Source organism: Cyrtonyx montezumae, unplaced genomic scaffold (genome assembly GCF_038088225.1).
Source record: "Cyrtonyx montezumae isolate F1298 unplaced genomic scaffold, pur_monq_1.0 scaffold_27, whole genome shotgun sequence".
Classification (NCBI taxonomy): Eukaryota; Metazoa; Chordata; class Aves; order Galliformes; family Odontophoridae; genus Cyrtonyx; species Cyrtonyx montezumae.
The window spans coordinates 2911561-3199918 of NW_027072014.1; the positions used below are offsets into that span (position 1 = coordinate 2911561).

General features: G+C 45.2%; 3 protein-coding genes across 3 annotated transcripts; 1 reads left to right on the forward strand and 2 right to left on the reverse strand.

Moving 5' to 3' along the window:
• Positions 1-16566: 16566 nt before the first annotated feature.
• On the reverse strand, positions 16567-183914 carry LOC136051199 (mothers against decapentaplegic homolog 2-like). The gene is made up of 10 exons (XM_065740534.1): positions 183642-183914; positions 85679-85768; positions 84381-84574; positions 82977-83111; positions 76758-76832; positions 76235-76288; positions 75471-75683; positions 45659-45796; positions 44625-44769; positions 16567-16750 (listed from the first exon to the last, which is right to left on the reverse strand). Exons 1-10 carry the CDS (start codon positions 183875-183877, stop codon positions 16627-16629), a joined length of 1404 nt encoding a protein of 467 aa, XP_065596606.1. The 5' UTR covers positions 183878-183914; the 3' UTR covers positions 16567-16626.
• A 40343-nt stretch (positions 183915-224257) lies between these two features.
• On the reverse strand, positions 224258-226098 carry LOC136051187 (uncharacterized). Its single transcript, XM_065740516.1, is given in 2 exon segments — positions 224258-224343; positions 224539-226098. Coding segments are annotated over 2 exon segments (1635 nt in total). The 5' UTR covers positions 226088-226098.
• Positions 226099-265213: 39115 nt separating this feature from the next.
• LOC136051188 (uncharacterized) lies at positions 265214-266746 on the forward strand. The gene is given in 1 exon segment (XM_065740517.1): positions 265214-266746. A coding segment is annotated over 1 exon segment (1533 nt).
• Positions 266747-288358: the final 21612 nt, after the last annotated feature.

The window sequence follows — 288358 nt, forward strand, 5'->3', positions numbered from 1 at the left end:
GCTTCCTCGGGAAGACCTCTCTGCATTTGGTGTTTGATAACTAAAGCTTTTTCGTGTGCGCCTCTTGAGTAGTGAGGAACTGTGTACATCTCCAAGAAGTCTATTTACCTTAGAAAGTGTTGTTTTTAGCTTTTGTCTTTTTGTGTGCTCTTCTCAGCAAAAGAGAGGAGTGATTGGAACCGTATTTACCTTGCTTGGTAGGTGTGTTGTGCCTCCCTGGGTGGGGGTGTGGTGTCAGTTGTGCTTTTGACTACCTCCTCTCTCCCTTGGTGTAGACCTTTTGTGGGTATTGAGAAAATGTGTGACAGTGCCACAATGAGTTGTGAAGATGTATTATTAGAACTTTTGGAAAAGCATGGTGCTAAACCCTCATTAACAGGAGTAGACTGGGCACATGTCATGGTTTTATGATTTTTGGTACTGGTATTCCACATCATAACATCATGTAGTGCATTTAGAGTTAAAGAGTTAATGCTCCAGCTCCATGGATCATCGATAGTTCCAGGTATACCTGTCTCAGAAGAGAAGAAGAACTCCATTCCCCAGAGGACTTTGCGATGCTTTGCGTTCTTACGTGTTTACGCTCAGAGGGAAAGATAAAAACTGTCTGCGGTCACAGGACACTCTCTTTCCTTTGGGATCGACTCAGCAGTGGGTGCTCGCTGCCGTCCGCCTTCAGCGTTAGCGTAAGGCCTTCGGTTTATCGGACACTCTCTCTTGCTCATTTTATTTGATTTATTAGCTTTAATTCCAATTATATTGTATTATATTGTGTTATTTTGCTTTCCAATATCTATTTAGTAAATTAGCTTTCCTCCTCAGATCGTTGCCACTGTTTTGTTTCTAGGCCGATCTCCCTTTTCCCTTTTCCCTTTCCCCCTTCCCCTTTCCTGGGGCATGGCTCCATGGGTCCCCCGCACCAATTGTCACGGAACCGGGCCGAACCTGCCCGTAAACCGTTGACATTTTTGGCGTCCAACGTGGGGCAAAACCAGCTGCCTTTGCCGGGCAGAGACATACTTTTAGAGTGAATCTCTGTCTCTCGTTAGCAGGCTTATCTGTACTGTAGGTGCTGTACGGCAAAACACGACCTTGAAGTCTGGGTGTACTGCCAGTTGTCCTGGGATATTTGTAAACTTTTTGGGTACTGACAGCTAGTTTTAGAAAAGAAAAAAAAAATGCTTTCTCTTTTTAAACTGGTCTTAAAGGGACTGCATTTCATCGGATTTTCCCTTGTAATGCTCAGAACGTACTGGGACTTAATTAAGTTTGCCAGTCTGATCCACGGAGCTTGGTCTCTATATGATAAACTAAAAACACTGATGGACATACCTACCTGGCTTTTGTATACGATGTGGCATTCAGTTCCGAAGGGAGTAACTCCAGATGAAGTTGTTAACTCTATGGAACTTGTGATTTTTAAACAGACTCCTGGCCTCTCCTTTGAATTCATTATGCGTTTTCTGAATGCCCATCCAATGCTTGTTATGACTGTGGTATCAGTCTCCCTGAATGTACTTTTACTCAGTATTTGTATTTATAATATTTTGAGAAAACCCTCCCCAGAGCCAGAGAATACTGACTGGCAGGGAGTTTGGAGGGACTTAGGAGAGACTTTAGAGAAATGGGCATCACCAGTGTCATGGAACTTTTCTACTGAACACCTGCAAGATCCTGAGAACTTAAGCAGATATTTGAGACAGGGATGTTGCGGCTCAAACAGATCTGAGGAGGCCCAAATTATTTGGGGTCTGGCTTATGCTTACCGGGCCTTATTCAATACTATCCCAGAGAGGCATAGAGTTTTTGAAATAGAGCAAGAGAGTCTCCGAGCCGAAAGGGACAGTCTCCTGATCCAGAAAGAGAGTCTTTTAACTGACAATCAGACTCTCCAGTCCAATCTAGACGCCCTCCAATCTGAGCGAGACGCCCTCCAGACCGAGAAAAACACCCTCCAAACCGAGAAAGATGCCTTCCAGATTGAGAGAGACACTCTCCAGACTGAGAAAGACGCCCTCCAGTCTCAACAAGAAGCTCTCCAATCCAACATGGACGCCCTCCAATCCGAGAGAGACGCCCTCCAGTCTCAACAAGAAGCCCTCCAATCCGAGAGAGATGCCCTCCAGACTGAGAGAGACACCCTCCAATCTGAGAGAGATGCCCTCCAATCTGAGAGAGATGCACTCCAGACTGAGAAAGATGCCCTCCAGACTGAGAGAGACAACCTCCGGTTTCAACGAGATGCTTTCCGATCCAATATGGATGCTTTTTGGTCCCAGCGAGATGCCCTCCAATCTGAATTAGACACCCTCCGATCTGACCAAAAACACCTCAAAGCTGAGTATCTTTCCTGCCAAGGTACATTATTCCATTACGAAAATGAACTGACCCATGTTCGAGCTCAACAAGACAAGCTCCAAGGTGAACTAAATTCCCTCGTAGCTCAGCGAGATGAACTTCGAGCCGAGCTAGAGAGAATGATCATTAATACTAACAAATATGATCAACCACAGGTAACACCAGAATCGATGTCAGTTGCCCCTGTAAGAGGATGGAAAATGAAAAAAGTCTCAACTCCCTTAGAAGAGAAGAAAGAGGAGGAGCTGAGAGTGGAAGAAGCAGACTCTGAAAGAGAAGAAGAGAAAGTAGAGGAACCAGACACTGCAAGAGAAGAGGAGAAAGGAGGTCCAGAGGAGTGGTTCAGAACTCTAGATTTTCCAGTAGGAGGGCAGAGTCACCCAACAAGATCACGGTCACCAACGCCTAGAAGGGCAATGAGTCCTGATAGAGTAGGAGATGAAAGAGAAATTGTTACCGATGTTACTCGACCTCTGAAAATGAATGAAATTCGAAGTTTGAGAAGACTTTACACGCCACGCAAGTGAACCTATTGTCACCTGGTTACTAGGCTGTTGGGACAGAAGCTCGCCAATTGGGTAGCATTGCCAGGGACTCTGCCATTGATAGAGGCATTAGTACATGCCACAATAGACCCTTCACTCTCTGGAAGCAGATGCTGATAGCCGTGAAAGAAAAATATCCCTTCAGAGATGATCTGTTGTCAACGGTTTACGGGCAGGTTCGTCCCGGTTCCGTGACGATTGGTGCGGGAGACCCACGGACCCACGCCCCAGGAAAGGGGAAGGGGGAAAGGGAAAAGGGAAAAGGGAGATCGGCCTAGAAACAAAAACAGCGGCAACGATCTGAGGAGGAAAGCTAATTTACTAAATAAGGTATCGGAAAGCAAAATAACACAATATAATACAATATAATTGGAATTAAAGCTAATAAATCAAATAAAATGAGCAAGAGAGAGTGTCCGATAAACCGAAGGCCTTACGCTAACGCTGAAGGCGGACGGCAGCGAGCACCCACTGCTGAGTCGATCCCAAAGGAAAGAGAGTGTCCCGTGACCGCAGACAGTTTTTATCTTTCCCTCTGAGCGTAAACATGTAAGAACGCAAAGCATCGCAAAGTCCTCTGGGGAATGGAGTTCTTCTTCTCTTCTGAGACAGGTATACCTGGAACTATCGATGATCCATGGAGCTGGAGCATTAACTCTTTAACTCTAAATGCACTACATGATGTTATGATGTGGAATACCAGTACCAAAAATCATAAAACCATGACATCTGTTGCCTGAGAAAAAGAAATGGTCTGATATGGAAAAGTTCATACATTATTTGAGAGAATATGCTGTGGTGGAAATGTTACATGACCCTGCATTCATTCATGATGAAACAAACCAAGACCATGACCCTGAGAGAATCAGATGTACACCAATTATGTGGCGTATATTCACGAGGACTGCACCAGACAGGTATGCCAGTACATTAGCAGCAATGTATGGCAGAAGACAAAGAAGACCCCTTATAAATGACCTGATTAACAAACTTCAAGACATTGAGTTACATTTAACCCCTCTACGAGCTTATGTTTCAGCCTTGGTAAAGGTAACTGAAAGACTGGACAGACTAGAGAGCAATCAAGAAGATATAATGGACGAACTGACTACTGTGCTTGATTCTGATGAAACTGATAGATTTTATGGGAACCAGGATTCCCAAAACAGTAACGTCTCAGCTATCAAAAGAGGACGTTCTCCTGCTCGAGGAAGTGACAAGAGTAAGACTATGTCACGTATTGCCTTCTCGTATAGGCCCATCTCCATTTTTCCCTTTTCCCTTTCCCCCTTCCCCTTTCCTGGGGCGTGGGTCCGTGTGTCCCCCGCACCAATAGTCACGGAACTGGGCTGAACCTGCCCGTAAACCATTGACAGCACGGCAGAACTGGTATAACGTGCAGAGCGTCTCTGACCATATTAGTGTTCTGCAAAAGAATGCTCATACCCGAGTTGGAAAAGGGAAGGCATTTATTTGTGCGGTGTTGGGCTCTGCTCTGGTTGCAGCTGTAGAATTCCGCGACCAGCAGCTTAAAACAGAGAGCCAAGCTTTACAAGCATTGCATGAATCAGTTAAAGTAAGTCAGGAATTGATAAAAGCCTTGCAAAATCAAATTGTAAACCTAGAAGAGCAAGTAGAAAGAGAAAAACATAATTCTGATCTGTTGCAAATAGCTTTAAGGGAAGTGTTAACGGGTAAGGATGCCAGTGGTACTAGTGCACCTCAAGAGAAAACTTATCCAAGGGAGCAATTGCAAGGTATAAAGGCAATTGTAGACAAATTAGAAGCTCCCCCAGCTCAGTTGTGTCCTTTAATAAAAACTGAGTATTCATACGATAATAGCAAGGATTTAGATCCTCAAATGAACGTTAAAGAAATCCCTTTCTCTACTACTGAGCTAGCAAAACTGAAAAGAGATTTTGGCCGCTCTCCTAAAGAATCAGAAACAGAGTACATATGGAGGGTCAGCCTCACAGGTGGAGATCAGATACTTTTAACTGAAAAAGAGGCTGAAGGCTATTGGGGACCAGGAGTATTTTTAACTACTGGTAACAGTCGTGCTCCTTGGTCCCTTACACAGAGAGTTGCCTATTGGGCAGGTGGTCTTAATCCCCTAGAAAGGGGAGACCCCCTTGCCATTACTGGAACCGTTGATTAACTAGTAGAGAATGTTCAGAAGGCTGCCTGTCTCCAAATGATGTATGACAGGAAGCTGCAGTTACACCATGAATCACTCATGATGTTGCCCGTTGATCCTGTGAGAATAACACCTCTAATCAGGGGGCTTCCAGAATCGCTGAAACCCATAGGCATACAATTGCAAGGAAAGATACAGGCTATGCCTCAGGGAGAAAGAACCCGGGCAATGTTAGAAGGAACTGCAACCTCTAATAATTTGCAGTCAGGATGCAAAGTATGTACATGGGGGGAGGTTGCCCAAGAGTTAACTATGGAAGAAAATATGGGCCGGTGGTTTCTTCCTCCAGTAAATTTGAGCCAGGAGAAGTAAGGCTTGCAGCAGCCAGACTTGTCCTCAGACCACCTAGCCCAAAGCTTAATGGAACTGAAAAGCTTTCATGCCCACTAAGAACGGGTAGGTGAAGCATTGATCATAAACTTAATGGTCTTTGGATTCTGGGCTGGAAAAAGGACATTCCACAAAACTTGATGGATGGATTGACAACAGATAGGCTCGAAATGCTGGTGACTGGATGGCTGACTAGATCTGAGGAAAGCAAAACCCTAGGTCCTAGTTGCCTCTCCAGCACCAGAAGAACTACCAGAGTCATCAGGAAACCTTCACCTCTCAAGTGAGCAGGGGGTGAAGGGTGAATGTTAGGAAGCTCACGACTAGCACTGAAGGGACATTATTTGATTTGTTTTCATTATGCATATAAACGACTACCTGTAAACTGGACTGGGGTATGTTATGTTGGAGTAATCCGCCCAATGTTATGCCCTTGATCTCCTTGCAGATCAAGCCTCACAGACGCGGGCAGAAGTACTCCAGCATTGCATTGTTCTGGACTACCTGCTAGCTGAAGAAGGGGGTGTCTGTGGCAAATTAAATGATTCTACTTTTTGTCTAAAGATTGATGATAATGGGATTGATGCAAACGAATTGCTCAAGGTATATGAAAGATAGCACATGTTCCTGTCCAAACTTGGAAAAGCCCAGACCTTGACCTCTTTTCCTGACTCCCAGGTGGCCCATGGCTAAACAGATTTTTATTGTGTGTTATTGCAACTCTTTTGTTTGTTTCTTGTATGATACCCTGTTTTATTCAGTTGTAAACTTGGACAACGTGTGGTATCTTCTATGTACTTTACAACCTCCTCTGCTGATGAAGTGAAACATATCAGGGCAACAATTGTAACGAAGACTAAAGAATCTTTTGTAACATGAAACTTTTGATTCCCTGCCCCCTCCCTCCTTTACCCTTCTGCTTCCTATCTTTTTCTCTTTATCTTTTTCTCACCATCATGGATCACCACTGTCCAATTTTTAAGCAACCTTTGAGTCACGGGGTGATGTAAGAGACTAATATTTTATATCATTGCCTCAAAGTTTGCTGATGAACATGTCCAAACATGTCCAAGCAACTCCTGGGCAAGGGTTGTGAAATCCTTTCTAAGGGACAAGCAGATGGGCATGTCCTGGGGCAACGAAAGAGAGATAAGCTGCAGCTCAATGGCCGCTGAACACTCTTTTGTGTAGTACTCATCTTTGTGGGGAGATAGCCATCTCAGGAGAAGCTTGCCTGGCAGGCAAGCACGGGATTTGCCACGTAGGCAAGAGAAATGAAGGATAAAAGAGGGATCGACCACCATGAGATGGTTGTGGTTTTGTTGGTGTTGCTGTGGTGGTGTTCTTCCATCAGAAACCTCATGAGCTGATCCCTGCTGCTGAACTCCCTCCTGGGCCTGCTGCCTGAGACATGCTGCTTTCTCCTGGACCTCGCCGCTCCTTCGAGGTGTTCTACCATCTGAACCCTCACGAGCTGATCACTGTTCACTGCTTCTCCGGTGCTGACTGATGCTGTTCCTGGACTTTTTCCTCGCTGCTTCTCCTGTGCTGACCCGGTGCCGCTTCTCCAGGACAGCTGCTTGCTGCTCAAGGCTGCCTGTCGCTGCTGCTGTTCTCCCCGCTTCTGCCGCCCCTGCTCTTCTGCCTCGGACCGTCGGAGCCGCTTGCAACCGGACCGCCCCTAGGATCCTGGCTGGTGACTTTCCCCGCGTAGTACAAATCCTTGCTTCTTTCCTATCTTTCCTATGGCTCGCCTTCCCTTCCCCATCACCCTAACAGTGTCTGCCTTCCCCATCTCCCTGGTAAATGTTGGTAATAAACTGGTCGGACCAACATTTGAACTGTTGTTTCTTAATCTCACGCTGGGTATATACATAATCAAAGAACCTTTGTATCCCTCCTTTATATTGGAGCGTGACAATACCTATCAGCCATATAGCTTTTTATGTCAGTGGGATACCTCAAGAAAAGATTCTCTCATTATCCTGGAATGGATATTCTTACCACATACCTTTTCAAAAACCATTACATCACGACTGGAGATGTTTGCAATGCTAATACAGTGAGGTTGTCATCATTTACAAATTTTAAAAGCTCTTGACCCTGATTGCATCTACATACCTGCTACTAAAAAAGATTTAGATTGGTTGCTTGCACAGTCACTCACTTTACAAACTGCTATGGCAGGCTATACAGGACAGATCTCCACCCATCCCCCCAAACATCAGTTACTGCATAATTTGAGTGATCTGTCCCTTTCTCCTAATATTTTACTTTCACATGTTCCAATACCTAATGCTGTTACTGTATTTACAGATGGCTCCAGCAAGACACATCGAACAGTGGTTCTCTGGCGCGCAACTGCTTCACAATGGCAGTCAGATGTACATGTTGTGGATGGATCACCTCAAGTTGTAGAACTCGTTGCCGTAGCCCGAGCTTTTCAAATGTTTTCAAATCAAAAGCTTAATATAATAACTGATTCTTTGTACGTTACAGGTATCATTCAGAGGATTGAAGGATCTTTTCTTAAGGAAGTTAACAACCCTGCTTTGTTTGCGCAGCTCAAGCGAGTTTTACATTGTGTCTCTCACCGTAATCTCCCTTATTTTATTATGCATATTCGATCACACACTACATTGCCTGGTCCTTTAGCTGAGGGCAACCGTAAGACTGATCAAGCCACTGTCGCCTTTGCTACACCTCAATTGTTCCAGCAAGCGCGACTCTCTCATCAATTTTTTCATCAGAATAGGAGAGCTTTACAAAAACAATTTCAACTGACAGCGGATCAGGCCCATAACATTATTCTAACATGCCCAGACTGCCAGGCAATTGCCCCTTTGCCTCAAATTGGGACAAATCCCCGTGGCACAGCGCCTCTTCAACTGTGGCAGACAGATGTCACTCATGTTCCCGAATTTGGCCATCTAAAATTTGTCCATGTAACAATAGATACTCATTCTTCATACATATTCGCCACAGCACGTACAGGTGAACGCAGTCGCGATGCCCGTAAACACTGGTTATCTGCCTATGCTGCTATGGGAATCCCACATACTATAAAAACAGATAATGGGCCTGCGTACACTTCTAAGGCCACTCGAACTTTCCTCCAAGAATGGAGCGTTAAACACATTACAGGCATTCCTCATTCTCCCACCGGACAAGCTATCATTGAGCGTGCTCATCAAACACTGAAATCCATTCTTAATAAACAAAAAAGGGGGAATACGGGAGATACACCACAAGAAAGATTATGTAAGGCTTTGCTTGTGCTGAATTTTTTGAATCGTGATCACACAGATAGAACTTGTGTGGACCATCATTTTGGGGCCTCCCCAATGCTCAAGGAACGGCCAATGGTTAACGTTCGGAATATGGCCACAGGGCATTGGGAAGGTCCCTTACCACTGATAACTTGGGGTCGTGGATATGCTTGTGTTTCCACAGGGACTGGTCGTACATGGGTTCCAGCACGATATGTTCGGCCTCATCTCAAGGCAGAAAATAGCATCCAGCCTTTATGATTACTGGGATTGTGTGTTTCTTCTATTTTAGTGGTAGATCAAGTGTGAAGAATTATTAGGCATTATCTAGGTTGTTGTGTGCTTCTTCTGTTTCAATAGTAGATCAAGTGTGAATTAGATGTTGCCAACGCTGGAGTTTATGGAAATAGCACTTTTAATGTATTAGGAATGCGCAGTTATGATGTTATTAGCCCATCAATTAGCCTTTTTTCTAATTTGCAAAGACAAAAACCTGGAAAAGAATCCTAGGCAAAGGGATGATTTTGTGTTTTAGAATGATCAACTCTCTTTCAATTCACTAATCAAAATAGTTTTTTATAACCATGCATCATTTGAGACAAAGGCATATGCTAAGAGAGCTAACCTTGATAGTTTATTCTGTTTTCCAAGCAGGTGTTCCACTTGGGCTCTGCATCACGCACTGGCCACGCGGATTCGGTGTACAAATGGAAAAAACTCTGCAGACCCTGAGAAGAGTAGGAGCAGGGGGGAGTCTGTGGTGGATGGGAGAGAAAAAGTGCACCTTGAAGCAGGGGACGCCCTGCTGGCACTGCCTATCGCGTCTACCGCTGGCATGTTCCTTTTCTCTCTTCTTTCTGGTGGTTTGCCATTTCTCAAGGGTCAATAGCTAATAATGTGTTTGCTTAGGGAGTTTCTGCTTCTCGCTTACACTTATCTAAAATGGATGTCTGCATGTGTGTGAGTGTGTGTATGTTGGCTAAAACCCTAACCCTCTGTGTTGCTCTGAATGCACAATTTGCTTGCTTCTGCTCTTGAGATGTCTTGTCTCTCAGATCCAGGATACCCTGAAACAGCACCACTCAAGCTTAAGCCACAATCACCAAGTTAGGATGTTAGCTGGCAAAGGAAAGCAATACCCCTAGTGATACTCTAGCAGGCCTACCCACTGATGTTGATCCCATTTGACATGCAACTTTATATCTTCCAATCAATTACTGGTACACAAAGAATGGGACCCTCAGGGATTCTTTTCCAGGTTGCAGGAACCTAAAGCCATGGGTGAAAGGTGTGTTTGTTCACTTCTTATTAAGTTTAAGAATATTTCTTGTCCTTACGATATGATAACCTTGTCTCTTTCCTTACATTCAGCGTGTTATCAATTGAAGCCTTGATTAAATTGTGATAGCCTAAATGCATTCAGAAATATTGTTACAGAGTGTTATTAATTTATAGTATGTTAATAGTTTGCTAATAAATAAAAAAGGGGGAATTGTGGGAATACAAAAAGTATATTTAGAGCTGCAGCTGTGGAACAGGATAAACAGCATGAGAAAGGAAGGCTGAGAACCAAGGACACTTCCAGAAGAAGAGGAAAACAAGTTCAAGTAAGCTGCTTGATGGCAGGCCCTAATTGGAGGAAGAGTGCATGGCTTGGGAAGATTCACAGCCCTGATTGGATAATCGCCTGTATGCACGGTGAAGGACTGTTTTGGGAAGTTATATTGTTGATATGTAAAGGTGGGTGAGAAAGTTACAAGAGAGAAATTGTGAAAGTATAGAAGGGATGTTAAAACCTGTAATAAATGATTTGTATTGTTCACATCTGTGTCCGTGCCCGAGACACTGCAATCCCTTGCGCTGTTCAAGATGTGTTTAGATGAGGTGCTAAGGGATTTGATTTAGTAGCCTTGTGGGTAGGGATGGTGATAGGAGGATGGTTGGACTAGATGATCTTGTAGGTCCTTTCCAACCTAATGTACCTATGAACCTATGAAAGGGTCTCATTTTCAGTGAAACCAAGTGGGCAATATATAGATCATAAATGTAATAGTTCTTGGACACTGGGCCAGCAGAAGGTCTTTCCACGAGAACTAATGGCTGGATTGTCTACAGGCAGATTAGAGAAGTTAGTTAATGGCTGGCCAAAACAAAATTCTGAAAGAAGTGACACTCCACTTCTGAGAACCCCCAACTTTGGAATCAGCATGGGCACTAGGACTGCAGGAAAGCTAATGCTTTCACCCCTCTCAAGTGAGTGGGGGGGAGAAGGGTGGATGTACATTAGAAAACTTACAACAAAAAAACATGTCCTGTTAAATACGCTTAGAAGGCTAAGGATGCCTGGGAAAAGGAATATAGAAGTACCACTCACTTGATTATTCCCTCATTTTAACCATATTAACAAGCCCCAAATTGGCAAGCCTATGTCCTGTTTTCTTTTACAGAAGACCCCTGTTGGACCTTGACTGAACACAGAAAGGCAGACAGCTGACTTTAATCATTTGTGTTCTGAGACAAATAATGAAGTTTTGATCATACTAGAACACTGAATATACCTCTTGATTGAACTGTGTATTTTGGTTGCATAGTACCATGTTTCAGGTTGTTGTGTGGGTGTTTTTAGGTCTGTTAAACTTCACACTTGGGTTTGAGTTTTCACAGGTTATGCTGGCTTACTGGCTACTCCCTGCACAGTACTGCCATTCCTTTTGATCCCTTCTTCTACCCCTTTTTATCAAACTGATTATGATTTGCATGTAACTCTGCTATGGTGTTTCCAACTTCCTGATAAATCAGAAATGAACCAAGGGACCCATCTAATGTCTGTCAGATGTGGTCACAAAAAGAAACGTTATCGTATCCCTTATCGTTGCCCGGTCAACGGTGCACCACTTCTCAAAATCCAGCGATCTGAACATGCTGTTTTGTTCGCACTGCTACAAAGATAAGCACACATAACCTCCTTCCCTAAGCCAATTCTCCACAATTCCCCCTTTTTCTTTTTGTGCTAACAAAACAGCAAAAGATAGTTTGGACAGGAAGCATTTTACAATGCCAAGTATAAATTTACTGCAAAATCATAACATAAATTGTATTAGTAACATAACTACACCTTGTACACAGCATCCCAACCACCTGATTTACAGCTTCCTTCATTTTGTGTAAAACTTTGTAACAGCATTGAAAGGTTCATTTAGGTTATCACAACTTAGTCAAGGTTTCAATAGTTAAGACGCTGAATGTAAGAAAAGATACAAGGCAATCATATCATAATGACAAGAAATACTATTAAACTTATTAACAAAAGAACAAACACATATTCTACCTATGGCTTAAGTTCCTGCAACCTGAAAAAGAGTCCCTGAGGGTATCATTCTATTTGACTCAGTAACTGATTAGGAAGAATCTTTTTATATACTTTGATATAGTGGTTTTCTAATGTTCCCGAAGATTCATATAACACGTGCCCTTAAAATCTTCACCATCATACCTTTGGTTAATAATGGAAGATCAGTGGTTGCACAACTTTGTTAAGTTGCCTGTCAGATAGAATCAATATCAGTGGGGAAACCTGCTAGAGCATCACTGGTGGTATAATTTTCCTTTGCTAGATAACATCCTAACTTTGTGACTAAAACTTGAGTGGTGCTGTTTCAGGGTATGCTGGATCTGAGAAACAGGACATCTCAAGAACAGGAGCAAGTAAACTGCACATTCAGAGTAGCACAAAGGGTTAAAGTTTAAGTCAACATACACTCAGACACACACAGACATCCATTTTCAGATAGGAGTAAGCACAATGCAGAAACTCCCTAAACAAGTGCATTATTAGCTATTAATCCTTGAGAAATGGCAAATCACCAGAAAGAATAGAGAGAAGGAGCATGCCAGTGGTGGATGCGAAAGGCAGTGCTAGCAAGGCATCCCCTGCTTCAAGGTGCACTTTTCCTCTCTCACCCATCACAGATTTCCTCCAACTTTAATTCTTCTCAGAGTTTGCAAAGTTTTTTCCATTTGTACACTGCATATGCGTGGCATCCAAAACATGGCTGTAGGAAAGTGTCTATGTTTTGTTAAGTAATGTGTGTTTCTCTGTATGTTTCTGCGTATGTTTCTCTATTAGGGGATGTTGTGGTGACCCCAGGAGGATGAACCACAGCCGCGTCGAAACGATCTTCTTAAGATGCCGATGCAAGGACTCAGAGAGACATCAATATGATTATGCAGCTGAGCCAACTTTATTGTGCAGGTTACATACTTTTATACCCCTTGAACACATGCTATTTTTAGAATAATTGTTAAGCAGTGGTTCTTGCTCTGTCCTTGCGAGATAAACAGTGTCCAATTAGTTCTTCTTTCCCCACACATACCAGGGCCATCTGGTTCCACCTCAAACTTACTCCCTTACCACCACTTTTGAGAAGTGCACCACTTCTCAAAATCCAGCGATCTGAACATGCTGTTTTGTTCGCACTGCTACAAAGATAAGCACACACAACCTCCTTCCCTAAGCCAGTTCTCCACAATGGGATATCCTAAACACACTCTCCTGTGCAAGTTCCATAGGTTATAACAATACTTGAACTTGATAAACTAGTGTATATCTCTCCCAGCATTTCAATTGCTCTTGAGATGCTCAAATGGGCAATTGTATTCATATTTAACCTTGAAACAACATGCAGTGTTGCAGCGTGGTGAAGTTATACCTTCACTCAGCCTATTGGACGGCATGTTTGTTCCGTCTGCAGTCCTGGCAAAATGGCAGGTCATCTTTGGGAGCATTTTCTGGTGATGTTGAATTGGTCTGGATATGCTTTCTGAGAATTGAAGTTGCAAGTGCTGCTGGTGGTGGCATTGTGGAGCCAGTTGGTGCTTGGTGTGTTGTTTAGAAGTGGGTTGTTTGTGTCAAGTTGAATGGCTCTGGTTGTTGTCTGAAGATTGATGGTAATGGTGAGGTTGTTGGGTGGGTTGGCCAGGTTGTGCAGAGAGTTGCCCGTATTCTCATCTGGGCTTGGAAGGGACTAGAATTTTATCTTTTTTCCTGTCTTCTGGGTGGCCCATGGGTGAAATGCATTTTATCTATTGTGTTGTTGCAACCCTTCTGTTTATTCCTTACATGATTCCCTGTTTTATTCAACTTACTCAACATGTTGTATCTTTGATGCACCTTGTAACTGCTCCAACTGATGATGGACAAATCCAACAGATCAGAGCAACATTTGTAACTAAGCCCAAGAAATCTGTTATAGCAATTGTGTAACTTTTATCTCCCCCTTACCTCCCTCCCTCTTTTCCCTTATGCTTGTTTTCTTTTTTTCCTCCCCTTCACCAGTGTGGATGGTTGTTTGTGCATCGGTTTCAAGCAGACTTTGAGCCACTGGGTGGTGTGAAGGACAGAAACTGTTTTTACTTTTGTTGTCTCAAAGCTTGCTTCACGAGGCCTTTCTGGTTATAAGACTCTAATTGACAAATGCAAATCATCTATCTTCTTGCTTTTTCATCTCTTTTCTGTCGCCCACCTTCCTTCCCCATATCCCTAAGCAACTAGTAATTGTAATAAACTGGTTGGGCTGACATTTGACCCATTGTGTCTTAATCTCGCCATGGGGTATACACATACGTGTAAAGAACCTTGTCTCCCTCCTTTATATTGGAGTGTGACAGCAGTAGCCCATGCTACCTCCTGAAACACCATCTTAGGGCTCGAAAAACAATTCCTATGTCCACATGGCACTCCAGAAAGAATTGAGTCAGATAATGGGACTCATTTTAAAAATTCTCTTGTAAATACTTGGGCCAAAGATCATGGCATTGAATGGATTTATCATATCCCCTATCATGTACCAGCTTCTGGTAAAATTGAAAGATACAATGGTTTGTTAAAAACAATGGTGAAAGCTAACTCTATTGGAGGCTGAAGTGAGTCTAACTGAAAATGAGTGGCAAAAGCATCCCCTTGTGACTGGCCCAGGGGCTCAATGCATCCTTGGTGAAATCCTGTGCCCCTATTGCAATTGCTTTATCAATGCCTCTTTCCCTAGAAAGAGATCCCAACTGCTTGGCTTCACTGCCCATTAAGTGCAGGCTACTGGCCCCACCCTCCCAGCACCAAAGCAGCCAGGTGGCAAGGTGCTTGCCTAGTGAAGAGTCGACAAGCAGGGAACTCATGGCATTTATTTGTGTTGATGAGAATAACTCAAGTAACTCCTATCCTTCAACAGAAAATATATACAGTGATTAATATTAAAGCAACCAATGTGAGAATTAAAACTTTTATTAGTGTATTCACATATTAGGCAAATGCAACACACATCCAGTTTATTTCTTACATTCACAAGTTCTACCAATACATTGAACTACTGGTAAAACTAGCACAATCTGTTAACCACTTTGCCGATTTTTAAAAGGTGGCTGGCCCACTTTTTCAAGGCTTGATTTTTTTGGTATTGCTTCTATGCCCTAGTCATTACAGAATAAAAATATTCATGACTATTTTCGATTCAGTCAACTGATTAAAAGCTATAACACTGGCCACGTTTTGTTCTCCAAGCTACGTAATCACTAGCTGTACTTACAAAGTACAATGCTAGTGTAATGGGTGTAACAGTGACAAAGTACAAAGGCAATCCTGCTAATGCCACAATAACAGAAGAATGACAGACAGCTAGATCACAAGATTGTTAGTAAGATGTATATTTTTCAAGTCAGAATAACCCTTTCATATAGTTTCTCAACCCTTCCCCAACTCAGACTTATCTGTAGAATATATTTCAGAATATTTTTAATATGGTGCAACTGTAGTCTCCAAGAGTTCACAATAGTATGCACTATGGTGAAGAACCTCCAAGTCCTTTTTTTGCTGGTTGTACCTCAGACACCACTATCCTAGTGGTTTTGCAGAAGCAACTATGTTTAATAACAAGGCCTATTATGACATAATGCATATGATCTGATATGTCAGTAAACTGTACAAACCCACTCAGATCAGAGATTTAAGTTCTGTTACTGAAATATGTTAAGAACTTGCATCTATTTAAAACCAGTGTGAAAGATTTTAGTTTACCCTGGGAAAGGATTTTTCAGTGTGTTTGGCTCTAAAAGCTAAAAGCAAGATTTTTAGTGGCATCTGTTTAATGAAAGCATACAGATGTAAGGGGTAAGCCAGTAACATTCTGTATTTAATCCAGTATCCAATGCTATGGTCAATTATCATTCCATGAGAAAAACACTGATTTCAGTGATTCAAGGTACAAAGAAGTCCCAAATAGATGACTGACAGCGATATTGCTGGCAACAGATGCATCAGCTCAGATGGTTAGGGAAAAGTAGGCTCCTAGTGTGATGGATACTCAGAATTTACAGTATATGGATTTCTTTTAGGCCCCATTAAGCATATATAAATTGTCTTGAGATTTCAGATATATCTCAGACATTTATTTCCCTTCAAACAGAGGGATTTTCTTTTTCTTTAAGGCAGCAGCAAAAAGTTAAGATTTTCTACAAGGAAAGTCTTCTTTTTATATTTAGGACAACTTGAAAACCTGCTTATATAAAAATATAAAAGAATAAAGGAGTAGAGTCTTAGAATTTTATGAGAGATTTGCCTCAATCAAAACCAAACCAAACATCTATTTATGGGAACTAAAATGTAGAAGAGCACAATACTGTAATCTGAGATCACGATACATTACCTGTACATATACTTAGCTATCCACAAGGTGCTTTAATTGATGAGACCTCAAGTGCTGTTTTGTTGTTGCTGTTGCTTTTATTTTTTGGCTTTTTTTTTGTAAAAAAAGAACACCTTTTTTGTATAGTAAACAGTTCATGGGCACCACACACAAGTACTATGACAGATGAGCTGTTCTATGAAGCCTGTTGATGGGCCTTGGTATTTAGCCCACTGGTAGCAGAGGAAGGAGTTTCACGACATGCTGGAGCAGCGTACTGAAGGGGAGCCCATCTGAGTCAATACTTTGTCCAACCATTGTAGAGGTCCATTCAGATGAAGTTCAATCCAGCAAGGAGTGCTTGTTACTGTTTGTCGCCTGAAAAATTAGTTGGAACAGGAAAGTCAGAAAGCAGCTCTCCATCACACAATCCCTCATATGATGGTTCATCTATTCCTACTGCAGAAAGATAAAAGTTTGCAACCATTACTATAAATGTATTAATCATAGAATCATCAAGCTTGGATAAGACCTACAAGATCATCCAGTCCAACCATCCACCTATCACCAATAGTTCTCTCTAAACCATGTCCCTCAACATCATATCTAAATGTTCTTTGAACACTTCCAAGGTCAGTGACTCCACCACCCCTCTGGGCAGCCCATTCCAGCACCTGACCACTTTTGGAAAAGTAGTATTTCCTAACATACTGTCTGAATCACCCCTGATGCAACTTGAAGCCATTCCCTCTAGTCCTATCACCAGTTATTCAAGAGAAGAGGCCAACTCCCAGCTCATGACAACCTCCCTTCAGGTAGTTATAGAGAGCAATAAGGTCTCCCCTGAGCCTCCTCCAGACTGAATAATCCCAGATCCCTAAGCCGCTTCTCATAAGGTTTGTGCTCCAGGCCCTCGATGTCTTTATTGCAGTGAGGGGCCCAAAACTGAACACGATAATTGAGGTGTGGCCTCACCATTGCTGAGTACAGGGGGACAATAACTTCCCTGCTCCTGCTAGCAACAATATTTCTAATGCAAGCCAGGATGCCATTGGCCTTTTTGGCCACCTAGTGTCATGGTTTTATGATTTTTGGTACTGGTATTCCACATCATAACATCATGTAGTGCATTTAGAGTTAAAGAGTTAATGTTCCAGCTCCGTGGATCATCGATAGTTCCAGGTATGCCTGTCTCAGAAGAGAAGAAGAACTACATTCCCCAGAGGACTTTGCGATGCTTTGCGTTCTTACGTGTTTACGCTCAGAGGGAAAGATAAAAACTGTCTGCAGTCACGGGACTCTCTCTTCCCTTCGGGACCGAGCTCGGCAGTGGGTGTTTGTTGCAGCCGTCCGCCTTCAGCGTTAGCGTAAGGCCTTCGGTTTATCGGACACTCTCTCTCTTGCTCATTTTATTTGATTCATTTGCCTCAATTCCAATTATATTATATTATTTTCCTTTCTGATATCTTATTTAGTAAATTAGCTTTCCTCCTCAGATCGTTGCCGCTGTTTTGTTCCTAGGCCCATCTCCCTTCTCCTTTTTCCCTTTTTTTTTCCCCCCTCCCCCTTCCCCGGGGTGTGGGCCCGTGGGTCCCCTGCCTCAATTGTCACGGTACCGGGTCAAACTGTCCCGCAAACCGCTGACATTTTTGGCGCCCAACGTGGGGCAAAACTAGCTGCCTTAGCCGGACAGAGACATAGTTTTAGAGTGAATCTCTGTCTTTTGTTAGGAAGCTTATCTGTACTGCAGGTACTGTACGGCAAAACACGACCTTGAAGTCCAGGCGTACTGCCAGTTCTTCTGGGATATTTGTAAACTTTTCGGGTGCTGCCGGCTTGTTTGAGTAAAAGAAAAAAAAATGTTTTTACTGTTTCTGTTAAAACTGCCCTTACAGGGATTGTATTTCATTGCTTTTTCCCTTTTAATGCTCAAAACGTACTGGAACTTGGTTAAGCTTGCCAGTCTGATCTATGGAGCCTGGTCCCTATATGACAAACTAAAAGCAGTGATGGTGGCATCTACCAGATACCTGGGCACCCCGGATAATGTAACAAATGATACCATGTTAACAAACCAAACAATATTTGAATGGGTGTCCAGGTTCTCCTCTCAGTTCTTTATGAATTTTCAAGATTACAGCTTAGGGACTATGTTAACGATTGGGATATTAGTCCTCCTGAACGTACTCTCTGTTATAGGATTTTACATCGCATGGAGGAAGCTTTTCCCAGAAACAGAGAATGTTGAATGGCAGGGAAAGTGGAGAGTTTTAGGAAAGAAATTAGAAGCATGGGGACCCCCGGTGCCATGGGATTTTACTCCTGAGCACTTGCAGGATCCTGAGGAGCTAGGCCTGTATCTGAGTAATGGGTGTTGTGGCTCAGAAAGATCTGAGGTGGAACAGCTTATCTGGGGCTTGGCTTATGCTTACCGAGGTATATATACTGTTCTGGAGAGAGAGAGTGTCCAAACTGAGGCTCAGACCAAAGATGAAAACCTCCCAGGCACATCTAACCAGCAAGAGAAAGCACCGGTATCAAAGTCGGTTGCCCCAGTGGAAGGCCAGAAAATGGAAACGTGTGTCCTCACGCCTAGAATGCAAAGAAGAGGTGGCGAAAGAAGAGGAAGATCCAGGCGAGGGGGGGTCCTCAACACCACCACCACCAAGAAAGGCAACAAAGAAAAGTGAGAGGCATGGACATAGTGATGATGAGGATGATGAGAGAGTCAAAGTTACCACGTTTCGTCGACCCATGAAAATGTCTGAGATCCAAGGCTCAAGAAAGGAGTTTATTCGACGTCCGGATGAGAGTATTGTCACTTGGTTGCTTCGGTGTTGGGACAACGGGGCCAACAGCGTGTCCCTCGACAGTAACGAAGCTCGCCAACTAGGAAACATTGCCCGTGACCCAGCTGTCGACAGAGGGATCAGCCGGTATATGGATGGAATCGCCAGCCTCTGGCAACGAATGTTAGTAGCTGTGAGGGAAAGATATCCCTACAAGAGTGACCTGGCACCTAAAGTGAAAAGATGGAAAACTTATTGAGGAAGGCATCCAGTATTTGAGAGAAACAGCTGTGGCGGAAATGCTGTATGATCCCACGTTTGATCCTGAAGATCGGGACCATGATCCAGAGAAAGTAAGGAGTACACCCGAAATATGTCAGAAGCTTTCAAAAACAGCACCAGAAAGGTATGCTGGTACACTAGTGACAACATTCAACAGATATGAGGACCAAGACAGAAAACCCCCAGTTTTTGAACTGATTCTTACACTTCAAAACTTTGAACAAAAATTTCCGCCATCACACGCTTCCATTTCAGCCATATCAAGGTTAGAAGTACAGATGGAAGACGTGTTAGAGAAAGTATCCCGACTGATTGATAGGGTTGAAAAGATTGCCGCTTTCAGAAGCAAACGCCGTCCTGCTCGAGCAAATGACAGCACTAGCTTCATGTCACGCGCGGCTCTGTGGAGTTACTTAGGTGAAAATGGAGAAGATATGAAGGAATGGCATCAAAAACCCACCCCTGCACTGCGAGCACGGGTGAGAGAATTACAACACAGACCAACGACCAGTGAAGTTGTTCCTGTCACTACAGATAACCAAAAGAGGGGCCCTGCCCTCAGCCAGAGGAGGGAGAGGGATAATAGAGTGTATTGGACTGTGTGGATTCGGTGGCCTGGCACATCAGAACCACAAAAATATGAGGCACTGGTGGATACTGGTGCACAGTGTACTCTAATGCCTTCGAGTTATAAAGGGACAGAACTGATCCATATCTCTGGAGTGACTGGGGGCTCTCAGGAATTGTCTGTGTTGGAGGCAGTAATAAGCCTCACTGGTAAAGACTGGCAGAAGCATCCTATAGTGACCGGACAGGGGGCTCCATGCATACTCGGTATAGACTATCTCAGAAGGGGGCACTTTAAGGATCCCAAGGGGTACCGATGGGCTTTTGGAATAGCTGCTGTGGACACAGACAACATTCAGCAGCTGTCTGTTTTACCTGGCCTGTCAGAAGATCCGTCTGTTGTGGGGTTGCTCCAAGTGGAGGAGCAACAGGTGCCAATTGCTACAAAAACAGTGCAGAGACGGCAGTACCGCACCAACAGGGATTCCTTACTCCCCATTCATAACCTGATTCGTCAGCTAGAGAGACAGGGAGTGATCAGCAAAACTCACTCACCTTTTAACAGCCCCATATGGCCGGTGCGTAAAGCCAGTGGAGAATGGAGGCTGACGGTAGATTACCGTGGCCTGAATGAAGTCACACCCCCACTGAGTGCTGCTGTACCGGACATGTTACAACTCCAGTACGAACTGGAGTCAAAAGCAGCCAAGTGGTATGCCACCATTGACATTGCTAATGCCTTCTTTTCAATTCCTTTGGCCATAGAATGCAAGCCACAGTTTGCCTTCACCTGGAGGGGCGTTCAGTACACCTGGAACCGTTTGCCCCAGGGGTGGAAGCACAGTCCAACCATTTGCCATGGGTTGATCCAAACTGCATTGGAGCAGGGTGGTGCTCCTGAGCATCTGCAATACATTGATGACATTGTTGTATGGGGCAATACAGCAGAGGAAGTTTTTGAGAAAGGTGAGCAGATTATCCAAATTCTCCTACGAGCTGGCTTTGCTATCAAGCGAAGCAAAGTGAAAGGGCCTGCACAGGAAATTCAGTTCCTAGGTATAAAGTGGCAAGATGGACGTCGTCACATCCCAACAGATGTGATTGACAAAATTACTGCCATGTCTCCACCCACCAGTAAGACAGAAACCCAAGCTTTTCTGGGTGTAGTGGGCTTTTGGAGAATGCATGTTCCAAACTACAGTCTCATTGTGAGCCCTCTCTATCGGGTGACGCGGAAGAAGAATGATTTTGTGTGGGGTCCTGAGCAGCAGCAGGCTTTTGAACAAATTAAGCAGGAGATAGCCCGTGCCGTGGCCCTGGAGCCAGTGCGGACGGGACAGGATGTAAAGAAAATCCTCTACACTGCTGCTGGAAAGGAAGGTCCCACTTGGAGTCTGTGGCAAAGAGCTCCTGGAGAGACCCGAGGCCGACCCCTTGGATTCTGGAGTCGGGCGTACAGGGGTTCTGAGGAGCGCTACACTCCAACTGAGAAGGAGATCTTAGCCGCGTACGAGGGGGTTCGAGCTGCTTCCGAAGTAATTGGTACTGAAACGCAGCTCCTCCTGGCACCTCGACTGCCAGTGCTGAGCTGGATGTTTAAAGGAACAGCTCCCTCTACCCATCATGCTACTGATGCCACTTGGAGTAAGTGGACTGCACTGATTACACAGCGAGCTCGGATGGGGAACCTCAACCGTCCAGGAATCCTGGAGGTGATCATGGACTGGCCTGAAGGTAAAACGTTTGGAACAACGCCAGCTGAGGAGGTGTCACGTGCTAAAGAAGCCCCACCATATAATGAACTACCAGACAATGAAAAGAGATACGCCCTGTTCACAGATGGATCGTGTCGCATTGTGGGTAAGCACCGCAGATGGAAATCTGCTGTGTGGAGCCCCACACGACGAGTTGCAGAGGCCACTGAAGGAGAAGGAGAATCAAGTCAATTTGCAGAGGTAAAGGCTGTCCAGCTGGCCTTAGATATTGCTGAACGAGAGAGGTGGCCTGTGCTTTATCTTTACACTGACTCATGGATGGTGGCAAATGCTTTATGGGGGTGGTTACAGCAGTGGGAACAAAATGGTTGGCAACGGAGAGGTAAACCTATTTGGGCTGCTGAACTGTGGAAAAACATTGCTGCCCAAATAAAGAATATGGTTGTAAAGGTGCGCCATGTAGATGCTCATGTTCCTAAGAGCCGGGCAACTGAAGAGCAGCAAAATAACCATCAGGTAGATCGAGCTGCTAAAGTTAAGGTGGCTCAAGTAGACTTGGACTGGCAACACAAAAGTGAATTATTTCTAGCTCGGTGGGCCCATGAGACCTCGGGCCATCAAGGAAGAGATGCAACATATAAGTGGGCTAGAGACCGAGGGGTGGACTTAACTATGGATGTTATTACACAGGTTATCCATGACTGTGACACATGCGCCACAATTAAACAGGCCAAGAGGATGAAACCTCTTTGGGAGGAAGGGCGATGGCAAAAGTATAAATATGGGGAGGCGTGGCAGGTTGATTATATCACCTTACCACGATCTCGCAGTGGTAAGCGTTATGTGCTCACCATGGTAGAGGCAACTACTGGGTGGCTTGAAACATATGCAGTACCCCATGCTACCGCCCGGAACACCATCTTAGGGCTCGAGAAACAAGTCCTATGGCGACATGGCACTCCAGAGAGAATTGAGTCTGATAATGGAACTCATTTCAAAAATTCTCTTGTAAATACTTGGGCCAAAGATCATGGCATCGAGTGGATTTATCATATCCCCTATCATGCACCAGCTTCTGGTAAAATTGAAAGGTACAATGGGTTGTTAAAAACAATGTTGAAAGCAATGGGTGGTGGAACATTTAAGCACTGGGAGAAGAATTTGTCAGAAGCCACCTGGTTGGTCAACACCAGAGGATCTATCAATCGCGATGGTCCTGCCCAATCCAGCTCTCTACCTACTGTAGAAGGAGATAAGGTTCCTGTAGTACATCTGAAGAACATGTTGGGAAAAGCGGTTTGGGTTCTTACAGCTTCTGGAGAGGGCAAACCTCTCCGTGGAACTGTTTTTGCTCAGGGACCTGGGTCTACCTGGTGGGTGATGCAGAAGAATGGGGATGTTCAGTGTGTACCACAAGGGAATTTGATGTGGGGAGAGCGCCCTCAGTAATTCTATTACTATGTATATATGTATATATGTATATATGTATGTTGTATGTGTTTGTATTTAATGCTTGTTAATCATTGTTTCTTTATGTATATATATATTAAGCATGACGTAATGATGTTGAATAAGGGGTGGAATGTCATGGTTTTATGATTTTTGGTACTGGTATTCCACATCATAACATCATGTAGTGCATTTAGAGTTAAAGAGTTAATGTTCCAGCTCCGTGGATCATCGATAGTTCCAGGTATGCCTGTCTCAGAAGAGAAGAACTACATTCCCCAGAGGACTTTGCGATGCTTTGCGTTCTTACGTGTTTACGCTCAGAGGGAAAGATAAAAACTGTCTGCAGTCACGGGACTCTCTCTTCCCTTCGGGACCGAGCTCGGCAGTGGGTGTTTGTTGCAGCCGTCCACCTTCAGCGTTAGCGTAAGGCCTTCGGTTTATCGGACACTCTCTCTCTTGCTCATTTTATTTGATTCATTTGCCTCAATTCCAATTATATTATATTATTTTCCTTTCTGATATCTTATTTAGTAAATTAGCTTTCCTCCTCAGATCGTTGCCACTGTTTTGTTCCTAGGCCCATCTCCCTTCTCCTTTTTCCCTTTTTTTTCCCCCCTCCCCCTTCCCCGGGGTGTGGGCCCGTGGGTCCCCTGCCTCAATTGTCACGGTACCGGGTCAAACTGTCCCGCAAACCGCTGACACCTAGGCATACTGCTGGATCATGTTCAGATGAGCACTGACAAATAATCCCAGGTCCATTTCCTCTACAGAGTCTTCCAGCCACTGCCACAAGCCTGTAACGTTGCCTGGGGTTGATGCAGCCAAAGTGCAGGACCTGGCATTTGGTCTTGTTGAACTTCATCCCATTGGCTTCAGTCCAGTGATCCAGCCTGTCCAGATCCCTCTGTAGGGCCTCATTAACCCCAAACAGATTGACATTTCCAGCCAACTTGGTGTCATCTGCAAACTCACTGAGGGTGCACTCAATGCACTCAATAATGATACTAAAGTGGACAGACCCCAGTACCAACCCCTGGGGAACACCACTCATGACCAGTCTGTATGGGAACTGTTGAATCACGGCCTGAACCACTGATTGGTCACCTGAGGCGAGCACCAAATCAGACACAGGCGCACAGGTGAAGGTGATATACCTGTGTGATTGGAAGGGGTAGAGCCTGGCTCCACCTCTCCCAAACCCCATTTAAGGGCTGACCACCACCAGGGAAGGGTCTCTTCTTGGAGATCCCTCCTGTGTGGAGTCAATGACAAGCCTCTATCATCACAAAGGTGAGACACCCTCTTTGCTAGTTATCTGTGTACTATCTATATAGGCCTACAAAAATATACCATCTTCCGTACAATTTTCATAAGTTCATAAGGTTGGAAAGGACCTATAAGATCATCTAGTCCAACCATCCTCCTATCACTATCCCTACCCAACTACTAAATCAAATCCCTTAGCACCTCATCTAAACGCTTCTTGAACAGCGCTAGGGATGGTGCCTCAACCACCTCCCTAGGCAGGCCATTCCAGTGCCTGATCACTCTTTCAGAAAAAAAATGTTTCCTCAGGTCTAATCTAAATCTTCCCTGGCGCAACTTGTGGCCATTCCCTCTCGTCCTGTCATTATTTATCAGGGAGAAGAGGCCCACCCCCTCCTTACCACAACCTCCCTTCAGGAAGTGGTAGAGTGCAATAAGGTCTCCTCTGAGCCTCCTCTTCTCCAGACTAAACAATCCTAGCTCCCTCAGCTGCTCCTCATAAGACTTGTGCTCCAAGTTTCATTTAGTACTATTCTTGGGGGTTGTTTACCCTACATTTGGCAAGCCAGGCAGGCTTAAAAATAATATATATTTATGTCAAACATGTCTTTCATTTGGAAAATGTTCAAATGGGGCAGGGGGGAGAACGTTACTCCCCTAGACCAAACAATCCCTGGTCAATTTCCAGGGCTTATGGGGTCACCCTATTATAGTTTGACCTCCATTGTTGAAAAATGGAGACCCCTGTGGGTTATGGGGAATGTCTCTCCTTCTCCGGCCCGTTTAACAGACTATTTTTCTGGCTTAGATAAGGATATACTCATTACGATGGAGCATCAGCTAGCTGCTTCTGCGGTAGCTTGGCCTCTAGTAATGGTATTACATAAATGGCAAACGACAAATACCAACATAGAGACTGAAAACCAATTATTAAGGGATTGCATTGAAAAACTAGAACAGCAATTGAATACATTAATGACCAAAAAAACCTGGCTTAAATGTCCCAACAAGGCAAATACGTAGCATATCAGTAGAGGACATCCAGGACCCAGAAGTAGCAGACCTGGATATTTCTGAAAATAAGATTTTGAAGGCGGATCTCAAAACTCCATCTATGATGAATCCATTTGAGATCTGACCAATCATAACTCAAAAAATGAAGAAGACACAAGATAGGCTGGCGGGGATGCCTCCTGACCAATGGCCCCCTGCAGAAACTTGCTTACGTGTGACAGCTCGTCCATATACAGCTAATGAGTTGATGGACCTAGTAAAGCGGTTCCATCAAAAACCAAGAGAAAGCATACCATCATGGCTCCTAAGGTTATGGGATGCAGGAGCTGAAAGTGTATTAGTCAATGGGACAGAGATGTTGAAATTAGCGTCCGTAACCATACACCTGGCCCTGAGGCAAAGGTTATATGCAGCCATCCAATATATTAATGAAAGCCATTCTGTAATAGATTGGTTTATGGCAGCATGCCGCCTAACGTGGCCTAATAAGATGGACATACCACTTAATACTGGATTATGGTTCTCTATGGAGGACCTCCAGACATACATCTGGGAATTGGGTATGAGGGAGGCTATGTATTCAGATGTGGGAATACAAAAAGTATGTTTAGAGCTGCAGCTGTGGAACAGGATAAACAGCATGAGAAAGGAAGGCTGAGAACCAAGGACACTTCCAGAAGAAGAGGAAAACAAGTTCAAGTAAGCTGCGTGATGGCAGGCCCTAACTGGAGGAAGAGTGCATGGCTTGGGAAGATTCACAGCCCTGATTGGATCATCGCCTGTATGCACGGTGAAGGACTGTTTTGGGAAGTTACATTGTTGATATGTAAAGGCGGGTGGGAAAGTTACAAGAGAGAACTTGTGAAAGTATATAAGGGATGTTAAAATCTGTAATAAACGATTTGGATCGTTCGCATCTGAGTCCGTGCCCGAGACACGGCAAATGGCGCCCACTGCGTGGTGCAAATCAAGCCGCGGCTGAGCGAGCCCGGTCCGGCAGCGTCGCCCGACTGAACTTCAGAGAGATTGTTTCGCGTGCGCCTGCACCGTTCTGCAGGACAGAAGGTGAGCAGTCGGGAACTATGGGGAGTTCACTAACGAAGAAGCAACAAGTAAATCTTGAAGTACTACGGTTAGTTTTAAACTTCCAAGATCAGCCTGTATCTAATTCGGAACTAGCTACTTTTCTTAAATGGATAAGCAAAAATGTCCCCGAATTTCCGAAAACTGGGTTCTCTCTTGATGCAGAACTCTGGGACAAAATTGGCACAAAACTCTGGGAGGCTTCTGTTACTAAAGACAGAACGGCTGCCAAACTTCTACCTGCTTGGCACCAAATAATGGAAGGGCTTAAACAGATTCGACAAGGAAGAAGTTCTTCTGGCTATTCTCTGTCGCCCTCCTTCCCACCCCCGCCTCTGCCTTCCGATTCGGGAAGCAGCCCCTGCCCGGACCCGATCCGCGGCTCCGAGCCCCCCCGCGACCGGGGAGAAGAGAAATCGCAATCTCCCCCCGCGCTCCCGCCCTCCCCCACGCGTCCGTCGTTCATCTCCGCTCCGCCTCCGACGCTCCCCGCGCTCCCGCCCTATGTTCCGCCCTCGTCGCTCGTCGCGCCGCTCCCGCCCTCCGCTCCGCCCCCGATGGTCGCCGCTCCCCTGCCGCCTTCCGCTCCGGTTACGTCGCTTACTGCTGCTGCTCCGCAGCCTGCTTGTAACTTGGTAAAAAATGAGAACGAACCAGAACCAGAGGATCTTTCAGATCCTGGTTCAGTAGATACGGACGACAAATCGAACATTTCCCCCCCTGATGTTAATTTGAAGGGAGTGGGAAAGAAAAATTTTTCTACAGCATACTATGGTGCTTTAGAGCAGTGCAGAAAAGAAGCAATATTACGGGGTGATGCTGATACGTTGCAAGCCTTTCCTGTGTTGTATCATGCAAATCAGCCCCCCCAGTGGGACTCCCTGCCTTACGAGGCAGTGAAGGAACTAAGGAAGTCAGTGAGAGATTATGGAATTCAGTCTCCTTTTACATATCATCTTTTGACTGCAATTGGTGACAGTTACGTTATGACCCCTCACGACTGGAAAATTTTGTTACGAACAATTCTGTCTCCCATGCAATACACCGTGTTTATGACAGAGTATCGGGAACTGGCTACCATCCAGACTATGAATAATCTGAATAACCTTAATCACATTGGCATAGAGGAACTCATGGGGGAGGGGGTCCGGGCAATACCTCAGGCTCAGGCACAGATGGACAGGCAATGCTTTGAACAAGTTAAGACTTTGGTGTTGCGTGCTATCCGTCAGATACCCGACACTAATTCATCTAACACATCATTTACATCAATTAGGCAGGAGGCTGCCGAGCCCTACATAAAATTTCTTGACCGTTTACAAAATACGCTAGAGAGACAAGTAGAAAATCAAGCTGCTCGGGAGGCTTTGCTTAAGCAATTAGCAATAGAAAATGCAAATGCAGACTGTAGAAAGGTCCTACAATCCTTAAAGAATGCAGATCCATCCATTACTGACATGATTAAGGCCTGTCAAGATGTAGGGACAGAAAGCTATAAAATGGCATCGCTAGCAGACACCCTGGCAGCCCGACTTGGTGCAGGGACAGCTCAAAAAATAAAGTGCTACAACTGTGGGGAACCTGGTCATGTACAAAGGGACTGTCAAAAGCCTAAAAAAGCAGATAAAAATGCTTCTGCTCTTCCTACTCGACCCTGTCCCCGGTGCGGGAAGGGGCTACACTGGGCGAGAGACTGCCGATCTAAGCTCCCTGTTGCTGCACGGCCCTGCTATCTCCCGGGAAACGGGAAGAAGAGCGCGAGACCGCGCGCTATGACAGTAAATACGGTCCCGAATCAGCTGGCCGCTGCCTGGCCAGCGCACTCAGACCAGCCACTGCCGGCAGCGCAGGAGTGGATTTGGCCACCGCCCAGTCAGTGACGCTGACTGATACCGACGTAACTCTTATTCCAACAGGAGTAATGGGCCCCCTTGGGGACGGGCGCAGTGCCCTCCTGATAGGACGTTCTTCTGTTACACGGATGGGACTTTTTGTTTTACCAGGAGTTATAGATGCTGACCACACTGGGGAAATTAAGATAATGGCATGGACACCCTCCCCCCCCCTGCTTTATCCCCAAAGGCCAAAAAATAGCACAATTAATCCCTTTTCATTCTATGACTAAACCTGGTATTGGGGATCGAATTGGGGGATTTGGAAGCACGGACAAGCCTGCCGTGCTATGGACTACACAAGTATCAGAAGACAAACCATTATTATCATGTCTAGTAAATGGCAGGCAGTTATTAGGCCTAGTGGATACTGGAGCTGATGTTACCATCATTAAGTCAAGCGACTGGCCCTCTGAATGGCCGCTAAAATACCCTAGTTCTGCTATTGTAGGAGTTGGGGGCTTACAGCAGCCCAAACAAAGTGCCCGAATTTTATCTTTTGAAGGGCCTGATGGTCGCATTGCTCACACTGCTCCTTACATCTTGCCAGTTCCCTATACTCTGTGGGGTCGTGATCTTTTAAGTCAATGGGGCATGATTTTGCAAACAAATTTTCAATAAGGGCCATTGATTGGCAGCAACCTATACCCCTAGTTTGGAAAACAGAACAACCAATCTGGGTAGATCAATGGCCCTTAACAAAGGAAAAGTTGCTGCATTTACATGAGCTAGTTCAAGAACAACTGGCTGCTGGTCACATAGTGCCTACCACCAGCCCTTGGAATACTCCAGTGTTTGTTATCCTCAAGAAGAGTGGAAAATGGAGGCTTCTACAGGACCTGCGTGCTGTCAATGGGGTAATTGAGCCCATGGGGGCATTGCAGCCTGGTCTCCCTTCACCTTCAATGTTACCATCGAATTGGCTTATAGCAGTCATTGACTTAAAAGACTGTTTTTTTACCATTTCGCTTCATCCAAAAGACGCACCACGATTTGCTTTCTCAGTGCCCTCCATCAACCAACAAAGCCCTGCTCAGCGCTATCACTGGACTGTGTTACCACAAGGAATGCTTAATAGTCCAACGATATGTCAACTGACTGTAGCAAATGCATTACAACCAGTACGAAAAGCTAGACCCCACGTCCTTATTTATCATTACATGGACGATATATTAATAGCAGCAGAACGAGAAGAGAGTCTAAAGGACACTTTAATGCTTGTAAGGCAGGCAGTTCAATCTGTTGGCTTACAAATAGCAGAAGAAAAGGTACAACTTAGTTCTCCATGGAAATACTTAGGATGGAAAATTACATCTCACACCATTCAGCCACAAATCCTCAAAATAATACCTCACGTACAGACATTGAATGATCTGCAAAAGTTGTTAGGAACCATCAACTGGTTACGACCGCTTTTGGGTATTACTACTCAAGAGTTGCACCCTCTGTTCCAGCTACTCAGAGGAGACCCGGATTTAACCTCTAAAAGACAGCTAACACCACAAGCGTTACAGTGCTTAGACTCTGTAATAACATCACTGCAACATCGATATTGCCATCGTGTTTGTTTATCACTACCAGTATCTCTTGTAATAATATCAAATACGTATCAGCCATATAGCCTGTTATGTCAGTGGGATACCTCAAGAAAAGATCCTCTCATTATCCTGGAATGGATATTCTTACCACATACCTTTTCAAAAACCATTACATCACGGGTAGAGATGTTTGCAATGCTAATACAGCGAGGTCGTCATCGTTTACAAATTTTACGAGCTCTTGACCCTGATTGCATCTACATACCTGCTACTAAAAAAGATTTAGATTGGTTGCTTGCACAGTCACTCACTTTACAAACTGCTATGGCAGGATATAGAGGACAGATCTCCACCCATCCCCCCAAACATCAGTTACTGCATAATTTGAGTGATCTGTCCCTTTCTCAGGACCTCGCTGCTCCTTCGAGGTGTTCTACCATCTGAACCCTCACGAGCTGATCACTGTTCACTGCTTCTCCGGTGCTGACTGATGCTGTTCCTGGACTTTTTCCTCGCTGCTTCTCCTGTGCTGACCCGGTGCCGCTTCTCCAGGACAGCTGCTTGCTGCTCAAGGCTGCCTGTCGCTGCTGCTGTTCTCCCCGCTTCTGCCGCCCCTGCTCTTCTGCCTCAGACCGTCGGAGCCGCTTGCAACCGGACCACCCCTAGGATCCTGGCTGGTGACTTTCCCCGCGTAGTACAAATCCTTGCTTCTTTCCTATCTTTCCTATGGCTCGCCTTCCCTTCCCCATCACCCTAACAGTGTCTGCCTTCCCCATCTCCCTGGTAAATATTGCTAATAAACTGGTCGGACCAACATTTGAACCGTTGTTTCTTAATCTCACGCTGGGTATATACATAATCAAAGAACCTTTGTATCCCTCCTTTATATTGGAGCGTGACAATACCTATCAGCCATATAGCTTTTTATGTCAGTGGGATACCTCAAGAAAAGATTCTCTCATTATCCTGGAATGGATATTCTTACCACATACCTTTTCAAAAACCATTACATCACGACTGGAGATGTTTGCAATGCTAATACAGTGAGGTTGTCATCATTTACAAATTTTAAAAGCTCTTGACCCTGATTGCATCTACATACCTGCTACTAAAAAAGATTTAGATTGGTTGCTTGCACAGTCACTCACTTTACAAACTGCTATGGCAGGCTATACAGGACAGATCTCCACCCATCCCCCCAAACATCAGTTACTGCATAATTTGAGTGATCTGTCCCTTTCTCCTAATATTTTACTTTCACATGTTCCAATACCTAATGCTGTTACTGTATTTACAGATGGCTCCAGCAAGACACATCGAACAGTGGTTCTCTGGCGCGCAACTGCTTCACAATGGCAGTCAGATGTACATGTTGTGGATGGATCACCTCAAGTTGTAGAACTCGTTGCCGTAGCCCGAGCTTTTCAAATGTTTTCAAATCAAAAGCTTAATATAATAACTGATTCTTTGTACGTTACAGGTATCATTCAGAGGATTGAAGGATCTTTTCTTAAGGAAGTTAACAACCCTGCTTTGTTTGCGCAGCTCAAGCGAGTTTTACATTGTGTCTCTCACCGTAATCTCCCTTATTTTATTATGCATATTCGATCACACACTACATTGCCTGGTCCTTTAGCTGAGGGCAACCGTAAGACTGATCAAGCCACTGTCGCCTTTGCTACACCTCAATTGTTCCAGCAAGCGCGACTCTCTCATCAATTTTTTCATCAGAATAGGAGAGCTTTACAAAAACAATTTCAACTGACAGCGGATCAGGCCCATAACATTATTCTAACATGCCCAGACTGCCAGGCAATTGCCCCTTTGCCTCAAATTGGGACAAATCCCCGTGGCACAGCGCCTCTTCAACTGTGGCAGACAGATGTCACTCATGTTCCCGAATTTGGCCATCTAAAATTTGTCCATGTAACAATAGATACTCATTCTTCATACATATTTGCCACAGCACGTACAGGTGAACGCAGTCGCGATGCCCGTAAACACTGGTTATCTGCCTATGCTGCTATGGGAATCCCACATACTATAAAAACAGATAATGGGCCTGCGTACACTTCTAAGGCCACTCGAACTTTCCTCCAAGAATGGAGCGTTAAACACATTACAGGCATTCCTCATTCTCCCACCGGACAAGCTATCATTGAGCATGCTCATCAAACACTGAAATCCATTCTTAATAAACAAAAGAGGGGGAATACGGGGGATACACCACAAGAATGATTATGTAAAGCTTTGCTTGTGCTGAATTTTTTGAATCGTGATCACACAGATAGAACTTGTGTGGACCATCATTTTGGGGCCTCCCCAATACTCAAGGAACGGCCAATGGTTAACGTTCGGAATATGGCCACAGGGCATTGGGAAGGTCCCTTACCACTGATAACTTGGGGTCGTGGATATGCTTGTGTTTCCACAGGGACTGGTCGTACATGGGTTCCAGCACAATATGTTCGGCCTCATCTCAAGGCAGAAAATAGCATCCAGCCTTTATGATTACTGGGATTGTGTGTTTCTTCTATTTTAGTGGTAGATCGTGTGTGAAGAATTATTGGGCATTATCTAGGTTGTTGTGTGCTTTTTCTGTTTCAGTAGTAGATCAAGTGTGAATTAGACAGGATTTGATGTTGCCAACGCTGGAGTTTATGGAAATAGCACTTTTAATGTGCAGTTATGATGTTATTAGCCCATCAATTAGCCTTTTTTCTAATTTGCAAAGACAAAAACCTGGAAAAGAATCCTAGGCAAAGGGATAATTTTGTGTTTTAGAATGATCAACTCTCTTTCAATTCGCTAATCAAAATAGTTTTTTATAACCATGCATCATTTGAGACAAAGGCATATGCTAAGAGAGCTAACCTTGATAGTTTATTCTGTTTTCCAAGCAGGTGTTCCACTTGGGCTCTGCATCATGCACTGGCCACGCTGATTCGGTGTACAAATGGAAAAAACTCTGCAGACCCTGAGGAGAGTAGGAGCAGGGGAGAGCCTGTGGTGGATGGGAGAGGAAAAGTGCACCTTGAAGCAGGGGATGCCCTGCTGGCACTACCTATCACGTCCACCGCTGGCATGTTCCTTTTCTCTCTTCTTTCTGGTGGTTTGCCATTTCTCAAGGGTCAATAGCTAATAATGTGTTTGCTTAGGGAGTTTCTGCTTCTTGCTTATCTAAAATGGATGTCTGCATGTGTGTAAGTGTGTGTATGTTGACTAAAACCCTAACCATCTGTGTTGCTCTGAATACACAATTTGCTTGTTTCTGCTCTTGAGATGTCTTGTCTCTCAGATCCAGGATACCCTGAAACAGCACCACTCAAGCTTAAGCCACAATCACCAAGTTAGGATGTTAGCTGGCAAAGGAAAGCAATACCCCTAGTGATACTCTAGCAGGCCTACCCACTGATGTTGATCCCATTTGACATGCAACTTTATATCTTCCAATCAATTACTGGTACACAAAGAATGGGACCCTCAGGGATTCTTTTCCAGGTTGCAGGAACCTAAAGCCATGGGTGAAAGGTGTGTTTGTTCACTTCTTATTAAGTTTAAGAATATTTCTTGTCCTTATGATATGATAACCTTGTCTCTTTCCTTACATTCAGCGTTTAATTAATTGAAGCCTTGATTAAATTGTGATAGCCTAAATGCATTCAGAAATACTGTTACAGAGTGTTATTCATTTGTAGTATGTTAATAGTTTGCTAATAAATAAAAAAAGGGGGAATTGTGGGAATACAAAAAGTATATTTAGAGCTGCAGCTGTGGAACAGGATAAACAGCATGAGAAAGGAAGGCTGAGAACCAAGGACACTTCCAGAAGAAGAGGAAAACAAGTTCAAGTAAGCTGCGTGATGGCAGGCCCTAATTGGAGGAAGAGTGCATGGCTTGGGAAGATTCACAGCCCTGATTGGATCATCGCCTGTATGCACGGTGAAGGACTGTTTTGGGAAGTTACATTGTTGATATGTAAAGGCGGGTGGGAAAGTTACAAGAGAGAACTTGTGAAAGTATATAAGGGATGTTAAAATCTGTAATAAACGATTTGGATCGTTCGCATCTGAGTCCGTGCCCGAGACACTGCATTCAGATATGTTTGAAAGCCCTGATACGGAAAGATTTTACAGCAGGTATGTGAGACCTAATATTGCAGCAGGCCCCCTCCCACCTATATGGGACGTTGGTTTCCATACTAAATCTGTTGGTGGCTTCAGAGGCCATCATGCAACAGGCAGCCCAATTGGTGGCAGACTTATGGGAAATGGAGCGCATAAGAACCAGGTGCAATGTCTGCATAGTGGAAGAAGCTGAGGCCTTCCCAGTTAAAACTAAAAAGCCTGCTCCTCGGATACCCTGATCAGGCCCCATATGGGTATCCCAAAAGACCATGTTCAACAACCTCATATGGGCCAGGGTTGCGTTTGTCAAAATCAATGGGCAACCCAACCATGTTTTGTTACAGCTGTGGAAACAGCTTAGGAATGATCAAAAATTTCAGAGTGCTCCCAGAAAATCGGGAGTACGAATAATACACGAAGCACCTATAACAGCCTGGAATCTGGCTGTTTTCATAATATCAAACAGAAGAAAAAAACATCCACAGGTGTCGCATGAGCCCATTTGTTTTGCCGCAAACATGCTGGATTACTAATGTAAGACAGTATAGTCTCCCGGGGAGCAGGAAGAAATATCAAAGACAGTGCAGGAACTAGAAAAAGTAGGCATTATAAGACCTGCACACAGCCCATATAATTCCCCCATATGGCCAGTACAGAAGTCGGATGGAGCATGGAGAATGATGGTGGATTATAGGGATCTGAGTAAGGTCATGCCGCCCATCCATGCGGCTGTACCCAACATTGCTTCCTTAATGGACACTCTCAGTAGGGAAAGCAAAACCTTCCGTTTTGTCCTGGATTTAGCAAATGCGTTTTTTAGTATACCTATTGCTAAAGAATCACAAGATCAATTTGCATTTTGTGGGGAGGCAGGCAGTGGACCTTTCAGGTCCTGCCACAAGGGTATGTGCACTCACCAACATATTGTCATAATTTGGTGGCACATGACCTGGCTAATTGGAGAAAACAGAATAATGTAAACCTATACCACTATATTGATGATCTCCTGTTAACATCCGACTCACTGGAAGCAGTAGGGGAGGAGGTAGATTCATTAATAATTTTCCCTTGTCCTTTTGCTACCTGTCCTTATAAAATGTTCCTCCCCAGTTTTCCTGTAGGCTCCCTTCAAATACTGGAAGGCCACTATAAGGTCTCCTCAGAGTCTTCTCTTCTCCAGGCTGAATTGCCCCAGCTCTCTCAGTCTGTCCTCGTAGGGGAGGTGCTCTAGCCTTCTGATCATCTTTGTTGCCCTCCTCTGGACCTGCTCCAACAACTCCATGTCCTTCTTGTGTTTGGGGGCTCCAGAACTGGACACAGTACTCCAGGTGGGGTCTCACAAGAGCTAATAATAATACAAATAAGATCTTTTTCACAATATATCTAGAATTATTGGAACAGGCTGTCCAGGGAAGTGGTGGAGTTACTGTTCCTGGAGATGGTTCAAGAGCAGTGTAGATGTGGCACTTGGGGGACATGGTTAGTGTGCATGGTTGGGGTTGGTGATCTTATAAGTCTTCTTCAACGTTAATGATTCTTTAACAATTTGCTCTGGAGAACAAGAACAGAAGCAAATGTTGCAAGTGCCATACTAAATGCCTTATTCCTAAAAAGGAACTGAAAACTGAAAATTGTGCACCCATTTAGGTGTTTATATCACAGACAGCTGTACACAGCTAATATCTTCACCTTCTAAGAGTTTGCATGCATAACCATGTTTGCATTTAATTAGCTACTAAAAGAAATATGAAACAGAAATACTTGGCTCTGCACAGGTGGTGTGGTTCAACAGTACAATGCTATGGTAATCATAAGATATAGATTTTTAGAGCAATTGTCAAGAGAAATGTACAAGGAAATCATACTAGATGTCAGAAAAGCTGCACCATAAGACAGTGTGTGGTTATACTGTGCTAACTGATGTTATCCCAAAAGGAACATAACTTCATCTTTGATTTTCTGTCATCTTATTCCTACTGATACACATCCTCACACAAACATCTCAGTAAAATAAATTGTTTTTCTCTCATCTCCTACATCAACTTGCCTTATTTTCCCACAACAGAAGCTCTTAATTAAACACCATTTAAAACACCTCAGTGAAGCTGAAAGCTTCATGGACATAAAAGTCCCATTCACGTTTCCATCCACCCTTTTTTTCAGAGACCTTTATTGAAACATCTTCCTTCTCGTTTCCGAGTAAAGAAATCAGTATTTCATACTCTGCCTGAGAACTCCTGCTATTTCCCTGTACCCCCTCGAGGCATGGGAGTTTTCTCAAAGAAGAATAGCAAGACTGCTGTTGCTAAGCCAGTTTTTTCCCAGTAATTCTAATTATTCCGAAATCAAAGTGAGGAGGCATTAAGATTCAAAGACAGCAGATTAGTCAGATACAATTCTAGCCCCTTCATTTTTACAGTCAGCAGTGGAACCCTGTGCTTGAAGGAAATATGTTTGTATAAACAGAGGAACTAAAAAGGCAGAAAAAATAAGCTGGTGAGAGGATTTCAAAAGCTGTCTGTCACCGGTTTGCGGGACAGTTTGACCCGGTACCGTGACAATTGAGGCAGGGGACCCACGGGCCCACACCCCAGGGAAGGGGAAAAAGGAAAAGGGAGATGGGCCTAGGAACAAAACAGCGGCAACAATCTGAGGAGGAAAAGCTAATTTACTAAATAAGATATCAGAAAGGAAAATAACACAATATAATATAATTGGAATTCAGGCAAATGGATCAAATAAAATGAGCAAGAGAGAGTGTCCGATAAACCGAAGGCCTTATGCTAACTCTGAAGGTGGATGGCTGCAACAAACACCCACTGCCGAGCTCGGTCCCGAAGGGAAGAGAGAGTCCCGTGACCGCAGACAGTTTTTATCTTTCCCTCTGAGCGTAAACACGTAAGAACGCAAAGCATCGCAAAGTCCTCTGGGGAATGTAGTTCTTCTTCTCTTCTGAGACAGGCATACCTGGAACTATCGATGATCCACGGAGCTGGAACATTAACTCTTTAACTCTAAATGCACTACATGATGTTATGATGTGGAATATCAATAATACAACAAAAATCATAGAACCATAACATTCCAACCCTTATTCAACATAATTACATCATGCTTAATATATATACATAAAAACACAATGATTAACAAGCATTAAATACAAAAACATACAATATAGATATATACATATATACATAGTAATAGAATTACCGAGGGTGCTCTCCCCACATCAAATTCCCTTGTGGTACACATTGAACATCCCCATTCTTCTGCATCACCCACCAGGTAGACCCAGGTCCCTGAGCAAAAACAGTTCCACGGAGAGGTTTGCCCTCTCCAGAAGCTGTAAGAACCCAAACCGCTTTTCCCAACATGTTCTTCACATGTACTACAGGGATCTTATCTCCCTCTACAGTAGGTGGAGAGCTGGATTGGGCAGGACCCTCGCGATTGATGGATCCTCTGGTGTTGACCAACCAGGTGGCTTCTGACAAATTCTTCTCCCAGTGCTTAAATGTTCCGCCACCCATTGCTTTCAATATTGTTTTTAACAACCCATTGTACCTTTCAATTTTACCAGAAGCTGGTGCGTGATAGGGGATATGATAAATCCACTCGATGCCATGATCTTTGGCCCAAGTATTTACAAGAGAATTTTTGAAATGAGTTCCATTATCTGACTCAATTCTTTCTGGAGTGACATGTCGCCATAGGACTTGTTTCTCGAGCCCTAAGATGGTGTTTCGGGCGGTAGCATGGGGTACTGCATATGTTTCAAGCCACCCAGTAGTTGCCTCTACCATGGTGAGCACATAACACTTACCACTGCGAGATCGTGGCAAGGTGATATAATCAACCTGCCACGCCCCCCCATACTTATACTTTTGCCATCGCCCTTCCTCCCAAAGAGGTTTCATCCTCTTGGCTTGTTTAATTGTGGCGCATGTGTCACAGTCATGGATAACCTGTGCAATAACATCCATAGTTAAGTCCACCCCTCGTTCTCTAGCCCACTTATATGTTGCATCTCTTCCTTGATGGCCCGAGGTCTCATGGGCCCACCGAGCTAGAAAGAATTCACTTTTGTGTTGCCAGTCCAAGTCTGCTTGAGCCACCTTAACTTTGGCAGCTCGATCTACCTGATGGTTATTTTGCTGCTCTTCAGTTGCCCGGCTCTTAGGAACATGAGCATCTACATGGCGCACCTTTACAACCATATTCTTTATTCGGGCAGCAATGTTTTTCCACAGTTCAGCAGCCCAAATAGGTTTACCTCTCCGTTGCCAACCATGTTGTTCCCACTGCTGTAACCACCCCCATAAAGCATTTGCCACCATCCATGAGTCAGTGTAAAGATAAAGCACAGGCCACCTCTCTCGTTCAGCAATATCTAAGGCCAGCTGGACAGCCTTTACCCCTGCAAATTGACTTGATTCTCCTTCTCCTTCAGTGGCCTCTGCAACTCGTCGTGTGGGGCTCCACACAGCAGATTTCCATTTGCGGTGCTTACCCACAGTGCAACATGATCCATCTGTGAACAGGGCGTATCTCTTTTCATTGTCTGGTAGTTCATTATATGGTGGGGCTTCATTAGCACGTGATACCTCCTCTGCTGGTGTTGTTCCAAACTTTTTATCTTCAGGCCAGTCCATGATCACCTCCAGGATTCCTGGACGGTTGAGGTTCCCCATCCGAGCTCGCTGTGTAATCAGTGCAGTCCACTTAATCCAAGTGGCATCAGTAGCATGATGGGTAGAGGGAGCTGTCCCTTTTAACATCCAGCTCAGCACTGGCAATCGAGGTGCCAGAAGGAGCTGCGTTTCAGTACCGATTACTTCGGAAGCAGCTCGAACCCCCTCGTACGCAGCTAAGATCTCCTTCTCAGTTGGAGTGTAGCGCTCCTCAGACCCCCTGTACACCCAACTCCAGAATCCAAGGGGTCGGCCTCGGGTCTCTCCAGGAGCTCTTTGCCACAAACTACAACTGGGACCTTCCTTTCCAGCAGCAATGTAGAGGATGTTCTTTACATCCTGTCCCGTCCGCACTGGCCCCAGGGCCACGGCACGGGCTATCTCCTGCTTAATTTGCTCAAAAGCCTGTTGCTGCTCAGGGACCCACCCTGTTCTAATGCAGTTTGGATCAACCCATGACAAATGGTTGGGCTGTGCTTCCACCCCTGGGGCAAACGGTTCCAGGTGTACTGAACGCCCCTCCAGGTGAAGGCAAACTGTGGCCTGCATTCTGTGGCCAGAGGAATTGAAAAGAAGGCATTGGCAATGTCAATGGTGGCATACTTCTTGGCTGCTTTTGACTCCAGTTCGTACTGGAGTTGTAGCATGTCCGACACAGCAGCACTCAGTGGGGGTGTGACTTCATTCAGGCCACGGTAATCTACCATCAGCCTCCATTCTCCACTGGCTTTACGCACCGGCCATATGGGGCTGTTAAAAGGTGAGTGAGTTTTACTGATCACTCCCTGGCTCTCTAGCTGACGGATCAAGTTATGAACGGGGAGCAGGGAATCCCTGTTGGTGCGGTACTGCCGTCTCTGCACTGTTTTTGTAGCAATTTGTACCTGTTGCTCCTCCACTTGTAGGAACCCCACAACAGATGGATCTTCTGACAGGCCAGGTAAAACAGATAGCTGCTTAATGTTGTCTGTGTTGTAATTCTCTCACCCGTGCTCGCAGTGTAGGAGTGGGTTTTTTATGCCATTCCTTCATATCTTTTCCATTTTCACGTAAGTAACTCCACAGAGCCGCGCGTGACATGAAGTTAGTGCTGTCATTTGCTCGAGCAGGACAGTGTTTGCTTCTGAAAGCTGCAATCTTTTCAACCCTATCAATCAGTCGGGATACTTTCTCTAACACGTCTTCCATCTGTACTTCTAACCTTGATATGGCTGAAATGGAAGCGTGTGATGGCGGAAATTTTTGTTCAAAGTTTTGAAGTGTAAGAATCAGTTAAAAAACTGGGGGTTTTCTGTCTTGGTCCTCATATCTGTTGAACGTTGTCACTAGTGTACCGGCTTACCTTTCTGGTGCTGTTTTTGAAAGCTTCTGACATATTTCGGGTGTACTCCTTACTTTCTCTGGATCATGGTCCTGATCTTCAGGATCAAACGTGGGATCATATAGCATTTCCACCACAGCTGTTTCTCTCAAATACTGGATGCCTTCCTCAATAGTTTTCCATCTTTTCACTTTAGGTGCCAGGTCACTCTTGTAGGGATATCTTTCCCTCACAGCTACTAACATTCGTTGCCAGAGGCTGGCGATTCCATCCATATACCTGCTGATCCCTCTGTCGACAGCTGGGTCACGGGCAATGTTTCCTAGTTGGCGAGCTTCATTACTGTCGAGGGACACGCTGTTGGCCCCGTTGTCCCAACACCGAAGCAACCAAGTGACAATACTCTCATCCGGACGTTGAATAAACTCCTATCATGAGCCTTGGATCTCAGACATTTTCATGGGTCGACAAAACGTGGTAACTTTGATTCTCTCATCATCCTCATCATCACTATGTCCATGCCTCTCACTTTTCTTTGTTGCCTTTCTTGGTGGTGGTGGTGTTGAGGACCCCCCCTCGCCTGGATCTTCCTCTTCTTTCGCCACCTCTTCTTTGCATTCTAGACGTGAGGACACACGTTTCCATTTCTGGCCTTCCACCGGGGCAACCAACTTTGATACCGGTGCTTCCTTTGGCTGGTCAGATGTGCCTGGGAGGTTTTCCTCTTTGGTCTGAGCCTCAGTTTGGACACTCTCTCTCTCCAGAACAGTATATATGCCTCGGTAAGCATAAGCCAAGCCCCAGATAAGCTGTTCCACCTCAGATCTTAATGAGCCGCAACACCCATTACTCAGATACAGGCCTAGCTCCTCAGGATCCTGCAAATGTTCAGGAGTAAAATCCCATGGCACCAGGGAACCCCATGCTTCTAATTTCTTTCCTAAAACTCTCCACTTTCCCTGACATTCAACATTCTCTGTTTCTGGGAAAAGCTTCCTCCACACGATGTAAAATCCTATTTCAAAGAGTATATTCAGGAGGACTGATATCCCAATCGTTAACATAGACCCTAAGCTGTAATCTTGAAAATTCATAAGGAACGTAGAGGAGAACCTGGACACCCATTCAAATATTGTTTGGTTTGTTAACATGGTATCGTTTGTTACATTAGCCGGGGTGCCCAGGTATCTGGTAGGTGCTTCCATCACTGCTTTTAGTTTGTCATATAGGGACCAGGCTCCATAGATCAGACTGGCAAGCTTAACCAAGTTCCAGTACGTTTTGAGCATTAAAAGGGAAAAAGCAATGAAATACAATCCCTGTAAGGGCAGTTTTAACAGAAACAGTAAAAACATTTTTTTCTTTTACTCAAACAAGCTGGCAGCACCTGAAAAGTTTACAAATATCCCAGAAGAACTGGCAGTACGCCTGGACTTCAAGGTCGTGTTTTGCCGTACAGGACCTGCAGTACAGATAAGCTTCCTAACAAAATACAGAGATTCACTCTAAAAGTATGTCTCTGCCCAGCTAAGGCAGCTAGTTTTGCCCCACGTTGGGCTCCAAAAATGTCACCGGTTTGCGGGACAGTTTGACCCGGTACCGTGACAATTGAGGCAGGGGACCTACGGGCCCACACCCCAGGGAAGGGGAAGGGGAAAAGGGAAAAAGGAAAAGGGAGATGGGCCTAGGAACAAAACAGCGGCAACAATCTGAGGAGGAAAAGCTAATTTACTAAATAAGATATCAGAAAGGAAAATAACACAATATAATATAATATAATTGGAATTGAGTCAAATGGATCAAATAAAATGAGCAAGAGAGAGAGTGTCCGATAAACCAAAGGCCTTACGCTAACGCTGAAGGCGGACGGCTGCAACAAACACCCACTGCCACTGCCGAGCTCGGTCCCGAAGGGAAGAGAGTGTCCCGTGACCACAGACAGTTTTTATCTTTCCCTCTGGGCGGAAATATGTAAAAATGCAAAGTATCGCAAAGTCCTCTGGGGAATGCAGTTGTTCTTCTCTTCTGAAACAGGTACACCCAGAACTATCAACGATCCACGGAGCTGGAGCATTAACTCTTTAACTCCCAATACACCACATGATGTTATGATGTGGAATATCAATAATACAACAAAAATCATAGAACCATAACACTGTCTGTGATTTTACATTTTCTAGAAGAAAGTAGTGGGGGTATGTGCTCTCTCCAAAAAACATTGTTATCTCAGCCCTGAACCCCTATGCCAAAACAAAGTGATCCAATAAAAGAACAATCTAAATGACAGGAAATGTAATTCTATTTCATCTCAAATCTTCTCTGAAAGAAGGAAGTTCATTACTCCACTGCTGTCAACTCCCCTACAATGTGTTCTACAACACACTTCCTTAGTATGTACAATGGGATTGCCTGGTCACAGCCTGAACCAGTAAATGAGCACCTGAAAAATGACCAGAGCAGAGGAGCCCAGATCCACTCGTCCTCTCTCTCTCTCCCTCTTGGTGGTGCTTCTGGCTGTGCTTCTGGGAGCACATATACGCTCACAGCCTGTGCGGGTTGGCCCCCCCTGCCCTTGCACTCTTCATTCTGGCACACCAGTGTTCCAACCAGAGGCGGTTGCATTCCTTAACCCAAATTGTTGCCAGGAGGAGTGAGTTAATTCCCCTTCTCTCTAGTATCTTGTTCTATAGTGCTTGTACCTCAAATAAAGGCTCTGTCACCGCCTTTGTTTACTTTACAGTATGTTATAACCGGGCCTGTTCAACAGCCCTGGCAAAAGATCAAATAGTGACAGTCACTTTGCAGACATCTCAAAGCTGAAACTCAGCTTCTCCTACCCATGTATTTCCCATCGGTGTATCACTAAATCTGTAATCTGCTGTAATTACCTCTACTTAACTTTCTTTAGAAGAACAGCATCATCTTTAATAGCGATGCACAGAAACTCATTCAGCATTCCATCAGCAATCAGTTTCTGTGCTGTTCTGGAAGTTTCCTCTGGAGCTTTTTCAACCCTATGACCTCAGAAAGGTTTATGAACTACAAACAACCAACATTTTCCCTCCTTAGCAGAAACTTCACCAAACGCCTCCTCACTGCTTTAACCCAAAATCCAACACTTAATTTCATTCACTTCAAGTTGCCTTCATGCAATCTGACTGATTGTGCCTTTCTTCTATTCTGATTTGAATGTTGTATTTATGTGTGAACGTATACATTCTCTTTTGGAGCTAAATCCAACTGTTCTTTAAACTGAAACCAGATTTTTCTTTGCATACCCCTTGCTAACAAAGAGGTACCAATTTATTCCATCACTTAAATTTTTCATTCCATCGAACTAGACTTTTATGAAATTGGCTTTGTTTAGCCACGAATCCTCCCCCATGTAACAATGGCTCACATTTACATGGATATATTGGAAAAGCAGATAAAAGAACCAAAGCCCCAGGATCTACAATGCAACCTGGCACTGCTTAACTTCAGAAATTATGAGGATTTCTTTAAAAAATGTTCTGTGTTGCAATAGGGTATTTATATATCAGGCTTCTGTTCTTTCAGTAAACAATTTCTAAGGACATTTAAGGGATTTTGTTGTTGTTTAAAACCACATCCATAGTTCTCAAAAAGAATGAAATCTTTTGAATTGCTCAGTTAAAAATTATTTTCTATTCTTTCCAAATTCCCATCCTACATTAAAAGGAGGCACCATCCTAAATGAAAGGTTTTAGTTTGTCCTAATAGAGAATTTAACTATTCAAAAACAGATAAAATACTTTTTTTCTTTCAATTCAAACAACTGTTTGTAGCAGTTTTACTACAGAAATGTACATCTTACTCCTGCCAAGTATTTTTCACAAGTTCCAATGCATTTACCATCCCCTAAAAGTATGTTCTCCAGCTACTGTAGTCTGCATAATGCACTCAGAGTCACTCCAACACTTTCCCTTGGATCTCATCAACTGCATCCCACACCACAACCTAAAAATCTAATTTTACTCCACACTGAATACAGAGACCTAAATGATGGTAGGTCTAACAGTAGCTGTATAACAAGTTCTGAAACTTCAAGATGTTGTAAGTGGTTTTGCCACAATAAGCAAGCAGGATGAAGTAAGTAAGGGAACTTTGATGAAATTCATTGCTCAATGAACTTTGGTGCAATACTAAAATTAGTTTACTGGTCTTTATGACTTAGGAGTCTTACAGCTGAAGGGGAGAAAAGGAAAATATGAGTTCAACTTACACCACAGCTGCAGTAGTGTATGTATATATTTTGCCCAGAGATGTGGTGGATGCCCCATCTCTGAAGTCATTCAAGGCAAGGCTGGATCAGATTCTGGGCAACCTGATCTAGCTGCAGATGTCCCTGTTCATTGCAGAGGAGTTGGACTAGATGACTTTTAAAGGAGCCTTCCAAATCTAAGGGTTCTATGACTCTATGTATAGAATTCAATCCAGGCAGAAAATGTATTAGAGAAAGAAAAAATTAAGTCTAAATCAAAGTGTTTTTCTTACCTGTACTCAGCTCCCCATCCTTTAACAAAACTCATCCTTATGGTACACATTCTGGTAAGCTGATAAACTGCTTCAAAACCCTGATTCACAGACTGAGCCAGAAGAGCAGCAAATTCTTGGTTATTAAAGATTTTTAGGTTGCATCCTACAAATAGAAGGTCAAAAAGGTGTACTTAACTACTTGTGCTTGCTACACAGAAGACCAAAACCACAGATAAAACCTTCCTAGGTATCAAAAGGAAAGCAAATGACGTCCTGTGAGTACGTTTGTGAAAGACAGAAACTGTTTTCCTTTTATTTTTGTCTCAAAGCTTGCTTCGTGAGGCCTTTCTGGTGATAAGACTCTGACAAATGCAAATTATTTAGGGGGTGTCATGGTGCCTCAGTGTCTCTGCTTACAGTTGCAAAGATAAGCAGAAATAGGGACAAGCCTGTTTTTTTGGGGGTTCGGTTTGGAGAAGCTGATCACTGCAAAAGATGATAATGCTTGGGCATTGCAAAGAAGGTACCACTCCCTGCTGGCTTATCTGTTGGGCCAGGTATGTCACACTAACAGAGAGAAAAGAAAAAACCTGAGAAATGGGGGATAAAAGGCCTTCACGAAACTAACAACTTTGGAGAAGAATTCCCAAAGAAAACATCTTTGACGGAGAGTTCCCTGAGGGGAGAAGCTCTTTGGACGACCCCCTTGGCCTGCTTGCTGTGAGGCTTCCCGGCTTTCTCCCATCCCCCACGTTGACCAGACAAGTTCCTGAGATCTATGGATGTAGTACGAACCTCGCTGGATCCACGGTGGTGATTATATCTCTCTTGCTTTCTACCAAGACTCCTTGCTTTTTATCCCTTTTCTATCGCTCACCTTCCCTTCCCCATATCCATAAGCAACTAGTATTTGTAATAAACTGGTTGGGCTAACATTTGACCCATTGTGTCTTAATCTCGACGTTGGGTATACACATAATCAAAGAACCACGTCTCTCTCCTTTATACTGGAGCATGACAACTTTCACTAGATTTTTTTGTAGATGACTGACCTGGTGGGATTTTGCAGACAGTTGCAGGATGCCAGCCATATCTTTGATTACAGTTGGGGCTCTGAACAAAAATTGCGCTATCACTGAGGCATTCGGCAAAAACTTCTCCACCAATGTAATAGAGACGCACTCCCCTTCCTGGAACAGAATTCAAAGGAACTATTGTTATGATACGACCCAGGCACATGAATAAACAAAGGAATATTTTGCTTCAGAAAAGTACAATTTTTTTCTTTACAACAAAAACAGAAATCAATTATCTGGATGAGCATACTTCTGGGCTGACAGCTGTAGCAGAACACCATTAACTTGCTTTTTTATCACACAATACTTCAGGTAAAAGCAGAATAATTTTTAGTCTAGAGTGAGCTAGAATTTTTTAGCCAGGTAATACACTGTAATCAAATACAAGTTAAACAGCAAATAACTTTCTCACTTGCAGAAATATCCATCATATTTGAAAGGTCATGGCAGTCTGGTGAAGTTCCCCCTTATTTGAAAAGGGGAAACATAACTACCCTTTTCAAGAAGGAAAAAAAATTAGATCCAGGGAACGACAGGCCAGTCAGTCTCACCTTTGTGCCTGGAAAGATCATGGAACAGATTTTCCTGAAGGCCCTACTAAGGCACATGGAAAGTAAAGATGAGGTGATTGGTGGTAATCAACATGACTTCACCAAGGATGAAACTTGGTGGCCTTTCATGATGGAGTTACAGCATCAGTGGATAAAGGAAGAGCAACTGATATCATCTACCTGGACTTGTACAAAGCATTTGACAATGTCCTGCATGGCATCCTGGTTGCTAAATTGAAGAAAAATTGATTTGATAGATGCACCACTCGTTGGATAAAGAATTGGCTGGATGGTCACACTCAGAGAGTTGCAGTCAGTGACTCAGCATCCACGTGAAGACCAGTGATGAGTGGCATTCCTCAGGGATCGGTGCTAGGACTGGTTCTATCTTTGCAGGCAACATGGACAGTGGGATCAAGTGCACCCCTAGCACGTTTGCAGACAACACCAAACTGAGTGGAGCAGTTGACATGCTAGAGGGAAAGGATGCTATCCAGAGAGACCTGGACAGGCTTGAGACATGGGCCCACGCCAATCTTATTGTTATGATTTTATGATTGTTGTTATTGGTATTCCACATCATAATAGCACGCATTGCACTGGGAGTTAAAGAGTTAATACTCCAGTTCCATGGATCATTGATAGTTCTAGGTATATGTGTCTCAGAAGAGAACTACATATCCCAGAGGACTTTTCACTGTTCTGTTTGTTTCCCATTCAGAGGGAAAGATAAAATTGTTTGCAGGTCACGAGATACCTCCTTTTCACTTTCTCTTCCTTACTGCTCGTCTGGGAAGTACATGCTCCCTAGTCATCTGACCTTCAGAATTAGAATAAGGCCTTCAGTTTTTGGACGCTCTCTCTCACTTTATTTATTAGCTTCAAATCCAATTATATTGTATTATATTGTGTTATTTTGCATTCCAAAATATTGTTTAGTAAATTTGCTTTCTTCCTCAGAATGTTGATGCTGCTTTCTTTTTAGGCCCATCTATCAACTCTTTTCCCTTCCCCTTTTTCCTAAGCATGGGTCTGTAGTTCCCCCCACACCATCAGTCATAGAACCAGGCCAAACCAGCCTGTTACCTCTATCATTCTTCTTCTCTGAGCCACGATCAGAGTCTTTATGGCTTTTGCAATATCCTGCAGCAACTGAAACTGGATGGGAACGGTTGAATCATAGCCTGAACCACTGATTGATCACCTGAGGCAAGCACTGAGTCAGCCAGAGGAGCACAGGTGAAGGCAATTCACCTGTGTGACTGGAAGGGGTGGAATCTGGCTCCACCTCTTCCAGACCCCATTTAAGGGCTGACCACAAGTGGCAAAGAATCTTTTGTTGGAGATCTTTCTTCTGTGGAGTCCTGGGCAAGCCTTGATAATCTGTGACTGGTGAGTCTTTCCTAATTTACTGTTTGTTAGTATGTCACCCTGATAAGCCTTACAAAACATACTATCCACTTTCATTGTTTTCTGTGGTTACTGTTCTTTCAGGTTGTTCACCCTACAATTGTCAAGCCAGGCAGACTTGGAGAAAAAAATAAAGTCTTCAATAGATATGTCTCCCATTTGGATTACCTTCAAATGGGGAAGGGGGGGGGCAACATTACCCCCCCCCCAGAACAAATGTTTCCAGGTCAAGTCCCAGGACTTATGGGGTCACCCTACTACAACTTAGCCACCATTGTTGAAAAATGGGGGTAAGCCTGTGGATTACGGGGACTGTTTCTCCTTTTCTGACCTATTTAATGGATTAATTCTAGGGTTTTGATAAAGATGCACTCATTAAATGGAGTACTGGCTAGCTGCATCTGCTGTGGCTTGGCCTCTGGTAATGGCATTACACAAACTGGAAGTAACAAATAACAACATAGACTGTGAGAACCAACTGTTAAGAGACTGTATTGAGAAACTAGAACAGCAATTGGGCATGTGGCATTTCGTCCTGTGTTTTTTGGTTGTTAACAACAAAGCCCCACCAAACTAAAAGCCCCAAACAGATATATAGCATTTCAATCGAGGATGCCCAGGTCCCTGAGATAACGGTCCTGGATACCTCAGAGGGCAAGGTCTCTAAATTGGGTTTCAAAGCTCCATCTATGATGGATCTGTTTGAGGTCTGCACTATTATAACTCAGAAAACAAAAAAAAAATGCAAGATAGACTGGCAGGGGTGCCTCCTGGCCAATGTCCACCTGCTGAAACATACTTGCATGAAACAGCTCACCCATATATGGCAAATGAGTTGATGGACCTAGTACAACAGTTCTATCAAAAGCCTAGGGAAAGCATGTTGTCATGGCTCCTAAGACTATGGGACACAGGAGTTGAAAGTGTATTAGTTAATGGGACAGCAGTGTCCAAGCTAGCATGTGTAACCATACACCCAGCATTGAGGCAAAGATTATATGTGGCCATCCAGTATAATAATGAAAACCACTCTATTACAGACTGGTTGATGGTGGCATGCTAACATGGCCCAATAAAACAGACACACCACTTCATACTGGTTTATGGTCCTCTATGGAGGACTTTCAAATGTACATCCGAGAACTGGGTATGAGGGAGGCCATGTATTCTGACATGTTTGAAAGTCCAGACATGGGAATATTTATGACAGGTATGAGAGACCTGATATTGCAGCAAGCCCCTTCTCATCTTTATGTGACATTGGTCTCCATACTGAATCCTTTAGTAGCTTCAGAGGCCGTTGTCCAACAAACAGCCCAACTGGTAGCAGACTTGGGGGAAACAGAGTGCATAGGAACTAGGTGCAATGTCTGCATGGTGGAGGAAGCCAAGGACTTCCCAATTAGAACCCCAAAGACTGCCCCGTGGACACCCCAATCAGGCCCCATATGGGTGTCTTGGAAAACCATGTTCAATGGTCTTATATGTGCTGGGGTTGCATTTGCTAAAATTGATGTGTAGCTCAACCATGTTTTATTACAGTTATGGAAACAGCTAAGAAACAATCATAAACTATTGAATCAGAGCCTGAACCACTGATTGATCACCTGAGGCAAGCACTGAGGAGTCAGCCAGAGGAGCACAGGTGAAGACAATTCACCTGTGTGACTGGAAGGGGTGGAATCTGGCTCCACCTCTCCCAGACCCCGTTTAAGGGCTGACCAGCACTGGGGAATGATCTCTTGTTGGAGATTTCTCCCCTGTGGAGTTCTGGGTGAGCCTTTCTTTATTTACTGGTATTTACTGGTTGTCTGTATGCCACCCTGATAAGCCTTACAAAATATCCACCTCCATTATTTCCCGTGGATGTTATTTTTTCAGGTTATTCACTTTACAGAAGCAATCACCTTTTTGGAGGAGTTTGGCTTGGTGGTCGATCTGTCTTGCAATTCTTTTACCTGTACTCATAGCCTGGGAGAGGGCTTTTTATGCCACTTGTTCCTATTTTTTCTATGTTCACGTGGGTACTATCACAAGGTAATACGTGACACAGTCTTACTGTTGTCACTTGCTCAAGCAGGAGGATGTTTTCTTTTAATAGCTGAGATATTGGGTAATGCGTGTTTGGAGGAAGCCAATTTGATCAGCTCCTCCTGTAGGCTGTCTTGATAATACTGATTGTAATCAGGTTTATCATGATGAAGCATGGTAGACAGTTCAACTTCTTGAATATTCTCTATTTTATCCAGTCTTTCCATTAATTTTTGAAAATGCTCAAACACGAGCTTGTAGAGTGGTTAAATGTAGCTTAAAGTCATGAGCTCTGTTTAAAAAGGGTCGTCTTTGATCTCTGCTGTACACTGCTGCTAATGTACCAGCATTCTCGTACAGTCCTTGTCAATTTATGCCACATATTTGGTGTACACCTGACTCTCAGGATCATGCTCTTTGTTTGGATCGTCAGGAATGAACGTGGGTTATGTAACACTTCCACTATGGTGCATTCTCTGAAATAATGGATTTATCTCAAGCATCACATAGCCTTTGAAGAGGTATTTTTCCTTTACAGTTAATAGCATCAGCTTTGAAAGAGTTGAGGTCTTGTCTCGACAGCTACTAATACCTCTGTCAACGGCTGAGCCTTCAGTAATGCTTCCCAGTTGACAAGCTTTTCTACTATCTAGTAACAAACTGTTAGCCCTATTGTCCAAACAGCAAAGTAACCAGGTGACTATGGGTTCATTTGGGTGCTGTGAAAGTCTTTTCTCAAACCTCGAATTGCAGTCTTTTTCAGAGGTTGAGCAGTATATGGAAACTGCTGAGTTACAGCCTGAACTGCTGATTGAGCACCTGGAGAAAAGATCTGGTGAGCCCTGCAAGCACAGGTGAAGGCAATTCACCTGTGCAACGAGAAGGGGTGGAGCCAGGCTCCACCACTGTTAGACTTCATTTAAAGGTTGACTGCCACTGAAGAAGGCATTTATTTGTTAAGAGATCTTGCCTGTTGGAGTTTTTTTTTCTGTAAAACTGGGTCCTCTTGTATGTGTATTTCTTTCCTTCATTTTGTAACACTGTTATGGTTTTATGATTTCTGTTGTATTATTGATATTCCACATCATAACATCATGTGGTGTATTGGGAGTTAAAGGGTTAATGCTGTGGTGTTGTGGTTAGGAGCCGGTGCTTGCACTGGCCACGGCCCTGGTTCAATTCCCGGTCAGGTATACCCAGAACAGACCTGGAGCATTAACTCTTTAACTCCCAATACACCACATGATGTTATGATGTGGAATATCAATAATACAACAGAAATCATAAAACCATAACAAGCACCTTCTCATTTGCATTGGTTTCTCTGCCGTTATGTTTGGCAAGCCAGCCTGGAGAAAATATCAAGAATGGCTGGAGAGTTGAGCAGAAAGGAACTGGATGAGGTTTAACAAGAGCAAGCCTAGAGTATTGTGTCTAGGGAAGAATAACCACATTCACGAGTACAGATTGGAGGATGACCTGCTTGAGAGAATGTCTGAGAAGAGGGACCTGGGTGTCCTGGTGGATGACAGGTTGGCCATGAGCCAGTAGTGTGCTCTGGTGGCCAAGAAGGCCAATGGGATTCTGGGGTGCAAGAAGAGCATGACCAGCTGTCACGGTGTAATCCGTGACAGTAACCCGAGGGAAAACCGAGAAGGGAGAGAGAAAGGGAAAGAAAAAAAAACTGCACTGGCCACGCGGCCGCCCGAACAGAGCCGCGTGCTCTGGGGGGAGGGGAAACTGCGGGAATAGATGGGTCTACAAAAAAAAACAAACAACGGCACGATCTGAGGAGTGGTAACTTTACTAAATCTAATAAAATTGAACAATTGAGAGAGAAATGAAGTTTCCAAACCAAAAGCTGTGAGCTTACGTTAAAGAGGAATTGCAGGGGAAGCACATGTGCTGAAGCTCCACGCAGCCGAGAGGAACGCGCCCAGGCAGAGCGCAGCCTAGCATCTGGTGCGGAGCTCCGCCCCTCTGCTGCTCCCAACAGCATGAGCTCCTTAATTGCCTGCATGATGCTCTGATGTGGAATACCGGCATCAAAACCACAAAACCACAACACCAGCAGGTCGAGGAAGGTGATTCTCCCACTCTACTCTGCCCTGGTGAGGCCTCATCTGGAGTATTGTGTTCTGTTCTGGATGCCCTGATACAAAAAAGACAAGTATCTCCTTCAAAGAGTCCATTGGAGGGACACAAAGATGATAAAGGGCGTGGAACACCTCCCTTATGAAGAAAGGCTGAGAGACCTGGGTCTGTTCAGCCTTGAAAAAAGACTCAGAGGAGATCTGATCCACATCTATAAATATTTAAGGAGTAGGAGTTGAAGGGTTGAGGCTAGACTCTTCTCAGCAGTGTGTGGTGATAGGACAAGGGGAAATGGCCACAAACTGAAGCATAGGAAGTTCTGCACACATGTGCGTGAGAACTTCTTTACAGTAAGGGTGATGGAGCACTTGAACAGGATACTTAGAGAGGTTCTGGAGTCTCTTTCTCTAGAGGCATTCAACACCCTCCTCGCCACCTACCTGTTCAACCTGGTCTAGGGGGCCTGCTTTGGCAGGGAAGTTGGACTAGATGATCTCTAGAAGTCTCTTCCAACCCCTATAATTCTGTGATTTTATTTGGAATATCATTAAGTGGCCTATGGAGGGGAACATTGAATTTACCAGAGCATATCCCATGATTTCTGTGGTCCCCCTATTTTGGACTAGTAGCTATAATTGAAAAATGGGTTATCTTGCATAACAGCAGGTATATCCTTCAATTCCCCCATCCTGGATGGTGGAATATTTCTGTGGATTAGAAAATATGTTCTAGTCACAAAGGAGTAACAACTGGCTGCATCCACTGTGGCGTGGACGCTATTAAATTGTGCAGAACTCTCAAATACCACCCTAGAGAACAAGAACCAATTATTACATGATTGCGTTGAGAAACTAGACCAACTGCCTAGTATATTAACAGGAAAAAATTAAGCTTGACTATCTCTGTAAAACATATCTAGAATATTGCTTGGAGAAAACCTAGATCCCTGAATCAGTGGATTTGGGTACTTCAAAGGGTAAAATGTGGAGATCTGATCTCCACAAGCCCCACTTGAGGCACATCCTTTTGAGATCTGACCTATAGTCATGCAAAAAACAAAGATGGTTCAGGATAGGCCAGTACAGGTGCCCCCAATCAGTGGCCCCCTGCACAAATTCATCTTGTGAAAGACAAACTGTTTTCCTTTGTCTCAAAGTTTGCTTCGTAAGGCCTTTTCTGGTGACAAGACTCTGACTGATAACTGCCGGTTATCTGGATGGGTGTTATGGTGCCATTGTCTCTGCTTACGGTTGTAAAGATAAGCAGGAATAGGTGCAAATAGTCTTTTCTGTGGGAGTACAGCTTGGAGAAGCTTACCACCACAAAGACAATGCTCCTGCATGGCAATGAAGGCAACATCCGCTGCTGGCTTATCTGTTGGGCCAGACATGTCACACACAAATAAACTCCTGAGAAATGGGGGATAAAAGGCCTTCACTGAACTAAGGATTTTGGAGAAGAACTCCCAAAGAAGAAATCTTTGAGGAGAGCTCCCGAAGAGACTTAGGACGGACCCTGAGGCCTGCTTGCTGCCATCTCCCATCCCCCGCGGTGACCAGACAGGTTTTTGAGATCAACGGACCTACTACGAACCTCGCTGGATCCATGGTGGTGATTATATCTCTCTTGCTTTCTGCCAAGTCTCCTTGCTTTTCATCTCTTTTCTATCGCACACCTTCCCTTCCCCATATCCCTAAGCAACTAGTATTTGTAATAAACTGGTTGGGCTAACATTTGACCCGTTGTGTCTTAATCTTGCCCTCGGGTATACATATACATATAAAGAACCTCGTCTCCCTCCTTTATATTGGAGCGTGACATTTTTAATGGCGTAGTCAGCAGGATACCCGACAGTGAGTGTTGCCCTTCCAGGTATAGTTGATGTGTGTACCTTCTGGAGTTGCCCGGAGTGATATTTTTGATAATCTAGATGTGAGTGTCTCTCCAGAAAGAATCACTCCGCATATTGAGTTTTAAGTGTGAAATTTGAACGTTTTTCTTGTGTGTGCCTCCTGGAGTTGTAAGGAGTGATAATTGTGATAATTTAGATGTGAGCACCTCTCCAGGAAGAATTACTCCGCATATTGAAACTTAACTGTGTCTTTGGAACTGTTTCTGTGTATGCCTCTCGGGAACCTATTAAGTAATTTTGAGTCCCGTGAAGATTACTGTGCATTCTCGAAATGTAAGGTTTCCTCCTAACTTAGGTGTGGGGTTTGAAGTTTTTTTTTTCTCTGGCTTCACAGGGAAGTGAGAAGCGAATTTACATATTTGCATTTTCTTTGATCTTCTTTTGCATGCTCTTCTCAGTAAACAGAGGGGTGATTTGAGCAATTGCATTTGTTTGACTCGAAGTTTTGGATACTGTTCCCTCTCTCTTTCTCCGTGTAGATCTTTCTGCACATTGAAAAATGAGTGACAGTGTAGTCACAATGAAAGGTGAAGATGTATTATTTGACCTTTTAGAAAAGCACGGTGCCAGACCCTCGTTAACAGGGGCAGAGTGGGCACGGCAGAACTGGTATAACGTGCAGAGCGTCTCTGACCGTATTAGTGTTTTGCAAAAGAATGCTCGTACTCGAGCTGGAAAAGGAAAGGCATTTATTTGTGCGGTATTGGGTTCAGCTCTGGTTGCAGCCATAGAATTCTGCGACCAGCAGCTTAAAGCAGAGAGCCAAGCTTTACAAGCACTGCAGGAATCAGTTAAAGTAAGTCAGGAGCTGATAAAATCTCTGCAAAATCAAATTGCAAACCTAGAGAAGCAGTTAGAAAGGGAAAAACATAATTCTGATCTGTTGCATATAGCTTTAAGGGAAGTGTTAACGGGTAAGGATGCTAGTGATACTAGTGCACCTCAAGAGAAAACTTATCCAAGGGAAGAATTGCAAGGTTTAAAGGCAAGTGTAGACAAATTAGAAGCCTCCCCACCTCAGTTGTGTCCTTTAATAAAAACTGAGTATTCATACAATAAAAGCGAGGATTTAGATCCTCAAATGAACATTAAAGAAACCCCTTTTTCTGCTACTGAGCTAGCAAAATTGAAAAGAAATTTTGGCTGCTCTCCTAAAGAATCAGAAACAGTACGTATGGAGGGTCAGCCTCACGGGTGGAGACCAGATACTTCTAACTGAAAAAGAGGCTGAAGGTTATTGGGGACCAGGAGTATTTTTAACTACTGGTAACGATCGTGCTCCCTGATCCCTCACACAGAGAGCTGCCTATTGGGCAGGTGGTCTTAACCCTCTTGAAAGGGGAGACCCCCTTGCCATTACTGGGACAGTTGATCAGTTAGTAGAAAGTGTTCAAAAGGCTGCTTGTCTGCAAATGATGTATGATAGAAAGCTGCAGCCACACCATGAATCCCCTATGATGATGCCTGTTGATCCTGAGAGAATGACCCCTCTTTTCAGGGGGCTTCCTGAATCATTAAAACCTATAGGTATACAACTACAAAGAAAAAAACAGGCTATGCCTCAGGGAGAAAGAATTCAGGCAGCGTCAGAAGGTGCTGCAACCCCTAATCGTCTGCAGTCAGGATGCAAAGTGTGGACGTGGGGGGAGGTTGCTGTATGGGAACTGCTGAATCACGGCCTGAACCACTGATTGGTCACCTGAGGTGAGCACCAAGTCAGCCATGGGGGCACAGGTGAAGGTGATATACCTGTGTGGGTGGAAGGGGTGGAGCCTAGTTCCTCCTCTCTCAAACCCCATTTAAGGGCTGACCACCACCAGGGAAGGATCTCTTCTTGGAGATCCCTTCCATGTGGAGTCCTCTGCGAGCCTTGTCATCTTAAAGGTGAGCCATCTTCTCTTTTGTATTACCTGTATAACTGTTTGTATAGAACTACTTGAAATATACCATCTTCTATACTATTCCCTGGTGGAGTATCGTCATTAGGAGTTATTTACTCTACATTTGGCGAGCCAGGCAGCTCTAACTAAATCCATAATGTCGTTTATTTGGAGTATATTTAAATGGGCCAAGGGGGAGAACGTTACCCCCCTAGAACAGATAATCCCTGGTCTAATTCCAGGATTCATGGGGTCACCCTACTATGGATTGGCATCCGTTATTGAGAAATGGGGACCCATGCGGGTTCCAGGGACTGCCGCTCCTTCTCCATCTTATTTGACTGACTACTTTGTAGGATTAGATAAAGACATACTTATTACCAAGGAGCGGCGGTTAGCTGCCTCTGCAGTAGCCTGGCCATTAGTAATGGCCATACTCAAGTTAGATGTCGCAAATGTTAATATGGAAACTGAAAATCAGCTATTACGAGACCGTATTGAGAAACTGGAACAACAGCTGGGTACGTTAACAACCAAAAAGCCTGGCCTAAATGTCCCCACAAGACAAATAAGGAATATATTGGTAGAAGACACCCCAAAATCAGAGGAAGAAGACTCTGATATGACAGGGGAAAAGATCTCTAAGGCAGATCTCGAAACTCCATCTATGATGGACCCATTCGAGATTCGGCCTATTATAACTCAAAAAACAAAGAAGGTACAGGATAGACCAGCAGGGGTGCCTCCTGACCAATGGCCCCCTGCAGAAACCTGCCTCCATGTGACCGCTCGTCCATACACAGCTAATGAGTTGATGGACCTAGTACAACGGTTCCATCAGAAACCAAGAGAAAGCATACCATCATGGCTCCTAAGGTTATGGGATGCAGGAGCTGAAAGTGTTTTAGTAAATGGAACAGAAATGTCAAAATTAGCATCTATAACGATAAACCCGGCATTAAGACAAAGATTATATGCAGCTGTCCATTATAATGAGGAAAACCATTCTATTATAGATTGGTTGATGGCTGCGTGCCGCTTAACATGGCCCAATAAAACTGATATCCCTCTTAATACTGGTTTGTGGTCCTCTATGGAGGACCTCCAGACCTATATCAGAGAACTGGGTATGAGGGAGGCTCTGTATGCGGACACTTTTGAAAGCCCCGATACGGAAAAATTTACAGCGGGCATGAGAGATCTAATACTACAGCAGGCCCCCTCCCACCTATATGGGATGTTGGTTTCCATATTAAATCCGTTGGTGGCATCAGAAGCCATCGTACAGCAGGCAGCCCAGTTAGTAGCAGACTTAGGGGAGACGGAGCGCGTAAGAACCAGGCGTAATGTTCGTATAGTGGAAGATGCTGAGGCCTTCCCTATTAGAACTAAAAAGCCTGCTCCACGGATGCCCCGATCAGGCCCCGTACGGGTATCCCGGAGGACTATGTTTAATGATCTCATACGGGCTGGGGTTGCATTTACCAAAATTGATGGGCAACCCAACCATGTTTTGTTACAGCTGTGGAAACAGCTTAGAAATGATCAGAAATTTCAGAGTGCTCCCAGAAAATCGGGAGTACGAATTATAGAAAAAACACCAACAACAACCTGGAATTTGGCTGACTTTATAATACCGAACAGAAGGAAAAAATATCCGCAGGTGTCACAGGCTACAGTGCCTGAGCCACCTGTGGCAAAAGATTTAGATCTGGCAAAATTCATGGATTAACGGAAAATTCTGGTCCCCATAGGGCCTCTAGCTGTGACCGGAGGCCCTATGTAGAACTAACAATATTCTGGTCCAGGACAAATGTGCAGAAGGTGATGGCTCTAGTGGATACTGGCGCAGAAACATCGATTATATATGGAGACCCAACGAAATTTAAGGGTAATAGAGTGATGATTGGTGGGTTTGGGGGACAGACTATTCCAGTCACCCAGACGTGGTTGAAACTGGGGGTTGGGCGTCTCCCGCCCCGGGAGTATAAGGTGTCGATTGCCCCAATTCCAGAATATATCTTGGGCATAGACATTCTATGGGGTCTGGCTCTCCAGACAACTGTGGGAGAGTTCAGACTACGGCAGAGGTACATTAGTATCCGGGCAATACGGACAATATTGAGGGGCCATGCGAAACATGAGCCCATTTGTTTGCCAAAACCACGCCGGATTACTAATGTAAGACAGTACAGACTCCCGGGTGGACAAGAAGAAATATCAAAAACAGTGCAGGAATTAGAGAAAGTAGGTATTATAAGGCCTGCACACAGCCCATATAATTCCCCCATATGGCCAGTACGGAAGTCGGATGGAACATGGAGAATGACGGTGGATTATAGGGAACTGAATAAGGTCACGCCGCCCATCCATGCGGCCGTACCCAATATTGCCTCCTTAATGGACACTCTTAGTAGGGAAATTAAAACCTACCATTGTGTCCTGGATTTAGCGAATGCGTTTTTTAGCATACCTATTGCTAAAGAATCACAAGATCAATTTGCATTTACGTGGGGAGGCAGGCAGTGGACCTTTCAGGTCTTGCCACAGGGGTACGTGCACTCACCAACATACTGTCATAATTTGGTGGCACGTGACCTGGCTGATTGGAGGAAACCAAACAGTGTGAACCTATACCACTATATTGATGACCTCCTGTTAACATCCGACTCACTGGAAGCAGTAGGGGAGGCAGCAGATTCATTAACTGCCTACCTAAGTGAAAGAGGATGGGCTATCAATCCTCAAAAAGTGCAAGGTCCAGGACTGTCCGTAAAATTTCTAGGGGTAGTCTGGTCAGGAAAGACCAAAGTATTACCTGATGCCGTCATAGATAAGGTTCAGGCATTTCCAGTCCCTACAACACCAAAGCAGCTGCAGGAATTCCTGGGTATATTGGGATATTGGCGTTCCTTTATACCTCATTTGGCGCAGCTGCTGAGACCTTTATATAGACTTACCAAAAAGGGCCAATTATGGGACTGGGGGAGAACAGAACAGGATGCTTTTCAACAGGCGAAACAGGCAGTTAAACAAGCCCAGGCACTGGGTATATTTGATCCTACCCTTCCAGCTGAGCTAGATGTTCACGTAACTCAAGATGGCTTTGGCTGGGGCCTGTGGCAACGTCAGAGTTCTGTTCGGACCCCCATTGGATTTTGGTCTCAGGTGTGGCATGGAGCAGAGGAAAGATATAGTATGATTGAAAAACAGTTATTGGCTGCCTATTCTGCATTACAAGCGGTAGAGCCAATAACCCAAACGGCCGAAGTTATAGTCAAGACTACATTGCCAATCCAGGGGTGGGTAAGAGATCTGACCCACCTTCCTAAGACGGGGGTGGCCCAGGCGCAGACGGTGGCACGATGGGTTGCCTATCTCAGTCAGAGGAGTAGTCTATCTTCCTCACCGTTGAAAGAAGAGCTTCAGAAGATTCTTGGCCCAGTAACGTATCATAGTGATGCACCAAAACAAACTTCGGTTGCTCCACCACAGAAGAGTCCCGTCCAGGAAGGAAAATATCCTATTCCTGAAGATGCCTGGTACACGGATGGGTCCAGCAAGGGCAACCCAAGTAAGTGGAGAGCAGTAGCGTACCATCCTGCCACAGACACAATCTGGTTCGAAGAGGGGGATGGTCAAAGCAGCCAGTGGGCAGAGCTGCGGGCGGTGTGGATGGTTATAACCAAAGAACCTGGTGATGGTATCCTGAATATTTGCACAGATAGTTGGGCTGTGTATCGGGGGCTCACTCTTTGGATTGCACAGTGGGCCACCCAGGATTGGACTATCCACTCCCGACCGATCTGGGGCAAAGATATGTGGTTAGACATATGGAATACAGTCAAACACAGAACTGTGTGTGTCTACCATGTTTCTGGTCATCAACCCCTACAGTCACCAGGAAATGATGAAGCCGACACACTGGCCCGAGTTAGATGGGTTGAGAACTCTCCATCTGAGAATATCGCTTACTGGCTACATCAAAAGCTGCGGCATGCTGGGCAGAAGACCATGTGGGCAGCCGCTAAAGCGTGGGGACTGCCCGTACAACTATCGGACATCGCTCAAGCATGCCGAGACTGTGACGCCTGCTCTAAGATAAGACCGAGGTCGTTGCCTGAAACTACAGCCCATCTTGCTAGAGGACACAATCCTCTACAGAGGTGGCAGGTTGATTATATTGGGCCTCTCCCTCGGTCTGAGGGGGCGAGATATGCCCTAACCTGTGTCGACACCGCGAGTGGGCTAATGCAGGCCTATCCAGTACCAAAAGCCAACCAGGCATACACTATAAAGGCACTCACAAGGTTGATGGCTGCCTACGGGACACCGCAAGTCATCGAGAGTGACCAAGGAAGTCATTTCACGGGTGCAGTGATACAACGCTGGGCAGAAGAAAATAATATTGAGTGGCGATTCCACCTGCCATATAATCCAACGGGGGCAGGCCTTATCGAACGTTACAATGGTATTCTCAAGGCTGCCCTGAAGACAGACTCTCAGTCCCTGCAGGGGTGGACAAAGAGACTCCATGAGACCCTGCGGGACCTGAATGAAAGACCTAGAGATGGCAGACCCAGTGCCTTGAAAATGTTACAAACAATATGGGCCTCCCCACTTAGGATCCAAATTACGGGCACCGATAATGAAGTGAAACCTCAGATTGGCAATGAGAACAACCTTCTGCTCCCTGCCCCTGAGGACCTAGAACCAGGTACCAATAGAATAAAATGGCCCTGGAAGGTGCAGGTAGGACCACGATGGTGCGGCCTACTTGCACCTTGGGGGAGATTATTGGAGGTGGGGGGTTCGGTAGCTCCTCCGGTTATAGGTACATGGCCTACTGAAATAATGGTTAACACTCCAGTCTTCATTGCTAAGGGGACCCCTATCATGTCTCTGTGGCAGATCAGGACACCCCCTTTGGTGCCTGATATAGTCGTACAGCCACAGACATCGGGTCAAAGGGTCTGGTACAGGCGACCAGGGCGTGCCCCTGTACAAGCTGAAGTGTTAACCCAAGACAGGAATACGGCCTGTATCTTGCCCTGGAAAGCGGATCTTCCCCTCTTGGTACCTCTAAAACACTTGTATTACTCCCCATAAGTCTATGAATCACCAGAAGGAATCAAAACAATACTGCAGTGTTCCAGAGTTGTTATAAGACCATGTGAAGCATCTGGTGATGGTCTAACCGGGACTGATGACACGTAAGATGGACCTGCACTGTATGATTACATGCTTCCAGTAGATACCACCGAGCACTGGCCCAAAGAAGAGTTCGACGGATGCGCCGATCATCACTCATATCAGATTACATCAGCATGCGTTGCGACGGGCAATTATGTAAGCGTCGCGATGTATTGGGTCTCTGTATCAAGGGGAACTCACCTTATGGTTACTTGATCAGTGGTTCATGTCGTGAAGGGGTGGAGTGTATGGGAACTGCTGAATCACGGCCTGAACCACTGATTGGTCACCTGAGGTGAGCACCAAGTCAGCCATGGGGGCACAGGTGAAGGTGATATACCTGTGTGGGTGGAAGGGGTGGAGCCTAGTTCCTCCTCTCTCAAACCCCATTTAAGGGCTGACCACCACCAGGGAAGGATCTCTTCTTGGAGATCCCTTCCATGTGGAGTCCTCTGCGAGCCTTGTCATCTTAAAGGTGAGCCATCTTCTCTTTTGTATTACCTGTATAACTGTTTGTATAGAACTACTTGAAATATACCATCTTCTATACTATTCCCTGGTGGAGTATCGTCATTAGGAGTTATTTACTCTACAGTTGCCCAAGAATTAATTAACTATGGGAGAAAATATGGACCAGTGACTTCCTCCAACAGTAAATTTGAGATAAAGGCAGTGAGGTGGGCAGTGGCCAATTCGACCCCTCCCCTATCTAACCGGGACCCCAACAGATCTAAAAGGTTCTCATTTTCAGTGAAACCAAGTGGGCGAAATATAAATCATAAACATAATAGTTTTTGGATGCTGGGCCGGCAGAAGGGCATTCCACGAGAACTAATGGATGGATTGCCTACAGACAGCTTAGAGAAGTTAGTTAATGGCTGGCCAAAACAAAAGCCCGAAAGAAGTGACGCTCCACCTCCGAGTGTCCCCAACTTTGGAATCAGTATGGGCACTAGGACTGCAGGAAAACTAATGCTCTCGCCCCTCTCAAGTGAGTGGGGGGGAGGAGGGTGGATGTACGTTAGAAAACTTTCAATGAAAGGAAATGACCTGTTAAATATAGAAGACTAAGGATGCCTGGGAAAAGGAATACCAGAGTACCATTCACTGGATTATTCCCTCATTTTAACCATATTAACAAGCCCCAAAAGGGCAAGCCGATGTCCTCTTTTGTTTTACAGAAAACCCCCGTTGGACCTCGACTGAACACAGAAAGGCAGACAGCTGACTTTAATCATTTGTGTTTTGGGACAAATGCTGAAGATTTGATCATACTAGAACGCTGAATATACCTCTTGATTACATTGTGTATTTTGGTTGCATAGTATTGTGTTTCAGGTTGTTGTGGGTGTGGGTGCTGTCTTTAGGTCTGTTAAACTTCACACTTGGGTTTGAGTTTTCACAGGTTTTGCTGGCTTACTGGCTACTCCCTGCACAGTAATGCCATTCCTTTTGATCCCTTCTTCCACCTCTTTTTATCAAACTGATTATGATTTGCATGTAACTCTGCTATGGTGTTTTCAACTTCCTAATAAAGTTGGAAATGAACCAAAAGACCCATCTAATGTCTGACAGATGTGGCCACAAAAAGAAACCCATTATGTTGTTTATTGTAACACCAGTCCAGGAGTTCCATCCAAAACATGGTTGTTGGAAAGTGCTTATGTTTTGGTAAGTAAGGTGTATGTTTCTGTGATGTTTCTGTGTATGTTTCTCTAATATTTTATATTATGGGATATGCTAAACACTATCCCGCGAAAGTTCTATAGACTATTACATTACTTGAACTTGCCAAACTAGTATATATCTCTCTCAGCATTTCAATCGCTTTTGAGATGCTTAAATGACAATTTGGTTCATATTTAACCTTGAAGCAACATGCAGTATTGCAGCGTGGTGAAGTTATACCTTCACTCAGCCTATTAGAAAACATGTTTGTTCCATCTATGATCTTTGAAAACATTACATGGCAAATCCACGTATTGTTGAATTACACTAGATATGCATTCTGAGAATTAAAATCACCAATGCAAGTACTGATAATGCATTGCAAAACCAGTTAGTGCTTGGTATGTTGTTAAGGAATAGGTTGTTTGTGGCAAAGTGAATAACTCTAGTTGTTGTCTAAAATTGATGATAACGGTAAAGTTGTTTAACAATTTGTCCATGTTCCCGCCCAAACCTGGAAAGGCCTAGATGCTGATCTTATTTTTCCTGGCCTCCGGGTGGCCATGGGTGAAATGTATTCTATTTTATCTATTGTGTGTGATTGCAACGCTTCTGTTTATTCTTTGCATGATTCCCTGTTTTATTCAACTTATTCAACATGTTGTATCTTCAATGCACATTTTAACTGCTTCAACTAATGATGGACAAAACCAATAGATAAGAGTAACATTTGTAACTAAGTCCAAGAAATCTATTATAGCAATTTTGTAACATTTAACTCCCCATTACCTTCTCCCCTCTTTTCCCTTATGATTGTTTTTTATTTTTTTTTTTCCTCTCCTTCACCACCTTGGACAGATGTTTGCGCATCAGTTTCAAGCAATCTTTGAGCCACCGGGTGGTGTGAAAGACATAAACTGTTTTCCTTTGTCTCAAAGTTTGCTTCATAAGGCCTTTTCTGGTGACAAGACTCTGACTGATAACTGCTGGTTATCTGGATGGGTGTTATGGTGCCATTGTCTCTGCTTATGGTTGTAAAGATAAGCAGGAATAGGTGCAAATAGTCTTTTCCGTGGGAGTACAGCTTGGAGAAGCTTACCACCACAAAGACAATGCTCCTGCATGGCAATGAAGGCAACATCCGCTGCTGGCTTATCTGTTGGGCCAGACATGTCACACACAAATAAACTCCTGAGAAATGGGGGATAAAAGGCCTTAACTGAACTAAGGATTTTGGAGAAGAACTCCCAAAGAAAAGATCTTTGAGGAGAGCTCCCGAAGAGACTTGGGATGGACCCTGAGGCCTGCTTGCTGCCATCTCCCATCCCCCGCGGTGACCAGACAGGTTTTTGAGATCAACGGACCTACTACGAACCTCGCTGGATCCATGGTGGTGATTATATCTCTCTTGCTTTCTGCCAAGTCTCCTTGCTTTTCATCTCTTTTCTATCGCACACCTTCCCTTCCCCATATCCCTAAGCAACTAGTATTTGTAATAAACTGGTTGGGCTAACATTTGACCCGTTGTGTCTTAATCTTGCCCTCGGGTATACATATACATATAAAGAACCTCGTCTCCCTCCTTTATATTGGAGCGTGACACATCTTCATGTATCTGTTTGGCCCTATACCCTAAGTCCATCTGAATTAATGGACTTAGTCCAATGATTTCAACAGAAACCAAGAGAAAGTGTACCCTTTTGATTACTTTGTGGGACATGGGAGCAGAGAGTGTTGTGGTCGATGGACCAGAGGTCTCCAAACTCTCATCCATAACCTTGCACCCTGCCCTTAGACAAAGGCTATATGCTACTGTGCAACATAATGAAGAAAACAATTCACTAATGGATTGGTTGATGGGGGTGTGCTGCATCACTTGGCCTAATAAGGCTGATGTCCTGATACACACAGGCCTATAGTCCTCCACGGAGGACCTCCAAATGTATTTTCGTGAACTAAGTATGAAAGAGGCAATATATGAGGAATCCTTCAAAAGCCTGGATTTAGTAAAAATTTTTGGCTGGAATGAGGGGCTTAACTTTACAGCAGGCACCCTCCCAATATTATGGTATGTTAGTATCCATATTGAACCCCCTGGTGGCCTTGGAGGCCATTGTCCAGCAGGCTACTCAGCTGGTGGCTGTTTTGGGGGAAACGGGGTGCCTTCAGACCAGGTGCAGTATTCGAATATTGGAAGGGGCTGAGGTCCTCCCTGTAACTAAAACTAGTAGGCCCACCCCACAGACTCCTCAATTGGGACCTGTAAGCGTATCCCAAAAACAAATGTTTAGTGGTTTAATTTGGGCTGTGGGTTCGGTTTTCTAAAATTAATTGCCAGCCCAATCGTGTCCTCCTCCAACTATGGAGGCAATTAGAGAACAATCAAAAATTTCAAAAATCACTCTAAAAAGACAGGCATGAGCTATTGAAAAAATACCAGTAACATGGAACCTGGAAGATTTCCTGGTTCCCAGTAAAAGGAAAAAGCCTTCTCAGGTGACCTGAGCCACCTGAGGATAAAGATATGGCAATTGCCCAGTTCATGGCATAATAGGGGATGTTATTCCCTGTGTAACTAGGGCCTCTAGACAGGATTGGAAGCCCTATGTTGAACTGACAAATTTTTGGTCCCAGAAAATAAATGGTGAGTTATAGCATTGGTTGACACAGATGTGGAAACATGAGTTATTTATGGGGATACAACGAAGTTTAATGGGGACAAAGTGATGATCAGTAGCTTTGGAGAACAGACCATTCCTATTAACCAGACATGGTTGAGGCTGGATGTCAGGCATCTCCTGCCCCAGGAGTATAAGATGTCTTTTGCCTCAGACCCAGAGGGCCTATCTTGGGCAAAGACATTTTATGGGGTCTGGTTCTCCAAATGACTATAGGAGAGTTCAGACTTGGGAAAAGTGCATTAGCGTCTGGGTGGTGCAGGTGATATTGAGAGGCTACATGAAGCATGTGCCTATTCACCTGCTAAAACTGTGCTGGATTACTAATGTAAAGCAGTATAGACTCCTTGGAGGGACAAGAAGAAATATCCAGTACTGTGCAGGAATTAGAAAAAACTGGGATCATAAGACCTGCACATAGCCCTTGTAATTCCTCCCCATATGGCCAGTGCGGAAGTCAGATAGCACATGGAGAATGATGGTAGACTATAGAAAATTAAATAAGTTTGTTTATTGCCTATTCATGCAGCTGTACCTGATATTGCCTCCTTAATGGACATACTGAGTAGGGAAATAAAAGCCTACCATTGTGTCCTCCAAATGCAATTCTTCAGTATTCCAATTGCTGATGAATTGCAGGAGCAGTTTGCATTTACATGGGGAGGCAGGCAGTGGACCTTTCAGGTCCTGCCACAGGGGTACGTACATTCACTAACATACTGTAATAACCTAGTGGTGCGTGACCTAGCAGACTGGGGAAAACCTAATAATGTCAACTTGTCAACATGAGAGCATCAATATAATGATACATCTGACTCCCTGGAGGCAGTAGGGTGGGTGGCAGATTAACTGATGACCTATCTGCAGGAAAAGAGATGGGCTATAAACCCACAGAAGGGGCAGGATCCAGGCATATCTGTGAAATTCCTGGGAGTAGTTCAGTCAGGAAAGACCAAAGTACTACCCAATGCAGTAATAGGGACCAGGAATGCCTGAACCTTATCTATGACATCAAAGCAGTTGCAGGAATTCTTAGGTATATTGGGATATTAGTGTTCCTTTATGCTTCATTTAGCGCAGGTGCTAAGACCATTATGTAGACTCGCATAAAAGGGCAAACTATGGGACTGGGGGAGAATGGAACACGAGGCTTTCCAACAGACAAAATTGACTGTTAAACAAGCCCAGAAGTTGGGTATATTTGATTCTAACCTCCCAGCTGAACTGGACATCTGTGTCACTCTGGATGGTTATGTCTGGGGCCTATGGCAATGCCAGAGTTTCGTTTGAACCCTGATTGGGTTTTGGTCTCAGGTCTGGTATGGAGCAAAAAAAACAATTATAATATGATTGTGTCAACGGTTTACGGACAGGTTCGTCCCGGTTCCGTGACGATTGGTGCGGGGGACCCACGGACCCATGCCCCGAGAAAGGGGAAGGGGGAAAAGGAAAAGGGAGATGGGCCTAGAAAGAAAACAGCAGCAACAATCTGAGGAGGAAAGCTAATTTACTAAATAACATATCGGAAAGCAAAATAACACAATATAATACAATATAATTGGAATTAAAGCTAATAAATAAATGAGCAAGAGAGAGTGTCCAATAAACCGAAGGCCTTATGCTAACGCTGAAAGCGAGACGGCAGCGAGCACCCACTGCTGAGTCGATCCCAAAGGAAAGAGCCAGTGTCCCATGACCACAGACAGTTTTTATCTTTCCCTCTGAGCGTAAACACGTAAGAACGCAAAGCATCACAAAGTCCTCTGGGGAATGTAGTTCTTCTCTTCTGAGACAGGTATACCTGGAACTATCGATGATCCATGGAGCTGGAGCATTAACTCTTTAACTCTAAATGCACTACATGATGTTATGATGTGGAATACTAGTACCAAAAATCATAAAACCATGACATTTTAGTTAATGAGAAAGTTATTGGCTGCCTACTCCACACTGCAGGTGGTAGAACCAATAACCCAAACATCTGAAATCATAGTCAAGACCACTTTGCCAATTCAGGGGTGGGTTAAAGATCTGACCCACCTTTCTAAGACAAGAGTGGCCCAAGCCTAGACTGTGGCACATTGGGTTGCCTACCTCAGCCTGAGGAGTAGTCTATCTTCATCACTGTTGAAGGAAGAACTTCATAAAGTCCTTGGCACAGTGACATACCATAGTGATATGCCAGAAGAGATGATGGTTGCTCCACCAGAAAAGAGCCCCATCCAGGAAGAGAAATATCCCATTCCTGAAGATGCCTGGTATATAGATGGGTCCAGCAAAGGCAACCTGAGCAAATGGAAAGCAGTGGCATACCATCCCTCCACCGACACCATATGGTTTGAAGAGGGAGATGATCAAAGTAGCCAATGGGCAGAACCGTGAGCTGTGTGGATAATTATTACCAAGGAACCTGGTGGCAGTGCACTGAACATCTGCACAAATGGTTGGGCTGTGTATCAGGGGCTCACTCTTTGGATTACACAGTGGGCCACCCAAGATTAGACCATCCACACCCAACTGATCTGGGGCAAGGAGATGTGGTTAGACATATGGAATGTGGTTAAACACAGAACTGTATGTGTCTAAGTTTCTGGGCATCACCCCTTGCAGTCAGCAGGAAATTACAAAGCTGAAACACTGGGTTAAGTATGGTGGACTGAGAACTCTACTTCTGAGAACATCGCCCACTGGCTACACCAGAAGCTGCGACATGCCAGACAGAAGACAATATGGGCAGCAGCCAAAGCATGGGGGCTGCCCATAATGATGTCAGATATCATCTAGGCATGTCATGTTTGCAACGCTTGCTTGAGGATGAGACCAAAACATTTGCCAGAGACAACTGCCCACCTTGGCAGAGGACATAACCCTCTCCAAAAATGGCAAGTTGGTTATATAAGCCCTCTCCCGTGATCTGAGGGGCCAGATATGCATTAACTTGTATCGACATGGCAAGTGAACTGATGCAAATTTCTTCAGTGCCAAAAGCAAAACAGACTTAAATCATAAGTTCATAAGTTCATAAGGTTGGAAAGGACCTATAAGATCATCTAGTCCAACCATCCTCCTATCACTATCCCTACCCAACTACTAAATCAAATCCCTTAGCACCTCATCTAAACGCTTCTTGAACAGCGCTAGGGATGGTGCCTCAACCACCTCCCTAGGCAGGCCATTCCAGTGCCTGACCACTCTTTCAGAGAAAAAATGTTTCCTCAGGTCTAATCTAAATCTTCCCCGGCGCAACTTGTGGCCATTCCCTCTCGTCCTGTCATTATTTATCAGGGAGAAGAGGCCCACCCCCTCCTCACCACAACCCCCCTTCAGGAAGTGGTAGAGTGCAATAAGGTCTCCTCTGAGCCTCCTCTTCTCCAGACTAAACAATCCCAGCTCCCTCAGCCGCTCCTCATAAGACTTGTGCTCCAGACCCCTCACCAGTTTTGTTGCCCTTCTCTGAACACGCTCCAGGGCCTCAATGTCCTTCTTGTAGTGAGGGGCCCAAAACTGAACACAGTACTCGAGGTGCGGCCGTACCAGAGCTGAGTACAGGGGGACGATCACCTCCCTGCTCCTGCTGGCTACACTATTTCTAATACAGGCCAGGATGCTGTTGGCCTTCTTGGCCACCTGGGCACACTGCCGGCTCATGTTGAGCCGAGCATCAACCAACACCCCCAGGTCCTTTTCCTCTCTACATTCTTCAAGCCATTCTGCCCCAAGCCTATAGCATTGCATCAAGGCTTTAACCAAGTTAATGGCAGCATATGGGACTCTGCAGGTCATCAAGAGAAACCAGGGTACACAATTCACGAGCACAGTTGTACTATGCTGGGTGGAAGAGGACAACATTGAATGGTGATTTCATCTACCATATAGTCTGATGGGGGCAAGCACCTCATTGAACGTTATAATGGAATCCTTAAGGATGCTCTTAAGATAGACTCTGGGTCCCTGAAGGGGTGGACAAAGAGACTGCATGAAACTCTGCAGGACCTGAACAAAAGACCTAGGGATAGCAGACCCTAAAGATGATTCAGATAACTTGGGCCTCCCATCTTGGAATCCAAATTATGGGCACTGACAATCAGGTAGGACTCCAAATTGGCAATGACAGTAACCTTCTGCTCCTTGCCCCTGAGAATCTAGAACCCAGTACCCATAGAATAGAATGACCCTGGAAGGTGCAAGTAGGAACAAAGTGGTGTGGCCTACTTGCACCTTGGGGGAGATGATTGGAGGTGGGAGGCTCAGTAGTCTCTTTGGTAATCAGTACATGGTCTACTGACATTGTGGTCAACACTCCAGTCTTCATCGCTATGGGAACCCTCATTGTGTCCTTATGGCAGAGCAGAACTCCCCCTCTTAATACCTCTGAAAAATCTGTACTACTGCCTGTGAGTCTTTTGAGTCTCTAGGATCACCAGAAGGAACAAAATGTCATAAAAGTGCTCCAGTGTCACTGTGAGATCAAGCATGACACCTGGTGATGGCCTACGCCTACTACAACATATGTGGGACTGAGGGAACGTAAGATGGACCTGCACCAAACAACTGCATCCCTCCAGTAACACCATTGAGCACTGGCCCATGAGAGAACATGAACCTCAACACAGAGAAGAACATCAATTGTCTTACATTGTGTCAACCTGTATCGCGATGGGCAATTGTATAAGCATAACAATGCATTGGATCCCTGTATTGGAAAAGGCTCACCCTCCAGTTGGCTCAATCAGTGGTTCACGCTGTGAACGGGTGGAGTATGTGGGGACTGCTGAGCCCCACAGCCTGAACCATTGATTGAGCACATGCAGAAAAGACCTGGTCAGCCCTGGAAGCACAAGTGAAGACAATTCACCTCATTTAGAGTGAATTAGACCTCAGTTAAAGGCTGACTGCTAGTAAGGATAGGTCTCTTGTTGGAGGTCCCTTCTTTTGTTGTTCTTTTCTGTAAATTTAGATTCACCATGCTCCCAGGTCTACTTTCTCACAGTGCACTCTAATGCTCTCGAGTCATGAAGGGAAAGAACTGATGTAAATTTATGGAGTGACTAGAGTCAAGAATTGACTGTGATGGAGGCTGAAATAAGCCTCACTGGTAAAGACTGGCAAAAACATCCTATTGTGACTGGCCCAGGGGCTCCATGCATACTCGGTACAGGTTATCTCAGAAGTGGGTATTTTAAGGATCCCAAGGGGTATCAATGGGCTTTTGGAATGGCTGCTGCGGACACAGGTAACATTAAGCAGCTGTGTCTGTTTTGTCTGGCCTGTTGGAAGATCTGTCTGATGTGGAGTTGCTATGAGTGGAGAAGCAACAGATACCAATTACTACTAAAATGGTGCACAGAAAGCAGTACCGCACTAACAGGGATTCCTTGCTCCCCATTCATAACTTGATTTGTCAGCTAGAGAGCCAGGAAGTGATCAGCAAAAATCATTCACCTTTTAACAGCCCCATATGGCTGGTGTGTAAAGCCAGTGTAGAATTAAGGCTGACGGTACCTGGAACCGTTTGCCTCAGGAATGGAAACACAGCCCAACCATATGCCACAGGTTGATCCAAAATGCACTGGAGCAGGGTGGTGCTCCCAAGAATCTGCATTATATTGATGATATCATTGTATGGGGCAATGCAGTAGAGGAAGTTTTCAAGGATGGAGAGAGCATAATCCAGATCCTCCTGTGAAGCAATGTGAAAGGACCCGCACAGGAAATTTAGTTTCTACGTATGAAATGGATACCGTGCTCAAAGGAAAATACACTGTTTGAACCTTGAGAAAAGTAAAAGCAGGAGATGGTCTGTGGCGAGTGGGAGAGGAAAAGTGCACTTTGAACAGGGGACGCCCTGCCAGCACTGCCTTTCACACCCGCCGCCGACGCATTCCTGTTTGGGTTTTTTAGGATTAGGATGATATCAAGAGTTACCTCCCTCAGGATGGTTTCTCACTGCTGTTAATTGTTGGGAATTGCTAAAAGTCATTTTTCTCTGAGGCTCTCAGCCAATGATTGTGTGCTATTCTCTGTACGCCCCTGTCTTAAACACTATAAGAATAAGGCTGTCCGGGTAATAAACTGAAGCCTGATCATTCATGTATTGAGTCCTGTCGTGCTCCCCGCCCGAGAGCAATCCACTCGGACCCTGATATCCGCAGCAATGTCCCAGTGGATATATGATTAACAAAATCACTGCCATGTCTCCACCCACTAGCAAAGAAGAAACTCAACCTTTTCTGGGCGTAGCTGACTTTTGGAAAATGCATATTCTAAACTACAGCCTCATTGTAAGTCCTCTTTATGAGGTAACATGGAATAAGTACCATTTTGCTTGGGGTCCTGAGCAGCAGCAAGCTTTTGAGCAAATTAAATTGGAAATAGCCTGTGCTGTGGCCCTGGGGCCAGTATGGACAGGATAGGATGTAAAGAACATCCTCTACACTGCTGCTGGAAAGGAAGATCCCACTTGGAGTCTGTGGCAAAGAGCCACAGGAGAGACCTGAGACTGACCCCTTGGATTCTGGAGTTGAGCGTACAGGGGGTCTGAAGAGCGCTACACTCCAACTGAGAAGAAGATCATACCTGTGTATGAGGGGGTTCAGGCTGCTTCTGAACTAATCGGTACTGAAATGGAGCTCCTTCTAGCATGCTGACTGCCAGTGCTGAACTGAATGTTTAAGGGAAAGGTTCTCTCTATCCATCGTGCTACTTATGCTATTTGGAGTAAGTGGGTTGTGCTCATTACACAGTGAGCTTGAATGGGGAACCTCAGTCGTCCAGGAATCCTAGAAGTGATCATGGACTGGCCTGAAGGTAAAAAGTTTGGAGTGTCACCAGCGGAAGAGGTATCACATGCTAAAGAGGCCCCACCATACAATGAATTACCAGAAAATGAAAAGAAATTTGCCCTGTTTGCAGACGGATCATGTTGTATTGTGGGGAAGTATCGCAGATGGAAATCTGCTGTGTGGAGCCCCACACGACGAGTTGCAGAGGCCATTGAAGGAAAAGGAGAATCAAGTCAATTTGCAGAGAATAAGGCTGTCCAACTGGCCTTAGATATTGCTAAATGGGAGATGTGGCCAGTGCTTTATCTTTATGCTGACTCATGGATGGTGGCAAATGCTTTATGGGGGTGGTTACAGCAGTGGGAACAAAACAACTGGCAACGGAGGGGTAAACCTATTTGGGCTGCTGAACTGTGGAAAGACATTGCTGCCTAAACAAAAAAATTGGTTGTAAAGTTGCGTCACGTAGATGCTCATGTGCTCAAGAATTGAGCTACTGAAGAACAGAAAAATAAACATCAGGTAGATTGAGCTGCTAAAATTGAGGTGGCTCAGATAGACTTGGACTGGCAACACAAGGGTGAATTATTTTTAGCTCGATGGGCCCATGAGACCTCAGGCCATCAAGGAAGGAATGCGACCTATAAGTGGGCTAGAGACCGAGGGATGGGCTTAACTATGGATGCCATTGCACAGGTTATCCATGACTGTGACACATGTGCCATAATTAAGCAGGCCAAGAGGATGAAACCTCTCTGGCAGGAAGGGCGATGGGAAAAGTATAAATATGGGGAGGCATGGCAGGCTGATGATATCACCATGCCACAAACTCGCGACGGTAAGAGTTATGTGCTCACCATGGTGGAGGCGACCACTGGGTGGCTTGAGACATACGCATTACCCCATGCTACCGCCCAAAACACAGTCTTAGGTCTCGAGAAACAAGTCTTATGGCGACATGGTACTCCAGAAAGAATTGAGTCCGATAATGGGACTCATTTCAAAAATTCTCTTGTGGATATCTGGGCCAAAGAACATGGCATTGAATGGATCTACCATATCCCCTACCATGCACCAGCTGCTGGTAAGATCGAGCGCTACAACAGGTTGTTAAAAACCATGTTGAAAGCTATGGGTGGTGGGACATTTAATATTGGGAGAAGCATCTGGCAGAAGCCACCTGGTTGGTCAACACTAGGGGATCAGTCAACTGAGAGGGTCCTACACAGTCCAGCTCTCTACAGACCATAGAGGGTGATAAGGTCCCTGTGGTGCACATAAGGAGCATGTTGGGAAAAGCGGTGTGGGCCCTTCCAGCCTCTGGAAAGGGCAAATCCCTACATGGAACCGTTTTTGCACAGGGACCTGGGTGCACCTTGTGGGTGATGGAAAAAAATGGGGATGTCCAGTGTGTACCACAAGGGAATTTGATGCTGGGGGAGTGCAGTCTGTGATTCCATGTATATGTATGTGTAGATATGTTTGTATGTATTTCATGTCATTACTGTTTTGGTTCTATATAGATATGTGTTAAGCATGATGTGGAATAAGGGGTGGAATATTGTGGTTTTGATACCAGTATTCCACATCAGAACATCATGCAGGCAGTTAAGGAATTAATGCTGTTGGGGAGCAGCAGAGGGGCGGAGCTCCACACCAGATGCCAGGCCCACTCTCTCGGCTGCCTTGGAGATTCAGCATGTGTGCTTCTTCCCTAACGTAAGCTCTCTGTTTTGGTTTGTAAACTTTGTCTCTCTAAACTGTTCAATTTTATTATATTTAGTAAAGTTACCATTCCTTCTCAAATTGTTCAGTTGTTTTTTTTTGTAGACCCATCTATTTCCTCCGTTCCCCCCCCTGGAGCACAGGCTCTGCTCGGGCAGCCACGTGGCCACTGACGCACAGTTTTTTTTTCTCTCTCTCTCCCTTCTCCATTTCCCTTGTGTCACTGTCACGGATAACACCGTGACACCCCTCCCTGGAAGTGTTCAAGACCTGGCTCAATGGGGCTTTGAGCAACCTGGTCTAGAGGCATCTTTGCCTATAGCAGGGGACTTGGAACTAAATCATCTTAAAGGCCCCTTCCAACCCAAACCTTTCTATGATTCCATGAGTATCACAATTGAAATAAAGAGATTAGTTTCAGCAGAGTAAAAATGTTCCAATCTTAAGTGTTGTATGTGTCATGGCACTTGTTAAGATGATGTTAAAAAAAAAAAAAAAAACCTATAGCAATTATCACTTGCACACTCTCTTCTTGCATGCACCAACACCATTTCCCAACCTACTGCATCCCCCTTTTTCTGTACCACTTTGACAAAAAATATAATGGGACTTTGTTTAGATCTGTTGCTGTGAAGCAATGTTTCAGAAATCCTACTGTTCAGTTTTGAATTGTGATCTTGTTCTGTTTCAGAGTGGAAAAAAATCTATGAGAGTTATTTCTGGCACAAGCAAGAGGACTATGCAATTGATTTTCCCCAAAATCTGTTTATAATTAACAGCTCTTTTGATGGTCATCTTTTCTATTCTCCTTTTTTTCTCAAAACCCTTTTTTCTTATTAAATGTCAGCTTCTCTCTAAAAAAAGGGAGAATACCTTACATGCTTGCTTTTCCCCACAACTGATCATCACAGGCTTCTCCAAATCTATGTTTTTATTACATAAATTTTCTGATTTGGAGTGGAGGAAATCAGAAGATTTTACTCAAGGTGTATCAGTAAAAAAATAAAAAATAAAAAACATAGTGAACACTGCTAAATAAAAGAATCCAACAGAAATTATATAGTTGTCATCAGTTTATGGGCTGGTTCGGCCCAGTTCCGTGACAATTGCTGTGGGGGAATCACGGACCCACGCCCTGAGAAAGGGGAAGGGGGAAAGGGAAAAGGGAAAAAGGGAGATGGGCCTAGAAACAAAACAGCGGCAACAATCTGAGGAGGAAAGCTAATTTACTAAATAACATATCGGAAAGCAAAATAACACAATATAATACAATATAATTGGAATTAAAGCTAATAAATCAAATAAAATGAGCAAGAGAGAGTGTCTGATAAACCAAAGGCCTTACGCTATACGCTGAAGGCGAGATGGCAGCGAGCACCCGCTGCTGACTTACTCTGAATGGAAAGAGGGTGGCTCATGACACACAAACAGTTTTTATCTTTCCCTCTGAGCAGAAAAACATAAAAATACAAAGCAACGCAAAGTCCTCTGGGGAATGTAGTTCTTCTCTTCTGAGACAGTTATACCCGGAACTATCGATGATCCACGGAGCTGGAGCATTAACTCTTTAATTCTCAATGTACTACATGATGTTATGATGTGGAATACCAATACCAAAAATCATAAAACCATGACAGTAGTATTTATTGAAGAAGAGGCTGCAATGTGGAAAATGGTATTCCATAACTACTGAGGTAAAACTCTTGATTATGTTGTGATTGGGCCTCAAGAGAGAAGTTTGGAGGCTGGATGCATAAGGGTGAAATGATCCTAAAATAGATCTGTTCTTCCTACCTGGACCACTACAGAAATTATTTCATGGCTAGGCTGAACTGTTAAAATAGTGAAAAGATCATTTACTTACCTATGTGTCGCCTAGTCATTTCCACCGTTGCATTTCTGTTGACATTGGAAAGCAGACCTAGACAAAACCGTTCTGAATTAGATGGATCTGTGAAGCCATCTACAGTCAGGGAAGGCTGTGATGCATGGAAGGTTTCTCCCACTCTTTGGTTCAACTCATAATACGCTATTGAACACCAGAACGCAGGTTCCGAATAAGTGACTGGCTGCAAGTCTGAAAAAAATAAACAAAATTAAGAGTAGCACAGAATTTGAGACTGAAATGACCCTATCTGCCCTGCTTTTCTTCTCTTCCAGAAATAACAGCTCTTGTCTCCTCAAGCTATGCATATTACAGTTCTGCTTGCTGTTGTTTTTACCTACCTCAGCAAAAAGAATGAAATTCAGTTTTTCATACAAGGGAAGAGAGGAGGTGATCTAAAATGAGCACAGCTTGAATATTTCAGTACTTTCATTTTACTTAATGAAATGATTAGGCTGCTGTGAGTTCCAGACATTGAGACACTTCTGTTGCCTTTCTGTAACTTGAAAATACTTTGGTAATGTTAAAGAAGAGATTCAACTGAACCACTCAGAGGTTTTACTCTTTGCTAGAAATTCAGTTGCAGAAATAGGGTAGTTGTTAGCTAGTTATTAACCCAGCTCTATGATGCTTATCATCTGGAAGCCAATCCAGACTTTTCTAAGTTATAGTTTTATTTTTAGTGTAATTGTATCCATAAAGAGGAGTACTCACACACCAAAACAAAAGTGTTTCCAGCTTACCCAGGCTGTGATTAACTGGGGAGAGAGTACTGGGAGACAGCTCTGCTGGAGATCCTGTTGGAGCAACACATATTGGTTCAGAGCAAACGATTCTTGTTATTTCAGACAGATAGATATGACTGTTATTTTAGGTACTAGCTTCATCTTAACGTTTTTTGGACTAAGAAATCTCAGAAAACCTAGAACAAGTTTTCTAACATGTCTCATCTTTATTCAGAATTCACATTTAATTTTCCAGACTTCTGGGAACCTCTCTCTCCTCGTAAAGAGCCTAGTCACATCTCAGTGGAGCATTTGGCAGAGCTTTCTTCATGTGCAGTCTGTGAAAATTTTTTTATATACTTCTCCAGTGAGAAGGTCCTTCAACAGAGCCTTCCTAACAAGAATTAATTTGAAATGCAACACAACAGGTTGTACAGAGGGCTGATGCTGTTATCACTTGGGCTAAAGACATGCCACTATATGTAAAGGGATCACAATGAGCAATCCCAAGTCTTCAAAGTGCTGAAAAATGAAATGTTACCTGTATCCATGCTTTGGTTCAACTGCTGGTCACTTGTTTCTCCATCTTCACTGATATATCCTGGAGGTGGTGTTTCTGTCAAACAAAAAATATCTATTTACTGTTTAAACAGATGAGAAACTTGTAAGATTTAGCATTTGGGGTTTAGTTCTTAAGTCCTCGCAAGTGCTGCGTGATATCTGAACACCAAATTAGAATTTCATTTAACTGGATTTCCTTCCAGTAGAAGCTCCAACTCATTATCTTCCTGTTGATGTAAAATGCATCATCCCTGTGTACCTGTCAGTTGCTCACGTGTTATATAATTAATGGACAATCCTTGCTTGTTCCATGTAACAAAGATACTTCCATTATGACAACTAACAATTTTGCAATTGTGTTCAACAGCTTTCACATTTAGTAGAATTACAAATGAAAAAACCATCTGGTGACTGTACAAAAAAATAGGAGCTGTCATCATGCAGTATAACCATCAGATCAGACACCTTCCCACATCTTACAAATTGTGAGATTTACAAGTTAATTTTCAGTTCAGTCACCATATCCATTTTTCTTCAGCACCTAGCAGTTGCTTTCACTCATTAACAATAAGGGTATTATCTAATGAGTTATGATACACAAGCTCTACTTGTTATGATAAGTCTCAAGTGCTATTAAGAACATCTATTCTTATCACTGGCTTTCTTTAAAGATGGGACACTGGGCAAGTGTCTCTTCCTACTTATTAAAGACAAAATGTCAGTCTCTTTAGTGAAAGTGGTCAAAGCCAACTGTTCTCTACAATCACCTTAGAATTGTCTCTGAAACATCTAAGAGATTAAACATTTAATTACATATTATCAAACAGCAGAAACAAAGGTAAAGCCTTCTGCTTCAGTATTAAAATCAAATTGTGTCTTTATCATGTTGGAGATTTACAGATGTAGAGTAACATCAGAAGGAAGTCAGCAAGTGGAAATTTGATTAAATCAGTGGATTAAATAAAAGTGAACTAAGAGAACTACAACTTTGGTTCACTATATAAAACCAGTACACTAAATATAGATATGGCAAAATTCAAGTGAGAACTTAAAAGGAAAATCGAGGGAAATCTTTACTAGTAAGAATACAATGATGAAAATCACACTTCTTTTGAACATTTTTATAGAATTTGTTGTGATAAACTGGATTCCACTCATCTTTTGGTCATTTGATATATAGTTAAGCCCACAGACATGGTCAAGGTCAATAGCCATTTCCAATCCAACCCACAACTCCTGTTTCCAGCACAGGTTATGTTCCATATCTAGCTGTCTGGACACAGACTCCCTCCATCTATTAATACTATTTTAGGGTTAGAGGTGAGCAACAGCACAGCTGGAAATAAATGTTTAAATGCAACATTAACAATTCCTAGTCAGAAGTCTGGACGAAACAGCTCGACACATCCCAAACTTGGAAAGGCCCTGAAGACTTATACTGCACTTACCCAATCACCACCTGCCCAGCAAACATAGACAGTAGGTGAAATCAATCTCTTTGTAGACCAAGCAAGCCAATACTTTGTAGACCAATAGTACCACAGTTGTAGTCTGGCCTGCTACAGAAAACAATTTGCTGAAGCAGGCTGTCAGACACACAAGGCTTATCAGAACCTATCTAAATAGTAAAGATTAGCTATTAATGCCAAAGTGAGATTTAGATATGATTCTTGAATACAAGAGCAGGGTGTCAGTGGCAAAAAGGAGGCAAGGTGTGGTGAGCTGCGTAAATGTGTAAATCATATGAATGCCTGCAATCACCTTGAGTGGGCTTCTTGTAAATAGCTACCTAGAGCTCCTTGAGCTTGTTTCCTGGATTTCCAAATGGTGCTTTTGCAGTAAGCTGTCCACAAACACCATCAAAAGCCCTCAGATAGAGTCAAAAAAGTATATGTAAGTGAAGAAGCAACATCAAGTTCAAGCATATTAAATATCTCTTTAAAGATCTTGTCATGGAATCATAGAATGGCTTAGTTTGGAAGGGACCTTAAGATCATCTAGTTCCAATCTCCTTATATGGTAACAAATTCTGTATTAATTAAACAAATTCAATGAAATTTTCTTGGTGCCAATTCAATTTTCAGATACATTTAAAGGAAATACAAACAATATCCTGCATAAGACATGTAGATGCAATTTGTACATTGCACATGTTTGAGTTTCAACGCAGTCATTCCTCTAGAATCAGGAACTGAATTCTCAGCTTATTTGAAGTCCTTGGGTGCTGTAACATAGTTGCCTTAAACATTTATGAAAAACATGGCTCAGTTTTATATTCCAGGCAACTTCCTGAAGTGATAGGAAACATGAAATTGGGACAGGAAACAAAGGTCATTCATTTCACATTCCTTATGTATGCACTGTTGTAGGTCAGTCTTGATTTATTTCTATTTATTTATTTATTTATTTGTGTGGGGAAGAAGCAAAGAGAAGGAGAACTCTTTATTAATTCAATATGGTTATAGTGAATACTAACAATAAAACTGTATGTACACTGTAGTTACAAATACACAAAACAAATCTCAATCAATTATGAGCTACAGAACAAAAAAATTTGAAGACACTGTTGTTTTCAGGTGTTCCATTGGAATTAATAGAGGAAATCAATAAGAATTAATTTATTGAAACATCATTCAATTCATTTGATCACGCAGGAGAATGAAATTACCATCTTTGCTCCATTGCAGCATTAAGTGTACTCTGTCAGGGATGTAATAAATCTGGGTAAGAATAATGGTCTTAGGATATGGAGCCTGGGTAAGAATAATGGTTTTAAGATATGGAGCAATGTTGCGTGCAAAGTTTACGGGAAACCATACTTAATAACAGAAACCAAGACGACTGGACCAAAACGACTGGATCTGGTTTCAATAGAACTAGACGTTATCTGAAGAACTGAATGTTGTGAGAGAACTGAATGTTATAGAAACCTAATCGAAGGAATTTGGATGTTATGGAGATTACTAAACCATGTGTAAACCGTGTGGTTATTAATCACTATAGCCTTTATGTAAGCTTCTTTTAATCAATCACGTAGCTAAAAGATTGTGTGCTGTACACCTAATCTTAGCAACCGAATAACTATATAAGCAGATATGTAACCAACAATAAACGAAGCTTGTTCACATTGAATATGTGTATGCTTCCCCACGTCACTCTGGGTTAACCTTGGACAAATGCTGCAAACCTAGTTTGCAACATCTGGCGCCCGAACAGGGACCCTGAGTGCGTAGGTTTTGGACCAAAGCCTCTGCTGCTTTGCAGCAGAGAAGCTACGTAGGACCGGTTGACCGCACAGCGGTACCGGCACAGCTGCGAAAAGCGGAAAAGCAGCGTAGCTTCGGTTGACCGCATAGCGAGACCGGCACGGGATCCAGGGGCTAAGCGACTGGCCAGCGCAATTTCTCCTCCTCAGAGTACCTTTGTTCCTGCGGAACAGAACGGATGGAGCGAGAGGTAGCCCAAAATCTTTTATCATGCTTTTTAGAAAAGCGGGGAATTAGTGCTGGCACCCTTAAAGCAGTGCCAAATATTTTGGATTATGGGCGGACAGTGGGAGTTTTCTTGCACGCAGGGACATTGTTTAATATCGATCAGTGGCGTACCTTAGGTGACGTGCTGTGGGATCATGTTATTGATGACAGAAAGGAGGCGAAAAAGCTGATGAAGCCTTGGAGGGAGATTATTAATTGTATAAAGCGGCATAAGATTGAGCAGGAGGTAGCAGGGCAAGCAGCTGCTCAGTTGCATGGCGGAGCTGCCACTGCGACTGGTCGAATTGAAGATCCCCCTCAGCCGTCCCTAGGGATCCCTGTCCCTGTACGGGTATCAGCGGTGCTGCCTACTGCACCAACAGCTGAGGACCCGGAGGCAGAACCTGATCTGTTTCCCTCAGAGGAGGGAAACGGGGATCTCCCACCGCCACCACCACCGCCATTACCTCCTCCACCGTCGCTTTTGGGCGGCAGAGCGCGTAAAAGTGGACCCACTGTAGGTTCCCTTGCGCGACCTCACTGGGCAGAAATTGCTCAGCAAGCTGTGGAGCAAGGTCACTCTGACGTGGCTGAAATAATTGGTCAGGCTTTTCCCATTCGGTACGAGCCCACAGCAGATGGTGGAGCTCAAGGGGTTCATGTTCCTCTTGGTTGGAAAATGCTATTTCAATTGCATTCTACAGTGTCAGAACATGGGTTACATAGTGAACCGGCTCGTCAATTATTAACTTATATATGGTCTAGCAGTGTGCTTGTTCCAGAGGATATAAAAACAATTATTAGAATGATTATGAAGCCGTCAGAACAAATGATGTGGCAATCCCATTGGCGCCGCTTATGTGAATTGAGTGCTAACGCGCCACGGGATATGCATGATCCATTGTACCAAGTGACAGCTGACCAATTGACGGGTAGTAATATGTTCTCTAGACCAGAGATGCAGGTTCAAATGGGGCCAGAAATCTGTATGGAAAGTATGAATCTAGCGCGAGATGCGTATAATATGGTTCGATCTTCGAAACCTACTCCATCTTATTTGTCAATTAAACAAGGTCGGGAAGAATCTTTTCCTAACTTTGTTGATAAGATAACTGAAGCGTTGTCACATGCAGATGTACCTGATTGGATGAAACAATCTTTGTTACGCCAGTGTCTGTTAGAAAATAGTAATCAAGCAACAAAAGCAGTTCTTGCCACTCTCCCTTTAAATGCCACTGTTGAAGAAATGTTAGAACGTATGAGCCGAGTGCCTACCCCCACTCAAGCAATGTTAAGCTCTATTGTTCAGGATATAGGTGAGAAGCTGGCTGGAGTCCAGGATCGGGTGTTTGCTGCCTTTGGACCGCTGCTGCAGCAAGCTGAGAGTAAAGCAGCGTCTACAACCCCGCGCCCTCAACGTTGCCTTAAGTGTGGACGAAATGGCTATTTTCGTAAAGACTGTAAGTCAGATGTATGGTGTAATAACTGTTGGTCAAATACTCATGCTACGGTTGTATGTCGCTCGGGAAACGGCTAACCAATAGCACTGGTCATCGACATCGGAGAGCCGCTTCAGCACTGACAACCGAGTGCTCGGACGAGATAAAATTATGGACAACAACAGCAAATGTCTTCGCCTCTTTCCTGGTTCCAGGTGTAGCGGCAGCCCAAGCCTTAACCCAAATCGAGAGACTAGCTTGTTGGACTGTTAAACAAAGTAATATTACATCATTAATTCTTGAAGAAATGTTGGAAGATATGAATAGCTTGAGACACGCTGTACTGCAAAATCGCGCTGCCATTGATTTCTTATTACTAGCACAGGGGCATGGGTGTAAAGATTTTGAGGGTATGTGTTGTTTTAACCTGTCAGATAATAGTCAGTCTATTCAAAATCAGATCCACTGGTTGCTCAATCACACAAGTCAGGTAACCAAAGATCATAACCCAATTGACGAATGGTTTCGATCAATTTTCCCAGGCCTTTCATCCTGGCTCTATGATTTGTTGAAGGAAGGAATAAAATGGGTGTTAATTATTATTTTAATTATAATCATAGCTCGCTTAGTAGTAAGCTGTACTATGCGACTTGCTACGCCTAAAGTAAACCTGGCTACCTCAGCTGATATTTTCCAAAATTGGCTGATAGAACAGGGAGGACATGACTATATTACTTTAAAAGAAAAACAGGGGAAATGTCAGGGATGTAATAAATCTGGGTAAGAATAATGGTCTTAGGATATGGAGCCTGGGTAAGAATAATGGTTTTAAGATATGGAGCAATGTTGCGTGCAAAGTTTACGGGAAACCATACTTAATAACAGAAACCAAGACGACTGGACCAAAACGACTGGATCTGGTTTCAATAGAACTAGACGTTATCTGAAGAACTGAATGTTGTGAGAGAACTGAATGTTATAGAAACCTAATCGAAGGAATTTGGATGTTATGGAGATTACTAAACCATGTGTAAACCGTGTGGTTATTAATCACTATAGCCTTTATGTAAGCTTCTTTTAATCAATCACGTAGCTAAAAGATTGTGTGCTGTACACCTAATCTTAGCAACCGAATAACTATATAAGCAGATATGTAACCAACAATAAACGAAGCTTGTTCACATTGAATATGTGTATGCTTCCCCACGTCACTCTGGGTTAACCTTGGACAAATGCTGCAAACCTAGTTTGCAACAGTACTCTTCATGTTGAGAGGTAAGAAAATACCTGGTATGTAATTGCTCTGTGGTTCAATTCCAGCTGGAAAGTTAGTGTTCTCAGGAATTGAATGGGTGTAGTCATCAAGAGGAGGAAGCTCTGTTAGGATCTCAGTGTGCCGTGGCACTAGTACAGGAGGCAAGACTGGAAAAGCAGAAGTCAAAGTATTAGTAGAACTCTCCAAACTCACACCTCTATGAACTAAAAGGAAAAACAAATCTAAACCATCTAACAACTTCTTCAGGTGTCTCAGTACTGCTAGAGGTGATTGTCCCCCTCTACTCAGCTCTTGTGAGGCCCCATCTGGAATACTGTGTCCAGGCCTAGGGCCCCCAGCACAAGAAAGATGCAGAGCTCTTGGAATGGGTCCAGAGGAAGGCCACTAAGATAATCAGAGGGCTGGAGCACCTCTCCTATGAAGAAAGGTTGAAGGAACTAGGCTTGTTCAGCTTGGAGAAGGCTCCAGGGAGACCTCATTGTGGGCTTCCAGTACTCGAAGGGAGCATAAAAACAGGAGGGAGAATGACCATTTACATGGGTTGATAGTGATAGGACAAGGGGAAATGGTTTTAAACTAAGACAGGGGAGATTTAGGTTAGATGTTAGGAGGGAGTTTTTCACTCAGAGGGTGGTGACGCACTGGAACAGGTTTCCCACAGAGGTTGTAGATGACCCATCACTGGAGGCATTCAAGTCAAGGCTAGATGTTGCTCTGTGCAGCCTGGTCTAGTGGTTGGTGACCCTGTCCATGGCAGAGGGGTTGAAACTAGATGATCTTTGAGGTCCTTTTCAACCCAGGACATTCTATGATTCTATGATTTTATGAATTACCAGAACAAGCAGATTCCTCTTGAACATGACTATTCCGTCTTAGCACAGTTAAGTCATTCTATCCTCATTTTCATGCTGGACCATCCTTAGCCAGCTGGAAATTGTTAGCACTACCGGAAGCATTATTGGGGTATTCAACACATTGGTAAAGATGTTTCAGTATTTTTCCTATTAAAAACTTTCAGCAGATGGCATTCTCCAAACCTGCATCCTTAATCATCTTGCAGTTTTGGCAAGAGAACACATCATCCTGATATATATTTTTTCATTTGAAACAATACACTGAACAAGTATGTAGAAACACAGAATTGTGAAGGTTGAAAAAGACCTCCAAGACCTCAAGTCCAACCCCAACTCACCCCCACTGAACCATGTCCTTCATAGAATCATAGAATGGTTTGGGTTGGAAGGGACCTTTAAAATAATATAGTTCCAACCCCCCTGCTATAGGCAGGGATACCTCCCTCTAGATCAGGTTGCTCAAAGCCCCATCTAGCCTGGCCTTGAATGCCTCCAGGGAGGGGGCATTCACAATTCATTTATACACAGATGGTGCTATAAAGTGAGAAGCAGCCTTCCTACCTGGTGTCTCCACTCTCTGGTAGTGGTATGGGTTTACACATACTTCATCCTTTTTAAGACTAAATGCATATTCACAGTTTTCAATTGCTTTAAGTTCATGGTGGCTGTGAAGATCCGGCCAGCGCCACAGACGACAGTAGATGACATGTGGTAGTCCTTTACGATGTGATACCTGTAGTCGGCCATCGAGAGATCTACATGGGAAAGATGTTGAGAGGTATTTACAGACTGCACATTGTCTTGTAATCATTCAATCAACAGTGTAAACATAGAGGAAGGGCAGTTTGCTCATTTTCAGAATTCAGTGGATTGATACTGTTAGTGATGTTTGTACTCTTGTTAAAAGGCTTCAAATGGGAGATAAATGATGGCATCAAACACTGTTATAACAAATTTATGAACTGCTCATATTATTGTCAGTGAATTTAGAGGTCAGTAAAAGCCACTTTATCTCCAACCAAGTTTTTGAGATGATCGGTTTGTACACATTTTTTAAATGCAGAAGACAATTGCTGAAAGAAAATTACACACTTAACAGTCTCTTCAGTTTCTAAATTTTCAAGGCTTTGCCATGGCATGGATGCTTTATGGCTTTAAGAATTCCCCAGGGACTGCAAATCAGCCTCTAAGCAGTCAGCTGCCCAAGGGATCCACATGGCAGTGTGACTATGATGCAACAAGTGTGAACACACATCTCACAGGGGCTGCACACTATCTTCTTGCCTTTCTCTGCCTTGCTACCAGGTGAAAACATTTTGCTAATTTTAAGACAGACTGCATATGCTTACACAAATGCAGATGTTTATGACTGTTATGGGATGGGAGACAAACCTCAGTACACAAATCAAGCAATGTTACATGAAAAAATAAAGACCCTGCTTAGAATTTGCCCACCATTAACTACTAAAGAATTTACAAGCAGTTCTATAGCAGCTCATATTGAAAACAATTAGTGAGATTTAACTGAAAGCTCATGACATACAAAGCAGTTTAAACACTTTGTACGATTAGGTCCGAAGAATTAAGTAGACCAATGTTGTCAATAAAAATACTAAACCACATCAGAGCTTGGGTTTAAGTGAAAAAAGAATGAATATTCCTCAACTAGGATTTCATTGGTCAAAACATCAGCTGAGAACATTTGAATTGCTACACTGGCAAGGAAATGTTTTAAAATGCTGTACCATGAGAGACCTAAGAAGCATTTAGTCAATTTTACAGCTAAAGCATCCCATGACAGACCCTCCAAAGCCAATCCCTCCCACAAGGTTCTATGACGGAGAGGGCAGAATATTCACCTGGTTTGTTCAGAGAAGCTGTAAAGGCCTGTTGTTTCCCACTGATCTATCGTGTTTGGTGTACTCAGTCCCCAAATTTCAGAGCAAGTGCTGTGCATAAATTGAAAACAAAAACAAAAAGTTGGTATGAATATGGAACATGGTTATTCAAAACACCATGATGTCAAACATGGTGAAATGTACAGAGTACTTCCTTCCACATAGAAGATAGAGCACTGGTAGGCTTGCACTTAGACAGACATCACATGCTATATTTTCTATATGAAGGAAAGTATCAAAATGAAACGCGTGATTCAAAGTAAATGATCATGTTTTTAAAGAGTGAACAAATTCTGACTTTAAGTAGCTGATACAGCTCTAATACTCCTTAAAACAGGCAAAATTTCCTCAGGCTAGCTCCTAACAAAATTCCCTTTTCAAGAGTTGTTTCTGGGTTAGTTTCTTTTTTTGTCTTTGTTCGTTTTTCAGTATAAGCTACCCTAAGGTGACAACCAAAGGCCACGTGCATCTGGAACTGAACCATTACAGCCAGAACTGAACCATGCAGCTCAGAAGGCTAAACGTATCGTGAGTTGCATCAAGAGAACCAGCAGGTCAAGGGAGATGATTCTGCCCCTCTACTCTGCTCTCGTGAGACCCAAGCTGGAGTATTGCGTCCAGTTTTGGAGCCCTCAACACAAGGACATGGAGTTGTTGGAGCAGGTCCAGAGGGCCACAAAGATGATCAGATGGCTGGAGCACTTCCCCTACGAGGACAGGCTGAGAGAGCTGGGGCTCTTCAGCCTAGAGAAGAGAAGGCTCCGAGGAGACCTTATAGTAGATTTCCAGTACCTTAAATGGGTCTACAGGAAAGCTGGGGAGGGACTTCTTAGAAAAGCAGATAGAGACAGGATGAGGGGAAATGGCTTTAAACTGGAAGAGGGTAGATTTAGACTAGATATCAGGAAGAAATTCTTTGCTGTGAGGGTGGTGAGACACTGGAACAGGTTGCCCAGTGAGCTTGTGAATGCTCCCTGTCTGGAAGCATTCAAAGCCAATCTGGATGGGGCTTTGAGCAATCTGGTCGACAGGGAGGTGTCCTTGCCTATAGTAGTGTAAGAGACTAATATTTTATACCATTGCCTCAAAGTTTGCTGATGAATATGTCTGAACATGTACAAGATAGTCCTGGGCAAGGGTTGTGAAACCCTTTGTCTAAGGGACAAGCAGATGGGCATATCCTGGGGCAACGAAAGAGATAAGCTCCAGCTCAGTGGCCGCTTAACACTCTTTTGTGTGGTACTCATCTCCGTGGGGAGATAGCCATCTCAGGAGAAGCTTGCCTGGCAGGCTAGCACGGGATTTGCCACATAGGCAAGAGAAATGAAGGATAAAAGAGGGATCGACCACCATGAGATTGTGGTTTTGTTGTTGTTGGTTGGTGTGTTCTTCCATTAGAAACCTCATGAGCTGATCCCTGCTGCTGAACTCCCTCCTGGGCCTGCTGCCTGAGACATGCTGCTTTCTCCTGGACCTCGCTGCTCCTTCAAGGTGTTCTACCATCTGAACCCTCACGAGCTGATCACTGTTCGCTGCCCCTCCCGGTGCCAACCCCTCGCTGCTTCTCCTGTGCTGACCCGGTGCCGCTTCTCCAAGACAACTGCTTGCTGCTCAAGGCTGCCCATTGCTGCTGCTGTTCTCCCCGCTTCTGCCACCCCTGCTCTTCTGCCTCGGACTGTCGGAGCCGCTTACAACTGGACCGCCCCTAGGATCCTGGCTGGTGACTTTCCCCTCGTTGTACAAATCCTTGCTTCTTTCCTATCTTTCCTATCGCTCGCCTTCCCTTCCCCATCACCCTAACCGTGTCCGCCTTCCCCATCTCCCTGGTCAATATTGGTAATAAACTGGTTGGACCAACATTTGAACCATTGCTTCTTAATCTCACACTGGTTATACACATAATCTAAGAACCTCGTCTCCCTCCTTTATATTGGAGCGTGACAAGTAGGGGAGTTGGAACTAGATGATCTTAAAGGTCCCTTCCAACCCAAACCATTCTATGATCACACCCTGGCTCCAAGATGCTACCATTCAGCAATCGCATTCTTCAATGTATACATTGATTTACTGCTTTTCCTAACTGTAGTGATGCTTCTCATTTTTGTGCTCTCCTTGATTAAATAATTGAGTACTATTTCCTACTGCATACAGAATATATGTATTGCACAGTTTTAGTGTTGTATTTTAAGACCCAACTATAGAACAACTTTATGAAATTTAAACAACATTAAACAACTCTTTCTTTACAAACTGGTTCAATGATTCACAAAGTTCCTTAAAAGGAACCTCCAGTGACAGGCACAAGCTGAAAGGAGCAGCAGACTGAAGCAAAGAACAGCATGGGCATGTAAATGGCCAGTATGTTCTCAGAGGCATGAGTCCATCTCAGGTCCATCAGAAATACTCTGAGAAATGACAGCTTATTTTACATAACATATGAGACTCTTAAATGGAGAAAACTTGGGTGATGAACAACTTAGAACCAGCACAAAGCCACAAATGTGGTCACTATTTCACTTCTGAAGTTAGCAGCCTCTGAAAAGTTACACCAGAAAGAAAAGAATACAAGTCCACCAATCTCGTTTCAAATAGAGGCTTTGCCATTCACATTTAAGTTACCAATCTTAGCTGATACACTGTTTTTAAAAGCACTTTCAGGATAGACAATTACCTCAATTCCACTGACACTTTAGAGAAAGGGAAGGAATAGCTCCAGTCCCCCTCCTGCCTGTCCCACATGCCTCACTTTAATACTGTCACAGAGAGGATGAGATGCTCTAAGAAAATTCACAACTCTCCAAAATCCCAGGAGACAGAAAAGAGATAGTAACCACCACCCCATCAGTAGTGCTTACCACCCCTTTGCTACTCCTAAGGTGCCTCTACCAGCATAGAGGGCTACCAGAAGCTATATAAGTACTGGAACAGTTGCCCTGAAGACACACAGGCAGCCTGTGGGATACTGTATGGGAACTGTTGAATCACGGCCTGAACCACTGATTGGTCACCTGGGGTGAGCACCAAGTCAGCCATGGCGCCACAGGTGAAGGTGATATACCTGTGTGAGTGGAAGGGGTGGAGTCCCCTGTGAGCCTTGACATCTTGAAGGTGATCCATCTTCTCTTTTGTATTATTTGTATCCCATCTATATAGAACTACCCAAAATATACTATCATCTATACTATTTTGTTGTGAAGTACAATCCTTGGGAGTTATTTACCCCACACTTGGCGAGACAGGCAGCTCTAGTAATAATAATCCATACTTACTCAGCATGTCCTTTATTTGAATATGCTTAAATGGGCCAGGGGGGAGAACGTTACCCCCCTAGACCAGACAATCCCTGGTCTAATTCCAGGGTTCATAGGGTCACCCTACTATGGGTTGGCATCCATTATTGAGAAATGAGGACCCATGCGGGTTCCAGGGACTGCCTCTCCCTCCCAATCCTATTTGACTGACTACTTTCTAGGATTAGATAAGGACATACTCGTTACCAAGGAGCGGCGGCTAGCCGCCTCTGCAGTAGCCTGGCCTTTAGTAATGGCCATACTTAAATTAGATACTGCAAATGTTAACATGGAGACTGAAAATCAATTATTAAGACAGCGTATTGAGAAACTTGAACAACAGCTTGGGTATGTTAACAACCAAAAAGCCTGGCCTAAATGTACCCACAAGACAAATATGGAGTATAAAGTTAGAGGACATCCAAAACTCAGAGGAGGTAGACTCAGATATGACAGGAAAAAAGATCTCTAAGGCAGATCTCGAAACTCCATCTATGATGGACCCATTTGAGATTCGGCCTATTATAACGCAAAAAACAAAAAAGGTACAGGATAGACCAGCAGGGGTGCCTCCTGACCAATGGCCCCCTGCTGAAACCTGCCTCCATGTGACCGCTCGTCCATATACAGCTAATGAGTTGATGGACCTAGTACAACGGTTCCATGAAAAACCAAGGGAAAGCATACCATCATGGCTCCTAAGGTTATGGGATGCAGGAGCTGAAAGTGTTTTAGTGAATGGGACAGAAATGTCAAAATTAGCATCCATAACAATAAACCCGGCCTTGAGACAAAGGTTATATGCAGCTGTCCACTACAATGATGAAAACCATTCTATTATAGATTGGTTGATGGCAGCGTGCCGCTTAACATGGCCTAACAAAACCGATATTCCTCTTAATACTGGTTTGTGGTCCTCTACGGAGGACTTCTAGACATACATCAGTGAACTAGGTATGAGGGAGGCTATGTACGCAGACGCTTTTGAAAGCCCCGATACAGAGAAATTTACAGCGGGCATGAGAGATCTGATACTGCAGCAGGCCCCCTCCCACCTATATTGGATGTTAGTTTCCATACTAAATCCGTTGGTGGCATCATAGGCCATCATACAGCAGGCAGCCCAGTTAGTGGCAGACTTAGGGGAGACGGAGCGCGTAAGAACCAGGCGCAATGTTCGTGTAGTGGAAGACGCTGAGGCCTTCCCTATTAAAACTAAAAAGCCTGCTCCACGGATACCCCGATCAGGCCCCGTACGGGTATCCCGGAAGACTATGTTTAATGACCTCATACGGGCTGGGGTTGCGTTTACCAAAATTGATGGGCAACCCAACCATGTTTTGTTACAGCTGTGGAAACAGCTTAAAAATGATCAAAAATTTCAGAGTGCTCCAGAACATTGGGAGTACGAATTATACAAGAAAGACCAACAACAACCTGGAATCTGGCTGTTTTCATAATACCAAACAGAAGAAAAAAACATCCACAGGTGTTGCGGGCTACAGTGCCTGAGCCACCTGTGGCAAAAGATTTGGATCTGGAAAAGTTCATGGATTAATGAAAAACACTGGTCCCCATAGGGCCTCCAGATGTGACCGGAGGACCTATGTAGAATTAACAATATTCTGGTCTAGGACAAATGTGCAGAAGGTGATGGCTCTAGTGGATACCGGCGCAGAAACATCAATTATATATGGAGACCCAACAAAATTTAAGGGTAATAGAGTGATGATTGGTGGGTTTGGGGGACAGACTATTCCAGTCACCCAGACGTGGTTGAAATTGGGGGTTGGGCGTCTCCCGACCCGGGAGTATAAGGTGTCGATTGCCCCAATTCCAGAATATATCTTGGGCATAGACATTCTATGGGGTCTGGCTCTCCAGACAACAGTGGGAGAGTTCAGACTACGGCAGAGGTACATTAGTATCCGGGCAATACGGACAATATTGAGGGGCCATGCGAAACATGAGCCCATATGTTTGCCAAAACCACGCTGGATTACTAATGTAAGACAGTACAGACTCCCGGGGGGGCAAGAAGAAATATCAAAGATGGTTCAGGAATTAGAGAAAGTAGGTATTATAAGACCTGCACACAGCCCATATAATTCCCCCATATGGCCAGTACAGAAGTCGGATGGAACATGGAGAATGACGGTGGATTATAGGGAACTGAATAAGGTCACGCCGCCCATCCATGCTGCTGTACCCAATATTGCCTCCTTAATGGACACTTATAGTAGGGAAATTAAAACCTACCATTGTGTCCTGGATTTAGCAAATGCGTTTTTTAGCATACCTATTACTAAAGAATCACAAGATCAATTTGCATTTACGTGGGGAGGCAGGCAGTGGACCTTTCAGGTCTTGCCACAGGGGTACGTGCACTCACCAACATACTGTCATAATTTGGTGGCACGTGACCTGGCTGATTGGAGAAAACCAGACAATGTGAACCTATACCACTATATCGATGACCTCCTGTTAACATCCAACTCACCGGAAGCAGTAGGGGAGGCAGCAGATTCATTAACTGCCTACCTAAGTGAAAGAGGATGGGCTATCTATCCTCAAAAAGTGCAAGGTCCAGGACTGTCTGTAAAATTTCTAGGGGTAGTCTGGTCAGGAAAGACCAAAGTGTTACCTGATGCCATCATAGATAAGGTTCAGGCATTTCCAGTCCCTACAACACCAAAGCAGCTGCCGGAATTCCTGGGTATATTGGGATATTGGCGTTCCTTTATACCTCATTTGGCGCAGCTGCTGAGACCTTTATATAGACTTACCAAAAAGGGCCAATTATGGGATTGGGGGAGAACAGAACATGATGCTTTCCAACAGGCGAAACAGGCGGTTAAACAAGCCCAGGCACTGGGTATATTTGATCCTACCCTCCCAGCTGAGATAGATGTTCACGTAACTCAAGATGGCTTTGGCTGGGCCTGTGGCAACATCAGAGTTCTGTTTGGACCCCCATTGGATTTTGGTCTCAGGTGTGGCATGGAGCAGAGGAAAGATATAGTATGATTGAAAAACAGTTATTGCCTGCCTATTCCGCATTACAAGCGGTAGAGCCAATAACCCAAACAGCCGAAGTTACAGTCAAGACTACATTGCCAATCCAGGGGTGGGTAAGAGATCTGACCCACCTTCCTAAGACGGGGGTGGCTCAGGCGCAGACGGTGGCACAATGGGTCGCCTATCTCAGTCAGAGGAGTAGTCTGTCTTCCTCACCGTTGAAAGAAGAGCTCCAGAAGATTCTTGGCCCAGTAACGTATCATAGTGATGCACCGAAACAAACTTCGGTTGCTCCACCACAGAAGAGTCCCATCCAGGAAGGAAAATATCCTATTCCTGAAGATGCCTGGTACACGGATGGGTCCAGCAAGGGCAACCCAAGTAAGTGGAGAGCAGTAGCGTACCATCCTGCCACAGACACAATCTGGTTCGAAGAGGGGGATGGTCAAAGCAGCCAGTGGGCAGAGCTGCGGGAGGTGTGGATGGTTATAACCAAAGAACCTGGTGATGGTATCCTGAATATTTGCAGAGATAGTTGTGTCCTTGCTAGAGAACACAATCCTCTACAGAGGTGGCAGGTTGATTATATTGGGCCCCTCCCTCGGTCTGAGGGGGCGAGATATGCCCTAACCTGTGTCGACACCGCGAGTGGGCTAATGCAGGCCTATCCAGTACCAAAAGCCAACCAGTCATACACTATAAAGGCACTCACAAGGTTGATGGCTGCCTACGGGACACCGCAAGTCACTGAGAGCGACCAAGGAAGTCATTTCACGGGTGCACTGATACAACGCTGGGCAGAAGAAAATAATATTGAGTGGCGATTCCACCTGCCATATAATCCAACGGGGGCAGGGCCTTATCGAACGTTACAATGGTATTCTCAAGGCTGCCCTGAAGACAGACTCTCAGTCCCTGCAGGGGTGGACAAAGAGACTCCACGAGACCCTGCGGGACCTGAATGAAAGACCTAGAGATGGCAGACCCAGTGCCTTGAAAATGTTACAGACAACATGGGCCTCCCCACTTAGGATCCAAATTACGGGCACCAATAATGAAATGAGACCTCAGATTGGCCGTGAGAACAATCTTCTGCTCTCTGCCCCTGAGGACCTAAAACCAGGTACCAATAAAATAAAATGGCCCTGGAAGGTGCAGGTAGGACCACGATGGTGCGGCCTACTTGATCCTTGGGGGAGATAATTGGAGGTGGGGGGTTCAGTAGCCCCTCCGGTAATGGGTACATAGCCTACTGAAATAATGGTTAACACTCCAGTCTTCATTGCTAAGGGGACCCCTATCATGTCTCTGTGGCAGATCAGGACACCCCCTTTCGTGCCTGATATAGTTGTACAGCCACAGACATCGGGTCAAAGGGTTTGGTACAGGCGGCCAGGGCATGCCCCTGTACAAGCTGAAGTGTTAACCCAAGACAGGAATACGGCCTGTATCTTACCCTGGAGAGCGGATCTTCCCCTCTTGGTACCTCTAAAACACTTGTATTACTCCCCATAAGTTTATGAGTCGCCAGCAGGAACCAAACAATGCTGCAGTGTTCCAGAGTTGTTATAAGACCATGTGCAGCATCTGGTGATGGTCTAACCGGGACTGATGACACATAAGATGGACCTGCACTGTGTGATTACATGCTTCCAGTAGATACCACCGAGCACTGGCCCAAAGAAGAGTCCGACTGATATGCCAATCATCACTCATCTCAGATTACATCAACATGCGTTGCAACGGGCAATTATGTAAGCGTCGCGATGTATTGGGTCTCTGTATCAAGGGGAGCTCACCTTATGGTTACTTGATCAATGGTTCATGTTGTGAAGGGGTGGAGTGTATGGGAACTGTTGAATCACAGCCTGAACCACTGATTGGTCACCTGAGGTGAGCACCAAGTCAGCCATGGGCCCACAGGTGAAGGTGATATACCTGTGTGAGTGGAAGGGGTGGAGCCTGGTTCCACCTCTCCCAAACCCCATTTAAGGGCTGACCACCACCAGGGAAGGATTTCTTCTTGGAGGTTCCTCCCATGTGGAGTCCCCTGTGTGCTTTGTTATTATAAAGGTGAGCCATCTTCTCTTTTGTATTATTTGTTTACTGTTTATGTAGAACTACTTAAATTATACCATCCCCTGTACTATTTCTTTGTGGAGTACCATCCTTGGGAGTTATTTACCCCACAGATACCAGGGAGCATTCCTGTGTCCTGAAAACTGCACTGGTACTGCTTATAAGACGATCATATAAGACGATCATCACACGCATTCAATTAGAAGAACAATCAGCAGACACAGTGTGCTGCATTTAATTGACACAGGCATCTTTAATAATTTTCTCCTTGGACCAACATATCCTTAAAATAAAGTAGTGCTCCAAAGCAGATGCAGTCGCACTGATTCCACTTTCCCAAAATTGTGTGGTGTAAGTAACATGTGCCACACAGTTGCTTTGCAACACTTACAGAAGTTGTGTTATAGCTTTAGAGCATCCCAACTGGGAACAGTATTTTGTATTATTGATCCTGTTTATTTGTAAATATCTGAGTTATCAAAGTTAGTTTAATATACCAGAACCTATGAAAAGACAAACTAGTCTAAAATGATTGTATGATAGAGATGTAATTTGTGGTAAAGCTGGCTGCCCTAGGGTTTCCCCCAGCAGATACTGGTGGCTGTCTGGCAACATGTCTGCTAACCATCTTTAGTACCGTAGTGTTATGGTTCTATGATTTTTGTTGTATTAACAATATTCCACATTATAACATCATGTGGAGTATTGGGAGTTAAAGAGTTAATGCTCCAGCTCCGTGGATCGTTGATAGTTCTGGGTGTACCTGTTTCAGAAGAGAAGAACTACTGCATTCCCCAGAGGACTTTGCGATACTTTGCTTTTTTACATATTTCCGCCCAGAGGGAAAGATAAAAACTGTCTGCGGTCACGGGACTCTCTCTTTCCTTCGAGACAGAGCACAGCAGTGGGTGTTTGTTGCAGCCGTCCGCCTTCAGCGTTAGCGTAAGGCCTTCGGTTTATTGGACACTCTCTCTCTCGCTCATTTTATTTGATCCATTTGCCTCAATTCCAATTATATTATATAATATTGTTTCATTTTCCTTTCTGATATCTATTTAGTAAATTAGGTTTCCTCCTCAGATCGTTGTAGCTGTTTTGTTCCTAGGCCCATCTCCCTTCTCCTTTTTCCCTTTCCCCTTCCCTGGGGTGTGGGCCTGTGGGTCCCCTGCCTCAATTGTCACGGTACCGGTTCAAACTGTCCTGCAAACCGCTGACAATTTTGGCGCCCAACGTGGGGCAAAACTCTCTGCCTTAGCCGGGCAGAGACATACTTTTAGAGTGAATCTCTGTCTTTTGTTAGGAAGCTTATCTGTACTGCCGGTCCTATATGGCAAAACATGACCTTGAAGTCCAGGCGTACTGCCAGTTCTTCTGGGATATTTGTAAACTTTTCGGGTGCTGCCAGCTTGTTTGAGTAAAAGAAAAAAATGTTTTTACTGTTTCTTGTAAAACTGCCCTTACAGGGATTGTATTTCATTGCTTTTTCCCTTTTAATGCTCAAAACGTATTGGAACTTGGTTAAGCTTGCCAGTCTGATCTATGGAGCCTGGTCCCTATATGACAAACTAAAAGCAGTGATGGAGGCACCTACCAAATACCTGGGCACCCTAACTAATGTAACGAACGATACCATGTTAACAAACCAAACAATATTTGAATGGGTGTCCAGGTTCTCCTCTCAGTTCCTTATGAATTTTCAAGATTACAGCTTAGGGATTATGTTAACGATTGGGATATCAGTCCTCCTGAATGTATCCCTTATAATGGCACTTTACACCATGTGGAGGAAGCTTTTCCCAGAAACAGAATGTTGAATGGCAGGGAAAGTGTACAGTTTTAGGAAAGAAATTAGAAGCATGGGGTCCCCTGGTGCCATGGGATTTTACTCCTGAACACTTGCAGGAGATAACTCGTGCTGTGGCCCTGGGGCCAGTGCGGACGGGACAGGACGTAAAGAACATCCTCTACATTGCTGCTGGAAAGGAAGGTCCCACTTGGAGTTTGTGGCAAGGAGCTCCTGGAAAGACCCGAGGCCGACCCCTTGGATTCTGGAGTCGGGCGTACAGGGGGTCTGAGGAGCGCTACACTCCAACTGAGAAGGAGATGTTAGCCGCGTACGAGGGGGTTTGAGCTGCTTCCTAAGTAATCGGTACTGAAACGCAGCTCCTCCTGGCACCTCGATTGCCAGTGCTGAGCTGGATGTTCAAAGGGACAGCTCCCTCTACCCATCATGCTACTGATGCCTCTTGGAGTAAGTGGACTGTGCTGATTACACAGCGAGCTCGGATGGGAAACCTCAACTGTCCAGGAATCCTGGAGGTGATCATGGACTGGCCTGAAGGTAAAAAGTTTGGAACAACACCAGCTGAGGAGGTGTCACGTGCTTAAGAAGCCCCACCATATAATGAACTACCAGACAATGAAAAGAGATACGCCCTGTTCACAGATGGATCATGTCGCGTTGTGGGTAAGCACCGCAGATGGAAATCGGCTGTGTGGAGCCCCACATGATGAGTTGCAGAGGCCACTGAAGGAGAAGGAGAATCAAGTCAATTTGCAGAGGTAAAGGCTGTCCAGCTGGCCTTAGATATTGCTGAACGAGAGAGGTGGCCAGTGCTTTATCTTTACACTGACTCATGGATGGTGGCAAATGCTTTATTGGGGTGGTTACAGCAGTGGGAACAAAATGGCTGGCAACAGAGGGGTAAACCTATTTGGGCTGCTGAACTGTGGAAAAACATTGCTGCCCGAATAAAGAATATGGTTGTAAAGGTGCGCCATGTAGATGCTCATGTTCCTAAGAGCTGGGCAACTGAAAAGCAGCAAAATAACCATCAGGTAGATCGAGCTGCCAAAGTTAAGGTGGCTCAAGCAGACTTGGACTGGCAACACAAGAGTGAATTCTTTCTAGCTCGGTGGGCCCATGAGACCTCTGGCCATCAAGGAAGAGATGCAACATATAAGTGGGCTAGAGACAGAGGGGTGGACTTAACTATGGATGCTATTGCACAGGTTATCCATGACTGTGACACATGCGCCACAATTACACAAGCCAAGAGGATGAAACCTCTTTGGGAGAAAGGGTGATGGCAAAAGTATAAATATGGGGAGGCGTGGCAGGTTGATTATATCACCTTGCCACGATCTCGCAGTGGTAAGCGTTATATGCTCACCATGGTAGAGGCAACTACTGGGTGGCTTGAAACATGCAGTACCCCATGCTACTGCCCAAAACACCATCTTAGGGCTGGAGAAACAAGTCCTATGGTGACATGGCTCTCCAGAGAGAATTGAGTCCGATAGTGGAACTCATTTCAGAAATTCTCTTGTAAATACTTGGGCCAAAGATCATGGCATCGAGTGGATTTATCATATCCCCTATCATGCACCAGCTTCTGGTAAAATTGGAAGGTACAATGGGTTGTTTAAAAACCATGTTGAAAGCAATGGGTGGTGGAACATTTAAGCACTGGGAGAAGAATTTGTCAGAAGCCACCTGGTTGGTCAACACCAGAGGATCCATCAATCGCGATGGTCCTGCCCAATCCAGCTTTCTATCTGCTGTAGAGGGAGATAAGATCCCTGTAGTACATGTGAAGAACATGTTGGGAAAATCGGTTTGGGTTCTTCCAGCTTCTGGAGAGGGCAAGCCTCTCTGTGGAGCTGTTTTTGCTCAGGGATCTGGGTCTACCTGTTGGTTAATCAGAAGAATGGGGGTGTTCAATGTGTACCACAAGGGAATTTGATGTGGGGAGAGTGCCCTCAGTAATTCTATTTCTATGTATATATGTATATTGTGTTTGTATTTAATGCTTGTTAATCATTGTGTTTTTATGTATATATATTAAGCATGATGTAATGATTTTGAATAAGTGGTGGAATGTTATGGTTCTATGTTTTTTGTTGTATTATTGATATTCCACATCATAACATTATGTGGTGTATTGGGAGTTTAAGAGTTAGTGCTCCAGCTCTGTGGGTCCTTGATAGTTTTGGGTGTACCTGTCTCAGAAGAGAAGAACTGCATTCCCCAGAGGACTTTGCGATGCTTTGCATTTTTACATATTTCTGCCCAGAGGGAAAGATAAAAACTGTCTGCGGTCACAGGACTCTCTCTTTCCTTCGGGACAGAGTTCGGCAGTGGGTGTTTGTTGCAGCCGTCTGCCTTCAGAGTTAGCATAAGGCCTTTGGTTTATTGGACACTCTCTCTCTCTCTCACTTATTTTATTTGATCCATTTGCCTCAATTCCATTTATATTATGTTGTGTTATTTCCTTTCTGATATCTATTTAGTAAATTAGCTTTCCTCCTCAGATCGTTGCTGCTGTTTTGTTCCTAGGCCCATCTCCCTTCTCCTTTTTCCCTTTCCCCTTCCCCAGGGTGTGGGCCCGTGGGTCCCCTGCCTCAATTGTCACGGTACCAGGTCAAACTGTCCTGCAACCCGATGACACTTAGCCATATATATAACAGTGGGAGTCAATAAAGCACTGCATTTCAGGATAAACAAGATAACTCACAGAAAGCAAGCAGACTTGGTTACAGCTGCAGAGCAGTTTCCCACAAACATGCCTCTTTTACCTATATTCAAAAGCTAGCGGCAGTTTACTTACATTCCTAAGCTTATACAAGCTTGATTTATAAGATTCAATTCCAATTATATTGTGTTATTTTGCATTCTTATATCTTATTTAGTAAATTAGTTTTCCTTCTCAGACTGTTGTCGCTGTTTCATTATTAGGCCCATCTCCTTACTCTCTCCCTTTTCCCCCTTTCCCAGGGTGTGGGTCTGCAGGTCCCCGCCCTATCAATCATGGGACTGGGTGAAACCAGTCCATAAAATGTTGACATTTTTGGTGGAGAATACAGGAATACAGGCATTCTGAATCTTAACTTTTTTTTAACATTAGCAGAAAAAAAGATGTCATGGTTTTATGATTTTTGGTATTGGTATTCCACATCATAATATCATGTAGTGCATTGAGAATTAAAGAGTTAATGTTCCAGCTTCGTGGATCATCGATAGTTCCGGGTATATCTGACTCAGAAGAGAAGAAGAACTCCATTCCCCAGAGGACTTTGCGTTGCTTTGTATTTTTACGTTTTTCTGCTCAGAGGGAAAGATAATAACTGCGAGTCATGAGACATTCTTTCCTTTCAGGATAAACCCAGCAGTGGGTGCTCGCTAGCCGTCTCACCTTCAGTGTTTAGTGTAAGGCCTTCAGTTTATCAGACACTCTCTCTTGCTCATTTTCTTTTATTTATTAGCTTTAATTCCAATTATGTTGTATTATATTGTGTTATTTTGCTTTCCTATATTTTCTTTAATAAATTAACTTTCCTCCTCAGATGGTTACCACTGTTTTCTTTCTAGGCCCATCTCCCTTTTCCCTTCCCCCTTCCCATTTCCTGGGGCATGGTTCCATGGGTCTCCCACACCAATTGTCACGGAACTGGGCCAAACCAGCCCATAAACCGTTGATATTTTTGGCACCCAACATGGGGCAATTTTATAGCCTTCGCCAGGTAGAGACATACTTTTAGTTTGAATCTCTCTCTTGTTAGGAAACTTATCTGTGCTGCAGGTGCTGTACTGCAAAACAAACTTGAAGTTCAGGTGTACTGCCAATTTTTCTGGGATATTTGTAAACTTATTTGGGTGCTGCCAGTTTTAGTAAAGAGAAAAAAAAATGCTTTATCTTTTTAAACTGCTCTTAAAGGGACTGCATTTCATCATTTTTTCCCTTTTAATGCTCAAAATGTACTGGGACTTAGGAGAGACATTAGAGAAATGGGCATCACTGGTGTCATGGGACTTTTGTCCTGGACACCTGCAAGATCCTGAGAACCTAGCAGATATTTGATACAGAGATGTTGTGGCTCAGACAGATCTCAGGAGGCCCAAATTATTTGAGGTCTGTCTTATGCCTATCAGACTTCATTCAATACTATCCCAGAGAAGTATAGAGTTTCTGAAATAGACCAAGAGAGTCTCTGAGCTGGAACGGACAGTCTCCAGATCCAGAAAGAGAGTCTTCTAGCTGACAAACAGACTCTCCAGTCCAATTTAGATAGCCTCCAGTCTGACCGAGACACTTTCCAATCTAACATGAAAGCCTTCCAGACCTAACGAGATGCTTTCTGGTTCGAGAAAGACGCCCTCGAGACCGAAAGAGATGCACTCCAAACTGAGTGAGATGCCATCAAGTCCAAACTCAACAACCCTCAGTCTCAACAAGATGGTGTCCAATATGAGCAAGATGCCCTCCAATCTAAAAGAAACACCCTCCAATCCAAGTGAAGCATCTTCCTGTCTGAATGGGGTTCCTTCGGAACTGAGTGAGATGCCTACCAGCCACAATAGTCCCTGCCCCCAGCCAGGTGAGGGAAAGGGATAATAGAGTGTATTGGACTGTGTGGATTCGATGACCTATCACATCAGAACCACAAAAATATAAGGCACTGGTGGACACTGGTACAAAGTACACTCTAATGCCCTCGAGTCACAAAGTTAATCTATATTTCTGGGTTGACTGGGAATTCCCAAGAGTTGGCCATGTTGGAGGCTGAAATAAGCCTTGCTGGTAAAGAATGGCAAAAACATCCTATTGTGACTGGCTCCATGCATACTCAGTATAGGTTATCTCAGAAGGGGGCACTTTAAGGATCCCAAGGGGTATCAAAGGCTTTTGGAATAGCTGCTGTGGACACAGACAACATTAAGGAGCTGTCTGCTTTGCCTGGCCTATCAGAAGATCCATCCGTTGTGGAGTTGCTACGAGTGGAGAAGCAACAGGTACCAATTGCTACTAAAACAGTGCACAGACAGCAGTACTGCACTAACAGGGATTCCTTGCTCACCATTCATAACTTGATTCGTTGCTAGAGCCAGGGAGTGATCAGCAAAACTCACCTTTTAACAGCTCCATATGGCCGGTGCGTAAAGCCAGTAAATAATGGAGGCTGATGGTAGATTACCATGGCCTGAATGAAGTCATACCCCCACTGAGTGCTGCTGTGCCAGACATGCTACAACTCCAGCAGCCAAGTGATATGCCTCCACTAACATTGCTAATGACTTCTTTTCAATTCCTTTGACCACAGTATGTAGGCCGCAGTATGCTTTCACATGGAGGGTCATTCAGTATACTTGGAACTGTTTGCCCCAGCGGTGGAATCACAGCCCAACCATTTGCCATGGGTTGATCCAAACTGCATTGGAACAGGGCAGTACTCCCAAGCACTTACAATATATTGACGATATTATTGTGTGGGGCAATACAGCAGGGGAAGTTTTCGAGAAAGGAGAGGGAATAATCCAGATCCTCCTGCGAGCTGGCTTTGCTATTAGTGAAACAAAGTTAAAGGGCCTGTAAAGGAAATCCAGTTTCTAGGTATAAAGTGGCAAGATGAAAGTCATCACATCCCAAAAGATGTGATTAAATAAAATCACTGCCATGACTCCACCCAATAGTAAGACAGAGATCCAAGCTTTATTGGACACAGTACTCCAGGTGAGGCCTCACCAGGGCAGAGTAGAGGGGTAAGATCACTTCTCTCTACCTGTTGGCCATGCTCTTTTGAATGCACCCCAGGATCCCATTAGCCTTCTTGGCCACAAGGGCACACTGCTGGCTCATGGCTAAACTGTTGTCCACCAGGACACCCAGATTCTTCTCTGAAGAGCTCTTCTCCAGCAGGTCGCTCCCTAACCTGTACTAATGCATGCAGTTATTCCTCCCTAAGTGCAAGAACCTACACTTGCCCTTGTTAAACCTCATCCAGATCCTCTCTTCCCAACTCTCCAACCTGTCCAGGTCTCACCTTTCAGTGTGTCAGCCATTCCTCCCAGCTTTGTACCATCAGCATACTTGCTGAGGGTGGACTCTATCCCCTCATAAAGATCACTGATGAAGATGTTGAACAGGACCGGACCCAGCACCGACCCCTGAGGAACACCACTAAGTATAGGCCTTTAACTGGACTCTGTGCCACCGATCACAACCCTCTGTGATTTGCCAGTCAGCCAGTTCCCATCCCACATCACAGTCTACTCATCTATTCCACACTTCCTCAGCTTTGTTCTAAGGATGCTGTGGGAGACAGTGTCAAATGTCTTGCTGAAATCAAGGTAGACTACATCCACTACTTTCCCCCCATCTACCCAGTCAGTAATGACATCAGAGAAGGCTACCAGATTGTCTGAGCAAGACCTTCCCCTGGTGAACCCATGCTGACTACTCCTGATAACCTTCTTCTCTTCCAACTTCCTGGAGATGGCATCCAGAACAAACTGTTCCATCACCTTTCCAAGGACAGAGGTGAGGCTGAATGGCCTGTAGTTCCCTGGATCCTCCTTCTTGCCCTTTTTGAAGACTGGAGTGACACTGGCTATCCTCCAGCCTTGAGGCCCCTCTCCCATTCTCCAAGACCTCTCAAAGATGATAGAGAGAGGTTCAGCAATCACCTCTGCTAACTCCCTCAGCACACATGGATGCATCCCATCAGGGCCCATGGATTTGCATACATTGATGTTGCATAGACAATCTCTGACCATCTCCTCCCTCACCAAAGGGTAGCCTCCAATTCCCCAGACCTTTTCACTTATCCCCACGGTCTAGGAGTCTAGAGAGGGAGTTCCCACAGTAAAGACAGAAGCAAAGAAGGCATTCAGTATGTCCGCCTTCTCTGCATCCTCTGTAACTAGAACACCCCCCTCATTTAGTAGGGGACCCACATTTTTCCTAGTCTTCCTTTTACTGTTGACATACTTAAAAAAGCCTTTCTTATTATCCTTTATCTCCTTTGCCAGATCCAATTCCAGGTGGGCTTTGGCCTTCCTCTTTGCATCCCTGCAGGCTCTGACAACATTCCTGTATTCTTCCCAAGTGGTCAGACCATTTTTCTACATTTCATGGACCTTTCTCTTCCCTTTGAGTTTACTCATAAGCTCCTTGTTCATCCACACAGGTCTCATGCCACCCTTGCCCAATTTCTTACTCCCAGGGACGCACTGATCCTGAGCTTGGAAGAAGCGCTGTTTAAATGCTGACCAGTTCTCACAGGCCCCCTTACCTTCTAACACCCTAGCCCACGGGATAGCTCCAAGTAGGTCCCGGAAGAGATCAAAGTTGTCACTCCTGAAGTCCAAGGATAGCAATCCTACTTGTTGGTTTGCTTCTTCCACTCAAGATCTTGAACACCACCATCTCGCAATCCCTACATCCCAGTCTGATTTTTGTCATTGGTATTCCACATCATGACATAACGTAGCACATTGGAAGTTAAAAAGTTAATGTTCCAGTTCTGTGGATCATCGATAGTACCAGGTATACCTGTCTCTGAAGGAAAGAACTATGTACCCCAGAAGACTTTGCATTGCTTTGCATTTTTTCCGTTTTTCACTCAGAGGGAAAGATAAAACTGTTCATGTGTCATGAGACACAGGCTCTTTCCTTTTCGGATCAACCCACCATTGGGTACTCCCTAGATGTCTCACCTTCAGTGTTTAGCATAAGGCTTGGTTTTTTGGACACTCTCTCATGTTATTTGATGCATTAGCTTCAATTCCAAATAGGTTGTATTGTGTTATTTTGCATTTTGGCATCTTATTTAGTAAATTAGCTTTCCTCGTCAGATTGTTGCCACTCTTTTGTTTTTAGACCCATCTCCCTTTTCTTTTTTCCCTTTACTCCCTTTCCCTTTCCTGGGGTGTGGGTCTGTCTGTCCCATGCCCCAATCGTCATGAAACCTGGCTGAACCTGCCAGTAAACTGTTGACACACCTGCATCTGAAAGTTATCTTCAGCACTTTGCAGGAACTGCCTGGAGTGTGTATGCTTGGCCATTTGCTTTCCCAACAAATATCTGGAAAATTCAAGTCTAAGAAGAACCAGTGCCTGAGATCACGAGGCTACTTCCAGCTGCTTGTAGAAAGCCTCATTAACTTCTTCCTGTTGATCAGGGGGTGTCATGGTTTCATGATTTTTTTGTATTGGTATTCCACATCATAACATCATGTAGTGCATTTAAAGAGTTAATGCTCCAGCTCCATGGATCATCGATAGTTCCAGGTATACCTGTCTCAGAAGAGAAGAACTACATTCCCCAGAGAACTGTGTGATGCTTTGCATTTTTATGTGTTTACGCTCAGAGGGAAAGATAAAAACTGTCTGCAGTCACAGGACACTCTCTTTCCTTTTGGGATCGACTCAGCAGTGGGTGCTCGCTGCCGTCTCGCCTTCAGCATTAGCGTAAGGCCTTCGGTTTATCGGGCACTCTCTCTTTCTCATTTTATTTGATTTATTAGCTTTAATTCCAATTATATTGTATTATATTGTGTTATTTTGCTTTCTGATATCATTTAGTAAATTAGCTTTCCTCCTCAGATTGTTGCCGCTGTTTTGTTTCTAGGCCAATCTCCCTTTTCCCTTTTCCCTTTCCCCCTTCCCCTTTCCTGGGGTGTGGGTCTGTGGGTCCCCTGCACCAATCGTCACGGAACCGGGCCGAACCTGCCCATAAACCATTGAGAGGGGGCCTATAATACACCCCCACAACAGTGTCACCCACACTTACCTGCCCCTTAATTCTCACCCACAAGCTCTCCACTGGTACATAGAAACACAGAAACACTAGGTTGGAAAGAACCTACAAGATCATCTAGCCCAACCATGCTCCTATAACCATCCCTACCCACTACGCTACTAAATTATATCCCTTAACACCGCATCCAGGCGCTTCTTTAACAGCTCTAGAGACAGTGACTCCACCACTTCCCTAGGCATGCCATTCCAGCATCCAGCAAGACTGACCATCACTTTCACTGATATTTTGTCAAGGGGGAAGTTGTCATGGTTTTATGATTGTCGTTATTGGTATTCCACATCATAATATCCTGTAGTGCATTGAGAGTAAAAGAGTTAATGCTACAGCTTCATGGATCATTGATAGTTCCAGGTATACCTGTCTCAGAAGAGAAGAACTACGTACCCCAGAGGACTTTGCATTGCTTTGTGTTTTTCTGCTTTCCACTCAGAGGGAAAGATAAAAACTGCTGTCAGGTTACGAGACACAGGCTATTTCCCTTTCAGATCAACCCAGCGGCGGGTGCTCCCCAGCCATCTTGCCTTCAGCATTTAGCTTAAGGCCATCGGTTTTCGGACACTAACTCTCTCATTATTATATAGCTCACAATTACATTTTATTATTTTGCATTCTGATCTCTTATTTAGTAAATTAGTTTTCCTCCTCAGATCATTGCCACTGTTTTGCTTTTAGGCCCATCTCCCTACCCTCTCCCATTTCCCCCTTCCCCTTTCCCGGGCTGTGGGTCCATGGGTCCCCCACCCCAGTCATCATGGAACTGGGCTGAATCAGCCTGTAAACTGTTGACAGCAGCAAAAAGGTGCAGAATTTGCTTCAAGAGTAAAGTTTTGCTACATCAAGCTATCCAAAATTTAGTTGGAACACGAAGAAATGATTACTAGATATATGGAATCCCATTTTCTCAAAAGAAAGAGGCAAATGACATTGCTTTAACATTATTCATGCCTGCTTCTGTAAAAAATTGCCTGAGAAAACACGTTGAAGTCCATAGACATAAGATCTATATCTTAATTTTATTTTATTTTTTTAATATTTAAGTTTTGCTATGGTAAGATCCTAGATCTAAGACCTTATACACAACATACAGAGCTGGAAAAAAAAAAAGTTCTATTGACTGAGGCTCCTGTTCAGTGCTGGCGTAGCTGGATTGAGGTTGCACTCCTGTGAAGATGCCATTCATTACTTCACTGATGCTAAAAAAAAGATGCAATGGTGGATGAAAGTGAATCCTTCCTTTTATTGCAGTATTTTCTTCCTGATGACACTGGGATTCAAGAACCCATACAGCTAAGAGGGAGGTATAGAAAGGGTATAGCAAATCTTGAAAATAACATTAACAAAAAAGATGGATCTGAAAGGCTGAGATGTAATATAGATAGATTAAAATCAGAAATTATCAAGCTTCATAGCTTACACACAGCATTGTATTCAGTAGATAAGACGTTTTCTATGGTATGTCTGATCGTGGTTTCCTTAATTCCAGGTTTCAAATGAAAGTATGCAGAACTACTACTGCATTCTGACCTGATGGTCCTTTCTATGCACTGGCAGTTAGCACAGAAGTTCTGATCTCCCTTTCTTGCAGCAGGAAGTGTAAATATTTGGGAATTTAGTATGAAATAATGTGTGGGTTGTTTGTATGCTAGAGAGAGCTAATATCTTGGCCAATGTTGAATAAAAAGCATAAGTCTGAATTCCTCTAAAAAAACATTTATACAAATCTGAAGTGGCACTCATCATTAAGAGGAGCTGGACAAGTCACTTTAATGGAGATCCATTCTGTGATAGATGCTGAAATAGGGACGGAAAGGAAGATAAGATGGCAAGTTCTGTTGAAAAACAGTGCTAGAAAGCATAGCAAGCAGATAGATATGTCAGCAGAAGTACAGGTGGGCAGTCAAACAGCAGATTCCCCCATTCTTCAAAGGGAGCAGAGCCTGTTAAGCATAGAAAATGGATATTATGTCTAACACCTGGGCTCCAGAAGAGAAAACTCTTAACAAAGTACAAGTTTCTCCCAGCATAAACTCAAACAAACAATGGTAATGATGGCAGCTGAGCACTCCATTCCCACAACTGAGTTTTTCCCCAATGCCCCCAAACCCTTTATACAGCTCTCCTCTTAATCCAAACTCTGGCAACGGTTTACGGGCTGGTTTGGCCTGGTTCTGCAACAATTGGTGCGGAGGACCCACAGACCCACGCCCCAGGAAAGGGGAAGGGGGAAAGGGAAAAGGGAAAAGGGAGATGGGCCTAGAAAACAAAACAGCGGCAACAATCTGAGGAGGAAAGCTAATTTACTAAATAAGATATCAGAAAGCAAAATAACACAATATAATACAATATAATTGGAATTACAGCTAATAAATTAAATAAAATGAGCAACAGTGTCCGATAAACCAAAAACCTTACGCTAAACGCTGAAGGTGAGACGGCAGCGAGCACCCACTGCTGAGTTAATCCCAAAGGAAAGAGAGTGTCCCATGACCGCAGACAGTTTTTATCTTTCCCTCTGAGCGTAAACACGTAAAAATGCAAAGCATCACACAGTCCTCTGGGGAATGGAGTTCTTCTTCTCTTCTGAGACAGGTATACCTGGAACTATCGATGATCCACAGAGCTGGAGCATTAACTCTTTAATTCTTAATATGCTACATGATGTTATGATGTGGAATACCAATGCCAAAAATCATAAAACCATGACAACTCTTTAAAGAAAAAAAAAAAAAAGTTGTATAAAATTCTATGTAGAAATCATTCTATCAAATGCAAAACTCAGCGTTTGAGCTGTGCAAAATGACTGAAGTTGCCTTCATTAAAAATGAATCTATGCTAAAACATAAACACATCAAAATAACCAGAAAAGAAGGAGACACAGGATACAATTAACTTCTCTAACACTACGGGAAAATGAAAAAGCCATTGAACGTCATTTACTCTAGCTTAAACATCCACAGGGGATGCAAAGTGAAGGAAGAGGTACAAAAGACCCTCTGTTAGTGCTCAACATAGAGCTGCCCTTTGCTTCACTCAGGTCCGGAAAGTTGGTTAGAATCATAGAATTGCTCAAGTTGGAACAGACCTTCAAGATCAAGTCCAACCTCAACCTAACCATACTATCCTAACTCAATCAACCTAATGCTAAATCATGTCCCTGAGCACCACATCCAGATGGTTTTTAAACACATTCAGGGATGGTGACTCAACCACCTCCCTGGGGAGACTCTTCAAGTGCTTAACAACCCTTTCTGTAATGAAATTTTTCCAGATATCAAACCTAAACTTCCCCTGGTGCAACTTGAGGCCATTTCCCCTTGTCCTGTCACCAGTGAGAAGAGGCCAACCCTGCTCTCACTGCAATCACCTTTCAGGTATTTGATGAGAGCCTCCCCTCCCCTCAGCCTCCTCTTCCCCTGACTAAACAGCCCCAGTTCCTTCAGTTGCTCCTCATAGGGCATATTGTCCAAGCCCTTCACAAGCCTTGTTGTCCTTCTTTGGACCTGCTCCAGCACCTCAGTGTTCTTTCTGTACTGAGGTGCGCAAAACTGTACACAGTACTTGAGGTGAACCCTCATCAATGCTGAGTACAGGGGCAGGATTACTTCCCCAGTCCTGCTCACCACGCCATTCCTGATTAAAGCCAGGATGCCATTAGCCTTCTTGGCCACCTGGGCATGCTGCTGGATCATATTCAACCATCTGTCCATCAGTACACCAAGGTCCCTTTCTGTTAGGCAGATTTCCTGTCACTTCTTCTCAAGCCTGTAGAGTTGCCTGGGGTTGTTGGGACCAAAATGCAGGACCCAACAAGTTCTTTAGTTCTGTAGAGTGACAGTGTTTAGGACTGAGAAATAAAGGACATGAACTACAGCTTTGCCTCACTTTAAACCAGCAGGAAGCTGGCCACAGGTTTTATGCTGGTGAGACTGAAAACGGAAACCACGATCTAACCACTTTGCTGGGAAACCTGCCCTGCAGTTCCCTGCTCCAACATAACATGAATATGTTGAGCAGGTGCAATTTATATCTCATTAACTCTGAAGCAGGCTTGCTGGCAAATAAGATGACACACGACACTCTTTTTTTTTCCCCAATAAAATATTCAAAAAAAGCCACCAAAAAGTGACTTATGGAAGTCTCAGAGACTAACCAGGCATTAACAATCACACCAAAATATGCCCCCACAAGTTGTAGAGATAAAGTTTGTGCTTGAAGATGACACTACTGAAACACTACCTTGGAAATCCTGCACTGCTTTCATTTTTTATGTTGTTTTGATGCAGGTGGTGGAGGAGCCAACAAAGAGTGGGGTTTTACTGGAACTTGTTCTTACTAATAAGGATGGGCTTGTTAGGGAAATGAACGTTAGGGGAGGATTGGGATGTAGGGATTGTGAGATGGTTGAGTTCAAGATCTTGAGTGGAAGAAGCAAACCAACAAGTAGGATTGCTATCCTGGACTTCAGGAGAGCCGACTTTGATCTCTTCCGGGACCTTCTTGAAGCTATCCCGTGGGCTAGGGGGTTAGAAGGCAAGGGGGCCTGTGAGAACTGGTCAGTATTTAAACAGCGCTTCTTCCAAGCTCAGGATCGGTGCATCCTTGTGAGTAAGAAATTGGGCAAGAATGGCATGAGACCTGTGTGGATGAACAAGGAGCTTATGAGTAAACTCAAAGGGAAGAGAAAGGTCCATGAAATGTAGAAAAATGGTCTGACCACTTGGGAAGAATACAGGAATGTTGTCAGGGCCTGCAGGGATGCAAAGAGGAAGGCCAAAGCCCACCTGGAATTGGATCTGGCAAAGGAGATAAAGGATAATAAGAAAGGCTTTTTTAAGTATGTCAACAGTAAAAGGAAGACTAGGAAAAATGTGGGTCCCATACTAAATGAGGGAGTGTTCTGGTTACAGGGGATGCAGAGAAGGCAAACATACTGAATGCCTTCTTTGCTTCTGTCTTCACTGTGTGAAGTGGGAAGTGGGACGTGTCTGGACCTTGATCCTGGAGCAGTGAGTGAGTGACAAACTTGCCTGCCTAAGATGTGTCCAGGTGGAGGATCTCCTGTGGCAGTTGACTGAGCTGCAGGAGACATTCTGTGTACTATCAAAGAGGCAGAAATTGAGATAGACAGCTAGATTCACATGCAACCGGCATTGAATCCACAGTCTGGGGCCAAAAAACCCCAAACTCCCCCACTGGGGCATGCAGTTAGAGGGGAAACCAACAGTGATGAGAAAATTGCCATGAGAAAGACTAACAGGAGAAAGAAGCCTGCCTCAAAGCCTCAGGTGCCTCTGCAGAACCAATTCACAGTTCTGCAGACTGAGGAGGAAAAAGAAACAGTAACAGCCAAGTTGTCAGAACTGAGTAAGGCACCTGGACCAGTTCCCCCTTGCATAACAACTACCACAACTAAGAAAAACTGAGAGGTGATAGTGGTGGGTGATTCTCTTCTGAGGGATACAGAGACACCCACTTGTTGTCCTGACCTGCTACCTAAAGAGGTCTGCTGCTTACCTGGAGCCTGCATCAAAGATATGACAGAGAGGTTGCCACACCCTGCACATCCCATTGACTACTACCCACTGCTGCTGTTTCATGTAGGCACCACTGACACAGTTGTGACCAAACTGAAAAATATCAAGAGGGACTACAAGGAGCTGGGAGCTGCAGTGAAGGACTCAGGAGTACAGGTAGTCTTCTCATCAATCCTCCCAGTTAAAGAAATGGGAAGGGAAAGGGCTGATAGAATTAAGAAAATCAATAAATGTTTAAGGGAGTGGTGTCATGAACAGGGCTTTGGCTACTTATGCCATGGAAATAGCTTTGAGAAATCTGGTCTTCTGGGGTTGGATGTGGTTCATCTTTCATAGAAGGGAAAGACCATATTTGTCAACAAGCTTTCCAATGTAGTCAGGAGGGCTTTAAACTACAGTTTCTGATGGAGGGGATCCTCAGCCTGAGGCTGATGATAGAAATGGATGCCCTGGGCATCCATTGGATCCAGTTGGATCATAGGCCAGGTATCATAGAATCATAGAATGTCCTGGGTTGAAAAGGACCTCAAAGATCATCTAGTTTCAACCCCTCTGCCATGGACAGGGCCTCCAACCACTAGACCAGGCTGCCCAGAGCAACATCTAGCCTTGACTTGAATGCCTCCAGGGATGGGTCATCCACAACCTCTCTGGGAAACTCCTGTATACAGTCATTCCCTGTAAAAGACAGAAATAGTTTTCCTTTGTCTCAAAGTTTGCTTCGTAAGGCCTTTTCTGGTGACAAGACTCTGACTGATAACTGCCAGTTATCTGAATGGGTGTTATGGTGCCATTGTCTCTGCTTATGGTTGTAAAGATAAGCAGAAATAGGTGCAAATAGTCTTTTCCATGGGGGTACGGCTTGGAGAAGCTGACCACCACAAAGACAGTGCTCCTGCATGGCAATGAAGGCGACATCCACTGCTGGCTTATCTGTTGGGCCAGACATGTCACACAAACAAAGAGAAAAGGAAAAAACACCTGAGAAATGAGGGATAAAAGGCCTTCACTGAACGAAGGATTTTGGGGGAGAAGAACTTTCAGAAAAGAACTTTGGAGAACTCCCAAAGAAAAAAATCTTTGAGGAGAACTCCCAAAGAGACCCTGAGGCCTGCTTGCTGCCATCTCCCATCCCCCGCGGTGACCTGACAAGTTCCTGAGATCAACGAACCTACTACAAACTTCGCTGGATCCACGGTGGTGATTATATCTCTCTTGCTTTCTGCCAAGACTCCTTGCATTTCATCTCTTATCTATCGCACACCTTCCCTTCCCCATATCCCTAAGCAACTAGTATTTGTAATAAACTGGTTGGGCTAACATTTGACCCGTTGTGTCTTAATCTCATGCCAGGTATACACATAATCAAAGAACCTCATCTCACTTCTTTATACTGGAGCATGACATTTTTAATGGCGTAGTTGGCAGGATACCCGACAGTGAGAGTGTTGCTCTTCCAGGTATAGTTGATGTGTGTACCTTCTGGAGTTGCCCGGAGTGATATTTTTGATAATCTAGATGTGAGTGCCTATCCAGAAAGAATCATTCCGCATACTGAGTTTTAAGTGTGAAATTTCAACTTCTTTCCTGTGTGTGCCTCCTGGAGTTCTAAGGAGTGATAATTGTGATAATTTAGACGTGTGTACGTCTCCAGGGAGAATCACTCTGCATATTGAAACTTAAATGTGTCTTTGGAACTGTTTATGTGTATGCTTCTCGGGAACCTATTAAGTAATTTTGAGTCCCGTGAAGATTACTGTGCATTCTCGAAATGTAAGGGTTCCTCCTAACTTAGGTGTGGGGTTTGAAGTTTTTTTTTTTTCCTCTGTGTGGCTTCACAGGGAAGTGAGAAGCGATTTACGTATTTGCATTTTCTTTGATCTTCTTTGACTTTTGCATGCTCTTCTCAGTAAACAGAGGGGTGATTTGAGCAATTGCATTTGATTGACTCGAAGTTTTGGATACTGTACCCTCTCTCTTTCTCCGTGTAGATCTTTCTACATATTGAGAAATGAGGGACAATGTAGTCACAATGAAAAGGGAAGATGTGTTATTTGACCTTTTAGAAAGGCATGGTGCCAGACCCTCGTTAACAGGAGTAGACTGGGCACGGCAGAACTAGCATAACTTGCAGAGTGTTTCAGACCATAAAAATATCCTGCAAAAGAATGCTCTTACCCGAGCTGGGAAAGGGAAGGCATTTATTTGTGTGGTATTGGGTTTTGCTCTGGTTGCAGCCATAGAATTCCGCGACCAGCAGCTTAAAGCAGAGAGCCAAGCTTTACAAGCACTGCAGGAATCAGTTAAAGTAAGTCAGGAATTGATAAAAGCTCTGCAAAATCAAATTGTAAACCTAGAGAAGCAGTTAGAAAAACATAATTCTGAACTGTTGCAAATGGTTTTAAGGGAAGTGTTAACGGATAAGGATGCTAGTGATACTAGTGCACCTCAAGAGAAAATTTATCTAAGGGAAGAATTGCAAGGTTTAAAAGCAAATATTGACAAATTAGAAGCTCCCTCAGCTCAGTTGCGTCCTTTAATAAAAACTGAGTATTCATACGATAATAGCGAGGATTTAGATCCTCAAATGAACACTAAAGAAACCCCTTTCTCTGCTACTGAGCTAGCAAAATTGAAAAGAGATTTTGGCCGCTCTCCTAAAGAATCAGAAACAGAGTACGTATGGAGGGTCAGCCTCATGGGTGAAGATCAGATACTTTCAACTGAAAAGGAAGCTGAAGGTTATTGGGGACCAGGAGTATTTTTAACTACTAGCAACAGTCATGCTCCCTGGTCCCTTTCACAGAGAGTTGCCTATTGGGCAGGTGGTCTTAACCCTCTAGAAAGGGGAGACCCCCTTGCCATTATTGGGACAGTTGATCAGTTAGTAGAAAGTGTTCAAAAGGCTGCTTGTCTGCAAATGATGTATGATAGACAGCTGCAGTCACACCATGAATCACCTATGATGATGCCTGTTGATCCTGAGAGGATGACTCCGTTAATTAGGGGGCTTCCTGAATCATTAAAACCTTTAGGTATACAACTACAAGGAAAAATACAGGCTATGCCTCAGGGAGAAAGAATTCAGGCAGCGTCAGAAGGTGCTGCAACCCCTAATCATCTGCAGTCAGGATGCAAAGTATGGACTTGGGGTAGGTTGCCCAAGAATTAATTAACTATGGGAGAAAATATGGACCAGTGATTTCTTCCACCAGGAAATTTGAGAAAAAGGGAGTGAGGTGTGCAGAGGCCAATTCGACCCCTCCCCTATCTAATCGGGAGAACAACAGATCTAGAATGTTCTCATTTTCAGTGAAACCAAGTGGGCAAAATATAAATCATAAACGTAATAGTTTTTGGATGCTGGGCCGGCAGAAGGGCATTCCACGAGAACTAATGGATGGATTGCCTACAGACAGATTAGAGAAGTTAGTTAATGGCTGGCCAAAACAAAAGCCCAAAAGAAGTGACACTCCACCTCCAAGTGTCCCCAACTTTGGAATCAGTATGGGCACTAGGACTGCAGGAAAACTAATGCTCTCGCCCCTCTCAAGTGAGTGGGGGGGAGGAGGGTGGATGTACATTAGAAAACTTTCAATGAAAGGAAATGACCTGTTAAATATAGAAGACTAAGGATGCCTGGGAAAAGGAATACCAGAGTACCATTCACTGGATTATTCCCTCATTTTAACCATATTAACAAGCCCCAAAAGGGCAAGCCTATGTCCTCTCTTGTTTTGTTTTACAGAAGACCCCCGCTGGATCCATGGTGGTGATTATATCTTGCTTTCTGCCAAGTCTCCTTGCTTTTCATCTCTTTTCTATTGCCCACCTTCCCTTCCCCATATCCCTAAGAAACTAGTATTTGTAATAAACTGGTTGGGCTAACATTTGACCCACTGTGTCTTAATCTCGCCATCGAGTATACATATACATATAAAGAACCTCGTCTCCCTCCTTTATATTGGAGCGTGACATTCCCCCTCCTGTTTATATGCTCCCTTCAAGTACTGGAAGCCCACAATGAGGTCTCCCCAGATCCTTCTCTTCTCCAAGCTAAACAAGCCCATTTCCCTCAACCTTTCTTCATAGAAGAGGTGCTCCATCCCTCTGATAATCTTAGTGGCCCTCCTCTGAACCTGTTCCAAGAGCTCTGAATCTTTCTTGTGCTGGGTGCCCAAGGTCTGTATGCAGTACTCCATATGGGGCCTCACAAGAGCTGAGTAGAGGGGGACAATCATCTCCCACTCCCTGCTGGCCACCCTTTTTTTGTGGTAGCCCAGGATATAGTTAGCCTTCCAGGCTGCCAGTGCACACTGCTGACTCATGTCCAGCTTCTTGTCCACCAGGACCCCCAAGTCCTCAACAAAGCTGCTCTCAAGGAGTTTTTCCCCCAGTCATACCTGGGATTGCCTCAGCCCAAGTGCAACACCTTGTACTTGGCCTTGTTGAACCTCATTAGGTTCTCATGAGCCCACTTCTACAGCCTGTCCAGGTCCCCCTGGATGGCTTTCCCTCCAGTGTATCGACTGCACTGCTCAGCTTGGTGTCATCTGCAAACTTGATGAGGGTGCACTCAGTTCCATCATATATGTCATTCATAGATGTTGAAAAGCATCGATCCCAAGACCGACCCTTGGGGGACACCACTTGTGACCGACCTCCAACCACACATAGAACCACTGATCACAACCCTTTGACTGCGACCAGCCAACCATTTCTTAATCCATCGAACAGTCCATCTTTCAAATCCATACCTCTCCAATTTAGAGAGAAGGATGTGATGAGGGACCATGTCAAAGGCTTTGCAGAAGTCCAGGTAGATGACATCCGTCGCCCTTCCTCTGTCCACCGATGCCATCATTTCATCATAGAAGGCCACCAGATTGGTCAGGCAAGATCTGCCCTTGGTTAAGCCACGCTAGCTGTTTTGGATCACCTCTTCATCTTGTATGTGCATGGTAACCAGGAGGATCTGCTCCATGAGTTTCCCAGGCACAGAAGTGAGGTTCACCAGCCTGTAGTTCCTTGGGTCATCCTTTCTCCTTTTCTTAAAAGTGGAAGTAGTTTCCCTTTTTCCAGTCACCAGGGATTTCATCCAACAGCCATGATTTTTCAAATATGATGTAGAGTGGCTCAGCAATCACATCAGCCATCTCTCTCAAAACCCTGGAATGCATACCATCCAGCCCCATGGACTAATATACATTCAGTCTCATGAGGAGGTCTTGGACTTCTTCCACTGTTACAGTGGGAAAGAATCTGCTCCTCTCACCCACACCTAGAGGATCAGGATCCTGGCAGACAAGAGGAGCCTGATCACCAGTGAAAACCAAGGACTTATTGAAGACCTTGGCTTTTTCCATGTCTGAGGAAGCCAGTTCTCATTAATCAGAGGTTAATCATGAGATTAATCTCATTAATCATGAGTCCTCATTAATCAGAGGGAGAACACTCTCGTCGGTCTGTCTCTTCCTGCCTATGTACCTGTAGAACCCCTTCTTTTTATTTTTCACATCCCTTGTCAAGATCAGCTTCATCTGTATCTTGGCTTTCCTGATTTTATCTCTACACATGTGGACAACATCCCTATATTCTTCCCAGGCTACATGACCCTGCTGCCACTTCCTGTACATCACTCTCTTTTCCCTCAGTTTAAGCTGCAGATCCTTGCTCAGCAATGCTGGTTGCCTATCTCCTCTACTCGATTTCTTCTTCTGAGGAATGGAGAACTCTTGCACTCGCAGAAGGGTGTCCTTAAAGAGCTGCAAGCTCTGTTCTGTTCCTATGTCCTTAAGGACAGTTTCCCAGTAAATCCCATCCAACAATTCCTTGAACAACCAGAAGTTTGCTTTCCTAAAGTTCAGGGTCCTGACTCTGCTTTTTGCCAGGCCAGCATTCCTCCAGATCACAAACTCCTCCAGGGCATGTTCACAGCCCAGGCTGCCTCCAATCTTAACCTCTAATGCTCTCCTCTGCATTGTTGAGCCGAGGTCCAGTAAGGCTTCACCACAGGTTGGTCCATCTAGTACCTGGACCTCAATAGACTCCAGGAATCTCCTGGATAGTCTGCCACCCACTGTGGGAATACAAGAAAGTATATTTAGAGCAGAAGCTGTTGTAAGAGACTAATATTTTATATCATTGCCTCAAAGTTTGCTGATGAACATGTCTGAACATGTCCAAGCTAGTCCTGGGCAAGGGTTGTGAAATCCTTTGTCTAAGGGACAAGGACATATTTTGATTGTAGTTGGTACAGGAATCATGGTAGTATTGCTGATTATGCTTTGCTTACCCTGTCTCCTGCAGTGCTTGCAACGTGGCATGCAGCAAATGATGCAGGCCGTTTCAGCAACAGGAAGAGTACCGTAGGATGCAGGATATGCTTTAAAAAGGATAGCTTTGCGAATCGCGATGTAACGGGGCAAGGCTTGCCTGAGAGGACTATTGCATGTATAGGCGCAATGCGGGGATTTCAGGGTGTACGCGGTTAGGGTCCTCTCAGAAAATAGTACACTAGATATAGGCATAAAGGGGGGGAGATGTAGTAGCTGAAAAAGCAGTAAGGCATAACCATAGTAACCACAGTAACTAATGACTAAGCTTACACAGTAACTAACAGTTAAGCTTGACTAAGTATAAACAATAGTAGCTGTAGAAGGAAGCAAAAGGAGAAAATGTGGCGATATGGGGTCGGTAGAAAAGTTAGGGACAGACACTAAGAGGCGTAGCCATGGAAGACGATATAAGGGAATGTACGGGACAATAAAAGCAGAACTTTTGCCACACCACATTGGTGCAGTTTCTTTACGTCAGGCAGCACCAGCAGCGTATAGTTCCCAGACTTGACAGCGCAACAACAATACCTCTCGAGGACTTGTGAGATAATATGTGCATGCTTCCTCGGGAAGACCTCTGCATTGGGTGTTTGATAACTGAACCTTTTCCGTGTGCGCCTCTTGGGTAGTGAGGAACTATGTACCTCTCCAAGAAGTTTGTTTACCTTAGAAAGTGTTGTTTTTAGCTTTTGTGTTTTTGTTTGTTCCTCTCAGCAAAAGGGAGGAGTGATTGGAACAGTATTTACATTTGCTTGATAGGTGTGTTGTGCCTCCATGGGTGGGGGTGAGGTGTTAGTTGTGCTTTTGAATACCTACTCTTTCCCTCGGTGTAGACCTTTTGTGGGTATTGAGAAAATGTGTGACAGTGCCACAATGAGTTGTGAAGATGTATTATTTGAACTTTTGGAAAAGCATGGTGCTAAACCCTCGTTAACAGGAGTAGAGTGGGCACGGCACAACGTGCAGAGCGTCTCTGACCATATTAGTGTTCTGCAAAAGAATGCTCGTACCCGAGCTGGAAAAGGGAAGGCATTTATTTGTGCGGTATTGGGCTCTGCTCTGGTTGCAGCTGTAGAATTCCGCGACCAGCAACTTAAAACAGAGAGCCAAGCTTTACAAGCATTGCATGAATCAGTTAAAGTAAGTCAGGAATTGATAAAAGCTCTGCAAAATCAAATTGTAAACCTAGAAGAGCAAGTAGAAAGAGAAAAACATAATTCTGATCTGTTGCAAATAGCTTTAAGGGAAGTGTTAACGGGTAAGGATGCCAGTGGTACTAGTGCACCTCAAGAGAAAACTTATCCAAGGGAGCAATTGCAAGGTATAAAGGCAATTGTAGACAAATTAGAAGCTCCCCCAGCTCAGTTGCGTCCTTTAATAAAAACTGAGTATTCATACGATAATAGCAAGGATTTAGATCCTCAAATGAACATTAAAGAAATCCCTTTCTCTACTACTGAGCTAGCAAAACTGAAAAGAGATTTTGGCCGCTCTCCTAAAGAATCAGAAACAGAGTACGTATGGAGGGTCAGCCTCACAGGTGGAGATCAGATACTTTTAACTGAAAAGGAGGCTGAAGGTTATTGGGGACCAGGAGTATTTTTAACTACTGGTAACAATCATGCTCCTTGGTCCCTAACACAGAGAGTTGCCTATTAGGCAGGTGGTCTTAATCCCCTAGAAAGGGGAGATCCCCTTGCCATTACTGGAACCGTTGATCAACTAGTAGAGAATGTTCAGAAGGCTGCCTGTCTCCAAATGATGTGTGACAGGAAGCTACAGTTACACCATGAATCACCCATGATGTTGCCCGTTGATCCTGAGAGAATGACCCCTCTAATCAGGGGGCTTCCAGAATCACTGAAACCCATAGGCATACAATTGCAAGGAAAGATACAGGCTATGTCTCAGGGAGAAAGAACCTGGGCAGTGTTAGAAGGAACTGCAACCTCTAATCATGTGCAGTCAGGATGCAAAGAATGGACATGGGGGGAGGTTGCCCAAGAATTAATTAACTATGGAAGAAAATATGGGCCAGTGGTTTCTTCCTCCAGTAAATCTGAGCCAAGAGGAGTAAGGCTTGCAGCAGCCAGACTTGTCTTCAGGCCACCTAGCCCAAAGCTTAATGGAACTGAAAAGCTTTCATGGCCACTAAGAACGGGTAGGCGAAGCATTGATCATAAACGTAATGGCCTTTGGACTCTGGGCTGGAAAAAGGGCATTCCACGAAACTTGATGGATGGACTGAGAACAGAAAGGATCGAAATGCTGGTGACTGGATGGCCGACTAGATCTGAGGAAAGCAAAACCCTAGGTACTAGTTGCCTCTCCAGCACCAGAAGAACTACCAGAGTCATCAGGAAACTAATTCCTTCACCTCTCAAGTGAGCAGGGAGTGAAGGGTGAATGTTAGGAAGCTCACAACTAGCACTGAAGGGACATTATTTGATTTGTTTTCATTATGCATGTAAATGACTACCTGCAAACTGGACTGGGGTATGTTATGTTGGAGTAATCTGCCCAATGTTATGCCCTTGATCTCCTTGCAGATCAAGCCTCACAGACGCGGGCAGAAGTACTCCAGCATTGCATTGTTCTGGACTACCTGCTAGCTGAAGAAGGGGGTGTCTGTGGCAAATTAAATGATTCTACTTTTTGTCTAAAGATTGATGATAATGGGATTGATGCAAACAAATTGCTCAAGGTATATGAAAGATAGCACATGTTCCTGTCCAAACTTGGAAAAGCCCAGACCTTGACCTCTTTTCCTGGCTCTCAGGTGGCCCATGGCTAAACATATTTTATTTATTGTGTGTTATTGCAACTCTTATGTTTGTTCCTTGTATGATACCCTGTTTTATTCAGTTGTAAACTTGGACAATGTGTGGTATCTTCTATGTACTTTACAACCTCCTCTGCTGATGAAGTGAAACATATCAGGGCAACAATTGTAACGAAGACTAAATAATCTTTTGTAACATGAAACTTTTGATTCCCTGCCCCCTCCCTCCTTTACCTTTCTGCTTCCTATCTTTTTCTCACCATCATGGATCACCACTGTCCAATTTTTAAGCAACCTTTGAGTCACAGGGTGGTGTAAGAGACTAATATTTTATATCATTGCCTCAAAGTTTGCTGATGAACATGTCCAAACATGTCCAAGCTAGTCCTGGACAAGGGTTGTGAAATCCTTTGTCTAAGGGACAAGCAGATGGGCATGTCTTGGGGCAACGAAAGAGAGATAAGCTGCAGCTCAATGGCTGCTGAACACTCTTTTGTGTAGTACTCATCTTTGTGGGGAGATAGCCATCTCAGGAGACGCTTGCCTGGCAGGCTAGCACGGGATTTGCCACATAGGCAAGAGAAATGGAGGATAAAAGAGGGATCAACCACCATGTTGTTATTGTTGTTGCTGTGTTGGTGTTCTTCCATCGGAAATCTCATGAGCTGATCCCTGCTGCTGAACTCCCTCCTGGGCCTGCTGCCTGAGACATGCTGCTTTCTCCTACTCCCCGTTGCTGCTGCTGTTCTCCCTGCTTCTGCCACCCCTGTTCTTCTGCCTCAGCGGAGCCGCTTGCAACCAGACCGCCCCTGGGATCCTGGCTGGTGACTTTCCCCACGTTGTACAAATCCTTGCTTCTTTCCTATCTTTCCTATCGCTCGCCTTCCCTTCCCCATCACCCTAACAGTGTCTGCCTTCCCCATCTCCCTGGTCAATATTGGTAATAAACTGGTCGGACCAACATTTGAACCGTTGTTTCTTAATCTCACGCTGGGTATATACATAATCAAAGAACCTTCGTCGCCCTCCTTTATATTGGAGCGTGACAGCTGTGGAGCAGGATAAACAGCATGAGAAAGGAAGACTGAGAACGAAGGACACTCCATAAGAAGAGGAAAACAAGTTCAAGTAAGCTGTGTGATGGCAGACCCCAATTGGAGGAAGAATCCATGGCTTGGAATGACTCACAACCCTGACTGGATAAACACATGTATGCATGGTTAAGGACTGTTTTGGGGAGTATTTTGTTGACATGTAAAGGTGGGTGGAAAAGTTACAGAAGAAAACTTGTGAATGTATATAAAGCATGTTAAAACCTGTAATAAATGATTTGGATTGTCCACATCTGAGTCCATGCCTCAGACGCTGCAAATGGTACCTGCTGTGTGTGGCAGACCAAGCCAAGTCTGAGTAAGTCCACTGCACTTGACTCTTCCCCCATCGGATCTAGTATAAAGTCCCAGACTACTTGCTCTACCCTAGAAAGCCTCATTGCATCCCCTTCCCCATTCCTGCCTAGTTTAAAGCCCTCTCAATTAGCCCTGCTACCTGTTGGGCTAGGATCCGTTTCCCTCTTAGAGACAGGTAAAACCCATAGGCAGCCATTAGACCAGATGCCGAGTAAACCACCGCATGGTCAAAAAACCCAAAGTTCCTGTGACAGCACCAGCCTCTCAGACACTTAATCATTACCTGGGTTTTCCTAGCCCGCTCCATGTTCCTCGCTGCCCCAGAATGGATAGAAGAAAATTTCATTTGCGCTCCTGCTCTCTCAAACAACCTCCCTAAAGCCCTGAAGTCTTTTTTGATAGTTTTCAGGTTTCTTTATTTCATTGCTGCCTTCCTAAACTATCAGTAATGGGTAGTAATCAGAGGGGTGAACCAGATCTGAGAGTTTTCTAGTTATGTCCTTGACCTGGGCCTGAGGGAGGCACCATACCTGCCTATGAGTTAGGTCTGGTCTGCATATGGGGCCCTCTGTTCCCATGAGGAGGGAATCACCTACAACAATAACCCTTCTGTCTTTCTTGGCAGAGGCAGTCTGGAGACACAGAGTCAACCTTTGCAATGTCTTAGGCAAACCTTCCTGTGCCTCCTCGCTCACCTCCCCTTCAATTTTCAGTGCCTCAAATCTATTACTTAGGGGCACCTGGGGAAGTGAGGTTGGCAGGGAAGGGGTTCACCCACAATGCCAAGCTGGGACTGTCTTTCAACTCTCCCCATCTCTCAGGTCCCCCCTGTCTGCCTGACAGTGACGGGACAGGGGGTCCATCACTTTCTGGGGGGTATCTCCCAGGCACTTTTCTCTCTGGCATGTCAGGGAGTTACTCCATCAGTCAATCTCTCGCTCACACTCCCTGATGGTCCTTAACCTCTCCACCTCCTTCTTGAGCTGTGCCACCAGGAAGACAGAACCTAAAGTGAAAGATAAGGAATCAATTGGCAAATCAGCCTCAATAGGAGCCCAACTCAAATGCCTGTACACTAACACATGGAACATGGGGAACAAGAAGAGTTACAAGCATGCACATGCCTACAGGGCTATGAAGTCATTGACATCACTGAGATATGGTGGGATGACTCTCATGACTGGAATGTAGGAATAGACAGGTATAAACTCATTGGGAAAGACAGGCAGGGGAGAAGGGGAGAGGGTGTTGCCCTCTAGATCAACAACCAGCTGGAGACCATGGAGTTCCACTTGGGGATGGATGAGGAGCTGGCAGAGAGCTTATGGGTCAGGGTTAAAGGGAAGGCAGGGAAGAAGACATTGTACCAGGGGTCTGCTACAGGCCTCCTGATCAGGCAGATCAAGTGGATGAGGCCCTTTATAAACAGATAAAAGCAGTTTAACGTTCACAAAACAGTCCTCAGGGGGGACTTCAACCACCCCAATATGTGTAGAAAGGATAACACAGCAGGGCACCAGCAAACAAAGGTTCCTAGAATGCGTTGATGATAACTTCCTCTTCCAAATTTTACAGGAACCCACAAGAAAAGGTGCTATACTGGGCCTTGTTCACACCATTCAGGAGGGGCTGTACCCAATATTGCCTCTCTCATAGATGCATGAAATCGAGAAAGTGAAACATGTCACTGAACTCTGGATCTAGCAAATGCATTTTTCAGCATTCCAATTGTCAGCGGTTTGCGGGACAGTTTGACCCGGTACCGTGACAATTGAGGCAGGGGACCCATGGGCCCACACCCCGGGGAAGGGGGAGGGGGAAAAAAAGGGAAAAAGGAGAAGGGAGATGGGCCTAGGAACAAAACAGCGGCAACGATCTGAGGAGGAAAGCTAATTTACTAAATAAGATATCAGAAAGGAAAATAACACAATATAATATAATTGGAATTGAGGCAAATGAATCAAATAAAATGAGCAAGAGAGAGAGTGTCCGATAAACCGAAGGCCTTACGCTAACGCTGAAGGTGGACGGCTGCAACAAACACCCACTGCCGAGCTCGGTCCCGAAGGGAAGAGAGAGTCCCGTGACTGCAGACAGTTTTTATCTTTTCCTCTGAGCGTAAACACGTAAGAACGCAAAGCATCACAAAGTCCTCTGGGGAATGTAGTTCTTCTTCTCTTCTGAGACAGGCATACCTGGAACTATCGATGGTCCACGGAGCTGGAACATTAACTCCTTAACTCCAAATGCACTACATGATGTTATGATGTGGAATACCAGTACCAAAAATCATAAAACCATGACACCAATTACAAAGGAATCTCAAGACCAGTTTGTATTCACATGGGAGGGGAGGCAGTAGACTTCCCAAGTCCTACTTCAGGGGTATGTGCATTAACTTACCTTTTGTAACAATCTGGTGGCATGTGACTTGCAAATTGGAAGAAACCATCTACCATTAAAATGTACCACTTAATTGATGATCTAATGCTAATGTCTCACTCAATGGAGGCATTAAAGAAGGCAGTAACCTCACTAAGTGCCTATTTACAGGAGAAACAGTGGGTATTAAACCCATGGACCAGGCCTATCAGTTAAATTCCTAGGTGTTGTTTGTCAGGGAAGACCAAGATCTTACCCATCACAGTCATAGATAAGGTCCAAGCATTCCTGGTACCCACAACACTGAGGCAGTTACAGGAGTTTTTGGGAATATTAGGATACTGGTGATCATTTATAACCTACTTAGCACAACTTTTAAAACCTCTATTTTGACTAACAAAACAAGGCCAAGTATGGGACTGAGGTAGAACAGAACAAGAAGCCTTCCAATGGGCAAAAATAGCTGTTAAACAGGCCCAGGTTATGGGTATATTTGATCCAACCCAGCTGAACTAGATGTATATGTAACTCAAGAAGGGTTCTGCTGGGAGTTGTGTCAGCACAAGAGTTCCGTTCAAACCTCAAACAAGATCTGGTAGCAAGTTTGGCATGTAACAGAATAAAGATTCAGTATAGTTGAGAAGCAGTTATTGGCTTTGAGCACCAAGATTGAGGATACACAAGAATTAGGATATTAGAAACCTACTGGCCTCTTGGGAGGATTCATCAAGATAGCTACAAATTACTCCAAGGGCTGATATCAAACAGATCTCTGCAGATATCAAGTGGTAAGCTTATTTGGGCCACTGAACTGTGGAAAGACACTGCTGCCCAAATAAAGAATATGGTTATAAAGGTGCGCCATGTACATACTCATGTTCCTAAGAGCTGGGCAACTGAAGAACAACAAAATAACCATCAAATAGATCGAGCTGCCAAAGTTAAGGTGGCTCAAGCAGACTTGGACTGGCAACACAAGAGTGAATTATTTCTAGCTCGGTGGGCCCATGAGACCTCAGGCCATCAAGGAAGAGATGCAACATATAAATGGGCTAGAGACCGAGGGGTAGACTTAACTATGGACGCTATTGCACAGATTATCCATGACTGTGATACACGCGCCACAATTAAACAAGCCAAGAGGATGAAACCTCTTTGGGGGGGGGAAGGGCGATGGCAAAAGTATAAATACAGGGAGGTGTGGCAGGTTGATTATATCACCTTGCAACGATCGTGTAATGGCAAGCGTTATGTGCCCATCTACAAGAAAGGCCGTAAAGAACACCTGGGGAACTACAGGACTGTCAGCCTGACCTCAGTATCAGGGAAATTTATAGAGCAGATGATCTTGAGGGAGATCACACGGCATGTCCATGGCAATCAGGGGATCAGACCCAGCCAGCATGGGTTCACAAAGGGCAGGTCGTGCTTGTCCAATCTCATCTCCTTCTATGACTGGGTGACCAGACAGGGAGATGAGGGAAAGGCTGTTGATGTAGTCTACCTGGACTTCAGCAAGGCCTTTGACGTAGTCTCCCACAGTATTCTCCTGGGAAAACTGGCAGTCGGTGGTGTGGACAGGTTCACTCTTCTCTGGGTGAAGAACTGGCGAGAGGGCCGTGCCCAGCGGGTAGTGGTTAATGGAGTGTCATGGTTTTATGATTTTTGGTATTTGTATTCCACAACATAACATCATGTAGTGCATTTAGAGTTAAAGAGTTAATGCTCCAGATCCGTGGTTCATCAATAGTTCCAGGTATACCTGTCTCAGAAGAGAAGAACTACATTCCCCAGAGGACTTTGCGATGCTTTGCGTTCTTACGTGTTTACGCTCAGAGGGAAAGATAAAAACTGTATGTGGTCATGGGACACTCTTTTTCCCTGGGGATCGACTCAGCAGTGGGTGCTCGCTGCTGTCTCGCCTTCAGCATTAGCGTAAGGCCTTTGGTTTATTGGACACTCTCTCTTGCTCATTTTATTTGATTTATTACCTTTAATTCCAATTATATTGTATTATACTGTGTTATTTTGCTTTCCGACATGTTATTTAGTAAATTAGCTTTCCTCCTCAGATCGTTGCGCTGTTTTGATTCTAGGCCAATCTCCCTTTTCCCCTTTCCCTTTCCACCTTCCCCTTTCCTGGGGCATGGCTCCATGGGTCCCCCGCACCAATCATCACAGAACAGGGCCAAACGTGCCTGTAAACTGTTGACATTTTTGGCGCCCAACGTGGGGAAAACCAGCTGCCTTAGCCGGGCAGAGACATACTTTTAGAATGAATCTCTCTTTGCTCTCAGAGAGAGCTTCGTAAGGAAGCTTATCTGTACTGCAGGTGCTGTACGGCAAAACACGACCTTGAAGTCTGGGCATACTGCCAGTTTTCCTGGGATATTTGTAAACTTTTTTGGGTACTGCCAGCAAGTTTTAGTAAAGAAAAAAAAGAAAAAAAAATGCTTTCTCTTTTTAAACTGCTCTTAAAGGGACTGCATTTCATTGTTTTTTCCCTTGTCATGCTCAGAACGTACTGGGACTTAATTAAGCTTGCCAGTCTGATCCATGGAGCTTGGTCTCTATATAATAAACTGAAAACACTGATGGAAATACCTTCCTGGCTTTTGTATATGATGTGGCATTCAATTCCAGAGGGAGTAACTCCAGATGGAGTTGCTAACTCTATGGAACTTGTGATTTTTAAACAGACTCCTGGCCTCTCCTTTGAATTCATTATGCGTTTTCTGAACGCTCATCCAATGCTCGTAATGATTGTGGTGTCAGTCTCCCTGAATGTACTCTTCATCATTTTACTCAGTATTTGTATTTATAATATTTTGAGAAAACCCTCCCTAGAGCCAGAGAATACTGACTGGCAGGGAGTTTGGAGGGACTTAGGAGAGACTTTAGACAAATGGGCATCATCAGTGTCATGGAACTTCTCTCCTGAACACCTGCATGATCCTGAGTACTTAAGCAGATATTTGAGACAGGGATGTTGCGGCTCAAACAGATCTGAGGAGGCCCAAATTATTTGGGGTCTGGCTTATGCTTACCGGGCCTTATTAAATACTATCCCAGAGAGGCATAGAGTTTTTGAAATAGAGCGAGAGAGTCTCCGAGACGAAAGGGACAGTCTCCCGATCCAGAAAGAGAGTCTTTTAGCTGACAATCAGACTCTCCAGTCCCATCTAGACGCTCTCCAGACCGAGAGAGACGCCCTCAAGTTCAAGAGAGACACTCTCCAGACTGAGAAAGACACCCTCCAGTCTCAATAAGAAGCTTTCCAATCCAACATGGATGCCCTCCAGACCGAGAGAGACGCCCTCCAGACTCAACAAGAAGCTCTCCAGTCCAACATGGACACCCTCCAAACTAAAAGAGATGCCCTCCAGCCTCAACAAGAAGTTCTCCAATCCAGCATGGACGCCCTCCAGACCGAGAGAGACACCCTCCAGACCGAGAGAGATGCCCTCCAGTCTCAACAAGAATCTCTCCAGTTAAACATGGACACCCTCCAACCTAAAAGAGACGCCCTCCAGTCCAAGCGAGATGACCTCCTGTCTGAACGGTACTCCTTCAGAACTGAGCGAGGTACCTACCAGCCACAATAGCCCCTGCCCCCCAGCCAGGGGGGAGGAAAGGGATAATAGAGTGTATTGGACTGTGTGGATTCGATGGCCTGGCACATCAGAACCACAAAAATATAAGGCACTGGTGGACACTGGTGCACAGTGCACTCTAATGCCCTTGAGACACCAAGGGACAGACTTAATCTATATTTCTGGGGTGACTGGGGGTTCCCAAGAGTTGACCATGTTGGAGGCTGAAATAAGCCTCACTGGTAAAGACTGGCAAAAACATTCTATTGTGACTGGCCCAGGGGCTCCATGTATACTTGGTATTGATTACCTCAAAAGGGAATATTTTAAGGATTCCAAAGGGTATCAATGGGCCTTTGGAATAGCTGCTGTGGATGCAGACAATGTTAAGCAGCTGTCTGTTTTGCCTGGCCTATCAGAAGATCTGTCTGTTGTGGGGTTGCTACAAGTGGAGGAGCAGCAGGTACCGATTGCTACAAAAATGGTACACAGACGGCAGTACCACACTGTAGTGGAATTGCCTGGTCACAGCCTGAACCAGTGAATGAGCATCTGAGTGACCTGAGTGGAGGAGTCCAGGTCCACCGGTCCTCCCCCTCTCTCCCTCTCGGCAGTGCTTCTGGGAGCACAGATATGCTCAGAGCCTGCGCGAGTTGCCCCCACCCCCTCCCGGGCTCCCTTCCTTCTGGCGCACCAGTGCTCGAACAAGAGGAGGCTGCGTTCCTTAACTAAACGGTCGCCAGGAGGGGTGAGTTCATTCCCCTTATCTCTAACATCTCTTTCTGTAGCGCCTCTACCTCAAATAAAGGCTCTGTCACCGCCTTTGCTTCCTTTACACTTGGCAAGCCAGGCAGCCTAATACCTTTTAAAAACATTCACTATGACCATTCTGAGTAATATCGTGGGGTGGTTTGCACAGGAAAAGACCACCCCCTTAAATGACCTTTTGCCCGGGCACATCCCGGGATTCCTAGGATCCCCATACCACGGGATTGCTACTATTATTGAAAAATGGGGCCCCCTGCGAGATGGAGGAAACATCCATGAATCCCCGTTCCAACTAGCTGACTATTTTCTCTCTTTCAACAAAAACATACTGACTACTCGGGAGCGGAAGTTAGCTGCGTCTACGGTGGCATGGCCGCTGCTGATGGCTTTGAACCAGATGAACGTAACTGAAGGGGGTCTGCTTGATGAAAATCAACTCTTACGTGACCGTATTGAAGAACTAGAAAAACAAATTGCAGTTTTGACAGGAAAAATACCTAAACCGGTCACTCCCTTATGGAACATCCAGAATATATCTCTAGAAGTTACCGGACACCCTGTAGAAGACAACCCATATAACCTGGTTTCTGAAAATGGAGGCACTAAAATGTCGGATCTTGAGGTTCCACTGGAGCTAGATCCCTTTGAGATCCGATCAGTTGTAACTCAGAAAACAAAAAAAACACAGGAGAGACCAGTCGGGCTGCCCCCTGCCCACAGCTCTTTACATGTAACAGCTCGCCCATATACAGCAGCTGAATTGATGGATCTAGTAAAACGGTTTAGACAAAAACCAAGAGAGAGTATACCAGCATGGCTGCTCCGCTTATGGGACATGGGAGCAGAAGGTGTTATGGTAAATGGGCCAGAAATTTCAAAACTGGCATCCATTACCACTCACCCTGCCCTCAGACAGAGACTATATGCTACTTTCCAACATAATGATGAAAATCATTCATTAATCAAATGGTTAACAGCTGCGTGCCATATAACATGGCCAAACAAAACTGACATCCCATTAAATACAGGTCTATGGTCTTCTATGGAAGATATGCAAAATTATATTTGGGAACTGGGTATGAGAGAGGCAACCTATGAAGAAGATTTTGAGAGCCCAGACCTGATGAAATTCTCAGCAGGAATGAGAGATCTTATCCTGCAGCAAGCTCCACCTCATCAGTATGGTACTTTGGTATCCATACTGAACCCTCTAGTGGCCTCAGAGGCCATCATACAACAGGCTGCCCAATTGGTGGCAGATCTGGGGGAGACAGAGTGCCTGCGGGCTAGGCGCAATGTCCGAATGGTGGTAGAAAGGTCAGAGATCCATCCACCACCGTGACCTAGGAGACAAGCCTCTAAGATAATACAATCTGGACCCATCAGGGTATCGAGGAAACAGATGTTTAATGACCTGATAAGATCAGGAGTTCAATTTGAAAAGATTGATGGACAGCCTAACCAGGTATTATTACAACTATGGAAACAGTTGCCCAACAATCAAAGATTCCAATCCTCCCCCAAAAGGGAAGGAATTCGATTCATAGAACACATTCCACAAGGCACATGGAATCTAGAAGACTTCATGGTGCCATTGAAAAAACGTAAACCTCCTCAGGCGGCCCGGGCAGCCACAGTCGAGCCGTCAGAGGAAAAAGACTTGGGGATTGCAGAGCTGATGGCATGACAGGGAGCCAAAATTCCCCAGGACTAGGGTCTCTACAGGAGACCGGAGACCCTATGTTGAATTAACTATTCATTGGTCAAGGAAATATGTACAACGAGTGATGGCACTGGTAGATACTGGGGCAGAAGCATCCATCATATATGGGGACCCAAGTAAATTCCTGGGCACTAAGGCTATGATAGGTGGGTTCGGGGGGCAGATGATCCCTGTAACCCAAACGTGGTTGAAACTGGGGGTTGGGCGTCTTCCACCCAGGGAGTACAAAGTATCTATTGCCCCAGTTCCAGAGTACATATTGGGGATAGATATCTTGTGGGGTCTGACTCTCCAAACCACTGTGGGAGAGTTCAGACTCAGGGAAAGATGTATTAGTATCCAGGCGGTACGGGCAATTTTAAGGGGCCATGCAAAAATTGAGCCTATTTGTTTGCCACAATCCCACCGGATCACAAATACGAAACAATATAGACTCCCTGGTGGGCAAGAAGAAATTAGCAAGACTGTGCAGGAGTTGGAGAGAGTAGGGATTATTAGACCTGCACACAGCCCATACAACTCCCCCATATGGCCAGTCAGGAAGTTAGATGGTACATGGCGAATGACGGTAGACTACAGAGAACTAAATAAAGTCACTCCGCAGATACATGCAGCCGTACCCAATATTGCCTCCCTCATGGATACATTAAGTAGAGAAATAGAAACATATCACTGTGTTTTGGATCTAGCAAATGCATTTTTTAGCATTCCAATTGCTAAGGAATCTCAAGACCAGTTTGCATTCACATGGGAGGGCAGGCAGTGGACTTTTCAAGTCCTACCTCAGCGATACGTGCATTCACCTATGTTTTGCCACAACCTGATAGCACGTGACTTGGCAAATTGGAACAAACCACTACCGTCAAAATGTACCATTACATTGATGATCTGATGCTGACATCCAACTCAACTGAGGCATTAGAGAAGGCAGTACCATCATTAACTACTTATTTACAAGAAAAAGGATGGTCTATAAACCCACAGAAAGTACAAGGACCAGGGCTATCAGTTAAATTCCTGGGTGTTATCTAGTCAGGTAAGACTAAGGTCTTACCCAGCACAATCATAGACAAGATTCAAGCATTCCCAGTTCCCACAACACCAAAACAGTTGCAGGAGTTCTTGGGTATATTAGGATACTGGCGATCCTTTATACCCCACTTAGCGCAACTCCTAAAACCTCTATATCGATTAACAAAAAAAGGCCAAGTATGGGATTGGGGTAAAATGGAGCAAGAGGCCTTCCAGCAGGCAAAAATAGCTGTTAAACAGGCCCAGGCGCTGGGCATATTCGATCCAACCCTTCCAGCCGAACTAGATGTGCATGTAACTCAAGAAGGGTTTGGCTGGGGGCTGTGGCAGCACCAGAGTTCCATTCGAACTCCAATTGGGTTCTGGTCACAGGTTTGGCATGGAGCAGAAGAAAGATACAGTGTGGTTGGAAAGCAGTTATTGGCTACCTATTCTGCACTGCAGGCGGAAGAAACAATAACTCAAACTGCAGAGGTTATTGTTAAAACGACTTTGCCAATTCAAGGGGGTGGGAAAAAGATCTAACCCACATTCCTAAGACGGGGGTGGCCCAATCACAAACAGTGGCACGCTGGGTTGCCTACCTCAGTCAGAGAAGCCGCCTGTCATCACCTCCACTGAAGGAAGAACTGCAGAAGATACTTGGCCCAGTAACGAATCACAGTGAAACACCTGAGGAAAAAATTGTCACTCACCCAGAGAAGAATCCTGTACAGGAGGGGAAATACCCTATTCCAGAAGATGCCTGGTACAAAGATGGATCCAGCAGAGGGAACCCAAGTAGGTGGCGAGCCATCGCATATCATGCCTCAACTGAAACAATATGGTTCAAAGAAGGGGATGGACAAAGTAGCCAGTGAAGAATTCCACCCCTGGGGCAAACGGTTCCAGGTGTATTGAATGCCCCTCCAGGAGAAGGCAAACTGTGGCCTGCATTCTGTGGCCAAAAGAATTGAAAAGTAGGCATTGGCAATGTCAATGGTGGCATACCACTTGGCTGCATTTGACTCCAGTTTGTACTGGAGTTGTAGCATGTCCAGCACAGCAGCACTCAGTGGGGGTGTGACTTCATTCAGGCCACGGTAATCTACCATCAGCCTCCAATCTCCACTGGCTTTACGCACCGGCCATATGGTGCTGTTAAAAGGTGAGTTTTGCTAATCACTCCTTGGCTCTCTAGCTGACGAATCAGGTTATGAATGGGGAGCAAGGAATCCCTGTTGGTGCGGTACTGCCATCTGTGCACAGACAGATCTTCTGATAGGCCAGGCAAAGCAGACAGCTGCTTAACATTGTCTGCGTCCACAGCAGCTATTCCAAAGGCCCATTGATACCCTTTGGAATCCTTAAAATATTCCCTTTTGAGGTAATCAATACCAAGTATACATGGAGCCCCTGGGCCAGTCACAATAGAATGTTTTTGCCAGTCTTTACCAGTGAGGCTTATTTCAGCCTCCAACATAGTTAACTCTTGGGAACCCCTAGTCACCCCAGAAATATAGATTAAGTCTGTCCCTTGGTGACTCGAGGGCATTAGAGTGCACTGTGCACCAGTGTCCACCAGTGCCTTATATTTTTGTGGTTCTGATGTGCCAGGCCATCGAATCCACACAGTCCAATACACTCTATCTCTTTCCCCCCCCGGCTGGGGTCAGGGCCCCTCTATTTGTTACCTCTGTTATTTTTACAGCTACTGCCGCGTCCGGCAGTCACTGGAGCAGTCACCTTCTTGGAGAAGTTCACCCTGATGGTTGATCTATTTTGTAACTCTTTTACCCGTGCCTGAAGTGCAGATGTGGGTTTTTTATGCCACTTCTTCATATCTTCCCCCTGGTCACATAGGTAACGCCACAAGGCAATACATGACATGGTCTTACTGTTGTCACTTCCTCGAGCAGGAGAACGTCCTCTTTTGATAGCTGAGACGTTACTGTTTTGGGAATCCTGGTTCCCATCAGATCCATCAGTTTCGTCAGAATCAATCACAGTAGTCAGTTCGTCCGTTATAGCTACTTGATTGCTCTCTAGTCTGTCCATTCTTTCAGTTACCTTTTTTACACCTCATTGCCCTTCTAGGCGTTGGTAACCGTGATCTTGTTGGGTGACTGCCCTCCTACTGGAAAATCTAGAGTTCTGAACCACTCCTCTGGACCTCCTTTCTCCTCTTCTCTTGCAGTGTCTGGTTCCTCTACTTTCTCTTCTTCTCTTTCAGAGTCTGCTTCTTCCTCTCTCCGCTCCTCCTCTTTCTTCTCTTCTAAGGGAGTTGAGACTTTTTTCATTCTCAGTCCTCTTACAGGGGCAACTGACATCGATTCTGGTGTCACCTGTGGTTGATCATACTGGTTAGTACTAATGATCATTCTCTCTAGTTCGGCTCGAAGTTCATCTCGCTGAGCTATGAGGGAATTTAGTTCACCTTGGAGCTTGTCTTGTTGAGCCTGAACATGGGTCAGTTCATTTTTGTAACGGAATAATGTACCTTGGCAGGAAAGATACACAGCTTTGAGGAGTTTTCGCTCAGATTGGAGGGCATCTAATTCAGATTGGAGGGCATCTCGCTGGGACCGGAAAGCATCCAAGTTGGATCGGAAAGCATCTCGCTGAAACAAGAGGGCGTATCTCTCAGGCTGGAGGGCGTCCATGTTGGATTGGAGAGCTTCTTTTTGAGACTGGAGGGTGTCTTTCTCAGTCTGGAGAGCTGTTATGGTTTTATGATTTTGGTACTGGTATTCCACATCATAACATCATGCAGTGCATTTGGAGTTAAGGAGTTAATATTCCAGCTCCGTGGACCATCGATAGTTCCAGGTATGCCTGTCTCAGAAGAGAAGAACTCCATTCCCCAGAGGACTTTGCGATGCTTTGCGTTCTTACGTGTTTACGCTCAGAGGGAAAGATAAAAACTGTCTGCAGTCACGGGACTCTCTCTTCCCTTCGGGACCGAGCTCGGCAGTGGGTGTTTGTTGCAGCCGTCCGCCTTCAGCGTTAGCGTAAGGCCTTCGGTTTATCGGACACTCTCTCTCTTGCTCATTTTATTTGATTAATTTGCCTCAATTCCAATTATATTATATTATATTGTGTTATTTTCCTTTCTGATATCTTATTTAGTAAATTAGCTTTCCTCCTCAGATCGTTGCCGCTGTTCTGTTCCTGGGCCCATCTCCCTTCTCCTTTTTCCCTTTTCCCCCTTCCCCTTCCCCGGGGTGTGGGCCCGTGGGTCCCCTGCCTCAATTGTCACGGTACCGGGTCAAACCGTCCCGCAAACCGTTGACAATTTTTTTGGCGCCCAACGTGGGGCTCGACTAGCTGCCTTAGCCGGACAGAGACATACTTTTAGAGTGAATCTCTGTCTTTGTTAGGAAGCTTATCTGTACTACAGGTCCTGTACAGCAAAACACGACCTTGAAGTCCAGGCGTACTGCCAGTTCTTCTGGGATATTTGTAAACTTTTCGGGTGCTGCCAGCTTGTTTGAGTAAAAGAAAAAAAAAAAATGTTTTTACTGTTTCTGTTAAAACTGCCCTTACAGGGATTGTATTGCATTGCTTTTTCCCTTTTAATGCTCAAAACGTACTGGAACTTGGTTAAGCTTGCCAGTCTGATCTATGGAGCCTGGTCCCTATATGAAAAACTAAAAGCAGTGATGGAGGTACCTACCAGATACCTGGGCACCCCGGCTAATGTAACAGACGATACCATGTTAACAAACCAAACAATATTTGAATGGGTGTCCAGGTTCTCCTCTCAGTTCCTTACGGATTTTCAAGATTACAGCTTAGGGACTATGTTACTGATTGGGATATCAGTCCTCCTGAATGTACTCTTTGTAATAGGATTTTACATCGTGTGGAGGAAGCTTTTCCCAGAAACAGAGAATGTTGAATGGCAGGGAAAGTGGAGAGTTTTAGGAAAGAAATTAGAAGCATGGGGTCCCCCGGTGCCATGGGATTTTACTCCTGAACACTTGCAGGATCCTGAGGAGCTAGGCCTGTATCTGAGTAATGGGTGTTGCGGCTCAGAAAGCTCTGAGGTGGAACAGCTTATCTGGGGCTTGGCTTATGCTTACCGAGGCATATATACTGTTCTGGAGAGAGAGAGTGTCCAAACTGAGGCTCAGACCAAAGAGGAAAACCTCCCAAGTACATCTGACCAGCCAAAGGAAGCACCGGTATCAAAGTCGGTTGCCCCGGTAGAAGGCCAGAAATGGAAACGTGTGTCCTCACGCCTAGAACGCAAAGAAGAGGTGGCGAAAGAAGAGGAAGATCCAGGCGAGGGGGGGTCCTCAACACCACCACCACCAAGAAAGGCAACAAAGAAAAGTGAGAGGCATGGACATAGTGATGATGAGGATGATGAGAGAGTCAAAGTTACCACGTTTCGTCGACCCATGAAAATGTCTGAGATCCAAGGCTCAAGAAAGGAGTTTATTCGACGTCCGGATGAGAGTATTGTCACTTGGTTGCTTCGGTGTTGGGACAACGGGGCCAACAGCGTGTCCCTCGACAGTAACGAAGCTCGCCAACTAGGAAACATTGCCCGTGACCCAGCTGTCGACAGAGGGATCAGCCGGTATATGGATGGAATCGCCAGCCTCTGGCAACGAATGTTAGTAGCTGTGAGGGAAAGATATCCCTACAAGAGTGACCTGGCACCTAAAGTGAAAAGATGGAAAACTATTGAGGAAGGCATCCAGTATTTGAGAGAAACAGCTGTGGCGGAAATGCTGTATGATCCCACGTTTGATCCTAAAGATCGGGACCATGATCCAGAGAAAGTAAGGAGTACACCCGAAATATGTCAGAAGCTTTCAAAAACAGCAAAATAACCATCAGGTAGATCGAGCTGCCAAAGTTAAGGTGGCTCAAGTAGACTTGGACTGGCAACACAAAAGTGAATTATTTCTAGCTCGGTGGGCCCATGAGACCTCGGGCCATCAAGGAAGAGATGCAACATATAAGTGGGCTAGAGACCGAGGGGTGGACTTAACTATGGATGTTATTGCACAGGTTATCCATGACTGTGACACATGCGCCACAATTAAACAGGCCAAGAGGATGAAACCTCTTTGGGAGGAAGGGCGATGGCAAAAGTATAAATATGGGGAGGCGTGGCAGGTTGATTATATCACCTTACCACGATCTCGCAGTGGTAAGCGTTATGTGCTCACCATGGTAGAGGCAACTACTGGGTGGCTTGAAACATATGCAGTACCCCATGCTACCGCCCGGAACACCATCTTAGGGCTCGAGAAACAAGTCCTATGGCGACACGGCACTCCAGAGAGAATTGAGTCAGATAATGGAACTCATTTCAAAAATTCTCTTGTAAATACTTGGGCCAAAGATCGTGGCATCGAGTGGATTTATCATATCCCCTATCATGCACCAGCTTCTGGTAAAATTGAAAGGTACAATGGGTGGTGGAACATTTAAGCACTGGGAGAAGAATTTGTCAGAAGCCACCTGGTTGGTCAACACCAGAGGATCTATCAATCGCGATGGTCCTGCCCAATCCAGCTCTCTACCTACTGTAGAAGGAGATAAGGTTCCTGTAGTACATGTGAAGAACATGTTGGGAAAAGCGGTTTGGGTTCTTCCAGCTTCTGGAGAGGGCAAACCTCTCCGTGGAACTGTTTTTGCTCAGGGACCTGGGTCTACCTGGTGGGTGATGCAGAAGAATGGGGATGTTCAATGTGTACCACAAGGGAATTTGATGTGGGGAGAGCGCCCTCAGTAATTCTATTACTATGTATATATGTATATATGTATATATGTATGTTGTATGTGTTCATATTTAATGCTTGTTAATCATTGTTTCTTTATGTATATATATATATTAAGCATGATGTAATGATGTTGAATAAGGGGTGGAATGTTATGGTTTTATGATTTTGGTACTGGTATTCCACATCATAACATCATGCAGTGCATTTGGAGTTAAGGAGTTAATATTCCAGCTCCGTGGACCATCGATAGTTCCAGGTATGCCTGTCTCAGAAGAGAAGAACTCCATTCCCCAGAGGACTTTGCGATGCTTTGCGTTCTTACGTGTTTACGCTCAGAGGGAAAGATAAAAACTGTCTGCAGTCACGGGACTCTCTCTTCCCTTCGGGACCGAGCTCGGCAGTGGGTGTTTGTTGCAGCCGTCCGCCTTCAGCGTTAGCGTAAGGCCTTCGGTTTATCGGACACTCTCTCTCTTGCTCATTTTATTTGATTCATTTGCCTCAATTCCAATTATATTATATTATATTGTGTTATTTTCCTTTCTGATATCTTATTTAGTAAATTAGCTTTCCTCCTCAGATCGTTGCCGCTGTTCTGTTCCTGGGCCCATCTCCCTTCTCCTTTTTCCCTTTTCCCCCTTCCCCTTCCCCGGGGTGTGGGCCCGTGGGTCCCCTGCCTCAATTGTCACGGTACCGGGTCAAACCGTCCCGCAAACCGTTGACAATTTTTTTGGCGCCCAACGTGGGGCTCGACTAGCTGCCTTAGCCGGACAGAGACATACTTTTAGAGTGAATCTCTGTCTTTGTTAGGAAGCTTATCTGTACTGCAGGTCCTGTACAGCAAAACACGACCTTGAAGTCCAGGCGTACTGCCAGTTCTTCTGGGATATTTGTAAACTTTTCGGGTGCTGCCAGCTTGTTTGAGTAAAAGAAAAAAAAAAAATGTTTTTACTGTTTCTGTTAAAACTGCCCTTACAGGGATTGTATTGCATTGCTTTTTCCCTTTTAATGCTCAAAACGTACTGGAACTTGGTTAAGCTTGCCAGTCTGATCTATGGAGCCTGGTCCCTATATGAAAAACTAAAAGCAGTGATGGAGGTACCTACCAGATACCTGGGCACCCCGGCTAATGTAACAGACGATACCATGTTAACAAACCAAACAATATTTGAATGGGTGTCCAGGTTCTCCTCTCAGTTCCTTATGGATTTTCAAGATTACAGCTTAGGGACTATGTTACTGATTGGGATATCAGTCCTCCTGAATGTACTCTTTGTAATAGGATTTTACATCGTGTGGAGGAAGCTTTTCCCAGAAACAGAGAATGTTGAATGGCAGGGAAAGTGGAGAGTTTTAGGAAAGAAATTAGAAGCATGGGGTCCCCCGGTGCCATGGGATTTTACTCCTGAACACTTGCAGGATCCTGAGGAGCTAGGCCTGTATCTGAGTAATGGGTGTTGCGGCTCAGAAAGATCTGAGGTGGAACAGCTTATCTGGGGCTTGGCTTATGCTTACCGAGGCATATATACTGTTCTGGAGAGAGAGAGTGTCCAAACTGAGGCTCAGACCAAAGAGGAAAACCTCCCAAGTACATCTGACCAGCCAAAGGAAGCACCGGTATCAAAGTCGGTTGCCCCGGTAGAAGGCCAGAAATGGAAACGTGTGTCCTCACGCCTAGAACGCAAAGAAGAGGTGGCGAAAGAAGAGGAAGATCCAGGCGAGGGGGGGTCCTCAACACCACCACCACCAAGAAAGGCAACAAAGAAAAGTGAGAGGCATGGACATAGTGATGATGAGGATGATGAGAGAGTCAAAGTTACCACGTTTCGTCGACCCATGAAAATGTCTGAGATCCAAGGCTCAAGAAAGGAGTTTATTCGACGTCCGGATGAGAGTATTGTCACTTGGTTGCTTCGGTGTTGGGACAACGGGGCCAACAGCGTGTCCCTCGACAGTAACGAAGCTCGCCAACTAGGAAACATTGCCCGTGACCCAGCTGTCGACAGAGGGATCAGCCGGTATATGGATGGAATCGCCAGCCTCTGGCAACGAATGTTAGTAGCTGTGAGGGAAAGATATCCCTACAAGAGTGACCTGGCACCTAAAGTGAAAAGATGGAAAACTATTGAGGAAGGCATCCAGTATTTGAGAGAAACAGCTGTGGCGGAAATGCTGTATGATCCCACGTTTGATCCTAAAGATCGGGACCATGATCCAGAGAAAGTAAGGAGTACACCCGAAATATGTCAGAAGCTTTCAAAAACAGCAAAATGACCATCAGGTAGATCGAGCTGCCAAAGTTAAGGTGGCTCAAGTAGACTTGGACTGGCAACACAAAAGTGAATTATTTCTAGCTCGGTGGGCCCATGAGACCTCGGGCCATCAAGGAAGAGATGCAACATATAAGTGGGCTAGAGACCGAGGGGTGGACTTAACTATGGATGTTATTGCACAGGTTATCCATGACTGTGACACATGCGCCACAATTAAACAGGCCAAGAGGATGAAACCTCTTTGGGAGGAAGGGCGATGGCAAAAGTATAAATATGGGGAGGCGTGGCAGGTTGATTATATCACCTTACCACGATCTCGCAGTGGTAAGCGTTATGTGCTCACCATGGTAGAGGCAACTACTGGGTGGCTTGAAACATATGCAGTACCCCATGCTACCGCCCGGAACACCATCTTAGGGCTCGAGAAACAAGTCCTATGGCGACACGGCACTCCAGAGAGAATTGAGTCAGATAATGGAACTCATTTCAAAAATTCTCTTGTAAATACTTGGGCCAAAGATCGTGGCATCGAGTGGATTTATCATATCCCCTATCATGCACCAGCTTCTGGTAAAATTGAAAGGTACAATGGGTGGTGGAACATTTAAGCACTGGGAGAAGAATTTGTCAGAAGCCACCTGGTTGGTCAACACCAGAGGATCTATCAATCGCGATGGTCCTGCCCAATCCAGCTCTCTACCTACTGTAGAAGGAGATAAGGTTCCTGTAGTACATGTGAAGAACATGTTGGGAAAAGCGGTTTGGGTTCTTCCAGCTTCTGGAGAGGGCAAACCTCTCCGTGGAACTGTTTTTGCTCAGGGACCTGGGTCTACCTGGTGGGTGATGCAGAAGAATGGGGATGTTCAATGTGTACCACAAGGGAATTTGATGTGGGGAGAGCGCCCTCAGTAATTCTATTACTATGTATATATGTATATATGTATATATGTATGTTGTATGTGTTCATATTTAATGCTTGTTAATCATTGTTTCTTTATGTATATATATATATTAAGCATGATGTAATGATGTTGAATAAGGGGTGGAATGTTATGGTTTTATGATTTTGGTACTGGTATTCCACATCATAACATCATGCAGTGCATTTGGAGTTAAGGAGTTAATATTCCAGCTCCGTGGACCATCGATAGTTCCAGGTATGCCTGTCTCAGAAGAGAAGAACTCCATTCCCCAGAGGACTTTGCGATGCTTTGCGTTCTTACGTGTTTACGCTCAGAGGGAAAGATAAAAACTGTCTGCAGTCACGGGACTCTCTCTTCCCTTCGGGACCGAGCTCGGCAGTGGGTGTTTGTTGCAGCCGTCCGCTTTCAGCGTTAGCGTAAGGCCTTCGGTTTATCGGACACTCTCTCTCTTGCTCATTATATTTGATTCATTTGCCTCAATTCCAATTATATTATATTATATTGTGTTATTTTCCTTTCTGATATCTTATTTAGTAAATTAGCTTTCCTCCTCAGATCGTTGCCGCTGTTCTGTTCCTGGGCCCATCTCCCTTCTCCTTTTTCCCTTTTCCCCCTTCCCCTTCCCCGGGGTGTGGGCCCGTGGGTCCCCTGCCTCAATTGTCACGGTACCGGGTCAAACCGTCCCGCAAACCGTTGACAATTTTTTTGGCGCCCAACGTGGGGCTCGACTAGCTGCCTTAGCCGGACAGAGACATACTTTTAGAGTGAATCTCTGTCTTTGTTAGGAAGCTTATCTGTACTACAGGTCCTGTACAGCAAAACACGACCTTGAAGTCCAGGCGTACTGCCAGTTCTTCTGGGATATTTGTAAACTTTTCGGGTGCTGCCAGCTTGTTTGAGTAAAAGAAAAAAAAAAAATGTTTTTACTGTTTCTGTTAAAACTGCCCTTACAGGGATTGTATTGCATTGCTTTTTCCCTTTTAATGCTCAAAACGTACTGGAACTTGGTTAAGCTTGCCAGTCTGATCTATGGAGCCTGGTCCCTATATGAAAAACTAAAAGCAGTGATGGAGGTACCTACCAGATACCTGGGCACCCCGGCTAATGTAACAGACGATACCATGTTAACAAACCAAACAATATTTGAATGGGTGTCCAGGTTCTCCTCTCAGTTCCTTATGGATTTTCAAGATTACAGCTTAGGGACTATGTTACTGATTGGGATATCAGTCCTCCTGAATGTACTCTTTGTAATAGGATTTTACATCGTGTGGAGGAAGCTTTTCCCAGAAACAGAGAATGTTGAATGGCAGGGAAAGTGGAGAGTTTTAGGAAAGAAATTAGAAGCATGGGGTCCCCCGGTGCCATGGGATTTTACTCCTGAACACTTGCAGGATCCTGAGGAGCTAGGCCTGTATCTGAGTAATGGGTGTTGCGGCTCAGAAAGATCTGAGGTGGAACAGCTTATCTGGGGCTTGGCTTATGCTTACCGAGGCATATATACTGTTCTGGAGAGAGAGAGTGTCCAAACTGAGGCTCAGACCAAAGAGGAAAACCTCCCAAGTACATCTGACCAGCCAAAGGAAGCACCGGTATCAAAGTCGGTTGCCCCGGTAGAAGGCCAGAAATGGAAACGTGTGTCCTCACGCCTAGAACGCAAAGAAGAGGTGGCGAAAGAAGAGGAAGATCCAGGCGAGGGGGGGTCCTCAACACCACCACCACCAAGAAAGGCAACAAAGAAAAGTGAGAGGCATGGACATAGTGATGATGAGGATGATGAGAGAGTCAAAGTTACCACGTTTCGTCGACCCATGAAAATGTCTGAGATCCAAGGCTCAAGAAAGGAGTTTATTCGACGTCCGGATGAGAGTATTGTCACTTGGTTGCTTCGGTGTTGGGACAACGGGGCCAACAGCGTGTCCCTCGACAGTAACGAAGCTCGCCAACTAGGAAACATTGCCCGTGACCCAGCTGTCGACAGAGGGATCAGCCGGTATATGGATGGAATCGCCAGCCTCTGGCAACGAATGTTAGTAGCTGTGAGGGAAAGATATCCCTACAAGAGTGACCTGGCACCTAAAGTGAAAAGATGGAAAACTATTGAGGAAGGCATCCAGTATTTGAGAGAAACAGCTGTGGCGGAAATGCTGTATGATCCCACGTTTGATCCTAAAGATCGGGACCATGATCCAGAGAAAGTAAGGAGTACACCCGAAATATGTCAGAAGCTTTCAAAAACAGCAAAATAACCATCAGGTAGATCGAGCTGCCAAAGTTAAGGTGGCTCAAGTAGACTTGGACTGGCAACACAAAAGTGAATTATTTCTAGCTCGGTGGGCCCATGAGACCTCGGGCCATCAAGGAAGAGATGCAACATATAAGTGGGCTAGAGACCGAGGGGTGGACTTAACTATGGATGTTATTGCACAGGTTATCCATGACTGTGACACATGCGCCACAATTAAACAGGCCAAGAGGATGAAACCTCTTTGGGAGGAAGGGCGATGGCAAAAGTATAAATATGGGGAGGCGTGGCAGGTTGATTATATCACCTTACCACGATCTCGCAGTGGTAAGCGTTATGTGCTCACCATGGTAGAGGCAACTACTGGGTGGCTTGAAACATATGCAGTACCCCATGCTACCGCCCGGAACACCATCTTAGGGCTCGAGAAACAAGTCCTATGGCGACACGGCACTCCAGAGAGAATTGAGTCAGATAATGGAACTCATTTCAAAAATTCTCTTGTAAATACTTGGGCCAAAGATCGTGGCATCGAGTGGATTTATCATATCCCCTATCATGCACCAGCTTCTGGTAAAATTGAAAGGTACAATGGGTGGTGGAACATTTAAGCACTGGGAGAAGAATTTGTCAGAAGCCACCTGGTTGGTCAACACCAGAGGATCTATCAATCGCGATGGTCCTGCCCAATCCAGCTCTCTACCTACTGTAGAAGGAGATAAGGTTCCTGTAGTACATGTGAAGAACATGTTGGGAAAAGCGGTTTGGGTTCTTCCAGCTTCTGGAGAGGGCAAACCTCTCCGTGGAACTGTTTTTGCTCAGGGACCTGGGTCTACCTGGTGGGTGATGCAGAAGAATGGGGATGTTCAATGTGTACCACAAGGGAATTTGATGTGGGGAGAGCGCCCTCAGTAATTCTATTACTATGTATATATGTATATATGTATATATGTATGTTGTATGTGTTCATATTTAATGCTTGTTAATCATTGTTTCTTTATGTATATATATATATTAAGCATGATGTAATGATGTTGAATAAGGGGTGGAATGTTATGGTTTTATGATTTTGGTACTGGTATTCCACATCATAACATCATGCAGTGCATTTGGAGTTAAGGAGTTAATATTCCAGCTCCGTGGACCATCGATAGTTCCAGGTATGCCTGTCTCAGAAGAGAAGAACTCCATTCCCCAGAGGACTTTGCGATGCTTTGCGTTCTTACGTGTTTACGCTCAGAGGGAAAGATAAAAACTGTCTGCAGTCACGGGACTCTCTCTTCCCTTCGGGACCGAGCTCGGCAGTGGGTGTTTGTTGCAGCCGTCCGCTTTCAGCGTTAGCGTAAGGCCTTCGGTTTATCGGACACTCTCTCTCTTGCTCATTATATTTGATTCATTTGCCTCAATTCCAATTATATTATATTATATTGTGTTATTTTCCTTTCTGATATCTTATTTAGTAAATTAGCTTTCCTCCTCAGATCGTTGCCGCTGTTCTGTTCCTGGGCCCATCTCCCTTCTCCTTTTTCCCTTTTCCCCCTTCCCCTTCCCCGGGGTGTGGGCCCGTGGGTCCCCTGCCTCAATTGTCACGGTACCGGGTCAAACCGTCCCGCAAACCGTTGACAATTTTTTTGGCGCCCAACGTGGGGCTCGACTAGCTGCCTTAGCCGGACAGAGACATACTTTTAGAGTGAATCTCTGTCTTTGTTAGGAAGCTTATCTGTACTACAGGTCCTGTACAGCAAAACACGACCTTGAAGTCCAGGCGTACTGCCAGTTCTTCTGGGATATTTGTAAACTTTTCGGGTGCTGCCAGCTTGTTTGAGTAAAAGAAAAAAAAAAAATGTTTTTACTGTTTCTGTTAAAACTGCCCTTACAGGGATTGTATTGCATTGCTTTTTCCCTTTTAATGCTCAAAACGTACTGGAACTTGGTTAAGCTTGCCAGTCTGATCTATGGAGCCTGGTCCCTATATGAAAAACTAAAAGCAGTGATGGAGGTACCTACCAGATACCTGGGCACCCCGGCTAATGTAACAGACGATACCATGTTAACAAACCAAACAATATTTGAATGGGTGTCCAGGTTCTCCTCTCAGTTCCTTATGGATTTTCAAGATTACAGCTTAGGGACTATGTTACTGATTGGGATATCAGTCCTCCTGAATGTACTCTTTGTAATAGGATTTTACATCGTGTGGAGGAAGCTTTTCCCAGAAACAGAGAATGTTGAATGGCAGGGAAAGTGGAGAGTTTTAGGAAAGAAATTAGAAGCATGGGGTCCCCCGGTGCCATGGGATTTTACTCCTGAACACTTGCAGGATCCTGAGGAGCTAGGCCTGTATCTGAGTAATGGGTGTTGCGGCTCAGAAAGATCTGAGGTGGAACAGCTTATCTGGGGCTTGGCTTATGCTTACCGAGGCATATATACTGTTCTGGAGAGAGAGAGTGTCCAAACTGAGGCTCAGACCAAAGAGGAAAACCTCCCAAGTACATCTGACCAGCCAAAGGAAGCACCGGTATCAAAGTCGGTTGCCCCGGTAGAAGGCCAGAAATGGAAACGTGTGTCCTCACGCCTAGAACGCAAAGAAGAGGTGGCGAAAGAAGAGGAAGATCCAGGCGAGGGGGGGTCCTCAACACCACCACCACCAAGAAAGGCAACAAAGAAAAGTGAGAGGCATGGACATAGTGATGATGAGGATGATGAGAGAGTCAAAGTTACCACGTTTCGTCGACCCATGAAAATGTCTGAGATCCAAGGCTCAAGAAAGGAGTTTATTCGACGTCCGGATGAGAGTATTGTCACTTGGTTGCTTCGGTGTTGGGACAACGGGGCCAACAGCGTGTCCCTCGACAGTAACGAAGCTCGCCAACTAGGAAACATTGCCCGTGACCCAGCTGTCGACAGAGGGATCAGCCGGTATATGGATGGAATCGCCAGCCTCTGGCAACGAATGTTAGTAGCTGTGAGGGAAAGATATCCCTACAAGAGTGACCTGGCACCTAAAGTGAAAAGATGGAAAACTATTGAGGAAGGCATCCAGTATTTGAGAGAAACAGCTGTGGCGGAAATGCTGTATGATCCCACGTTTGATCCTAAAGATCGGGACCATGATCCAGAGAAAGTAAGGAGTACACCCGAAATATGTCAGAAGCTTTCAAAAACAGCAAAATAACCATCAGGTAGATCGAGCTGCCAAAGTTAAGGTGGCTCAAGTAGACTTGGACTGGCAACACAAAAGTGAATTATTTCTAGCTCGGTGGGCCCATGAGACCTCGGGCCATCAAGGAAGAGATGCAACATATAAGTGGGCTAGAGACCGAGGGGTGGACTTAACTATGGATGTTATTGCACAGGTTATCCATGACTGTGACACATGCGCCACAATTAAACAGGCCAAGAGGATGAAACCTCTTTGGGAGGAAGGGCGATGGCAAAAGTATAAATATGGGGAGGCGTGGCAGGTTGATTATATCACCTTACCACGATCTCGCAGTGGTAAGCGTTATGTGCTCACCATGGTAGAGGCAACTACTGGGTGGCTTGAAACATATGCAGTACCCCATGCTACCGCCCGGAACACCATCTTAGGGCTCGAGAAACAAGTCCTATGGCGACACGGCACTCCAGAGAGAATTGAGTCAGATAATGGAACTCATTTCAAAAATTCTCTTGTAAATACTTGGGCCAAAGATCGTGGCATCGAGTGGATTTATCATATCCCCTATCATGCACCAGCTTCTGGTAAAATTGAAAGGTACAATGGGTGGTGGAACATTTAAGCACTGGGAGAAGAATTTGTCAGAAGCCACCTGGTTGGTCAACACCAGAGGATCTATCAATCGCGATGGTCCTGCCCAATCCAGCTCTCTACCTACTGTAGAAGGAGATAAGGTTCCTGTAGTACATGTGAAGAACATGTTGGGAAAAGCGGTTTGGGTTCTTCCAGCTTCTGGAGAGGGCAAACCTCTCCGTGGAACTGTTTTTGCTCAGGGACCTGGGTCTACCTGGTGGGTGATGCAGAAGAATGGGGATGTTCAATGTGTACCACAAGGGAATTTGATGTGGGGAGAGCGCCCTCAGTAATTCTATTACTATGTATATATGTATATATGTATATATGTATGTTGTATGTGTTCATATTTAATGCTTGTTAATCATTGTTTCTTTATGTATATATATATATTAAGCATGATGTAATGATGTTGAATAAGGGGTGGAATGTTATGGTTTTATGATTTTGGTACTGGTATTCCACATCATAACATCATGCAGTGCATTTGGAGTTAAGGAGTTAATATTCCAGCTCCGTGGACCATCGATAGTTCCAGGTATGCCTGTCTCAGAAGAGAAGAACTCCATTCCCCAGAGGACTTTGCGATGCTTTGCGTTCTTACGTGTTTACGCTCAGAGGGAAAGATAAAAACTGTCTGCAGTCACGGGACTCTCTCTTCCCTTCGGGACCGAGCTCGGCAGTGGGTGTTTGTTGCAGCCGTCCGCTTTCAGCGTTAGCGTAAGGCCTTCGGTTTATCGGACACTCTCTCTCTTGCTCATTATATTTGATTCATTTGCCTCAATTCCAATTATATTATATTATATTGTGTTATTTTCCTTTCTGATATCTTATTTAGTAAATTAGCTTTCCTCCTCAGATCGTTGCCGCTGTTCTGTTCCTGGGCCCATCTCCCTTCTCCTTTTTCCCTTTTCCCCCTTCCCCTTCCCCGGGGTGTGGGCCCGTGGGTCCCCTGCCTCAATTGTCACGGTACCGGGTCAAACCGTCCCGCAAACCGTTGACAAGAGCATCTAGATAGGATTGGAGAGTCTGATTGTCAGCTAAAAGACTCTCTTTCTGGATCAGGAGACTGTCCCTTTCGTCTTGGAGAATCTCTCGCTTTGTTTCAAAAACTCTATGCCTCTCTGGGATAGTATTTAATAAGGCCCGGTAAGCATAAGCCAGACCCCAAATAATTTGGGCCTCCTCAGATCTGTTTGAGCCGCAACATCCCTGTCTCAAATATCTGCTTAAGTTCTCAGGATCTTGCAGGTGTTCAGGAGAGAAGTTCCATGACACTGATGATGCCCATTTGTCTAAAGTCTCTCCTAAGTCCCTCCAAACTCCCTGCCAGTCAGTATTCTCTGGCTCTAGGGAGGGTTTTCTCAAAATATTATAAATACAAATACTGAGTAAAATGATGAAGAGTACATTCAGGGAGACTGACACCACAATCATTACAAGCATTGGATGAGCGTTCAGAAAACGCATAATGAATTCAAAGGAGAGGCCAGGAGTCTGTTTAAAAATCACAAGTTCCATAGAGTTAGCAACTCCATCTGGAGTTACTCCCTCTGGAATTGAATGCCACATCATATACAAAAGCCAGGAAGGTATTTCCATCAGTGTTTTCAGTTTATTATATAGAGACCAAGCTCCATGGATCAGACTGGCAAGCTTAATTAAGTCCCAGTACGTTCTGAGCATGACAAGGGAAAAAACAATGAAATGCAGTCTCTTTAAGAGCAGTTTAAAAAGAGAAAGCATTTTTTTTTCTTTTTTTTCTTTACTAAAACTTGCTGGCAGTACCCAAAAAAGTTTACAAATATCCCAGGAAAACTGGCAGTATGCCCAGACTTCAAGGTCGTGTATTGCCGTACAGCACCTGCAGTACAGATAAGCTTCCTTACGAAGCTCTCTCTGAGAGCAAAGAGAGATTCATTCTAAAAGTATGTCTCTGCCCGGCTAAGGCAGCTGGTTTTCCCCACGTTGGGCGCCAAAAATGTCAACAGTTTACAGGCACGTTTGGCCCTGTTCTGTGATGATTGGTGCGGGGGACCCATGGAGCCATGCCCCAGGAAAGGGGAAGGTGGAAAGGGAAAGGGGAAAAGGGAGATTGGCCTAGAATCAAAACAGCGCAACGATCTGAGGAGGAAAGCTAATTTACTAAATAACATGTCGGAAAGCAAAATAACACAGTATAATACAATATAATTGGAATTAAAGCTAATAAATCAAATAAAATGAGCAAGAGAGACTGTCCAATAAACCGAAGGCCTTACGCTAAACACTGAAGGCGAGACAGCAGCGAGCACCCACTGCTGAGTCGATCCCCAGGGAAAAAGAGTGTCCCATGACCACATACAATGCTTTCTTCTCAATTCCGTTGGCCACAGAATGAAGGCCACAGTTTGCCTTCACCTGGAGGGGCGCTCAATACACCTGGAACCATTTGCGCCAGGGGTGGAAGCACAGCCCAACCATTTGCCATGGGTTGGTCCAAACTGCATTGGAACAGGGTGGTGCTCCTGAGCATCTGCAATACATTGATGATATCATTGTGTGGGACAATACAGCAGAGGAAGTCTTTGAGAAAGGAGAGAGAATAATCCAGATCCTTTTGCAAGCTGGCTTTGCTATCAAGAGAAGCAAAGTGAAAGGGCCTGCACAGGAAATTCAGTTCCTAGGTATAAAGTGGCAAGATGTACGTCGTCACATCCCTTCAGATGTGATTAACAAAATCACTGCCATGTCTCCACCCACTAGTAAGACAGAGACCCAAGCTTTTCTGGGTGTAGTGGGCTTTTGGAGAATGCATGTTCCAAACTGCAGTCTCATTGTGAGCCCTCTCTGTCGGGTGACGCAGAAGAAGAATGATTTTGTATGGGGCCGTGAGCAGCAGCAGGCTTTTGATCAAATTAAGCAGGAGATAGCCTGTGCCGTGGCCCTGGGGCCAGTGCGGACGGGACAGGATGTAAAGAACATCCTCTACACTGCTGCTGGAAAGGAAGGTCCCACTTGGAGTTCGTGGCAAAGAGCTCCTGGAGAGACCTGAGGCCGACCCCTTGGATTCTAGAGTCGGGCACACAGGGGGTCTGAGGAGCGCTACACTCCAACTGAGAAGGAGATCTTAGCTGCGTACGAGGGGGTTCGAGCTGCTTCCGAAGTAATTGGTACTGAAACGCAGCTCCTTCTGGCACCTCGACTGCCAGTGCTGAACTGGATGTTCAAAGGAAAGGTTCCCTCCACCCATCATGCTACTGATGCCACTTGGAGTAAGTGGATTGCGCTGATTACACAGCGAGCTCGGATGGGGAACCTCAGTCATCCAGGAATCCTGGAGGTGATCATGGACTGGCTTGAAGGTAAAACGTTTGGAACAACGCCAGCTGAGGAGGTGTCACGTGCTAAAGAAGCTCCACCATATAATGAACTACCAGACAATGAAAAGAGATAAGCCCTGTTCTCAGATGGATCATGTCTCATTGTGGAAATCTGCTGTGTGGAGCCCCACACGACGAGTTGCAGAGGCCACTGAAGGAGAAGGAGAATCAAGTCAATTTGCAGAGGTAAAGGCTTTCCAGCTGGCCTTAGATATTGCTGAACAAGAGAGGTGACCTGTGCTTTATCTTTACACGGACTCATAGATGGTGGCAAATGCTTTATGGGGGTGGTTACAACAGTGGGAACAAAATGGTTGGCAACGGAGAGGTAAACCTATTTGGGCTGCTGAACTGTGGAGAGACATTGCTGCCCGAATAAAGAATATGGTTGTAAAGGTGTGCCATGTAGATGCTCATGTTCCTAAGAGCCGGGCTACTGAAGAACAACAAAATAACCATCAGGTAGATCAAGCTGCCTAAGTTAAGGTGGCTCAAGCAGACATGGACTGGCAACACAAGAGTGAATTATTTCTAGCTCGGTGGGCCCATGAGACCTCGGGCCATCAAGGAAGAGATGCAACATATAAGTGGGCTAGAGACCGAGGGGTGGACTTAACTATGGATGCTATTGCACAGGTTATCCATGACTGTGATACATGCACCACAATTAAACAAGCCAAGAGAATGAAACCTCTTTGGGGGGAAAGGCGATGGCAAAAGTATAAATATGGGGAGGCGTGGCAGGTTGATTATATCATCTTGCCACGATCTCGCAATGGTAAGCGTTATGTGCTCACCATGGTGGAAGCAACCACTGGGTGGCTTGAAAAATATGCAGTACCCCATGCTACCGCCCAAAACACCATCTTAGGGCTCGAGAAACAAGTCCTATGGCAACATGGCACTCCAGAAAGAGCTGAGTCAGATAATGGGACTCATTTCAAAAATTCTCTTGTAAATACTTTGGCCAAAGATCATGGCATTGAATGGATTTATCATATCCCCTATGAAGCACCAGCTTCTGGTAAAATTGGAAGGTACAATGGGTTATTAGAAACCATGTTGAAAACAATGGGTGGCGGAATATTTAAGCACTGGGAGAAGAATTTGTCAGAAGCCACCTGGTTGGTCAACACTCGAGGATCCATCAATCGCGATGGTCCTGCCCAATCCAGAACTCTACCTACTGTAGAGGGAGATAAGGTCCCTGTAGTACATGTGAAGAACATGTTGGGAAAAGCAGTTTGGGTTCATCAAGCTTCCGGTAAGAGCAAACCTCTCCGTGGAACTGTGTTTGCTCAAGGACCTGGGTCCACATGGTGAGTGATGCAGAAGAATGGGGATGTTCAGTGTGTACCACAAGGGAATTTCATGCTGGGGGAGTGCAGTCAGTAATTCCATGTATATACACATATATGTTGTGTGTGTGTATTTAATGCATGTTAATCATCGTTCTTCTATACATATATATCAAACATGATATAGTGATGTGGAATAAGGGGTGGAATGTCATGGTTTTATGATTTTTGGTACTGGTATTCCACATCAGAACATCATGTAGTGCATTTGGAGTTAAAGAGCTAATGCTCCAGCTCCGTGGATCATCGATAGTTCCAGGTATACCTGTCTCGGAAGAGAAGAACTACATTCCCCAGAGGACTTTGCGATGCTTTGTGTTCTTACGTGTTTACGCTCAGAGGGAACGATAAAAACTGTCTGCGGTCACGGGACACTCTCTTTTCTTGGGGATCAACTCAGCAGTGGGTGCTCGCTGCCGTCTCGCCTTCAGCGTTAGCGTAAGGCCTTCTGTTTATCGGACACTCTCTCTTGCTCATTTTATTTGATTTATTAGCTTTAATTCCAATTATATTGTATTATATTGTGTTATTTTGCTTTCTGATATCTTATTTAGTAAATTAGCTCTCCTCCTCAGATCGTTGCTGCTGTTTTGTTCCTAGGCCCATCTCCCTTTTCCCTTTTCCCTTTCCCCCTTCCCCTTTCCTGGGGTGTGGGTCCGTGGGTCCCCCGCACCAATCGTCACGGAACCGGGCCGAACCTGCCCGTAAACCGTTGACACCTATGTCCTGTTTTATTTTACAGAAGACCCCCGAGGGACCTTGTCCGAACACAGAAAGAACAACAGCTGATTTTTTAATCTTTGGTGTTTTGGAGATTACCATTGCAACATTTGAGCAAAATGTAGTTTTTGTTATTTTGGTGCGTAGTATGTGATGCAACTCCTATAACAATCGGTTATCCTCCCCAAAACTTCAGGAATGTGTGGGTGGGGGGGGTGGGGGGGGGGGTTGGAATATGAAATGCTTTTCTCCAAATGACTGAGCAAGTATCAAATGTTTATAACCTGACTAACTGTTGGGTCTGTGGAGGATCCATGGGACTTTAAACATGGACTTGGATTTCAACTCCTATTGCCTCTAAAATAGCTAGCAAGCAACTACAGTGGAATCATCCGCACTACCCACTGTGAATTTAAGAATACTTCTCTATGGCAATTCCAGTATCCCTGTATGGGAGTTCATTGACCGAATCATACTCAGCCAGGTATCTGTGTTAGGACAAGCAATTGCACTTGGTTTTATCGTAAAATGACTTATGAAACAGGACCCCAGCTGGGAAGTCCCATCGTGTATCAATGGGGGTAGTACAATCAGTTGAGTCTGGGACAAGGGTTCACTCACTTTTGGTCCTCCACCAACAGCATCCTGTTTACTGAAACTGGAGCTATGAAATGCACCTGAAGGCCTTGCGCTGGAGCTTGGAGGTGTAAGTGGTGCAGGAATGAGAGTGATACTGGTCGTGGCTGGACATCCTTTTGGACCTCTCAACATCACATACTTTCAAGCTAAGGGACATGTAAATAAACTGGCTGACGAATGGGATGGACCCTTCGAAAATGGATCAGTAGCACTAAAAGGACACCACTGGATTAGTGGCCAATATGCATACAAACAACTATCAGCAAATTGGACTTGGTATGTTATATGGGGGTAATCTGTCCAGTGTTCTTTCTGCTCCCAGGGAATGAGGGTAACAAATTAGGTATCAAGGTGTATGATGATCTGAAATGACAACAAAGGTCTATTGACACCTCCATAACAAGTGGTAGTGGCCAGACTTGGGGCAAAGATGATTGGCCCTCCTCGGCAAATATTATGGGCCAGGGAAGATTATGGGCTATCTACCTGGAATCCCAGTGAAAGGATTAGTGGTGCTCAAGATCCCATCTATAACCTTAACCGTATTATCAGATTACAAGCGGTCCTTGAAATCATTACTAATGAAATGACATATGCCCTTGACATCTTTGCAGATCAAGTTACCCAGATGCAAACAGCAATACTCCAGCATCACATGGTTCTTGATTACTTACTAGCTGAATCAGAGGGTGTTTGTGGGAAACTGAATGACTCTAATTGTTGTCTGAAGATTGACGATAATGGTGAAGTTGTTAAACAAATTGCCCAGGGTATACAGAAAACTGCCCATGTTCCCGTCCAAACCTGGAAAAGCCTAGACTTTGATCTTTTTTCCTGGATCCCAGGTGACCTATGGGTGAAACATCTTGGTTTTATAATTTTTGTTATATTATCAATATTCCACATCATAACATGATGTAGTGCGTTGGGAGTTAAAGAGTTAATGCTCTAGCTTCATGGATCATCAATAGTTACAGATATACCTGTCTCAGAAAAGAAGAACTACATTCCCCAGAGGACTTTGCGATGCTTTGCGTTCTTACGTGTTTACGCTCAGAGGGAAAGATAAAAACCGTCTGTGGTCACAGGATACTTTCTTTCCTTTGGGATCAACTCAGCAGCGGGTGCTCGCTGCCATCTCACCTTCAGTGTTTAGCGTAAGGCCTTCTGTTTATCGGACACTCTCTTGCTCATTTTATTTGATCCATTAGCCACAATTCCAATTATATTGTATTATATTGTGTTATTTTGCTTTCTGAAATCTTATTTTAGTAAATTAGCTTTTCTCCTCAGATCGTTGCCGCTGTTTTGTTTCTAGGCCCATCTCCCTTTTCCCCTTCCCCTTTCCTGGGGCGTGGGTCTGTGGGTCCCCCTGCACCAATTGTCACAGAACCAGGCTGAACCAGCCCGGTAAACCGTTGACATGTATCCTCTATGTACTTTGTAACCACCTCAATTGATGATGGACAAGTCCAAAAGACCAGAGCAACATTTGTAACCAAGACCAAGAAATCCTTTGTAGCAGTTTTGTAAGATTTAACTGCCCCTTACCCCCCACTCCTCTTTTCCCTTATGCTTATGTTTTTTTTATTATTTCTTTCCTTACCACCGTGGACGGTCATTTGCACATCATTTTCAATCAACCTTTGAGCCACCAGGTGGTGTGAAAGACAAAACTTTTTCTTTTTTGTCTCAAAAGCTTGCTTTGTGAGGCCTTTCTGGTGATAAGACTCTGACAACTGCAAATTATCTAGGTGGGTGTCACTGTGCCACAGTACCTCTGCTTATGAAAGATAAACAGAAGTGGGACATGCAGTCTTTTTCGGGGGTGCAGCTTCAAGGAACTGACCACTGCAAAAGGCAATAATGCTTGTGCATGGCAACAAAGGCACCACTCCCTGCTGGCTTATCTGTTGGGCCAGGAATGACACAGTAACAGAGAGAAAAAAAAAAAGCAACCAGTGGAATGGGGGATAAAAGGCCCTCTCTAAACTAAGGACTTGGAAGAAGAACTCCCACAGAAACCTTTGACAGAGAATTCCCTGAAGGGAAAACCTTTTTGGAAGAACACCCCCTCCCCCGGCCTATATATAACTATAGAGTGTCTTTGCAGGTTGATTATATCACTCTGCCACACACTCATTATGGTAAGAGTTATGTGCTTACTGTGGTGGAAGCAACCACCAGGTGACTTGAAACATCCCATGTTCCATGCCACTGCCCACAATACCATATTAGGTCTCAAAAAATAGCTCTTGTGGCAACATGAAACCCCAGACAAAATTGAGTCAGATAACAATATTCATCTTATAAAGAACCTCATAAACACTTGAGCCAAAAACCATGTCACTGAAAGGATATATCATACCCCCAATTCACGCATCAGCTTCTGGGAAAATCACAGAATAGAATAGTCTGTTGAAAACCATGCTGGAAGCGATGGGTGGCAAAACACTGAAATACTGGAATAAACAACTAGCAGAAGCAACTTAATCAACACTCAAGGGTCTGCCAATGAAGACAGTCCTGCCCAATTCAGACGTGTACATATGTCACGGCTTTACCTGTGACAGTAACACAAGGGAAACAGAGAAGGGAGAGAGAAAAAAAAATAAAAAAAAAATGTACCATCAGTGGCCACATAGCTGCCTGAGCAGAGCTGCACACTCTGGAGAGAGGGGAAACAGAGGAAATAGATAGGTCTACAAAAAAAAAAAAAAAAAAAAACCAGCATAATTTGAGAAATCTCTGCAGCAGCTGAGAAAGCAGGCCTGGCATCCAGTCCAGAGCTCCACCCCTCTGCCACTCCCCAACACAGCATTAACTCCTTAAATGCCTGCATGATGTTCTGATGTGGAATACCGGCATCAAAACCACAAAATCACAACAATATACTACAGAAGAGCATAAAGTCCCCATAGTATATGTAAAGAACATATTGGGAAAAACAAAGTGGGTTATCCCTGCCTCAGGCAAGTTCATATTATATTCATGGGGTTATATTCATGGGGTTGCTTTTGCTACAACACCTAGATTTACTTGGTGGGCATAAAAAAAAAAAAGTTAGACCATGGATTGAAGTAATGATTGAGCACCTGGTGAAGGGGTGTGGCTGGCCTAGGGAGCACAGGCAAATTGTTTGCACCTGTGATCCCCACAGGACCAGAAGTGGTAGACTCAGGGTGGAGCTACCCTGGGCTCATATAAAGCCCAGCCACTTGCAAGAAAGTTTTTTTTAGGATGTGGATTGCTTTCTGAGAAAGCATTGTTTAGACAGATAACCCCTTCACCAGTGGAGTGAGTTTGACTTTTCTTTCTTTCTGTGTGACTATTGGTTTACCTGTGAATGCTTTGTGTGTTATCTCTAAGATTGATGTTTGCTGCTTCAGAGCCAGGGTCAAGTGGCTGATAGCACGGTGCACAGGGGATTTGCTTGTTTTCCCTCATCCAGGGATTCCTGAGGTATCAGAGCAGCCTGGCAGCTCTTGCGAGAGCAGCTGATGTGGCAGGGGTGTTGCTAGGATAACAGCAGGAAATTTAAAAATGGGCACAAACCTGGAATAGATCCTTGATCGCTGAGGTTCACTGCTTCAGAGCCAGAGTCAAGGTGGCTGATTGCGGGGTGCACAGGGGATTTGCTTGGCTTCCCTCATCCAGAGATTCCCGAGGCATCAGAGCAGCCCAGCAGCTCTCACAAGAGCGGCTGATGTGGTGGGCCACCCTGGCAATGCCCCTCCATCCACACCCACTGCCCAGACAAAGAGGAGAGGTGTTGTCACTGTTGTTGTCACTGAAACAAGTGACAGATGTGGGAGCACCTGTGAATGATCTGGTAATGGGGTGAGGGCAGAGCAAGCGCTACAAGTAGCAAGGTGGGGTTGTTCATTCACACCCTTGTTAAGGCTATTCTAATTTGTGCTAGTGGGTCTACTGGTTTGCCATGACTGCCCCCCGGTGGAAGGCTATTGCCAGGAAAAATATGGAGAACCATTCAGAGGTCCACTGCACACATATGAGGAAGGCTGCAGATAAGAAGAGAGTGGAGACCCAGATTGAGGTCCCAAAACAGCACGCTAGTGTACAGGTAACTCGCTGTGATGAGTGCCAAAGACTGGCCTTTGCAGTGCCTGGCGATGTAGGTAGCACTTGTATAAGGTGTGACTAGATAAATGACTTACTCAGTCTTGTGGTCTGCCTGAAGGAGGAGGTGGAGAGGCTGAGGGACATAAAGGATTGTGAGAGGGAGATTGGTGGTGCCAGTCCCTATCGGCCCTGAGATCCTGGCATGCAGCTGAGGCTCCACACAAAGCATGTCTGCCTTGCCCTGTTGCCTTGCAAACAGGTGATAGAGGGGAATTGGCAGGCAGATTGTGTTCCTACTGCAGTGAGCCCCTTGTCCTCTCCTACCCCTAGTAATACTAGTGAAGTAATGGGGGGGGGGGGGGGGGCTGTGGCAAAAGCACTGTGTTAATGGTTTAAGAGGTTTTTCGATTTATGATCTGAGGGTACACTCAATCTCCTCGTCTAGGTCATCAATAAAGATATTAAACAAGATGGGCCCCAATACTGACCCTTGGGGGACACCACTTGTAACAGGACGCCAGCTGGACTTAACTCCATTAACCACTACCCGCTGGGCACGGCCCTCTAGCCAGTTCTTCACCCAGAGAAGAGTGAACCTGTCCACACCACGGGCTGCCAGTTTCCTCAGGAGAATACTGTGGGAGACCGTGTCAAAGGCCTTGCTGAAGTCCAGGTAGACTACATCAACAGCCTTTCCCTCATATACCAGTCTGGTCACCCAGTCATAGAAGGAGATGAGGTTGGACAAGCACGACCTGCCCTTGGTGAACCCATGCTGGCTGGGTCTGATCCCCTGGTTGCCATGCACGTGTTGTGTGATCTCCCTCAAGATCATCTACTCCATAACTTTCCCTGATACTGAGGTCATGCTGAAAGGCCTGTAGTTCCCCAGGTCTTCCTTACGGCCTTTCTTGTAGATGGGAGTCACATTGGCAAGCCTCCAATCTTGTGGGACCTCTCCAGATAATCAGGAATTCTGATAGATGGCAGAAAGTGGCTTGGCAATCACCTCTGCCAGCTCCCTCAGCACCCTTGGGTGGGTCCCATCAGGTCCCATGGACTTGTGGCAGTTCAGATGGAGGAGATGATCTCTGACCGTCTCTGCTTGGATCACGGGGGTGCATTATGCGCTCCGTCCCGGACTTCCAGGTCAGGGCAAGTACCGTGTGGACAACTGTTCTGTCTATTAAAGACAGATGTGAAGAAGGCATTGAGAACCTCAGCCTTTTCCTTATCATCTGTGGTTACATTCCCTGCCTCATCAAGTAAAGGAGAGAAATTTTCCTTAGTTTTTCTCTTGCTGTTAATATATTTGTAAAAGGACTTCCTGTTCTCCTTTACAGCAGTAGCCAGTCTAAGTTCAAGCTGGGCTTTAGCATTTCTAACTTTCTGCCTGCAAATCTTGGCCAGTTCCCTGTAGTCTCCCCAAGTAGCCTGTCCCATCTTCCAGAGGACATAGACTCTCCTTTTCTCTCGGAGTCTCAACAAAAGTTCCCGGTTCATCCACACTGGTCTTTTTCTCCTCCGGCTTGACTTACGGGACTCCAGGACAGCCTGCTCCTGTGGCCTTAAGATTTCCATCTTGAGGAGCAATATTGTATTATATTGTGTTATTTTGCTTTCTGATATCTTATTTAGTAAATTAGCTTTCCTCCTCAGATCGTTGCTGCTGTTTTGTTCCTAGGCCTACCTCCCTTTTCACTTTTCCCTTTCCCCCTTCCCCTTTCCTGGGGCGTGGGTCTGCAGGTCCTCTGCACCAATTGTCATGGAACCGGGTTGAACTTGCCCAGTAAACCGTTGACAGGGCCCTGTGCTAGGTGAGGGGGGTGTTCTGGTAATGGGGGATGCTGAGAAGGCAGAGATACTGAACGCCTTCTTTGCTTCTGTCTTCAGTGAAAAAGCTCTCCCTCAGGAATCCCAGACCCTGGAGTTTAGTGAGAGAGTCTGGGGAATGGGAGACTTTCCTTTAGTCAGGGAAGAGGTGGTCCATGAGTGTCTAGACAACGCTAATGTTCATAAATCCCTGGGACCCAACGGGGTGCATCTGTAGATGCTGAGGGACCTGGCAGAGGTGATTGCTGAACTGCTCTCTCATCTATGAGAGGTCTTGGAGAATGGGGGATGTGCCTGATGACTGGAGGATAGCCAGTGTCACTCCAGTCCTCAAAAAGGGCAATAAGGAAGATCCTGGTAATTATAGGCCAGTCAGCCTCACCTCTGTCCCTGGAAAGGTGATGGAACAGCTTGTTCTGGATGCCATCTCCAGACAATTGGAAGAAAAGGAAGTTATCAGGAGTAGCCAGCATGGGTTTAACAAAGGGAGGTCATGCTTGACCAACCTGGTGGCCTTCTATGATGTTGTCGCTGGCTGGGTGGATGGGGGGAGGGCGGTGGATGTAGTCTACCTTGATTTCAGCAAGGCATTTGATACTGTCCCCCATTACATCCTTATAACAAAGCTAAGGAAGTGTGCGATAGACGAGTGGACAGTGAAGTGGGTTGAGAACTGGCTGATTGGCAGATTGCAGAAGGTTGTTGTTGGTGGTGTAGAGTCCAGTTAGAGGCCTGTAACCAGCGGTGTCCCCCAGGGGTCAGTGCTAGGTCCAGTCTTGTTCAATATCTTCCTCAATGACCTTGATGGTAGTGGCCACCCTCAGCAAGTTTGCTGTTGATACAAACTTGGGAGGATTGGCTGACACGCCTGAAGGCTGTGCTGCCATTCAGCAAGACCTGGACAGGCTGGAGAGCTGGGCAGTCAGATACCAGATGAAATTTGACAAAAGCAAGAGTAGAGTCTTGCACCTAGGGAGGAATAATTGCATGCACCAGTACAGGCTGGGGGATGACCTGCTGGAGAGGGGCTCTGTAGAGAGGGACCTGGGTGTCCTGGTGGACGAAAGGTTGACCATGAGCCAGCAGTGTGCTCTCATGGCCAAGAGGGCCAATGGCATTCTGGGATGCATTAAAAAGAGCATAGCCAGCAGGTCAAGGGAGGTGATCCTCTCCCTCTACTCTGCCCTGGTGAGGCCTCATCTGTAGTACTGTGTCCAGTTCTGGGCTCCCCAGTATAAAAAAGACAGGGATCTCTTGGAAAGAGTCCAGCGGAAGGCCACAAAGATGGTGAAGGGCCTGGAGGTTCTCCCCTATGAAGAAAGGCTAAGTGAACTGGGTCTGTTTAGCCTTGAGAAAAGAAGACTGAGAGGGGACCTGATCCAGGTTTACAAATATCTGAGGTGTGGGGGACAAAGTGGCGAGGCCAGACTCTTTTCAGCAGTGTGTGGAGACAGGACAAGGGGAAACGGACAGAAGCTGCAGCACAGGAGGTTCTGCACGAATGTGCACAATAACTCCTTTACGGTGAGGGTGATGGAGCACTGGAACAGGCTGCCCGGGGGGTTGTGGAGTCTCCTTCTCTGGAGATATTTAAGACCTGCCTGGATGCCTACCTGTGTGACCTGGTATAGGGAACCTGCTTTGGCAGGGGGGTTGGACTTGATGATCCCTTGAGGTCCCTTCCAACCCCTTTGATTCTATGATTCTATGATCCTTTTAGAAGCAGTTTTGGTTTTTTTGTGAACAGAAGAGTGGGTAATGCAGTATCATGGTTTTGTGGGTTTTGTTCTGTTGTTGATATTCCACATCATGACATCATGTGGTGTATTGAGAGTTGAAGAGTTAATGCTCCAGCTGCATTCTGGGTATTCCCATCCGAGAATCGAACCCGGGCTGCGGCGGTGAGAATGTCGGCTCCTAACCACTAGCCCAAAAGCATTAGTAGTTCAGTGGTAGAATTCTCACCTGCCATGTGGGAGACCCGGGTTTCAACTCCCAGTATACCACATGATGTCATGATGTGGAATATCAACAATGCAACAAAAACCACAAAACCATGACATGCAGGAAAAGGAAAACATTCCATGTGTGTACATCAGGGGACTCTGATGGTGGGAGAGAACAGTAAGTAGTTGTATGTGTATATACTTATGTGATGCTAATTATTGTTAAAACTTTGATGTACTCTTATAGGTCTTCAATAAACAGCTGGAAGTAGCCTATCAATCCTGGGCACTGTTTCTCATGGGGGACTCTAGTTAGACATCTACTGACTAAGCAATAGGATCAGGCATGTGCAGTCCAGATGGTTCCTGTAATGCATTGAATGTAGTTTTCTGATGCAAGTGGTGGAGGAGCCGATGAGCAAGGAGGTGCTTCTGGACCTTGTTCTTTTCAACAGGGATGGGCTTGTAAGGGATGTGGAGGTTGGGGTCAGCTTGGGATGCAGTAGTCATGAGTTGGGGAGTTCAAGATCTTGAGTGGAAGAAGCAAGGCAAAAAGTAGGATTGCTACCCTGGACTTCTGTAGAGCCAACTTGCCTGTCTTCTGAGCTCTGGAAGTATCTCATGAGCTAGAGTGCTAGAAGGCAAGGGGGCACATGAGAGCTGGGCAACATTTAAACAGAACTCCTTCCAAGCTCAGGATTGGTGAATCTCTAAGAGTAACAAATCAGGGAAGGGTGACAGGAGTCTTGCGAGAATGAGCAAGGAGCTTATGGATAAGATCAAAGGGATAAAGGTGGCCTATGAGATGTGGAAAAAAGGGCCTGTCCTCTTAGGAGGAGTAGAAGAGCGTTGTCGGGGCTCGCAGAGATGTGATGAGGAAAGCTATAGCCCACCTAGAGTTGAAGTTGGCAAAGGAGGCAAAGAAGGGTTTTCTTAAGAATGTCAACAGTAAAAGAAAGACTAGGGACAATGTGGGTCCCCTGCTGAATGAGGGAGGTGTCTTGTTAACAGGGGATGCTGAGAATGTAGAGATGCTGAATGCCTTCTTTGCTTTAATCTTAACTTCCAATACTTCCTTTGGGATACCTGGACCCTGGAGGGGTCTGGGAAATGGAAAGCTTCCCTCTGATTGAGGAGGGGATGGTCTGGGTGGGATCAATGTACACAAATCCATGGGCCATAATGGGATGCAACTGTGTGTGTGCTAGGAAGCTGGCAGAGGTGATTGCCAAACCCCTCTCTGTCAACTTTGACAGGTCTTGGAGAACAGGAGAGGTACCTGAAGACTGAAGGATAGTCAATGTCAATCCAGCCTTCAAAAAGGGCAAGGAGGAGGATCTGGGGAACTACAGGCCAGTCAGCCTCACTTCTATCCCTGGAAAGGTAATGGAACAGCTTGTTCTGGATGCCATCTCCAAGCAATTGGGAGAGAAGGAGGTTATCAGGAGCAGTTGGTGAATCTACACTAAGGGAAAAATGTGTTCAACCAACCTCATAGTGTTTTACGTCATTGCTGGCTGGGTATATGGGAAGGGGTGGGGGGTGAGGCAGTGGATGTAGTCTACCTTGGAATTTGACACTGTCCCCCACAACATCCTTATAACAAAACTGAGGATGTGTGTGATAGATGAGTGGACTGTGAGATGGGTTGAGAACTGGCTGACTGGCAAAGCTCAGAGGGTTGTGATCGGCAGTGCATTCCAGTTGGAGGTTTGAATTTAGCGGTGTTCCCTAGGGGTCGGTGCTGGGTCTGGTCTTGTTCAGTATCTTCACCAGTGACCTTGATGAGGGGATAGTGTTCACCCTCAGCAAGTTTGCTAATGATCCAAAGCTGGGAGGAATGGCTGACTGTCAATGGTTTACGGGCAGATTCAGCCCAGTTCTGTGACAATTGGTGCGGGGGACCCACGGACCCACGCCCCGAGAAAGGGGAAGGGGGAAAGGGAAAAGGGAAAAAGGGAGACGGGGCTAGTAACAAAACAGCGGCAACGATCTGAGGAGGAAAGCTAATTTACTAAATAAGATATCAGAAAGCAAAATAACACAATATAATATAATATAATTAGAATTGAGGCAAATGAATCAATAAAATGAGCAAGAGAGAGAGAGTGTCCGATAAACCGAAGGCCTTACGCTAACGCTGAAGGGAGACAGCTGCAACAAACACCCACTGCCGAGCTCGATCCCGAAGGGAAGAGAGAGTCCCATGACCGCAGACAGTTTTTATCTTTCCCTCCGGGCGGAAACATGTAAAAATACAAAGCATCCCACAGTCCTCTGGGGAATGGAGTTCTTCTCTTCTGAGACAGGTACACCCAGAACTATCGATGATCCACAGAGCTGGAGCATTGACTCTTTAACTCCCAGTACACTACATGATGTTATGATGTGGAATATCAATAATATAACTAAAATCATAAAACCATAACAAAAGGCAACTTCTCTCTCTCCTTCTGTGAGGAGCAGATAGCAGAACAGTTGAAAAATTTTCCCCAATTGGTTTTTTACCTGTAACTCTTTTTTTATAAAATTCTTACATTCTCTTATGTGTAGTAAATTAATTCCCTTTCCTTATCTTAATTGGGTTGTTTTTTTCTTCTCCCTGAAAGGGGAAGAGAGGGTGAAAGGGGCCAGTCATGTGTGAATGACACTGAACTCTGACATCAACATTGGTCAAATATAGTTGGTGCTATGATTAATATGATGTTAAAAAGTAGCTGAGATCAGTATGCTAATAATACAGAAGTTAAGATCATGAAATATGCATTTATTTCTTCCTTAGGGCCTATTAAAAGAGTGAAATGCTCAAAGTATTCCTGTGTCATCAGACCCTCTAACATTTTTGTAGAACCACACCATACAGTGTGTTGAGACTTACGTTGCACTCTTGAGGATTTCACACATTCACCTTCAGTGGGATTCCTGCATAATATGAATCTAGAGCACATTATATTATACTTAACAAACAAAGCCCTTGCTCCTCACACGGCAATTGCTATGAATTAAGTTGATTAAGTCAAAGGGGCAGAATGTAAGCTGTTCACATTATTTATATATGTATGAGAAAAGTTCTAGAAGTACTCTTATTTCATTAAATAAAAAGCACTTTCACTATAACTGTCATGGTTTTATGGTTTTTGGTATAGGTATTCCACATCATAACATCATGTGGTGTACTGGGAGTTAAAGAGTCAATGCCCCAGTTCCATTGATCATTGATAGTTATGGGTATACCTGTCTCAGAAGAGAAGAACTACGTTCCCCAGAGAACTTTGCGTTGCTTTGCATTTTTACGTGTTTCCGCTCAGAGGGAAAGATAAAAACTGACTGCGTGTCACAGGACGCTTGTGGATAATGGCAAGAGTGCGAGCCAGGCAGAGCTGCTGGCTATGCAAGAATTTGACCACAAGCCTTGGATGCAGGCTGTGTAAAGATAAGCTGATAAGGTAGAGATAACCACATCTGAGGAGTGAAAAGAAACAGGACACTGTAACAGAAGGTGATAGGGAACTGTTTATTTAGACAATTAGGAGTGCTTTGTATTGTCAAGATATTTAACCTTAAGGAATGTAACCTTCTCCCAGTCAGATCTTAACACATGCTGCCTTTCTGCGTATATAAGCTTTGAGTTGTTGCTTAATAAATGAACATTAGCTTGCATCAAGCTGGGTTCCCATCCCTTCATTGCAGCAAATGGTGACCCCGACATTCGGGACTTTGCATAGGCCGGCTGCAAGACCCCAAGAACTCTAAAATCAGATGCTAAAAGGAAGTGGGAAAACAAGGACTACCTTGAGAATCAGCTGCTGAAAGGAAGCGGGAAAACGGATCTGTACAATCACCTCCTTGTGATTGGTAGGTGAACTTGGGATAACTGTGGAAAATGAAGTATCTTGTGAAGAGTGGGACGTTTTTTATATTAGGGATTTAATCCTAAAGCATGAACAGACTCTTTCTAGCACTGACTTAAAACTCATCTTGCGGTGGGTACGGGATAAAATTCCCAATATGGATTCTTCCACCATTTTTACGCTAGAAATATGGGATCAAGCTGGGGTTAAGTTGTGGGACACATCCACCCGAGACAATTCTGATGCACAGAAACTTTTAATCCCTTGGAGAACTGTCTCTGAGACTCTTAAATCTAAGGAATCTAAATCATGCGCTCCTTCCTTTGGTATAGAGGGGGAATCCTCCTCTGATATGACTCCTTTGCGACTCCCTGTTCCATCTGCTCTGTACCCCCCACTCTGCAAGCCACTCTGCTGCTGCCCTCTGCCCTGCCCACATCGCTTGCCGCTCCCAAAGGATCAGTTTGATCCCAGTCCAGTAAATCTGGTGGACAAACAGAACTTTTTCCCTCCTGACGATGGTTTGAATGGGACAGGAGGCAGAAATGTAGCTGCTCCCACAGTGTACTATGGTGCTTTAGAGAAGAACCCGGTCATGTACAAAAGGACTGTAAAAAACCTAGGCAAGCTTATGCTGTTCCGGCCCAACCCTGTCCCTGTTGTGGGAAGAGGCTACACATGGCAAGAGACTGCCAATCTCAATTCCATATTGCTGCACGGCCCTCTGATCTGTCAGAAAACGGGAAGAAGACTGCAAGCCCCCATGAGCCGACCCCTGCCTGGGCAGCAAACTGAGACCAGCTACTGCCAGCAGCACAGGAGTGGATGTGGCCCCCACCCAGTCAGTGATGCTGACCGATACCAATGTGACTCTTATCCCAGCAGCTATCACAGGTCCGCTAGGGAATGGGCGCAGAGCCCTCCTGTTAGGATGTTCTGTTAAACGGATGGGTCTTTTTATTTTACCGGATGGATGATATATTAACAGCAGCAGAACAAGAAGAGATGTTTGCAATGCTAATACAGCGAGGTAAACATCACTTGCAAATTTTACAAGCTTCTGATCCAGACTGCAACTACAGGACAAATCTCTGGTCATCCCCGAAAACATCAGTTACTGCGTAATTTGAGTGATCCATCCCTTATTCAAATGTTTTATTTTCAGATGTTCCAATACCTAATGCTGTTACTGTTTTTACAGATGGCCCTGGCAGGACGCACCAAACAGTGGTTCTCTGGCGTGCGACTGCTACACAATGGCAGTTGGATGTGCATTGAACCATTCAAATTTTTGCAGAGCAAAAGGTTAATATAATAATTGACTCTTTGTATGTTGCAGGTATCATTCGGAGAACTGAGGGATCTTTTCTTAAGGAAGTTAACAACCCTGTTTTCTTTGCACAGCTCACGCAAGTTTGGCACTAAATAGATGTCATTCATGTTCATGAATTTGGCCGTCTCAAATATGTGCATAATAACAGAGCTGCATATACCTAAGGAAAAAAAAAAAAAAAAAGAGGGGGAATATGGGAGACACACCACAAGAAAGGTTATGTAAGACTTTGCTTCTGCTTAATTTTTTGAATCCTGATCATACAGATACACCTTGAGTAGACTATCATTTTGGGGCCTCCCCAATGCTCAGAGAATGGCTGATAATTGACAATCAGAATACGGCCACAGGGCAATGGGAAGATCCCTTACCACTGATAACTTAGGGTTGGGGATATGTTTGTGTTTCCACAGGGACTAGCCCTATATGGGTTCCAGTGTGATATGTTTGGCCTCATCTCAAGGCAAAAAATAGCATCCAGCCTTAAAAATAACTGGGATTGTGTGTTTCTTACTTAATGTTTTGTAACTTGTTGTATTGTAAATAACATAGGCATGCCATAGTGAATGATGAAAAAAAGCTGGATTATTAACAGCTGGATGGTATATTAGTAACTACACTGGTCATGGTATGACAAAAATGTGTGATTTTCCTGTGTTACCAATGTAGCCTTAAGAATTAGAATTATTAGGTATTATTTAGGTCGTTATTAGCTATTATTTAGGTTGTTGTGTGCTGCTTTTTCTATTTTTAGTGCTAGATTAAAGATAAAAATGAACAGGATTTGATGTTTCCACTGTTGGAATCTATGGAAATAACCTTTTTAGTTTTGTTTCATCCTTTCATTATTTGTTATAATGTTATTAGCCTATCAATGAGCCTTTTCTTAGTTTGTGAAGACAAAACCTGGAAAGGAATCCCAGGCACAGAGATGACCTGTGTACTATAGAATGATTCTCTCTTTCATCTACTAATCAGAATTTTAAAAATATGACTATGCATCACTTGAGACAAAAAGGCACGCACTATCTTACTTTGATTCAACATATGATTCTAATAGAGAATGCTTGAATATTGCCCAACAGATATTTTAGATCACTGATTCTTTCAATTGGAACCTACATCAGGGACCCAATGGCCCCTGACAGAAGAATGATCTTGGGAAGGAAAAAAGCATTCTGATAGTTTAAAGGATATTTGTGGCTATAAGTATTTTTTAGAGAGAGCTGACCTTAGTAGTTTATTCTGTTTTGCAAGCAGGTATTCCACTTGGGCTCTGTATCACGCACTGGACACGCTGATACAGTGTACAAATGGATAAAACTCTGCAGACCCTGAGAAGAGTAAAAGCAGGAGAGAATCTGTGGTGGGTGTGAGAGGAAAAGCGCACCTTGAAGCAGGGGATGCCCTGCTGGCACTGCCAATCACATCCATCGCTAGCATGCTCCTTCTGTCTCTCCTCTCTGGCAACTTGCCATTTCTCAAGGGTCAATAGCTAATAATGTGCTTGCTTAGGATGTTTCTGCTTCATGCTTACACTTGTCTAAAATGGATGTCTGTGTGTGTGTGAGTGTATGTTGACTAAAACTCTAACCCTCTGTGTTGCTTTGAATGCATAATTTGCTTGCCTTTGTTCCTGAGACATCCTGTCTCCCAGATCCAAACATACCCAGCAACAGCATCACTCATCCAGGTTACAGGAACAAAGGGATTGGGACTGGGTGGACAAATTATTCTCAGGATGGGATCTCACTGGATGGCTTCACAACACCTTAAAAATGATGTGCTACATTGTGATGATTATTGTAACATTTTTGCTGTTACTTCCTTGTATTTCACAATGTGTGCAAAAAATGATTCACAATGCTACACAGAAAATATTCATAGTGCAACAGAAAGGGAGAGATGTGGATAATGGCAAGAGTGCGAGTCAGACAGAGCTGCTGGCTATGCAAGAATTTGACCACAAGCCTTGGATGCTGGCTGTGTGACACCAGAATCGATGCCAGTTGCCCCTGTAAGAGGAGGAAAAATGAAAAGAGTCTCGACTCCCTTAGAAGAGAAGAAAGAGGAGAAGAAAGTAGAGGAAGCAGACGCTGTAAGAGAAGAGGAGAGAAGAGGTTCAGAGGAGTGGCTCAAAGCTCTAGGAATTCCAGTAGGAGGGCTGAGACCCCCCAGCAATATCACGGTCACAAACACCTAGAAGGGCAATGAGTCCTGATAGAGTACAAGCTGAGAGAGATATTGTAACTGATGATACTCGACCTCTGAAAATGAATGAAATTCAAGGTTTGAGAAAAGACTTTACACACCACCCAAATGAACCTATTGCCACATGATTACTATGCTGTTGGGACAATGGGGCCAAATGTGCGTGGCTAGATGGTAGACAAGCTAACCAATTGGGTAGCAATGCCAGGGACTCTGCCATTGACAGAGGCATTAGCACATGCCACAATAGACCCTTCACTCTGGAAGCAGATGCTGATGATAGCTGTGAAAGAAAAATAATCCTTCAGAGATTATCTGATGCCTGAGAAAAAGAAATAGACTACTATGGAAAAAGGCATCCATTACTAGAGAGAATATGCTGTGGTGGAAATGTTACATGACCCTGCATTCATTTATGGTGAACCAGACAAGGAGCATGATCCTGAGAGAACCAGGTATATACTAAATATGCGTCTTGCTGATATGGTTTTATGATTTTTGTTGTATTATTGATATTCCACATCATAACATCATATGGTGTATTGGGAGTTAAAGAAATAATGCTCCAGCTCCATGGATCATCGATAGTTCTGGGTGTACCTGTCTCAGAAAAGAAGAACTACATTCCTTGGAGGATTGTGCAATGCTTTGTATTTTTACGTATTTACGCTCAGAGGGAAAGATAACTGTGGTCACGGGACCGTCTCTCTTTCCTTTTGGGATCGACTCAGCAGTGGGTGCTCGCTGCCGTCTCGCCTTCAGCATTAGCGTAAGGCCTTCGGTTTATCGGACACTCTCTCTTGCTCATTTTATTTAATTTATTAGCTTTAATTACAATTATATTGTTTTATATTGTGCTATTTTGCTTTCTGATATCTTACTTAGTAAATTAGCTTTCCTCCTCAGATCGTTGCCACTGTTTTCTTTCTAGGCGCATCTCCCTCGTCCCTTTCCCCCTTCCCCTTTCCTGGGGCGTGGGTCCATTGGTCCCCCGCACCAGTTGTCACGGAGCTGGGCCAAACCAGCCTATAAACCATTGACACTTATATTCACAAGGACTACACCAAACAGCTAGGCCAGTACAATAGCAGCAATGTATGGCACAGGGGAAAGAAGATCCCTTATATATAACTGATTAACCAACTTCAAGACCTTGTGTTACATTTCACCCTCCTATGACATAATGTTTCAGCCACTGTAAAGTTAACTGAAAGACTGGACAGAATGGAAAGCAATTAAGAAGATGGAATGGACGAATTGTCCATCATCCTTAATTCTGATGAAATTGATGGAGCTGATGGGAACCAGGATTCCCAAAACAGCAACATCTCAGCTATCAAAAGAAGACACCCTCCTGGTCGAGCAAGTGAAAACAGTAACAATATGTCACATATTGCAATGTGGCATTACCTACGTGACCATGGAGAAGAAATGAAGAAATAGCATAAAAAAAACCACTCCAAACACAGGAAAAAGAGTTACAAGATAGATCAACCACGAAGGTGAACTTGTCCAAAAAGGTGAATGTTCCAGTGCCTCCTGGACACGGCAATAGCTATATGTACAACAGAGGTAAGAAATAGAGGGGCCCTGACCCTAACCAAGTGGGGGAAAGGGATAATAGAGTGTATTGGACTGTGTGGATTCAATGGCCTGGCACATCATAACCATAAAATATAAGGCACTGGTGGTCACCAGCACACAATACAATCTAATGCAATCTAGTCACCAAGGGACAGAATTAATCTATATTTCTGAGGTGACTGGGGGTTCCCAAGAGTTGACCATGTTGGAGGCTGAAATAAGTCTCACTGGTAAAGACTGGCAAAAACATCCAATTCTGACTGGCCCAGGGGCTCCATGTACACTTGGTAGCGATAACCTCAAAAGGGGGCATTTTGGATGGGCTTTTGGAATAGCTGCTGTAAACACAGATGACATTGTTAAGCAGCTGTGTCTCGTTTGCCAGGCCTGTCGGAATATCTGACTGTTGTAAGGTTTCTATGAGTGGAAGAGTAAAAAGGTACCAATTGCTACAAAAACAGTACACAGACAGCAGTACTGCAATAACAGGGATTCCTTGCTCTCCATTCATAACTTCATTCATAGCTAGAGAGCCAGGGAGTGATCAGCAAAACTCGCTCACCTTTTAACAGCCCCACACGGCCAATGAGTAAAGCCAGTGGAGAATGGAGGCTGACGGTAGATTACTGTGGCCTGAATGAAGTCACACTCCCACTGAGTGCTGCTGTGCCAGACATGCTACAGCTCCAGTATGATCTGCAGTCAAAAGCAGCGAAGTGGTATGCCACCATTGACATTGAAAATGCCTCCTTTCCAATTCCTTTGGTCACAGAATGCAGGACAGAGTTCGCTTTCATCTGGAGGAGAATTCAGAACACCGGGAACTGTTTGCCCCAGGGGTAGAAACACAGCCAAACATCTTGCCACAGGTGGATCCAAACTGCATTGCAACAGGGCAGTGCTCCTGAGCACTTACAATACATTGATGATATCATTGTGTGGGGCAATTGTTATGTTTTTATGATTTTTGTTGTATTATTGATATTCCACATCATAACATCACGTGGTATATTGGGAGTTAAAGAGTTAATGCTCCAGCTCTGTGGATCATCGATAGTTCTGGGTGTACCTGTCTCAGAAGAGAAGAACTGCATTCCCCAGAGGACTTTGCGATGCATTGCATTTTTACATATTTCCTCCCAGAGGAAAAGATAAAAACTGTCTGCGGTCATGGGACTCTCTCTTCCCTTCGGGACCGAGCTCAGCAGTGGGTGTTTGTTGCAGCCGTCCGCCATCAGTGTTAGCGTAAGGCCTTCAGTTTATCAGACACTCTCTCTCTCGCTCATTTTATTTGATCCATTTGCCTCAATTCCAATTATATTATATTGTGTTATTTTCCTTTCTGATATCTTACTTAGTAAATTAGCTTTCCTCCTCAGATCATTGTCGCTGTTTTGTTCCGAGGCCCATCTCCCTTCTTTTTCCCTTTCCCCCTTCCCCGGGCTGTGGGCCCATGGTTACCCTGCCTCAATTGTCACGGTACCGGTTCAAACTGTCCCGCAAACCGGTAACATTTTTGGCGCCCAACGTGGGGCACGACTAGCTGCCTCAGCGAGGCAGAGACATACTTTTTAGAGTGAATCTCTGTCTTTTGTTAGGAAGCTTATCCGTACTGCAGGTCCTGTACGGCAAAACACAACCTTGAAGTCCAGGCGTACTGCCAGTTCTTCTGGGATATTTGTAAACTTTTCGGGTGCTGCCAGCTTGTTTGAGTAAAAGAAAAAGAAATGTTTTTACTGTTTCTGTTAAAACTGCCCTTACAGGGATTGTATTTCATTGCTTTTTCCCTTTTAATGCTCAAAACTTACTGGAACTTGGTTAAGCTATGACAAACTAAAAGCAGTGATGGAGGCACCTACCAAATACCTGGGCACCCCGGCTAATGTAACAAACAATACCATGTTAACAAGCCAAACAGTATTTGAATGGGTGTCCAGGTTCTCCTCTCAGTTCCTTATGAATTTTCAAGATTACAGCTTAGGGACTATGTTAACGATTGGGATATCAGTCCTCCTGAACGTATCCCTTATAATGGCACTTTACACCATGTGGAGGAAGCTTTTCCCAGAAACAGAGAATGTTGAATGGCAGGGAAAGTGGAGAGTTTTAAGAAAGAAATCAGAAGCACGGGGTCCCCCGGTGCCATGGGATTTTACTCCTGAGCACTTGCAGGATCCTGAGGAGCTAGGCCTGTATCTGAGTAACGGGTGTTGCGGCTCAGAAAGATCTGAGGTGGAACAGCTTATCTGGGGCTTGGCTTATGCTTACCGAGGTATATATACTGTTCGGGAGAGAGAAAGTGTCCAAACTGAACCTCAGACCAAAGAGGAAAACCTCCCAGGCACATCTGACCAGCCAAAGGAAGCACCGGTATCAAAGTCAGTTGCCCTGGTGGAAGGCCAGAAATGGAAACGTGTCCTCACACCTAGAACGCAAAGAAGAGGTAGCGAAAGAAGAGGAGGATACAGGCAAGGGGGAGGACTCAACACCACCACCACCAAGAAAGGCAATAAAGAAAAGTGAGAGACATGGACATAGTGATGATAAGGGTGATGAGAGAGTCAAAGTTACAACGTTTCGTCGACACATGAAAATGTCTGAGATCCAAGGCTCAAGAAAGGAGTTTAAAGAAAGGAGTTTAGTCGACGTCAATGACAGCAATACAGCAGGGGAAGGTTTCAAGGAAGGAGAGAGAATAATCCAGATCCTCCTGTAATCAGGTTTTGCTATGAAGTGAAACAAAGTGAAAGGGCCTGCACAGGAAGTTCAGTTCCTAGGTATTGTCACGGTGTTGTCCGTGACAGTGACCCAAAGGAAAACCGAGAAGGGAGAGGGGAGAGAAAAAAAGAAACTGCGTCAGTGGCCGCGCGGCCGCCCGAGCAGAGCCGCGCTCTGGGAGGGAGAGGGGGAAACGGCGGGAAGAGATGGGTCTACAAGAAAACAACGGCACGATCTGAGAAGGAACGGTAACTTTACTAAATCTAATAAAATTGAACAATTGAAAGAGAGATAACAATTTCCAAACCAAAAGCTGTGAGCTTACGCTAAGGAGGACCTGCAGGGGAAGCACACGTGCTGAACCTCCACGGCAGCCCAGAGCAACGCGCCCAGACCGAGCGCCGCCTGCATCCGGTGCGGAGCTCCGCCCCTCCTCTCTGCTGCTCCCACAGCATTAACTCCTTAACTGCTGCATGATGCTCTGATGTGGAATACCGGCATCAAAACCACAAAACCACAACATTCCACCCCTTATTCCACATCATCACATCATGCTTAACACACATCTATACATAACCAAACAGTAATAACATGAGTTACATAGAAACATATATATATATATACATACATACACACGTAATTACAGACTGCATTCCCCCAGCATCAAATTCCCTTGTGGGACACACTGGACGTCCCCATTTTTATCCATTACCCACCAGGTGCACCCAGGTCCCTGCGCAAAAACAGTTCCACGGAGTGGTTTGCCCTTTCCAGAGGCTGGAAGGACCCACACCGCTTTTCCCAACATGCTCCTCACATGTACCACAGGGACCTTATCTCCCTCTATGGTCTGTAGGGAGCCGGACTGTGTAGGACCCTCTCGGTTGACTGATCCCCTAGTGTTGACCAGCCAGGTGGCTTCTGCCAGATGCTTCTCCCAGTGCTTGAATGTCCCACCACCCATTGCTCTCAACGTGGTTTTTAACAACCCGTTGTAGCGCTCGATCTTACCAGCAGCTGGTGCATGGTAGGGGATATGGTAGATCCATTCAATGCCGTGTTCTTTGGCCCAGATATCCACAAGAGAATTTTTGAAATGAGTCCCATTATCGGTCTCAATTCTCTCTGGAGTGCCATGTCGCCATAGGACTTGTCTCTCGAGCCCTAAGATGGTGTTTCGGGCGGTAGCATGGGGTACTGCGTATGTCTCAAGCCACCCAGTGGTCGCCTCCACCATGGTGAGCACGTAACGGTTACCATCGCGAGTTCGTGGCAAGGTGATATAATCAACCTGCCACGCCTCCCCATATTTATACTTTTCCCATTGCCCTTCCTGCCAGAGGGGTTTCATCCTCTTGGCCTGTTTAATTATGGCACATGTGTCACAGTCATGGATAACCTGTGCAACGGCATCCATAGTTAAGTCCACCCCTCGGTCTCTAGCCCACTTATAGGTCGCATCCCTTCCTTGATGGCCTGAGGTCTCATGGGCCCACCGAGCCAAAAATAGCTCTCCTTTGTTCTGCCAGTCCAAATCGATCTGAGACACCTCAATTCTGGCAGCTCGATCTACCTGATGGTTATTTCTCTGCTCTTCAGTAGCTCGATTCTTGGGCACATGAGCATCTACGTGGCGCACCTTGACACCCAACCTTTTTGTTCGGGCAGCAATGTCTTTCCACAGTTCAGCAGCCCAAATAGGTTTACCCTTCCGCTGACAGTTGTCCTGTTCCCACTGCTGCAACCACCCCCATAAAGCATTTGCCACCATCCAAGAGTCAGTATAAAGATATAGCATGGGCCACCTCTCCCGTTCAGCCACATCTAAGGCCAGCTGGACAGCCTTTACCTCCGCAAATTGGCTTGACTCTCCTTCTCCTTCGGTGGCCTCTGCAACTCGTCGTGTGGGGCTCCACACAACAGCCTTCCATCTGCGATGCTTCCCAACAATACGACACGATCCATCAGTGAAGAGGGCATACGTCTTTTCATTCTCTAGTAGTTCGTTATATGGTGGGGCCTCTTTAGCACGTGGTATCTCCTCTGATGGGGATGTTCCAAGTTTCTTGCCTTCAGGCCAGTCCATGATCACCTCCAGGATTCCTGGACGGTTGAGGTTCCCCATCTGAGCTCGCTGTGTAATCAGTGCAATCCACTTACTCCAGGTGGCATCGGTAGCATGATGGGTGGGGGGAACCTTTCCTTTGAACATCCAATTCAGCACTGGCAGTCGAGGTGCCAGGAGGAGCTGTGTCTCAGTACCAATTACTTCAGAAGCAGCCCGAACCCCCTCGTATGCGGCCAAAATCTCCTTTTCAGTTGGAATGTAGCACTCCTCTGAACCCCTGTACGCTCTGCTCCAAAATCCAAGGGGTCGGCCTCGGGTCTCCCCAGAGGCTCTTTGCCACAGACTCCAAGTGGGACCTTTCTCTCCAGCAGCAGTGTAGAGGATGTTTTTCACATCCTGTCCCAACCGAACTGGCCCCAGGGCCACAGCACGGGCTATCTCCTGCTTAATTTGCTCAAAGGCCTGCTGCTGTTCAGGACCCCATGCAAAATTATTCTTTTTCCGAGTCACTTGATAGAGGGGGCTTACTATGAGGCTGTAGTTTGGGATGTGCATCCTCCAAAAACCTACTACACCCAGAAAAGACTGTGTCTCTTTCTTGCTAGTGGGTGGTGACATACTGGTGATTTTGTCAATCACATCTCCTGGAATGTGACGATGTCCATCTTGCCATTTTACTCCCAGGAACTGAATTTCTTGGGCAGGTCCCTTCACTTTGTTCCGTTTAATAGCAAAACCAGCACCCAGAAGAATTTGGATTATTCGCTCTCCTTTTTTAAAAACTTCCTCTGCTGTATCACCCCACACAACAATGTCATCAATGTACTGGAGGTGCTCAGGTGCCCCACCCTGTTCCAGTGTGGTTTGAATCAGCCCATGGCAGATGGTTGGGCTATGTTTCCACCCCTGGGGCAAACGGTTCCAGGTGTACTGAACGCCCCTCCAGGTGAAAGCAAACTGTGGTCTGCACTCTGTGGCCAAAGGAATAGAAAAAAATGCATTGGCAATGTCAATAGTGGCATACCACTTGGCTGCTTTTGACTCCAGTTCATACTGCAGCTCCAACATATCTGGCACAGCAGCACTCAGTGGGGGTGTGACTTCATTCAGGCCACGGTAATCTACCATCAGCCTCCATTCTCCACTGGCTTTACGCACCGGCCATATGGGGCTGTTAAAAGGTGAGTGAGTCTTGCTGATCACTCCCTGGCTCTCTAGCTGACGGATCAAGTTATGAATGGGGAGCAAGGAATCCCTGTTGGTGCGGTACTGCCGTCTGTGCACTGTTTTTGTAGCGATAGGTACCTGCTGCTCTTTCACTTTCAGTACCCCCACAACAGACGGATCTTCTGACAGGCCAGGTAAAACAGACAGCTGCTGAATGTTGTCTGCATCTACAGCAGCTATTCCAAAAGCCCATCGGTACCCCTTGGGATCCTTGAAATGTCCCCTTCTGAGATAGTCAATACCGAGTATGCATGGAGCCCCCTGTCCAGTCACTATGGGATGCTTCTGCCAGGTTTTACCGGTGAGGCTTATTTCTGCCTCCAACACAGACAGTTCCTGAGAACCCCCAGTCACTCCAGAAATATGAATCAACTCTGTCCCTTTATAACTCGAGGGCATCAGAGTGCACTGTGCACCAGTGTCCACCAGTGCCTTATATCTTTGTGGCTCTAATGTGCCAGGCCATCTAATCCACACAGTCCAATACACTCTGTTATCCCTTTCCCTCCCCTGGCTGAGGGCAGGGCCCCTCTATTGGTTACCTGCAGTGACGGGAGCAATTTCATTGGTGGCTGATCTCTGCTGTAGTTCTCTCACCCGTGCTCGCAGTGCAGGAGTGGGTTTTTTATGCCACTTCCTCATGTCCTCTCCGTTTTCTCGTAAGAAGCTCCACATGGCCACGCGTGACATGATGTTACTGCTGTCATTTGCTCGTGCAGAGAGGCGGTTGCCTTTGGTGGCCGAGACTTTCAACAGTTTGATCAATTGCTTCATCAGATCCTTTGGGTCATGCTCGTCTTCATCAGGTGTTTCCAATACTGACACAGGTTCATCCCTATTCATCAGTAATGACAGTTCGTCCAGTATAGTTTTATTTATCTCACCAACTTCTTCTGCTACTATAGCTGCAATGGAAGCACGTGATGGTGGAAACTGTTGTTCAAAGTTTTGGAGTGTAATAGTCAATTCATAAACTGGGAGTCTCCTGTCTTGACCCTCGAATCTATGGAACATTGCTACCAGTGTACCTGCGTACCTCTCTGGTGCTGTTTTTGAGAGCTTGCGATATACATCAGGTGTGCACCTTACTCTATCAGGATCACGGTCCTGGTGTGGATTGTTAGGGACGAAATTGGAATCATACAGCATCTCTACTACGGCTGTTTCTCTCAAAAATTGGATGCCTTTCTCCACGGTGTTCCATCTTTCCACCTTAGGCTCCAGATCATCTTTGTAAGGGTATCTATCCTTTACAGCCACTAGTACTCGTTCCCAGAGGGTAGCGACTCCATTCAGACATCTGCCAATTCCTCTGTCGATAGCTGGGTCTCGGGCAATGCTTCCCAGTTGGCGGGCTTCGCTGCCATCTAGGGACACACTGCTGGCACCGCTGTCCCAACACCGCAGCAACCAGGTAACAATAGATTCACCCGAGCGCCGTACAAACTCCTTTCTTGAACCTTGTATTTCAGTCATCTTTAGGGGCCGACGAGTAGTGGTAACAGTGACTCCATCATCATCGCTGTCTTCTCCATGTCTCTCACTTTTCTTAGTGGCCTTTTTAGGTGGTGGTGGTGGTGGTGCTGAGGAGGGCCCCTCGCCTGGATCTTCCTTTTTTTTCTCTGCTTCTTCTTTCCGTTCTAGGCGCGAGGACGGCCGTGTCCATTTCTGGCCTTCCACAGGGGCAACCGACACTGATACCGGTGCTTCCTGTGATTGGTCAGGTCTAACTTGGAGATTTTCATTTTTGCTTTGGACCTTGGTTTGGAAACCATTTCTCTCCAGAATATCAATTATGGCTCGATAAGCACAAGCCAGACCCCAAACAATACATTCCTTCTCAGATCGTCCTGAGTCACATGACTCCTTACCTAAACACTCACTGAATTTCTCAGGATCCCACAGGTGCTCAAGATCAAAATTGCATAACACCGGGGGTCCCCACGCTTCTAATTTCTTTCCTAATTTTTTCCACTTTCCCTGCCATTCAACACTCTCTGGTTATGAGGAAGGCTTCCTCCACATGATGTAAATTACCAAGAGAGCATTCAGAAAAATAGATAACACAGCTGCCACAACTGCCAGGCTGACATCCTGAATATAGGTAAAGACCTGAAAAGAGTAACTGGAAACCATTCCAAATGCCGCATAATCCGTCACGTTAGCCAGGGTGTTTAGGTAGGAGGCATGTAACCCCCTCAGCGCACTAAAGTAGCTGTATATCCACATTACTCCGGTGCTGAACGCGAGGAGCTTAAAAAGACGCCAGCATGCTATAAGGTACATGAAAAACCTTAGCCCACTCTGCACCAGATTTACAATGGAGTGCCAATACTGCACTGCCCGCATCCTCCACCAATAATTGTCACGGTGTTGTCCGTGACAGTGACCCAAAGGAAAACCGAGAAGGGAGAGGGGAGAGAAAAAAAGAAACTGCGTCAGTGGCCGCGCGGCCGCCCGAGCAGAGCCGCGCTCTGGGAGGGGGAGGGGGAAACGGCGGGAAGAGATGGGTCTACAAGAAAACAACGGCACGATCTGAGAAGGAACGGTAACTTTACTAAATCTAATAAAATTGAACAATTGAAAGAGAGATAACAAATTCCAAACCAAAAGCTGTGAGCTTACGCTAAGGAGGACCTGCAGGGGAAGCACACGTGCTGAACCTCCACGGCAGCCCAGAGCAACGCGCCCAGCCCGAGCGCCGCCTGCATCCGGTGCGGAGCTCCGCCCCTCCTCTCTGCTGCTCCCACAGCATTAACTCCTTAACTGCTGCATGATGCTCTGATGTGGAATACCGGCATCAAAACCACAAAACCACAACAGGTATAAAGTGGCAAGATGGACGTCGTCACATCCCTACAGATGTGATTGACAAAATCACTGACATGTCTCCACCAACAAGTACGACAGAAACCCAAGCTTTTCTGGGTGTAGTGGGCTTTTGGAAAATGCATGTTCCAAACTACAGTCGCCTTTTGAGCCCCCAGTTTCAGGTGACACGGAAGAAGAATGATTTTGTGTGGGGCCCTGAACAACAGAAGTCTTTTGAACAAATTAAGCAGGAGATAGCCTGTGCTGTGGCCCTGGGGCCAGTACAGACGGGAAAGGATGTAAAGAACATCCTCTACACTGCTGCTGGAAAGGAAAGTCCCACTTGGAGATCATGGCAAAGAGTTTCTGAAGAGACCAGAGGCAAACCCCTTGGGTTCTAGAGTCAGGTGTACAGGGGGTCTGGAGGAGCGCTACACTCCAACTGAGAAGGAGATCTTAGCCACGTACGAGGGGGTTCGAGCTGCTTCCAAAGTAATCAGTACTGAAACAACCTTCTTGCTCCTCAACTGCCAGTGCTGAGCTGGATGTTCAAAGGGACAGCTCCCTCTACACATCATGCTACTGATGCCACTTGGAGTAAGTGGATTGTGCTGATTACACAACGAGGTTGAATCAGGTAGATTGTACTGCCAAAGTTAACGTGGCTCAAGCAGACTTGGACTGGCAACACAAGAGTGAATTATTTTTCAATTCGGTGAGCCCACGAGACCTCGGCTCATCAAGGAAGAGATGCAACATACAAGTGGGCTAGAGACCGAGGGGTGGACTGAACTATGGATGCTATTGCACAGGTTATCCGTGACTGTGATACATGCACCACAATTAAACAAGCCAAGAGGATGAAACCACTTTGGGTGGAAGGTCGATGGCAAAAGTATAAATATGGGGAGGCATGGCAGGTTGATTACATGATCCTGCCACAATCTCGCAATGGTAAAAGTTATGTGCTCACCATAGTGGAAGCAACCACTGGGTAGCTTGAAACATATGCAGTACCCATGCTACTGCCCAAAGCACCATCTTACGGCTCGAGAAACAATTCCTATGGCAACATGCCACTCCAGAAAGAATTGAGTCAGATAACGGGACTCATTTCAAAAGTTCTCTTGTAAATACTTGGGCCAAAGATCATGGCATTGAATGGATTTATCGTATCCCCAATCACGCACTCACTAGCTGCCTCGCCTTAAGCGTTTAGCCTAAGGCCTTTGGTTTATCAGACACTCGCTCTTTTTATTTGATTTATTAGCTTTAATTCCAATTAAACTATGTTGTTTTATTTTGCTTTCCAATATCTTATTAAATAGCTTTCCTCCTCAGATTGTTGCCGCTACTTTGTTTCTAGGCCCATCTCCTTTTTCCCTTTTACCCTTCCACTTTCCCGGTGCGTGGTTCCGTTGGTCCCCTGTACCAATCCTCACGGAACAGTGCCAAACCAGCCCATAAAACATTGACAGTAACCTATATAAATTAATAGCTACAGTTTTTAGCCAGTCTCCACTACTGTTGCTCTTCAAGTGAAAAAAAAGTGATGTGTTTTGTGCAACGTCAACAAAACTTCCATATATAATTGAAAATTTTAATTGGAGCACTGAAGCATTGACCACGAAAAAAATATGTTTTTGTGTGTTATAAAGTGGAAGTGTAGGTTCAAGTAAGCCCTTTCAATTACAGACAAGGTCATCAAATAAACTGCCTATGTGTAAGGTAAATAATACCCAAGGATGGTACTCAAAAAAAAAAAAAAGATGATGGTATATTTAGGTAGGTCTATACAAATGGTACACAAAGAGCAAGCAAAAGAAGATGGCTCACCTCTAGGATGATAAAGGCTCGCTATGGACTCCACGTGGGAGGGATCTCCAAGAAGAGATCCTTCACTGGTGGTGGTCAGCCCTTAAATGGGTTTGGGAGAGGTGGAGCCAGGCTCCACCCCTTCCACTCACACAGGTATCACCTCCACCTGTGCCCCTGTGGCTGACACTGTGCTCACCTCAGGTGACCAATCAGTGGTTCAGGCCATGATTCAGCAGTTCCAATACACTCCACCCCTTCATGACCTGAACCACTGATCAAGCAAAATATAAGGTGAGCCCCCCTTGATAAAGAGAACCAGTACACCACGACACATACGTAATTGCCCGTCGCAAGGCATATCGATGTAATCCGAGATAAGCAATTGTGGGGTAAATAACTCCCAAGGATGGTACTTCACAACAAAATAGTATAGATGATAGTATATTTTGAGTAGTTCTATATAGATGGGAAACAAATAATACAAAAGAGAAGATGGCTCAGCTTCACGATGTCAAGGCTCGCAGGGGACTCCACGTGGGAGGGATCTCCGAGAAGAGATCCTTCCCTGGTGGTGGTCAGCCCTTAAATGGGGTTTGGGAGAGGTGGAGCCAGGCTCCACCCCTACCAATCACACAGGTATATCACCTTCACCTGCACCCCCATGGCTGATTTGGTGCTCACCTCAGGTGACCAATCAGTGGTTCCAGTTGTGATTCAGCAGTTCCCATACAGTGATGCAAATTGGCATATAAGTTGAACTCTTCTTTGGGCCAATGCTCAATGGTATCCACTGGAAGCATGCAACCACACAGTGCAGGTCCATCTTATGCTTCATCAGCCCCAGTTAGACCATCACCAAATGCTGCACATGATCTTATACCAACTCTGGAACACTGTAGCATTATTTGGTCCCTTCTGGCGAGTCATAGACTTCCGGGCAGTAATATAAGTGTTTCAAAGGTACCAAGACGGGAAGATCCGCCTCCAGGGTAAAATACAGGCCGTATTCCTGTATTGGGTCAACACTTCAGCTTGTACAGGGGCATGCCCTGGCCACCAGTACCAAATCCTTTGACCTGATGTCTGTGGCTGCACAACTATATCAGGCACGAAAGGGGGTGTCCTGATCTACCACAGAGACATGATAGGGGTCACCTGAGCAATAAAGGCTGGAGTGTTGACCACAATTACAGTAGGCCATGTACCAATTACCGGAGGGGCTACCAAACCCCCCACCTCCAATTATCTCCCCCAAGGTGCAAGTAGGCTGCACCATCGTGGTTCTACCAGCACCTTCCAGGGCCATTTTATTTTATTGGTACCTGGTTTTAGGTCCTCAGGTGCAGGGAGCAGAAGATTGTTTTCACGGCCAATCTGAGGTCTCACCTCATTATCGGTGCCCGTAATTTGGATCCTAAGTGGGGAGGCCCATGTTGTCTGTAACATTTTCAAGGCACAGGGTCTGCCATCTCTAGGTCTTTCATTCAGGTCCCGCAGGGTCTCGTGGAGTCTCTTTGTCCACCCCTACAGAGACTGAGAGTCTGTGTTCAGGGCAGCCTTGAGATTACCATTGTAACATTTCGTAAGGCCTGCCCCCGTTGGATTATATGGCAGGTGGAATCACCACTCAATATTATTTTCTTCTGCCCAGCGTTGTATCATTGCACCTGTGAAATGACTCTTGGTCACTCTCGATGCCTTGTGGAGTCCCGTAGGCAGCCATCAACCTTGTGAGTGCCTTGATAGTATGTGCCTGGTTGGCTTTTGGTACTGGATAGGCCTGCATTAGCCCACTCGCGGTGTCGACACAGGTTAGGGCATATCTCGCCCCCTCAGACCGAGGGAGGGGCCCAATATAATCAACCTGCCACCACTGTAGAGGATTGTGTCCTCTAGCAAGATGGGCTGTAGTTTCATGCTACAACCTTGGTCTTATCTTGGAGCAGGCGTCACAGTCTTGGCATGCTTGAGCAATGTCCGATAGTTGTACGGGCAGTCCCCACGCTTTAGCAGCTGCCCACATGGTCTTCTGCCCAGCATGCTGCAGCTTTTGATGTAGCCAGTAAGCGATGTTCTCAAATAGTGAGTTCTCAACCCATCTAACTTGGGCCAGTGCGTCGACTTCCTCGTTTCCTGGTGACTGTAGGGGTTGATGACCAGAAACATGGTAGAAACACACAGTTCTGTGTTTGACTGCATTCCATGTCTAACCACATATCTTTACCCCAGATCAGTCAGGAGTGGATAGTCCAATCCTGGGTGGCCCACTGTGCCATCCAAAGAGTGAGCCCCTGATACACAGCCCAACTATCTGTGCAAATATTCAGGATACCATCACCAGGTACTTTGGTTATAACCATCCACACCGCCCGCAGCTCTGCCCACTGGCTGCTTTGACCATCCCCCTCTTCGAACCAGATTGTGCCTGTGGCAGGATGGTACGCTACTGCGCTCCAATTACTTGGGTTGCCCTTGCTGGACACATCCGTGTACCAGGCATCTTTAGGGACAGGATATTTTCCTTCCTGGACAGGACTCTTCCGTGGTAGAGCAACCAAAGTTTGTTTCAGTGCATCACTGTAATACGTTACTGGACCTAGAATCTTCTGAAGCTCTTCTTTCAACGGTGAGGAACACAGACTACTCCTCTGACTGAGATAGGTGACCCATTGTGCCACCATCTGCGCCTGGGCCACCCATGTCTTAGGAACGTGGGTCAGATCTCTTACCCACCCCTGAATTTGCAAGGAGGTCTTAACTCTGACTTCGGCTGTATGGGTTACTGGCTCTGCCGGTTGTAATGCAGAATAGGCAGCCAAGAGCTGTTTTCCAATCATACTATATCTTTCTTCTGCTCCATGCCACACCTGAGACCAAAAGCCAATGGGGGTCTGAACAGAACTCTGACGTTGCCACAGGCCCCAGCCAAAGCCACCCTGAGTAACGTAAACATCCAATTCAGCTGCGAGGGTAGGATCAAATATACCCAATGACTGGGCTTGTTTAACCCCCTGTTGGAAAGCATCATGTTCTGTTCTCCCCCAATCCCATAATTGGCCCTTTTTGGTAAGTCTATATAAAGGTCTCAGCAGCTGCGCCAAATGAGGTATAAAGGAACACCAGTACCCCAATGTATCTAGAAATTCTGGCAGCTGCTTTGGTGTTGTAGGGACTGGGAATGCCTGAACCTTATCTATGATGGCATCAGGTACCACTTTGGTCTTTCCTGACCAGACTACCCCCAGAAATTTTATGGACAGGCCTGGACCTTGCACCTTTTGAGGATAGATAGCCCATCCTCTTTCACTTAGGTAGGCAGTTAATGAATCTGCTGCCTCCCCTACTGCTTCCGGTGAGTCAGATGTTAACAGGAGATCATCAATATAGTGGTATAGGTTCACATTGTTGAGTTTTCTCCAATCAGCCAGGTCACGTGCCACCAAATTATGACAATACGTTGGTGAGTGCACGTACCCCTGTGGCAAGACCTGAAATGTCCACTGCCTGCCTCCCCACATAAATGCAAATTGATCTTGTGATTCTTTAGCAATAGGTATGCTAAAAAACGCATTTGCTAAATCCAGGACACAATGGCAGGATTTGATTTCCCTACTGAGAGCGTCCATTAAGGAAGCAATATTGGGTACGGCCGCATGAATGAGAGGCATGACCTTATTTAGTTCCCTATAATCCACCGTCATTCTCCATGTTCCATCCGACTTCCGTACTGGCCATATGGGGGAATTATATGGACTGCGTGCAGGTTTTAATACCTACTTTCTCTAATTCCTGCACAGTCTTTGATATTTCTTCTTGCCCCCCCGGGAGTCTGTACTGTCTTACATTAGTAATCCAGCATGGTTTCGGCAAACAAATGGGCTCATGTTTTGCATGGCCCCTCAATATTGTCCGTATTGCCCAGATATTAATGTACCTCTGCTGTAGTCTGAACTCTCCCACAGTCATCTAGAGAGCCAGACCCCATAAAATGTCTATGCCCAGGATGTATTCTGGGATTGGGGCAATCGACACTTTATAATCCCGGGGTGGGAGACACCCAACCCATAATAGGGTAACCCCATGAACCCTGGAATTTGACCAGGGATTATTTGGTCTAGGGGGGGTAACACTCTCCCCCCTACCCCATTTAAACATGTTCCAAATGAAAGACATGTTTGATATACGTAATTATTATTACTAAGCCTTCCTGGCTCGCCAAGTGTAAGGTAAATAATTCACAAGGATAGTAATCAAAAAATAATATAGAAGATGGTGTATTTAATTAGGTCGATACAGATGGTACACAAATAGTAAGCAAAAGAAGATGGCTCACCTTTTGGATGATAAAGGCTCGCTGAGGACTCCATGTGGGAGGGATCTCCAGGAAGAGATCCTTCACTGGTGGTGGTCAGCCCTTAAATGGGGTTTGGGAGAGGTGGAGCCAGGCTCCACCCCTTCCGATCACAGGTATATCACCTTCACCTGTGCGCCCATGGCTGACTCAGTGTTCACCTCAGGTGACCAATCAGTGGTTCAGGCCGTGATTCAGCAGTTCCTATATACTATGGCAGTGTTATGAACAAAGAGCTGTACTAGACACTACCAGAATACACAAATTGGAATCCACGTAATAATAAAAACCAAAACATGAAGTGATTAGAAACTGTTGAATGTACAAAATGTGATTCAATTCAAGGAACCAAAGCAAGCTGTACAGAGAAACAAGATAGGTTTTAAAATTTTTTTCAAGAATCAAAAGCATGCAACATTATTTTTATTAACTTGTTTGTGACAGCCTGAATCTCCCTTTTGTCACTTCTGAAATGATTGTAAAAAATGTAAAACACAACACGACTTACCTTGGTATTGTTACACACTTTGTATTGCAGTTCTGAGTGGTAATGGCCTTCTCAAGCTCATCAAGTTGTCCTGTTTTCTTTAGCTTCTTGACCAAGCTTTTCACTGCTTTTTCACACCATTTCTCCTCCTGTCCGTTCTGCTCACCACAACCAGCCCCTCCAGAGACACCAGTAGACTTTTTCCACCCAAGAAGTCTCTTCACAACTGGTGGAGTGAATGGCAATATGGATGACATGACTTCTACCAGACAGAATACTCAGCACAGTAAGATATTCCTGTCCAATCCCTAAAAACACAAACCAAGACACACGTTAGCACTGAGGCTTCACTTGATAACGTTCTTTGCTTAGAACCATCTATTAACAAATGCTGTAGGACATACCATCTCCAATGAATTCAGGTAATAGTTCAGGACACAGATCTGAAATTTACTTCAAAATTTAGTGATGAATTCTATAGCCTACAGATCAACCACCCTCCTAAACATTTGTCATTGTTTTGTGGGCTGCTTTGGCCCAGTTCTGTGACTAATGAGGTGGGAGACTCATGGACCCATGTGCTGGGAAAGGAGGGAGAGGGAGAGGGTAGGGACATGTGCCCAAAAACAAAACAGTGGTAATGATCTGAGGAGGAAAATTAATTAATAAGATATTGGAGTGCAAAATAATATGGTATAATACAATATAATTGGAAATGAAGCTAATAAGTCAGATAAAATGAGAGAGTCTGAAAACCAAAGGCATTAGGCTAAAACAGAAGGTGAGACAGCTAGGGAACCTCCACTGCTGAGATGAACAGCAAAAGAAGCAGTCTAAGAAGTTGCGTGCATTTTTATCTTTCCCTCTGGGTGGAAAAAGGGAACACGAAGTCCTCTGGGGTACGTAGTTCTTTTCTGAGAGCCAGGTACCTGGAAATTCAGCAGTTCATGGACTTGGAGCATTAACTCTTTAAATCCCAATGCCTCACATGATGTTATGATATGGAAAACTGATAACAAAAATCATAAAACCATGACAACATTATTTAATGAATTTCAAAAGACTTGATGATTTCAATTAAGGATACCTGAAGTATCATTTCGCAGGTACCCAAGTGGTGCAGTTGTATTTGTTTTGATACCTTTCCATTCAGCATCAACTGCCCAATCAGGGCATTTATATATAAAAATGAAAGATCAGGAGGGATGCTGAAGCTTAAGCTGAGCCTGGCATTCACTCTTATTTGGACGTATTTAAAATAAATGATAGCCAGTAGCATATATATAGCGTGTGTACACACACTTACTAGCTTTGCAGCTTCTATCAGGCAACTTTCAGGTAGTTAAATATAAGCTCCAAATCAGTGGTAACATTTTGGGCAGACAGCTATTAGAGCTTGCAGCACCATTGCATTAAAGTAAAAAAACAATCTTATTTCCAGGCAGTAACTGGGTATTTGAATTCCATAAAGTTACCTCACTGCAAAACTTCAGCACACTTCAGCTGTACGAGTTAGTACCTTCCTGTAGTCAAATATTAAATGCTACCTTCAGGCTACTCAATTAGAGCTTTCAAGGCAGCTCACACACATACTGTGCAGGCACACTCCTCAATTCGATCCAAAATATACCCCACCTAATAAGGTTTCCCATCTGTAAAACAGAAATGGTTACAGTATTCACAGCTGATTTTTGCTTAGTCATGCCTTCACAATTCATACGAGGCTGTAACATGATTAAAACATTCTGTTCTTACAATGGCGTGAAATTATTACAGAATTGTGTCTGATACATTGTAGGGTGAATACTCTGAAAGAATAGTACCCACACAAAATAATGAAGGTGGACAGTATATTTTTGGATGGCTTATCCAGATGGTATAAAGACAACCGGTAAATTAGAAAAGGCTCACCTGAAACTCCGTACAGGAGGGATCTCTAACAAGAGATCCTTCCCCAGTGGTGGCCAGACCTTAAATGGGGTCTGGGAGAGGTGGAGCCAGACTCCACCTCTTCCAGTCACACAGGTGAATTGTCTTCATCTGTGCTCCTGTGGCTGACTCAGTGCTCACCTCAGGTGATCAATCACTGGTTCAGGTCCTGATTCCACAGTTACCATACACTCCACCCCTTCACAACATGAACCACTGATCAAGTTAACTATAGCGTGAGCCTTCCTTAATACAGAGATCAAATACATCGTGACACTTAATAATAACACGTTGCAATGCATATCAATATAATCTGAGATGAGCGATGATCAGCATACAGCTCATGTTTTTCCTTGGACCAGTGCTTGGTGGTGTTTACTAGAAGCATGCAGTCATGTGGTGCAGGTCCATTCATCAGTCCCACATAAACCATCACCGGACGTTGCACATGATCTCACAGCAACTCTGGAACACTTCAGTAGTATTTTGTTCCTTCCGACAATTCTGAAAACTTAGACAAATGGGGAATAATATAGGTGTTTCAAGGGTACCAAGAGGAGAAGGGTCCACCCTCCAGAGCATGAAACAAGCCGTATTCCTATCTTGGGTGAACACTTCAGCTTGTACTGGGGCATGCCCTGGCCACACGTACCGTATTCCTATCTTGGGTGAACACTTCAGCTTGTACTGGGGCATGCCCTGGCCACACGTACCAAAACTTTTGGCCAGACGTCTGTGGCTGCACAACTATATCAGGCACCAAAGGCGGTGTCCTGATCTGCCATAGGGACATGATAGGGGTCCCTCTAGCAATAAAGACTGGAGTGTTGACCACAGTATCAGCAGACCACATACCAATTACTGGAGGGACTACTGAACCTCCCACCTCCAGCAATCTCCCCCAAGGTGCAAGTAGGCCACACCACTGTGGTCCTACCTGCACCTTCCAAGGATATACCATTCCATGGGCATGTAGTTATAGGTTCACAAGGGCAGGGAGCAGATTATTCTCATTGCCAATTTGAAGCCTTACCCAATTATTGGTGGCCATGATTTGAATGCTAAGCTGGGAGGCCCATGTCATTTGCAGTATTTTCAAGGCTCTGGGTCTGCCATCTCTAGGTCTTTCATTCAGGTCTCCCAAGGTTTCACGGAGTCTCTTTGTCCACCCCTGCAGAGACTGAGAGTCTGTCTTCAGGGCAGCCTTGAGAATACCATTATAACATTCAAAAAGGCTTGCCCCCATTGGATTGTATGGCACATGGAATCGCCACTCGATGTTGTTGTCTTCTGCCCAGCGTTGTATCATTGCACCTGTAAAGTGAGTCCCTTGGTCACTCTCAATGACTTGTGGTGCCCTGTAGGCAGCCATCAATTTGTGAGAGCTTTTATGGTATATGCATGGTTCGCTTTTGCTACTGGATAGGCAGTCAATGCAGGTTAGGGCATATCTTGCGCCTTCAGACAGAGGGAAGGGCCCAATGTAATCAACCTGCCATCTCTGTAGAGGATTGCATTCCCTAGCAAGATGGGCCGTTGTTTCAGGCAACAACCTCAGTCTCAGCCTGGAGCAAGCATCGCACTCTCGACATGCCTGGGCGATGTCAGATAGTTGTACAGGCAGCCCTCATGCTCCAGCGGCTGCCCACACGGTCTTCTGTCCTGCATGCTGCAGCTTTTGGTGTAACCAGCAGGCAAGGTTCTCAGATGGTGAATACTCAAGCCATCTAACTTGGGCCAGTGTGCAAGCTTCATTACCTGGTGACTGTAGCAGTTAATGACCAGAAACATGGGAGACACATACAGTCCTGTGTTTAACTGTATTCCATATGTCTAACCACATATCTTTACCCCAGATTGATCCGGTGTGGATAGGCCAGTCCTGGGTAGCCCACTGCATGATACAAAGAATGAGCCCTTGGCACACAGTCCAACTATCTGTGCAGATATTGAGGACACTATCACCGGGTTCTTTGGTTATAACCATCCACTCGGCTCATAGTTCTGCCCATTGGCTACTCTAACCATCCCCTTCTTCAAACCAGGTTGGGTCAGCGGCAGGATGGTATGCTACTGCTCTCTACATACTCAGGTTGTCCTTGCTGCACTTATCTGCATACCAGGCATCTTCAGGAATGGGACATTTTCCCTCCTAGATGGGACTCTTCCCTGGTGGAGCAACTGATGTTTCTTCTGGTGCATCACTGTGATACAGCACTGGGCCTAGGATCTTTTGACGTTCTTCTTTCAACGGTGAGGAACACAGACTACTCCTCTGCCAGACTACTCTCATCATGCCACTGTCTGTGCCTGGGCCACCCATGTCTTAGGAACGTGGGTCAGATCTCTTACCCACCCCTGAATTTGCAAGGAGGTCTTAACTCTGACTTCGGCTGTCTGGGTTACTGGCTCTGCCGGTTGTAATGCAGAATAGGCAGCCAAGAGCTGTTTTTCAATCATACTATACCTCTCTTCTGGCTCCATGCTAGACCTGAGACCAGAAACCAATGGGGGTCCAAACAGAACTCTGACGTTGCCACAGGCCCCAGCCAAAGCCATCCTGAGTAACATGAACATCCAATTCGGCTGGGAGGGTAGGATCAAATATACCCAAAGCCTGGGCTTGTTTAACCGCCTATTTTGCCTGTTGGAAAGCATCCTGTTCTGTTCTCCCCCAGTCCCTTAGTCACCCCTTTTTCTTGACTCTATACAAAAGTCTGAGCAGCTGCGCTAAATGAGGTATAAAGGAACACCAATATACCTAGAAATTCTTGCAGCTGCTTTGGCATTGTAGGGACTGGGAACACCTGAACATTATCTATGATGGCACTGGGTAGTACTTTGGTCTTTCCTGACCAGACAACCCCCAGAAATTTCAGACAGGCCTGGACCTTGTACCTTTTGAGGACTTATAGCCCATCCTCTTTCACATAGGTAGGCAGTTAATCAACCTGTTGCCTGTCCTACCACCTCTAGTAAGCCAGATGTTAACAAGAATCATCAATATAGTGGTATAATCTAATAATAATTGGGTTTTCTCTAATCAGCTAGGTCATGCGACACCAAGTTATGACAATACATTGGCGAATTGTCATATCCCTGTGGCAGGACCTGAAAGGTCCACTACCTGCCTACCCACATAAATGCAAATTGGTCTTGTGATTCTTCAGCACTTGGAATACTGAAGAATGCATTTGTCAAATCACACAATGGAAGGTTTTGATTTCCCTACTCAGGGCGTCCATTAGGAATGCAATATTGGGTACGGCCACAGGAATGGGTATTGTGACCTTATTTAATTCTATATAAACCACCGTCTTTCTCCATGTTCCTTCCAACTGGCACACTGGTCATATGGAGGGGCTGCGTGCAGGTCTTATAATGCCTACTTTTTCTAGTTCCTGCACCACCCTTGATACTTCATCCTGTCCCCCCGGGAGTCTATACTGTCTTACATTAGTAATCCAGCATGGTTGTGGCAAACAAATAGGCTCATGGCCCCTCAATATTGCCTTTACCTCCCAAATACTAATGTTCCTTTGCCGAAGTCTGAACTCTCCCACAGTCATCCGGAGAGTCAAACCCCATAATATCTCTACGCCCAAGATGTATTCTGGGATTGGGGTAACAGACACTTTATACTCCCAGGATGGAAGACGCCCAACCCCCAATTTCAACCATGTTAAAGTGACCGAAATGGTCTGTCCCCCAAACCCACCGATCATCACTCACTCACCCTTAAATTTAGATGGCTCCCCATATATTATCAATGCTTCTGCACCAGTGTCTACCAAAGCCATTACTCTTTGCACATCTGCTTCTGTACAAAATATCGCCAAAATATCCAGCCTCACCTGGAGGCCCTAAGGGAAGCATTGTCCCTTATCACTCCATGAATTTTGCCAGATTGAGATCTTTTACCACAGGTGGCTCAGGCATCGTAGTCCAAGACACCTGTGCAGGTTGTTTCCTCCTATTTGGTACTATAAAATCAGCTGAATTCCAGGTTGTAGTAGGTGCTTCTTATATTATTTGTACTCCCAATTTTCTGGGAGTACTCTGTAATGTTTAATCATTTCTTAGCTGTTTCCATAATTGTAATAACATATGGTTGGGCTGCCCATCCATCTTACCAAATGCAACCCTGGCCCATATAAGATCACTGAACATAGTTTTCCAAGACACCTGTATGGGGCCTGATCAGGGTGTCCGTGGGGCAGTCTTTGGGGTTCTAATTGGGAGGGCCTCGGCTTCTTCCACCATGCAGACATTGCACCTAGTTCTTATGTGCTCCATTTTGATGAGATGAGAAGGGTCTTGCTGCAATATCAGGTCTCTCATACCTGCCATAAATATTTCCATGCCTGGACTTTCAAACACGTCAGAATATATAGTCTCCCTCATACCCAATACTTGAATGTACCTTAGGAGGTCCTCCATAGAGAACCATAAACCAGTATGAAGTAGTATGTCTGTTTTCTTGGGCCATGTTAGCATGCCACCATCAACCAGTCTATAATAGAGTGGTTTTCATTATGCTGGATGGCAGCATATAATCTTTGCCTCAGGGCTGAGTGTATGGTTACACATGCTAGCTTGGACACTGCTGTCAACTAATACACTTTCAGCTCCTGCATCCCATAGTCTTAGCAGCTGTTATGGTTTTATGATTTGTGTTGTATTATTGATATTCCACATCTTAACATCATGTGGTGTATTGGGAGTTAAAGAGCTAATGCTCTTGGACTAGTGGTTAGGAGCCAGCGTTCTCACCACCACGGCCTGGGTTCGATTCCTGGGCAGGAATACCCGGAATGCAGCTGGAGCATTAACTCTTTAACTCCCAATACACCACATGATGTTAAGATGTGGAATATCAATAATACAACACAAATCATAAAACCATAACAGGAGCCATGACAGTATGCTTTCCCTAGGCTTTTGATGGAACCGTTGTACTAGGTCCATCAACTCATTTGCTCTATATGAGCGAGCTGTTATATGCAAGCATGTTTCAGCAGGGAGCAATCGGTCAGGAGGCACCCCTGCCAGTCTATCTTGTACTTGTTTTGTTTTCTGAGTTATATAGGGTGGATCTCAAACGGATCCATCATAGATGGAGCTTTGAGACCCGATTTAGAGACCTTGCCCTTAGGTACCCAGGTCCGTTATCTCAGGGACCTGAGCATCCTCGATTGAAATGCTATGTATTTGCTTTGTTGAGACATTTAGTCCAGGTTTTTTGGTTGTTAACGTGCCCAATTGCTGTTCCAGTTTCTCAGTACAGTCTGTTAATAGTTGGTTCTCACATTCTATGTTGTCATTTGTTACCTCCAGTTGGTGTAACGCCATTACCAGGAGCCAAGCCACAGCAGATGCAGCTAGCCAGTGCTCCTTTGTAATAAGTACACTGTTATTTAAACCCTGGAAATAATCCATTAAACGGGTCAGAGAAGGAGAAGCAGTCCATGCAACCCACAGGGGTCCCCATTTTTTGACAATAGTGGCTAAGCCGTAATAGGGTGACTCCATAAGTCACAGGATCTGACACCTGGGAGCATTTGTTCTAGAGGGATAATGTTCTCACCCCTGCCCCATTTGAAGATATTCCAAATTAAAGACATATCAGTTGAAGGTCTATTTTTTTTTTCAAGCCTGCCTGGCTCACCAATTGTAGGATGAATACCCTGAAAGAATAGTACCCACACAAAATAATGAAGGTGGACAGTATATTTTTGGATGGTTTATCCAGATGGTATAAAGACAGCTGGTAAATTAGGAAAGGCTCACCTGTCACTGACAGTCAAGGCTCACCTGAAACTCCATACAGGAGGGATCTCTAACAAGAGATCCTTCCCCAGTGGTGGTCAGCTCTTAAATGGGGTCTGGGAGAGGTGGAGCCAGACTGTCTTCACCTATGCTCCTGTGGCTGACTCAGTGCTCACCTCAGGTGATCAATGAGTGGTTCAGGCCATGATTCAACAGTTCCTATACATACATCAAGCTGCAGGTCAAATTTTGCAGACCACAGAAGTGTTTCTCTGGAGCCCTGGCTACAGTGAATCAGATTTAAGTCTGGCAATATGCTAAAATGTAGAAAGCCCACACGTTTCAGATTTGCTTTACATTTGAATTCACATTTTTCCAGACAGTGAGGCAAAAAAAGTCTTCTTTTCCCCATTCCCAAAAGACTGACATTTCAGCCCTAACTGATCAGAATTTCCCATATTCTTTACTTAATTTATTTTAACCAGTTCCCTTATGTACATTTACTAGTTCTTGTAAATGCCTTCAAGAAGCATAGGTTTATCTACTGCCCTTGTGGTTATTTTTGCATTAAAGCAATTTAATTTATTTTTAAATAGGAGGACATCTATAACATGTTCTTTGTTAACTGATTCTCATATCTTACAATTTGGTTCAAGAAAAACTATATACCATGGCTGCAGACTAAGATTCTGGGAGACTTTGACTTCTTTTAGCCACAGTTACGCCATGACAGGGATTTGCCATCAGTATTATTTGCTAGATTGTGCCTTAAAACTGCAGTTCTGAGTACTCAAGGGTTAGAAATGGAGCTACCAGGGTCAGACTGCTGCCACACAGGGAACACGTGCTGTTACAACCAACAAATTAAAGCTGGAAAACTTAGATCGCCTAATGGTGGTAGTATGTCTCATCTCTACCCTCACAGTATATTCCACTTCCTCATGCATCCATTTCTATAGTTGGTCAAACAGCGTGATCATTGGCAACTTCTAAAGTTGCAGTTTGAGTCACGTCTACTATCATTCAATTCTGCCGTGTTCCCCTGAAACAAGGATTAAATATTAAGCCAATAACTAAGCATAAAAGATGAACAAAACTTCAGGGCAGCACACTAGAGGACTGAAATCTTCAAGGAAAGTTTTCCTTTCCTGAATGCTTGATATACACTATAAGCACAGCAGTGGTGCTACCAAAAATATCAAGTGATTTCCAGCTAATTTATTCTAAAGCCTTAGGAAACATTTCATACCAGTCTGTTTCTTCATCTTAAACCTGAAATAGAGTAAAACCAGGACAGATCCAATTTCTTTAAGTTTTCTGGCTTAGAATAATTACATTTTAAGTCCTTTTCTGCAAAAAAAAGAGGACAGAAGCTGAAAGAAGATTGAAAGAAGCCCTTTGTGGCATTTGAGAGAGTCTGCAAATTTATTTCCTCTCAATTTTAGTCTCATTTTGTGATAGCTTTAAAAGTGGATTTTGGTTTTTTTTATTAATCCTGGAGATTCTATACCAATGTTTCAGATATCTTAGAGGAGGGAATATCCACTCTTCCCCTCCACGTGTCTCCCTAGGAAAATAAATCCTTCAGAACAAGGACATTAATTGAAGCACAGCCTACTTAAGGCAGTAGTAAGACCTTAGATGCAGCCAAATAACACTGAGAGAAAGCTTTAAAGTGCATAGCTTATGTAGCACTCTAGATCACCTATATTAGTGCAAAGTCACGAAGACTGAGAAACTTAGAGGGAAAAAATACAGCAAGTATTTACCTTGCACTGAACCAAAGCAAAGCAATTTTTTTTAATCTCCTGGAATCTTTACACTGTATTATTCCAAATAACAAAACAGCTTATTCTCATAGAATATCCTGAGTTGGAAGGGACCCATAAGGATCAAGGTCTATTTTCCCCAACACTAATTATTTCACCTTGCAGGAAACCTGAATTCTGTATAGAGAAACTAAAAGTAAAGTCACTTGCTCCTTGCAGAGGGAATGCACTCCAGTTACAGAACTTAGCAGAACAGACACAAGAAGACATTTCGCTTCTGCCCCTGCATCCACAACCCCTCCAAAGCCTGCCTTAAGACCTAAGGGGGGAGGGGTCTTCTCTCTTGCCATCCTGGAGAAGCTCAAGCCTGGTGTACATACACAGGTTACTGAAGAACCACCATACATGCAATTTAAGTGATGCACTTCCTTCTCCCCATATATTCAGGACAGAGTATGACAGCTGCAAGTGTTTCCTTTAGGTCTGTAACTAGTTGTAGTGGGATTGCCTGGTCACAGCCTGAACCAGTGAATGAGCATCTGAGTGACCAGAGCAGAGGAGCCCAGGTCCACCCGTCCTCTCACTCTCAGTGGTGCTTCCAGCAGTGCTTCCAGGAGCACAGATACGCTCAGAGCCTGTGTGGGTTGCTCCCCCCCCAGCTCCCTTCCTTCCAGCATGCCAGTGTTCAAACGAGAGGTGGCTGCGTTCCTTAACCTAAACAGTTGCCAGTAGGGGTGAGTTCATTCCCCTTATCTCTAATATCTCTTTCTGTAGGACCTCTACCTCAAGTAAAAGGCTGTTACCGCCTTTGCTTGCTTTACACTAGTGTTGTTCCCCAGGTGTTGGCGCTGAGTCTGGTCTCGTTCAACATGTTCATCAATAACCTGGATGAAGAAACCGAGTCCACCCTCAGCAAGTTTACTGATGATACAAAGCTGGGAGGAATGGCTGACACACTAGAAGGCAGTGCTGCCATTCAACAAGACCTAGACAGACTAGAGAGTTGGGCAGGGAGGAACCAGATGAAGTTTAACAAGAGCAAGTGTAGTGTCTTACACTGGGAGAGGAATAACTGCATGCATCAGTACAGGTTAGGGAACAACCTGCTGGAGAAGAGGTCTTCAGAAGAATTTGGATGTCCTGGTGGACAACAAGTTGGCCATAAGCCAGCAGCGTGCCCTTGTCACCAAGAAGGCCAAAGGCATCCTGGGGTACATATAAAAGAACATGGCCAACAGGTAGAGAGATTTGATCTTCCTCCCATACTCTGCCCCGGTCAGGCCACATTTAGACTACTGTATCCAGTTCTGGGCTCCCCAGTTCAAAAAAGACAGGGATCTCCTTGAAAGAGTACAGCAAGAGGGCCACAAAGGTGATAAATGGCCTGGAGCATCTCCCATGTGAGGAAAGGTTAAGTAACCTGGGTCTGTTCAGCCAGAGAAAAAGACAACTGAGAGGGGATCTGATAAATGCTTATAAATATCTAAAGGGAGGTGGGAGGCAAATGGATGAGGCCAGGCTCTTCTTGGTAGTATGTGGCAATAGGACAAGGAGTAACGGTCTAAAACTTGAACGTAGCAAGTTCTGTATTAACACGAGGAAGAACTTCTATACAATAAGGGTGATGGAGCACTGGAACAGGTTGCCCAGAGAGGTTGTGGAGTCTTTCTATGGAGATATTCAAGATCTGTCTGGATGCCTACCTGTGTGACCTATTGTAGGGTACCTGCTTTAGCAGGAGTGTTACTCAAAGATCTCCTGAGGTCCCTTCCAACCCCTGCAATTATGTGATCCCTGGGTTTGGGATGCTGGAGTTTGTTTCTGTGGGGACAGGGGGAACAGAGAACTGGGAGCTCTCATGAGTAATCAACCCTGAGCCATGCCTTCAGGTCCAACCCCAGCTGAGCCTTGCAGCCAATTACCCAACAGCATGGAAGGCTCAGAAACACTGCTTCTCCAGGAGCTCCATTTGGCCACAGCTCCACAGGCAAAGCCAAGATCTGGGCTCAGTTCTGATGTGAGCTGCTGAAGTTCAAGGCAGGCTGCTTGTGATTCTGGGGGAAGGGGGGGGGGGGCAGCAGCAGAGAGAAATCCTTCTCTGGGACAGCTTTAGAATGAGGATTTCACAATGTGCTAATATACAGACTCAAATTACACATTCATTTTTGAAGTTTACTATGCTCAAGAATCACAGTGCATCTTGAAACTCTGCACAACACTTTTTTCCTCTACATAGTTCATTAAGGAATTATCTGCCTACTTCAAATGTAAACATTTTTCCTCTCACTCATTTCATGAAGTTTGATTATTAATCAAAGGAGAACTCATTTCTCAAATGCAGAACTAAAATAAGCATCAACACAATGATAGGAAAACTTTAAAGTTGAATTTTTCTTCAATTGGTAAGAACTACTGAAAATTACAGACAAAATAAAAAATTGTTATAAGAAAATTAGAAAGTTGGAAGCAACACATTCACCAACTGACACAAAAATTGCATGCAACTAGAGACGTGAGAAAGAAGCAAAGACGTTAATTTTACTGACCTCTGATTAAAGTACTTATAAGGAGTGATGTATTTTTGCAATTCTCCTAGAAGTACCAAAGCTGCAGGCAGCCAATTCACCTGTCTGCAAAGCAACACACTTTTCCCACATACATATTTATGAACTCACAGCACTGTTCCTTGTGGGAATACAAAAAGTATATTTAGAGCTGCAGCTGTGGAACAGGATAAACAGCATGAGAAAGGAAGGCTGAGAACCAAGGACACTTCCAGAAGAAGAGGAAAACAAGTTCAAGTAAGCTGTGTGATGGCAGGCCCTAATTGGAGGAAGAGTGCATGGCTTGGGAAGATTCACAGCCCTGATTGGATCATCGCCTGTATGCACCGTTAAGGACTGTTTTGGGAAGTTACATTGTTGATATGTAAAGGCGGGTGGGAAAGTTACAAGAGAGAACTTGTGAAAGTATATAAGGGATGTTAAAATCTGTAATAAACGATTTGGATCGTTCGCATCTGAGTCCGTGCCCGAGACACTGCAAATGGCGCCCACTGCGTGGTGCAAATCAAGCCGCGGCTGAGCGAGCCCGGTCCAGCAGCGTCGCCCGACTGAACTTCAGAGAGATTGTTTTGCGCACGCCCGCACCATTCTGCAGGACAGAAGGTGAGCAGTCGGGAACTATGGGGAGTTCACTAACGAAGAAGCAACAAGTAAATCTCGAAGTACTACGGTTAGTTTTAAACTTCCAGGATCAGCCTGTATCTAATTCGGAACTAGCTACTTTTCTTAAATGGATAAGCAAAAATGTCCCCGAATTTCCGAAAACTGGGTTCTCTCTTGATGGAGAACTCTGGGACAAAACTGGCACAAAACTCTGGGAGGCTTCTGATACTAAAGACAGAACGGCTGCCAAACTTCTACCTGCTTGGCACCAAATAAAGGAAGGGCTTAAACAGATTCGACAAGGAAGAAGTTCTTCTGGCTATTCTCTGTCGCCCTCCTTCCCACCCCCGCCTCTGCCTTCCGATTCGGGAAGCAGCCCCTGCCCGGACCCGATCCACAGCTCCGACCCCCCCCGCGACCGGGGAGAAGAGAAATCGCAATCTCCCCCCGCGCTCCCGCCCTCCCCCACGCGTCCGTCGTTCATCTCCGCTCCGCCCTCCGCCCCGCCTCCGACGCTCGCCGCGCCCCCGCCCTATGTTCCGCCCCCGCCGCTCGCCGCGCCGCTCCCGCCCTCCGCTCCGCCCCCGATGGTCGCCGCTCCCCTGCCGCCTTCCGCTCCGGTTACGTCGCTTACTGCTGCTGCTCCGCAGCCTGCCTGTAACTTGGTAAAAAATGAGGACGAACCAGAACCAGAGGATCTTTCAGATCCTGGTTCAGTAGATACGGACGACAAATCGAACATTTCCCCCCCTGATGATAATTTGAAGGGAGTGGGAAAGAAAAATTTTACTACAGCATACTATGGTGCTTTAGAGCAGTGCAGAAAAGAAGCAATATTACGGGGTGATGCTGATACGTTGCAAGCCTTTCCTGTGTTGTATCATGCAAATCAGCCCCCCCAGTGGGACTCCCTGCCTTACGCGGCAGTGAAGGAACTAAGGAAGTCAGTGAGAGATTATGGAATTCAGTCTCCCTTTACATATCATCTTTTGACTGCAATTGGTGACAGTTACATTATGACCCCTCACGATTGGAAAATTTTGTTACGAACAATTCTGTCTCCCATGCAATACACCGTGTTTATGACAGAGTATCGGGAACTGGCTACCATCCAGACTATGAATAATCTGAATAACCTTAATCACATTGGCATAGAGGAACTCATGGGGGAGGGGGTCCGGGCAATACCTCAGGCTCAGGCACAGATGGACAGGCAATGCTTTGAACAAGTTAAGACTTTGGTGTTGCGTGCTATCCGTCGGATACCCGACACTAATTCATCTAACACATCATTTACATCAATTAGGCAGGAGGCTGCCGAGCCCTACATTAAATTTCTTGACCGTTTACAAAATACGCTAGAGAGACAAGTAGAAAATCAAGCTGCTCGGGAGGCTTTGCTTAAGCAATTAGCAATAGAAAATGCAAATGCAGACTGTAGAAAGGTCCTACAATCCTTAAAGAATGCAGATCCATCCATTACTGACATGATTAAGGCCTGTCAAGATGTAGGGACAGAAAGCCATAAAATGGCATCGCTAGCAGACACCCTGGCAGCCCGACTTGGTGCAGGGACAGCTCAAAAAATAAAGTGCTACAACTGTGGGGAACCTGGTCATGTACAAAGGGACTGTCAAAAGCCTAAAAAAGCAGATAAAAATGCTTCTGCTCTTCCTACTCGACCCTGTCCCCGGTGCGGGAAGGGGCTACACTGGGCGAGAGACTGCCGATCTAAGCTCCCTGTTGCTGCACGGCCCTGCTATCTCCCGGGAAACGGGAAGAAGAGCGCGAGACCGCGCGCTATGACAGTAAATACGGTCCCGAATCAGCTGGCCGCTGCCTGGCCAGCGCACTCAGACCAGCCACTGCCGGCAGCGCAGGAGTGGATTTGGCCACCGCCCAGTCAGTGACGCTGACTAATACCGACGTAACTCTTATTCCAACAGGAGTAATGGGCCCCCTTGGGGACGGGCGCAGTGCCCTCCTGATAGGACGTTCTTCTGTTACACGGATGGGACTTTTTGTTTTACCAGGAGTTATAGATGCTGACCACACTGGGGAAATTAAGATAATGGCATGGACACCCTCCCCCCCCTGCTTTATCCCCAAAGGCCAAAAAATAGCACAATTAATCCCTTTTCATTCTATGACTAAACCTGGTATTGGGGATCGAATTGGGGGATTTGGAAGCACGGACAAGCCTGCCGTGCTATGGACTACACAAGTATCAGAAGACAAACCATTATTATCATGTCTAGTAAATGGCAGGCAGTTATTAGGCCTAGTGGATACCGGAGCTGATGTTACCATCATTAAGTCAAGTGACTGGCCCTCTGAATGGCCGCTAAAATACCCTAGTTCTGCTATTGTAGGAGTTGGGGGCTTACAGCAGCCCAAACAAAGTGCCCGAATTTTATCTTTTGAAGGGCCTGATGGTCGCATTGCTCACACTGCTCCTTACATCTTGCCAGTTCCCTATACTCTGTGGGGTCGTGATCTTTTAAGTCAATGGGGCATGATTTTGCAAACAAATTTTCAATAAGGGCCATTGATTGGCAGCAACCTATACCCCTAGTTTGGAAAACAGAACAACCAATCTGGGTAGATCAATGGCCCTTAACAAAGGAAAAGTTGCTGCATTTACATGAGCTAGTTCAAGAACAACTGGCTGCTGGTCACATAGTGCCTACCACCAGCCCTTGGAATACTCCAGCGTTTGTTATCCTCAAGAAGAGTGGAAAATGGAGGCTTCTACAGGACCTGCGTGCTGCCAATGCAGTAATTGAGCCCATGGGGGCGTTGCAGCCTGGTCTCCCTTCACCTTCAATGTTACCATCGAATTGGCCTATAGCAGTCACTGATTTAAAAGACTGTTTTTTTACCATTTCACTTCATCCAAAAGACGCACCACGATTTGCTTTCTCAGTGCCCTCCATCAATCAACAAAGCCCTGCTCAGCGGTATCACTGGACTGTGTTACCACAAGGAATGCTTAATAGTCCAACGATATGTCAACTGACTGTAGCAAATGCATTACAACCAGTACGAAAAGCTAGACCCCACGTCCTTATTTATCATTACATGGACGATATATTAATAGCAGCAGAACAAGAAGAGAGTCTAAAGGACACTTTAATGCTTGTAAGGCAGGCAGTTCAATCTGTTGGCTTACAAATAGCAGAAGAAAAAGTGCAACTTAGTTCTCCATGGAAATATTTAGGATGGAAAATTACATCTCACACCATTCAGCCACAAATCCTCAAAATAATACCTCACGTACAGACATTGAATGATCTGCAAAAGTTGTCAGGAACCATCAACTGGTTACGACCGCTTTTGGGTATTACTACTCAAGAGTTGCACCCTCTGTTCCAGCTACTCAGAGGAGACCCGGATTTAACCTCTAAAAGACAGTTAACACCACAAGCGTTACAATGCTTAGACTCTGTAATAACATCACTGCAACATCGATATTGCCATCGTGTTTGTTTATCACTACCAGTATCTCTTGTAATAATATCAAATACCTATCAGCCATATAGCTTGTTATGTCAGTGGGATACCTCAAGAAAAGATCCTCTCATTATCCTGGAATGGATATTCTTACCACATACCTTTTCAAAAACCATTACATCACAACTGGAGATGTTTGCAATGCTAATACAGCGAGGTGGTCGTCGTTTACAAATTTTACGAGCTCTTGACCCTGATTGCATCTACATACCTGCTACTAAAAAAGATTTAGATTGGTTGCTTGCACAGTCACTCACTTTACAAACTGCTATGGCAGGCTATACAGGACAGATCTCCACCCATCCCCCCAAACATCAGTTACTGCATAATTTGAGTGATCTGTCCCTTTCTCCTAATATTTTACTTTCACATGTTCCAATACCTAATGCTGTTACTGTATTTACAGATGGCTCCGGCAAGACACATCAAGCAGTGGTTCTCTGGCACGCGACTGCTACACAGTGGCAGTCAGATGTACATGTTGTTAATGGATCACCTCAAGTTGTAGAACTCGCTGCCGTAGCCCGAGCTTTTCAACTTTTTTCAAATCAAAAGCTTAATATAATAACTGATTCCTTGTACGTTACAGGTATCATTCAGCGGATTGAAGGATCTTTTCTTAAGGAAGTTAACAACCCTGCTTTGTTTGAGCAGCTCAAGCGAGTTTTACATTATGTCTCTCACCGTACTCTCCCTTATTTTATTATGCATTTTCGATCACACACTACATTGCCTGGTCCTTTAGCTGAGGGCAACCGTAAGACTGATCAAGCCACTGTCGCCTTTGCTACACCTCAATTGTTCCAGCAAGTGCGACTCTGTCATCAATTTTTTCATCAGAATAGGAGAGCTTTACAAAAACAATTTCAACTAACAGCGGATCAGGCCCATAACATTATTCTAACATGCCCAGACTGCCAGGCAATTGCCCCTTTGCCTCAAATTGGGACAAATCCCCATGGCACAGCGCCTCTTCAACTGTGGCAGACAGATGTCACTCATGTTCCCGAATTTGGCCGTCTAAAATTTGTCCATGTAACAATAGATACTCATTCTTCATACATATTTGCCACAGCACGTACAGGTGAACGCAGTCGTGATGCCCGTAAACACTGGTTATCTGCCTATGCTGCTATGGGAATCCCACATACTATAAAAACAGATAATGGGCCTGCGTACACTTCTAAGGCCACTCGAACTTTCCTCCAAGAATGGGGCGTTAAACACATTACAGGCATTCCTCATTCTCCCACCGGACAAGCTATCATTGAGCGTGCTCATCAAACACTGAAATCCATTCTTAATAAACAAAAGAGGGGGAATACGGGAGATACACCACAAGAAAGATTATGTAAAGCTTTGCTTGTGCTGAATTTTTTGAATCGTGATCACACAGATAGAACTCGTGTGGACCATCATTTTGGGGCCTCCCCAATGCTCAAGGAACAGCCAACGGTTAACGTTTGGAATACGGCCACAGGGCATTGGGAAGGTCCCTTACCACTGATAACTTGGGGTCGTGGATATGCTTGTGTTTCCACAGGGACTGGTCCTACATGGGTTCCAGCATGATATGTTCAGCCTCATCTCAAGGCAGAAAATAGCATCCAGCCTTTATGATTACTGGGATTGTGTGCTTCTTCTATTTTAGTGGTAGATCGAGTGTGAAGAATTATTAGGCATTATATAGGTTGTTGTGTGCTTTTTCTGTTTCAGTAGTAGATCAAGTGTGAATTAGACAGGATTTGATGTTGCCAACGCTGGAGTTTATGGAAACAGCACTTTTAATGTGCAGTTATGATGTTATTAGCCCATCAATTAGCCTTTTTTCTAATTTGCAAAGACAAAAACCTGGAAAAGAATCCTAGGCAAAGGGATGATTTTGTGTTTTAGAATGATCAACTCTCTTTCAATTCGCTAATCAAAATAGCTTTTATAACCATGCATCATTTGAGACAAAGGCATATGCTAAGAGAGCTAACCTTGATAGTTTATTCTGTTTTCCAAGCAGGTGTTCCACTTGGGCTCCGCATCACGCACTGGCCACACGGATTCGGTGTACAAATGGAAAAAACTCTGCAGACCCTGAGGAGAGTAGGAGCAGGGGGGAGTCTGTGGTGGATGGGAGAGAAAAAGTGCACCTTGAAGCAGGGGACGCCCTGCTGGCACTGCCTATCGCGTCCACCGCTGGCATGTTCCTTTTCTCTCTTCTTTCTGGTGGTTTGCCATTTCTCAAGGGTCAATAGCTAATAATGCGTTTGCTTAGGGAGTTTCTGCTTCTCGCTTACACTTATCTAAAATGGATGTCTGCATGTGCGTGAGTGTGTGTATGTTGGCTAAAACCCTAACCATCTGTGTTGCTCTGAATACACAATTTGCTTGCTTCTGCTCTTGAGATGTCTTGTCTCTCAGATCCAGGATACCCTGAAACAGCACCACTCAAGCTTCAGCCACAATCACCAAGTTAGGATGTTAGCTGGCAAAGGAAAGCAATACCCCTAGTGATACTCTAGCAGGCCTACCCACTGATGTTGATTCCATTTGACATGCAACTTTATATCTTCCAATCAGTTACTGGTACACAAAGAATTGGACCCTCAGGGATTCTTTTCCAGGTTGCAGGAACCTAAATCCATGGGTGAAAGGTGTGTTTGTTCACTTCTTATTAAGTTTAAGAATATTCCTTGTCCTTACGATATGATAACCTTGTCTCTTTCCTTACATTCAGCGTCTTATTAATTGAAGCCTTGATTAAATTGTGATAGCCTAAATGCATTCAGAAATACTGTTACAGAGTGTTATTCATTTGTAGTATGTTAATAGTTTGCTAATAAATAAAAAAGGGGGAATTGTGGGAATACAAAAAGTATATTTAGAGCTGCAGCTGTGGAACAAGATAAACAGCATGAGAAAGGAAGGCTGAGAACCCTGAGAACCAAGGACACTTCCAGAAGAAGAGGAAAACAAGTTCAAGTAAGCTGTGTGATGGCAGGCCCTAATTGGAGGAAGAGTGCATGGCTTGGGAAGATTCACAGCCCTGATTGGATCATCGCCTGTATGCACCGTTAAGGACTGTTTTGGGAAGTTACATTGTTGATATGTAAAGGCGGGTGGGAAAGTTACAAGAGAGAACTTGTGAAAGTATATAAGGGATGTTAAAATCTGTAATAAACGATTTGGATCGTTCGCATCTGAGTCCGTGCCCAAGACACTGCAGTTCCTTAATACTGAAAGGCCTCAACAGTGCCACAAAAGCACCAAATGAGCATTCCAAACCACAGAAGTTTAAGCTCTTCTCACCTAATTTGTTTTAAGATTTCCCATGTGTAACAGGCAAGAGTCTGTTTCATTGGGTTAGAAAGGAAATGCTCCTGGGTAAATCTGAATGGAGCAGTCCCAGGACTGATTAACAGGCATCCGAGTACCTGCTTCAGTTTCTAGCTGCATAACTTAACAGTTTCCCAATTCTGGTAAACCCTCCACCACTAGTGGAGAGTAGTACCACTACTACTTTAGGCACCACTAGTGCTTTAGAGTAAGGTCTTCAGTTTTGGATGCTCCCTCTCTCACTTTATTTATTAGCTTCAATTCCAATTATATTGCATTATATTGTGTTACTTTGCATTCTGATATCTTATTTAGTAAATTAGTTCTCCTCCTCAGATCATTGCCACTGTTTTGTTTTTAGGCTCATCTGCCTATCCTTTCCATTTTCCTCCTTCCCCAGGGTGTGGGTCCATGTGTCCCCCACTCCATTAGTCACAGAACCAGACCAAACCAACCCATAAACCTTTGACAGCTACTCATTCAACCACAGCTCCAAAACTGCAAAAATGCTTCTGAAAACCTAAGCATTCCATTCAAGAAACTTTGCCTTCACAACAGGAGGTTCTTCCAGTCCAGAGAATAGAGAAAAAGACATATCAGCCTCACTGCAGACTCCAGCATCCCAGAAATAACGCCATGAACCAGTGCAAAAGTGCAGCTCTCCAGACTAAGAGTGGAACACCTAGGGACAGTCAAACCTGCTGTTAGATGCAGGCTCCTCATAAGCTATCATTACTAACTTCTTGCTGCAGGTGGAAGCTTACACGTCTGTGACCATAAAGCAAGATAACATGAGCCCTACACACAATATATACAATTACTGGCACTGCTTTCAGAAATATTTCTGCAGTAAACCCAGCAAATAGGACTTTATCTTAAAATACTTCATACATACGTGGGTAGTTTGAAGGGAGCACAACATACACTTCTTTTCTGTCAAAGATCACAACATCCAACCAAGAAGGCACAAAACTAAGTTGCAGCCTGCTGAATTCATTAGCTCTTCAGAGTTTTCTTACCCACTTATTCCCTTCTTTTACACCCCAGAGTAAAAGCTAAAAGCATACACTCGGGTACTTCTCAAGAAAAAAAAATAGCACAAAGAGAAGTGCTACACCACTCTTTACAGGGGCTGCTGTATCACAACGCAGTTTCACCCGTAGCTATGGGGAGGGTCAAGGAGGTTCGAGGGAAAGGTCCTTCCCCAGAGGGCGGTGGACACAGCTCCGAGTCGCTGGAACTCAAAGAGCATTAGGACACCGCTCTGAGACACGTGGCTTGGTTTCGAGTGGTGCTGTATAGCCCCAGTTAGATCCAACGCCCCCACTCCCGTAGCCTCAAGCGCGGCCGCGTCCCCACCACAACAAAGAGGGAGGAGGAGGCGCCGCGCGGCCCTCTCCGGGCCCAGGGCCCGGGCCCGGGCCCGGGATCGCACCACCGCCCAGAACAGCCCAGAGCAGCCCAGAGCACTCCGCGGCTCTCCTGCCGCTCCCCGTGACCCGTAGTCTCTTGGGCTCGTATCCCGAACGGCAAGAATATCTCACCCCCACCTCACCTCCAAAAGCTGCGCAACCACCACCTCCCTCAGCACTTCGCACTGCGTGCCCGCCTACCTCACGCCCGTTGGTTACTGCCGCGGTCCACCCAAAAAGGTGAGAGAAGAGGGAACCTATTGGCTGATATACTTGTCACTTAAAGAAAAGAGAGCGAGGATTAGCTCTGCACTACTCATGCAGTCGATTGGCGGATTGCGCACCCAATTGAGTGGTGGTAAAGGAAAAAAAAAAAGGAAGCCTGGAGCCTGGTGGGCGGGCACACGGCTGCGCGGGAGAACTGATTGGCTCATCTCATTGGCTAATCCAGCTGTCACTCTCCGTCTGAAGCGCCCGCTGGGGCGGTTGATCTGGGAAGGGGCAGAGTTTGGGTGGTGCGTAAGTGCACTGAGAGGTGCGGATTGTGGCTATGATATTCTGTTATGGGCGGCGGCGGCGGCTTTTCCTCAGAGACCTTTAGGACTCCCTCAGAACCTCTACACAGCACATCCCTCTCGGAGACACTCAGAGCTCTTCAGAATCCCCTCAGATGCACTATCTTCTGGAGTTAAAAAACAAACAAAAAAAAAAAAAACTGGCGCTCCTGCTCGCCTCCCGCAGCCCGGCCCCGCAACAAAAAGCGGCCATTGGCCGTGCGCGGCTCCTCCACCGCGGGGCTCTACCGCGAGCTTAAAGAGTTAAAGAGTTAAAGAGTTAACTTGGGCTAGTGGTTAGGAGCCGGTGCTCTCAGCGCTGCGGCCGGGTTCGATTCCCGTTTGGGAATACCAAGAACACAGCTAGAGCATTAACTCTTTAACTCCCAAAACACCACATGATGTTATGATGTGGAATATCAATAATACAACACAAATCATAAAACCATAACAGTCTCCTTCCTGTCAGCTTGTCTTCTGTCACTAAGGGATGGTCAGCTCCTGAACCATTAAAATTATTTCCTTAAAGTATTCCCAGACTTCCTGGGCTCCCATGCCCTCCAGAACTACATCCCAAGGGACTCTCTCAACTATGGTCCAAAAGAGACCAAAGTCTGCCCTCCAGAAGTCCACGGTGGCAGTTCTGCTGACTCCTCTCTGTGCTTCAACAAGGATTGAAAAATCTATCATTTAATGATCACTTTCTCCCAGACAGCCTGCAACCTTTACATCCCCCACAAGATCTTCTCTGTTAAAAAACAGCAGGTCCAGGGTTTTGCTTCCCCTTGTTGGCTCCTTCACCAGCTATGTCAGGAAGTTCTCTCCCACACATTCTAGGAACCTTTGGGACTGTTCCTTTCTACTGTGTTATAATTCCAGAAGATGTCTGCAAAGTTGAAGTCCCCCATGAGAACAAGAGGTAGAGACCGCGAGACCTCATCCAACTGTCTATAAAGTGTCTTGTCCATCTCTTCATTCTGGTTGGGTGGCCTGTAGCAGACTCCCATGATAACGTCAATCTTAATGGCCTTTGCTTTGATAATAACCCAAAAGCTCTCAACCCTATCATCACCATCACTAATTTCCAGACATTCTCAATTTCTCTTAACATAGAGGGCCACACCACCATCTTTCCTGCCTTTCCTTCCTCTTTTGAAAAGGTGGTATCCATCAGTCACAGCACTCCAGCTGTGTGAGTCATCCCACCACATTTCCATGATGGCAATTATATCTTTCTGACCACATGATGGCCTCCAGCTCCTCCTGTTTGTTACCCATGCTGTGTGCATTAGTGTAAATGCAACTGAGCTGGGCCATCTTTTGAGTGGAAAAAGCCCTAATACCCTCTTGACCATACTCAGGTGTTTCTGTAGGAACCAACCTCACACCAATCTTTGTGTTTCTCCTACAAGAAGATGTGCCGTCCACCTCCTTCACCAAGACACAAGACTGTGGGATATTACTAACACATCCCCCTCCCACAAGCACTGATGTTACATACTGACTCCTTTCTAGTGACCCCAGTTTCATCCTCACCCCCCTTCATACCTAGTTTAAAGCTCTATCAACAAACCTAGCCGACTCCTGTTGTAAAACTCCTTTCCACTGGTGGGATAAGCTATTCCCATCACTTGCCAACAGGCCTGGTCTCATGTAAATTAAGTTGAGGTTAAAAAAAATATCTTCCTCAGGATGTCCCTCAGAGCTACTCAAAGCCACTCAGGGTCCCCTCAGAGCCCTTCAAAATACCTCAGAGACACTCCAAGCCCCTTAGGACCCTATAGAGACCCTCAGATACCTTCAGATCTCCCTCAAAGAGACTCAGAGCTCCTCCAGGGCCCTTCAGAGCCCCCTCAGAGTCCCTTCAGATCCACACAAAGGTCCTCAGGGTCCCCTCAGAGACACTCAGAGCCCCACAGAGCCACTTCAGAGCTGCTCAGAGCCTCACAGGGTCCTTCAGAGTCCATTCAGACTAACTCAGAGCTTTTCAGGCCCCAGATAGGACCACGATGGTGCGGCCTACTTGCACCTTGGGGGAGATTATTGGAGGTGGGGGGTTCGGTAGCCCCGCCGGTAATGGGTACATGGCCTACTGAAATAATGGTTAACACTCCAGTCTTCATTGCTAAGGGGACCCCTATCATGTCTCTGTGGCAGATCAAGACACCCCCTTTGGTGCCTGATATAATCGTACAGCCACAGACATCGGGTCAAAGGGTTTGGTACAGGCAGCCAGGGCATGCCCCTGTACAAGCTGAAGTGTTAACCCAAGACAGGAATACGGCCTGTATCTTACCCTGGAGAGCAGATCTTCCCCTCTTGGTACCTCTAAAACACTTTTATTACTCCCCATAAGTTTATGAGTTGCCAGAAGGAACCAAACAATGCTGCAGTGTTCCAGAGTTGTTATAAGACCATGTGCAGCATTTGGTGATGGTCTAACTGGGGCTGATGAAGCATAAGATGGACCTACACTGTGTGATTACATGCTTCCAGTAGATACCACTGAGCACTGGCCCAAAGAAGAGTTCAACTGATGTGCCAATCATCACTCATCTCAGATTACATCAACATGCATTGCGACGGGCAATTATGTAAGCGTCACAATGTATTGGGTCTCTGTATCAAGGGGAGCTCACCTTATGGTTACTTGATCAGTGGTTCATGTTGTGAAGGGGTGGAGTGTATGGGAACTGCTGAATCAGGGCCTGAACCACTGATTGGTCACCTGAGGTGAGCACTGGGTCAGCTATGGGGCCACAGGTGAAGGTGATATACCTGTGTGATTGGAAGGGGTGGAGCCTGGCTCCACCTCTCCCAGACCCCATTTAAGGGCTGACCACCACCAGGGAAGGATCTCTTCTTGGAGGTTCCTCCCATGTGGAGTTCCCTGCGAGCCTTGTTGTCCTAAAGGTGAGTGTCCTAAAGGTGAGCAACCTTCTCTTTTGTATTATTTCTATACTGTTTATATAGAACTGCTTAAAATATACCATCCCCTGTACTCTCTCTTTGTGGAGTACCATCCTTGGATGTTATTTACCCTACAGTGGCTTGGGCTCAGAAGGAAGGATATTTTAAAGAGCTCTCTCTACTGTTTCTCCCTGAAAAGTAGAGAGCAGTCAGCTACTGCTTGTGGAATAAAACCATTTTGGGAGGGAAGCTGGAAAAGTACTTAGGGGGGACATGGTGCAATGTGATTGAGACCTTGTGTAGCACGCAGGCAGAGTGGCAGGTGGTTATGGCAGCAGAGCATTCTCTAGTGGTAGCCCCTGAGACTGGTGCAAAGCTAAAGGCCTCTGGCACAGGAAAGCTTATTTGGTTTTTTCATCCATACCTGCTGCCCCCCCCCTCATTCAGGGCATGACTTCCCCAGTGAATGAATCAGCAGCAGAGATCTCCAAAGGGCTAGAGGAGCAGCAAGATTCAAAGGAATGGCCATTGCCTCCTCCACCTCCTGCACCAGAAAGCCCAGGAGACACTATACCACAGCTGGCAGCACCACCATATGGGCCGGTTTTGTGGTTTTGATGCCGGTATTCCACATCAGAGCATCATGCAGCAGTTAAGGAGTTAATGCTGGGGGAGCAGCAGAGGGGAGGGGCGGAGCTCCGCACCGGATGCGAGGCGGCGCTTGGTCTGGGCGCGTTGCTCTGGGCTGCCGTGGAGGTGCAGCACGTGTGCTTCCCCTGCAGGTCCTCCTTAACGTAAGCTCACAGCTTCTGGTTTGGAAATTTTTATCTCTCTTTCAATTGTTCAATTTTATTAGATTTAGTAAAGTTACCGTTCCTTCTCAGATCGTGCCGTTGTTTTCTTGTAGACCCATCTCTTCCCGCTGTTTCCCCCTCCCCCTCCCGGAGCGCGGCTCTGCTCGGTCGGCCGCGCGGCCACTGACGCAGTTTCTTTTTCTCTCCCCTCTCCCTTCTTGGTTTTCCCTTGGGTCACTGTCACGGACAACACCGTGACGGCCGGTATGCCCACATAGATGCTTTGCCAGAGTGGGGAGCGGCTTCTCCACTGGTGTTGTTTGCTGGTGGATCAAATGTTCCAGGAGGTGTTGGAAAAATTAGAGACTTTAAAAGCTAAGGATACAGGGGAACAGCCACCCCTTCCCTCTGTCCCTAAAGGTCCAAATCTGCCTATGCCTATGGTTCCAGCCACATCAGTACCACGGGCAGACAGGTGGTCCAGGGTGATACGTGATGCCGTCCTAGGTGGACAGTGGCATGCTGCATCACTAGTTTGCCTGGTTATCGTTGACCCAGTACAGGGCATGGGAACTTGGCAATTGCACGACTGGAAGATTTTGCAGCAGGCCCAGAAAACTGTCACAGAGTATGGGTTAACTTCAGAATCAGTGTACCAGATAATAAACTGGATTTTCCAGGTGGACTTAATTAGTCCTCTTGATTGTCAAAATTTGGGATGGTTATTATTAACTCCATCACAGATATCCTTGTATGAGAAGGAATAGCTTAGATTAGCACAAATGGAGGCTGGATGACCTCAGCAGCAGGGGGATCCTTTGTATGGGGTGACAGCAGAAATGCTGATAGGAACGGGTCCGTATACTACTATCCTAGTTCAATTACAATTTCCTGCAATTATTCATCAAACTGCTGCTCAGTTTGCTCTGAGGACTCTTCTTAGTCTCCCAGGGGAGAAGAAAGCTCCTCCATTTGCTTCTGTGCAGCAAGGAGCTGGGGAATCCTTTGCAAAATTTATTGATCGGCTATGGGGGGCAACTTCTGTTTATCCTGACTTGACGGAAGAATGTAAAGGCAGTATGTTTTGGATGCTTACTTTCGATAATGTGAACTCTAAAACACAGGGTATTCTAGATGCGTTGCCTAGAATGGCACCGGTGGGGGAAATGCTGGAGAGGGTGGACCGAGCCGATCAGAGCAGGCAAGCAGCCTTAGTTGCACAAGCTGTAAAAATAGCACTTAAGGAACCGCAATTCACTGTGGCAGTAAACAGAAATGATCTACTTCCAGATAAGACTGTGTTACAGGTGTGGTTGGCTCGGCCATATTAGAAAACATTGTACAGCTACTGTATGGTGTAACAAATGTCAATCTAATACACATGCTGCCGTAGTCTGTTGATTTCAGGGAAATGCCCAGAGGAGCGGGGGTGGCCATGCGATGACAACAATAGCCACAGCCCAGCAGGATTCCTCAACCAAAATGCCCCAGCCACAGGAGGAAGCCTCGGAGTGGACCTGGCAGTAGCAATAAGCATCACTCTCTCTGACCGTTCTGTTACTGCAAGCCCTACAGGTGTTACGGGGCCCACTGTCTAACACTCCACTGGGTGGTTTGTTGTTAGGCAGATCATCCGCAGGTCTTAAAGGCTTGATTGTTATACCAGGGGTTATTGATTCTGACTACAAAGGGGAAATTAAGATCATGGCTTACACTCTTAACCCACCAATGTTCATTCAGAAAAGTAGTAGGATAGCTCAATTAGTGGTTGGTGGTTCTCTATCACTACGCATTGGAGTGCAAGGGGAACATGAAGGTGCTTTTGGGTCCACAGGTCATGCGGTGTGTTTCACTAGGACTTCGGCCTCTTGGCCTATGATGACTGTCATCTTGTCTCAAGGGTCTAACAAAATTTCAGTTCTAGGCATGATTGATTCGGGAGCTGATGTTACCATCTACAGTTCAATGGTGTGGCCAAAGCATTGGCTGTTAACACAGCCAGGTGAGGGAATCATGGGAGTTGGGGGAAATTCATCAACTTTTCTTAGTGCAAAGGTCATAAACATTGAGCTGGAAGGGAAAGTAGCCTCAGTGCATGTGAATGTAATGACTCTGCCCGCCAGCATGCAGATGCTAATTGGGTGAGATGTACTTAGTCAGCTTGGAGCTGTGATTACAACGGATGAACAGGGTTTTTATTAGTGGCCACCGCTGAGCAATTGCCCACCCTAGCATTAACGTGACTTTCTGACCAGCCTGTTTGGGTGGAGCAGTGGCCACTTGCGGCAAAAAGGTTGCAACATGTTGCTCAACTAATTGCTCAACAACTACAGGCAGGGCACATAAAACCATCAGTTAGCCCTTGGAATACACCTATTTCTATTATTCCAAAAAAGTCAGGGAAATGGCTGTTTCTGCACAATCTAAGAAAAGTAAATGATCAGATGCAGGCTATGGGAGCTGTGCAACCAGGCTTACCATCTCCATCTATGTTACTGGAGAACTGGCATCTGCTAATGGTAGATCTAAAAGATTGTTTTTTCACAATTCCCTTAGCAGAGTGCAATTGCCAGTGATTTGCTTTTACAGTACCCTCCATTAATAAAAAAGCACCTACAAAATGGTATGAGTGGGTAGTACTTCCCCAGGGCGTGAAAAATTCACCGACATTAAGTCAATTATATGTTGCATGGACACTAGAGCCTATTCAAAAGGCATGGAGGGATGTAATTATCTATAATTACATGGATGGTAGCCTTTTTTGTAGGCCAGAGAGTTTTCAAGATGCTGACTTACAATATATTCAAAGTACACTAGAATCAAAATGGTTAAAGTGTAATGGTTTTATGATTTTTGGCATTGGTATTTCCTCATCATAACATCATGTAGTGTATTAAGAGTTAAAAATTTAATGCTCCAGCTCTGTGGATCATCAATAGTTCCAGGTATACCGGTCTCAGAAGAGAAGAACTACATTCCCCAGAGGACTTCGCAATGCTTTGCATTTTTACATGTTTATGCTCAGAGGGAAAGATAAAAACTGTTTGCGGTCATGGGACACTCTCTTTTCCTTTGGGATCGACTCAGCAGTGGGTGCTCGCTGCCGTCTCACGTTTAGCGTAAGGCCTTCGGTTTATTGGACACTCTTGCTCATTTTATTTATTAGCTTCCATTCCAATTATATTTTATTATATTGTTATTTCTGATATCTTTAGTAAATTAGCTTTCCTACTCAGATTGTTGCTGCTGTTTTGTTCCTAGGCCTATCTCCCTTTTCCCTTTCCCCCTTCCCCGGTGCGTGGGTCTGTGGGTCCCCTGCACCAATTGTCATGGAACTGGGCCAAACCAGCCCAGTAAATTTTTGAATAAAGATAGCCCCTGAAAAGGTTCAGCACAAGGGTCCTTGGTTATACTTAGGTTGGAAGATTTTGGATTCTACCATCTGACCATAAAAGATGGATATTGCCACTGATTTACGCAATTTGACAGACATTCACACTCTCATGGGTAATATTCAGTGGGTTTGAAATATTGTGGGAATTAGTAATAGTGATATAGAACCATTGCTACAAGGGAAGCGTGCAGAACAGCTAATTGAGGTGACTCCAGAACAACGTAACGCTCTTTTTCAGTTAGTCCAGAAAGTTGCAAACAGTGCTGCCTCTTAATGTATAGCAGACATCCCAGTTTCCCTCATAAACACCAATCATAATCAACATCCATTTGCAGTTATTGGTCAGTGGCAAAAGGAAAAAGGGGAAAGTGGGAGAAAGCAGAAGCATGCCACTGATGCAACTAAGGCAGAGGGCAAAAAGACAATGGAACAGGATTTTTGCATTCTTGAATGGATTTTTGTTTGCTCAACTGAGATCAAGTATTCAAACATGAATAGAGGCAGTAGCAGACCTGGTGCGCAAGGGTCAATCTTGGATCATTGAGATCAGTGGACAAGAACCGGGTGATATTAGCTTACCCATGGTTCAAGCTCACCTGGAATGGTGCATACAACAGTCTGTACCATTGCAGGTGGCTCTGTTAGGTTATTGTCACCAGTTTGCAGGACAGTTTGACCTGGTACCGTGACAATTGAGGCAGGGGACCCATGGGCCCACACCCCGGGAAAGGGGAATGGGAAAAAGGAGAAGGGAGATGGGCCTAGGAACAAAACAGTGGCAATGATATGAGGAGGAAAGCTAATTTACTAAATAAGATATGAGAAAGGAAAATAACACAATATAATATAATTGGAATTGAGGCAAATGGATCAAATAAAATGAGCAAGAGAGAGAGTGTCCGATAAACTGAAGGCCTTATGCTAATGCTGAAGGCGGACGGCTGCAACAAACACCCACTGCCGAGCTCGGTCCCAAAGGGAAGAGAGAGTCCCGTGACCGCAGACAGTTTTTATCTTTTCCTCTGGGTGGAAATACGTAAAAATACAAAGCATCGCAAAGTCCTCTGGGGAATGTAGTTCTTCTTCTCTTCTGAGACAGGTACACCCAGAACTATCAACGATCCACAGAGTTGGAGCATTAACTCTTTAACTCCCAGTACACCACATGATGTTATGATGTGGAATATTAGTAATACAACAAAAATCATAAAACCATAGCAGTTATACAGGACAGGTCCATTCTCAAACCCTGTTCTCAAACAGATTATAAAAATGCATGAGTGGCAGGAGAAACCTCAGTTCTCCCCACGGCCAGTGATCAGTTGTATGGTTTACACAGATGCTAGAGTGACAACGAGGAGAGCTGCTTGTGTATGGAACAAGCAAGGCACCTGGGAGAAACATCTGATACAGGGGGAGCCGGGAGATTCTCTGCAAACATTAGAACTAGCAGCAGTTGTTTGGGCCTTCCAACATTGGATATTTTGTCACAGTGTTATCCGTGACAGTGACTCAAGGGAAACCGAGAGGGGAGAGAGGAGAGAAAAAGAAACTGCGTCAGTGGCCGCGCGGCCGCCCAAGCAGAGCCGCGCTCCGGGGGGGATGGGGAAACAGTGGGAAGAGATGGGTCTACAAGACAACGGCACGATCTGAGAAGGAACGGTAACTTTACTAAATATAATAAAATTGAACAATTGAGAGAGAGAGAGATAAAATTTCCAAACCGAAAGCTGTGAGCTTACGTTGAGGAGGAAAATGCAGGGGAAGCACACGTGCTGCACCTCCACGGCAGCCCAGAGGAAACGCGCCCAGACAGCGCGCTGCCTCGCATCCGGTGCGGAGCTCCGCCCCTCCCCTCCGCTGCTCCCACAGCATTAACTCCTTAACTGCTGCATGATGCTCTGATGTGGAATACCGGCATCAAAACCACAAAACCACGACATATTTGAACTGCTTAATGTTGTATCAGACTCACTGTATGTAGCTAATGAGGTTAGCCGAATAGAAGATGCCCTGATACATCAGTCTAAGCAAGATCGTTTGCTAACATTGTTCCTGCAGCTGCGAGATGCTATCAAGAGACAAACTGCACCCTTCTGTATTATACATATCCTCAATCATCAGCACTCTGTAGGATTAGGTGAGGGCAATGAAGTTGCAGATCAGTTAGTTAGAATGGCTAATAGAGGTCCAGAAAATAACTTTATTAGTGCGCGAGTATCCCATGAGATGTTATGATGCAACTACACAGCTAAAGCACTACCCCCTCCTGTTTTTTTGATCTGTGGAGACAGGGCTTGGCAAGGCATCCCTGCAAATGTTATAGGAGGTCCATGCTATTTAGGGAAACTTACTATGTTTGCACCTAGCTTAGCTCAATTGCGTAATATAACTTTATCAACAGCAACCAGACATAGACGTGCACTGTTTAAGCTTGACTGTAATGACAATGTCAAAGTACTTGGTGTAGCAGCCAGAGTGACACTTACTATTTTTGAACCTGGCACGGCTGCCAAAAACGCACTGAAGAATTAAAAAGGATTGCATGCTAGTCTGATGTTATGGTTTTGTGTTTTTCGTTGTATTGTTGATATTCCACATCATAACATCATGTGGTGTATTGGGAATTAAAGAGTTAATTCTCCAGTTCTGTGGATCATCGATAGTTCTGAGTGTATCTGTCTCAGAAGAGAAGAAGAACTACATTCCCCAGAAAACTTTGCAATGCTTTGTATTTTTACGTATTTACGCTCAGAGGGAAAGATAAAAACCATCTGCGGTCACGGGACTCTCTCTTCTCTCTGGGATCAAACTCAGCAGAGGGTGTTTGTTGCAGCCGTCTGCCTTCAGCGTTAGCATAAGGCCTTCCATTTATCAGACAATATCTCCCATGCTCATTTCATTAATTCATTAGCCTCAATTCCAATTATATTATATAGTGTTATTTTCCTTCCTGATATCTTATTTAGTAAATTAGCTTTCCTCCTCAGATCGTTGCCACTGTTTTGTTCTTAGGCCCACCTCCCTTCTCCTTTTTCCCCTTCCCTGAGGTGTGGGCCCGTGGGGTAAATAACTCCCAAGGATGGTACTATCCTTCCATGTCTCACAAGGACATTTTACTCCTTTAAGTAACTTTGTATACCAATTGGAATTAATGCCAGTCCAAAGGTATTGTGTCAGCAGCTTTGACTTTTTATCTTTGACACGAATCACCTTTACATATTTCACAATCCCCCATTTCCTTTTTGATCCCCATCAGTGATTCGTGTCCGGTATTCTAAATTCAATACTGCTTTCCTAGCAGCTTGCAAAAATGGAGCCGCTTCAGTTTTTACTATCATCAATTTGTGGGTCCTTCCAGACTTTGCTTCTTCTGGATCTATTGGCATTGCAGAAATCTGCATTCCTTGTATCATGGAAGGTATTATCCGAATGAGGCATGGAATTACACAAGGTATAAATATTAGTCCAATCATCCCACACAGTATCATGAAACCCAGTCGTTTCCACCACGCGCCCCCAAATAATTGATTCCACCAATCCTCGTTTAGAATTGAATTCCACCTCTGGACCGGAACATGGGCAATTCTTTTTATCTCTTCTGCAATATTTGTTATGGCTTGTCTGCTATCGTCTATTTCGAGACAGCATTCGGAGGTGTTAAACCTTCCACAGACCTCTCCTTCCTCCGCCAGTAAGTAATCTAGAGCTAACCGATTTTGATATACTGCTGCCCTGGTTTGTGAGAGTTGTCGGGCTATTAATTTTAAGGCCTCTGCTGTTTGGTTTGTTACTACTTCTACCACGGCTTGTAACCTAATAATTCGATTCAGCATATAGATGGGAGTTCTATATCCCCACCTACCATCTTGGGCCCACAGAGCTGGGTCGTAGTATTCTATTATTCTCTGTGGAGGCCATTCATCATCCTTCCAGGTTTGAGTCCCTCCTATTTTTAATTCTCGTTTTTGTCTAGCCAGAGTTTCGTATAGTGGCACTCCCAGAGTTTTCCCCCGTTGTCTAGGTAATAGGAAAAAGGCTGGTTGTATTATCCCAATAGTACAAGTGCCTTTCCAGTCTTTTGGCAATTTATTAAATGCCCGTCTTCCACAGATCCAAAATAGTCCGTCAGGAGATCTCCAATCTGAGACATTCCTTCCCGGCTCTTCCCAAAATTCCTTTAAGGCTTCTATTTCCCTGAAGGGATTTTCATTGCTCTCATTCTTCCAACATAGGGAGTGCTTAGTAAGAGATGTACAATTATTTGTCCAATATCCCTGGGGAGGGCCGGGCCACCAATGTCCCGGTCCCTCCGTGGAGTTTGTGGTTAATACCATTTTGCAGGGGGTAACTCCCAAATATCGTTTAAATTGCCTTCCTTCCCTTGATATACAGATTTGTCCAATAACTTCATGACTAAGTATCCATCCCTCTGGTCTCATTTCAGTTGACCTGTGAGTATGATTCCAATTTAGTAATTGCCATGGTTCTAGTCCCTCCCCTCTCCAGGGCCATTGTTCTGTCATCTGAGACCCCCCGCATATCCAACATGAGGATATATTTAATTCAGTGGCAATTTCTTGCATAAGGTTAATGAACAGGTTAACCCCCTTGGTAGGTCCAGGTTCCCCTAGGATTTTTCTCACCTCATCATAGAGGGGTGACTGTTTGTTTTCCTGCATTTTGTTCTTCTGTATTTTGTTTTCCTGCATTTTTTGCTTGACCTGCAGTTGCTTGGTAACATTTCTCACTAGCTCTTCCTTGTATTGATCTTGGACCCCCCCCGCCATCAGAATATCCCCACATCCCTGATTTAGTGAAACAGATGTTCTCCTCTCCCTTTGGACAAGCATGGCCATTTATAAATCCACTTTTTCCTTTGTTAGCTGCCACCCAGAGGTCATGCCTAGCAATTATAATGCGTTCCTATCATAACAGGCCACGTTTATGTGGGTATGAAATGATAATGCCCATTCCGTGGTTCGACCGTATTTAACGTATTGGTAGCACTTTGAGCATGGGTTTGCAGTTCCACTGCCAGGATAGCTCAGTATGGTTAAGAGCATCACTATACCCCACCTTTCTCTCATCCCTCTGCCTCCTCCGCCTACCGGGTTGCATCCGGCAGTGGGGTAAACCATCTTCTCAGCAGCAAGGATAGTCTTCAGGGGCTCCATACGAGCAGTCATATCCTGCGCACCCCTGCCCAAAATTTCCCAATTTGTATTCTCACAAGTCGAACACTACAGGGCACCCAGTTTTGTTGGTAGTCCTCTATATTTTCTGCTCCCTGTTCCTTGGTCCTGTGAATGAAGAACTCTCACCCTCTCTGTCAGGAGCCTGAGTTCCCTGAGCGGTTACCTCCCTCCCTATATATATATATATATCGTCCTACCTTCAACTACTCATTGCAAAATTTTCCCTTTTGCAGACACCCCCCCCTGCAGTGGTATCACCACTTCTCCTTACAATAATAACACATACAAGTCATGCAACAAGGTAACATCCACACTTATCCTTAAAGGGGGCGATTTAGTCCCTTGCATGAACGTTATCGTTGAATTCGTATTTTCAGTTCTCCTGGAGACGATGTAACTTTCCAGTCCTTAGTGTCGATGGGGCCTTTTACACGGGAGGCGTGAGTCCAGCCCTTCTCTGCCGTGCGCACACTGTTTCTGTAGTTAAGAGAACGAGAAAAGGTCCCTCCCCACATGGGGTTAATGAAGTTTCTTTCCAGGTTTTTATTAACACTTTATCTCCTGGCTTTATCTTGTATATTGTAAATTCTAAGGGGGTACTTTGAGCTAACAGCCCCTTTTCCCTTAGTTCTTCCAAGTTCTTAGTCAGAGTTGTTATATATTGCTGTACAGTACTCTCTCCCAATCTGGGATGATCAGTGGGTATTCCCTGAATATAAGGCATTCCATATAGCATCTCATAGGGGAATATCCCATGTTCTGAATTGGGCATACTCCTAATATTAAGTAAGGCTAAAGGTAAGCATTTTATCCAAGACATCTTAGTTTCTAACATTAACTTAGTTAACTGGGCCTTCAAGGTACCATTCATCCTTTCTACCCGCCCCGAACTTTGTGGATGCCATGGGGTGTGATATTCCCACCTTATCCCCAGGGCTTCTGCTAGGCCTTTCAAAATTCGGGAGGTAAAATGAGTTCCTTGATCTGAGTCAATAACCCCTATTATCCCCAGGTATGGTTTAATATCTTCCAAGAGATGTTTGGCCACTGTTTGAGCAGTGGCCCTAGTTGTGGGAAATGCCTCTACCCAATGAGTTAATTGGTCTACTATTACTAGTAAATACTTATACTTTCCTGCCTTTGGTAATTCAGTAAAATCTATTTGTACTCGTTCAAAAGGTCTGTGTGCCAATGGCCTTCCCCCTGAGGGTGTTTGTTGTCGATTTCTTTTGTTAACCTTCTGGCAAATTAAGCAACCTCTTGTTTCTTGCTTTGCTACTTCAAATATCCCTATGCACCCATAGAATTTTAAGAAACAATCTGCCAATGCCCTTCTTCCCCAGTGGGTTCTCTGGTGCATTTGCTGCACAATTCTTTGGGCAAAGTTCTTGGGTAATAATTCCTGGCCATCAGGCAAAATCCACTTATTATTAGTCCATTTTACTCCTAATTTCTCAAAGCTCTCTCTTTCTTTTTGAGAATAGATTTTTGGTGTTACCTTTTCGTCATCTTGGGTTCTTATTTCCTCTCTAGTTAGCCTGCCCCTTTTGCCTCCTCATCTGCCCGATTAACTCAGTTTCTATTAAAGGATGCAATTGAGCTGGGGGGGGGCTTCTAATTTTTCTAGCCTTGCTTTTATTCCTTCCAGTCACTGGTATCCATACAATTACCCTTCAGAGCCTCTAGTAAGAGAGCTGCATTATGTTTTTCATTTTCTAATTGTCCTTTGAGTTCATCTATCTATTTCTGCAGAGTTTTAACCAATTCCTGAAGTGACTCTGTAGTTTGGCTTTCTGATTTCAACTGCTGGTCACGGAATTCTATGGCTGCAACCGGAGCCGGATCTAATGCTGCACAAATAATTACCTTCCCTTTTCCAGCTCGGGTACGACCGTTTTTCTGCAGGATACCGTCTGAAACACTGCAAATTATGCCAGTTCTGCCGTGCCCAGTCTACCTCTGTTAATGAGGGTCTGGCACCACGCCTTTCTAAGAGGTCGAATAATACCTATTCACTTTTCATTGTGACTACACTGTCGCTCATTTCTCTGTACTCAGAAAAGGTCTACACTGAGGGAGAGGACATACTCAAAAGCTCAATTCATCACCCCCCATCCAGGAAGGCATAACACAGCTATTAAGCAAATGTAAATACTGTTCCAATCACTCCTCCCTCTTGCTGAGGGGAGCACACAAAAAGACGAAAGCTAAAGACAACACTTTCATAAGCTACAGTAAATAAACTTCTTGGAGAGCTACACAGTTCCTCACTTCCCCAAGCTTAACGCTTATGGGTGGAATTCCCAGTTTTCCTGTGGTTCCTTTCGGATGCCACCGCTGGGGATTGATTTCTTCCTCATCTTTTTGCGTGAGAACACACAGTCTTGAAACTATCTCTCCTTCATTTATGGCAAGGTTTATTCCTAATACCACTATTAAATCCCTCCCCAGTAAGTTATGTTCTGCCTCGAGGACCACTAATAAATTCCCTAAACAAGTTTTTGTTTCAGCTTCAATCGTTACACCTTTTTATTTTCATTTTTATTATTTATTTTTTTTTCCTTTTTTCCAATTGGGACCCATAAGGGTTCATGTTTCGCCCTGACTACCAGGCTTTTATCCTTGCTCACTATACACCCTTTAGGTAGTTTCTGTATTGTGGACCTTTCAGCTCCTGTATCTATTAAGAATATAATTTCTTCCACCTGGGGACCTACTTTTAACCTTATCATGGGCTCTTTAGTTGGTCTCGTCCCCAGGATGTATATAGCCCCAACACCCCTATTCTTTAAATGCATCCATCCTGTCGTGTTTATCTATTCATTTATTTATTTTAAATTTCGATTCAGTGTCCTTTCTTCCCACAATAATAACATTCTATTCCTCGTTCGGACCCCTTTTGCAGAGGCTTTCCAATGCTCTTAGTATTCCTAAGGTTTTCTCTTTTCTTAGGAATTTCCTCCTTTTTTCACTTCTCACAGCCGCGACAAATATTCGGGCCTTTGCTTTTTGTTTCTCCTCATCTCACCTTACATATACTTTCTGTGCTTCTCTCAGTAATTCATCTAGTCCCTGTTTCCTGCCAGTCTTCTAACTTCTCCAATTTCTTTCTAATGTCCGTCCAAGACCTGGCCACAAACTGGGTTATTGCCTGCCCACTGGAGTATCAGGGTCTCCTTAATCCTTTTGCCCACAATCCATACCCTCAATTACACTTTCGTATACCGTTAACAATTGCACTTCTATATGCTACCTTATCCCGTTTCCCTTCTCGCCTAAGAAACAACGTTAGTTGATCTTATAGCTTAAAGTCCCATTTAGGGCTATGGACACCTTTCCTCTATTGGTCTGCCCTCCTCATTTAAAAGACAGAAACTCCCATCCTTTACACCTATGACATACATATAGACAAAAGACAAGTGGTGTACACACAAAGAGAACAATGACAGTTGTTGTCACTCGCTTCGTCCGTCTCCGGCCGTTTCCCTCGCGGGAGGACGGAACCGCGGATCGGGACTCCGCACTCGCTCCGCAGCGATGCTGCGTCTCACGTATCCAGCACACTCATTCACGACTCACAAACATCGGCCAATGCACCCGATCAGGTCTTATTTGTTTTCCACCCGACATTTCAACAATTTCAACAGATTCACAATAATGGACCATCAATTTTTGTTTTGTTTTCCCTTTCTGGGATGGCCCATTTCCCCAATATTTTACCATTAACCCCAGCGGACTGTCTGGGGGTGTTTCAAGTAATTTGCTCCCTTTCTTATCCTTGGGGCCTCTCTCTGGGTCCCTCCTGGGGTCAGCAGACTTAGACTTCCTCTGCCCCATATTCTTATTCCGAGGTTTCCTTCTTTAAGCTATTTTCCCTCCTAATTCTAGGTGATCTATTCCCTTCCTCTGGGCCTCTCTGTGGGTCCCTGGGAATTTCTAACCACCCTCTCGAGAGGCTTTCCTCAACTTAATTCTCTCCACCCCAGAACTCACCCTACCAACCAAGTGATACTCACAGTTCGATGTTCTTGCCTGGATCTTCGTGCACAAGAATTACAGGATATTAACTGCAGTTTCTCCAAGGGAGCTCTTTTCCTTGCTTATTGCTTTTCCAAGTTCGTGTGATGCGAAAGGTCGGGCAAGGATCCTTTTCTCCCGAGGCTACCGAAAAGGTAGGGCACCTCCCCGGGAGTCAGGATGTCCCACTCGAGTCCAGTCGCATCACGTCGGGGTCACGAATTTGTCATAAACACTCAGAGTCCAATCTGAGTTTTTAGAATATTTTATTATAATCAAAAGGTGAAAAGCAATAAGCAAGCAGCGCTGGGTGTGGCGGGGAGTCTCGCTCCACCAACGACACACCGCAAAGAAAGAAAGAATACCTATTTAAAAGTATAGTTCATACATATTCATCACATTCCAAACTCTGATTTATAGAGAGGATTACACTTAAGGGTTGATTTTGATGTAAATCTTCAAACCTTGAAGGGGAAGAGCCCCTCACTGGTATTTTTTTTAGGAGGGGTAGCGATAAGCTTAACACAGCTGGCCCAACAGATAAATCAGTAAGGGAGTAGCACCTTTGGCGCCATGTGGTCCTTTTCCAGGGATCAGCTTCTCCAAGCTAAGTACCCCGAAAAGGGCCACTGGCCCCATCTCTTGGTGCATTCCAGGCTAATCTTCCAAGGTCTGTGTTAGTTTCACCCCTTGGTGTGAGGAATACGCTTTTTGTTACACAAAACTGGTGTTTGAAATGTAGATAAAGTTCTATCCTTCCATGTCTCACAAGGACATTTTACTCCTTTAAGTAACTTTGTATACCAATTGGAATTAATGCCAGTCCAAAGGTATTGTGTCAGCAGCTTTGACTTTTTATCTTTGACACGAATCACCTTTACATATTTCACAGTACTTCACAACAAAATAGTATAGATGATTGTCACGCTCCAATATAAAGGAGGGAGACGAGGTTCTTTATACGTATACCCGATGGCAAGATTAAGACACAACGGGTCAAATGTTAGCCCAACCAGTTTATTACAAATACTAGTTGCTTAGGTATATGGGGAAGGGAAGGTGGGTGACAGAAAAGAGATGAAAAGCAAGGAAACTTGGCAGAAAGCAAGAGAGATATAATCACCACCATGGATCCAGCGAGGTTCGTTGATCTCAGGAACCTGTCTGGTCACCGCAGGGGATGGGAGATGGCAGCAAGCAGGCCTCAGGGTCCGTCCTAAGTCTCTTCAGGAGTTCTCCTCAAAGAGCTTTTCTTTGGGAGTTCTTCTCCAAAATCCTTAGTTCAGTGAAGGCCTTTTATCCCCCATTTCTCAGGAGTTTGTGTGTGACATGTCTGGTCCAACAGATAAGCCAGCAGCGGATGTTGCCTTCATTGCCATGCAGGAGCATTGTCTTTGTGGTGGTAAGCTTCTCCAAGCCGTACTCCCACAGAAAAGACTATTTGCACCTAATTCTGCTTATCTTTACAACCATAAGCAGAGACAATGGCACCATAATACCCATCCAGATAACCGGCAGTTATCAGTCAGAGTCTTGTTACCAGAAAAGGCCTTATGAAGCAAGCTTTGAGACAAAGGAAAACAGTTTATGTCTTTCACACCACCCAGTGGCTCAAAGATTGCTTGAAACTGATGAGCAAACATCTGTCCACGGTGGAGGAGGAGAGGAAAAAAAACAAAAAACAAGCATAAGGGAAAAGAGGGGAGGAAGTAATGGGGAGTTAAATGTTACAAAATTGCTATAATAGATTTCTTGGGCTTAGTTACAAATGTTGCTCTGATCTGTTGGACTTGACCATCATCAGTTGAAGCAGTTACAATGTGCATTGAAGATACAAAATGTTGAATAAATTGAATAAAACAGGGAATCATGCAAGGAATAAACAGAAGCGTTGCAATCACACATAATAGATAAAATAGAATACGTTTCACCCATGGGCCACCCGGAAGCCAGGGAAGAAGATCAGAGTCCAGACCTTCCCAGGTTTGAATGGGAACATGGACAGTTTGTTTAACAACTTTACCATTATCATCGATTTTAGACAACGACTAGAGTTATTCACTTTGTCACAAACAACCTATTCCTTAACAGCATACCAAGCACTAACTGGTTTTGCAATGCCATTATCAGTACTTGTTGCATTGGTTATTTTATTTCTCAGAAAGCATATCTAGTCTAATTCAACAATACATGGATTTGCCATGAAATGTTTTCAAAGATCATAGTCTAATAGGCTGAGTGAAGGTATAACTTCACCACGCTGCAATACTGCATGTTGCTTCAAGGTTAAATATGAACAGAATTGTCATTTAAGCATCTCAAAAGCGATTGAAATGCTGAGAGAGATATAGACTAGTTTGGCAAGTTCAAGTATTGTAATAGTCTATAGAACTTTCGCGGGATAGTGTGTTTAGCATATACCATAATATAAAACATTAGAGAAACATACACAAACATACACCTTACTTAACAAAACAAACATTTTCCAACAACCTCCAACAACCATGTTTTGGATGGAACTCCTGGACTGGTGTTACAATAAACAACATAATGGGTTTCTTTTTGTGGCCACATCTGACAGACATTAGATAGGTCCTAGATAGGTCCCTTGGTTCATTTCCAAATTTATCAGGAAGTTGGAAACACCATAGCAGAGTTACATGCAAATCATAATCAGTTTGATAAAAAGAGGTAGAAGAAGGGATCAAAAGGAATGGCATTACTGTGCAGGGAGTAGCCAGTAAGCCAACAAAACCTGTGAAAACTCAAACCCAAGTGTGACAGACCTAGAGACAACACCCACACCCACAACAACCTGAAACACGATACTATGCAACCCAAATACACAGTGTAATCAAGAGGTATATTCAGCGTTCTAGTATGATCAAATCTTCAGTATTTGTCCCAAAACACAAATGATTAAAGTCGCTGTCTGCCTTTCTGTGTTCAGTCGAGGTCCAGCGGGGTCTTCTGTAAAACAAAAGAGGACATCGGCTGGCCCTTTTGGGGCTTGTTAGTATGGTTAAAATGAGGGAATAATCCAGTGAATGGTACTCTAGTATTCCTTTTCCCAGGCATCCTTAGCCTTCTAAGAGTATTTAACAGGTCGTTTCCTTTTGTTGTAAGTTTTCTAATGTACATCCACCCTCCTCCCCCCCCACTCACTTGAGAGGGGCGAGAGCATTAGTTTTCCTGCAGTCCTAGCGCCCATACTGATTTCAAAGTTGGGGACACTTGGAGGTGGAGTGTCACTTCTTTCGGGCTTTTGTTTTGGCCAGCCATTAACTAACTTCTCTAATCTGTCTGTAGGCAATCCATCCATTAGTTCTCGTGGAATGCCCTTCTGCCGGCCCAGCATCCAAAAACTATTACGTTTATGATTTATATTTCGCCCACTTGGTTTCACTAAAAATGAGAACATTCTAGATCTGTGGGGGTCCCGGTTAGATAGGGGAGGGGTCGAATTGGCCAGTTGACACCTCACTGCCTTTATCTCAAATTTACTGTTGGAAGAAGTCACTGGTCCATATTTTCTCCCATAGTTAATTAACTCTTGGGCAACCTCCCCCCACGTCCACACTTTGCATCCTGACTGCAGACGATTAGGGGTTGCAGCACCTTCTGACGCTGCCTGAATTCTTTCTCCCTGAGGCATAGCCTGTATTTTTCCTTGTAGTCGTATACCTATAGGTTTTAATGATTCAGGAAGCCCCCTAATTAAAGGAGTCATTCTCTCAGGATCAACAGGCATCATCATAGGTGATTCATGGTGTGGCTGCAGCTGTCTATCATACATCATTTGCAGACAAGCAGCCTTTTGAACACTTTCTACTAACTGATCAACTGTCCCAGTAATGGCAAGGGGGTCTCCCCTTTCAAGAGGGTTAAGACCACCTGCCCAATAGGCAACTCTCTGTGTAAGGGACCAAGGAGCACGACTGTTACCAGTAGTTAAAAATACTCCTGGTCCCCAATAACCTTCAGCCTCTTTTTTGGTTAAAAGTATCTGGTCTCCACCCGTGAGGCTGACCCTCCATACGTACTCTGTTTCTGATTCTTTAGGAGAGCGACCAAAATCTCTTTTCAATTTTGCTAGCTCAGTAGCAGAGAAAGGGGTTTCTTTAGTGTTCATTTGAGGATCTAAATCCTCACCATTATCGTATGAATACTCAGTTTTTATTAAAGGACGCAACTGAGCTGGGGAGGCTTCTAACTTGTCAATATTTGCCTTTAAACCCTGCAATTCTTCCCTTGGAAGAGTATTCTCTTGAGGTGCACTAGTATCACTAGCATCCTTACCCGTTAACACTTCCCTTAAGACCATTTGCAACAGATCAGAATTATGTTTTTCCCTTACTAACTGCTTCTCTAGGTTTGCAATTTGATTTTGCAGAGATTTTATCAGCTCCTGACTTACTTTAACTGATTCCTGCAGTGCTTGTAAAGCTTCGCTCTCTGCTTTAAGCTGCTGGTCGCGGAATTCTATGGCTGCAACCAGAGCTGAACCCAATACTGCACAAATAAATGCCTTTCCTTTCCCAGCTGGGGTGTGAGCATTCTTTTGCAGAGTGTTTCAGACCGTATTAATGTTATGTAAGTTATGCCAGTTCTGCCGTGCGAACTCTAACCCTGTTAACGAGGGTCTGGCACCGTGCTTTTCTAAAAGGTCAAATAACACATCTTCACCTTTCATTGTGACTACACTGTCGCTCATTTCTCAATGTGCAGAAAGACCTACATTGACAGAGGGTGAGGGTACATGTTGCAAATACTCAAATCACTCCTTCACTTACTGAGAGGGGTACGCAAAAGTCAAAGAAGATCAAATAAAATGCAAATATATAAATCACTTCTCACTTCCCTGTGAAGCCACACAAAAAAACATCAAACTCCACACCTAAGTTATAAGTTCCAATATGCGGAGTGATTCTTTCTGGAGAGGCACTCACATCTAGATTATCAAAAATATCACTCCGGGCAACTCCAGAAGGTACACACATCAACTACACCTGGAAGGGCAACACTCTCACCGTTGGGTATCCTGCCGACAACGCCATTAATAATGTCACGCTCCAATATAAAGGAGGGAGACGAGGTTCTTTATATGTATACCCGAGGGCAAGATTAAGACAACAGGTCAAATGTTAGCCCAACCAGTTTATTACAAATACTAGTTGCTTAGGGATATGGGGAAGGGAAGGTGGGTGACAGAAAAGAGATGAAAAGCAAGGAAACTTGGCAGAAAGTAAGAGAGATATAATCACCACCATGGATCCAGCGAAGTTCATAGTAGGTTTGTTGATCTCAGGAACCTGTCTGGTCACCGCGGGGGATGGGAGATGGCAGCAAGCAGGCCTCAGGGTCCGTCCTAAGTCTCTTCAGGAGTTCTCCTCAAAGAGCTTTTCTTTGGGAGTTCTTCTCCAAAATCCTTAGTTCAGTTAAGGTCTTTTATCCCCCATTTCTCAGGAGTTTATTTGTGTGTGACATGTCTGGCCCAACAGATAAGCCAGCAGCAGATGTTGCCTTCACTGCCATGCAGGAGCATTGTCTTTGTGGTGGTCAGCTTCTCCAAACCATACTCCCACGGAAAAGACTATTTGCACCTAATTCTGTTTATCTTTACAACCATAAGCAGAGACAATGGCACCATAACACCCATCCAGATAAACGGCAGTTATCAGTCAGAGTCTTGCCACCAGAAAAGGCCTTACAAACAAGCTTTGAGACAAAAAAAAACAGTTTCTGTCTTTCAGACTGATAGTATATTTTGAGTAGCTCTAAATAGATGGCATACAAATGATAAAAAAGAGAAGATGGCTCACCTTCAAGATGTCAAGGTTCACAGGGAACTCCACATGGGAGGAACCTCCAAGAAGAGAACCTTCCCTGGTGGTGGTCAGCCCTTATATGGGGTTTGGGAGAGGTGGAGCCAGGCTCCACCCCTTCCAATCACACAGGTATATCACCTTCACCTGTGGCCCCATGGCTGACTTGGTGCTCACCCCAGGTGACCAATTAGTGATTCAGGCCATGATTCAGCAGTTCCCATACACTCCACCCCTTCACAACATGAACCACTGATCAAGTAACCATAAGGTGAGCTCCCCTTCATACAGAGACCCAATACATCGCGACGCTTACATAATTGCCCATCGTGACGCATGTTGATGTAATCTGAGATGGGTGATGATTGGCATATCAGTCAAACTCTTCTTTGGGCCAGTGCTCGGTGGTATCTACTGGAAGCATGCAATCACACAGTGCAGGTCCATCTTATGTGTCATCAGTCCCGGTTAGACCATCACCAGATGCTGTAACTCTGGAACAGTGTAGCATTGTTTGGTTCCTTCTGGTGACTCATAGACTTACGGGGAGTAATAAAAGTGTTTTAGAGGTACCAAGAGGGGAAGATCTGCTCTCCAGGGTAAGATACAGGCCGTATTCCTGTCTTGGGTTAACACTTCAGCTTGTACAGGGGCATGCCCTGGCCGCCTGTACCAAACTCTTTGACCCGATGTCTGTGGCTGTACAACTATATCAGGCACCAAAGGAGGTGTCCTGATCTGCCACAGAGACATGATAGGGGTCCCCTTAGCAATAAAGGCTGGAGTGTTAAACATTATTTCAATAGGCCATGTACCCATTACCGGAGGGGCTACTGAACCCCCCACCTCCAATAATCTCCCCCAAGGTGCAAGTAGGCCGCACCATCGTGGTCCTACCTGCACCTTCCAGGGCCATTTTATTTTATTGGTACCTGGTTTTAGGTCCTCAGGGGCAGGGAGCAGAAGATTGTTCTCACAGCCAATCTGAGGTCTCACCTCATTATCGGTGCCTGTAATTTGGATCCTAAGTGGGGAGGCCCATGTTGTCCATAACATTTTCAAGGCACTGGGTCTGCCATCTCTAGGTCTTTCATTCAGGTCCCGCAGGGTCTCGTGGAGTCTCTTTGTCCACCCCTGCAGGGACTGAGAGTCTGTCTTCAGGGCAGCCTTGAGAATACCATTGTAATGTTCGATAAGGCCTGCCCCCGTTGGATTATATGGCAGGTGGAATCGCCACTCAATATTATTTTCTTCTGCCCAGCATTGTATCAGTGCACCCGTGAAATGACTTCCTTGGTCGCTCTCGATGACTTGCGGTGTCCCGTAGGCAGCCATCAGCCTTGTGAGTGCCTTTATAGTGTATGCCTGGTTGGCTTTTGGTACTGGATAGGCCTGCATTAGCCCACTCGCGGTGTCGACACAGGTTAGGGCATATCTCGCCCCCTCAGACCGAGGGAGGGGCCCAATATAATCAACCTGCCACCACTGTAGAGGATTGTGTCCTCTAGCAAGATGGGCTGTAGTTTCAGGCAATGACCTCGGTCATAGAGCAAGCGTCACAGTCTCAGCATGCTTGAGCAATGTCTGATAGTTGTATGGGCAGTCCCCACGCTTTAGCGGCTGCCCACATGGTCTTCTGCCCAGCATGCCGCATCTTTTGATGTAGCCAGTGAGCGATATTCTCAGATGGCGAGTTCTCAACCCATCTAACTCGGGCCAGTGTGTCGGCTTCATCATTTCCAGGTGACTGTAGGGGTTGATGACCAGAAACATGGTAGACACGTACAGTTCTGAGTTTGACTGCAATCCATATATCTAACCACATATCTTTGCCCCAGATCGGTCGGGAGTGGATAGTCCAATCCTGGGTGGCCCACTGTGCGATCCAAAGAGTGAGCCCCCGATACACAGCCCAACTATCTGTGCAAATATTCAGGATACCATCACCAGGTTCTTTGGTTATAACCATTCACACCGCCCGCAGCTCTGCCCACTGGCTGCTTTGACCATCCCCCTCTTCGAACCAGATTGTGTCTGTGGCAGGATGGTATGCTACTGCTCTCCAATTACTTGGGTTGCCCTTGCTGGACACATCCGTGTACCAGGCATCTTTAGGGACAGGATATTTTCCTTCCTGGACGGGACTCTTCCGTGGTGGAGCAACCAAAGTTTGTTTCGGTGCATCACTATGATACGTTACTGGGCCAAGAATCTTCTGGAGCTCTTCTTTCAATGCTGAGGAAGACAGACTACTTCTCTGACTGAGATAGGCGACCCATCGTGCCACCGTCTGCGCCTGGGCCACCCATGTCTTAGGAAGGTGGGTCAGATCTCTTACTCACCCCTGGATTGGCAATGTAGTCTTGACTATAACTTTGGCCGTTTGGGTTATTTGCTCTACCACTTGTAATGCGGAATAGGCAGGCAATAACTGTTTTTCAATCATACTATATCTTTCCTCTGCTCCATGCCACACCTGAGACCAAAATCCAATGGGGGTCCGAACAGAACTCTGACGTTGCCACAGGCCCCAGCCAAAGCCATCTTGAGTTACGTGAACATCTAACTCAGCTGGGAGGGTAGGATCTAATATACCCAGTGCCTGGGCTTGTTTAACCGCCTGTTTCGCCTGTTGGAAAGCATCATGTTCTGTTCTCCCCCAATCCCATAATTGGCCCTAATAATAGGTTTTAATTTCCCTACTAAGAGTGTCCATTAAGGAGGCAATATTGGGTACGGCTGCATGGATGGGCGGCGTGACCTTATTTAGTTCCCTATAATCCACCGTTATTCTCCATGTTCCATCCGACTTCCATACTGGCCTTATGGGGGAATTATATGGGCTGTGTGTAGGTCTTATAATACCTACTTTCTCTAATTCCTGAACCATCTTTGATATTTCCCCCCCCGGGAGTCTGTACTGTCTTACATTAGTAATCCGGCGTGGTTTCAGCAAACAAATGGGCTCATGTTTCGCATGGCCCCTCAATATTGTCCGTATTGCCCGGATACTAATGTACCTCTGCCGTAGTCTGAACTCTCCCACAGTTGTCTGGAGAGCCAGACCCCATAGAATATCTATGCCCAGGATATATTCTGGAATTGGGGCAATCGACACCTTATACTCCCGGGGCGGGAGACGCCCAACCCCCAATTTCAGCCATGTTTGGGTAACTGGAATAGTCTGTCCCCCAAACCCACCAATCATCACTCTGTTACCCGTAAATTTTATTGGGTCTCCATATATAATTGATGTTTCTGCGCCGGTATCCACTAGAGCCATCACCTTCTGCACTTTTGTCTTAGAACAGAATATTGTTAATTCTACATAGGTCCTCTGGTCACATCTGGAGGCCCTATGGGGACCAGTGTTTTTCGTTAATCCATGAACTTTTCCAGATCCAAATCTTTTGCCACAGGTGGCTCAGGCACTGTAGCCCGCGACACCTGCGGATGTTTTTTCTTTCTGTTTGGTATTATAAAGTCGGCCAGATTCCAGGTTGTTGTTGGTCTTTTTTGTATAATTCGTACTCCCCATTTTCTGGAGCACTCTGAAATTTTTGATCATTTTTAAGCTGTTTCCACAGCTGTAACAAAACATGGTTGGGTTGCCCATCAATTTTGGTAAACGCAACCCAGCCCGTACGAGGTCATTAAACATAGTCTTCCGGGATACCCGTACGGGGCCTGATCGGGGTATCCGTGGAGCAGGCTTTTTAGTTTTAATAGGGAAGGCCTCAGCATCTTCCACTACACGAACATTGCGCCTGGTTCTTACGCGCTCCATCTCCCCTAAGTCTGCCACTAACTGGGCTGCCTGCTGTACGATGGCCTCTGATGCCACCAACGGATTTAGTATGGAAACTAACATCCCATATAGGTGGGAGGGGGCCTGCTGTAGTATCAGATCTCTCATGCCTGCTGTAAATTTCTCTGTATCAGGGCTTTCAAAAGCGTCTGCGTACATAGCCTCCCTCATACCTAATTCTCTGATGTATGTCTGGAGGTCCTCCATAGAGGACCACAAACTGGTGTTGAGGGGAACATTGATCGGTTTTGTTAGGCCATGTTAGGCGGCATGCTGCCATCAACCAATCTATAATAGAATGGTTTTCATCATTGTAGTGGACAGCTGCATATAACCTTTGTCTCAAGGCCGGGTTTATTGTTATGGACGCTAATTTTGACATTTCTGTCCCATTCACTAAAACACTTTCAGCTCCTGCATCCCATAACATTAGGAGCCATTATGGTATGCTTTCCCTTGGTTTTTCATGGAACCGTTGTACTAGGTCCATCAACTCATTAGCTGTATATGGACGAGCGGTCACATGGAGGCAGGTTTCTGCAGGGGGCCATTGGTCACGAGGCACCCCTGCTGGTCTATCTTGTACCTTTTTTGTTTTTTGCGTTATAATAGGCCGAATCTCAAATGGGTCCATCATAGATGGAGTTTCGAGATCTGCCTTAGAGATCTTTTTTCCTGTCATATCTAAGTCTGCCTCCTCTGATTTTTGGATGTCCTCTACCTATATACTCCGTATTTGTCTCATGGGGACATTTAGGCCAGGCATTTTGGTTGTTAATGTACCCAGCTGTTGCTCAAGTTTCTCAATACGCTCTCTTAATAACTGATTTTCAGTTTCCATGTTAACATTTGCAGTATCTAATTTAAGTATGGCCATTACTAAAGGCCAGGCTACTGCAGAGGCGGCTAGCCGACGCTCCTTGGTAATGAGTATGTCCTTATCTAATCCTAGAAAGTAGTCAGTCAAATAGGATTGGGAGGGAGAGGCAGTCTCTGGAACCTGCATGGGTCCCCATTTCTCAATAATGGATGCCAACACATAGTAGGGTGACCCCATGAACCCTGGAATTAGACCAGGGATTGTCTGTTCTAGGGGGGTAACGTTCTCCCCCCTGGCCCATTTAAGCATATTCCAAATAAAGGACATGTTAGGTAAGTATGGATTATTAACACAAGAGCTGGCTGGCTAGCCAAGTGTGGGGTATATAACTCCCAAGGATTGTACTTCGCAAAGAAATAGAATAGATGATGGTATATTTTGAGCAGTTCGATATAGATAGATGTCATGGTTTTATGATTTTTGGTACTGGTATTCCACATCATAACATCATGTAGTGCATTTAGAGTTAAGAGTTAATGCTCCAGCTCCGTGGATCATCGTTAGTTCCAGGTATACCTGTCTCAGAAGAGAAGAAGAACTCCATTCCCCAGAGGACTTTGCGATACTTTGCGTTCTTACGTGTTTACGCTCAGAGAAAAAGATAAAAACTGTCTGCGGTCACAGGACACTCTCTTTCCTTTGGGATCGACTCAGCAGTGGGTGCTCGCTGCCGTCCGCCTTCAGCATTAGCGTAAGGCCTTTGGTTTATCGGACACTCTCTCTTGCTCATTTTACTTGATTTATTAGCTTTAATTCCAATTATATTGTATTATATTGTGTTATTTTCCTTTCCAATATCTATTTAGTAAATAAGCTTTCCTCCTCAGATTGTTGCCGCTGTTTTGTTCCTAGGCTCATCTCCATTTTCCTTTTTCCCTTTCTCCCTTCCCCTTTCCTGGGGCGTGGGTCCGTGGGACCCCCGCACCAATCGTCACGGAACCAGGCTGAACCTGCCCGTAAACCGTTGACATTTTTGGCGCCCAACGTGGGGCAAAACCAGCTGCCTTAGCTGGGCAGAGACATACTTTTAGAACGAATCTCTCTTTGCTCTCAGAGCTTCGTTAGCTTATCTGTACTGCAGGTGCTGTATGGCAAAACACGACCTTGAAGTCTGGGCATAGTGCTAGTTTTCCTGGGATATTTGTAAACGTTTTGCGTGCTGCCAGCTAGTTTTAGTGAAGAAAAAAAAAGGGGAAAAAAATGCTTTCTCTTTTTAAACTGCTCTTAAAGGGACTGCATTTCATTGTTTTTTCAATCCAGTGGTGTCCTCTTAGTGCTACTGATCCATTTTCGAAGGGTCCATCCCATTCGTCAGCCAGTTTATTTACATGTCCCTTAGCTTGAAAGTATGTGATGTTGAGAGGTCCAAAAGGATGTCCAGCCACGACCAGTATCACTCTCATTCCTGCACCACTTACACCTCCAAGCTCCAGCGCAAGGCCTTCAGGTGCATTTCATAGCTCCAGTTTCAGTAAACAGGATGCTGTTGGTGGAGGACCAAAAGTGAGTGAACCCTTGTCCCAGACTCAACTGATTGTACCACCCCCATTGATACACGATGGGACTTCCCAGCTGGGGTCCTGTTTCATAAGTCATTTTACGATAAAACCAAGTGCAATTGCTTGTCCCAACACAGATACCTGGCTGAGTATGATTCGGTCAATGAACTCCCATACAGGGATACTGGAATTGCCATAGAGAAGTATTCTTAAATTCACAGTGGGTAGTGCGGATGATTCCACTGTAGTTGCTTGCTAGCTATTTTAGAGGCAATAGGAGTTGAAATCCAAGTCCATGTTTAAAGTCCCATGGGTCCTCCACAGACCCAACAGTTAGTCAGGTTATAAACATTTGATACTTGCTCAGTCATTTGGAGAAAAGCATTTTGTATTCCAACCCCCCCCCCCCACCCACACATTCCTGAAGTTTTGAGGAGGATAACCGATTGTTATAGGAGTTGCATCACATACTACGCACCAAAATAACAAAAACTACATTTTGCTCAAATGTTGCAATGGTAATCTCCAAAACACCAAAGATTAAAAAATCAGCTGTTGTTCTTTCTGTGTTCAGACAAGGTCCCTCGGGGGCCTTCTGTAAAATAAAACAGGACATAGGTGTCAACAGTTTACGGGCAGGTTCGGCCCGGTTCCGTGACGATTGGTGCGGGGGACCCACGGACCCACGCCCCAGGAAAGGGGAAGGGGGAAAGGGAAAAGGGAAAAGGGAGATGGGCCTAGGAACAAAACAGCAGCAACGATCTGAGGAGGAGAGCTAATTTACTAAATAAGATATCAGAAAGCAAAATAACACAATATAATACAATATAATTGGAATTAAAGCTAATAAATCAAATAAAATGAGCAAGAGAGAGTGTCCGATAAACAGAAGGCCTTATGCTAACGCTGAAGGCGAGACGGCAGCGAGCACCCACTGCTGAGTTGATCCCCAAGAAAAGAGAGTGTCCCGTGACCGCAGACAGTTTTTATCGTTCCCTCTGAGCGTAAACACGTAAGAACGCAAAGCATCGCAAAGTCCTCTGGGGAATGTAGTTCTTCTCTTCCGAGACAGGTAAACCTGGAACTATCGATGATCCACGGAGCTGGAGCATTAGCTCTTTAACTCCAAATGCACTACATGATGTTCTGATGTGGAATACCAGTACCAAAAATCATAAAACCATGACATTCCACCCCTTATTCCACATCACTATATCATGTTTGATATATATGTATAGAAGAACAATGATTAACATGCATTAAATACACACACACAACATATATGTGTATATACATGGAATTACTGACTGCACTCCCCCAGCATGAAATTCCCTTCTGGTACACATTGAACATCCCCATTCTTCTGCATCACCCACCATGTGGACCCAGGTCCTTGAGCAAAGACAGTTCCACGGAGAGGTTTGCTCTTACCGGAAGCTTGATGAACCCAAACTGCTTTTCCCAACATGTTCTTCACATGTACTACAGGGACCTTATCTCCCTCTACAGTAGGTAGAGATCTGGATTGGGCAGGACCATCGCGATTGATGGATCCTCGAGTGTTGACCAACCAGGTGGCTTCGGACAAATTCTTCTCCCAGTGCTTAAATATTCCACCACCCATTGTTTTCAACATGGTTTCTAATAACCCATTGTACCTTCCAATTTTACCAGAAGCTGGTGCTTCATAGGGGATATGATAAATCCATTCAATGCCATGATCTTTGGCCCAAATATTTACAAGAGAATTTTTGAAATGAGTTCCATTATCTGACTCAATTCTATTTGGAGTGCCATGTCGCCATAGGACTTGTTTCTCCAGCCCTAAGATGGTGTTTCGGGCGGTAGCATGGGGTACTGCATATGTTTCAAGCCACCCAGTGGTTGCTTCCACCATGGTGAGCACATAACGCTTACCATTGCGAGATCGTGGCAAGATGATATAATCAACCTGCCACGCCTCCCCATATTTATACTTTTGCCATCGCCTTTCCCCCCAAAGAGGTTTCATTCTCTTGGCTTGTTTAATTGTGGTGCATGTATCACAGTCATGGATAACCTGTGCAATAGGATCCATAGTTAAGTCCACCCCTCGGTCTCTAGCCCACTTATATGTTGCATCTCTTCCTTGATGGCCCGAGGTCTCATGGGCCCACCGAGCTAGAAATAATTCACTCTTGTGTTGCCAGTCCATGTCTCCTTGAGCCACCTTAACTTAGGCAGCTTGATCTACCTGATGGTTATTTTGTTGTTCTTCAGTTGCCCGGCTCTTAGGAACATGAGCATCTACATGGTGCACCTTTACAACCATATTCTTTATTCGGGCAGCAATGTCTCTCCACAGTTCAGCAGCCCAAATAGGTTTACCTCTCCGTTGCCAACCATTTTGTTCCCATTTGCTGTAACCACCCCCATAAAGCATTTGCCACCATCCATGAGTCAGTGTAAAGATAAAGCACAGGCCACCTCTCTTGTTCAGCAATATCTAAGGCCAGCTGGAAAGCCTTTACCTCTGCAAATTGACTTGATTCTCCTTCTCCTTCGGTGGCCAATGCAACTCGTCGTGCGGGGCTCCACACAGCAGATTTCCACAATGAGACATGATCCATCTGTGAACAGGGCGTATCTCTTTTCATTGTCTGGTAGTTCATTATATGGTGGGGCTTCTTTAGCACGTGACACGTCCTCAGCTGGCGTTGTTCCAAACTTTTTACCTTCAGGCCAGTCCATGATCACCTCCAGGATTCCTGGACGGTTGAGGTTCCCCATCCGAGCTCGCTGTGTAATCAGCGCAATCCACTTACTCCAAGTGGCATCAGTAGCATGATGGGTGGAGGGAACCTTTCCTTTGCACATCCAGTTCAGCACTGGCAATCGAGGTGCCAGAAGGAGCTGCGTTTCAGTACCAATTACTTCGGAAGCAGCTCGAATCCCCTTGTACGCGGCTAAGATCTCCTTCTCAGTTGGAGTGTAGCGCTCCTCAGACCCCCTGTACGCCCGACTCAAGAATCCAAGGGGTCGGCCTCGGGTCTCTCAAGGAGCTCTTTGCCATGAACTCCAAGTGGGACTTTCCTTTCCAGCAGCAGTGTAGAGGATGTTCTTTACGTCCTGTCCCGTCCGCACTGGCCCCAGGGCCACAGCACGGGCTATCTCCTGCTTCATTTGATCAAAAGCCTGCTGCTGCTCACGGCCCCATACAAAATCATTCTTCTTCTGCGTCACCCGACAGAGAGGGCTCACAATGAGACTGTAGTTTGGAACATGCATTCTCCAAAAGCCCACTACACCCAAAAAAGCTTGGGTTTCTGTCTTACTGGTGGGTGGAGACATGGCAGTGATTTTGTTAATCACATCTGAAGGGATGTGACGACGTCCATCTTGCCATTTTATTCCTATGAACTGAATTTCCTGTGCAGGCCCTTTCACTTTGCTTCGCTTGATAGCAAAGCCAGCTTGCAAAAGGATCTGGATTATTCTCTCTCCTTTCTCAAAAACTTCCCCTGCTGTATTGTCCCACACAATGATATCATCAATGTATTGTAAGTGCTCACCACCCTGTTCCAATGCAGTTTGGACCAACCCATGGCAAATGGTTGGGCTGTGCTTCCACCCCTGGTGCAAGTGGTTCCAGGTGTATTGAACGCCCCTCCAGGTGAAGGCAAACTGTGGCCTGCATTCTGTGGCCAACGGAATTGAGAAGAAAGCATTGTATGTGGTCATGGGACACTCTTTTTCCCTGGGGATCGACTCAGCAGTGGGTGCTTGCTGCTGTCTTGCCTTCAGTTTTTAGCGTAAGGCCTTCGGTTTATTGGACACTCTCTCTTGCTCATTTTATTTGATTTATTAGCTTTAATTCCAATTACATTGTATTATACTGTGTTATTTTGCTTTCCGATATGTTATTTAGTAAATTAGCTTTCCTCCTCAGATCGTTGCACTGTTTTGTTTCTAGGCCAATTTCCCTTTTCCCTTTCCACCTTCCCCTTTCCTGGGGCACGGCTCCGTGGTTCCCCCGTACCAATCACCACAGAACAGGGCCAAACGTGCCCGTAAACCGTTGACATGTTTGGCGCCCAACGTGGGGAAAACCAGCTGCCTTAGCCGGGCAGAGACATACTTTTAGAATGAATCTCTCTTTGCTCTCAGAGAGAGCTTCGTAAGGAAACTTATCTGTACTGCAGGTGCTGTATGGCAAAACACGACCTTGAAGTCTGGGCGTACTGCCAGTTTTCCTGGGATATTTGTAAACTTTTTTGGGTACTGCCAGCAAGTTTTAGTAAAGAAAAAAAAAGAAAAAAAATGCTTTCTCCTTTTAAACTGCTCTTAAAGGGACTGCATTTCATCGTTTTTTCCCTTGTAATGCTCAGAACGTCTGAAGGTCTGGCTTATTCTTACCGGGCCTTATTCATTACTATCCCAGAGAGCATAGTTTTTGAAATAGAGCGAGAGAGTCTCCGAGCCGAAAGGGACAATATCCTGATCCAGAAAGGGACTCTTTTAGCTGACTATCAGACTCTCCTGTCCAATCTAGACGCCCTCCAATCCGAGAGAGATGCTTTCCAGGCTGAGAGAGACATTCTCCAGACTGAGAAATACGCCCTCCAGGCTGAGACATCCTCCAGATCGGGAGAGACACTCTTCAGACTGAGAAAGATGCCCTCCAGTCTCAACAAGAAGCCCTCCAATCTGAGAGAGACGCCCTCCAATCCGTGAGAGACGCCCTCCAATCCGATAGAGACGCCCTCCAGACTGATAGAGACGCCTTCCAGATTTAGAGAGACACCCTCCAGACTGAGAAAGACACCCTCCAATCCGAGAGAGACAACCTCCAGACTGAGAGAGATGCCCTCCAATCTGAGAGAGATGACCTCTAGACTGAGAAAGACACCCTCCAATCCGAGAGAGATGCCCTCCAATCTCAACAAGAAGCTCTCCAATCCAACATGGACACCCTCCAGACCGAGTGAGACAACCTCTGGTTCAAGAGAAATGCCCTCCAATCTGAGAGAGATGCACTCCAGACTGAGAAAGATGCCCTCCAGACTGAGAGAGACAACCTCCGTTTTCAACGAGATGCTTTCCAATCCAATATGGATGCTTTTCGGTCCCAGCGAGATGCCCTCCAATCTGAATTAGACACCCTCCAATCTGACCAAAAACACCTCAAAGCTGAGTATCTTTCCTGCCAAGGTATATTATTCCGTTACAAAAATGAACTGACCCATGTTCAGGCTCAACAAGACAAGCTCCAAGGTGAACTAAATTCCCTCATAACTCAGCGAGATGAACTTCGAGCCGAGCTAGAGAGAATAATCATTAATACTAACCAATATGATCAACCACAGGTGACACCAGAATCGATGTCAGTTGCCCCTGTAAGAGGATGGACAATGGAAAAAGTCTCAACTCCCTTAGAAGAGAAGAAAGAGGAGGAGCTGAGGGTGGAAGAAGCAGACTCTGAAAGAGAAGAAGAGAAAGTAGAGGAATCAGACACTGCAAGAGAAGAGGAGAAAGGATGCAGTGTCTCGGGCACGGACTCAGATGTGAACGATCCAAATCATTTATTACAGATTTTAACATCCCTTATATACTTTCACAAGTTCTCTCTTGTAACTTTCCCACCCGCCTTTACATATCAACAATGTAACTTCCCAAAACAGTCCTTAACCGTGCATACAGGCGATGATCCAATCAGGGCTGTGAATCTTCCCAAACCATGCACTCTTCCTCCAATTAGGGCCTGCCATCACGCAGCTTACTTGAACTTGTTTTCCTCTTCTTCTGGAAGTGTCCTTGGTTCTCAGCCTTCCTTTCTCATGCTGTTTATCCTGTTCCACAGCTGCAGCTCTAAATATACTTTTTGTATTCCCACAATTCCCCCTTTTTTATTTATTAGCAAACTATTAACATACTACAAATGAATAACACTCTGTAACAGTATTTATGAAGGCATTTAGGCTATCACAATTTAATCAAGGCTTCAATTAATAAAATGCTGAATGTAAGGAAAGAGACAAGGTTATCATATCGTAAAGACAAGAAATATTTTTAAACTTAATAAGAAGTGAACAAACACACCTTTCACCCATGGCTTTAGGTTCCTGCAACCTGGAAAAGAATCCCTGAGGGTCCCATTCTTTGTGTACCAGTAATTGATTGGAAGATATAAAGTTGCATGTCAAATGGGATTAACATCAGTGGGTAGGTCTGCTAGAGTATCACTAGGGGTATTGCTTTCCTTTGCCAGCTAACATCCTCACTTGGTGATTGTGGCTGAAGCTTGAGTGATGCTGTTTCAGGGTATCCTGGATCTGAGAGACAAGGCATCTCAAGAGCAGAAACAAGCAAATTGTGTATTCAGAGCAACACAGATGGTTAGGGTTTTAGTCAACATACACACACTTACACACATGCAGACATCCATTTTAGATAAGCAAGAAACAGAAACTCCCTAAGCAAACACATTATTAGCTATTGACCCTTGAGAAATGGCAAACCACCAGAAAGAAGAGAGAAAAGGAACATGCCAGCGGTGGACGCGATAGGTAGTGCCAGCAGGGCGTCCCCTGCTTCAAGGTGCACTTTTCCTCTCCCATCCACCACAGACTCTCCCCTGCTCCTACTCTCCTCAGGGTCTGCAGAGTTTTTTCCATTTGTACACCGAATCCGCGTGGCCAGTGCATGATGCGGAGCCCAAGTGGAACACCTGCTTGCAAAACAGAATAAACTATCAAGGTTAGCTCTCTTAGCATATGCCTTTGTCTCAAATGATGCATGGTTATAAAAAACTATTTTGATTAGTGAATTGAAAGAGAGTTGATCATTCTAAAACACAAAATCAACCCTTTGCCTAGGATTCTTTTCCAGGTTTTTGTCTTTGCAAATTAGAAAAAAGGCTAATTGATGGGCTAATAACATCATAACTGCACATTAAAAGTGCTATTTCCATAAACTCCAGCATTGGCAACATCAAATCCTGTCTTATTTACACTTGATCTACTACTGAAACAGAAAAAGCACACAACAACCTAGATAATGCCCAATAATTCTTCACACTCGATCTACCACTAAAATAGAAGAAACACACAATCCCAGTAATCATAAAGGCTGGATGCTATTTTCTGCCTTGAGATGAGGCCGAACATATCGTGCTGGAACCCATGTAGGACCAGTCCCTGTGGAAACACAAGCATATCCACGACCCCAAGTTATCAGTGGTAAGGGACCTTCCCAATGCCCTGTGGCCATATTCCGAACGTTAACCATTGGCCGTTCCTTGAGCATTGGGGAGGCCCCAAAATGATGGTCCACACGAGTTCTATCTGTGTGATCACGATTCAAAAAATTCAGCACAAGCAAAGCTTTACATAATCTTTCTTGTGGTGTATCCCCCGTATTCCCCCTCTTTTGTTTATTAAGAATGGATTTCAGTGTTTGATGAGCACGCTCAATGATAGCTTGTCCAGTGGGAGAATGAGGAATGCCTGTAATATGTTTAATGCCCCATTCTTGGAGGAAAGTTCGAGTGGCCTTAGAAGTGTACGCAGGCCCATTATCTGTTTTTATAGTATGTGGGATTCCCATAGCAGCATAGGCAGATAACCAGTGTTTACGGGCATCGCGACTGCGTTCACCTGTATGTGCTGTGGCGAATATGTATGAAGAATGAGTATCTATTGTTACATGGACAAATTTTAGACGGCCAAATTCGGGAACATGAGTAACATCTGTCTGCCACAGTTGAAGAGGCGCTGTGCCACGGGGATTTGTCCCAATTTGAGGCAAAGGGGCAATTGCCTGGCAGTCTGGGCATGTTAGAATAATGTTACGGGCCTGATCTGCTGTCAGTTGAAATTGTTTTTGTAAAGCTCTCCTATTCTGATGAAAAAATTGATGAGAGAGTCGCGCTTGCTGGAACAATTGAGGTGTAGCAAAGGCGACAGTGGCTTGATCAGCCTTACGGTTGCCCTCAGCTATAGGACCAGGCAATGTAGTGTGTGATCGAATATGCATAATAAAATAAGGGAGCGTACGGTGAGAGACATAATGTAAAACTCGCTTGAGCTGCGCAAACAAAGCAGGGTTGTTAACTTCCTTAAGAAAAGATCCTTCAATCCGCTGAATGATACCTGTAACGTACAAAGAATCAGTTATTATATTAAGCTTTTGATTCGAAAAAAGTTGAAAAGCTCGGGCTACGGCAGCGAGTTCTACAACTTGAGGTGATCCATTAACAACATGTACATCTGACTGCCACTGAGTAGCAGTCGCACGCCAGAGAACCACTGCTCGATGTGTCTTGCCGGAGCCATCTGTAAATACAGTAATAGCATTAGGTATTGGAACATGTGAAAGTAAAATATTAGGACAAAGGGATAGATCACTCAAATTATGCAGTAACTGATGTTTGGGGGGATGGGTGGAGATCTGTCCTCTATATCCTGCCATAGCAGTTTGTAAAGTGAGTGACTGTGCAAGCAACCAATCTAAATCTTTTTTAGTAGCAGGTATGTAGATGCAATCAGGGTCAAGAGCTCGTAAAATTTGTAAACGACGACCACCTCGCTGTATTAGCATTGCAAACATCTCCAGTTGTGATGTAATGGTTTTTGAAAAGGTATGTGGTAAGAATATCCATTCCAGGATAATGAGAGGATCTTTTCTTGAGGTATCCCACTGACATAACAGGCTATATGGCTGATACGTATTTGATATTATTACAAGAGATACTGGTAGTGATAAACAAACACGATGGCAATATCGATGTTGCAGTGATGTTATTACAGAGTCTAAGCACTGTAACGCTTGTGGTGTTAGCTGTCTTTTAGAGGTTAAATCCGGGTCTCCTTTGAGTAGCTGGAACAGAGGGTGCAACTCTTGAGTAGTAATACCCAAAAGCGGTCGTAACCAGTTGATGGTTCCTAACAACTTTTGCAGATCATTCAATGTCTGTACGTGAGGTATTATTTTGAGGATTTGTGGCTGAATGGTGTGAGATGTAATTTTCCATCCTAAGTATTTCCATGGAGAACTAAGTTGCACCTTTTCTTCTGCTATTTGTAAGCCAACAGATTGAACTGCCTGCCTTACAAGCATTAAAGTGTCCTTTAGACTCTCTTCTCGTTCTGCTGCTATTAATATATCGTCCATGTAATGATAAATAAGGACGTGGGGTCTAGCTTTTCGTACTGGTTGTAATGCATTTGCTACAGTCAGTTGACATATCGTTGGACTATTAAGCATTCCTTGTGGTAACACAGTCCAGTGATAGCGCTGAGCAGGGCTTTGTTGGTTGATGGAGGGCACTGAGAAAGCAAATCGTGGTGCGTCTTTTGGATGAAGCGAAATGGTAAAAAAACAGTCTTTTAAGTCAATGACTGCTATAAGCCAATTCGATGGTAACATTGAAGGTGAAGGGAGACCAGGCTGCAATGCCCCCATGGGCTCAATTACCGCATTGACAGCACGCAGGTCCTGTAGAAGCCTCCATTTTCCACTCTTCTTGAGGATAACAAACACTGGAGTATTCCAAGGGCTGGTGGTAGGCACTATGTGACCAGCAGCCAGTTGTTCTTGAACTAGCTCATGTAAATGCAGCAACTTTTCCTTTGTTAAGGGCCATTGATCTACCCAGATTGGTTGTTCTGTTTTCCAAACTAGGGGTATAGGTTGCTGCCAATCAATGGCCCTTATTGAAAATTTGTTTGCAAAATCATGCCCCATTGACTTAAAAGATCACGACCCCACAGAGTATAGGGAACTGGCAAGATGTAAGGAGCAGTGTGAGCAATGCGACCATCAGGCCCTTCAAAAGATAAAATTCGGGCACTTTGTTTGGGCTGCTGTAAGCCCCCAACTCCTACAATAGCAGAACTAGGGTATTTTAGCGGCCATTCAGAGGGCCAATCGCTTGACTTAATGATGGTAACATCAGCTCCGGTATCCACTAGGCCTAATAACTGCCTGCCATTTACTAGACATGATAATAATGGTTTGTCTTTTGATACTTGTGTAGTCCATAGCACGGCAGGCTTGTCCGTGCTTCCAAATCCCCCAATTCGATCCCCAATACCAGGTTTAGTCATAGAATGAAAAGGGATTAATTGTGCTATTTTTTGGCCTTTGGGGATAAAGCAGGGGGGGGAGGGTGTCCATGCCATTATCTTAATTTCCCCAGTGTGGTCAGCATCTATAACTCCTGGTAAAACAAAAAGTCCCATCCGTGTAACAGAAGAACGTCCTATCAGGAGGGCACTGCGCCCGTCCCCAAGGGGGCCCATTACTCCTGTTGGAATAAGAGTTACGTCGGTATCAGTCAGCGTCACTGACTGGGCGGTGGCCAAATCCACTCCTGCGCTGCCGGCAGTGGCTGGTCTGAGTGCGCTGGCCAGGCAGCGGCCAGCTGATTCGGGACCGTATTTACTGTCATAGCGCGCGGTCTCGCGCTCTTCTTCCCGTTTCCCGGGAGATAGCAGGGCCGTGCAGCAACAGGGAGCTTAGATCGGCAGTCTCTCGCCCAGTGTAGCCCCTTCCCGCACCGGGGACAGGGTCGAGTAGGAAGAGCAGAAGCATTTTTATCTGCTTTTTTAGGCTTTTTACAGTCCCTTTGTACATGACCAGGTTCCCCACAGTTGTAGCACTTTATATTTTGAGCTGTCCCTGCACCAAGTCGGGCTGCCAGGGTGTCTGCTAGCGATGCCATTTTATAGCTTTCTGTCCCTACATCTTGACAGGCCTTAATCATGTCAGTAATGGATGGATCTGCATTCTTTAAGGATTGTAGGACCTTTCTACAGTCTGCATTTGCATTTTCTATTGCTAATTGCTTAAGCAAAGCCTCCCGAGCAGCTTGATTTTCTACTTGTCTCTCTAGCGTATTTTGTAAACGGTCAAGAAATTTAATGTAGGGCTCGGCAGCCTCCTGCCTAATTGATGTAAATGATGTGTTAGATGAATTAGTGTCGGGTATCCGACGGATAGCACGCAACACCAAAGTCTTAACTTGTTCAAAGCATTGCCTGTCCATTTGTGCCTGAGCCTGAGGTGTTGCCCGGACCCCCTCCCCCATGAGTTCCTCTATGCCAATGTGATTAAGGTTATTCAGATTATTCATAGTCTGGATGGTAGCCAGTTCCCGATACTCTGTCATAAACACGGTGTATTGCATGGGAGACAGAATTGTTCGTAACAAAATTTTCCAATCGTGAGGGGTCATAACGTAACTGTCACCAATTGCAGTCAAAAGATGATATGTAAAAGGAGACTGAATTCCATAATCTCTCACTGACTTCCTTAGTTCCTTCACTGCCTGGTAAGGCAGGGAGTCCCACTGGGGGGGCTGATTTGCATGATACAACACAGGAAAGGCTTGCAACGTATCAGCATCACCCTGTAATATTGCTTCTTTTCTGCACTGCTCTAAAGCACCATAGTATGCTGTAGGAAAATTTTTCTTTCCCACTCCCTTCAAATTATCATCAGGGGGGGAAATGTTCGATTTGTCGTCCGTATCTACTGAACCAGGATCTGAAAGATCCTCTGGTTCTGGTTCGTTCTCATTTTTTACCAAGTTACAGGCAGGCTGCGGAGCAGCAGCAGTAAGCGACGCAACAGGGGCGGAAGGCGGCAGGGGAGCGGCAACCATCGGGGGCGGAGCGGAGGGCGGGAGCGGCGCGACGAGCGACGAGGGCGGAACATAGGGCGGGAGCGCGGGGAGCGTCGGAGGCGGAGCGGAGGGCGGAGCGGAGGGCGGAGCGGAGGGCGGAGCGGAGGGCGGAGCGGAGATGAACGACGGACGCGTGGGGGAGGGCGGGAGCGCGGGGGGAGATTGCGATTTCTCTTCTCCCCCGTCGCGGGGGGGCTCGGAGCCGCGGATCGGGTCCGGGCAGGGGCTGCTTCCCGAATCGGAAGGCAGAGGCGGGGGTGGGAAGGAGGGCGACAGAGAATAGCCAGAAGAACTTCTTCCTTGTCGAATCTGTTTAAGCCCTTCCATTATTTGGTGCCAAGCAGGTAGAAGTTTGGCAGCCGTTCTGTCTTTAGTAACAGAAGCCTCCCACAGTTTTGTGCCAATTTTGTCCCAGAGTTCTGCATCAAGAGAGAACCCAGTTTTCGGAAACTCGGGGACATTTTTGCTTATCCATTTAAGAAAAGTAGCTAGTTCCGAATTAGATACAGGCTGATCCTGGAAGTTTAAAACTAACCGTAGTACTTCGAGATTTACTTGTTGCTTCTTCGTTAGTGAACTCCCCATGGTTCCCGACTGCTCACCTTCTGTCCTGCAGAACGGTGCGGGGCGCGCGCGAAACAATCTCTCTGAAGTTCAGTCGGGCGACGCTGCCGGACCGGGCTCGCTCAGCCGCGGCTTGATTTGCACCACGCAGTGGGCGCCATTTGCAGTGTCTCGGGCACGGACTCAGATGTGAACGATCCAAATCATTTATTACAGATTTTAACATCCCTTATATACTTTCACAAGTTCTCTCTTGTAACTTTCCCACCCGCCTTTACATATCAACAATGTAACTTCCCAAAACAGTCCTTAACCGTGCATACAGGCGATGATCCAATCAGGGCTGTGAATCTTCCCAAACCATGCACTCTTCCTCCAATTAGGGCCTGCCATCACGCAGCTTACTTGAACTTGTTTTCCTCTTCTTCTGGAAGTGTCCTTGGTTCTCAGCCTTCCTTTCTCATGCTGTTTATCCTGTTCCACAGCTGCAGCTCTAAATATACTTTTTGTATTCCCACAAAAGGAGGTCCAGAGGAGTGGTTCAGAACTCTAGATTTTCCAGTAGGAGGGCAGAGTCACCCAACAAGATCACGGTCACCAACGCCTAGAAGGGCAATGAGTCCTGATAGAGTAAGAGATGAAAGAGAAATTGTTACCGATGTTACTCGACCTCTGAAAATGAATGAAATTCGAAGTTTGAGAAAAGACTTTACATGTCACGCAAGTGAACCTATTGTTACCTGGTTACTATGCTGTTGGGACAGTGGGGCCAACAGTGTGTGGCTAGATGGTAGAGAAGCTCGCCAATTGGGTAGCATTGCCAGGGATTCTGCCATTGATAGAGACATTAGTACATGCCACAATAGACCCTTCACTCCCTGGAAGCGGATGCTGATAGCCGTGAAAGAAAAATACCCCTTCAGAGATGATCTGATTGCCTGAGAAAAAGAAATGGTCTGATATGGAAAAGGGCATACATTATTTGAGAGAATATGCTGTGGTGGAAATGTTACATGACTCTGTATTCATTCACGATGAACCAAACCAAGAGCATGACCCTGAGAGAATCAGATGTACACCAATTATGTGGCGTATATTCACGAGGACTGCACCAGACAGGTATGCGAGTACATTAGCAGCAATGTATGGCAGAAGACAAAGAAGACCCCTTATAAATGACCTGATTAACAAACTTCAAGACATTGAGTTACATTTAACCCCTCTACGAGCTTACGTTTCAGCCTAGGTAAAGGTAACTGAAAGAGTGGACAGACTAGACAGCAATCAAGAAGATATAATGGACGAACTGACTACTGTGCTTGATTCTGACGAAACTGATAGATTTGATGGGAACCAGGATTCCCAAAACAGTAACGTCTCAGCTGTCAAAAGAGGATGTTCTCCTGCTCGAGGAAGTGACAAGAGTAAGACTATGTCACGTATTGCCTTGTGGCATTACCTATGTGACCAGGGGGAAGATATGAAGAAGTGGCATAAAAAACCCACATCTGCACTTCAAGCATGGGTAAAAGAGTTACGAAACAGATCAACCATCAGGGTGAACTTCTCCAAGAAGGTGACTGCTCCAGTGACTGCTGGACAAAGCAGTAGCCGTAAAAATAACAGAGGTAACAAATAGAGGGGCCCTGCCCCCAAATGGGGGAGGAAAGGGATAATAGAGTGTATTGGACTGTGTGGATTCGATGGCCTGGCACATCAGAACCACAAAAATATAAGGCACTGGTGGACACTGGTGCACAGTGCACTCTAATGCCCTCGAGTCACCAAGGGACAGACTTAATCTCTATTTCTGGGGTGACCAGGGGTTCCCAAGAGTTAAAAATGTTGGAGGCTGAAATAAGCTTCACTGGTAAAGACTGGAAAAAAAACATGCTATTGTGACTGGCCCAGGGGCTTCATGTATACTTGGTATTGATTACCTCAAAAGGGGATATTTTAAGGATCCCAAAGGGTATCGATGGGCCTTTGGAATAGCTGCTGTGGACACAGACAACGTTAAGCAGCTGTCTGCTTTGCCTGGCCTATCAGAAGATCCGTCTGTTGTGGGGTTGCTCCAAGTGGAGGAGCAACAGGTACCGATTGATACAAAAACTATGCACAGATGGCAGTACCGCACCAACAGGGATTCCTTGCTCCCCATTCATAACTTGATCCGTCAGCTAGAGAGACAGGGAGTGATCAGCAAAACTCACTCACCTTTTAACAGCCCCATATGGCCAGTGTGTAAAGCCAGTGGAGAGTGGAGGCTGATGGTAGATTACCGTGGCCTGAATGAAGTCACACCCCCACTGAGTGCTGCTGTGCCAGACGTGCTACAACTACAGTATGAACTGGAGTCAAAAGCAGCCAAGTGGTATGCCACCATTGACATTGAAAATGCCTTCTTCTCAATTCCATTGGCCACAGAATGCAAGCCGCAGTTTGCTTTCACCTGGAGGGTTGTCCAATACACCTGGAACCGTTTGCCCCAGGGGTATCTGCCATGGGTTGATCCAAAATGCATTGGAACAGGGCAGTGAGCACTTACAATACATTGATGATATCATTATGTGGGGCAATAAAGCAGGGGAAGTTTTTGAGAAAGGAGAGAGAATAATCCAGATCCTTCTGCGAGCTGGCTTTCCTATCAAGCGAAGCAAAGTGAAAGGGCCTGCACAGGAAATTCAGTTCCTAAGTATAAAGTGGCAAGATGGACGTCGTCACATCCCTACAGACGTAATTAACAAAATCAATGCCATGTCTCCACCCAACACTAATACAGAGACCCAAGCTTTTCTGGGTGTAGTGGGCTTTTGGAGAATGCATGTTCCAAATTACAGTCTCATTGTGAGCCCTCTCTATCGGGTGACGTGGAAGAAGAATGATTTTGTGTGGGGCCCTGAGCAGCAGCAGGCTTTTGGGCAAATTAAGCAGGAGATAGCCCGTGCCGTGGCCCTGGGGCCAGTGCGGACGGGACAGGACGTAAAGAACATTCTCTACACTGCTGCTGGAAAAGAAGGTCCCACTTGGAGTTCATGGCAAAGAGCTCCTTGAGAGACCCGAGGCCGACCCCTTGGATTCTGGAGTCGGGCGTACAGGGGGTCTGAGGAGCGCTACACTCCAACTGAGAAGGAGATCTTAGCCGCGTACAAGGGGGTTCGAGCTGCTTCCGAAGTAATTGGTACTGAAACGCAGCTCCTTATGGCACCTCGATTGCCAGTGCTGAACTGGATGTTCAAGGGAAAGGTTCCCTCCACCCATCATGCTACTGATGCCACTTGGAGTAAGTGGATTGCGCTGATTACACAGTGAGCTCGGATGGGGAACCTCAGTCATCCAGGAATCCTGGAGGTGATCATGGACTGGCCTGAAGGTAAAAAGTTTGGAACAACACCAGCAGAGGAGGTATCACGTGCCAACGAGGCCCCACCATATAATGAACTACCAGACAATGAAAAGAGATATGCCCTGTTCACAGATGGATCGTGTCGCATTGTGGGTAAGCACCGCAGATAGAAATCTGCTGTGTGGAGCCCCACACGACGAGTTGCTGAGGCCACTGAAGGAGAAGGAGAATCAAGTCAATTTGCAGAAGTAAATGCTGTCCAGCTGGCCTTAGATATTGCTGAACGAGAGGTGGCCAGTGCTTTATCTTTACACGGACTCATGGATGGTGGCAAATGTTTTATGAGAGTGGTTACACCAATGGGAACAAAATGGTTGGCAACGGAGGGGTAAACCTATTTGGACTGCTTAACTGTGGAGAGATATTGCTGCCCGAATAAAGAATATGGTTGTAAAGGTGCACCATGTAGATGCTCATGTTCCTAAGAGCCGGGCAACTGAGGAACAACAAAATAACCATCAGGTAGATCGAGCTGCCAAAGTTAACGTGGCTCAAGCAGACTTGGACTGGCAACACAAGAGTGAATTATTTCTAGCTCGGTGGGCCCATGAGACCTCTGGCCATCAAGGAAGAGATGCAACATATAAGTGGGCTAGAGACCGAGGGGTGGACTTAACTATGGATGCTATTGCACAGGTTATCCATGACTATGATACATGCACCACAATTAAACAAGCCAAGAGGATGAAACCTCTTTGGGAGGAACGACGATGGCAAAAGTATAAATATGGGGAGGCGTGGCAGGTTGATTATATCACCTTGCCACGATCTCGCAGTGGTAAGCGTTATGTGCTCACCATGGTAGAGGCTACTACTGGGTGGCTTGAAACATATGCAGTTCCCCATGCTACTGCCCGAAACACCATCTTAGGGCTCGACAAACAAGTCCTATGGCGACATGGCACTCCAAATAGAATTGAGTCAGGTAATGGAACTCATTTCAAAAATTCTCTTGTAAATACTTGGGCCAAAGATCATGGCGGATTTATCATATCCCCTATGAAGCACCAGCTTCTGGTAAAATTGGAAGGTACAATGGGTTATTAGAAACCATGTTGAAAGCAATGGGTGGCGGAACATTTAAGCACTGGGAGAAGCATTTGGCAGAAGCCACCTGGTTGATCAACACCAGGGGATCCATCAATCGCGATAGTCCTGCCCAATCCAGATCTCTACCTACTGTAGAGGGAGATAAGGTCCCTGTAGTACATGTGAAGAACATGTTGGGAAAAGCAGTTTGGGTTCATCAAGCTTCTGGAAAGAGCAAACCTGTCCATGGAGCTGTCTTTGCTCAAGGACCTGGGTCCACATGGTGGGTGATGCAGAAGAATGGGGATGTTCAATGTGTACCACAAGGGAATTTGATGTTGAGGGAGTGCAGACGGTAATTCCATGTATATACATAAATATGTTGTGTGTGTGTATTTAATGCATGTTAATCATTGTTCTTCTATATATATATCAAACATAATGTAGTGATATGGAATAAGGGGTGGAATGTCATGGTTTTATGATTTTTGGTACTGGTATTCCACATCAGAACATCATGTAGTGCATTTAGAGTTAGGAGTTAATGCTCCAGCTCCGTGGATCATCGTTAGTATGGTATACCTGGATCATCCAGGTATACCTGCCTCAGAAGAGAAGAAGAACTCCATTCCCCAGAGGACTTTGCGATGCTTTGCGTTCTTACGTGTTTACGCTCAGAGAAAAAGATAAAAACTGTCTGTGGTCACGGGACACTCTCTTTCCTTTGGGATCGACTCAGCAGTGGGTGCTCGCTGCCGTCCACCTTCAGCGTTAGCGTAAGGCCTTCGGTTTATCGGACACTCTCTCTTGCTCATTTTACTTGATTTATTAGCTTTAATTGCAATTATATTGTATTATATTGTGTTATTTTGCTTTCCGATATCTATTCAGTAAATCAGGTTTCCTCCTCAGACTGTTGCCGCTGTTTTGTTCCTAGGCCCATCTCTCTTTTCTCTTTTCCCTTTCTCCCTTCCCCTTTCCTGGGGCATGGGTCCGTGGGTCCCCCGCACCAATCGTCACGGAACCGGGCCGAACCAGCGTTGACAATAGGATACAAAAAATACAAAAGAGGAGATGGCTCACCTTTATGATGACAAGGCTTGCAGGGGTCTCCTCATGGAAGGGATCTCTAAGAAGACAACCTTCATTGGTGGTGGTCAGCCCTTAAATGGGGTTTGGGAGAGGTGGAGCCAGGCTCCACCCCTTCCAATCACACAGGTATATCACCTTCACCTGGGCCCCATGGCTGACTTGGTGCTCACCTCAGGTGACCATTCAGTGGTTCAGGTTGTGATTCAGCATTTCTAATACACCAACCAAAGGAAGGACGGGTATTAAAGTCGGTTGCCCTGGTATAAGGCCAGAAATGGTAACGTTTGTTCTCACGCCTTGAATGTAAAGAAGAGGTGGCGAAAGAAGGGGAAGATCCTGGTGAGGGGGGGGCCTTTACAACACCACCACCAAGAAAGGCAACAATGAAAAGTTAGAGGCATGGACATAGTGATGATGAGGATGATGTGAGAGTCAAAGTTACTACGTTTCGTCAACCCATGAAAATGTCTGAGATCCAAGGCTCAAGAAAGGAGTTTATTTGACGTCTGGATGAGAGTATTGTCACTTGGTTGCTTCGGTGTTAGGACAACGAGGCAAACAGCGTGTCCCTCGATTGTAACGAAGCTCGCCAACTAGGAAACATTACCCGTGATCCGACTGTTGACAGAGGGATCAGCAGGTATATGGATGGAATTGCCAGCCTCCGGCAACGAATGTTAGTAGATGTGAGGGAAAGATATCCCTTCAAGAGTGACCTGGCACCTAAAGTGAAAAGATGGAAAACTATTGAGGAAGGCATCCAGTATTTGAGAGAAACAGCTGTGGCAGAAATGCTATATGATCCCACGTTTGATCCTGAAGATCGGGACCATGATCCAGAGAAAGTAAGGAGTACACTCGAAATATGTCAGAAGCTTTCAAAAACAGCGCCAGAAAGATACGCCAGTACACTAGTGATAACATTCAACAGATATGAAGACCAAGACAGAAAACCCCCAGTTTTTGAACTGATTCTTACACTTCAAAACTTTGAACAAAAATTTCCGCCATCACACGCTTCCATTTCAGCCATATCAATGTTAGAAGGACAGATGGAAGACGTGTTGGAGAAAGTATCCCGACTGATTGATAGGGTTGAAATGATTGCAGCTATCAGAAGCAAATGCCGTCCTATATAAAGGAGGGCAACGAGGTTCTTAGATTATGTATATACCCAGCATGAGATTAAGAAACAGCAGTTCAAATGTTGGTCCGACCAGTTTATTACCACTATAAACCAGAGAGATGGGGAAGGCGAACACTGTTAGGGCGATGGGGAAAAAAGGAGTCGAGTGTTAGGAAAGATAGGAAGAAGCAAGGATTTGTGCAACACAGGGAAAGTCACCAGCCAGGATCCTAGGGGCGGTCCGGTTGCAAGCGGCTCCGACGGTCCAAGGCAGAAGAGCAGGGGCGGCAGAAGCGGGGAGAACAGCAGCAGCAACGAGCAGCCTTGAGCAGCAAGCAGTTGTCCGTAGAAGCAGCACCAGGTCAGCACAGGAGAAGGGGTGAGGGGTCAGCACAGGAGAAGCGGCGAGGGGTCAACCCCAGAAGGGGCAGCAGCGAACAGTGATCAGCTCTTGAGATCTCTCCAAAGAGAAGGCCTCTCCGGGAAGCAGCAAGCAGTGATCAGCTCATGAGGTCTCTCCAAAGAGAAGGCCTCTCCAGGAAGCAGCAAGCAGTGATCAGCTCGGGAGGTCTCTACTAAGAGAAAGCTTCTCCAAGAGGAAGCCACTCCAGAGAAAACCCTCCAACTTCGTGGCTGCAGGACCCCTCTATTTTACTCCCAGATTTCTCCAGTCTACGTGACGAACCCCTCGAACCCCTCTTGCTTGGGCATCAGGCGGGTATTGCCTGAGATATTGCCAGAGCCTTCTACTGCTGGATGAGGGTGCTAAGCAGTTCTCCTGTACAAGGTGTGAGCAGGTGGAAGATCTGCTTAGCATAGTGGTTGAACTGAAAGAGGAGGTTGAGAGATTGAGGGCCATCAGGGACTGTGAGCAGGAGATTGACTGGTGGTGTAGCTCCCTAGAGCACCAGAGAGAAAGGCACTGGGGAGATCCCCCGCAGTTGGTGGTGGACTCCTTGACCTGTCCCCGTAGGGCAGAAGGGGCATATCTGAGCGATAGAGAGGGCTGGCAGAGAGTCCCTGCTCAGTACCCTGCTCGGTACCGTGGGCAATCTCCCCCTCTGCCTCCCCAGTGTCCCCAGATACCCCTAAGCAATAGATTTGCAGCATTGGATGTTGAAGAGGTGCTAAGGGGTGAAGTGCAGGAAGATTCCCACAGGAGGTCACCAATGGCAAGGCAGTCAACTCCGTGCATTGAGACTGCTGCTACCAAGAAAGAAAGAAAGGTGATTGTAGTGGGTGGCTCCCTTCTAAAGGGAACTGAGGGCCCCATTTGCAGACCAGACCCAAACCACAGGGAAGTGTGCTGTCTCCCTGGGGCCCGGATTAGGGACATTGCTAGAAGACTCCCAAATTTGATACACCCCACTGACTACTACCCGTTACTCGTAGTTCAGGCAGACTGCAATGAAATATCTCAGAGAAGTCTGCGAACTATGAAAAGAGATTTCAGGGGCTTAGGGTGATTAGTTCAAGGGGTGGGAGCACAAGTGGTGTTTGCTTCCATACCTTCTGGGGTGGTGAAGGACACAGAATGGGCTAGGAAAACACAGGTGATGAATAATTGGCTGAGAGGTTGGTGTAGAGACAGACACTTTCGGTTTTTTGACTACGGGGCAGTTTACTCGGCTCCTGGCCTGTTATCTGTTGATGGGATGCACCTATCTCAAAGGGGGAAACGAATCCTAGCACAGGAGCTAGCTGGACTCATTGAGAGAGCTTTAAACTAGCTGTGACGGGGGAAGGGGATAAAACAGGGCTCTCCAGTAAAGAGCCTAAGGAGGCTGGGCTGGAGAAAGGGGTGAGGCAGATATCTCAGCTGAAGTGCATCTATACCAATGCACGCAGCATGGGCAATAAACAAGAAGAGCTTGAAGCCATTGTGAGGCAGGCTAACTATGACCTTGTGGCTATTACAGAAACATGGTGGGACCTCTCCCATGACTGGAATACTGGGATTGATGGCTACAAGCTCTTCAGAAGGGATAGACAGGGAAGAAAGGGTGGTGGCATAGCTCTCTATATCAAAGAGTGTTTTGATGTTGAAGAGCTTGAGGTTGGAAATGATAAAGTAGAGTCCCTATGGATAAGGATCAGGGGGATAGTCTTTAGGAGTGACATCGTGGTGGGGGTCTGTTATAGACCACCTAGTCAGGATGAAGAAATAGACGAGGTGTTCTATAAACAACTCGTAGATGTTGCACGATGGCCAGCACTCGTTCTCATGGGGGACTTCAACCTCTCTGACATATGCTGGAAATATAATACTGCGCAGAGGAAGCAGTCCAATTTCTAGAATGTGTGGATGATTGCTTCCTGACACAGCTGGTGCAAGAGCCTACCAGGGGAGATGCCTTGCTAGACCTACTTTTCACTAACAGGGAAGGACTAGTAGGAGATGTGAAGGTTGGAGATTGTCTTGGCCAGAGTGACCATGAAATGGTGGAGTTTGCTATTCTGGGTGATGTCAAGGGAGTGACTAGCAAAACTATTACCTTGGACTTCTGGAGGGCAGACTTTGACCTGTTCAGGACACTTGTTGCAAGGGTCCCTTGGGACTTGCTCCTGAGGGGTAAAGGGGTCCAGGAAGCCTGGATGCTCCTCAAGATGGAAATCTTAAAGGCACAGGAGCAGGCTGTCCCGGAGTCCCATAAGTCGAGCTGGAGGAGAAAAAGACCAGTGTGGATGAACCGGGAACTTTTGTTGAGACTCCGAGAGAAAAAGAGAGTCTATGTCCTCTGGAAGATGGGACAGGCTACTTGGGGTGACTACAGAGAACTGGCCAAGATTTGCAGGCAGAAAGTTAGAAATGCTAAAGCCCAGCTTGAACTTAGACTGGCTACTGCTGTAAAGGAGAACAGGAAGTCCTTTTACAAATATATTAACAGCAAGAGAAAAACTAAGGAAAATTTTTCTCCTTTACTTGACGAGGCAGGGAATGTAACCACAGATGATAAGGAAAAGGCTGAGGTTCTCAATGCCTTCTTCACATCTGTCTTTAATAGACAGAGCAGTTGTCCACAGGGTACTTGCCCTGACCTGGAAATCCGGGACGGGGTGCATAATGCACCCCCTATGATCCAAGCAGAGACGGTCAGAGATCTACTCCTCCATCTGAACTGCCACAAGTCCATGGGGCCAGATGGGATCCACCCAAGGGTGCTGAGGGAGCTGGCAGAGGTGATTGCCGAGCCACTTTCTGCCATCTATCAGAATTCCTGGTTATCTGGAGTGGTCCCACAAGATTGGAGGCTTGCCAATGTGACTCCCATCTACAAGAAAGGCCGTAAGGAAGACCTGGGGAACTACAGGCCTTTCAGCCTGACCTCGGTATCAGGGATAGTTATGGAGCAGATGATCTTGAGGGAGATCACACGACAGGTGCATGGCAACAAGGGGATCAGACCCAGCCAGCATGGGTTCACCAAGGGCAGGTCGTGCTTGTCCAACCTCATCTCCTTCTATGACTGGGTGACCAGACAGGTAGATGAGGGAAAGGCTGTTGATGTAGTCTACCTGGACTTCAGCAAGGCCTTTGACACGGTCTCCCACAGTATTCTCCTGAGGAAACTGGCAGCCCGTGGTGTGGACAGGTTCACTCTTCTCTGGGTGAAGAACTGGCTGGAGGGCCGTTCCCAGCAGGTAGTGGTTAATGGAGTTAAGTCCGGCTGGCATCCTGTTACAAGTGGTGTCCCCCAAGGGTCAGTTTTGGGGCCCATCTTGTTTAATATCTTTATTGATGACCTAGACAAAGGAATTGAGTGTACCCTCAGTAAGTTTGCAGATGACACCAAGTTGGGAGGATGTGTCAAACTGCATGAGGGTAGGGAGGCCCTTCAGAGGGATTTGGATAGGCTGAACAGCTGGGCTGAGCTCAATGGGATGAGGTTCAATAAAACCAAGTGCCGGGTCCTGCACTTTGGCCACAATAACCCCATGCAATGCTATAGGCTTGGGGCAGAATGGCTTGAAGAATGTAGAGAGGAAAAGGACCTGGGGGTGTTGGTTGATGCTTGGCTTAACATGAGCCGGCAGTGTGCCCAGGTGGCTAAGAAGGCCAACAGCATCCTGGCCTGTATTAGAAATAGTGTAGCCAGCAGGAGCAGGGAGGTGATCATCCCCCTGTACCTAGCTCTGGTGCGGCCGCACCTTGAGTACTGTGTTCAGTTTTGGGCCCCTCACTACAAGAAGGACATTGAGGCCCTGGAGCGTGTTTAGAGAAGGGCAACAAAACTGGTGAGGGGTCTGGAGCACAAGTCTTATGAAGAGCGGCTGAGGGAGCTGGGATTGTTTAGTTTGGAGAAAAGGAGGCTCAGAGGAGACCTTATTGCACTCTACCACTTCCTGAAGGGAGGTTGTGGTGAGGAGGGGATGGGCCTCTTCTCCCTGATAAATAATGGCAGGACAAGAGGGAATGGCCACAATTTGCGCCGGGGAAGATTTAGATTAGACCTGAGGAAACATTTTTTCTCTGAAAGAGTGGTCAGGCACTGGAATGGCCTGCCTAGGGAGGTGGTTGAGGCACTATCCCTAGCGCTGTTCAAGAAGCATTTAGATGAGGTGCTAAGGGATTTGATTTAGTAGTTCAGTGGGTAGGGATGGTGATAGGAGGATGGTTGGACTAGATGATCTTGTAGGTCCTTTCCAACCTTATGAACCTATGAGATGGTTATCTCCCCCTGGAGATGAGTTCCACAAAAGAGTGTTCAACGGCCACTGAGCTGCAGCTTAGGCTGCCCCAGGACATGCCCATCAGCTTGTCCCATAGACAAGGGATTTCACAACCCTTGCCCAGGACAAGCTTGGACATGTTCGGACATGTTCATCAGCAACCTTTGAGGCAATGGTATAAGATATTTGTCTCTTACAGCCGTTCTGCTCGAGCAAATGACAGCACTCACATCATGTCGCACGCGGCTCTATGGAGTTATGTTGGGGAATGGCTTCAGGAGCACGGAGGTCCTGATAATATGTACGAGCATAGTTTGCACGGTAGCGCAGACTACATATTCATGGAGAAGTACTAGATGTTGATAGGAGGTCACGATGCTCCTGGGCCAAGTTATAAACAGCTCAAGGCAGACAAGAACTGCTTCAGCTGAGCAACTCAAGCTGCCAAGACATCTATGGGAAACTTCTGTGATTATGTTGTTCACCCTGCTTTCAGTGAAGAAGGCTTCACAGGACTGCTGATAATTGTAACTTTAGGTATTTTTAGAATAAGCTGTCCTTGATAGTCTATTCTGTTTAACTACCAGGTGTTCTTCCCTTTGGGCTCTGTGTTATTCACTGGCCATGCTGATACGGTGCTCAAGGGAAAGTTCACTGTTTGAACCTTGAGAAAAGTAAAAGCAGGAGATGGTCTGTGGCGAGTGGGAGAGGTAAAGTGCACTTTGAACAGGGGACGCCCTGCCAGCACTGCCTTTCACACCCGCTGCCGACACATTCCTGCTTGGGTTTTTTAGGATTAGGATGATATCAAGAGTTAACTCCCTCAGGATGGTTTCTCACTGCTGTTAATTGTTGGGAATTGCTTCAAGTTGTTTTTCTCTGAGGCTCTCAGCCAATGATTGTGTGCTATTCTCTGTACGCCCCTGTCTTAAACACTATAAGAATAAGTCTGTCCGGGTAATAAATTGAAGCTTGATCACTCATATTGAGGTTTTTGTCATGCTTTCCCGCACGAGAGCAATCGATCTGGACCCGGGATTCCGCAACAAGTGGCGCCCGAACAGGGACCAGGACCTGGGGACCGGACGACTGGAGGACTGACTCAGGAAGTGAGCGACCGGATCAAAAGCCCCAGCGTTGTAGTATCTGCGCGTTGGGAGGCACCCGTCTGGACTGACTGAGAGGAGTCTACTTGAATAAAAAGCCCCAGCATCGCATCTGCTAGTTGGGAGACCGCTGCCTGGACCCGCAGAATAGGGGTCTGCTCGGATCCAGAGGGCTAAGAAGTGGAGTTCCAAGTAAACCCCGGAGTGGGCACTACGAACAGCAGTGAGACATGAGTTGCAGTGCACCATGGAGGGAGAGGTAGCCCTAAACATTTTACAGTGCTTCTTAGGGAATCGGGGGGTAGATTCTAGCACCATTAAGCAAGTGCTGGGGTTGATAGCCTTGGGTAAAGCAGAGGGATTGTTTGCTACTTCAGATGTTTTTTTTGGGGACAAAGAGTTGTGCAGGCTCGGGGATATTCTCTGGTATAAGGTTATTGATGATGATAAATGGGCAAAGAAATTGATGAAACCATGGCGGGATGTAACGGATTGCATTAAAAATCATAAAATAGAAAAAAAAGTAGCGGCTTTGGCTTCACGCCACCTAGAAGGCTTGGGTCCTGATGCAGGCCGCATTAAGCCCGGGATTGACTATATACCAACACCCCACGTAGGCGGCCCTGTGCCAGTTCACCGTGGTGGTGACTTGGGAGACGGGTTGGTAGCGACCCCTCCCGCCCCTCCCCAGGATGGCCTTTGCAATGATGATGACAATGATGAGCCCGATTTGTTTCCACCGGACCCTGACGGTGGCAACAGCCAGGAGCCGGGAGCTGCACCCCCTACAACCCCCCCCCTCCATCCCCCCATCCGCACCTGTTGGTGGGGGATCTGGCTCGACAGTGGCTGCTTTGCCCCCCACTGTCGTTCGCAGCCCGCGCCCCTCGCGGCTAAACTGGTCAGCAGTGGCCAGAGAGGCTATGGGTGCTGGGGATATGGGGATGATGGAAGTGGTGAGTCAGGCATTCCCGGTCCTATATGAGCACGGGAATGATGGAGGCTGGCAGAGGGACTATGCCCCGATAGGTTGGTAAACCCTTTCCCAACTAAGGGCTACGGTTAATGATAGTGGCTTACACGGGGAGCCCACTAAACAGATGTTAAATTATATCTGGGGGACTAGTGTGCTTGTTCCGGAGGATATCAAGGTGATAGTACGTATGATAATGAGCCAGTCAGAGCAGTTGTTATGGCAGGCCCATTGGCAGAGACTGTGTGAAATTAGTGCTAACACCCCGCGCGCTGACACCGACCCTTTGTTCGGAGTAATAGCCCAGCAATTAATGGGTACGGGGGCCATTTGCCACTCCCGGGATACAGATGCAAATGAGACCTGATGTGTGTTTAGAAGGTGTGCGGCTCGCGCGGCAGGCAATGGAGATGGTCAGGACATCTGCACCAACTCCCTCATACATGTCCCTAAAGCAGGGCCGTGAGGAGTCTTTTGGCAGTTGTATAGATAGAGTAACAGATGCTATTAATCGATCTCATGTTCCAGATTGGATGAAGCACGCATTACTTCGTCAGTGCGCAATGGAGAACTGTAACTCCTCCACTAGATCTATATTAATTACTCTTTGTCAACGGTTTGCGGGGCAGTTTGACCCGGTACCGTGACAATTGAGGCAGGGGACCCACGGGCCCACACCCCGGGGAAGGGGAAGGGGGAAAAAGGGAAAAAGGAGAAGGGAGATGGGCCTAGGAACAAAACAGCGGCAACGATCTGAGGAGGAAAGCTAATTTACTAAATAGATATCGGAAAGGAAATAACACAATATAATATAATATAATTGGAATTGAGGCAAATGAATCAAATAAAATGAGCAAGAGAGAGAGAGAGTGTCCGATAAACCGAAGGCCTTACGCTTACACTGAAGGCGGACGGCTGCAACAAACACCCACTGCCGAGCTCGGTCCCAAAGGGAAGAGAGAGTTCCGTGACTGCAGGCAGTTTTTATCTTTCCCTCTGAGCGTAAACACGTAAGAACACAAAGCATCGCAAAGTCCTCTGGGGAATGTAGTTCTTCTTCTCTTCTGAGATAGGCATACCTGGAACTATCGATGATCCCCGGAGCTGGAACATTAACTCTTTAACTCTAAACGCACTACATGATGTTATGATGTGGGATACCAGTACCAAAAATCATAAAACCATGACACTCTTCCTATGGATGCTACTATTGAAATGATGTTAGAGCGCATGAGTAGGGTGCCCGTAGGACAACAGGCACTGCTGGTGGAAGCAGTGCGGGAGCTGGGGGGTAAGCTACTAGAAGCACAGACTCAAGCCTTTGCCGCTTTAGCACCACTAACAGGGGGAGGAGGACTGAAAGTCGACAGACCTAGAGTGGGCCAGGGTCCTACCTGTTTCCGATGTGGAAAGACAGGACACATGAGAAGCGAGTGTAGGGCTAGGGTCTGGTGCAACAACTGCCACTCAGCGACCCACAGCACCCTAGCGTGCCGCTCGTCGGGAAACTCCTAGCCAAGCGCGAAGGGCCATCACGCGCCGACAACAGTGACGGCTCCAGTGATCAGCTCCCCAGGGAGGGTACCCCCCTCTCCGAGTCAGCAACAACTGATAACAGCCACCAACATGCGTCCACAAGGGCCTCCAAATTGCGACCGGCAACAAAAGGAAGCCTCAGCTTGGACCTGGCAACCACTATAGATGTCACTCTCCTTGACAACCGACCCACTTGGATACCTACAACAACTCGGGGACCATTGGTTATATCTGGAACAACTGCGGGTGCTCTCCTGATTGGACATTCTTCTACTGGGCTTCATGGAGTAACTGTTTTACAAGGACTTATCGATGCTGACTTTAATGGAACTGTACAAATAGTGGCACAGACGCAATTTCCACTTATTCAGATTCCATCTGTGTAAGAGACTAATATTTTATATCATTGCCTCAAAGGTTGCTGATGAACATGTCCGAACATGTCCAAGCTAGTCCTGGGCAAGGGTTGTGAAATCCCTTGTCTATGGGACAAGCTGATGGGCATGTCCTGGGGCAGCCTAAGCTGCAGCTCAGTGGCCGTTGAACACTCTTTTGTGGAACTCATCTCCAGGGGAAGATAACCATCTCAGGCGATACCCGCCTGACACCCAAGCAGGAGGGTTTCGAGGGGCATGTCACGTAGACTGGAGAAATCTGGGAGTAAAATAGAGGGGTCCTGCAGCCACGAAGTTGGAGGGTTTTCTCTGGAGTGGCTTCCTCTTGGAGAAGCTTTCTCTTAGTAGAGACCTCCCGAGCTGATCACTGCTTGCTGCTTCCTGGAGAGGCCTTCTCTTTGGAGAGACCTCCTGAGCTGATCACTGCTTGCTGCTTCCCGGAGAGGCCTTCTCTTTGGAGAGACCTCACGAGCTGATCACTGTTCGCTGCTGCCCCTCCTGGGGTTGACACCTCGCCGCTTCTCCTGTGCTGACCCCTCACCCCTTCTCCTGTGCTGACCCGGTGCCACTTCTACAGACAACTGCTTGCTGCTCAAGGCTGCCCGTCACTACTGCTGTTCTCCCTGCTTCTGCCACCCCTATTCTGCCTCGGACCGTCGGAGCCGCTTGCAACCAGACCGCCCCTAGGATCCTGGCTGGTGACTTTCCCTGTGTTGCACCCACAGGTCATTCAGCTGTGCTATTTGAGAGATTGCCTGGCTCCTGATGAGTTGAGTTAGCAGAATTAGCAGGAACAGATACTGCTGCTTTGGTCCATTTGGCTGGAACCCACAAGGGACCTGTGGGGGTGAGCACACACATATACCCTCTTCCCATATATTTTACCTCTGCGGGACCCTCCCAAATCTCTGTTTTTGGATTTTGGTATTTTACAAAGAATGGCCTGACATTGTTTTTAGAAGGCACCTGCCCATGAATCTGTGCAGGTGTCTCCTCATTATCCCCAAAAATACACAGATAATTAATCGCAAAGAGTGCTCTGGATAGGCGTTCCTGAATATCCACCACATTGGAGAGTCTATTTATGTACCTTTTGAGTGTCTGATTTGCCATTTCTACTACAGCTTGTTCTGTCAGAGAGTTAGGTATACCAGTAGCATGTCGTACACCCCACTTATTACAGAATTGTTGAAAACTATTGCTAGCATATGCGGGTCCATTGTCTGTTTTTGCTAGCTGTGGAAGTCCCATTACAGCAAAACACACTGTCAAATGTCAAGTTACATGCAATACCTTTTCCCCAACTTGGGCCGTAGCCCAAATGAATTTACTATGTCTATGGTAACATGCACATATTTCAGTCTGCCAAATTCATGAACATGGGTCACATCCATCTGCCAAATCTCTAGAGGACCAAGCCCCTTGGGGTTGACCCCTAACCCTAGTCCGGGACCATGGTCGGCACAAGTTGGGCAGGTTCGCACAGTTCCCCTGGCCTCATTTAAACTGATCCCATATAACTTTTGCAGACCCTTAGCATTCTGGTGAAAGATACTGTGAGCCTCTTGGGCTTGTACTAATTTATTGATAGGAACAGACATGGCAACCAAGTCATCTGCCTTCTGATTCCCTTCGCCCAATCCTTCTGCCCATTTGTGACTTCTAATATGAATAACTGCATACTTTTCATCCCTGATTGTTATTGCCCTTTGTAACATGATTCGTAACTCAAAGAGACGCTGATATTTAACTTCCCTGATTCTGGCATCTTCTATTCTCTCTACTAAGCCTACTACATACAGTGAATCTGACACTATGTTAATAGGGTTCTGTGTCCATTTCATAAAGGCCCACACCACAGCTGACAGTTCCAGAGTTTGAAGAGAGTCTGTGCTTGTAGAATCTTGTGCTTCCACTGATGATCCTCGTGCCATGTCACAGCTGCCTTGCATGATTTTCGGCCAGCATCTGTAAATACTGTGATGGCGTCTTTTAAGGGAACTTTACTTCATTTGGGTATCACCAGCCAATGTTGTTGTGTCATCCATTTCAATACTGGAGAAGCAAGAGAGCGCACTGTCAAAGCAGCTCCCGAAGTCAGCAGGATTGCTGCCAGTTCATCTGAGTTCTGCAGATACCAATCCAAGTCCACGCACTTTAAGGGCAGATGTATTGTCCCCGGTTCTTCTCCAGCTATACTAAGTATCCTCTGGTTCCCTTTTCAAATTAATTCCGCGAGATTGTCGATTAACTGCTGAATCGTTGTCTTTGGTTGCAGACTTGTGAATAGCCATTCCAGGACCCTTATGTCCATTTTCTCCCCCTTTTTCTTTTTGCACTGCGTCAGTGCACCCAGCAGTTGCCTTTGTCCATTGAGGATGGTGATGTCTATAGGGAGAGATGGATCACGGTGGTTGACAGCCCGTGTTGAGATGATTTGACCAAAATATTTTATCAGGCGCTGCTGCTGCGGTGTCACTGAAACACGGGCAGCAGGATTGGTGCCCTTGAGGAGAGGTCGTAGCATGTTGAGGTCGTCACTGGATATGCCGACTACGGGTTGCAGCCACTGTAGGTTGCCCAAAAGCTTCTGAGCATGTAAGAGACCAATATTTTATATAATTGCCTCAAAGTTTGCTGATGAACATGTCCGAACATGTCCAAGCTTGACCTGGGCAAGGGTTGTGAAATCCTTTGTCTAAGGGACGAACAGATGGGCATGTCCTGGGTCAGCCTAAGCTGCAGCTCAGTGGCCATTGAACACTCTTTTGTGGAACTCACTTCCAGGGGAAGATAACCATCTCAGGAAACACTCCCCTGACGCTGCAGCTCAATGACCGGAGAACACTTGTTTGTAGAACTCATCTCCAGGGGGAGATAACCATCTCAGGCGATACCCGCCTGATGCCCAAGCAGGAGGGGTTCGAGGGGTTCGTCACGTAGACTGGAGAAATCTGGGAGATAAATAGAGGGGTCCTGCAGCCATGAAGTTGGAGGGTTTTCTCTGGAGTGGCTTCCTCTTGGAGAAGCTTTCTCTTAGGAGAGACCTCCCGAGCTGATCACTGCCTGCTGCTTCCTGGAGAGGCCTTCTCTTTGGAGAGACCTCACGAGCTGATCACTGTTTGCTGCTGCCCCTCCGGGGGTTGACCCCTCGCCGCTTCTCCTGTGCTGACCCTGCACCCCTCCTCCTGTGCTGACCCGGTGCTGCTTCTACGGACAACTGCTTGCTGCTTAAGGCTGCCCGTTGCTGCTGTTCCCCCCACGCTTCTGCCGCCCCTGCTCTTCTGCCTCGGACCGTTGGAGCCACTTGCAACCGGACCGCCCCTGGGATCCTGGCTGGTGACTATCCCTGCTTTGTACAAGCCCTTGCTTCCTTCCTATCTTTCCTATCGCTCGCCTTCCCTTCCCCATCACCCTAACAGTGTCCGCCTTCCCCATCTCCCTGGTTTATAGTGGTAATAAACTGGTCGGACCAACATTTGAGCCGTTGTTTCTTAATCTCACGCTGGGTATATACATAATCTAAAGAACCTCGTCTCCCTTCTTTATATTGGAACGTGACATTTTTAATGGCATAGTCGGCAGGATAACCTCCATGACTCGCCTCCCTCCTTTATATTGTTGCCTGTTGACATTTTTTAATGGCGTAGTCGGCAGGATACCCTTCGTGAGAGTGTTGTCCTTCCAGGTATAATTTGAACCCTTTTCTGTGTGTGCCTCTTGGAGTTGTGAGCAGTGATATTTTTTCATTTAAATGTGTGTACCTCTCCAAGAAGATCACTCTGAATTCTGAATTTGATAACGTAAGCGTGAAATTGGAACCTTTTTCTCTGTGTACCTCCTGGAGATGCAAGGAGCGATATTTTTGAAAACTTAGATGTGGGCACCTCTCCAGGAAGACCGCTCTAAATTCTGAAACTTTACTGTTTATGTGTATACCTCTCGAGGACTTGTGAAATACGTGCATGCTTCCTCGGGAAGACCTCTCTGCATTTGGTGTTAGATAACTAAAGCTTTTTCGTGTGCGCCTCTTGGGTAGTGAGGAACTGTGTACCTCTCCAAGAAGTTTGTTTACCTTAGAAAGTGTTGTTTTTAGCTTTTGTCTTTTTGTGTGCTCCTCTCAGCAAAAGGGAGGAGTGATTGGAACAGTATTTACCTTTGCTTGATAGGTGTGTTGTGCCTCCCTGGGTGGGGGTGAGGTGTTAGTTGTGCTTTTGAATACCTCCTCTCTCCCTCGGTGTAGACCTTTTGTGGGTATTGAGAAAATGTGTGACAGTGCCACAATGAGTTGTGAAGATTTATTATTTTAACTTTTGGAAAAGCATGGTGCTAAACCCTCGTTAACAGGGGTAGACTGGGCACGGCAGAACTGGTTTAACGTGCAGAGCGTCTCTGACCGTATTAGTGTTCTGCAAAAGAATGCTCGTACCCGAGCTGGAAAAGGGAAGGCATTTATTTGTGCGGTATTGGGCTCTGCTCTGGTTGCAGCTGTAGAATTCCGCGACCAGCAGCTTAAAACAGAGAGCCAAGCTTTACAAGCATTGCATGAATCAGTTAAAGTAAGTCAGGAATTGATAAAAGCTCTGCAAAATCAAATTGTAAACCTAGAAGAGCAAGTAGAAAGCGAAAAACAGAATTCTGATCTGTTGCAAATAGCTTTAAGGGAAGTGTTAACGAGTAAGGATGCCAGTGGTACTAGTGCACCTCAAGAGAAAACTTATCCAAGGGAGCAATTGCAAGGTATAAAGGCAAGTGTAGACAAATTAGAAGCTCCCCCAGCTCAGTTGCGTCCTTTAAAAACTGAGTATTCATACGATAATAGCGAGGATTTAGATCCTCAAATGAACATTAAAGAAATCCCTATCTATACTACTGAGCTAGCAAAATTGAAAAGAGATTTTGGCCGCTCTCCTAAAGAATCAGAAACAGAGTACGTATGGAGGGTCAGCCTCTCGGGTGGAGATCAGATACTTTTAACTGAAAAAGAGGCTGAAGGTTATTGGGGACCAGGAGTATTTTTAACGACTGGTAACAGTCGTGCTCCTTGGTCCCTTACACAGAAAGCTGCCTATTGGGCAGGTGGTCTTAAACCCCTAGAAAGGGGAGACCCCCTTGCCATTACTAGAACTGTTGATCAACTAGTAGAGAATGTTCAGAAGGCTGCCTGTCTCCAAATGATGTATGACAGGAAGCTACAGTTACACCATGAATCTCCCATGATGTTGCCCCTTGATCCTGAGAGAATGACCCCTCTAATCAGGGGGCTTCCAGAATCGCTGAAACCCATAGGCATACAGTTGCAAGGAAAGATACAGGCTATGCCTCAGGGAGAAAGAACCCGGGCAATGTTAGAAGGAACTGCAACATCTAATAATTTGCAGTCAGGATGCAAAGTATGTACATGGGGGGAGGTTGCCCAAGAGTTAATTAACTATGGAAGAAAATATGGGCCGGTGGTATCTTCCTCCAGTAAATTTGAGCCAGGAGAAGTAAGGCTTGCAGCAGCCAGACTTGTCCTCAGACCACTTAGCCCAAAGCTTAATGGAACTGAAAAGCTTTCATGCCCACTAAGAACGGGTAGGCGAAGCATTGACCATAAACGTAATGGTCTTTGGACTCTGGGCTGGAAAAAGGGCATTCCACGAAATTTGATGGATGGACTGACAACAGATAGGCTCGAAATGTTGGTGACTGGATGGCCAACTAGATCTGAGGAAAGCAAAACCCTAGGTCCTAGTTGCCTCTCCAGCACCAGAAGAACTACCAGAGTCATCAGGAAACCTTCACCTCTCAAGTGAGCGGGGGGGTGAAGGGTGAATGTTAGGAAGCTCACAACTAGCACTGAAGGGACATTATTTGATTTGTTTTCATTATGCATTAAACGACTACCTGTAAACTTGACTGGGGTATGTTATGTTGGAGTAATCCGCCCAATGTTATGCCCTTGATCTCCTTGCAGATCAAGCCTCACAGACGCGGGCAGAAGTACTCCAGCATTGCATTGTTCTGGACTACCTGCTAGCTGAAGAAGGGGGTGTCTGTGGCAAATTATATTATTCTACTTTTTGTCTAAAGATTAATGATAATGGGATTGATGCAAACAAATTGTTCATGGTATATGAAAAATAGCACATGTTCCTGTCCAAACTTGGAAAAGCCCAGACCTTGACCTCTTCCTGGCTCCCAGGTGGCCCATGGCTAAACAGATTTTTATTGTGTGTTATTGGAACTCTTATGTTTGTTCCTTGTATGATACCCTGTTTTATTCAATTGTAAACTTGGACAACATGTGGTATCTTCTATGTACTGTACAACCTCCTCTGCTGATGAAGTGAAACATATCAGGGCAACAATTCTAACCAAGACTAAAGAATCTTTTGTAACATATGAAACTTTTGATTCCCTGCCCCCTCCCTCCTTTACCCTTCTGCTTCCTATCTTTTTCTCACCATCATGGATCACCACTGTTCAATTTTTAAGCAATCTTTGAGTCACGGGGTGGTGTAAGAGACTAATATTTTATATCATTGCCTCAAAGTTTGCTGATGAACATGTCCGAACATGTCCAAGCTTGTCCTGGGCAAAGGTTGTGAAATCCCTTGTCTATGGGACAAGCTGATGGGCTTGTCCTGGGGCAGCCTAAGCTGCAGCTCAGTGGCCATTGAACACTCTTTTGTGGAACTCACCTCCAGGGGAAGATAATCTGGCGATACCTGCCAGATGCCCAAGCAGGAGGGGTTCGAGGGGTTTGTCACATAGACTGGAGAAATCTGGGAGATAAATAGAGGGGTCCTGCAGCCACGAAGGTGGAGGGTTTTCTCTGGAGTGGCTTCCTCTTGGAGAAGCTTTCTCTTAGTAGATACCTCCTGAGCTGATCACTGCTTGCTGCTTCCTGGAGAGGCCTTCTCTTTGGAGAGACCTCACGAGCTGATCACTGTTCGCTGCTGCCCCTCCTGGGGTTGACCCCTCGCCGCTTCTCTTGTGCTTACCCTGCACCCCTTCTCCTGTGCTGACCCGGTGCCGCTTCTACAGACTACTGCTTGCTGCTCAAGGCTCCCCATCGCTGCTGCTGTTCTCCCCACTTCTGCCGCCCCTGTTCTTCTGCCTCGGACCGTCGGAGCCGCTTGCAACCGGACCACCCCTAGGATCCTGGCTGGTGACTTTCCCTGTGTTGCACAAATCCTCGCTTCTTTCCTATCTTTCCTATCACTCGACTTCCTTTCCCCATCACCCTAACAGTGTCTGCCTTCCCCATCTCCCTGGTTTATAGTGGTAATAAACTGGTCGGACCAACATTTGAACCATTGTTTCTTAATCTCACGCTGGGTATATACATAATCTAAGAACCTCGTTGCCCTCCTTTATATTGGAGCAATACAAACTGCTTCTAAAATTGCTTAGTTAGTGCCACTACCTGTCTTGACACAGGACTTGCAGCCACTCACTTCGGCAGGTCAAGTTGAGAGTGGCTTTGGATCCACCGGAGGACTGGTGCTACTTACAATGCCAATGCGACAGTGACCCATTGTTTCTGTCACCCTAATTTCGTGCGGACATACATTTACTCTTCGAGTTTTATTGGTCACAGGGGCTGATATCACTTTCGTGGCCAAAAATCAGTGGCCCTCCCAATGGCCCCTGGAGCAGCTCAACAAAGGATAGAGGGTGTAGGAGAATTGGTAGCTGTGTTGCGAAGTGCTCGACTTATTCAAGTAAGCATTGAGGATCAACATGCCCATTGCTACATCACAGTAATGCCGCTGCCACTAGGGGTTTATGTCTTGATTGGGTGGGATGTTCTTGATCAGCTGGGAATGGTGCTGACCACCAACCATGCGGGTTTTCCTTAGTGGCCTCTGTTTGAGCTTTCCCAATTCGACTCTCATGGCTGACTGATAAACCTGTCTGGATCGAACAGTGGTCGCTGAAGAAGGAGAGCCTGGACAATGTCCTTATTTTGCTGGCTGAACAACTACAGAAGGGCCATATACAGCCATCAACTAGCCCCTGGAATACACCCATTTTTGTAACAAAAAAGAAGTTGGGGAAGTATAGACTGCTGCATGATTTATGAGCGGTCAATGAACAGATGCAACCTATGGGAGCCTTACAACCCAGCCTCCCAAATCCTGCAATGATTCCAGAGAAATGGAACCTTCTTATTGTGGACATTAAGGACTGTTTCTTTACAATACAAATTCATCCAGAAGATACACAACATTTTGCTTTCACTGTGCCTTCTACAAACAAGGGCGCTCCAGCAGCGCGCTATGAATGGACTGTGTTACCACAGGGCATAAAAAACAGCCCCACCCTTTGTCAATGTGGAGAAATGGCTTAGGAAAGGAGGTTGTGTGTGCTTATCTTCGTAGCAGTGCGAATAAAACAGCACATTTGGATCACTGGATTTTGAGAAGTGGTGCACCGTTGACCGGGCAACGATGAGGGAGTAAGTTTGTGGTGGAACCAGATGGCCCTGGTATGTGTAGGAAAAGAAGAACTAATTGGACACTGCTTATCTTGCAAGGACAGAGCAAGAACCACTGCTTAACAATTATTCTAAAAATAGCATATGTTCAAGGGGTATAAAAGTATGTAACCTGCGCAATAAAGTTGGCTCAGCTGCATAATCATATTGATGTCTCTCTGAGTTCTTGCATCGGCATCTTAAGAAGATCGTTTCGACGGGGCTGTGGTTCATCCCCCTGGGGTCACCGCAACATCTGGCGCCCGAACAGGGACCCTGAAGCCACTGCCGAGCTTGGGATGTGAGGAAGGTGACCGGTGCTTCACAGACGGTTGGTGCCGCAGCATTCTAAACGACATAAGTTTTGCGGTAGCTGGAAGCGGGGTCGCGACCTGCCCTCTGTGCCACCATGGAGTGGGAAGCTGCGGAGAAACTGCTTCTATGTATTCTCTCTAAGGGAGACAACCAGGCATCTCCAAAAGGCATTTCGGAGCTTATAAAATGGGCCCGAAAAAATGGACATTTTTCAGAGGTTGCACTGATATTCAGTGTCTCTGAGTGGCGTGAGATTGGAAATTATATGTGGAACGCAGTTACAGAAGATAAAAAGGAGGGAAAACAATTAGTATTGCTAGGCCCAACCTGGCGGGCCATTATCAATAGCTTGAACCATATGCAAGCAGAGTGTCAGGTTGTAGCAGCGGCTGTCCAAGCCCTGTCTGCTCCCTCCACTCCAACTACATCTCCAACAACTACGATAAACCTGTTAGACTTTCCATCACCAGGCATAGGGCACCCCGTTTGTTCAACAGCAGCCCAAGTAAAAGCGGCATTGGAATCTTCCTCTGTAGAGGGCAGAGAGGGGGCTCAGTCTGCTGAAATGACTGGTACTGAACGAGTAAAGGAGCAGGATAGCCCTGATTCGGAAGCGCTCAAACTAACTCGACGGGAAAGGGCAAATTCTTCTGACTGTTCCCCATGCCCCCCCCCTCCGCCCCTTAGTGTGGGAAGCAGCTCCTGCCGGGACTCAATCTCGGATTCCAACCTCATCCCCGCCCGGGTAGCAGGGAATTCAACACCTTTTGCTGCACCCCTGCCTCCTTCCCACCCCTCCACCCTGCGCCGTTGCTGCTCGTCGCTCCCCCTCACCATCCCTCCGCAAGCTGCCCCTCTCTGCACCCCCCCCCCCCTCCGCAAGCCGCTATCATGCCACCCTTGGAAACTGAGCCTGACGGAGAGACTCATACAGATCTGGCACATTTAGAAAAGGAGATGAAATCCCTAACAGAACGACTTCGGCAACTGGAGCTTAAGATTGCAACACCTGCAGCGCCGGGGTCTCAGATGGCCATTCCATCCGCTCCACTATTGCCGATACCACCGACAGGGCCCCGGCCAGCGGCTTCTCGTTGGTCTGGAGTTATACGGGACGCGATATTAGATGGGGAATGGCAAGCAGCCTCCCGTGTACTGTGTCCAGTCATCTGTGATCAGGCTGGTATGGCTCGATGGGAGTCGCACGACTGGAAGCTATTGCAGCAGGCGAGAAAGACTGTTACTGAATACGGTTTAAAATCTGAGGCGTCTAAACAAATTATTCAGTGGATTTTTACTGCAGATGTTTTGTTACCACTTGATGTCAAAAATATTGCGCGTTTGTTACTAACCCCTTCTGAACTGCTTTTATTCAATCAGGAATGGGCAGATCGGGCAGGTAAAGTCACGGCGACAACTCATCAGCCCAACGATCGATCCCCTTTATGGTCTTACCACTGATATGTTGATAGGTGCTGGGCAGTACAGTAGTGGGGAGGTTCAGCTCACATTCCCAAGGAATTTCCATCAGTTATCTGCCCAACTAGCCCTAGAAGTTATTTTTGCTATACCAGCTGGAAAGAGAGAGCCAGCTTTCGCTTCTGTGCATCAAGGGGTAACCGAGCCTTTTACACATTTTGTTGATCGTATGTGGATTGCGATTCATGATAGTGAATTACCAGAGGAGACAAAACAGCAATTATTTCAAGTAATGGTTCATGATAATGCTAATGCGGCTACCAAGTCAATTCTTGCGACCCTTCCACAAGGTGTGTCGGTAGAGGTTATGTTACAACGCATAGAGAGAACAGAACAGAGACAACAAGCATTACATATTGCCGCTGCTGTGCAAGCAGCAATAAGCAAAAGCAGGAAGGAACCACGAATTTGGAAAAACATTAAATGCTATAAGTGCGGATCGCTTGGACATATGAGGCGTCAGTATACAAAACAGGTGTGGTGTGATAAATGTAACCAACCTACACACGATTCCAAAACCTGTAGGAAGCAGGGAAACGGGAAGCACAGCTCGAAACCCTGTCACGCAGGGACACAAATATTGGGGCCAAGGGAACAGGATATCTCGATATCCACCATCCACAAACCCAAGGAAGCCTTGGAGTGGATGTGGCAACAGCAGTAGATGTTCATTTAACAGATACACAGGTGCAAAAGGTTCCATTAGATGCTGTGGGGCCACTATCTACTACTTGTAAACTACATACAACTAATGGGACGATCCTCTCTCGGTGTATCACATGTAGTTCTAATACCAGGGGTAATTGATGCTGATTATAAAGGGGTTATTTACGCTATAGTTTTTACAGTTAATCCTCCAATCTTTATCCCTAAAGGGACTCGAATCGGGCAACTTATCCCCATTCCGGCCACTCCTCAGAATCCTGGAATGGACTGTGAGCGGTCAGGTGCTTTCGGTTCCACAGGGGCAATGGTCTGCTTAGTCACTGATCTAGGGGAGCGACCTACCATCAGTGTCACGTTATGCTATCAAAACAGATTCAGGTAACAGCATTACTCGATTCTGGGGCTGACATTTCGATTGTGGCAACAGACAAGTGGCCCTTGGATTGGCTGACAAAGGTAGTGACTGGAATTAGCAGGGTGGGTGGTGCAGCTGAAACTAAACAGGCTGTTAATCCTGTAGCAGTAAAAATAGTACATGAGAGACCAGTGCCATGCTTGGTGCATGTAGCCCCTCTGCCTGGAGGATTACAAATGTTGGTTGGACGAGACATACTCAGTCAATTGGGTGTGCAACTAACAAATCAAAATTTAGGATAGTGGCCACTGTTGTGCCACCACCGATTCCTCTTAGTTGGAAAACTGACGAGCCAGTATGGGTGGAACAGCAGCCTATGACAAAAGAGCACATTGAAATAACACGACAATTGGTTCAAGAACAAAAGATGGCAGGGCATATTCGTTCCTCTACATGCCCCTGGAATACTCCAATCTTTGTAATCCTTAAAAAAAAAACAACTGGAAAATGGCATTTGTCACGCTCCAATATAAAGGAGGGAGACGAGGTTCTTTATATGTATATGTATACCCGATGGCGAGATTAAGACACAATGGGTCAAATGTTAGCCCAACCAGTTTATTACAAATACTAGTTGCTTAGGGATATGGGGAAGGGAAGGTGGGCAACAGAAAAGAGATGAAAAGCAAGGAGACTTGGCAGAAAGCAAGAGAGATATAATCACCACCGTGGATCCAGCGAGGTTTGTAGTAGGTCAGTTGATCTCAGGAACCTGTCTGGTCACCGCGGGGGATGTGAGATGGCAGCAAGCAGGCCTCAGGGTCCGTCCTAAGTCTCTTTGGGAGTTCTCCTCAAAGAGCTTTTCTTTGGGAGTTCTTCTCCAAAATCCTTAGTTCAGTGAAGGCCTTTTATCCCCCATTTCTCAGGAGTTTATTTGTGTGTGACATGTCTGGCCCAACAGATAAGCCAGCAGCGGATGTTGCCTTCATTGCCATGCAGGAGCATTGTCTTTGTGGTGGTAAGCTTCTCCAAGCTGTACTCCCACAGAAAAGACTATTTGCACCTATTTCTGCTTATCTTTACAACCATAAGCAGAGACAATGGCACCATAACACCCATCCAGATAACCGGCAGTTATCAGTCAGAGTCTTGTCACCAGAAAAGGCCTTATGAAGCAAGCTTTGAGACAAAGGAAAACAGTTTATGTCTTTCACACCACCCGGTGGCTCAAAGATTGCTTGAAACTGATGCGCAAACATCTGTCCACTGTGGTGGAGGAGAGGAAAAAAAACAAAAAACAAGCATAAGGGAAAAGAGGGGAGGAGGTAATGGGGAGTTAAATGTTACAAAATTGCTATAATAGATTTCTTGGGCATAGTTACAAATGTTGCTCTGATCTGTTGGACTTGACCATCATCAGTTGAGGCAGTTACAATGTGCATTGAAGATACAACATGTTGAATAAGCTGAATAAAACAGGGAATCATGCAAGGAATAAACAGAAGCGTTGCAATCACACACAATAGATAAAATAGAATATGTTTCACCTATGGGCCACCCGGAGGCCAGGAAAAATAAGATCAGCATCTAGGCCTTTCCAGGTTTGGGTGGGAACATGGACAATTTGTTTAACAACTTTACCATTATCATCGATTTTAGACAACGACTAGAGTTATTCACTTTGTCACAAACAACCTATTCCTTAACAACATACTAAGCACTATCTGGTTTTGCAATGCCATTATCAGTACTTGTTGCATTGGTGATTTTAATTCTCAGGAAGCATATCTAGTCTAATTCAACAATACGCGGATTTGCCATGTAATGTTTTCAAAGATCATAGATGGAACAAACATGTTTTCTAATAGGCTGAGTGAAGGTATAACTTCACCACGCTGCAATACTGCATGTTGCTTCAAGGTTAAATATGAACAGAATTGTCATTTGAGCATCTCAGAAGCGATTGAAATGCTGAGAAACTAGTTTGGCAAGTTCAAGTATTGTTATAGTCTATAGAAATTTTTGCAGGATAGTGTGTTTAGCATATACCTGTCAACGGTTTACGGGCAGGTTCGGCCCGGTTCTGTGACGATTGGTGCGGGGGACCCACGGACCCACGCCCCAGGAAAGGGGAAGGGGGAAAGGGAAAAGGGAAAAGGGAAAAGGGAGATGGGCCTAGAAACAAAACAGTGGCAACGATCTGAGGAGGAAAGCTAATTTACTAAATAAGATGACCGGAGAACACTCGTTTATGGAACTCATCTCCAGGGGGAGGTAACCATCTTAGGCGATACCCGCCTGATGCCCAAGCAGGAGAGGTTCGAGGGGTTCATCATGTAGACTGGAGAAATCTGGGAGATAAATAGAGGGGTCCTGCAGCCACGAAGGTGGAGGGTTTTCTCTGGAGTGGCTTTCTCTTGGAGAAGATTTCTCTTAGGAGAGACCTCATGAGCTGATCACTGCCTGCTGCTTCCTGGAGAGGCCTTCTCTTTGGAGAGACCTCACGAGCTGATCACTGTTCGCTGCTGCCCCTCCGGGGGTTGACCCCTCGCCGCTTCTCCAGTGCTGACCCCGCACCCCTCCTCCCGTGCTGACCCGGTGCTGCTTCTACGGACAACTGCTTGCTGCTCAGGGCTGCCCGTCGCTGCTGCTGTTCTCCCCGCTGCCGTGTCTCGGGCACGGACTCAGATGCGAACGATCCAAATCGTTTATTACAGATTTTAACATCCCTTATATACTTTCACAAGTTCTCTCTTGTAACTTTCCCACCCGCCTTTACATATCAACAATGTAACTTCCCAAAACAGTCCTTAACCGTGCATACAGGCGATGATCCAATCAGGGCTGTGAATCTTCCCAAACCATGCACTCTTCCTCCAATTAGGGCCTGCCATCACGCAGCTTACTTGAACTTGTTTTCCTCTTCTTCTGGAAGTGTCCTTGGTTCTCAGCCTTCCTTTCTCATGCTGTTTATCCTGTTCCACAGCTGCAGCTCTAAATATACTTTTTGTATTCCCACAATTCCCCCTTTTTTATTTATTAGCAAACTATTAACATACTACAAATGAATAACACTCTGTAACAGTATTTATGAAGGCATTTAGGCTATCACAATTTAATCAAGGCTTCAATTAATAAAATGCTGAATGTAAGGAAAGAGACAAGGTTATCATATCGTAAAGACAAGAAGTATTTTTAAACTTAATAAGAAGTGAACAAGCACACCTTTCACCCGTGGCTTTAGGTTCCTGCAACCTGGAAAAGAATCCCTGAGGGTCCCATTCTTTGTGTACTAGTAATTGATTGGAAGATATAAAGTTGCATGTCAAATGGGATCAACATCAGTGGGTAGGTCTGCTAGAGTATCACTAGGGGTATTGCTTTCCTTTGCCAGCTAACATCCTAACTTGGTGATTGTGGCTGAAGCTTGAGTGGTGCTGTTTCAGGGTATCCTGGATCTGAGAGACAAGACATCTCAAGAGCAGAAACAAGCAAATTGTGTATTCAGAGCAACACAGATGGTTAGGGTTTTAGTCAACATACACACACTTACACACATGCAGACATCCATTTTAGATAAGCAAGAAACAGAAACTCCCTAAGCAAACACATTATTAGCTATTGACCCTTGAGAAATGGCAAACCACCAGAAAGAAGAGAGAAAAGGAACATGCCAGCGGTGGACGTGATAGGTAGTGCCAGCAGGGCGTCCCCTGCTTCAAGGTGCACTTTTCCTCTCCCATCCACCACAGACTCCCCTCTGCTCCCACTCTCCTCAGGGTCTGCAGAGTTTTTTCCATTTGTACACCGAATCCGCGTGGCCAGTGCATGATGCGGAGCCCAAGTGGAACACCTGCTTGCAAAACAGAATAAACTATCAAGGTTAGCTCTCTTAGCATATGCCTTTGTCTCAAATGATGCATGGTTATAAAAAACTATTTTGATTAGTGAATTGAAAGAGAGTTGATCATTCTAAAACACAAAATCAACCCTTTGCCTAGGATTCTTTTCCAGGTTTTTGTCTTTGCAAATTAGAAAAAAGGCTAATTGATGGGCTAATAACATCATAACTGCACATTAAAAGTGCTATTTCCATAAACTCCAGCGTTGGCAACATCAAATCCTATCTTATTTACACTTGATCTACTACTGAAACAGAAAAAGCACACAACAACCTAGATAATGCCCAATAATTCTTCACACTCGATCTACCACTAAAATAGAAGAAACACACAATCCCAGTAATCATAAAGGCTGGATGCTATTTTCTGCCTTGAGATGAGGCCGAACATATCGTGCTGGAACCCATGTAGGACCAGTCCCTGTGGAAACACAAGCATATCCACGACCCCAAGTTATCAGTGGTAAGGGACCTTCCCAATGCCCTGTGGCCATATTCCGAACGTTAACCATTGGCCGTTCCTTGAGCATTGGGGAGGCCCCAAAATGATGGTCCACACGAGTTCTATCTGTGTGATCACGATTCAAAAAATTCAGCACAAGCAAAGCTTTACATAATCTTTCTTGTGGTGTATCCCCCGTATTCCCCCTCTTTTGTTTATTAAGAATGGATTTCAGTGTTTGATGAGCACGCTCAATGATAGCTTGTCCAGTGGGTGAATGAGGAATGCCTGTAATATGTTTAATGCCCCATTCTTGGAGGAAAGTTCGAGTGGCCTTAGAAGTGTACGCAGGCCCATTATCTGTTTTTATAGTATGTGGGATTCCCATAGCAGCATAGGCAGATAACCAGTGTTTACGGGCATCGCGACTGCGTTCACCTGTATGTGCTGTGGCGAATATGTATGAAGAATGAGTATCTATTGTTACATGGACAAATTTTAGACGGCCAAATTCGGGAACATGAGTAACATCTGTCTGCCACAGTTGAAGAGGCGCTGTGCCACGGGGATTTGTCCCAATTTGAGGCAAGGGGGCAATTGCCTGGCAGTCTGGGCATGTTAGAATAATGTTACGGGCCTGATCTGCTGTCAGTTGAAATTGTTTTTGTAAAGCTCTCCTATTCTGATGAAAAAATTGATGAGAGAGTCGCGCTTGCTGGAACAATTGAGGTGTAGCAAAGGCGACAGTGGCTTGATCAGCTTTACGGTTGCCCTCAGCTATAGGACCAGGCAATGTAGTGTGTGATCGAATATGCATAATAAAATAAGGGAGCGTACGGTGAGAGACATAATGTAAAACTCGCTTGAGCTGCGCAAACAAAGCAGGGTTGTTAACTTCCTTAAGAAAAGATCCTTCAATCCGCTGAATGATACCTGTAACGTACAAAGAATCAGTTATTATATTAAGCTTTTGATTCGAAAAAAGTTGAAAAGCTCGGGCTACGGCAGCGAGTTCTACAACTTGAGGTGATCCATTAACAACATGTACATCTGACTGCCACTGAGTAGCAGTCGCACGCCAGAGAACCACTGCTCGATGTGTCTTGCCGGAGCCATCTGTAAATACAGTAATAGCATTAGGTATTGGAACATGTGAAAGTAAAATATTAGGACAAAGGGATAGATCACTCAAATTATGCAGTAACTGATGTTTGGGGGGATGGGTGGAGATCTGTCCTCTATATCCTGCCATAGCAGTTTGTAAAGTGAGTGACTGTGCAAGCAACCAATCTAAATCTTTTTTAGTAGCAGGTATGTAGATGCAATCAGGGTCAAGAGCTCGTAAAATTTGTAAACGATGACGACCTCGCTGTATTAGCATTGCAAACATCTCTACCCGTGATGTAATGGTTTTTGAAAAGGTATGTGGTAAGAATATCCATTCCAGGATAATGAGAGGATCTTTTCTTGAGGTATCCCACTGACATAACAGGCTATATGGCTGATACGTATTTGATATTATTACAAGAGATACTGGTAGTGATAAACAAACACGATGGCAATATCGATGTTGCAGTGATGTTATTACAGAGTCTAAGCACTGTAACGCTTGTGGTGTTAGCTGTCTTTTAGAGGTTAAATCCGGGTCTCCTTTGAGTAACTGGAACAGAGGGTGCAACTCTTGAGTAGTAATACCCAAAAGCGGTCGTAACCAGTTGATGGTTCCTAACAACTTTTGCAGATCATTCAATGTCTGTACGTGAGGTATTATTTTGAGGATTTGTGGCTGAATGGTGTGAGATGTAATTTTCCATCCTAAGTATTTCCATGGAGAACTAAGTTGTACCTTTTCTTCTGCTATTTGTAAGCCAACAGATTGAACTGCCTGCCTTACAAGCATTAAAGTGTCCTTTAGACTCTCTTCTCGTTCTGCTGCTATTAATATATCGTCCATGTAATGATAAATAAGGACGTGGGGTCTAGCTTTTCGTACTGGTTGTAATGCATTTGCTACAGTCAGTTGACATATCGTTGGACTATTAAGCATTCCTTGTGGTAACACAGTCCAGTGATAGCGCTGAGCAGGGCTTTGTTGGTTGATGGAGGGCACTGAGAAAGCAAATCGTGGTGTGTCTTTTGGATGAAGCGAAATGGTAAAAAAACAGTCTTTTAAGTCAATGACTGCTATAAGCCAATTCGATGGTAACATTGAAGGTGAAGGGAGACCAGGCTGCAATGCCCCCATGGGCTCAATTACCGCATTGACAGCACGCAGGTCCTGTAGAAGCCTCCATTTTCCACTCTTCTTGAGGATAACAAACACTGGAGTATTCCAAGGGCTGGTGGTAGGCACTATGTGACCAGCAGCCAGTTGTTCTTGAACTAGCTCATGTAAATGCAGCAACTTTTCCTTTGTTAAGGGCCATTGATCTACCCAGATTGGTTGCTCTGTTTTCCAAACTAGGGGTATAGGTTGCTGCCAATCAATGGCCCTTATTGAAAATTTGTTTGCAAAATCATGCCCCATTGACTTAAAAGATCACGACCCCACAGAGTATAGGGAACTGGCAAGATGTAAGGAGCAGTGTGAGCAATGCGACCATCAGGCCCTTCAAAAGATAAAATTCGGGCACTTTGTTTGGGCTGCTGTAAGCCCCCAACTCCTACAATAGCAGAACTAGGGTATTTTAGCGGCCATTCAGAGGGCCAATCGCTTGACTTAATGATGGTAACATCAGCTCCGGTATCCACTAGGCCTAATAACTGCCTGCCATTTACTAGACATGATAATAATGGTTTGTCTTTTGATACTTGTGTAGTCCATAGCACGGCAGGCTTGTCCGTGCTTCCAAATCCCCCAATTCGATCCCCAATACCAGGTTTAGTCATAGAATGAAAAGGGATTAATTGTGCTATTTTTTGGCCTTTGGGGATAAAGCAGGGGGGGGAGGGTGTCCATGCCATTATCTTAATTTCCCCAGTGTGGTCAGCATCTATAACTCCTGGTAAAACAAAAAGTCCCATCCGTGTAACAGAAGAACGTCCTATCAGAAGGGCACTGCGCCCGTCCCCAAGGGGGCCCATTACTCCTGTTGGAATAAGAGTTACGTCGGTATCAGTCAGCGTCACTGACTGGGCGGTGGCCAAATCCACTCCTGCGCTGCCGGCAGTGGCTGGTCTGAGTGCGCTGGCCAGGCAGCGGCCAGCTGATTCGGGACCGTATTTACTGTCATAGCGCGCGGTCTCGCGCTCTTCTTCCCGTTTCCCGGGAGATAGCAGGGCCGTGCAGCAACAGGGAGCTTAGATCGGCAGTCTCTCGCCCAGTGTAGCCCCTTCCCGCACCGGGGACAGGGTCGAGTAGGAAGAGCAGAAGCATTTTTATCTGCTTTTTTAGGCTTTTTACAGTCCCTTTGTACATGACCAGGTTCCCCACAGTTGTAGCACTTTATATTTTGAGCTGTCCCTGCACCAAGTCGGGCTGCCAGGGTGTCTGCTAGCGATGCCATTTTATAGCTTTCTGTCCCTACATCTTGACAGGCCTTAATCATGTCAGTAATGGATGGATCTGCATTCTTTAAGGATTGTAGGACCTTTCTACAGTCTGCATTTGCATTTTCTATTGCTAATTGCTTAAGCAAAGCCTCCCGAGCAGCTTGATTTTCTACTTGTCTCTCTAGCGTATTTTGTAAACGGTCAAGAAATTTTATGTAGGGCTCGGCAGCCTCCTGCCTAATTGATGTAAATGATGTGTTAGATGAATTAGTGTCGGGTATCCGACAGATAGCACGCAACACCAAAGTCTTAACTTGTTCAAAGCATTGCCTGTCCATTTGTGCCTGAGCCTGAGGTGTTGCCCGGACCCCCTCCCACATGAGTTCCTCTATGCCAATGTGATTAAGGTTATTCAGATTATTCATAGTCTGGATGGTAGCCAGTTCCCGATACTCTGTCATAAACACGGTGTATTGCATGGGAGACAGAATTGTTCGTAACAAAATTTTCCAATCGTGAGGGGTCATAACGTAACTGTCACCAATTGCAGTCAAAAGATGATATGTAAAAGGAGACTGAATTCCATAATCTCTCACTGACTTCCTTAGTTCCTTCACTGCCTGGTAAGGCAGGGAGTCCCACTGGGGGGGCTGATTTGCATGATACAACACAGGAAAGGCTTGCAACGTATCAGCATCACCCTGTAATATTGCTTCTTTTCTGCACTGCTCTAAAGCACCATAGTATGCTGTAGGAAAATTTTTCTTTCCCACTCCCTTCAAATTATCATCAGGGGGGGAAATGTTCGATTTGTCGTCCGTATCTACTGAACCAGGATCTGAAAGATCCTCTGGTTCTGGTTCGTTCTCATTTTTTACCAAGTTACAGGCAGGCTGCGGAGCAGCAGCAGTAAGCGACGCAACAGGGGCGGAAGGCGGCAGGGGAGCGGCAACCATCGGGGGCGGAGCGGAGGGCGGGAGCGGCGCGACGAGCGACGGGGGCGGAACATAGGGCGGGAGCGCGGGGAGCGTCGGAGGCGGAGCGGAGGGCGGAGCGGAGGGCGGAGCGGAGGGCGGAGCGGAGGGGAGATGAACGACGGACGCGTGGGGGAGGGCGGGAGCGCGGGGGGAGATTGCGATTTCTCTTCTCCCCCGTCGCGGGGGGGCTCGGAGCCGCGGATCGGGTCCGGGCAGGGGCTGCTTCCCGAATCGGAAGGGAGAGGCGGGGGTGGGAAGGAGGGCGACAGAGAATAGCCAGAAGAACTTCTTCCTTGTCGAATCTGTTTAAGCCCTTCCATTATTTGGTGCCAAGCAGGTAGAAGTTTGGCAGCCGTTCTGTCTTTAGTAACAGAAGCCTCCCACAGTTTTGTGCCAATTTTGTCCCAGAGTTCTGCATCAAGAGAGAACCCAGTTTTCGGAAACTCGGGGACATTTTTGCTTATCCATTTAAGAAAAGTAGCTAGTTCCGAATTAGATACAGGCTGATCCTGGAAGTTTAAAACTAACCGTAGTACTTCGAGATTTACTTGTTGCTTCTTCGTTAGTGAACTCCCCATGGTTCCCGACTGCTCACCTTCTGTCCTGCAGAACGGTGCGGGCGCGCGCGAAACAATCTCTCTGAAGTTCAGTCGGGCGACGCTGCCGGACCGGGCTCGCTCAGCCGCGGCTTGATTTGCACCACGCAGTGGGCGCCATTTGCAGTGTCTCGGGCACGGACTCAGATGCGAACGATCCAAATCGTTTATTACAGATTTTAACATCCCTTATATACTTTCACAAGTTCTCTCTTGTAACTTTCCCACCCGCCTTTACATATCAACAATGTAACTTCCCAAAACAGTCCTTAACCGTGCATACAGGCGATGATCCAATCAGGGCTGTGAATCTTCCCAAACCATGCACTCTTCCTCCAATTAGGGCCTGCCATCACGCAGCTTACTTGAACTTGTTTTCCTCTTCTTCTGGAAGTGTCCTTGGTTCTCAGCCTTCCTTTCTCATGCTGTTTATCCTGTTCCACAGCTGCAGCTCTAAATATACTTTTTGTATTCCCACACCCCGCTTCTGCCGCCCCTGCTCTTCTGCTTCGGACCGTCGGAGCCGCTTGCAACCGGACCGCCCCTGGGATCCTGGCTGGTGACTTTCCCTGCTTTGTACAAGCCCTTGCTTCCTTCCCATCTTTCCTATCGCTCGCCTTCCCTTCCCCATCACCCTAACAGTGTCCTCCTTCCCCATCTCCCTGGTTTATAGTGGTAATAAACTGGTCGGACCAACATTTGAACCGTTGTTTCTTAATCTCAGGCTGGGTATATACATAATCAAATGAACCTTCGTCGCCCTCCTTTATATTGGAGCGTGACAGGACGGCAGCAAGCACCCACTGCTGAGTCGATCCCCAAGGAAAAGAGAGTGTCCCGTGACTGCAGACAGTTTTTATCTGTTGTGGTTTTGTGGTTTTGATGCCGGTATTCCACATCAGAGCATCACGCAGCAGTGAAGGAGTTAATGCTGTGGGAGCAGCAGAGGGGCGGAGCTCCGCACCAGATGCCAGGCGGCGCTCTGCCTGGTCGCATTCCTCTGGGCTGCCCTGGAGGTTCAGCACGTGTGCTTCGCCTGCACTTTTCTCCTTAACGTAAGCTCACAGCTTTGTGTTTGGAAATTTTTTTCTCTCTCTCAATTGTTCAATTTCATTATATTTAGTAAAGTTACCGTTCCTTCTCAGATCGTGCCGTTGTTTTCTTGTAGACCCATCTCTTCCCGCTGATTCCCCCTCCCCCTCCCGGAGCGCGGCTCTGCTCCGGTGTTATGCAATTTTGATCTTGAGCACCTGTGGGACCCTGAGAAATTCAGTGAGTGTTTAGGTAAGGAGTTATGTGACTCAGGACGATCTGAGAAGGAATGTATTGTTTGGGGTCTGGCTTGTGCTTATCGAGCCATAATTGATATTCTGGAGAGAAATGGTTTCCAAACCAAGGTCCAAAGCAAAAATGAAAAACTCCAAGTTAGACCTGACCAATCACAGGAAGCACCGGTATCAGTGTCGGTTGCCCCTGTGGAAGGCCAGAAATGGACACGGCCGTCTTCGTGCCTAGAATGGAAAGAAGAAGAGGCAGAGAAAAAAAAGGAAGATCCAGGCGAGGGGCCCTCCTCAGCACCACCACCTAAAAAGGCCACTAAGAAAAGTGAGAGACATGGAGAAGACAGCGATGATGATGGAGTCACTGTTACCACTACTCGTCGGCCCCTAAAGATGACTGAAATACAAGGTTCAAGAAAGGAGTTTGTACGGCGCTCGGGTGAATCTATTGTCACCTGGTTGCTGCGGTGTTGGGACAGCGGTGCCAGCAGCGTGTCCCTAGATGGCAGCAAAGCCCGCCAACTGGGAAGCATTGCTCCAGACCCAGCTATCGACAGAGGATTTGGCAGATGTCTGAATGGAGTCGCTACCCTCTGGGAACGAGTACTAGTGGCTGTAAAGGATAGATATCCTTACAAGGATGATCTGGAGCCTAAGGTGGAAAGATGGAACACCGTGGAGAAAGGCATACAATTTTTGAGAGAAACAGCCGTAGTAGAGATGCTGTATGATCCCAATTTCATCCCTAACAATCCACACCAGGACCGTGATCCTGATAATATGTACGCCTGATGTATATCGCAAGCTCTCAAAAACAGCACCAGAGCGGTACGCAAGTACACTGGTAGCAATGTTCCATAGATTCGAGGGTCAGGACAGAAGACTCCCAGTTTATGAATTGACTATTACACTCCAAAACTTTGAACAACAGTTTCCATCATCACGTGCTTCCATTGCAGCTATAGTACCAGAAGAAGTAGGTGAGATAAAGAAAAGTATACTGGACGAACTGTCATTACTAATGAATAGGGATGAACCTGTGTCAGTATTGGAAACACCTGATGAAGACGCGCATGACCCAAAGAATCTGATGAAGCAATTGATCAAACTGTTGAAAGTCTCAGCCACCAAAGGCAACCGGCTCACTGCTCGAGCAAATGACAGCAATAACATCATGACACGTGTGGCCATGTGGAGCTTCTTACCTTTTCCACACCTTTTCTTTACGTTCTTATCTTTTCCACACCTCCTGTACATATCATTTCATTTCATTTCATTTCATGGCATTTCCACATCTCTTCATTTCATTTCATTTCATTTCATTTCGTTTCATTTCATTTCATTTCAATTCATGGCATTTCCACACCTCTTCATTTAAATTCATTTCATTTCATTTCATGGCATTTCCACATCTCTTCATTTCATTTCATTTCATTTCATTTCATTTCATTTCGTTTCATTTCATTTCATTTCAATTCATGGCATTTCCACACCTCTTCATTTAAATTCATTTCATTTCATTTCATTTCATTTCATTTCATTTCATTTCATGACTTTTCATTTCATTTCATGATTTTTCCACACCTCTTCATTTCATTTCATTTCATTTCGTTTCATTTCATTTTATTTCAATTCATGGCATTTCCACACCTCTTCATTTCATTTCATTTCATTTCATTTCATTTCATTTCATTTCATTTCATTTCATTTCATTTCATTTCATGGCATTTCCACACCTCTTCATTTCATTTCATTTCATTTCATTTCATTTCATTTCATTTCATTTCATTTCTTTGCATTTCATAGCATTTCATTTCATTTCATTTCATTTCATTTCTTGGCATTTCCAAAACTCTTCATTCCATTTCATTTCATTTTATTTCATTACATTTCATTGCCTTTCATTGCATTTCATTTCATTGGATTTCATTTCATTTCATGACATTTCATTTCATTTCATTTGTTGGCATTTCCAAACCTTTTCATTTCATTTCATTTTATTTCATTTCATTTCATGGCATTTCCACACCTCTTCATTTCATTTCATTTCATTTCATTTCATTTCATTTCATTTCATTTCTTTTCATGGCATTTCCACACCTCTTCATTTCATTTCATTTCATGGCATTTCATGGCATTTCATGGCATTTCATGGCATTTCATGGCATTTCATGGCATTTCCACACCTCTTCATTTCATTTCATTTCATTTCATTTCATTTCATTTCATTTCATTTCATTTCATTTCATTTCATGGCATTTCCACACCTCTTCATTTCATTTCATTTCATTTCATTTCATTTCATTTCATTTCATTTCATTTCATGGCATTTCCACACCTCTTCATTTCATTTCATTTCATTACATTTCATGTCATTTCATTTCATTTCATTTCTTTTCATGGCATTTCCACACCTCTTCATTTTATTTCATTTCATGGCATTTCATGGCATTTCCACACCTCTTCATTTCATTTCATTTCATTTCATTTCATTTCATTTCATTTCATTTCATTTCATTTCATGGCATTTCCACACCTCTTCATTTAAATACATTTCATTTCATTTCATTTCATTTCATTTCATTTCATTTCATTTCATTTCATTTCATGGCATTTCCACACCTCTTCATTTCATTTCATTTCATTACATTTCATGTCATTTCATTTCAATTCATTTCATTTCATGGCATTTCCACACCTCTTCATTTTATTTCATTTCATTTCATTTCATTTAAATACATTTCATTTCATTTCATTTCATTTCATTTCATTTCATTTCATTTCATGGCATTTCCACACCTCTTCATTTCATTTCATTTCATTTCATTTCATTTCATTTCATTTCTTGGCATTTCCAAAACTCTTCATTCCATTTCATTTCATTTTATTTCATTACATTTCATTGCCTTTCATTGCATTTCATTTCTCTGGATTTCATTTCATTTCATGACATTTCATTTCATTTCATTTGTTGGTATTTCCAAACCTTTTCATTTCATTTCATTTTATTTCATTTCATTTCATGGCATTTCCACACCTCTTCATTTCAATTCATTTCATTTCATTTCATGGCATTTCCACACCTCTTCATTTAAATACATTTCATTTCATTTCATTTCATTTCATTTCATTTCATTTCATTTCATTTCATGGCATTTCCACACCTCTTCATTTCATGGCATTTCATGGCATTTCATGGCATTTCATGGCATTTCATGGCATTTCATGGCATTTCATGGCATTTCATGGCATTTCCACACCTCTTCATTTCATTTCATTTCATTTCATTTCATGGCATTTCCACACCTCTTCATTTCATTTCATTTCATTTCATTTCATTTCATTTCATTTCATTTCATTTCATTTCATTTCATTTCATTTCATGGCATTTCCACACCTCTTCATTTTATTTCATTTCATGGCATTTCATGGCATTTCATGGCATTTCATGGCATTTCATGGCATTTCATGGCATTTCATGGCATTTCCACACCTCTTCATTTCATTTCATTTCATTTCATTTCATTTCATTTCATTTCATTTCATTTCATTTCATTTCATGGCATTTCCACACCTCTTCATTTCATTTCATTTCATTACATTTCATGTCATTTCATTTCAATTCATTTCATTTCATGGCATTTCCACACCTCTTCATTTTATTTCATTTCATTTCATTTCATTTAAATACATTTCATTTCATTTCATTTCATTTCATTAGATTTCATTTCATTCCATTTCATTTCATTCCATTCCATTTCATTTCATTTCATTTCATTTTATTTCATTTCATTTCATTTCATGGCATTTCCACAACTCTTCATTTCATTACAATTCCTTTCATTTCCTTTCATTTACTTTCATTTCCTTTCATTTCCTTTCATTTCATTTTATTTCATGGCATTTCCACACCTCTTCATTTCATTTCATTTCATTTCATTTCATTTCATTTCATTTCATTTCATTTCATTTTATGGCATTTCCACACCTCTTCATTTAAATACATTTCATTTCAATTCATTTCATTTCATTTCATTTCATTTCATTTCATTTCATTGCATTTCCACACCTCTTCATTTCATTTCATTTCATTACATTTCATTTCATTTCATTTCAATTTATTTCTTTTCATGGCATTTCCACATCTCTTCATTTCATTTCATTTCATGGCATTTCATGGCATTTCCACACCTCTTCATTTCATTCCATTTCATTTCATTCCATTCCATTTCATTCCATTCCATTTCATTCCATTCCATTTCATTCCATTTCATTTCATTCCGTTTCATTTCATTCCGTTTCATTTCCACACCTCTTCATTTCATTCCATTTCATTTCCACACCTCTTCATTTCATTTCATTTCATTTCATTTCATTTCATTTCATTTCATTTCATGGCATTTCCACACCTCTTCATTTCATTTCATTTCATGGCATTTCCACACCTCTTCATTTCATTTCATTTCATTTCATTTTGTCACGGTGTTGTCCGTGACAGTGACCCAAGGGAAAACCGAGAAGGGAGAGGGGAGAGAAAAAGAAACTGCGTCAGTGGCCGCGCGGCCGCCCGAGCAGAGCCGCGCTCCGGGAGGGGGAGGGGGAAACGGCGGGAAGGGATGGGTCGACAAGAAAACAACGGCACGATCTGAGAAGGAACGGTAACTTTACTAAATCTAATAAAATTGAACAATTGAAAGAGAGAGAAAAAGTTTCAAACCAAAAGCTATGAGCTTACGCTAAGGAGGACCCGCAGGGGAAGCACACGTGCTGAACGTCCACGGCAGCCCAGAGCGCCGCGCCCAGACCGAGCGCCGCCTGCATCCGGTGCGGAGCTCCGCCCCTCCCCTCTGCTGCTCCCCCAGCATTAACTCCTTCACTGCTGCATGATGCTCTGATGTGGAATACCGGCATCAAAACCACAAAACCACAACACATTTAAATACATTTCATTTCATTTCATTTCATTTCATTTCCACACCTCTTCATTTAAATACATTTCATTTCATTTCATTTCGTTTCGTTTCATTTCATTTCAATTCATGGCATTTCCACACCTCTTCATTTCGTTTCATTTCATTTCATTTCATTTCATTTCATTTCATTTCATTTCATGGCATTTCCACACCTCTTCATTTCAATTCATTTCATGGCATTTCCACACCTCTTCATTTCATTTCATTTCATTTCATTTCATTTCATTTAAATACATTTCATTTCATTTCATTTCATTTCCACACCTCTTCATTTAAATACATTTCATTTCATTTCAATTCATGGCATTTCCACACCTCTTCATTTCATTTCATTTCATGGCATTTCCACACCTCTTCATTTCATTTCATTTCATGGCATTTCCACACCTCTTCATTTCTTTTCATTTCATGGCATTTCCACACCTCTTCATTTCATTTCATTTCATGGCATTTCCACACCTCTTCAT

Coding starts and splice junctions, on each gene's coding strand:
- LOC136051199 (XM_065740534.1), bottom strand. CDS start 183,877: ATGTCATCCATATTGCCATTCACTCCACCAGTTGTGAAGAGACTTCTT. Junction 83,112..84,380: donor CCAGAGAGTGGAGACACCAG/GTAGGAAGGCTG, acceptor CTGCTTTTCCAG/TCTTGCCTCCTGTACTAGTG. Junction 45,797..75,470: donor AATGACTAGGCGACACATAG/GTAAGTAAATGA, acceptor ATTCTGTTCCAG/GAAGGGGAGTGCGTCTCTAT.